The sequence below is a fragment of the Staurois parvus genome, unplaced genomic scaffold (genome assembly GCF_062004578.1).
Source record: "Staurois parvus isolate SC_StPar_1 unplaced genomic scaffold, SC_StPar_1.0 ptg001224l, whole genome shotgun sequence".
Classification (NCBI taxonomy): domain Eukaryota; kingdom Metazoa; phylum Chordata; class Amphibia; order Anura; family Ranidae; genus Staurois; species Staurois parvus.
Window position 1 is genome coordinate 444,274 of NW_028319020.1, and position 288,358 is coordinate 732,631.

The following is a 288,358-nucleotide window of genomic DNA, read 5'->3' on the forward strand; positions in this document are numbered from 1 at the left end:
TGGGTGTAAATAGAACATAACATCTTATCTCCTAGATTGTAAGCTCGAAAGAGCAGGGCCCTCGATCCCCTCATGTTTTGCATTGTATTGGTATTGTTCTGTCACATGTTCTGTCCCCTTTGTAATGTACAGCGCTGAGCGAACTATTGGCGCTTTATAAATACTGTATAATAATAATAATAATATTACCTCCTCTGCTGCTACTTTCAGCCACGTCTCATCTCTACCTCCTGTCTATGTCTGCCATCACTTCCTGTCTGTACCTGACATCACTTCCTGTCTGTCTTCCATAGAGACTTCCTGTGTGGGTAGAAGTGAGATCCCCACCTTGTGGAGCTCAGAGGAACTGCAGCCCCGAGAAGCGTCTGGTAGTGTGGCCCCGGCCTTGTGCTGGGTGTGTATGGACTGTAGATCCTTGTGTAGGGAGGAAATGACTCCTATCTGTGACTGCTGTAACCTGCTGACTGGCATCTCCTGTGAAATCTGACACTTTCACTGGATACACACAAGGCAGTCAGGGATTTCAGCCCCTCCCTTCTCCTCTCAGACTGTAATACAGAGAGAGCCAATCAGAAGAGGTATTAAAGGAGCCAATGACAGGGACTTTCTCAAGCAGGAGGTGCAGCTGCAAAGCATTGTGGGATATGCAGTCCTGAACAGAAATGGCCTGATAGGCTGATATGAGGGATGGAACTACAGAGACCAGCATGCTTAGTGAGAGCAGAGTGAAGGACTCCATCTTGTTTTTCCTGAGGGGAGGCAGTCTGCATGTGGCAGGAGACAGTCTGGACCTGGCAGAGAAGTGGTCAGGGTCAGTTCACAGCATGTTTAGGTATCTGCATCAGTCAGGGAACATCCAACCTGAGAGATGTGGCCTACAGTACAGTGCCTACACCGACAGTGTGAAGGGCTCATCGTGAGGTGACCACAGGAGCCGGTCATTTCCAGGACCATGGTTTGGGCCTTAGTCCCAGGATCTGGTGAGAGGGATTTTGCCCCCTGGCAGATGACAGGAACACGGCACACAGAGACATGACACTTCTCCCATACTCACCAGGCACTGGGTTGTGTAGATGGTCCTGCTATACAGACACAGTGTTTGCTTTGCTATACAAATCCTGCCACGGGATTACAATGATACTTTACCATAGGAGTGTAAGTGCACCAATGAAAGTGTCTCGCTGAAGACCCCAACATTCATCCTGTTACCAAGAGACTGAAGTTACTGGTGCCATACGGGCACGCGCATGCGTATTCAGGCCTCTATATTGCATGGTGTGGGAGGGAATACCTCTACCTTGGAAAGTAGCTATGAAGCATCAGTTGGGCGCAGTGTTTGCCTATTGGGCTTGTGGAGTCGGGGGTTAGAAGGGAGAAGTCTGACACCACAGAGAGTCATCCTTCTGCTCTTCTCCTGCTTGGACATCATAGAGCTGAGTTTATGTAAAGGGGTTTAGACCCACTTTGAGGGCGCCATGTAAGTGTTTCCTCTGCTCTTGGGGTTATTCACGGTTGGAATCCCCTGAAAGCAGCCTGAGTGTAAAAGTGAGTTCTATTGCTTCCGGTCTCAGGATTTGCTGTTCTCTGGATTCACCGAACGTATACCTGTTGTTCATGTTTATTACTTCCCATAGAGGTCTTCCAGTAAAGCTGATCTCTGTGTTTATTATACCGTGTGTGCTTTTCATTGGTCCTTGTACTTCACTATTGTCAGGGGTGTCAGTTGGGGCTGAGACAGTTCTTGGGGTTGAGAGGCAGAGTGGTGGAGTGAACAAACTTAAGCAGCCCCTTCGTTACACTTATAGAGGGGTCACCTCCACTCCCACCAAGCGGGACAGAAATATATGACTGCCTAGTCCAGCCTTTCTCAGTCAGGGTCCTCCAAAGGTTTCTCGGGGCTCCTTCAGCAATGAACAATTCCTGTGTGAATCTGTCAGATTACAAGTCCCCATTATCTGGGTAAGGGGGTGTCAATCATCGCACGTCGCTGACATTTACAGATCTAGAGAAGAGTTTTAAATTGCCAACAAATTACATTTCCCTCCCAGATTCCTTTTTACACTCAGCCGATGCGGGGCCGCTGCATTTTTTGAAGTCCTGCTTGTCACATTTTTAGTGCAGGCTTGGTGTGGTAAACACAAAAAATGCACCTCCCCATTGAAATCAATGGAAAACATGGCAAACCACATAAAAAATGCACCTGCCTTGTGTTTTTGGTGCAGTTTGTGAGTCACATGCATTGCCTGCACTTGTTGGGGGGTCAAAGAACAGCTCATTCACTTCAATGGGTCACATTCAGCAGGAGCTACACCCATCAAAAGTGACATCTTGGGGATAATTCCTGCTGTGACTGCGAAGACAACCATCACTACTGGGATATGTGTAGACACTGCCCACTGCCTCTGCAGATATAGGGGGCAGTAAAAGTTCAGCTCAACTGTGAGGTCTAACAATATAAAGGAAAACTCTGCTTCAAAACTAAATAAGTGTGGGGTTCCCCTTTAGTATCCATACCAGTTCCTCATCCAACATTAGGAGAAGTATGAAGATGAAGGGGAACTCCACTTTAAAAATGAACTAATGATAACACGGTGTTATCTTATTGACAAATGGTGGGTCCCCCATATACCCCAGTAATGGTTGGCTCCCCTGAACTCTATTGTAATGGGGGGTTCCCCCACACACCCCAGCAATGGTGCCCCCCCCGCACACACACCCTGGTAATGGTGAGCCCTCCCGCACACACCCAGGTTATGGTGGATTCCTCCATACACATAAGTAATAGTAGGTCCCCCTGCATAGCCCAGCAATGGGGGTTTTCCCCACACACCCTGGTAAAGGTAGGTCACACCACACACCCCTGCCATGGGCCCATTAGCACACCTAGGATTGACACAGGGGGTGATACCAGTTAGAGGGGTGGGAGATTAGTGAACATTCTCTCCTGGATCCCCCCTTCCTTCATTGAACATTTACTCCTGGATTTCCACTTCCCATGGTGAACATTCACTCCTGGATTTCTCCCTCCTGGAGTGAGCATTCGTTCATGGATCTCCCCTTCCTTCAGTGAATGTTCACTCCTGGATCCCCCTTCCTTCAGTGAACATTGACTGGTGGATATCAGAGGATGGGGAGGCGTCAGAGGTCCATCAGATGACAGGAGAGACATCAGAAGTCCATCAGCTTCATCTGAGAATGGGGAGACATCAAAATGTCCATCAGCTTCATTGTAGAACAAAGGAGACATCAGAGGTCCATCAGCTTTATCAGAGGACAGGGGAGTCATCAGAGGTCCATCAGCTTAATCAGAGGACAGGGGAGTCATCAGAGGTCCATCAGCTTTATCAGAGGACAGGGGAGTCACCAGAGGTCCATTAGCTTCATCAGAGGACAGGGGAGTCATCAGAGGTCCATCAGCTTTATCAGAGGACAGGGGAGACATCAGATGTCCATCAGCTTTATCAGAGAACAGGGGAGTCATCAGAGGTCCATCAGCTTCATCAGAGGATAGGCACACATCAGAGGTCCATCAGCCTCATTATAGATGGGAGACATCAGAGGTCCATTAGCTTCATCAGAGGACAGAGGAGAAATCAAAGGTCTTTCAGCTTCATCAGAGGACAGGGGAGACATCAGAGGTCCATCAGTCTCATTGGACACAGGGGAGACATCAGAGGTCCATTAGCTTTATCAGAGGACAGAGGAGAAATCAGAGGTCTATCAGCTTCATCAGAGGACAGGGGAGACATCAGAGGTCCATCAGCTTCATCGTAGGACAAGGGAGACATCAGAGTTCCATCAGCTTTATTGGAGGACAGGGGAGTCATCAGAGGTCCATCAACTTCATCAGAAGACAGGGGAGACATCAGAGGTCCATCAGCTTCATCGTAGGACAAGGAAGACATCTGAGGTCCATCAGCTTTATTGGATGACAGAGGAGTCATCAGAGGCTGTCACAGATCCCACCCACATGCACACGGCCACAGCGACTAGCTAACAGAGGCGTGCATGTCTGGCCGTGACTTGGTGTAAAGAGGGAATGAGGGGGACTTATTTTGTCACAGCCCGCACTACCTCTCCTCTCATATTAGGACCCATGCAGTTTATGTTGTCTATATGGAGGAGGTGTAGGGTTAGATTCATCCTAGGCTCTAAGTGTTCCCCCTTGACCAACATCATTTTTAATCCAAGTCTCCCAGATAGTCTGGCCATTGGTCGAGTCCATCCTTGGGCTGAGGCTAATCTATTCCAATTGCAACATTTGGTCCATCCCGTAATTCACAACCTTAAATCCTTCCCTGACATTCAAAAAGCTGCTCGCATTCCACCCCATCAGTATTTTATCTACAGATACAACACATTTTTGCCTCCAAAGCCTCTTCTCTGACTCTTGAACAACCTACCCCTTTAGATCATATCTGCATCCAAGGCCCACACCACCGGGACATCATTTCCGCTACGTATACATTGCTTGTAGATGTCGCCCTTTTTCTATTGGTTCTCCCCTTTATATGTGTAAATGGTCCCGTTTCCTTCAATGTGATATTGGGTTGGATCAATGGAGTAGGATTTGGGAGGCCTCTTCTAAATCTTCTGTGTGTGTAATGTATACAGAAAATCCTTCTAAGACCCCGATGTTTTGGTATCGGACCCCTGAGGTTCTCCATGATAGTAACCCGAATGTTTCTTCTGTTTGCTGGTGTTGTGGGACGGAAACTGACACTCTTTTCCACATTTTTTTGGGATTGCCGGTCCATTGCGCCCTTTTGGAGGAGGTCCTTACCCCATTGTGGTTACTTTTAGAGATGAGCGAATTATTCAAAAATTCGATTCGGCTGATTCGCCGAATTCGCGGAATAAATTTGATTTGAGGCGAATATATTCGCTGCGAATTTAACTTGTAAAAGGGTGTTTCTAGGCTTCAGAGAGCCTTTATATTAGTGCAGAACACTGTACCTTTAATTTAAATGCCCTTGGAGTCTGCTGGGGAAGAGAAATAATACTGTCAGTCAGTATGACATGCAGATGAGTGCCGTCGATCTTAGAATCACCGCACACTTCACTCATTTGGGCAGTCACGGGGCCAAAACCAGAGTGTGGAGCCACAGTGTGGCGGTGGAGGCAGCAGCAATGGGAGGCCATACAGCACCCAATGACAAAATGGAACCCACCAGCAGTGTGAGGAGACCTGAAAGTGGCACATGGCAGAGTGTGGCGATGGAGACAGCAGCAATGGGAGGCCGTACAGGGACCCATGACACACTCTGGACCTGGCAGCAGCATGAGGAGGCACGACCGCTTGATGACACCGGGAGCACTGGCCTCTGGCTGCGACTAGTGCTGCCTCGACCCCTTCCTCTGCTGCCACATCTGCTCGCTCCTGAAACATTGCCTCCTCTGCCACTCCTCTGCATGTTGTCTGACATACTCTTTATTTCAATAAGCACCCCAAAATTAAAACCGGATTTAACTCTTTGAACGTACAATAGTGGTTGTGAAGCACAAAGTCAGTTTATTGTACACAATCGGTCAATTGCAGCTTGCCGTTGGCTGGAAACTGTACGTTTATGTCACTGGAATGCACTAATCACCCAAAAAATATTACCGCCACCCGGCGTGTAAATGGATTTAACTCTTTGAACGTACAATAGTGGTTGTGAAGCAGAAAGTCAGTTTATTTTGCACAATCGGCAAACTGCAGCACCAACTGTGCACGACAGCCACCAAAAAAAAAAAGGGTGTATGTCACTTTAAATTTTCGATTCTTTGATAGCTGTGGCCCTAAGTAATGATTCTGTGTCCCTGAGTAACAATTCTGTGTCCCTGAGTAACGATTCTGTGTCCCTGAGTAACCATTCTGTGTCCCTGAGTAACGATTCTGTGTCCCTGAGTAACAATTCTATGTCCCTGAGTAACGATTCTGTGTCCCTGAGTAACGATTCTGTGGCCCTAAAGTCTCTGTGACCCTAACTCTGTCCCTTAATACACACAGGTCTGTCTCTCTTGAATGACCGGAGGCTAATGGAGAATTCTAAGATGGCCGCGATTTATAGCTCCACCATTACACAGTGCTGGCTGGCTGCTGATTGGCTAATGCGATCACATGTCATGAATGAATGCATTATGGGTCAGCGCGCCTTCCCAGAGATCCCCGCTCCGTCGCCACACATGTCGCTGCCATTTTTGGGAAAATTCAATTCGTGCATCCGAAGTTTGCTAATCTTCGGATTCGTCGCGAATCGAATTTTTCCAAATCTTCGGAACGAATTCCACTTCGTCATGTTCGATTCGCTCATCTATAGTTACTTTTCCTGGCTCCTGTCCCTTTTGAGCCCATTTACTTTCTGTTGGGTCTACCTTTTCGGGTCTCTCTAAATGTGCGAGGAAACTTTCCACCTACATTCTGAGGCAGGAGAACCATTCCCATGCATTGGCTGTCTTCTATGTCCCCCATGTTACCGGCACTGATGAAGGTCAGAGCAGAAATGAGAAAGTTGGAGTACCTACCTGCTTTACACCCTGCTACTGTCCCTGCGCTGGAGGCAGTTCAGGACCCATGGGACACCTATGACACCGATCTGTCTGCTCCGATCGTTTGTGATTGATGGCCATGTCACTGTTTTGTATTGACATTGTATGTTCTTATGTACCTCTCATCGATGAGCTGCTTTATCAGCCTTCTCTCCCTCTCTGCTTTTATTTTACATTTACCTTTGTGACTGCTTGTTGTAATATGTGACATAGAGATGGAAATGGGTGCTAATAGGCTGCAGGAGATCTGCTGAGACATAGAAAGGGAAATGGGTGTTAATAGGCTGCAAGAGATCTGCCGAGACATAGAAAGGGAAATGGGTGCTAATAGGCTGCAAGAGATCTGCCGAGACATAGAAAGGGAAATGGGAGCTAATAGGCTGCAGGAGATCCGCTGAGACATAGAAAGGTAAATGGGTGCTAATAGGCTGCAGGAGATCTGCCGAGACATAGAAAGGGAAATGGGAGCTAATAGGCTGCAGGAGATCTGCCGAGACATAGAAAGGGAAATGGGAGCTAATACCCTGCAGGAGATCTGCTGAGACATGAAATGTGTATGAAATGGATGGATGTGCAGACACTCCCAGAAGATGATGTCATTATGAGTGGATTGATATATATTTTGCATTGTCCCCCCCAGAAGGATCAGGTTTGGCGGGATCGCTCTCATTAGCTATACATTTGTATTTTGTGTTCTGTGTTTGTAAGACTTTTCTATATGTAATAAGAGATGTTTGTTGAACAGTTGGTTACATAAGAGTTACATTTATTTCTTCTTCCTTTATTCAGTAATGTTTCATCTCCCGTAGTATCCCTGTAAGGTACATATTATACAGGAAGGGGGATTATGGGATGGATCTCGGGGCTGCAGTTCCTCTGAACTCCACAAGGTGGGGATCTCACCTATACTCACACAGGAAGTCTCTATGGAATGCAGACAGGAAGTGATATCTGGGACAAACAGGAAGTGATGTCAGGTACAGACAGGAAGTGATGTCAGGCACAGACCGGAAGTGATTTCAGGCACAGACAGGAAGTGATGTCAGGTACAGACAGGAAGTGATGTCAGGCACAGACAGGAAGTGATGTCAGGTACAGACAGGAAGTTCCAGATGAGAGGTGAGGTGGGAAGAAGTATAGAGGAGACGTTGGTGGAAGTGGCAGCAGAGGAGGTAATAAGATGTTATTTCCTATTTACAACAAATGTATATAAATCTGAGGCTCTTTTAGGAATGTTGGGGGTTTAAGCAATGAAAGGGGCTTTATAGCAACTTAAATGTGTAATATGTGTAACATTGAGCTGTTTATCTCCTCCTCCCCTCCCCCGCCTGTCTCCAGCACTGCACCCGGGGACTAGGAGGGAGGGGAGAGACCTTGCAGTGTAATGAGAACCGATTGGCTGCTCCTCAGGAAAGGGGCGTGTCCAGCTTATCCTTTCTCCCTTTCACTCCCAGAGCTGTTTTTGCACATTTAAAAAATCATTTTATCCTGAAGATGACACAAAACCCCCAAAGTATAGATTTTCGGAAAGTAGAGACTTTAGAGAATAAAATAGCGGCAGTTCTAATTTTTTATGTCACAAAATGTTATCACAAAGTCTAGGAAATGCCAAATTTCATTAAAAAATACACTTAAGCTGATTTCAGGGCACAAAAAGCAATAAATGACCCATTTATGTGTAAAAATATAAAAGCCGAGGTTGCAGCGAGTAAATAGATATCCAACATGTCAAACCTTAAGTTGTGTGTGCTGAAATGGTGACAACCTTTAGTCCCGGTATTATCTATAGGGGACACATTTATAGCCCCTTCTAGGTCATCAGTATAGAGTACGGAGGAGGTCTGCTCCTAGAATTATCCTCTCATTCTGGTGTGACCGGCGATATGTAACGTGTATCACAATCAATGTTATCACGTGTAGGCCCTCCAGCGTGTGCTCTTACGTTTGGCTGTGCATATATATGTGGGGGAGGGGGAGCCTCAAAATGTTTTAAGGGGAGGAGTTATGTACTTGGGTGTAACTTTAATTGTTTACAATTAAAAAAAACATTTTTACTTAAGGGGACAAAGTCCTCTATGTGATGACTTTTGATGACAGGTTCTCTTTATTGAGACATCCAGGGTCTAAAAGACCCCCAATGTCTCCCCTGTACTCCATTGGATATAATGTAGTGCACATCGCACCGCATTACATTCTTTGCTGGCCTCGATGGTCGGGAAATCTGTCATAACGTCACTTCTGGGTCAGGACTAGAAGGGAGTGAATGTGTCCGGTCTACTCCATCCCCTCTACCCTCCGACACCCGCTGACCCGGGCCCACAGATGGGCAAGCAGAGTCGGGGTAGCATAGTAGGTACAGGAGAGGATCAGACACACAGGGTGGCAGAGGCTGACACCTGAAAGGAGAGCCCTGCGGCTTGCCCTCAGCAGGGATAAAGATTAAACACAATACTTGCCCGGCCCCCAGAACTACATGTCCCGGGCGTCGGGTGATGTAAAGTGACCATCCCTGCATGATGAGCCGACATTGACCTCACAGCACTGCCTCAGAGCAGACTAGTCATAGGAAGGATCAGATTTATCATTCCTTGTCTGCAGATCTAAAACTCATCAAAACCAGTTCAGAGACCAAACAAACCCAACAGAGAAAAGGGGCCCCGGACCTCAAAATTGTAGTAAACACTAAACAGTCCAAACAAAATGTGTTCCCATGGGGGGAGTAGTTCTTCAATGTCCAGCAACCCTCCTATTCCCCCCTCACATCCACATCCTATTATTGTGTGACCAATACCATCCAAATCATTCTTACTTTCATTTCCCAAAGTTATCCGTCTACAAGGAGACCTGTATAGATCACATGATGGCACCAATGAGGATGGAGGAGGACCGGAGTCACATGACTGAGAAGATACTAAACCTCACCCTGGAGATCATCTACCTGCTGACCGGAGAGGTGAGGAGGATTCTGGGAGGTCACATGACATAACTCTTATTTCTATTAATAAAACACAGACCTGACCGGAGAGGTGAGGAGGATTCTGGGAGGTCACATGACATCACTCTCATCTCTATTAATAAAACACAGGCCTGACCGGAGAGGTGAGGAGGATTCTGGGAGGTCACATGACATCACTCTCATCTCTATTAATAAAATACAGACCTGACCGGAGAGGTGAGGAGGATTCTGGGAGGTCACATGACATCACTCTCATCTCTATTAATAAAATACAGACCTGACCGGAGAGGTGAGGAGGATTCTGGGAGGTCACATGACATCACTCTCATCTCTACTAATAAAACACAAACCTGACCGGAGAGGTGAGGAGGATTCTGGGAGGTCACATGACATCACTCTCATCTCTATTATAAAAACACAGACCTGACCGGAGAGGTGAGGAGGATTCTGGGAGGTCACATGACATCACTCTCATCTCTATTAATAAAACACAGACCTGACCGGAGAGGTGAGGAGGATTCTGGGAATCTAACATGATATTCCTATTGGTTCCTCAATACAGAGATTTCCTCTTCTGAAGTCAGGTGATCATATGACCATCACAGTGCCTCCATGTGACTCCCTAAACCCTGAGAGACACAACATGGAGAAGATTCTAGAAGTCACCAAGAAGATGATGGAGCTGCTGACAGGAGAGGTGAGCGGTGCCGGGAATTCTGGGACATTCTCCAGTAACAGACAAGGGATGTGTCTGGATGGTGACTGTATCATTGTGTGTGTCAGGTTCCTATAAGGTGTCAGGGTGTCACTGTCTATTTCTCCATGGAGGAGTGGGAGTATTTAGAAGGACACAAGGATCTCTACAAGGACGTCATGATGGACAATCAGCCGCCCCTCACATCACCGGGTAAGAGGAGACTTTATTGTAAAGGAGAGAGCAGTACGGAGGATCCACCTAGATCCCCCATCATCTGATAAACACATAGAAACAATGGATTCAGTCAGTGTGTGTGTTTCCTACAGATGGATCCAGTCATGGGAACCCACCAGAGAGATGTCCCCGTCCTCTGTATTCCCGGGATTCCACACAGGAAGGTCACACCATCCCTCACCATCATCAGGTAGATGAGGAACAATCACTGATAGTATCATTAGGATCTGTACATTATCTGCATTGTTACCATTGATGTCATTTTTATTATATATTCAGAGTGGAAACCTGAGAGATCCTAAAGTTGAGGTTAAAGAAGAGATAAAAGAGGAGGAGGATGAGGATGGGGGGATGGAGGAGTCAGAGCTTCTAAAAGAACACAAAGATCTGTACCAGGACACCATGGTGGAGTCATCCAGCTACGGGAACCCACTAGAGAGATGTCCCCGTCCTCTGTATTCCCGGGATTCCACACAGGAAGGTCACACCATCCCTCACCATCATCAGGTAGATGATGACAATTATTGGTAGTTGTGATTTATACACAGCATGTTTGTTACAATGAATGTTTTATTATATCTTTCAGAGTGGAATCCTCGGGGATGATAATATTGATGTTAAAGAAGAGTATAAAGAGGAGGATGAGGAGTATGGAGTGATGGAGTAGTTTTCAGAAGGACACAAGGATATGATGGAGTCACCTAATACCAGGAACCCACCAGAGAGATGTCCCCGTCCTCTGTATTCCCGGGATTCCACACAGGAAGGTCACACCATCCCTCAGTATTACAAGGTCGGTGGGACGGAGTATCTAAAACATGGACTTATAAAGATGATGTGTGGATTGTTTATGTGACCTTACATTTTACAGATGATATTCTCTCTCATTTCCTTGATTTAGAGTGGAGATCCAATCGATATAGAATTTGAGGTGAAAGCAGAAGAAGAAGAGGCGTATGTGAGGGATGATCAGCAGTCTATGGAGGAGGATGGAATAACGGGGACATTTATAGAGGAGGACACTCCTACAGAGATCAGCACAGGTGGGTCATGAACACTAAATCCATTCCTCCACCCATACTGCTCACTGATTGGTCCAGAGTAGGGCGGGGACTGGGTGATATCAGCCTGTAATCCCCTGGTCACTTTCCTGAGCTGTGTTCCCCGTCCTGTATTCCTGGATTTCTCTCGGATAATCTTCCTTCTCTGTGCTGCAGACACAATTTATGTCTCTAGACTGGATTTATGGAGGTTCTGGGGTTCAGCTGGCAGCAAAATGTGGATTTTTACTATAAACATTACATAATGTAGGCACCCAGGACATGTGACTGGGGTCTCCTGCCTTGTGCCTGACTCCTCCAGGGGACCTTCTCTGTTATCTGCTGGCTGTGCCGGGTGGAGGGATATGTCTGTAGTGTCTCAGACCCAAGTCACTGAGTGCAGTCTCAGGAGATGGGAGGCAAGCAACCCTTTAAGGACCTTTAATTACTGAATAACAATATTATGAGTCCTTACACCTGCACTACTCTATGGTGTACAATACATACTCCTTACCCCTGCACTATATACTGTATGTTGTACATTACATCCTCCTGACCCCTGCACTATATACTTTATGTTGTACATTACATACTCCTGACCCCTGCACTATATACTCTATGTTGTACATTACATACTCCTGACCCCTGCACTATATACTGTATGTTGTACATTACATCCTCCTGACCCCTGCACTATATACTTTATGTTGTACATTACATACTCCTGACCCCTGCACTATATACTCTATGTTGTACATTACATACTCCTGACCCCTGCACTATATACTCTATGTTGTACATTACATACTCCTGACCCCTGCACTATATACTCTGTGTTGTATATTACATACTCCTGACCCCTGCACTATATACTCTTTGTTGTACATTACATACTCCTGACCCCTGCACTATATACTCTATGTTGTACATTACATACTCCTGACCCCTTCACTATATACTTTATGTTGTACATTACATACTCTTGACCCCTGCACTATATACTCTATGTTGTACATTACATACTCCTGACCTCTGCACTGTATACTCTATGTTGTACATTACATACTCCTGACCCCTGCACTATATACTCTATGTTGTACATTACATACTCCTGACCCCTGCACTATATACTCTATGTTGTACATTACATACTCCTGACCCCTGTACTGTATACTCTATGTTGTACATTACATACTCCTGACCCCTGCACTATATACTCTATGTTGTACATTACATACTCCTGACCCCTGCACTATATACTCTATGTTGTACATTACATACTCCTGACCCCTGTACTGTATACTATATGCTGTACATTACATACTCCTGACTTCTGCTTTCCCCCCTCCCCCCACTGCTATGTATACACATAATATGGATTCTCTTTTGTTCCCCCCATTTCCTCCCAGCTGGACATTTTATATCGGATGATGTGATTGGAGCACAGACTTTTACATGGTGATAATAATGTGATAACATCCTCCAACTTTGGACCCTTGAACAGAAAGTGATAATGAGGGAGGAGTCAATACCCCAATGATGGTGGTCTTCAGGACCAGTCCAGTCTTCATCTTGGTTGTTCTCCCCCCATCCTCACTCTCTGACCTCTGGTGGGGCTCAGCCCCGCTGTTCTTCATGACTAAATCATGGACTAAATAAGGAAGTGCAGTACTTCTTGTGTTTGGAAGATGGCGATGAGTGATAGAGGGGGTGGGGACCCTCGTCCTATAATCCCCTCATCACTGTCCCTCCTATAAAAGACAGTTCTGGTTGTTTCCTCACTCTCTGACTAAGGTCCATGAATAAAGAAATGACCTGGTAGGAGATCAGAGGAGCCATTTCCTAGTTCCCTTGAGGGTGGAATTATAAGCTCCTCAGAGACCAAGCTGCCGGATGTGGGTGGAGTCCTGGTTTGGGGGAACCAATCAGCTCCTGTCTAGTAATCCTCTTTGTCTTTGTATTTTAGTCCATGGCCGGGAGATGAGGAAAACCTCCGAGGATTGTCTCACTTTGTCTCCAGACTGGAAAGTAGAAGATGAGGACATCACACAGTATAGTCCAGGAGAAAACCCTACTCCTTCCAATGTCCATCCGGCTCCACCCAGTGTAGATGGACCATCGGATTCCTCGTATCCTGAGGAACCTCAGACTGTGCGGGACCGGGCCGGCCTTCCAACAGGGAAGAGATTCTCCTGTCCTGAGTGCGGGAAGGGTTTCTGTTCTAAATCCAAACTTAATGTGCATAAAAGATCTCACACAGGGGAGAAGCCGTATTCCTGTCCTGAGTGCGGGAAATGTTTTTCACAGAATTCCTATCTTCACACACATCAGAGATCTCACACAGGGGAAAAGCCATATTCCTGTCCTGAGTGCTGGAAATGTTTTTCACAACTGTCCTATCTTCACACACATCAGAGATCTCATACGGGGGAGAAGTCATATTCCTGTCCTGAGTGTGGGAAATGTTTTTCAGTGAAGTCCAAACTTCATCAACATCAGAGATCTCACACGGGGGAGAAGCCATATTCTTGTCCTGAGTGTGGGAAATGTTTTTCCCTGAAGTCCAATCTTCATAAACATCAGAGATCTCACACGGGGGAAAGCCGTATTCCTGTCCTGAGTGTGGGAAATGTTTTTCAGCGAAGTCCAAACTCCATCAACATCAGAGATCTCACACAGGAGAAACGCTATATTCCTGTCCTGAGTGTGGGAAATGTTTTTCACAGAAATCCTATCTTCACACACATCAAAGATCTCACACGGGGGAGAAGCCGTATTCTTGTCCTGAGTGTGGGAAATGTTTTTCACAGAAGTCCAATCTTCACACACATCAGAGATCTCACACAGGAGAAAAGCCATATTCCTGTCCTGAGTGTGGGAAATGTTTTTCACGGAAATCCTATCTTCACACATATCAAAGATCTCACATGGAGAAGCCGTATTCTTGTTCTGAGTGTGGAAAAGGTTTTTTAGAGATGTCCTTCCTTCATACACATCAGAGATCTCATGCAGGGGAGAAATCACTTTCCTGTCCTGAGTGAGGGAAATGTTCCTCACTGAAGTTCTGTGTTCCTGTACATCAGGGGTCCCACACAACCCTGGAGGTGTATTAGTGCCTTGAGTGCGGGAAATGTCTTCTAGATGAAAGTTGCTGGACATCCCAGCTCTCATGTGGGGAAGAAGCACACCCTGATATACACCTCAGATATACTCCATGGCTGATCTTCATCATGGAAGAAACAGTTCATAAGGAGATGAGAGGCCCCCAAAGACATGGATGAAGTGTGGGACCGGGTTTGGCCATTGATAGCAGGAGAAGAATAAAAATGTAGTCCTGACCTAGAGCACTGGACTGACTTTTCGTTGGGGTGCAGCCTACAGTGAAGGAAATGCGTATTTTATCCCCTGCTGATGGTGAATGTTTGCCCCTCACACAGAAATGATCGGTCTAACAATGGAATGTTCGGTGTAACACTGAGAGACAGAATACAACAACAAATTCAGCAGAAATGCGTCTAACAAATGATGACGGATCTGCATGTTCATGAGGGAAAGAAGGATTTGATCCCCTATCATTCAGCAGGATTTCTGGCTACCAGGTGTCTTTCATACAGGTAACAAGCTGAGATTAGAGCCAGTCTCTTAAAGGGAGTGCTGCTAATCTCATTGTGTTATCTGTATAAAAGACACCTGTCCACAGGAGCAATCAAACCATCAGATTCCAAACTCTCCACCATGGCAAAGACCAAAGAGCTGTCCAAGGATGTCAGGGACAAGATGGTAGACCTACACAAGGCTGGACTGGGCTACCAAACTATGGCCAAGCAGCTTGGTGAGAAGGTGACAACAGTTGGTGCAATCATTCACAAATGGAAGAAACACAAAACAAGTGTCAGTCTCCCTAGGTCTGGTGCACCATGCAAGATCTCCCCTCGTGGGGTGTCAATGATCATGAGAACAGTGAGGAATCATCCCAGAACTACACGTGAGGATCTTGTCAATGATCTCCAGGCAGCTGGGACCACAGTCACCAAGAAAACAATTGGTAACACACTACGCCGACAAGGACTGAAATCCTGCAGTGCCCGCAAGGTCCCTCTGCTCAAGAAAGCAAATGTCCAGGCCCGTCTGAAGTCTGCCACTGAACATCTGAATGATGCAGAGGAGGACTGGTGGGAAGTGTTGTGGTCAGAGGAGACCAAAATCCAGCTCTTTGGCATCAACTCAACTCGCCGTGTTTGAAGGAGGAGAAATGCTGCCTATGACCCCAAGAACACCATCCCAACTGTGAAACATGGTGGGGGAAACATTCTGCTTTGGGGATGTTTTTCTGCTAAGGGGACAGAACAACTGCACCGTATCAAAGGGACGATGGACGGGGCAATGTACCATCAAATCTTGGGTGAGAACCATCTTCCCTCAGCCAGGGAATTGAAAATGGGTGCTGGATGGGTGTTTCAGCATGACAATGACCCAAAACACACGGCCAAGGCAACAAAGGAGCAGCTCAAGAAGAAGCACATTAAGGTCCTGGAGTGGCCTAGCCAGTCTCCACACCTTTATCCGATTGAAAATCTGTAGAGGGAGCTGAAAGTTTGAGTTGCCAAACGTCAGCCACCAAACCTTAATGACTTGGAGAGGATCTGCCAAGAGGAGTAGGCCAAAATCCCTCCTGAGATGTGTGTGAAGCTGGGGGCCAACTCCAGGAAACGTCTTACCTCTGTGATTGCCAACAAGGGATTTGCCACTAAGTACTAAGTCATGTTTTGTGAAGGGGATCAAATCCTTATTTCCCTCATGAACATGCAGATCAGTCATCATTTGTTAGACGCATTTCTGCTGAATTTGTTGTTGCTGTTCTGTCTCAGTGTTACGATACAGCGAACATTCGATTTTTAGACCAATCATTTCTGTGTGAGGGGCAAACATTCACCATCAGCAGGGTAGCAAATACGCATTTCATTCACTGTATGTCTACATATGGGGTCTGGGTAGAGGGGATCCACCGGAAAATATTTCTACTCTTTGATTTTGTGCAAATTGTTTCTGTTTTCACTTTGAAGGGAGATATTATGTGTGGTTTGTAAAAGGGATTGGCCCAATAGATACCACCCCACTTAGAGAATAGATGAACTAATATGTCCAGCAATCATTCAGCCATGTCACATGTTGGTCTTTTCATACAGTGATTTCCTATGATCATTGGCTCCATCTAGTGGCCATAATGTATTGAACTGTTTTTGCTGATTGAGGCGTTTTGGAGCCTCACTATGGCCACTAGATGGAGCTGACGATTATAGGAAATCAGTGTTTATTAAAATATGGCCAGAATTTGTCATGGCTGGACACATGCTTGTCTCTCTCCCCCAACATATTTTTAGTTTACTATGTTAGGGGTGGTGTCATACAAATGCCGGAGATCACACTCATACATTTATGAGCACAGTAGATATTAATGAACATACATTGAATAAAACCTCAGGATTAAACCAACCATTGATTTTAAACCAAAAAAACCCTATTTGTCCTTTAGATGTCGCTAAGAATCAGTAATTCGCTCCACCTACTATATGAAAGGGTTAATAGTTCACTCACTTTTGCTCTGTGCCTACTAACTGGTTTGTTGTACATACAAGATGTTCCTGTGGGATGTGAATGCTGGTATCTATGCACACATTTCTTGTTTATAGAAATCACAGAAGTCACTATCCTGTTGTATTTTTGTTATGACGCGCCATGGAGTAGTTTACTGAAATCTCTATTCTGTATTCTGATTGGTGCTTTATGGAAACTGCCTGAAATATGCCGCATTCTCATTTATTAATTAAAGCTTGATGAATAATAAAGAAGTCACATTTTGCATCACACATCCAGATGTCTGACTTGCATTATTCCCAAAGTACTTTGAACTGGATGTTTGTATGGAGGAGGAGGTCGGCATAAATTGATGTTCCTGACAGAAGTGGTGTCAGAAGTGGGATAGGATCGGCCATCGGAGGTAAGTGAGCATTTGTTGTCTTCCTTTGCCCTGATCGCCCCCTATCTCCACCAAGCCTCTGTGCTGCGGTAGCACGAGCAATTGTCCGCTGGAGCTTTGGGAGCTCGCGGGGTTAAACAGAACCTAGGTTGATGTATAAGAAATGTGTGTATGTCCTCCATACAATCATACAGAGTAGTGTGTTCAGTGATTATGTACGCTTGTAACTAGAGAAACTGTTCAGTAGATGTATTCTAAGTCTCTGTAGGACTGTGAGACGTCCCATCTACTCAGCGAGGAGATTTCTCCATTGACCTGGGATAGGTGAAAGCACGGTGACAGTCTGAAGGAGTCACAATAGGGGTGTACCTGTCCAGGTGATTTTCAGCCTTGAAGCACTTGTGCAGTTGAGAAGTCGGAGCTCTATATGAGTTCAGTCCAGCTTCACCCGGCACAAAGAGTCATCACTGGGAGAGAAACACATAGGTCAGCTCACATAATATTGCTTCTTTGCTTTGCAGTGATGATGGGAAACTCCCAAGGTAAGGGGAAGTACCCAGACCCTCCGGAGCCACCGTGTAAAGTATTCAGAGGAAGAAAACTGTTAAAGAAATTTACTAAGGAAGACGGATCAGCTCTAGAAAAATCCCAACTACCAGCTAATGAGACATGTAAAGAGTATGTTGTCTGAGTGTCACCTTGGGATTGTGTTGTCCCATGAGTGGACAGCTTGGTGGGGTGGAGTTCAACCATGGGGAGTGCCAGTCCTTTTCCCAGAGATGGGGACAATGATGATTTTCACATGGATATGATAAAGGGGATATGTTTAGGGGATAAAACTGCCTTTCCCTATTTTGGTCCAGATCCTGAGTGGGATATGAAATATATGAGAGGGGGAGCATTGAATTGGTTGAAGTATGCCCCAGGATATAAGTACCCGACACCAATCCCTTCTGCCCCAGTAGCTAAACACAGTAATAGTCCTTTTTATGGCACTTTGATGCCTGCCACTGCGCTTCCTGATTATACTCAGCTGTATCCTCAGCTCCCTAAGGATGAGGATTATTTGTTGTCACATAATCGGAGGAGACATGCATTACACTCTGCCCCAGCCCAAGAGTCTCCCACTGATGAAGGAGTCCATTTGGCAGTGATCGGTGGTGATGGGGAAGATTCTTCGGAAGAAGAGTCAGGTTGAAGTTTATCAATGCGTGAAATTAATAAAGAGTGCAAAGAAACAAAAGTTACATTGGGAAGGACATTAGACCAGATGCAGTAAACTGTGACTTCTCCGTTGCCCAGGACCAAGATGGAGAAAAGTAAAAAAGGCAAGGTAGTAAGCAAGGCAATGAAATCAGACAGACAGACATCAATATTACAAGAGCAGACAGTACAGGAGAGGGACGCAGCAAGTGAGATGTCAGAAGATTCAACAGGAGAGGTGAGTTGGCCGGAGCAGGATAATTCAGAAGAATTTGGTATTATATGAGGTCCAGAAAAGACACAGAAGACGAGGGAGCCATCCAAGCTTACCCTTCCATCATTGTGGGAAATTATGTGGTGATAGAGCCAATGGAAATGAATGATGTTAATGACATTATAAAGGGTTGTCCTGATCCCCGGGAAAACCCCACTGCTGACATTAACTACTTGAAAAGAGCAATGCAGGGGCAACAATGTTCACAACAGGACATGAGGATAATCATCGATGGAATTTTGGGATATGATATGGAATCGGGTTGGGATTGGACCACCATGCTTCATGAGCCATTTGGACTGACTGTGGACTATGAGTGGAGAACTGCCATAGGACAGAAACAGATGTGGAAGGAGTTAATTGCAGAAATTAACAGTCACTAGCTACAGTAGTTGCTTGTAAGCAGAGCAGTACGGAATCAACTATGGAGTTCCTAAAAAGATTTAAGAAGGTCTGGAAAGAAGAGGCAGGATGAAATCTGACAACACCAGAGTTAGGAATTATATATATACAGTTATGCAGGGATAGAAAATGGGAGTGGAGGCATCTATGGCTATGACATTGGGACATAACACCGTGTTACATACCACACATCACGTATTACAAATTCTGAAGAATCTTCCCACACAACACATGACAGCCCAAAGAGCCAGTGTGTATGAGGTCATTCTCACTTCCACTGTTCATTTATCTATTAAATACTCCTCTCCAAGTTCAGGACCAATTGCTGTTTTAGACGGCATGCTTGGTTTGAAGTCAGAATCTGACATTCCTCCCAAGGAACATGATTGTGCTTCAATTATACATGAAGACACTACTCCCAGACATGACATGTTACAAGAGCCAGTAGAAGGGAATATTGATATCTTTGTAGATGGTTCATGTACAAGACCTAATGACAATGTCTACTTGGCAGGTTGTTCAACTCCCAGATAAGGTATGGGAAGCAAAGCCCTGCCCCTATCCCTCAGCACAGGCTGCAGAACTCATAGCCCTGACCTGTGTCTGTGAATTATTTGAAGGGAAGATGTTAACATTTACACAGATTCCAAGTACACATTTGGTGTAGTGCAGGATTTTGGCAGGGGATCTCATGCATCTTTAGTGAATGATCTTTTAGAAGCCATACACAAGCCCCGTACTATTGCTGGTATCACATGTAAAGCCCACACATCTTCACATGACCCCATAGCTCTGGGTAATGCATTGGCTGACCGTACGGCCAAGGAAGCTACTTTGCAGTCTTCACAGGAGTCTGCCAGCCTTGTTTTGACTATGTTAGAGCCGCCCATGCTCCCGGAACAACAGTTACTCAAAGTGCACAGCCACAAAAGAGGTTATTCAATACTGGAAAGACAAAGGTTTGACATTGGACCAGAACGGTCTGATGTCCAAAGAGGGGATCATAGGGATACCTCAGCACAGTGCACCGGTGCTTATAGCAGTTTCATGGCATAGGGCACAGAGGATGGTAGAGGACTTTGCAGGAAATGAAAAAGCATTTTGTATACAGAATTTGTCCCAACGGGTGCAAGATCAGTTAGGAAGGTGTGTTATTTGAGGAACAATAATACAGGACAACAGTATGGCCAACATGACTATCTTCCTCCACCACAGGGTCCTTTTGGGGAATTACAGATTGATTTCACACACATGCCTAACAAGAGAGGTAAGTATTTGCTAGTTATAGTGACACATTTTCAAAATGGCCGGAGGTTTTTATCACTAACAAAGAGGATGCGTCCACTGTGGCCAAAATGTTGTGCAAGGAAATTATCTCAAGATGGAGATGCCCTCTGGTGATTGATTCAGACAAGGGCCCATCATTCACATCCAAAGTGACTCAACAGGTAGCCAAATGAATGGTTATTCAATGGAAATTTCACATCCCTTATCACCCACAGAGTTCAGGAATGGTAGAGAGGATGAACAGGACAATCAAGGAGTTGAGGAAAGCTACTGGAGGTACATTTGTTAAGTGGGAGACTTATCTGCCGCAGTGTTGGCTGAAATCAGGATGACACCAAACAAAACAACTAAATTGTCACCTTCTGAAATTTTAATAGACAGACCATTTCCTACCCCATAGACCAAAGGTCTGCTGGTGATTATGCCTGGAGAATTAGAGGTGATCCAAGAAACATATGTGATGGATCGTATAAGGCTTTTGAATGGCATCTACGGTGATGTTTCTCTTTCTTTTCTGCTTCCCTCACAGGAACCAACACATCCTTTCATGCCTGGAGACCATGTGGTTGTTAAAGCCCTACATAAGCACAAGGTCCTGGACCCACCTTATGGGGAACCCACAGTGATAACAGCCGTGACCCGTACAGCAGTTCTGACTGTGGATTCTCAGGCCTGGATCCATGCGTCAAGGGTAAAGAAAGTCCTGGACTCTCTTCCACCTGAGGTGTTGAAAGAGGGTGAAGAAGGTGTCGAACACCCTGAAGCAGATGTGTTAGAGAGAGAAGTAGATGATATAGTTCCACTAGAAGACAGACGGACTGAGACTAATCAGGATGTCCATACTTTTGCATCCATAAACCTCTTGGAAAATCTTCCTTTTAATAGGTTGTCTTACAGTGATTGTGTTTCTCTGATTTGGGTGATTAGTAGGTTATTATCACCCACAGGACTTGATGTACATTTGCCCGCAGCCTCAAAAGACTGACCCTTGTCCCACGCAGACATCCACGTGAACTGTTAAATCAACCAGAACATTTCTGGGTTTATATGGCAAGGAGAGTGATGAATGTTCCCAATTTCCATCTGTCAGATATGCTGCCGATCATTTAGCTACATGTTTGATGGCCATTCCCACCCCAACCTCGGTTTTGTTGGACATTTTCAGAGTAATGACTAATGATACTGATGTAAGAATGGATGATGGACCATCTATGTCATTGTATGAGGACTGTCAGAACTGTCCAGGTCCATATAAAGGCTGGGAATATATGACTAGTATGAAAACGTTGAATGTTCCCCCAGGAGATGTGTTACAATATGACATGTGATTCTGAAGAGATTCCCCGGTGTTGGGATCTCAGATTTCCATATGGCCCACATCACACAACCCGATCTCCTCAGGACAGGATTTTCTGTACGTCTAATAGAACATGTAGTTCAGTACATAACCCAATGAGCTGTCATCATGTTCTATCACAGCCCAGCCACAGTCAGCAGGTCACACTACCTTTAGGATGGTTGTTTTCTTGTGGAAATCCCACATATTCATATATTCCAGGAATATTACTGGAGGGCCTTGTACTTGGAGCCGTCTGAGTATGATATTGCCTGAGCATCCTAAAGCTATGGAGAAGGATCTAAGATCAAGAAGGAGGACCGAGATTGTATCAGAAGATTGTATATCAGACATCACACTGCTTTCCAAAGCTGAATACACTAGTTTAGTTGGATCTATTGTATGTAGTCTGGATAAAAGTCTGAATCGTACTTCTATGGCTTTGCAGGAACTGTTGCTCCACCTCCAAGGAACCCGTAAAGCTGTTCTTCAGAATCCAGTGACTATAGATGATTTACTGCTTAACAACGATCATGGTTGGGAACATTGTGACGGAATGTAAGTGATCATGCCACCTCTCTACAATCACACATAAAGGCTTTACATGACTTGTCCTCAGGAATTAAACAGGATGTTCCTGGTAATGGGTGGGACGGGGTATTTGGATGGATACCCGGCCTAGGAAGATTGAGGCAAAAAATGGGTGGTCTGATAATAGCACGTTGTGGCCTAATTGGCGTGTGCTGTTAGTATGAATCCATGCCTGAAGAAGGAAATGAAGGAGTCTGCTGAAAGAAAATTCATTGGATGAATATGATAAAAATTAATATTTAAAAATGTAACACATTGATTTCCTATGACCGTCAGCTCCATCTAGTGACCATAATGAGGTATTATTCATGAAATACCTCAATCAGTAAAAGTATCTCAATACTGCATTATGGCCACTAGATGGAGCCAAGAAAATCAGAGTATGAAATAAAATACGGCCAATATTCAACCCAGCTGGGCGAATGCCGGTCACATTCGTTCAACTAAATCTTTTTTTTTAAATAGACCTCTAAATGTTTGTGAAATCTCCCACCACAAAATGTACTCAGACAATCACAAGTCATGACTCCATTTTTATTCTTCTCCTGCTATCAATGGCCAACCCCATCCCACACATCATCCATGTCTTTGGGGGCCTCTGATCTCCTTCTCAACTGTTTCTTCCATGATGAAGATCAGCCATGGAGTATATCTGAGGTGTATATCAGGGTGTGCTTCTTCCCCACATGAGAGCTGGGATGTCCAGCAACATTCATCTAGAAGACATTTCCCACACTCAAGGCACTAATACACCTCCAGGGTTGTGTGGGATCCCTGATGTACAGGAAGACATGACTTCAGTGAGGAACATTTCCCTCACTAAGGACAGGGAAGTGGCTTCTCCCTCGCATGAGATCTCTGATGGCTGGAAAGACTGGACTTCTGTGAAAAACATTTCCCGCACTCAGGACAGGAATACGGCTTCTCTCCTGTGTGAGATCTCTGATGTCTGTAAAGACTGGACTTATCTGAAAAACGTTTCCCACACTCAGGTCAAGAATATGCCTTCTCCCCCGTGTGAGATCTTTGTTGTGTGTAAAGATGGGACTTCTGTGAAAATTTTTTCCCACACTCAAGACAGGAATACGGCTTCTCTCCCGTGTGAGATCTCTGATGTGTGTAAAGAATGGACTTCTGTGAAAAACATTTCCCGCACTCAGGACAGGAATATGGCTTCTCCCCCGTGTGAGATCTTTTATGCACATTAACATGGTATGTAGAACAGAACCTCTTCCCACACTCAGTACAGGAGAACCTCTTCCCTGTTGGAAGGCCGGCCCGGTCCCGCACAGTCTGAGGTTCCTCAGGATACGAGGAATCCGATGGTCCATCTACACTGGGTGGTGCCGGATGGACATTGGAGGGAGCCGGGGTTTCTCCTGGACTATACTGTGTGATGTCCTCATCTTCTACTTTCCAGTCTGGAGACAAAGTGAGACAATCCTCGGAGGTTTTCCTCATCTCCCGGCCATGGACTAAAATACAAAGATAAAGAGGATTACTAGACAGGAGCTGATTGGTTCCCCCAAACCAGGACTCCGCCCACATCAGGCAGCTTGGTCTCTGAGGAGCTTACAATTCCACCCTCAAGGGAACTAGGAAATGGCTCCTCTGATCTCCTACCAGGTCATTTCTTTATTCATGGACCTTAGTCAGAGAGTGAGGAAACAACCAGAACTGTCTTTTATAGGAGGGACAGTGATGAGGGGATTATAGGACGAGGGTCCCCACCCCCTCTATCACTCATCGCCATCTTCCCAACACAAGAAGTACTGCACTTCCTTATTTAGTCCATGATTTAGTCATGAAGAACAGCGGGGCTGAGCCCCACCAGAGGTCAGAGAGTGAGGATGGGGGGAGAACAACCAAGATGAAGACTGGACTGATCCTGAAGACCACCATCATTGGGGTATTGACTCCTCCCTCATTATCACTTTCTGTTTAAGGGTCCAAAGTTGGAGGATGTGATCACATTATTATCACCATGTAAAAGTCTGTGCTCCAATCACATCATCCGATATAAAATGTCCAGCTGGGAGGAAATGGGGGAACAAAAGAGAATCCATATTATGTGTATATATAGCAGTGGGGGGAGGGGGGAGAGCAGAAGTCAGGAGTATGTAATGTACAACATACAGTATATAGTGCAGGGGTCAGGAGTATGGAATGTACAACAGAGTATATAGTGCAGGGGTCAGGAGTATGTAATGTACAACATAGAGTATATAGTGCAGAGGTCAGGAGTATGTAATGTACAACATAGAGTATATAGTGCAGGGGTCAGGAGTATGTAATGCACAACAGAGTATATAGTGCAGGGGTCAGGAGTATGTAATGTACAACATGGAGTATATAGTGCAGGGGTCAGGAGTATGGAATGTACAACACAGAGTATATAGTGCAGGGGTCAGGAGTACGTAATGTACAACATAGAGTATATAGTGCAGGGGTCAGGAGTATGTAATGTACAACATAGAGTATATAGTGCAGGGGTCAGGAGTATGTAATGTACAACATAGAGTATATAGTGCAGGGGTCAGGAGTATGTAATGTACAACAGAGTATATAGTGCAGGAGTCAGGAGTATGTAATGTACAACATAGAGTATATAGTGCAGGGGTCAGGAGTATGTAATGTACAACATAGAGTATATAGTGCAGGGGTCAGGAGTATGTAATATACAACATAGAGTATATAGTGCAGGGGTCAGGAGTATGTAATGTACAACAGAGTATATAGTGCAGGGGTCAGGAGTATGTAATGTACAACATAGAGTATATAGTGCAGGGGTCAGGAGTATGTAATGTACAACATAGAGTATATAGTGCAGGGGTCGGGAGTATGTAATGTACAACATAGAGTATATAGTGCAGGGGTCAGGAGTATGTAATGTACAATATAAATTATACAGTGTAAGGGTCAGGACTCATAATATTGTATTCAGTTATCTGTAGAAGCTTAAATGTTTACTGTAGACAAGTTGCAGAGATCCCACACCGCTGCCTCCCATCTCCTGAGACTGCACTCAGTGACTTGGGTCTGAGACACTACAGACATATCCCTCCACCCGGCACAGCCAGCAGACCACAGAGCAAGGAACCCTGGGAGAAATGTTCTGTCAGAGATCTTACTAGACCCGGGAATGGGGAAGAAGACCCAAATCACATGCCCCAGGTGTCTATGTCAAGTAACACCCATTAATCAGAATTATGCTGCCAGCTGAACCCCAGAACCTCCATAAATCCAGTCTAGATACATAAATTGTGTCTGCAGCACAGAGAAGGAAGATTATCCGAGAGAAATCCAGGAATACAGGACGGGGAACACAGCTCAGGAAAGTGACCAGGGGATTACAGGCTGATATCACCCAGTCCCCGCCCTACTCTGGACCAATCAGTGAGCAGTATGGGTGGAGGAATGGATTTAGTGTTCATGACCCACCTGTGCTGATCTCTGTAGGAGTGTCCTCCTCTATAAATGTCCCTGTTATTCCATCCTCCTCCATAGACTGCTGATCATCCCTCACATACGCCTCTTCTTCTTCTGCTTTACCCTCAACTTTGATGTCTAGCAGATCTTCACTCTAAACCAAGAAAATGATAGAAGAGGTCATCTGTAAAATATAAACTCACATAAAAAATCCATATATTGTCCCAAGTCCATGCTCTCCGCCCCACCAACCTTGTAATGGTGAGGGATGGTGTGACCTTCCTGTGTGGAATCCCGGGAATACAGAGGACGGGGACATCTCTCTGGTGGGTTCCTAGTATTAGGTGGCTCCATCATCTCCTTGTGTCCTTCTGAAAACTCCTCCATCACTCCATACTCCTCATCCTCCTCTTTATACTCTTCTTTAACATCAATATTATCATCCCCGAGGATTCCACTCTGAAAGATATAATAAAACATTCATTGTAACAAACATGCTGTGTATAAATCACAACTACCAATAATTGTCATCATCTACCTGATGATGGTGAGGGATGGTGTGACCTTCCTGTGTGGAATCCCGGGAATACAGAGGACGGGGACATCTCTCTGGTGGGTTCCCATGACTGGATCCATCTACCTGATGATGGTGAGGGATGGTGTGACCTTCCTGTGTGGAATCCCGGGAATACAGAGGACGGGGACATCTCTCTGGTGGGTTCCCATGACTGGATCCATCTGTAGGAAACACACACACTGACTGAATCCATTGTTTCTATGTGTTTATCAGATGATGGGGGATCTAGGTGGATCCTCCGTACTGCTCTCTCCTTTACAATAAAGTCTCCTCTTACCCGGTGATGTGAGGGGCGGCTGATTGTCCATCATGACGTCCTTGTAGAGATCCTTGTGTCCTTCTAAATACTCCCACTCCTCCATGGAGAAATAGACAGTGACACCCTGACACCTTATAGGAACCTGACACACACAATGATACAGTCACCATCCAGACACATCCCTTGTCTGTTACTGGAGAATGTCCCAGAATTCCCGGCACCGCTCACCTCTCCTGTCAGCAGCTCCATCATCTTCTTGGTGACTTCTAGAATCTTCTGCATGTTGTGTCTCTCAGGGTTTAGGGAGTCACATGGAGGCACTGTGATGGTCATATGATCACCTGACTTCAGAAGAGAAAATCTCTGTATTGAGGAACCAATAGGAATATCATGTTAGATTCCCAGAATCCTCCTCACCTCTCCGGTCAGGTCTGTGTTTTATTAATAGAGATGAGAGTGATGTCATGTGACCTCCCAGAATCCTCCTCACCTCTCCGGTCAGGTCTGTGTTTTATTAATAGAGATGAGAGTGATGTCATGTGACCTCCCAGAATCCTCCTCACCTCTCCGGTCAGGTCTGTGTTTTATTAATAGAGATAGGAGTGATGTCATGTGACCTCCCAGAATCCTCCTCACCTCTCCGGTCAGGTCTGTGGTTTATTAATAGAGATGAGAGTGATGTCATGTGATCTCCCAGAATCCTCCTCACCTCTCCGGTCAGGTCCGTGTTTTATTAATAGAGATAAGAGTGATGTCATGTGACCTCCCAGAATCCTCCTCACCTCTCCGGTCAGGTTTGTGTTTTATTAATAGAGATGAGAGTGATGTCATGTGACCTCCCAGAATCCTCCTCACCTCTCCGGTCAGGTCTGTGTTTTATTAATAGAGATAAGAGTGATGTCATGTGACCTCCCAGAATCCTCCTCACCTCTCCGGTCAGGTCCGTGTTTTATTAATAGAGATAAGAGTGATGTCATGTGACTTCCCAGAATCCTCCTCACCTCTCCGGTCAGCAGGTAGATGATCTCCAGGGTGAGGTTTAGTATCTTCTCAGTCTTATGACTCCGGTCCTCCTCCATCCTCATTGGTGGGGTCATGTGATCTATGTGGGTGTCTCTGTAGACGGTTAGCAGAGAATTATCTGGACTGTATTGGTTGTACAATATTAGGAGGGGAATAGAAGTGGTAAAAATTAAGACTGCCCCCGATGGGTATTAGAAGAAGATTGGGTTTCTTAGAAGATCTAACTATAAAAAACATTTTCATGATCATTCATCCAGCAAATCTGTATAAACAATTTTTCCTCCTCCTAATAAATGTTATTTTATTATAGGTGAAACACCTCATTGGGGTCAATAGTTGGAGCTGAGGAGCTCAAGAAATAACACATCTTTGTAATAATAGATATGATGTAACAATTCTAGAGAATACTAGAGGGAATAACAAATAACTATAACCAATGGGTGTGCAGCATATACATGTTGATGCAGCCTGCCATCGCCATACAGTAAACAGTGAGAAATAAAAACCCTAAACATCTCCATCACCATAGTATGAATAAAAGTCAGGCTGTCCACCTCCATCAAAATACTACAAAGACAGAGAGACTTCATGTGAGAGGTGGATTTACTGCACAGAGAGACAGTGGGGGGACGGCAGCTGCCGCACAGGGAGATAGTGGGGGGAGAGCAGTTGCTGCACAGGGAGATAGTAGGAAGAGTGAAGTTGCTGCACGGGGAGATAGTAGGAAGAGAGCAGTTGCTGCATGGGGAGATAATAGGAGGAGAGCAGTTACTGCACGGGGAGATAGCGGGAGGAGAGCAGTTGCTGTATGGGGAGATAGTGGGGGGAGAGCAGTTGCTGAATGGGGAGATAAGAGGAGGAGAGCAGTTGCTGCAAGGGGAGACAGTGGGGGGAGTTCAGTTACAACGTGCGGAGATAGTAGGGGGAGTTCAGTTACTGCACGGGGAGATAGTGGGGTGAGAGCAGTTGCTGCACAGTGAAATAGTATGAAGAGTGCAGTTGCTGCACGGGGAGATAGTGTGGAGATAGTAGGAAGAGAGCAGTTGCTGCACAGGGAGATAATAGGGGGAGAGCAATTGCTGCATGGGGAGATAGTAGGAGAACAGTTGCTGCACAGGGAGATAGTGGGGAAGAGCAGTTGCTGCATGGGGAGATAGCAGGAGGAGAGAAGTTACTGCATGGGGAGATAGTAGGGGGAGTTCCGTTATTATACGGGGAGATAGTAGGGGGAGATAATAGGGGGGAGTTCAGTTGCTGCATAGGGAGATGAGGAGGAGAGCAGTTGCTGCATGGGAAGACGGTGGGGGGAGAGCAGTTGCTGCACGGGGAGATAGTAGGGGGAGAGCAGTTGCTGCACGGGGAGATAGTAGGGGGAGAGCAGTTGCTGCACAGGGATATAGTAAGGGGAGAGCAGTAGTTGCACAAGCAGATAGTAAGGGGAGAGCAGTTGCTGCAGGACATAATGGTAGTAGGGCTGTACAAACTAGAAGCAGGGTACACCAACCATCTAATGCAGCCACAGGACACAGAGGAGGATAATGATTGGCTGAAAAAGTGACCAATCATCTCCAACTCCTTCACAATGGTCTTGGGTCAAACACCTCAAAAAATGATAATGAAAATGAAATCCCATCCTGTCTGGATAGACGACTCCGGACAGAAACCGTTCGGTGATCTCTCATGACATTATACATAATAAATGGTCACACAACAGCCATATCTGTCTCATTATTTATTAAGGCAAACAGTAAAACTCCATCATCACTCCCTAATAAAATACAAAATGTCCCCCAAACTGCGTACAGACCCCCCATCCCCCCCCATACATATCTTATCTAAGCCCCCATGACAATAGCCCCCTATGACTCAACACAACCAGAATATTGGACAATTTTACACACCAGATCCTCTCCTCCCGCAGGCTCCTCTGGGTTGTACAACCGGTCCATGCAGCCTCTCCTCCCCTATACTCTGTTGGTTGCAAGTTCTGTGATGTCATCAAGACCAATGCAGAGCCCATAGCCCTTCACTGGACAGGAAGAGGGACAGTCCACTGCCAGAGTGTAGGGGGGTAGAGGAGAGTGCTGACAGCCGGGGGGAGCAGAGGATCAGATATATCAAAGAGCTTTTCCTGATCCCCTACACCTAAACTGCCATTTACCTCTTGGAGTTGGGGGGCTTCTGTTATGCGAGGGTTACATGTTCATCCGGAGGTGGGTGACACCATGAATGGCGCAATGCGCTGTGCGTTCCTGTGCGATTCATACAATCCGGGTCATAAATGTTCAAGATGCGGGTGACACCATGAATGGTGCGCTGTGCGTTCCTGTGCGATTCACATATGATCCGGGTGCAGTGCGAGTTCACTGGATTCCTTTGAATGGGCTGAAAGTGAGGTGGAGCGCAGCAGGAGTAGTGCATGTACTACTCTACAAAACCCTTCTGTACCATGCCATCCAGTGCAGGCAAACGCACCACATTTGTCACCTGTGTCTGTGGTGTCATCAGCATTGTACTGACACCCTGCGTCTGTGGTGTCATCAGCATTGTACTGACACCCTGCGTCTGTGGTGTCATCAGCATTGTACTGACACCCTGCGTCTGTGGTGTCATCAGCATTGTACTGACACCCTGCATCTGTGGTGTATCAGCATTCTATGGACACCCTGCGTCTGTGGTGTCATCAGCGTTGTACCGACACCCTGCGTCTGTGGTGTCATCAGCGTTGTACCGACACCCTGCATCTGTGGTGTCATCAGCGTTGTACCGACACCCTGCGTCTGTGGTGTCATCAGCATTGTACCGACACCCTGCGTCTGTGGTGTCATCAGCATTTTACCGACACCCTGCGTCTGTGGTGTCATCAGCGTTGTACTGACACCCTGCATCTGTGGTGTCATCAGTGTTCTATGGACAGCATTGTACTGACATCCTGCGTCTGTGGTGTCATCAGCGTTGTAGCGACACCCTGCGTCTGTGGTGTCATCAGCGTTGTACCAACACCCTGCGTCTGTGGTGTCATCAGCGTTGTACCGACACCCTGTGTCTGTGGTGTCATCAGCGTTGTACCGACACCCTGCGTCTGTGGTGTCATCAGCGTTGTACCGACACCCTGCGTCTGTGGTGTCATCAGCGTTGTACCGACACCCTGCGTCTGTGGTGTCATCAGCGTTTTACCGACACCCTGCGTCTGTGGTGTCATCAGCGTTGTACCGACACCCTGCGTCTGTGGTGTCATCAGCGTTGTACCGACACCCTGCGTCTGTGGTGTCATCAGCGTTGTACCGACACCCTGCGTCTGTGGTGTCATCAGCGTTGTACCGACACCCTGCGTCTGTGGTGTCATCAGCGTTGTACCGACACCCTGCGTCTATGGTGTCATCAGCGTTGTACCGACACCCCGCGTCTGTGGTGTCATCAGCATCTTACCGACACCCCGCGTCTGTGGTGTCATCAGCATTGTACCGACACCCCGCGTCTGTGGTGTCATCAGCATTGTACCGACACCCACAACAGATTGCAAGTGCAGTGCGTTTAGAACGTGGTGCAGGAAATGTGCACAGAATGCAGATCCCCCATATTCTCGGGTGAATTAGCCCCCCCAGATCTCCATCATTTTCCTTTTCCTGGATACGGACTTTACATTTTTCAAACACGGTAAAATCAGCATATTTTTGCTGGTAATAAACCCACCCCCTCCCCCACACTAAATGATGTCAGCCCTGACACTTGTGTCCCCCCATGAAATGGCGACTATGTTCCCTACACAACATGCTGCAAAGACATGGCTGGAAACAATTTTACAGGTCATCAGATTAGAGTTAGTGGGGAATAACGACCCCAGAATGATTGCTCTCCCTCCGGGGTGTGACCACCCCATGTCAGGAACCCTCTATGTGACATCACAGGGGAAATGACAGGTCCTCTTTATGGAGACACCAGAAGTGGGGGAATGTTCTGCCCCTGAAGGGGTTCATCTGGGTTCCCACACTATATATGTGTGTATCATCATCTGCTGGAGATAAAAGACGTCACAGTGACTATGGAGGAAGAGGACGGACGTGACTATGGAGGAAGAGGACGGACGTGACTATGGAGGAAGAGGATGGACATGACGGGGGGTTACTGGGTGTAAATAGGAAATAACATCGTATTACCTCCTCTGCTGCCAATTCCACCAATGTCTCCTCTCTACTTCCTGTCTGTACCTGACATCACTTCCCATCTGTACCTGACATCACTTCCTGTCTGTGCCTGACATCACTTCCTGTCTGTCTTCCATAGAGACTTCCTGTCTGGGTAGAAGTGAGATCCCCACCTTGTGGAGCTCAGAGGAACTGCAGCCCCGAGAAGCGTCTGGTAGTGTGACCCCGGCCTTGTGCTGGGTGTGTATGGACTGTAGATCTGATTTTCTAGGACAGTCTCTCTCTTTAGCGATTTGTCCAGTGATGTCTGTATCCCAGACGGCGCCCCAAGAATCACAATGTAAAGTGTAAATGTGTCGGGTCCAGGCAATGGAAGACCAATCAGAGTCTAAGATGGGTCTGTAAGCAGCCAATGGGCATGCAGTGATCAGCGTTGGGCGGGTATCAGAGAACGGTCAGGCAGAGACTTTCCCACTTTCTGGATCCATCAGGATGCTGGGCACAATGTGTGGAATGGGCTCCTCTCTGGATTCTCCTCCTGCGGTGTTTCCGGTGATGAGTGCCTGGCTTCTCCAACCCTGCCGGGTATGTAGAAGTTATGGCTTCTCCGTGTATCCTGTCCTCTGAGAGGTGGGGAGTGGAGGGCCCCATGTGGGGGGTTGTATGAGAGTCATCAGGGGCCCTGTGTGTGGTGGAAGAAGGGGGATTGTAGGTGCTGTGTGGGGTCTTGGTGGAAGGGGGAGGGGTGGCCTTTTCTATGTCCCACCACCTTGATGAGGAACTGCTCTCACCTTCCTCTCTGTACCCCCATGTACCCCTGTGTTAGTCACGGACTGAAATCGTCCACTGCTTATCTGTTCCTGTCCTAATTTAAGACGCTAGCTTTGAAATGTGCGCACATTGGAAGGGACTCACGCTGACACACAAGTTCAGTCTATGAATACTTCTAGTTTATTATAATGAGAAAGTGAACTTATATATGCAGAATGATGCGAGAGTCATGTGACAACAGCATAAGCATTATATTAGTCTTTGATTGGTCATTTCCACACGAAAACAATCTCCGTCATGGTATAGGTGTGATCTTCTTCCGTCTTATCTTATAGAAAGAAAAACATTCCTTTGTTTCCCAAATCACACGGTGGGAGGGGGTCTGTGTGTGTGAGCAGACATTTCTTAAGCAAGGATTTCTTATAGTACCACAAAGCCCAGCAGGCAGAAAATATTCACACAACATATGTATTAAAGTATAAAAGTAAATATTTATAAAACTTATAGAAATAGCGTATATATATATATATTCAATAGGAAACGAAATAGGCATTTTACCAAATCCATCACAGTCCCCCCTTAAAATGACTATTTTCCTCTGTCCCTATAAGACCTCGCTCATCTGTCCCTATAAGACCTCGCTCATCTGTCCTTATGTACCTTGGAACTCTTTTATGCTGCACGTTAGACAGGTGATGACTATTTCATCACCCCCCTTGCCACAGACTTTGTACATAAGGAAGTCAGATGCTATCCCTACAAAATTGTGAGATTACTGTTGGCGGGGAGGGACCGTAATGGGGTAAAAGGTTTTTCTCCATCTATCATGTGGAGATCCTCTTGCTCTTGGTTCAGGAAGATAGGTGTTCTGTTGTCTACAGCTTTGCTCATCAATTTCCTCACACATGGTATAACACAGCATACAACCAGGGCCAGGAGAACCAGAATTATTAGTACAGTTACCCCTATTTGGACAAGTATCTTTTGCCACCCACTCATCCAACTGAAATATTGATCCCACGGGTCTGTGATCCCTGAATTCTTTTTCAACTCAACTGACAGATCTTCCAATTTCTTCATAGACAGAGTAACCTTACCATTCGGGCCAGTATTGTCAGGAATATATGTACAACATGTTCCAGTTCCTTCTATCATTTTACAGACACCACCTTTTTCTGCTAAAATCATGTCCAGAGCCATCCTATTCTGGAATGTCATGTAGGATGTAGGGGCTAACTGGTCAACGATTCCTTGGAGGGCATCCCTGGTGTAATTCACAAACCTCTGTTGGTTGTAGTATATGTAATTTATCTAATCTACATTTTTATTAACAGTTATCATAGGAATCAGGGATTCAAAGCCTGCTTTACTTGGTCTCTGGCTTTAAATTTATTAGGCACCCCCCTTGGGACTCCAATGGCATCTGTATACACATGTGGGTCAAAACTACCAGAAGGAGCTTTTCGTTTCCTCCTACGGCCAGGCGTTGGGTCAGGGGTATTCTCTGCTAGGATGTGGAGAGGCATAATGGCCTTTGCAAGGGCATACTCACCAGTCCAAATCCCTTCCAATCTTATTCTAATCTTTTGGTCCCCAGTAATCATCCATGACACATATGTATACCTGGTCACTACTATCGGAACATGCTCGTTGTGTCAAGATCATATAGATTATGGTCATAGCACCACATGGGATCTATACTACAGAAATCAAAGGTGAAAATAGCTACATGAGTGTTGGATGAGTTGTACCAAAATATAGTGGTGTCACCTATTTCGGTGATATCCACCTGTTGAGCCTCTATCAGACTCATTAGAAAAAGGATATACAACATAGTTGTCATGGTGTAGATGACGCCTTTCCCTCAGGGTTTGGGACTTTCTTGCAGTGGGAGGCGTGTATCCAAGTGTTCTTCCCGGCCACCTTGTCAGAAGGGGCTGTGGTCAGCAGAACTTGGAACGGATCATCATATCTTGGCTCAAGGGAATGTTTCCTCATAAATTTCTTTACTAATACCCAATCTCCAGGTAATAGGCTGTGAGTTCCTGTATCTGACTCAGAATCTGGAATAGAGAAAACACTTGGACATGGATACGGGTTAATTCACGTGATAATACAGTCACATAATCAGTTAACACATCAGACTGTAATTGCAACTGTTGTGGAAAATAACAACCAAATCTGGGGGCTGAGCTAAACAAAATCTCATAAGGGGATAGGGAGTGTTCTCCTCTTGGTGTGTATCTGACACTAAATAGGGCAATAGGCAGACTGTCTGGCCAACTCATGCCAGTCTCTTGGGCCATTTTTTAGCATTCTTTCTATTTTTCCACTACTTTGGGGGTGATAGGGGTTATAGAACGCCAGAGTGACTCCTAATGCCGCCCATATTTCATTGGTTACTGAAGCTGTGAAGGCGGGGCCCTGGTCACTCTCTATCACCTTTGGAAGCCCATATCTGCATACAACCTCAGTGAGGAGTTTCTTCGCAGTTGTTTTAGCAGTCGTGTTAGTTACAGCAAAGGCCTCTGGCCAACTGGAAAACATGTCCAACACCACTAGGGTGTACTCAACCACCCACTCTTTGGCATCTGGATATGGTCAATTTGTATCCTATGAAAAGGGTATAGGGGTTTGGCCAAGTGTTTCTGTGGTGTCTTCTCTGTGCGTCCCGTATTGCATTTTTGCACAGATGGCACATGTTCTGCAAAAATTGTTCGTCAATGTGGTGATTCCAGGCGCTATATCGTACTTGTTGATAAAAGAGTTCATGAGGCTCTTTGACAGATGGGCTGCTCCGTGTGCCCACTGGACTACAGCTGGAAACATATTCTTGGGTAAACAAAGCCTCTTGTTGCACTCAAACAGACCGTCTTTGAGAATAGCTCCTCTCCATCTCCAGCTTTCTTTTTCTTCTGAACTTGCTGCTTCTTGGAATTCCTTGAGGTAGCTTCTGTCCACAGGTAAGGTCTGTAAGGTGAATATTGGTTCCCACTCTCCGGTCACCTCTCCTTCCATTTCTGGTGATCCCATGGCCGCTCGTTTTGCCGCCAGATTATTGCCTTTGGCTTCTGAAGAGTTTAATTTCCCATGAGCTTTTACCTTCAGAATAGCCACTTGAATGGGTAGAAGGAGTGCTTCCAGCAGTTGTCCAATGGCTGCTCCATGTCTTTTGGACGTACCTGCCGCAGTCATAAATCCTCTTGCCTTCCATGTGGGTCCAAAGTCATGGGCCACCCCAAAGGCGTATCTGGAGTCTGTGTAGATATTGGCCCTTTTTCCTTCCACCATCTGGCATGCTGTTGTAAGTGCTTGAAATTCAGCTCCCTGTGCAGATATTGCTGGCGATAGGGCTCTTGCCTGTAGGACTGTGTCTGCAGTAGTGACCACAAATCCTGTATAATATTTGCCTCCATCGTCTGCATATCTGGAACCATCAACAAAAAAGGTGAAGTCTGGGTCCTGCAGTGGTGTTTCACTCACTGTGGGGAGATGGAAGATTTCCATTTTCATCACTTCAAGAAAATTATGAGGCTCAGTGGCACCATCATCCTCTCCACTTTCTGCATTAACTTCATTACCCCCCTCAGCAATTGGGAGGAGAGTGGCCGGATTCAGGGTTTGGAAACGTAGGAGAGTGACGTTATCAGGAAATTGGAGGGAACACTGTAGTCTAGGATGCCGCGCTGTGGACAAATGTTTAGGTTGGACTTGGTTTAAAATGGCAGCAATGGCATACAGTGCCAGAAGAACAAGTTCATGTCCCAGTACGATATCAGAGGTCTTATCCAGCAGAGCTGGAGCAGCGAAAACTGCACGCAGACACGAGGGTGCTCCTCTAGCCACTGGGTCCAAACGGCATGAGTAGTAGCCTACAGGTCGTAGGCAGTTTCCGTGGGTCTGGGCCAATACTCCTGTGCCATGGCCTTGGCGTTCAGACACGAACAGTTTGAAAGGTTTCTCGTAGTCTGGTAGACCTAGGGCTGGGGCTGAAGAAAGTAAGCGTTTTAGAGCCAAAAAGTTGGAGGCGGCCTCTTCGGACAGATGGAAGGGCTCAGACTTGAGAGCATCGTAGAGTGGTTGCATAAACCAAGAAACATCAGGAATCCATGACCTACAGTACAGTAGGATATGAGGTCAAGAAAGGCATGGAGTGGCTTCTGGCCTAAAGGGAGTGGCAAGTTCTGGATGGCCTTAACTCTTTCCTCCGTAAGATGCCTTGTTCCATGTGAGAGGCAGTGGCCCAGGAACACGACTGTTGTAGAGCACCATTGCAACTTCGGTTTAGAGGCCTTACAGCCTTGGTGTGCCAAGTAACATAGTAAACTCTCTGAGGCTTCTTCAGCCGTGGGCAGGTCATCAGCACAGAGGAAAAGTCATCCACATATTGAAGAAGGACCACTGCCGAATGTTCCTTTTGCCACGTGCCCAGTATGGTGGTCATGGCTTTGGCAAACTGGCTCAGGAAATTTTTCACCCCCTTGTGGCATAACTGTCCAGGTGTATTGCTGCCCCTCATGGATAAAAAAACGAAGAAATATCTGCAGGGAAGATACACGGTGAAATACTTTGCTGTTGGAGGTACCCCTATGAGTAAAGTCTGGGGATTTGGAACGATAGGTGTCTCTAAGACAGTGGCTTCATTCACTGCTCGGAGGTCCTGTACCATCCTGTACTTCTCTGGTTCTCCTTTGGGTGTCTTCTTTTCTTATCGGGAACAAAAGTGTATTACATGGAGAGGTACAAGGTATGAGTGCACAGTTTACCACAAGGGACTTGACCTGCTTCGAAATGGCCTTGGATTGCGCTGGTTTCAGTGGGTACTGTGGTTTCCTGGGTAGGGGAGCTCCAGGCTTCAGTTCCACCATAATTGGGGGTACCTTTTAAACGTCCAATATCTTCGGGTCCTGTGGACCATAAAAAACTTTGGATTCTGCTCAGCACATCCGGTGCTACGTAGAATGTACCATTGACTTGTAAGACCGGACACACTGGGTAGAGGCGGCTCACTCGAGGCGTTGGCCTTCCATTTGTCTAATTTGGTGTACCAATATGGCCACCTCCAGGAAGTGTACTGGGCTGGGCAGGAAGGGACAAAGCAGGAGCAGCAGGATGGCTGCCATCAGGAAGTGTACTGGGCTGGGCAGGAAGGGACAAAGCAGAAGTAGCAAGATGGCTGCCATCAGGAAGTGTACTGGGCAGGGCTGGGGTGGTGGGCATAAAGTGGGCGTTAGATGAAGGGCAGGGCTGTCCCTCCCCTCCTCCACCCCACATTCCAACATAGGGCGGTGGTTTTAGCACACTTCCAATTACAATTTTGTGATACACATACATTATACAATCGCCTTTTTCTTGAATTTCTTCTAACTATCCTTTATGCAACACTTTTACAGTTTTGTACCAAACTTCTGTCACGTTCAGCAAACCTTTATCACATAACATTCCTCTCTGTTCCTACAATGATTTATGCCAGTCCTGACCTTCAGCTTACAAACTTTCGCTACTTTAGATAACTTTTTAACTGCTTCACTTCCTTCACACCTCTTCACAATATGACATGCCAGTAATCCTTTTCAATATTTAACACATTAATGGTACACATAAACAGTTTTTTTTTTTTTTTTTCTCTGTAGCAATACCTGTTCTGTCCACTACTCTTTGTGGATAACTTTGGCTACATTATACCAAGCTTCTTGCTGTCTTCAGCAAAATTCTTTTTTGTCAACTAAGACATCTTTCTTCTCTTCTTTTTTTTTTTTTTTTTCTTCGCCATTCTTTTGGCTGTAAACGACCTCCCTTATCTGTGATTCCACATAATTTCACTAACTTAACTAATCCCTTAACATACTGCTCCCCCTCCCTCTGTGCAACCAGGTCATGTGCTAACATTCCTTTCTAGGGGTCTTATCAGCGTCTGACCCATCTCCTCCCCCCTTCTCTGTCCTTTCTAACAGGAATCTAAGACACTTCACAGGCTGCTGTCCAGACTTTCCTTAACCCTTAACAAACCCCAACCTTCTGTTATGAATGGCAAACATTAACTCACAGACACACATTTAGGACATAACATAGCAGTCTATCTTGGTGGGCTATGAGTACAGATCACTGAGTAACTCTTCGTAACCCACACAAACACAGTTACGGCACCCACTGCCACACTACCGTGACGCGTACCCGACACCTCCTCTCTTGTGGTCAACACACAAGGTTACCACACCCAAGAGAAATTATGTGTCAAAACCCTCAGTAGGTCCACTCCTCTTCCACCTCAAGACTGATACATAAAAACACACAACAGAGACCCAGGTAACAGATAAGCACATGCAGGTAGATTTAAATAAACTCCGGGCATACAAGGTTACCTGCCTTTAGTGACCTTTAGCAGCCGTACTAGGCACAGGTATGAATCAACAACAAAGACAGGATAAGCAATGGTAAGATAGCAAAATATATCTTACCATGCTCCAGAGGTGATCAGTCTCCATCCCGTCCAGTTTGACTGACACCTAACGCCCTTTCAGGTCGGCTGGCTGCAGGTTAATGACCCGGAGTCCCGGATTTCGGCATCAGCTGATTTAGTCAAGGACTAAATATGTCCGGTGCTTATCTGTTCCTGTCCTAATTTATGACGCTAGCTTTGGAATGTGCGCACATTGGAAGAGACTCACGCTGACACACAAGCTCAGTCTATGAATACTTCTAGTTTATTATAATGAGAAAGTGAACTTATATATGCAGAATGATGCGAGAGTCATGTGACAACAGCATAAGCAAAATATTAGTCTCTGATTGGTCATTTCCACACGAAAACAATCTCCGTCATGGTATAGGTGTGATCTTCTTCCATCTTATCTTATAGAGAGAAAAACATTCTTTTGTCTTCCAAATCACACGGTGGGAGGGGGTCTGTGTGTGTGAGCAGACATTTCCTAAGCAAGGATTTCTTATAGTACCACAAAGCCCAGCAGGCAGAAAATATTCACACAACATATGTATTAAAGTATAAAAGTAAATATTTATAAAACGTATAGAAATAGCGTATATATATATATATATATTCAATAGGAAACGAAATAGGCATTTTACCAAATCCATCACAAGGTCATGCTGCCTTATGCTGCAGAGGAAATGCCCTTGAAATGGGTGTTCCAACAAGACAACGACCCCAAACACACCAGTAAACGTGCAACATCTTGGTTCCAGACCAACAAGATGGACGTTATGGAGCGGCCAGCCCAATCCGCGGATCTTCATCCAATAGAAAACTTGTGGGGTGACAAAAATGCAGTTTCTGAGGCCAAACCAAGAAATAGAGAAGAACTGTGGAATGTGGTCCAATCATCCTGGGCTGGAATACCTGATCACAGGGGCCAGAAGTTGGGTGACTCCATGCAACACAGATGTACAGCAGTTCTCAGAAACAGTGCGACTACAACCAAATATTCATGAAGTCATTCAAAGGAAAGCAAAATCTTCAAACATTTCTCAGTTTATATAGTGAATGTTTGAGTTTGTAAAGAAGAATACAAACACGGCCATTTTTTTGAACCGTCTAATATTCACTTTTCTTCCATTTTTTTAGAGGAACAACACAAATTTGATGTATTTTTCTTCATGTTGTGATTTGGAATAGAATGTGTCGTGTTCCCAATGCATTTGTGTGGATGGAAATAAAAGGATTAGAAGGATTTGCAGCTTTAGTCACTTTTTTCATCACACTGCTATTATTTTGAACACAACTGTATATATTTTGTTTAGCCAAATTAGTTCCCAAACATGGATGGAAAATATCATCTGCTGGAATGTTGTTGTTTCAGATGAATAAATCTATTTACATTGTTATTATTAAGGTGATGATTATTTGTCTCCTTCCTAAATACAACAGAAAAGTTGTCCAAATATGAATGATTAACCTATTAAACTGGGGAGAAAAAACTAATATAAAAAGTTATTCTACAAATCTTCATCTACTTGTATATTACAGATATACCAGAAGAATCAGTCTATGGAGAAAACTAGGATTTACATCAAATGCACTGCTTCCAACTCACCGATTGTGCTGGGCACACTTCTGACATTGGGGAACAAACACTTCCATTCACTGACACCTCCTTCATTCACCGACACCTTGTCCATTCACCGACACCTTGTCCATTCACCGACACCTTATTCATTCACCGACACCTCCTTCATTCACTGACACCTTGTCCATTCACCGACGCCTTGTTCATTCACCGACACCTTGTTTGTTCACCGACGCCTTGTCCTTTCACTGACACCTTGTTCACTCACCGAAGCCTTGTTCATTCACCGATACCTCGTCCATTCACTGACACCTTGTTCACACAAATTTTGTGTATTTTTTATTTTCATACAAATGGTACCAATTCCACTGGTTGTAACATGGGAACCTTCTTACCATCTGCCATAGCCCTCCCCCCATCTTTCCCCATTCCACCCCTCAATAAGTACTGACCCCGGTCTGATCTGTCTACCCCGTTATAATTGAATTCTCCCTCCCCCCTCCATCCTAGTTTATATACTCCTCCAGCCTTCCCATAACCCCTCCCCCAGCACAGCAGACCCCCTTCCATGTAGGTGCAAACCATCTCTAGAATATAGGCTGCACCCCAATGAGAAGTCAGTCCAGTGCTCTAGGTCAGGACTCCATTTTTATTCTTCTCCTGCCATCAATGGCCGACCCGGACCTACACTTCATCCATGTCTTTGGGGACCTCTGATCTCCTTATGAACTGTTTCTTCCATGATGAAGATCAGCCATGGAGTATATCTGAGGTGTATATCAGGGTGTGCTTCTTCCCCACATGAGAGCTGGGATGTCCAGCAACATTCATCTAGAAGACATTTCCCGCACTCAAGGCACTAATACACCTCCAGGGTTGTGTGGGACCCCTGATGTACAGGAAGAAAGGACTTCAGTGAGGAACATTTCCCTCACTCAGGACAGGAACGTGGCTTCTCACCCGTGTGAGATCGCTGATGTCTGTAAAGATTGGACTTCTGTGAAAAACATTTCCCACACTCAGGACAGGAAAGTGGCTTCTCCCCCGTGTGAGATCGCTGATGTCTGTAAAGATCGGACTTCTGTGAAAAACATTTCCCACACTCAGGACAGGAAAGTGGCTTCTCCCCCGTGTGAGATCGCTGATGTCTGGAAAGATGAGAATTCTGTGAAAAACATTTCCCACACTCAGGACAGGAATACGGCTTCTCCCCCGTGTGAGATCTCTGATGTTTGGAAAGACTGGACTTCTGTGGAAAACATTTCCCACACTCAGGACAGGAAAGTGGCTTCTCCCCCGTGTGAGATTGCTGATGTCTGAAAAGATGGGACTTCTGTGAAAAACATTTTCCACACTCAGGACAGGAATACGGCTGTTCCCCCATGAGAGATCTCTGATGTGTGTGCAGACTGGACTTATCTGAAAAACATTTCCCGCACTCAGGACAGGAATACGGCTTTTCCCCCGTGTGAGATCTCTGATGTTTGGAAAGACTGGATTTCACTGAAAAACATTTCGCACACTCAGGACAGGAATATGGCTTCTCCCCCGTGTGAGATCTCTGATGTCTGTAAAGATCGGACTTCTGTGAAAAACATTTCCCGCACTCAGAGCAGGAATATGGCTTCTCCCCCGTGTGAGATCTCTGATGACTATGAAGATTGGACTTCTGTGAAAAACATTTCCCACACTCAGAACAGGAATACGGCTTTTCCCCCGTGTGAGATCTCTGATGTGTGTGCAGACTGGAATTATCTGGAAAACATTTCCCGCACTCAGGACAGGAACACGGCTTTTCCCCCGTGTGAGATCTCTGATGTGTGTGCAGACTGAACTTATCTGGAAAACATTTCCCACACTCAGGACAGGAATATGGCTTTTCCCCCGTGTGAGATCTTTTATGCCTACTAAGATTGGATTTAAAGTTGAAAAATTTCCCACAGTCAGTACAGGAGAAGCTCTTCCCTGTTGGAAGGCCGGCCCGGTCCCGCACAGTCTGAGGTTCCTCAGGATACGAGGAATCCGATGGTCCATCTACACTGGGTGGTGCCGGATGGACATTGGAGGGAGCCGGGTTTTCTCCTGGACTATACTGTGTGATGTCCTCATCTTCTACTTTCCAGTCTGGAGACAAAGTGAGACAATCCTCAGAGGTTTTCCTCATCTCCCGGCCATGGACTAAAATACAAAGACAAAGAGGATTACTAGACAGGAGCTGATTGGCTCCCCCAAACCAGGACTCCGCCCACATCAGGCAGCTTGGTCTCTGAGGAGCTTACAATTCCACCCTCAAGGGAACTAGGAAATGGCTCCTCTGATCTCCTACCAGGTCATTTCTTTATTCATGGACCTTAGTCAGAGAGTGAGGAAACAACCAGAACTGTCTTTTATAGGAGGGACAGTGATGAGGGGATTATAGGACGAGGGTCCCCACCCCCTCTATCACTCATCGCCATCTTCCCAACACAAGAAGTACTGCACTTCCTTATTTAGTCCATGATTTAGTCATGAAGAACAGCGGGGCTGAGCCCCACCAGAGGTCAGAGAGTGAGGATGGGGGGAGAACAACCAAGATGAAGACTGGACTGATCCTGAAGACCACCATCGTTGGGGTATTGACTCCTCCCTCATTATCACTTTCTGTTTAGGGGCCAAAGTTGGAGGATGTTATCACATTATTATCACCATGTAAAAGTCTGTGCTCCAATCACATCATCCGATATAAAATGTCCAGCTGGGAGGAAATGGGGGTAACAAAAGAGAATCCATATTATGTGTATATATAGCAGTGTGGGGAGGGGGAAGAGCAGAAGTCAGGACTGTGGAATGTACAACAGAATAAATAGTGCAGGGGTCAGGAGTATGTAATATACAACATAGAGTATATAGTGCAGGGGTCAGGAGTATGTAATGTACAACATAGAGTATATAGTGCAGGGGTCAGGAGTATGTAATGTACAACATAGAGTATATAGTGCAGGGGTCAGGGGTATGTAATGTACAACATAGAGTATATAGTGCAGGGGTCAGGAGTATGTAATGTACAATATAAATTATACAATGTAAGGGTCAGGACTCATAATATTGTATTCAGTAATCAGTGGAACATTAAATGTTTACTGTAGACAAGTTGCAGAGATCCCACACCGCTGCCTCCCATCTCCTGAGACTGCACTCAGTGACTTGGGTTTGAGACACTACAGACATATCCCTCCACCCGGCACAGCCAGCAGACCACAGAGCAAGGAACCCTGGGAGAAATGTTCTGTCAGAGATCTTACTAGACCCGGGCATGGGGAAGTAGATCCAAATCAAACACCCCAGGAGCCTAAGTCTAGTGACACTTATGGTGAAAGTGAACATTTTGCTGCCAGCTGAACCCCAGAACCTCCATAAATCCAGTCTAGATACATAAATTGTGTCTGCAGCACAGAGAAGGAAGATTATCCGAGAGAAATCCAGGAATACAGGACGGGGAACACAGCTCAGGAAAGTGACCAGGGGATTACAGGCTGATATCACCCAGTCCCCGCCCTACTCTGGACCAATCAGTGAGCAGTATGGGTGGAGGAATGGATTTAGTGTTCATGACCCACCTGTGCTGATCTCTGTAGGAGTGTCCTCCTCTATAAATGTCCCCGTTATTCCATCCTCCTCCATAGACTGCTGATCATCCCTCACATACGCCTCTTCTTCTTCTGCTTTCACCTCAAATTCTATATCGATTGGATCTCCACTCTAAATCAAGGAAATGAGAGAAAATATCATCTGTAATTTATAAGGTCACATAAACATCCACACATTGTCTCTATGAGTCCATGTTCTAGATTCTCCATCCCACCAACCTTGTAATAGTGAGGGATGGTGTGACCTTCCTGTGTGGAATCCCGGGAATACAGAGGACGGGGACATCTCTCTGGTGGGTTCCTGGTTTTAGGTGGCTCCATCATATCCTTGTGTCCTTCTGAAAACTCCTCCATCACTCCATACTCCTCATCCTCCTCTTTATACTCTTCTTTAACATCAATATTATCATCCCCGAGGATTCCACTCTGAAAGATATAATAAAACATTCATTGTAACAAACATGCTGTGTATAAATCACAACTACCAATAATTGTCATCATCTACCTGATGATGGTGAGGGATGGTGTGACCTTCCTGTGTGGAATCCCGGGAATACAGAGGACGGGGACATCTCTCTGGTGGGTTCCTGTAGCTGGATGACTCCACCATGGTGTCCTGGTACAGATCTTTGTGTTCTCTTAGAAGCTCTGACTCCTCCATCCCCCCATCCTCATCCTCCTCCTCTTTTATCTCTTCTTTAACGTCAACTTTAGGATCTCTCAGGTTTCCACTCTGAATATATAATAAAAATGACATCAATGGTAACAATGCAGATAATGTACAGATCCTAATGATACTATCAGTGATTGTTCCTCATCTACCTGATGATGGTGAGGGATGGTGTGACCTTCCTGTGTGGAATCCCGGGAATACAGAGGACGGGGACATCTCTCTGGTGGGTTCCCATGACTGGATCCATCTGTAGGAAACACACACACTGACTGAATCCATTGTTTCTATGTGTTTATCAGATGATGGGGGATCTAGGTGGATCCTCCGTACTGCTCTCTCCTTTACAATAAAGTCTCCTCTTACCCGGTGATGTGAGGGGCGGCTGATTGTCCATCATGACGTCCTTGTAGAGATCCTTGTGTCCTTCTAAATACTCCCACTCCTCCATGGAGAAATAGACAGTGACACCCTGACACCTTATAGGAACCTGACACACACAATGATACAGTCACCATCCAGACACATCCCTTGTCTGTTACTGGAGAATGTCCCAGAATTCCCGGCACCGCTCACCTCTCCTGTCAGCAGCTCAGTGATCTCTCTGGTGACTTCTAGAATCTTCTTCTTCTTTCTCTCTTCTATCAGGGAGGGAGGTGGAGGCAATGTGATGTCATATGATCTCCAGACTTCACAGGAGGAAAACTCTACATCTGAACACAAAGAGTCACATCAAATGATATTCCCAGAATCCTCCTCACCTCTCCATTCAGGTCTCCATTTTATTAAAGCCCCACTTCAGGCTGAGGTATAATTCCCCCCACAGGACCCCCACACTACGCAGGGTATAGGCTTGTTGCAGCATTCTGATGTCATTACATACAACGCAGGACCAACAGTCCCTCTTTACATGTGAGGATACCAAGGGGCCCCACATCCTAAGAACATCAGGGAAAAAGACAAGATGGAGGGACATTGGGGGAGGAGCTGCGAGGTCAATGTGATGTCATAGGATTCTCTGACTCTGGATGGAGGGACATTGGGAGGAGGAGCTGTGAGGTCAGTGTGATGTCATAGGATTTTCTGACTCTGGATGGAGGGACATTGGGGGGAGGAGCTGTGAGGTCAGTGTGATGTCATAGGATTCTCTGACTCTGGATAGGGGACATTGGGAGGAGGAGCTGTGAGGTCAGTGTGATGTCATTGGGTTCTCTGATTCCAGATGGAGGGACATTGGGAGGAGGAGCTGTGAGGTCAGTGTGATGTCATAGGATTCTCTGACTCTGGATGGAGGGACATTGGGAGGAGATGCTGTGAGGTCAGTGTGATGTCATTGGATTCTCTGATTCCGGATGGAGGGACATTGGGGGGAGGAGCTGTGAGGTCAGTGTGATGTTTCCACCCCCCAGGGTCACTGCAGGTGTGGAGAAAAGCTGTGTAAGAGGATATGGAGGAGAGATGAGGAGGAGATCCAGGAATCAGGAGAAAGGTCAGGGCAAGCAACAGACGAGCGCATCCAAGAGACCAAGCCGGGGTCACTACACAGAAAATCAATCCAAGGAAACAACAGGCAGGACGAGGAATAGCAAGAAGGAGCTGAGAGACAAATGAGAATATTGCTCAGCCAATGGGAGATGATCTCAGCATGACTTCCATCATGAAGGAGATGAGGGGGAGGGGAGGAAGTCACTGAAGGTGACCATAGATCCATGGAAATTCAGCTGGTTCAGCAGGGATCGCTCACATTTCCATCCATGTGTGGCCACTGCCGGATAAAAGCCACTCCCCCAGCGGCTGCAGCCAATAGCTTCAGTGCTGATCCGTGTATTCTGAGAGCGGAGGAGTCCCCCCATTGTCAGAATACAAGAGTGCAGCGGGGAGGATTCCCCATCCACCTCCAATGTGTGGATGGGGGAATCGCTTCAGTTTTTATGGTCATCCCGCTGGCTGAACGATAAAACTGAACCATGTAGGCCAGCTTTGGGGGCAAATATATTATCATCAACTCCTCCCCCTGAAGGGGTTCATCTACATATTACCTCCTCTGCTGCCAGATCCAGGAATGTCTCCTCTTTACTTCCTCATTCATGGAACTTCCTGTCTGTACCTGCCATCACTTCCTGTCTGTACCTGCCATCACTTCCTGCCTGTACCTGACATCACTTCCTGTCTGTACCTGACATCACTTCCTGTCCATCTTCCATAGAGACTTCCTGTCTGGGTGGAAGTGAGATCCCCACCTTGTGGAGCTCAGAGGAACTGCAGCCCCGAGAAGCGTCTGGTAGTGTGACCCCGGCCTTGTGCTGGGTGTGTATGGACTGTAGATCCTTATAGAGGGGTCACCTCCACTCCCACCAAGGGGGACAGAAATATATGACTGCTCGGGGGGAGGGGTTTTGGCCCCTTTGATTTTGCAGTAACATTGATGGCAGATTTAGTCCTGTAGAACATCTGGTATATGGATACAAAGCCCCCCAGCTGGGAGTAAAGGGTGGAAATGGCTGGTGACCCCCAGATTTGGGCAATGATGTCATCACTATAAATGGATAAAACCCGCGCTATGTGTAACAACTCCAAACCTACAAAAACCTTCTAGCGGACTGCTGCTGTAACAAAGGGAAGGATTCCCTGTCATCTAGAAGAGCATTATGTGTCACAGCGCTGTCCTATTGTGTGTGCACAGAAATCATCACAAATACACTACAAATATGTGGAGACATTCAGAGATAAAGAGCTCGGGGCTCCAAATCCTATTCTCTGCACATCCACTGCTTCCACTTTACACCCACTTCATTGGTCTCATGGGGTTTATCAATAAATGAAGGAAACTGAACCGTGTGCAAATCCATCCACAACATAAAGTGCTTTGTGCTCAAGATGCTGCTCCCTGCAGATCCACTGCTTCCACTTTACACCCACTTCATTCATCTCATCAGATTTGCTGCTATAGGAAATCATCTCAAATCCTCTGCAAATCCATGGAGACCGACAATATTGTGTGCTCAGTATAGTGTTCTCTGCAAGTCCACTGCTTCCACTTTACACCCACTTCATGAATGTAGCGCCCCCTCCTGGTCAGGTCTAGGATGTGTAGTCAGGTAAAGCATAGCTGTGTTTCTCTGCTCACCAGAGAGGCTGTCAGGTAAATTCAGTCGGGTATTCTGAGTTACAGAGAGCTGTGATTGATTAGTCAGGTCTGCTCATGCTGCTCTGGTTCTGTTGGAGTTTGTCTGAGTTCTGCCCGCCTTCAGGAAGCTATGAGAGTCTTCCAGAACATGGGAATTGGCTAGACAAATGACCAGCATGAATATGGATACAGTCCTGACCAATTGCAGGGGAGGGTGGCCCCATTGCATGCTGGAAGTGGTATTTATACTCTGAGAGCACATGGGTTCAGTGTCTTTCCTCGGAGAGGATTGCACCAGCCAGGCTGGAGGCAGGCTGCCTCGCCTGGCACTTGCTGTTATGTGGCCTCGGGTGGGTGACCTGAGGGCCTGAAGTTAGAGAGAGTGACCCTGATTCTACAGTAAGCTGACTGAGGGGAGCTGTCTGCCAAAGCTCTGTCTGGTGTCACTGGAGAGAGTGGCTTGGAAGATTGGAAGGAGGCAACCATTCTGTCCTTGGACCTGTGAGTGCAAACTCTGAGAGATCTGGGGGGCTCTGTGTGCTTGTTACCCCTCTGGTGCTTGATAGTCAGCCTGGGTCTGAGAAAGGGAGCCCTGCCTAGTGTTCTGCAGAGCTTGTCCAAGTATTGCTACTGCTAATGGGACTTCGCTCTCCTACAACTACTTGCTGCTATTTGTTACTGAGAAGTCTGCTATCTACTGTCAGCCGAGACTTCACAAGTGTTCTACTAAGAGATCAGCTAGATGTCCTCAGTGTGAAGAGTTCTGATTCTGGAGGATCCGACTACATTCCCCATCCCTATCCCCAGTTCTACAATAAACTCCAAACACAAAACATCCCCTAGACTGGTCATTGGAGACAACGAGCAGAAGTGTGTGTGTTTGCCTTGCTGTGGGGCAAAGCAAAGGGAAACCAGGGGCAACATTCAGCTCCTTCTGAGGTAGTGCTACATGAAGTCAGTGTAAAGTGGAAGCAGTAGATCTGCAGAGAACTGCATCTTGAGCACAAAACACTTTGCTGTATATGGATTTGCTGTATATGGATTCTTAATTTACTGGCAAACAACACAAGATCAATGAAGTAGGTGTAAAGTGGAAGCAGTAGATCCGCAGAGAATTATATTTTGAGTAGGGATGGGATGACGGTTTGAGTCAAACATAAGTTTGAATCGAACATTAGCCATTTGAGTGTTCACCATTATGCAGGAAGTTTGCCCGCGTGCCCAAACAATGTAAAACATGCTTTGTGATTGGCCAAAGCATTGCACCTGACCACAGGTCACATGCAATGCTTTGGCCAATAACAGCTGAGTTCTCAGGAAGAGCCATGATTGGCCAAAGTGCTGGCCGTATTGAACCACAACATGCAGAAGAGGTGGTGGAGTGGATAAGTCAGTCATCCTCATCCTCTGTCATCCAGGCTCATACTATTTTGCCTTCCACCACAGCTGCCAAAGTGTCCTGTTCCTCCGGCTCCTTGTCCACCACAGCTGCTCCTTCCGTAGCCCCACCATCATGCATGGAGGAGTCACCAGAATGATTGGATCATAGTGTCAGTCCCATGCTGCTGGAGGATGTGCAACAATCTGAATGCTGTGATGTTGGTTCCCAGGATGAGGAAAGGAGTGACGTGAGCCTAGAGAGAGGGGGCGCCAGTGAGGGAAAATAAATTGTCAGTCCTGTTCCCCCAGCCGCAGCACACTGCCAAGTTGGCTCCATTGATGAGGAGGATGGGGATGATGAGGTCACTGACCATACTTGGGTGCCTGAGAGAACAGAGGAGGAAAGTGAGGAGGAGGCAGAACTCCAACAAGGCAGGATGTCCTCCAGGGACAGGCATAAGGGCAGCCAACCGATGGCATCACACGACAGAGCTCCACAGGTGGGGGGCGCTGCTGACTCCAGGCAGACTTCCACAAGTTCTCTGGTGTGGGCTTTCTTCAACACATGTGCAGCATTGCTGTTTGCAGTCTTTGACTGAAGCAGACCAAGCGTGGCCAAAACACCAGCCACTTGGGCACCACATGCTTGACAAGACGTATGATGAGCTGCCATGCAGCCCGCTGGTAACAGCACCTGAAAGACCCAGAAAAAGTGCAGACTTCTCCTTGCTCCTCATCTGGGATCTCTACTGTAAAACGTCAGGTCTTCTCAACAGCCTCCACTGAGAGGAGTGATGGTACAGCAGTGGGTGGCCCATCTGACAGCAGGACACCACCTGTTGATTTCAGCAGGAACATTTCACTACCCCATTTGCTGAACCGTGAAAAAAAGACTGTCCCACCCATCCACATTCTATCCTGGCCAAATTGCTGCCTTACAACTGCTGCCTTTCCATCTGGTGGACTCTTCCCCCTTCCGGGAATTTGCAGAATGTTCTGTATCACAGTGACAGGTTCCGAAAAGACAATTTGTTTCATGCAAGGCCATTCCAGCTCTGTACCATCATGTGGAAGGTCATGTTTTGGCCTTGTTGGACAAGGCGGTCAGCAGCAAGGTCCACATTACTGACACGTGGTCCAGCAGGCACAGTCAGGGATGTTACATATCCGTCACGGCACACTGGGTGACTCTGCTAGCAGCTGGGAAGGATGCAGGACAGGGTTCAGTTCTGGAGCTTGTTCCACCACCATGCCTCCAAAAACCTGGTGGTGATTCTGCCACATCTGTCTGCTCCACCCCCTCCCCTTCCTCTTCCTCTATGGCCTCTTCTGCTGAATTGTCCTCTGAACCAGCAGTGCTCCATAAGCATCCAAGGGGCTCTGCAAGCAGTCAGGATAAAAGATGCCACGTGGTGCTTCAGCTGGTCTGTCTAAGGGACAGGAGCCACACCAGGACACAGATTCTGTCAGCTATGAAGGGGCTCTCCACCCTCCAACAGGGACACTTGACACATGTTCCATGCTTGGCACACGTCCTGAATTTGGTGGTGCTTCTTGAACAGGTACCAAGGCTTTCAAGATCTTCTGAGGCAGGCCAGAAAAGTCTGGCCATTTCTGGTGGTCATACACGGCCTGTGTTCAGTTGGCTGAAATTCAACCTGCCCACAAACTGACTCATTTGTGACATGCCCACTCGGTGGAACTACACTTTGGTAACACGGCAGTGGCTGCACACACAGCAGAGGGCCATCAATGAGTACCTGTGTGAAAATGGCACAAGGACAGGCTCAGGGGAACTTGGCTTCTTCTCACCTCGCCAGTGGCTGCTGACAATGGATGCATGCGCTGTCCTGTCACCATCTGAGGAGGCCACAAGGATGATGAGCTGTGACACTGCATGCATCAGTGACACTATCCCTGTAGTCTTTCTGCTGGAGCACACGCTGCATGGAATCATGGACAGGGCACTGGAGGCAGAACAGCGGGAGGAAGAGGAGGATTTCCTGTCCTCTCAAGGCCTCCTTTATGCAGAAACCATTCCTGCGGGGCCACAGAACACACAGAAGGAGGAGGAAGTGGAGGAGGAGGAGGATTGCAGCAACATGGAAGTAGGGGATCACATAGAGTAGTATTCAAGGGACACTTTTCAGTCCTCAGAAACCCAGCCAGGAGTAGTACATGGCTGGGAGGAGGTAGTTCCTGACAATGTCATCCTCAGTGACCCAGAGGACTCAGAATCTCCGGCCTCCTCAAACTTACACTGCATGGGCTCCCTGATTCTGCAAAGCCTGTGTAAGGACCTGAGGATGTGTGTTATCAAGAAGAGGGATCAATACTGGTTGGCAACCCTTCTTGATCCACGTTACAAGGGTAAAGGTGCAGAGCTCATCCAGTCTTCCCAGAGGGAGCAGAGGATGAAACATCCTGAGGATGCCTTGAAATTGTGTAACACCTTTCCAGACACAGGGAGGTCACCATTTCCTGGACAACGTGTTTCTGAGGCTTCATTCTGTCAAAGGAAGAGCGGTGGAGAAGGCGGCCAGCTGACCGATTAAACAGTTCTTTAGTCCTCAGCACCCAGGGCTGTTAGGTTTAAGCACCCATCGGCAGGGTCTGCATCATATGGTGCAGGATTATCTAGGGGCAACAACAGACTTGGAGACCTTTCCAGCTGAGCATCCACTGGGTTACTGGGTCTTGAGGATGGATCACTGGCCAGAACTTGCTCAATATGCCATCAAGGTACTGGCCTGTCCTGCATCCAGCGTGCTTTCTGAACGGACATTCAGTGCTGCTGGAGGTTTTATGCATTTACCTGAATGACATCGATTCATTCAGGGTTTTTTTGTGCTTAGCTGTGATTTGGCTACAGCTAATCACATGACACAGCTGGGCTGTGATTGGTGCAGCTTGTGCATGTGATCGCTGTGACCATTCACAGCTAGACACACTTGTATACAATGGATGGCATGAAAGGAAGCCATCCATTGTATACAACTGTCATGTGACCTGCAGTGATTGGTCACATGGCACTGGCAACGGGGCCGGTACACAAATCTGTCATCGGCCGTGTCTGAGGTACATGGCCGGTGACAGTTCGCACCACAGCCCTGCAGGGTGCACGCTCCAGAAAGGACGCCATATGGCACCACCTGGAGGGGCGAGCTGTTCGTCCAACCGCCATCTGGCTATAGACTGGGCAGCAACTGGTTACACTAGAGGGGGTGATCTCAGTGGAAAGAGTGTCTTCAGTGGGGGAGGGGTGACAACACTAAGGGAGAGGTGTGTCCTCAGAAGGAGAAGAGTGTCCCCAGCACAGGAAAGGAGGGGAAGGGGTGTCTTCAGAGGAGGAAAAGAGAGGAAGGAGTATCTTTAGTGGAGAGGGTGTCTGTAGTGGGGGAGGGTGTCCTCTGTGTGGGGGGGTGTCTTTAGTGGGGGAGGGTGTCCTCTGTGGGGGGAAGAGGGTGTTCTTAGTGGAGGACGGGAAGGGTTTTTTGGGTAAATGACACCAGATCAAAGTCCTCCTGAGAAGTTCCTAAAGACAGCTGTCTTGTCTATGTAAAAAGATAACTTTAGCTGAATATTAGAAGCACAGCTTATTCCAAGGGGGCTATGAGGTAAACTGACCCCAGCTTTGTTTGTGGACAGGGAGGAGTCCAGTGGTCTGTTTGTGGACAGGGAGGAGTCCAGTGGTCTGTTTGTGGACAGGGAGGAGTCCAGTGGTCTGTTTGTGGACAGGGGGGGTGTCCAGTGGTCTGTTTGTGGACAGGGAGGAGTCCAGTGGTCTGTTTGCGGACAGGGAGGAGTCCAGTGGTCTGTTTGCGGACAGGGAGGAGTCCAGTGGTCTGTTTGCGGACAGGGAGGAGTCCAGTGGTCTGTTTGCGGACAGGGAGGAGTCCAGTGGTCTGTTTACGGACAGGGAGGAGTCCAGTGGTCTGTTTGTGGACAGGGAGGAGTCCAGTGGTCTGTTTGTGGACAGGGAGGAGTCTAATGGTCTGTTTGTGGACAGGGAGGAGTCCAGTGGTCTGTTTACACAAGTCCTAAACAAAAGCTCCATTGTTCTCGGAGTTTCATTTCTCCAGAAGGAAGAAGCTGCTCTGTCTGTACAGATCACACAGGTGGAGTCTACACTGCAGTCTGCATTGTCAGCCGAGCAGCTGAAGGAGTCCAACATCTAACCATCTACTAATCAGGCGTACTCTTGGAGCACCACCTACACAACACTCACCTCGTCCATCTAGACTGCTCACTAGAGCTTCTTCTACAGCCTCTGACCCATCACTTCCCTCCTCTGCTGGAGGCACTTTATTAGGATCTATAGAGGGACAACACCGACCTCGTATTGTACATCAGAATCAAGGAAACAGCAGAGATCCGGCCACAGGGGAGCTAGGAAACATCAACGCTGCAACAAGGGATCTCCCACTCATCCAACCATCCCAACAGAAGCCAGCTGATATGGGGGATGGGTGGTCATTATGGACACAGCCTGTGATGACAATGAGACACTGGAGAGTGCAAAATCTGGTGCAGCTCTGCATAGGAACCAATCAGCTTTCAGGTTTTTTGGCAAAGCTTAATTGAACAAGCTGAAGTCAGAACCTGATTGGCTCCCATGCGCAGCTGCCCCAGATTTTGCACACTCCAGTTTTAGTAAATAATCCCCATTGTGTCCATCTGAGATGGTTTGTGCCAGATGCTGAGACATAGAGAGGGAAATGGGAGCTAATAGGCTGCAGGAGATCTGAGACATAGAGAGGGAAATGGGAGCTAATAGGCTGCAGGAGATCTGAGACATAGAGAGGGAAATGGGCGCTAATAGGCTGCAGGAGATCCGCTGAGACATAGAGAGGGAAATGGGCGCTAATAGGCTGCGGGAGATCCGCTGAGACATAGAGAGGGAAATAGGAGCTAATAGGCTGCGGGAGATCCGCTGAGACATAGAGAGGGAAATGGGTGCTAATAGGCTGCGGGAGATCCGCTGAGACCTGGAGAGGGAAATGGGTGCTAATAGGCTGCGGGAGATCCGCTGAGACATAGAGAGGGAAATGGACGCTAATAGGCTGCGGGAGATCCGCTGAGACATAGAGAGGGAAATGGGCGCTAATAGGCTGCGGGAGATCCGCTGAGACATAGAGAGGGAAATGGGCGCTAATAGGCTGCAGGAGATCCGCTGAGACATAGAGAGGGAAATGGGCGCTAATAGGCTGCGGGAGATCCGCCGAGACATGGAGAGGGAAATGGGCGCTAATAGGCTGCGGGAGATCCGCCGAGACATGGAGAGGGAAATGGGAGCTAATAGGCTACAGGAGATCCGCTGAGACATGGAAAGGGAAATGGGAGCTAATAAGCTGCGGGAGATCCGCCGAGACATAGAGAGGGAAATGCGTGCTAATAGGCTGCAGGAGATCCGCCGAGACATAGAAAGGGAAATGGGTGCTAATAGGCTGCAGGAGATCCGCCGAGACATAGAGAGGGAAATGGGTGCTAATAGGCTGGAGGAGATCCGCCGAGACATAGAGAGGGAAATGGGAGCTAATAGGCTGCAGGAGATCTGCCAAGACATAGAGAGGGAAATGGGTGCTAATAGGCTGCAGGAGATCTGCTGAGACATAGTGTTAGAAATCAAAATTATGATTCGGCACTTATACTGATGGCAAGCTTGCAAAATATTTGTTTTTTATGATTAATCATAATTAATATTAATATGTGTGAATTGTCGCCTTAAACCGATGATATTTAATTCTTCAGTAAAATAGCTGAGACCAAAAGATATAGAAGTTAAGCTGAGACAGTAAACAGGAATGAGTTGGCTGAGACAGTAAACAGGAATGAGTTGGCTGAGACAGTGAATAGGAATGAGTTGGCTGAGACAGTGAATAGGAATGAGTTGGCTGAGACAGTAAACAGGAATGAGTTGGCTGAGACAGTGAATAGGAATGAGTTGGCTGAGACAGTAAATAGGAATGAGTTCGCTGAGACAGTAAATAGGAATGAGTTGGCTGAGACAGTGAATAGGAATGAGTTGGCTGAGACAGTGAATAGGAATGAGTTGGCTGAGACAGTAAACAGGAATGAGTTGGCTGAGACAGTGAATAGGAATGAGTTGGCTGAGACAGTGAATAGGAATGAGTTGGCTGAGACAGTGAATAGGAATGAGTTGGCTGAGACAGTAAACAGGAATGAGTTGGCTGAGACAGTGAATATGAATGAGTTGGCTGAGACCACCTAGACCAGCTGAAGACCATATTTAGACATCGCTGGTTAGACGTCTCTGGTAGTAACATGTGAAAGGCATTAGGAGGACTCATTATAGACTTACTATTACATTATGTATCTGTATAATATCTGTGTATTTAGTTACGTTTCTAATATTGATACATATATAGATTAGTGATTATACATTGAAGTTATATTATCATTTATATATAACAAGCTGAGGTTACATCATCAGGTTACAGTATTATGTACATCAGCATACATATGTTCCTGTCCATCAAAGACATCATGTGAGTGTCCGTCCCCCCCCCCCCCCCCCCCTTCTATGCCATACAAGGTATGAAGAATCTCTCGGTATGACACACTCATTCTGCATAAAGGGGTCTGGAGGGACAGAGGTGGTACTCTCACACGCTACACAACACTCTGACACACATACATGTCTAGGACATTCTGAGAAGCTGCAACAGGTGCGTGCTGCAAGATCATCACTTCCGTCTATTTCTGGCTTCTTCACGAAGTCTAGAGAAGGACAAGTAGAGCATGAGAAGGACAGACGTCCATGAAGGACAGGACAGCACACGGCCGGACTTCTATAACAAAAATGGTGACTTTATCTTTACACTTCTGCTTGTTATTTCTACAGTAGTTGTATCTCCATGGAACTGTTCATGATACACTTTACATTGTTATTTCTACAGTAGTTGTATCTACATGGAACTGTTCATGATACGCTTTACATTGTTATCTTACACCATTGTGTGATAGAATAAAATCACACTTCATTTTTTATTTCAACGGCTCTTCATTCATAATCGCCTCAAGACACTAAAGAAGTATTGTAAATGTCTAAAATCCAACACATAGAAAGGGAAATGGGTGCTAATAGGCTGCAGGAGATCTGCTGAGACATAGAAAGGGAAATGGGAGCTAATAGGTTGCAGGAGATCTGCTGAGACAAAAGGAGGGAAATGGGCGCTAATAGGCTGCAGGAGATCCGCTGAGACATAGAAAGGGAAATGGGAGCTAATAGGCTGCGGGAGATCCGCTGAGACAAAAGGAGGGAAATGGGAGCTAATAGGCTGCAGGAGATCCGCTGAGACAAAAGGAGGGAAATGGGAGCTAATAGGCTGCAGGAGATCCGCTGAGACATAGAGAGGGAAATGGGTGCTAATAGTCTGCAGGAGATCCGCTGAGACATAGAGAGGGAAATGGGCACTAATAGGCTGCAGGGGATCCTCTGAGACAATGAAATGTGTATGAAATGGATGGATGTGCAGACACTCCCAGAAGATGATGTCATTATGATTGGATTGATATATATTTTTGCATTGTCCCCCCCAGAAGGATCAGGTTTGGCGGGATCGCTCTCATTAGCTATACATTTGTATTTTGTGTTCTGTGTTTGTAAGACTTTTCTATATGTAATAAGAGATGTTTGTTGAACAGTTGGTTACATAAGAGTTACATTTATTTCTTCTTCCTTTATTCAGTAATGTTTCATCTCCCGTAGTATCCCTGTAAGGTACATATTATACAGGAAGGGGGATTATGGGATGGATCTCGGGGCTGCAGTTCCTCTGAACTCCACAAGGTGCTGATCTCACCTATACTCACACAGGAAGTCTATATGGAATACAGACAGGAAGTGATGTCAGGGACAGACAGGAAGTGATGTCAGGCACAGACAGGAAGTGATGTCAGGCACAGACAGGAAGTGATGTCAGGCACAGACAGGAAGTGATGTCAGGCACAGACAGGAAGTGATGTCAGGGACGGAGAGGAAGCATATCAGAGACGTTGCTGGACGTGACAGCAGAGGAGGTAACAAGATGTTTTTTCCTATTTAACCCCCGTCATGTCGGTCCTCTTCCTCCACAGTCATGTCCATCCTCTCCCTCCACAGTCATGTCGGTCCTCTTCCTCCATAGTCACGTCTGTCCTCTTCCTCCATAGTCATGTCCGTCATCCTCCTCCATAGTCATGTCATCCGCTTCCTCCATAGTCATGTCCGTCATCCTCCATAGTCATGTCTGTCCTCTTCCTCCATAGTCATGTCCGTCCTCTTCCTCCATAGTCACTGTGACGTCTTTTATCTCCAGCAGATGATGATACACACATATATAGTGTGGGAACCCAGATGAACCCCTTCAGGGGCAGAACATTCCCCCACTTCCGGGGCCGGAACATTCTCCTCATTGTGGAGATAAATTCTAGTAATATGGTCCTCTAAACAAACAGCACTGACAATAAATAGACAAGACAAGGACCATCCTGACCATACATGGCCTACAAAGGGCAATGATGACACTACACAGGCAGCCAATGGGCAATCATGACACTATGCAGCCAACACAATGATGGAGTGCCGGGGTCAGGAGTATGGAGCATAGAGCCCCTTACATTGCTGCTCAGGAGGAAGGAAACATTCCTTTGTAACAGAAAATGTATATAAATCTGAGGCTCTTTTAGGAATGTCCGGGGGGGTTAAAGAATGAAAGGGGCTTTGGTGTCTCCAGACCAATCAGGTTTTATCCCGGACAGATTTATCAGTGACAACATTCTCCTTACATTACACATTAGTCAGGACCCCAATTTGCACTCCAGAGAAGTTTTGTTACTGAGTTTGGACACTAATGAGGCCTTCGATGGTGTCCTTTGGCCTTGTTTTCCTGGGTGCAGAGAATGGGTGTCAGTGATGAGTGTTTATCTGGTATACTCGCCCTCTATGACTCTCCCATAACAAGGATCAGACTTCCCGGCTGTAACTCTGACTTTGTTACATTGGGTAGAGGTACCCGTCATGGTTGTCCTCTGTCATCCCTATTGTTTGCACTGGTGTTGGGACCTTTGGTGATTGCAATCAGATCACATTCAGACATCTCTGGTTACCCTTTATTGGTTTCACCTTTCAGAATCTGTATGTATGCTGATGATGTAATGCTTTTCCTCACCATCCCGTTAGTATCATTGCCTAATCTATGCCGGTATTGAACGACTTTGCTGTAGTGTCAGGTCTGTTCATGTCACTAAATCAGTGGTTATGCCATCAATGTTCCTGATTCCCTGAGTGCCTCTCTCCGTAGCTCTTTTCCATTTCGTTGGGCCACGGATCGGATTTCCTATTTAGGTATCAACCTCACTCCCAGATACTCAGATAGGTTTGCTGCTAATTACCCCCCATGTGTGGCGCCTCTCTACTCTACTGAAGATTTGCCATGGGTACCCCATCTCCTTCCTGGGTAGAGTCACGGCAGTCACAATGAATATTCTGCCTAAACTACCGTACTTTTCGCCAAATAAGACGCTCTGGCATATAAGACGCACCCAATTTTAAAGGAGGAAAATCTAGAAAAAAAAGGTTCTGAACCCAATACTGTAGTAAAATATTTTATATCAACTGTGTAAAGTTAACAGCAGTTTATGAACAATTTTATGCCAACCATGTAACAAATCCAGAAATGAAAGAACTCACGGTTCGGATCGTTCCACGGATCAGGAGTCACGGATCGGATCTTTTTCGGATCAGTAAAAAAAACCAACAAGACAAACATACCGGTACGTTTTGTCTTTTTGTTTAATACATCATCCACCATTGCCCCCACTCATCACGTAATGTCCACCATTGCCCCCACTCATCACGTAATGTCCACCATTGCCCCCACTCATCACGTAATGTCCACCATTGCCCCCCACTCGTCATCAATATCACTGTTCCAGTGCAACATTGCCCCCACATTAGTAATAATAGCCAGTAACATTGCCCCCACATTAGTAATAATAGCCAGTAACATTGCCCCCACATTAGTAATAATAGCCAGTAACATTGCCCCCACATTAGTAATAATAGCCAGTAACATTGCCCCCACATTAGTAATAATAGCCAGTAACATTGCCCCCACATTAGTAATAATAGCCAGTAACATTGCATTGCCCCGCTCCTCACCTGTTGTTGTAGATCCGCGCTATGGTAGGATCCACGAGCAGAGGGGGTGATGACGTCAGCGCGCACCGCTGGGTGTACTAAGATGGCTGACCGCTCCAGAGATAGGCCAAAGCCGCGGCCTTTCCTACGGCCGTGGCCGCGTCTCACGGATTCTCTCTCTATTCGTCGTATGAGACGCACCAACTTTTCCCCCCCAGTTTTGGGGAAGAAAAAGTGCGTCTTATACGGCGAAAAATACGGTACTTTATCTATTTACATCACTTCCAGTCTCGGTCTCGAAAATGTTTCTGGATCGCTTTCAGCGGCTGATTAACAATTTATTTGGTGTAATAAACGTCCACGTTTTACCTCATCGGTTTTGTACCGGTCACAACGGACGGGGGGCCTCGGTCTTCCCAATTTTTGGCTCTATTACCTTTCAGCGTGTTTTGCACAATTATCACAATGGGCGACTGTTAACTCCCAGATCCCGTGGGTTAGATTTGAATCTCAATCTATACGCCCATTTTATTTACCGGGTATTTTATGGTCCAAAATCCTCCCTCGATCGTTAACTTTTTCTGACTCTGTTGTGACCATTCATTGACACTTTGGTCTCGATGGAAACTTCAATGAAATCTGGTCTCTTCTGTTTCCCCGGGTGTATCGTTTTTTGGTGACCCTAACTTTAGTACAGCATTTTCTTCTCCTCGGGCGTTTCATTGGTGGTACAATAGATCCTTTATTAGGTTGTCTGACTGTCAAAGTGGAGGATCTTATATTCCCTTTGATATGATGTGCGGACTTTGTGATGTTCCGCTTCGTGAATATCATCGTTATCGGCAGATTAGACATTTTTTAACTCGCATTTTGGCCTTACACCTTCATCTCCGATTTCTGAACGTATGAGCCGTGACTATCCCAGGGGCAAAGGTCTTATCTCTGATCTGTATCACCAATTCCTGGTCAGTCTCTCTCCCACACCTCCTTTATAGAGACAAAAATGGGAGGAGGATAGTGGTATCACCTTTTCGGATGAGGATTGGGATTCCATGGTGGATAACATATGTAAGAGCTCTCCATCTGTTTCTGTCCATGAGACGGCCCTCAAGGTATTAACCAGATGGTATTATACCCCGTCAAGGCTACACGTTTTGTACCCACAAACGTCCCCGTTATGTTTCCGGGGCTGCGGCCTCACCGGTACTTTGGGACATACGTTGTGGGCTTGCCCAACTTTATCCTTGGTGTGGGGCAGGATATCTGAGTTGGTGACTTCACTGGTGGGTGTTCCGGTACGTCTGACTATACAGTCTTCCTATTGGGAGCTCGTATCCCGGGGGTTCCTGATAATGTTATGACATTGATACATACTATTTGTATTTCTACTTTGTGGGCTATCGCCCTACATTGGGAATCTATCACTGTACCATTGGCCTCTGTGTTACATAGAGTAGATGCTGTGATGCTCATGGAGAGAATTCATTATAACTTACTGGACAAGATGCACTTGTCTGATAGAAAATGGGAATCATGGAAGGTTCAGAGACATTTACTACATGAATAGTGGCATTCCATGTGAAGGTTGATTGACGTCTCCTGTTCACACACATATAATTCAGTCTACTTTTCCTTTATATTTCTCATGTACTTAGGATCTATTCTCCTTTCCTTTCTCTTCTTTTTTACCCTTTCTATATGATGTGCCTTTCTGAATTGTACGATTCAAGTGTGCCTTGTTAATACTGTACACATTGTTTTTCTGAAAGTAGAGACTTTAGAGAAAATAGTGGCAGGTCTAATTTTTTATGTCACAAAATATCACAAAGTCTAGGAAATGCCAAAGGGATCAAAAAAGCAATAAATGACCCATTTATTTGCAAAAATATAAAAGCCGAGGTTGCAGCGAGTAAATAGATATCCAACATGTCAAACCTTAAGTTGTGTGTGCTGAAATGGTGACAACCTTTAGTCCCCGGTATTATCTATAGGGGACACATTTATAGCCCCTTCTAGGTCATCAGTATAGAGTACGGAGGAGGTCTGCTCCTAGAATTATCCTCTCATTCTGGTGTGACCGGCGATATGTAACGTGTATCACAATCAATGTTATCACGTGTAGGCCCTCCAGCGTGTGCTCTTATGTTTGGGTGCGCATATATGTGGGGGTGGGGAGCCTCAACATTTTTTAAGGGGAGGAGTTATATACTTGGGTGTAACTTTAATTGTTTACAATTAAAAAAACATTTTTACTTGAGGGGACAAAGTCCTCTATGAGATGACTTTTGATGACAGGTTCTCTTTATTGAGACATCCAAGGTCTAAAAGACCCCCAATGTCTCCTCTGTACTCCATTGGATGTAATGTAGAGCACATCGCACCGCATTACATTCTTTGCCGGCCTCGATGGTTGGGAAATCAGTCATAATGTCACTTCTGGGTCAGGACAAGAAGGGAGTGAACGTGTCCGCTCTCCTCTGCCCCTCTACCCTCCGACACCCGCTGACCCGGGCCCACAGATGGGCAAGCAGAGCCGGGGAAGCATAGTAGGTACAGGAGAGGATCACACACACAGGCTGGCAGAGGCTGGCACCTGAAAGGAGAGCCCTGCGGCTTGCCCTCAGCAGGGATAAAGATTAAAAACACTACTTGCCCGGCCCCCAGAACTACATGTCCCGGGCGTCGGGTGATGTAAAGTGACCATCCCTGCATGATGAGCCGACATTGACCTCACAGCACTGCCTCAGAGCAAACTAGTCATAGGAAGGATCAGATTTATCATTCTGGGTAATGCATCTCTCCTACCTCCACTCCTAACTCAAAATCACATTCACTCCTGTTATATTCAGAACAAATGGTGTATTTATATTTGTGTATGTTGACCAGTCCTCACCTCCAGTTGCACCCAGTTTATGACTGTAGCCTGGTTCCTAAGAAACATCCCCCACTATTCATGTGAGCCTTATCAGCTTCTAATTGGGGTGGAGTTGAATGCTCATTTGAGCATCTCCCTATAAATTTAGATCAGCTCATGGGGGGAGATCTCTGATGGGGGGCACAGTCTCTGATGGGGGTGCTGCTTCAGATTGAGTGCGGCTTCGAAAGAGTGCGAAGCAGTTAAACACAGAGTGCGGCTTCGAAAGAGTGCGAAGCAGTTAAACACAGAGTGCGGCTTCGAAAGAGTGCGAAGCAGTTAAACACAGCAGTTGAACTAAAGCAGGAGAACTTAAGCAGCAGGAAGACACAACAACAGCAAGAAACTCTACTGCACGCTGGACAGACTGCAAGCAAACACACCGGGAAACCTCTCTTACATACCTGAGTCCCACTCGGTTTACGTGTGCCTTTATATAATACACCCTTCTTCTCCTCTTCATATTACTATCCTCTGTTCCCAAATCTCATTTCTTTACCCCTCTGCTCCACCCCAAAACTTGTACATCTCCCCCTCATTGCTATCATCTCCCTACTACTGCTCTCATCACCCCCCCAAAATGCCTCTTCCACTCCTCTTTCTCATTTTCCTCTCCTCCATTCCCAAAATCCATTCACTATATCCCTCTGCTCCTCCTAAACATTTGTATATTGTGTCCTCACTGCTTCCTTCGCCCCTCTATGGCACCCACCACCTCCTCCTATTACTCCGCTCTCCCACTGACCCGAACACCTCCACTAGGAGTTTCTCACGCTCCTGCACATCCCGCTCCCATGCCACCTTTCTCACCCTTCTCCTCCTCCTAGCCGCGGGGGACATCTCCCCAAATCCTGGCCCTCCACCACCTCCCTCACCCACACAACACCCTCCCGCCTCCACGTCCTACCGCAACCCCCGCAACCTAGTATCTGTCCCCCTGCTCCCTAAAATCTCCCCCCCATTTTCATGCGCACTCCTGAACGCCCGATCGGTGTGCAACAAGCTTACCGCCATCCACGACCTCTTTGTTTCCCGCTCCCTCAACCTCCCAGCGATCACGGAAACCTGGATCCAGTCCACTGACTCTACCTCCCCTGCTGCACTCTCCTATGGAGGTCTCACCTGGACCCACTCACCCAGGCCCAACGGTCGTAAAGGTGGTGGGGTTGGTCTGCTCCTGTCACCGCAGAGCACCTTCTGAGTCCTCCCAAACCCCCCCTCCCTATCCTTCTCCTCCTTCAAGGCCCACTGCGTCCGACTATTCTCCCCAACCCCCCTGAAGATTGCTGTGATATACCGGCCTCCTGGATCCATACCCCGCTTCCTGGATGACTTTTCCTCCTGTCTACCCTTCTTCCTCTCCTCTGAGCTACCCACCATCATTCTTGGGGATTTCAACATCCCTGTCAACCTTGACAACCCGGACACAGCCCGTCTCCTCCACTTAACTTCCTCCTTTACACTTGCACAGTGCATACAATCCACCACCCACTCCGACGGAAATATCCTGGACCTTGTCTTCTCCAACCGCTGCGCTCCCCACAACCTCACTAACACCCCCTTCCCTCTCTCTGACCACAGCCTGATTACCTTCTCTATCTCCTCGTCCTCCAACGCCTACCCCTCCAAATGTCACACTACTACCAGCCGTAACCTCCGCAACCTTAACCCTGCCCCCCTCCACTCCGCAGCTGATCAACTCCATGACAGCATCCTCCCCCTGTCCTGCCCCGACTTGGCTATGACTGCCTACAACAACGCGCTGTCAGCAGCCCTTGACTCACTAGCGCCTTTAACCACACGCAACATCAGACCCCGACCGCTCCAGCCCTGGCAGACTGATCACACCAAAACCCTCAAACGACACAGTCGTGCCCTGGAGCGACTATGGCGCAAAACAAAATCCCAACAAGCCTTTACCCGCTACAAATCTGCCTTCCACACCTACACCTCCTCCCTCCACGCAGCCAAACAAGCCTACTTCCTGACTCTCATCAAGGCCCTCTCCTCCAATCCTCGCCGACTCTTCTCCACCTTCAACTCTCTACTCTCTCCACCCCCACCTCCACCCAGCACCTCACTCACCGCCCTTGAGATTGCCAATCACTTCAAAAACAAGATTGACACAATTCGCAAGGACATCGCCGCAACTCACACGCCCTCTCAACCCGTCCCCTCTCACACAGCTACCCCCTCATCCCCCCTCCCCCTCGACATTACCCGCAGGGACTTCGTCACTCCTCAAACTCCCTCTAACCCCGTTCCCCCTCACTCAGCTACCCCCTCATCACCCCTCTCCCACGGCCCCACCACTGCTCTGACCTCCACTTCCACCCCACCCTACATTCCTCATACTGAAGCCCCCCAACACTCCACACCTTTGACCTTACTACCATCGAGGAAGTCTCCAAGATCCTCTCTGATGCCCGCCTCACCACCTGCTCCCTCGACCCTATCCCCTCACAATTCCTACGACCTCCCTCCTCCTCCATCCTACGCTCCCTCACCCACATCTTTAATCTCTCCCTCTCCTCCGGCACTTTCCTCTCCCCACTGAAGCATGCACACATCACCCCTATACTTAAAAAGCCCTCCCTGGACCCCAATGACCCGAACAACCTCAGACCCATCTCCCTGCTCCCATTTACATCTAAACTCCTCGAGCGCCTAGTCTACGCCCGCCTATGCTCTCACCTCAACGACAACAACCTCCTCGATCCCCTACAGTCCGGCTTCCGTCCCCTACACTCCACCGAAACCGCCTTACTCACACTCTCCAACGACCTGCTAACCACCAAAGCTAATGGCCACTATTCAGTGCTCCTACTCCATGACCTCTCTGCGGCCTTCGACACAGTTGACCACCCCCTCCTCCTCAAAATACTACACTCCCTCGGCCTCAGAGATTCTGCTCTCTCCTGGCTCTCATCCTACCTGTCACAACGCTCTTTCAGCGTTACCTATAATGCTACTACCTCCCCCTCACTCCCCCTCTCTGTTGGGGTCCCTCAAGGCTCTGTCCTTGGGCCCCTTCTCTTCTCCATCTACACCTCCTCCCTTGGCCAACTCATACACTCTCACGGCTTCAACTACCACCTCTATGCCGACGACACACAAATCTATCTCTCAACCCCCCACCTCACCCCCTCGGTCTCTGCCCGAATCACACACCTACTGAGCGACATATCAGATTGGATGTCGCTCCACTTCCTTAAACTGAATCTCTCCAAAACCGAGCTTCTGGTCTTCCCCCCAGCCCGAACCCCACCCCCCATTGACTTCTCCATCACATCCAACAACGCCAATATCAAACCCGCCCTGCAGGCCAGAGTACTTGGTGTCATTCTGGACTCCAACCTATCCTTCCAGCCCCAAGTCCAATCTTTAACAAACTCGTGCAGACTCCACCTCCGCAACATGCAGACTCCACCTCCGCAACATGCAGACTCCACCTCCGCAACATCGCCAAAATCTGCACGTTCCTAACCCCAGAAACCACTAAACAGTTCATCCACTCCCTCATCATATCACGACTAGACTACTGCAACTCCCTCCTCACTGGCCTGCCTCACCACAGGCTATCCCCGCTTCAGTCCATCCTGAATACGGCTGCCAGACTCATTTACCTTTCCAACTGCTCCGTTTCCGCCACCCCCCTCTGCCAATCCCTCCACTGGCCTCCACTCAGTGACCTCCACCCCCCTCTGCCAATCCCTCCACTGGCCTCCATTCAGTGTCCTCCACCCCCCTCTGCCAATCCCTCCACTGGCTTCCGATTGCGCAACGGATCAAATTCAAAATCCTAACACTGACGTACAAAGCTGTCCACCATACTGCCCCGAACTACATCACCGACCTAATATCCAAGTACTGCCCAACACGCACACTCCGCTCCTCACAAGACCTCCTTCTCTCTAGTTCCCTGGTCTCCTCCTCCCATGCCCGCCTCCAGGACTTTTCCAGGGTGTCACCCATCCTCTGGAACTCCCTTCCCCAACCCATCAGATTATCACCTACTCTCCTCTCCTTTAGGCGCACCCTGAAAACACATCTCTTCAGGGAAGCCTTCCCCACCCCCTCCTAACCTGCTGACCTCCTCCACTCTTCCTACCACTCCATCCCCCACAGCTATCTCCTCCTGTGCCACCATCCCCTCCCTCCTAGATTGTAAGCTCGAAAGAGCAGGGCCCTCAATCCCCTCATGTTTTGCATTGTATTGGTATTGTTCTGTCACATGTTCTGTCCCCCATTGTAATGTACAGCGCTGAGCGAACTATTGGCGCTTTATAAATACTGTATAATAATAATAATAATCATTCCTTGTCTGCAGATCTAAAACTCATCAAAACCAGTTCAGGGACCAAACAAACCCAACAGAGTAAAGGGGACCCCGGACCTCAAAATTGTAGTAAACACTAAACAGTCCAAACAAAATGTCTTCCCATGGGGAGAGTAGTTCTTCAATGTCCAGCAACCCTCCTATTCCCCCCTCACATCCACATCCTATTATTGTGTGACCAATACCATCCAAATCATTCTTACTTTCATTTCCCAAAGTTATCCGTCTACAAGGAGACCTGTATAGATCACATGATGGCACCAATGAGGATGGAGGAGGACCGGAGTCACATGACTGAGAAGATACTAAACCTCACCCTGGAGATCATCTACCTGCTGACCGGAGAGGTGAGGAGGATTCTGGGAGGTCACATGACATCACTCTTATCTCTATTAATAATACACAGACCTGACCGGAGAGGTGAGGAGGATTCTGGGAGGTCACATGACATCACTCATCTCTATTAATAAAACACAGACCTGACCGGAGAGGTGAGGAGGATTCTGGGAGGTCACATGACATCACTCTCATCTCTATTAATAAAACAGACCTGACTGGAGAGGTGAGGAGGATTCTGGGAGGTCACATGACATCACTCTCATCTCTATTAATAAAACACAGACCTGACCGGAGAGGTGAGGAGGATTCTGGGAGGTCACATGACATCACTCTTATCTCTATTAATAAAACACAGACCTGACCGGAGAGGTGAGGAGGATTCTGGGATTCCAACATGATATTCCTATTGGTTCCTCAATACAGAGATTTCCTCTTCTGAAGTCAGGTGATCATATGACCATCACAGTGTCTCCATGTGACTCCCTAAACCCTGAGAGACACAACATGCAGAAGATTCTAGAAGTCACCAAGAAGATGATGGAGCTGCTGACAGGAGAGGTGAGCGGTGCCGGGAATTCTGGGACATTCTCCAGTAACAGACAAGGGATGTGTCTGGATGGTGACTGTATCATTGTGTGTGTCAGGTTCCTATAAGGTGTCAGGGTGTCACTGTCTATTTCTCCATGGAGGAGTGGGAGTATTTAGAAGGACACAAGGATCTCTACAAGGACGTCATGATGGACAATCAGCCGCCCCTCACATCACCGGGTAAGAGGAGACTTTATTGTAAAGGAGAGAGCAGTACGGAGGATCCACCTAGATCCCCCATCATCTGATAAACACATAGAAACAATGGATTCAGTCAGTGTGTGTGTTTCCTACAGATGGATCCAGTCATGGGAACCCACCAGAGAGATGTCCCCGTCCTCTGTATTCCCGGGATTCCACACAGGAAGGTCACACCATCCCTCACCATCATCAGGTAGATGATGACAATTATTGGTAGTTGTGATTTATACACAGCATGTTTGTTACAATGAATGTTTTATTATATCTTTCAGAGTGGAATCCTCGGGGATGATAATATTGATGTTAAAGAAGAGTATAAAGAGGAGGATGAGGAGTATGGAGTGATGGAGGAGTTTTCAGAAGGACACAAGGATATGATGGAGCCACCTAATACCAGGAACCCACCAGAGAGATGTCCCCGTCCTCTGTATTCCTGGGATTCCACACAGGAAGGTCACACCATCCCTCACTATTACAAGGTCGGTGGGAGGGAGAATCTAGAACATGGACATGTGATGATGATGTGTGGATTTTTTATGTGGCCTTACATTTTACAGATGATATTCTCTCTCATTTCCTTGATTTAGAGTGGAGATCCAATCGATATAGAATTTGAGGTGAAAGCAGAAGAAGAAGAGGCGTATGTGAGGGATGATCAGCAGTCTATGGAGGAGGATGGAATAACGGGGACATTTATAGAGGAGGACACTCCTACAGAGATCAGCACAGGTGGGTCATGAACACTAAATCCATTCCTCCACCCATACTGCTCACTGATTGGTCCAGAGTAGGGCGGGGACTGGGTGATATCAGCCTGTAATCCCCTGGTCACTTTCCTGAGCTGTGTTCCCCGTCCTGTATTCCTGGATTTCTCTCGGATAATCTTCCTTCTCTGTGCTGCAGACACAATTTATGTCTCTAGACTGGATTTATGGAGGTTCTGGGGTTCAGCTGGCAGCAAAATGTTCATTTTCACTAGAGATGAGCGAAGTATTCAAAAATTTGATTCGGCGAATTTCAGGAAGAAATTCGATTCGATGCGAATTTATTCGCTACGAAGATAACTTATAAAAAGGGTTTCTAGGCTTCAGAGAGCCTTTAAATTAGTGCAGAACACTGTACCTTTAATTTAAATGCCCTTGGAGATGAGGAAGGAGAAGGAGAAGGATGAGAAGAAGGAGAAGGATGAGAAGAAGGAGAAGGAGAAGGATGAGAAGAAGGAGAAGGATGAGAAGAAGGAGAAGGATGAGAAGAAGGAGAAGGATGAGAAGAAGGAGAAGAAGGAGAAGGATGAGAAGAAGGAGAAGGATGAGAAGAAGGATGAGAAGAAGGAGAAGGATGAGAAGAAGGAGAAGGATGAGAAGAAGGATGAGAAGAAGGAGAAGGATGAGAAGAAGGAGAAGGATGAGAAGAAGGATGAGAAGAAGGAGAAGGAGAAGCAGAAGAAGGATGAGAAGAAGGAGAAGGATGAGAAGAAGGAGAAGGATGAGAAGAAGGAGAAGGATGAGAAGAAGGAGAAGAAGGAGAAGGATGAGAAGAAGGATGAGAAGAAGGAGAAGGATGAGAAGAAGGAGAAGGAGAAGGATGAGAAGAAGGAGAAGGATGAGAAGAAGGAGAAGGATGAGAAGAAGGAGAAGGATGAGAAGAAGGACAGTTCTGTGACAGTTTCTGTCTATTTCTGACAGTTCTGTGACATTCACTCCATACAGCGGTTGAAACATTGTATCTATTTGTTTCCATAAATGACATTCTGCAGATACACTTAGAGGAGCTCTGCAGATACACTTTTTGCCGGCTTGGAATTATTCTTATTTTCATCCTACTTCTTCTTCTTTTTCTTCTTCTTCATCCTCTTCTTCTTCTGAGGATGAGGATGAGGATGAAGAAGAAGAAGTAGGATGAAAATAAGAATTCCAAACCGGCAAAAAGTGTATGTGCAGAGTTCCTCTATTTCTAACAGTTCTCTGACAGCTCCTTCACATGTACAGCGGTTGAAACATCTGTATCCTAAATGGAAACTAATAGATACAATGTTTCAACCGCTGTACATGTGAAGGAACTGTCAGAGAAATGTCAGAAATAGCGGAGCTCTCTGCAGGGACACTTTTGCCGGCTGATCGGGAAAAATTCGATTCGCGCACCCGAAGTAGGCAAAATTTCGGATTCGACGCAAATCGAATTTTTCCTGAAATTTGTATCGAATTCCGGTTCGCCTGGTTCGATTCGCTCATCACCATAAGTGTTACTAGACCTGGGCACCTGGGATGTGTGCTTTGAGTCTCCTTCCCCATGCCCGGGTCTAGTAAGATCTCTGACAGAATATTTCTCCCAGGGTTCCTTGCTCTGTGGTCTGCTGGCTGTGCCGGGTGGAGGGATATGTCTGTAGTGTCTCAGACCCAAGTCACTGAGTGCAGTCTCAGGAGATGGGAGGCAGCGGTGTGGGATCTCTGCAACTTGTCTACAGTAAACATTTAATGTTCTACTGATTACTGAATACCAATATTATGAGTCCTGACTCTTACACTGTATAATTTATATTGTACATTACATACTCCTGACCCCTGCACTATATACTCTATGTTGTACATTACATACTCCTGACCCCTGCACTATATACTGTATGTTGTACATTACATACTCCTGACCCCTGCACTATATACTCTATGTTGTACATTACATACTCCTGACCCCTGCACTATATACTCTATGTTGTACATTACATCCTCCTGACTCCTGCACTATATACTCTGTGTTGTACATTACATACTCCTGACCCCTGCACTATATACTCTGTGTTGTACATTACATACTCCTGACCCCTGCACTATATACTCTGTTGTACATTACATACTCCTGACCCCTGCACTATATACTCTGTTGTACATTACATACTCCTGACCCCTGCACTATACACTCTATGTTGTACATTACATACTCCTGGCCCCTGCACTATACACTCTATGTTGTACATTACATACTCCTGGCCCCTGCACTATATACTCTGTGTTGTACATTACATCCTCCTGACCCCTGCACTATATACTCTGTGTTGTACATTACATCCTCCTGACCCCTGCACTATATACTCTGTGTTGTACATTACATACTCCTGACCCCTGCACTATACACTCTATGTTGTACATTACATACTCCTGGCCCCTGCACTATATACTCTATGTTGTACATCACATACTCCTGACCCCTGCACTATATACTCTGTTGTACATTACATACTCCTGACCCCTGCACTATATACTCTGTTGTACATTACATACTCCTGACCCCTGCACTATATACTCTGTTGTACATTACATACTCTTGACCCCTGCACTATACACTCTATGTTGTACGTTACATACTCCTGGCCCCTGCACTATATACTCTATGTTGTACATTACATACTCCTGGCCCCTGCACTATATACTCTGTGTTGTACATTACATACTCCTGACCCCTGCACTATATACTCTATGTTGTACATTACATACTCCTGACCCCTGCACTATATACTCTATGTTGTATATTACATCCTCCTGACCCCTGCACTATATACTCCATGTTGTACATTACATACTCCTGACCCCTGCACTATATACTCTATGTTGTACATTACATACTCCTGACCCCTGCACTAAATACTCTGTGTTGTACATTACATAGTCCTGACTTCTGCTCTCCCCCTCCCCCCACTGCTATATATACACATAATATGGATTCTCTTTTGTTCCCCCCATTTCCTCCCAGCTGGACATTTTATATCGGATGATGTGATTGGAGCACAGACTTTTACATGGTGATAATAATGTGATAACATCCTCCAACTTTGGACCCTTAAACAGAAAGTGATAATGAGGGCGGAGTCAATACCCCAATGATGGTGGTCTTCAGGGTCAGTCCAGTCTTCATCTTGGTTGTTCTCCCCCCATCCTCACTCTCTGACCTCTGGTGGGGCTCAGCCCCGCTGTTCTTCATGACTAAATCATGGACTAAATAAGGAAGTGCAGTACTTCTTGTGTTGGGAAGATGGCGATGAGTGATAGAGGGGGTGGGGACCCTCGTCCTATAATCCCCTCATCACTGTCCCTCCTATAAAAGACAGTTCTGGTTGTTTCCTCACTCTCTGACTAAGGTCCATGAATAAAGAAATGACCTGGTAGGAGATCAGAGGAGCCATTTCCTAGTTCCCTTGAGGGTGGAATTGTAAGCTCCTCAGAGACCAAGCTGCCTGATGTGGGCGGAGTCCTGGTTTGGAGGAACCAATCAGCTCCTGTCTAGTAATCCTCTTTGTCTTTGTATTTTAGTCCATGGCCGGGAGATGAGGAAAACCTCCGAGGATTGTCTCACTTTGTCTCCAGACTGGAAAGTAGAAGATGAGAACATCACACAGTATAGTCCAGGAGAAAACCCGGCTCCCTCCAATGTCCATCCGGCACCACCCAGTGTAGATGGACCATCGGATTCCTCGTATCCTGAGGAACCTCAGACTGTGCGGGACCGGGCCTGTTTTCCAACAAGGAAGAGGTTCTCCTGTACTGAGTGCGGGAAGGGTTTCCATTCTACATACCAACTTAATGTTCATAAAAGATCTCACACGGGGGAGAAGCCATATTCCTGTCCTGAGTGTGGGAAATCTTTTTCAGTGAAGTCCAATCTTTACAAACATCAGAGATCTCACACGGGGGAGAAGCCGTATTCCTGTCCTGAGTGCGGGAAATGTTTTGGTTCTAAATCCTATTTTAATGTGCATAAAAGATCTCACATGGAGGAGAAGCCGTATTCCTGTCCTGAGTGCGGGAAATGTTTTTCAGAGAAGTCCAATCTTTACACACATCAGAGATCTCATACGGGGGAGAAGCCATATTCCTGTCCTGAGTGCGGGAAATGTTTCAGTTCTAAATCCCATTTTAATGTGCATAAAAGATCTCACATGGAGGAGAAGCCGTATTCCTGTCCTGACTGTGGGAAATGTTTTACAAGGAAGTTTATTCTTCACAAACATCAGAGATCTCACACAGGGGAGAAGCCGTATTCCTGTCTAGAGTGCGGGAAATGTTTTTCAGAGAAGTCCAATCTTTACACACATCAGAGATCTCACACGGGGGAGAAGCCATATTCCTGTCCTGAGTGCGGGAAATGTTTCAGTTCTAAATCCCATTTTAATGTGCATAAAAGATCTCACATGGAGGAGAAACCGTATTCCTGTCCTGAGTGTGGGAAATGTTTTACAAGGAAGTTTACTCTTCACAAACATCAGAGATCTCACACAGGGGAGAAGCCGTATTCCTGTCCTGAGTGTGGGAAATGTTTTACAAGGAAGTTTAATCTTCACAAACATCAGAGATCTCACACGGGGCAGAAGTCACTTTCCTGTCCTGAGTGAGGGAATTGTTCCTCTCTGAAGTCCTGTCTTCCTGTACATCAGGGGTCCCACACAACCCTGGAGGTGTATTAGTGCCTTGAGTGCGGGAAATGTCTTCTAGATGAATGTTGCTGGACATCCCAGCTCTCATGTGGGGAAGAAGCACACCCTGATATACACCTCAGATATACTCCATGGCTGATCTTCATCATGGAAGAAACAGTTGATAAGGAGATGAGAGGCCCCCAAAGACATGGATGAAGTGCAGTAAATGTCGGGGTGCAGAGTGGTCAGTAGATCCTGGAAATGAAGGACACAACTTCAGCCCTTCTTGGGTGTCGGAGTTGCGTTTCCTGATAATGATATAGCGGGTTACAGAGCTAGAAGCCGGGAGAGCCCAGATCTCGTTATCGGGGAACTTTACACAGACAACAAGAACTTCTGAAGTTGATGTCCTTCATTTCAAGGCTCTACAGAACAGTGGTGACCCCGAAGCGTCTCTCTGTCTTCAGTCCATCCTTCTCCCATCCCCCAACAGGAGGGAAGGAGAACTCCGCCCCAAACTAGGGGGGAACTTTCCTCTCATTATTTCCCTTGGCTTCTGTGTGGGTTTGGGTGGTTGGAGGAGTGCGGCACGAGAGGGAACACAGCTTGTTGTTCTATGTCTACATATGGGGTCTGGGTAGAGGGGATCCACCGGAAAATATTTCTACTCTTTGATTTTGTGCAAAGCGTTTCTCTTTTCACTTTGAAGGGCGATAATATGTGTGGTTTGTAAAAGGGATTGGCCCAATAGTTACCACCCCACTTAGAGAATAGATGGACTAATATGACCAGCATTCATTCAGCCATGTCACATGTTGGGATCTTTTCTACAATACTTTGTTATAATAATGGAACACGTTGTGTATTGTATTGTACACCAATAATAATGACTCCGCCCCCACATTCCAGACAAGGGATCTTCCTGACCAATCAGATTCCTTCCTTTGTTATTTCCTGATTCTATGATTACTATCTTGTTAGAAGTAAAACTATAATAAAGAATTGATTGAGTGAAAAGAATTGTGTGTGTCGGGGCCATGATGGGGATCTTTGGGGGCCAAACATTTCTCACAGGAGACACTTTACAAGCCTTTACAGGTCATCCAGTTTCTGGTTCACCATGAATAATGGCCCAGAGTGCAGGGGTCAGGAGACTACTTCATACAGCCCTGCAAACAATGTGCAGTGGTCAGGAGTATGTGATTTACATTCCAGAGTACAGAGTGCAGTGGTCAGGAGTATGTGATTTACATCCCAGAGTACAGAGTGCAGTGGTCAGGAGTATGTGATTTACATCCCAGAGTACAGAATGTAGTGGTCAGGAGTATGTCATATACAGCCCAGTGTATAGAGTGCAGTGGTCAGGAGTATGTCATATACAGCCCTGTGTATAGAGTGCAGTGGTCAGGAGTATGTCATATACAGCCCAGTGCATAGAGTGCAGTGGTCAGGAGTATGTCATATACAGCCCAGTGCATAGAGTGCAGTGGTCAGGAGTATGTCATATACAGCCCTGTGTATAGAGTGCAGTGGTCAGGAGTATGTCATATACAGCCCAGTGCATAGAGTGCAGTGGTCAGGAGTATGTCATATACAGCCCTGTATATAGAGTGCAGTGGTCAGGAGTATGTCATATACAGCCCTGTGTATAGAGTTCAGTGGTCAGGGACATGTCATATACAGCCCTGTGTACAGAGTGCAGTGGTCAGGGACATGTCATATACAGCCCTGTGTATAGAGTTCAGTGGTCAGGGACATGTCATATACAGCCCTGTGTATAGAGTGCAGTGGTCAGGAGTATGTCATATACAGCCCTGTGTATAGAGTTCAGTGGTCAGGAACATGTCATATACAGCCCAGTGTATAGAGTGCAGTGGTCAGGAGTATGTCATATACAGCCCTGTGTATAGAGTTCAGTGGTCAGGAGTATGTCATATACAGCCCAGTGTATAGAGTGCAGTGGTCAGGAGTATATCATATACAGCCCTGTGTATAGAGTGCAGTGGTCAGGGACATGTCATATACAGCCCTGTGTACAGAGTGCAGTGGTCAGGGACATGTCATATACAGCCCTGTGTATAGAGTGCAGTGGTCAGGAACATGTCATATACAGCCCTGTGTATAGAGAGGTACTGCAGGCTGTGAATACTATATCACAGCAGGGTTATCCTACCAAAAACAAGTTCTGCCTTTATTTCCTACTACACCAAACAAGGTCCGTGCCTTGGGTAGCTAGGCTTGTGTCCTTGACACCTGGTGGTAGCCATGGGCTATTAGAGTGTGCATGCTATTGTACTGCTGTTACCTGTGTTTTGACCGGGGAACATGGGGGGGTTCTAGCAACAATCTACTGATTGCCAAGGACACATAATGGAGGACAACACCTTGGGTGTCAGCTGGCCTCCCTCTTACCCAAATCTTTGGCACCCCCATTCATGACACTCTCATAATAAGGATTCTTCCATTTCTCTTGGATAATCTCACCAAACCTCAGGGAACTATACCAGGTCACAAAGGGAACCCCTACATTCCTTCTAACACTCTGTCCTTTATTTCTGATTTGTGTCTGTAGCCCTGTTTTGGGGGGGTTATGTGAAATGGCCCACACCAAACAAGCTATGGCGCTAACCTGTATATGAGTAGGTAATCCTGAGCCTTCGCTATATGGAAGAGGGGGTTGTGATAATACAAATGGCAGTGCCTCCACCTAGAATAGGGATCCTGCAATTGAGGAGACTCACCCCTTTCTAGGAATGTAACAGGTAGACAACTTACAGTAACTATACATAGCAGTATTAATGCACCCAGCTTATATTTCTAACATGAATACATGTCACCACACCTGTATGAGATTAATGCAAAGTTTATATAAAGCAGCCACATAAAACAGGATGCATAAGAAGAACATTCAGGAATTACAATTTACCATAAATTGGGAGGTTGCAATTATACCCGGGTATATGTGCATGTAGTATACAGAATACCTCCAACCATGGGTTATAGCGCTGTCCGGTTGCAGGGGCCCCTGGAGAGGTGAGAGTCAATAAGATGCACGCTTCCACTTTAGATGCTGTGATGGCGTCCAAGTAACATGCGGATGATTGCACTGCTTGTCTGAAGATCAGCGATGCATCACCTAAAAGGATAAAATGCCCTATCTATCCTCACTCTTAGTCCCTATCCCTAAACTGGGCTGTCACTGCAACCGGGCCTCTATCTGTGTAAGTGGCCGTCGGATGCCTAACCTACCTCTAGCCTAATCTATCCAACGCTCCCTATGCTAATCCTAGCTAAAGGGAGATCCAGACCAATAAGGGTGCTATGGCTTTAAGCAAAGAGGCTGCAAAGATACACTGCAATTAACAGAAAGTTCCCCTGACAGTCTTATGCAGGTGAAGACACGGATCTATATATATATATAGACAACTATAAGGATTCTGCAGTGTAAATAGAATAATGATAATGAACCACAACTCTCTCTCTTACAGAGATATTAGGGTTCCTATACAGAAGTTGAAATATAACAGAGGCAGACCTAATCTGATTCAGTAACAACTACATAGATAACAGCCTTGTTAATCTGGATCATTACTCACAGAATCCTCATACAGTTCTCCCCAGATACATAGCACATGGCAGGCTGGAACCCTCTGCCTGATACTTCCTGGAAAAACAAACTATATAACATCCCGGGGTTTCTTGACCTCCTTGTAGGGGCAGGAAGCACACCTAGGGACTTGTCTGTAATGGGACCTCTATGGTAGTGGCTGTATATGAACATAAACAAACCACAACTAGTGTATAAAATAACAGTTCCCTACACTCTTCCCCTGGTGAAACCTTTACGTCCCGTCAAAGGAAGCTCAAATTATATACAATAATGAAATTTCAAATACACAACGTTGTCCTCTCTCCATTACAATGGTTTGCTAAAGAAAACAACAGATTAGTATAAATACATGCCAGGTGATGCAAATACAGGTAGCATATTGACCAGATTAGATACTGCCCCTACCCAGGCATGGTATAGATGGGGCTGAGGAATGATGCTGGGATCACCCAAAGTATCATAAGTCAAAACAGGTGGTGGATGTCTAACCCTTCCTCCTCTATGCACTTCCCTATGAGGTAATCCCTGATTTTCAGGTACTGAATGAGGGCTTTGTGTCATGGGAAGAGATGGCACTGATTGTGGAGTAGAACTAGATCCTTGGTTAGGCGTACTCACTGATTCAAGCACAAACTCTGGAGATCTAGGGTTCAGTGACTCTCTTGGAAGAGGAGAAGCTGTTGGGCTCTGAATCTCAGGAACTACAGTCCAGTCACTCTCATTAGAGTCAGGAGGGTCAGTTGTAATGTTAGCCTGAGGTTGTGGGGAGTCCCTTCCCACAGTATCTTCTGAGTCATCATCATCAGTGACTTGAGGAATAGGGAGCAAATGGTTTCGATGCCAAGCTTTTACTCTACCTTCTGGTCCCTTTATTTTGTACACAGGAATTCCAGGTAATTTGCTCACCACTGTTAAAATCTCATTCCTCCATCGGTCAGCTAATTTATGCTTCCCAGAAGGGCCCAAGTTTCTAAGCAATACCTGGTCACCAGGTTTCAATTCTCTGTACCTCACACGACGATCAAACCTCCTTTTGTTCCCTTCATTTATCTTGGCAGCATTTTCTTCAGCCAAACGATAAGCTGACTTAAGGGTATCTTTCAGACGAGCTACATACTGATAGTGACTTTGATGATCGACACCATCAGTGGAGACCCATAACAAGAGGTCTATTGGCAGTCTAGGCGCCCTTCCAAACATTAAGAAATAAGGGGAGAATCCCGTAGTCTCATGTCTTGTGCTATTGTAAGCATGAACCATGGCTTCAACTTTACGACTCCGAGTACGTTTATCATCAACCTGTAGAGTACCTAACATATCAAGCAAAGTTCTGTTAAATCTCTCAGGGAGAGCATCACCTTCAGGGTGATAAGGGGTAGTCCGGCTTTTATGGATGTTGAGCAGTTGAAGTAATTCCTTAACTAGTCTGCTCTCAAAGTCTCTTCCCTGATCTGAATGCAATCTGTGGGCTAAGCCATAGTGGATGAAATACTTCTCCCAAAGCACTCTGGTGAATGTCACTGCCTTTTGATCCTTGGTAGGAAAAGCTTGTGCATACCGGGTGTAGTGATCAGTCACTACCAACACGTTCCCAATTCCTCTTGAATCATTGTCAATGCATAGAAAATCGATACAGACCAAATCCATGGGGCCTGAACTCTGTAAATGTCCCATTGGGGCAGCTCGAACTGGGAGGGTTTTTCGTCTCAGACAACGGAGGCACCTTCTACAAAGGCTAGTCACAGTTTCTCTCATTCTGAGCCAATAAAAGCGGTCCTGAATCAAGCCATAGGTCTTCTCAGGCCCCAAATGACCATGATGATCATGTAGACTTCTGAAAACCATCTTTCGAAAACAATAAGGGAGAACCAGTTGACGTCTCCCTGGGTCGTCATGATACAGAGTCACACGGTAGAGTAGGCCCTTTTCAATCCTGAATTTATCCCAGTCTCTCAAAAATGAGCTACATTCAGCAGGCAAGGTTTTCTTCAATATCTCTGGATCATTAACACTAACTGCTCTATATAAAGGTCCAATCAAAGGGTCAGCCTTTTGACTCTTAATCATCCGCTGAGGAGATATAGAACAGTTCTCAAATGAGCCTAGGGCTGCGGGGTAAGCAAACATGTCTGGTACAGCATCAGGTCCACTTCCTATGGAGTCTATGAGCCGCATCTCTGAGAAAGCCACATTATCGTCCACTACTGCAGCCATAGAACATAGTGCTCCAACACCAGGACCAGGGACTTCCTCCCATTCATGGTCTTCAGAGACAGGCGGTAACCCAGGGCGTCTGGATAACACATCTGCACCAATGTTCTTTGGACCAGGTTTGTATTTCAAGGTGAATTGATAATTTGATAGAGCAGCCAACCAGCGATGTCCAGTGGCATCTAGTTTTGCTGTGGTTAAGACATATGTCAAAGGATTGTTATCCGTTCTTACTTCGAAAGCTGCTCCATAAAGATAATCATGTAACTTATCGACAATAGCCCATTTGAGAGCTAAAAATTCCAACTTGGGAACTGGGTAATTGCGCTCGCTAACTGTGAGGCTTCGGCTGATGAAGGCGACGGGTCGCAACCCAGCTGGATACTCCTGGTGTAACACTCCACCCAGTCCTTCAAAGCTAGCATCTACATGGAGAACATACGGCTTTCGAGCATTAGCATAGGCCAGAACGGGTGCCTCTGTTAACTTCTTCTTTAACTGAATGAAGGCATCCTCACAGGCTGAAGTCCACTTATCGCCAAAAGGATTTTTGGTGGATTTCTTCTGTTTTTCTTGACCGCTCGAATCAGTCTTCAACAAGTCATGTAGGGACTTGGCCACTTTCAAATATCCTTCTACAAATCTGCGGTAATAACCACAGAATCCAAGGAATGAACTTAACTCTGTGATATTCTGAGGTCATGGCCAATTCACAACTGCTTCAACTTTGGCAGGATCTGTGGCCACTCCTTCAGCAGAAACAATGTGGCCTACATAGGTAACAGATGAACAGCAGAACTTACACTTGTCTGAAGACAACTTCAGCCCTTCCTCCTTTAGACGATGCAACACTCGCATGAGACGTTCTTCATGTTCCTCCAATGAAGCTCCAAATACAATAATGTCATCGAGGTACACAAGACACTCTCGTGGCACTAAATCACCCAAAACGCGTTCCATTAATCTTTGAAATGTTGCTGGTGCACCCCTTATGCCTTGTGGCATGCGGGTAAACTGATAGAAGCCCAAAGGACATATGAAGGCTGTTTTCTCTTGGTCTTCAGGAGCCATTGGAACCTGATAGTACCCTGACCGCAAATCAAGAACTGTGAACCACTGATTTCCATTCAGAGCTTCCAAAGCCTCTTCTATCCTGGGTAGTGTATACTGATCAGGTATTGTCCTTCGATTCAGGGTTCGATAGTCCACACATAGGCGAATAGATCCACACTTCTTTCTTACCACAACAATAGGTGAAGCATAGGGACTTTTACTATCCGCAATGATCCCCTGATCTTTCATCTGACGTAAGGTCTGTCTGAGCTCATCAACATCCTTTGGAGCTATCCTTCTGGGCCTTTCCCGGAAGGGAGTGGTATCTGTTAGCCTGAAAGTGTGTTGAGCACTTTTGGCACAGCCTACATCCATTTCATCCATAGAAAATACTTCTGGTAATTCTGATAACTGCTGTGTCAATCTGTGAACCCAAAGCTCTGATAAGTTTGGATCAGTCAGATCAAATTCAACAGTAGGAGCGGTACCTTCAACTTGCACTTTGCACACTTCAGCATAGGGGTTAACACCAAACACAGGATAGCAATGGGCTACCTTTTGGTAAGGATCAATTACAATGGGGTAAGGTGAACAGTTTCTCACAGTCACAACCGTAGATAGGTCCACTCTGGCTCTCCAGTCTTTCCTTTCAGGAATCACCTTCCACCCCTCTTTGTTGATCATCTCTTCAGGTGTTTCCATAAGGACGTAACTGCCATCTCCAAGTAGCTCAGGAGCAATGCTGGAAGCAACCCTTAGTATTCTCTCTCCCCCTGGAGGAATTTCCACTGCATGCCTACCGATGTGATACACCACTCCGTGTTGATAGCCAACAGAGAGGACATTACAAAGCTCTTTAAGATCAGAAGACAGTTCAATTTGATCAAAAGAAGCAGTTCGACCTCCTTCAAGAAACGTCTGAAAAGCACAGTGTACTGCTTTACAATTAGTACCTAATATCACAGGAGCGGCATTGGAGTCCCCAGTGTCGGGACACACAAGTGCAGTGATCTCCATGGGAGGAACACCTTTGTCCTCTAAACCAGGTACAGTAACAATTATGCGCAGGCTTCCATCAACAGGGTATGACTTAGAGTTCAACCCCCACAACTTCATCTGTCCAGTAGATTGAAGTGGTGTGTTGCTCAAATGCTTCTGATAGAAGGAACGATAGATAAGGGTAACTTGAGACCCAGTGTCAAACAAAGCTGAAGTTTTAAGTCCGTTGACAGTAACATTAACAATGGACTTGGAGCCTATGATAGGCTGTTTTGATCCTGACTTTGAATATTTCAGTCGTCCTTTGTGCTTTTGTACAGGGAATGACACACTTTGCACCGTTCCCTCATAATCGTCATGACATTGTCTAGCTGAATGGCCCGTCTGACCACACCTGAAGCACTTTCTAGAGTCTCTCCCTCTGTGTAATGCAACGGGCTTGTTAATGGAAGACTTGGACCGAGTGAATTCAGGTTGATCATTTTGAACAGGACGAGAAGGGAGGTCCTCTTTAAAAGGTTGTTTCACTTTCTTAGGGGTGCTAAACTGAATGTCAGCTTCCAATTTCTTCACTAACTTCATTAGTCCATGAAGAGGAAGATCATCATCAGATAACTTCACTTTGAGGAGCTGTGCGAGAGGATGATGAGGTAACAACCCCTGTACTAATTGACTAGTTCTCATTGAATTCACTGCATCAGGATGTATAGCAGTGTGATACACCAGACGTGACAACAGTAACTGCAATCGATTAATAAAAGTGGAAACACTCTCTCCTTCTTTCTGACGGGTCATAGGATAGTCAGCAACCATCTGTTCAAGGTCATAGTATGGTTCAAAATGGTCAGACAGTACTTGTATATAGTCTGTTGCACTTACCCCCTCATGGGTATCTCGATACAAGCGGATTAGTTCTGCCGCTGGAGATCGCAGACTTTCCATAACACGCTGACGCTTGCCTTCCTCTGAGCAGGACCATTCTTTCAAGCATTGAAGGGTGTGCTCTTTCCAAACTTCGAAAGCTTCTTCTCCTTGTGGTACAGGAACATTACCAGAGAACACTTTTAGCTTTCTATAATGTGCCGCCTGTAACCCTTGTGCTAGCATCTCAGTCAGTTGATTTAAAGTGCCAACAGCATTCTCACTAGATTGTGAAATATTGACATCTTCCTGATAAGAATAGTTAACTGGCATTTGTTCTTCTTTTACACTGCCGATTTGTGGGACAGAGGGAAGGTACCTCCTTCTAGGAGTAGGTTGAGGGCGCCACTTTTCTTCGTGTTGCTCCTCCATGACTGACTATTAAACCCACTTCGATCTCAGCAGTGCCTCCAAATGTAGCCCTGTTTTGGGGGGGTTATGTGAAATGGCCCACACCAAACAAGCTATGGCGCTAACCTGTATATGAGTAGGCAATCCTGAGCCTTTGCTATATGGAAGAGGGGGTTGTGATAATACAAATGGCAGTGCCTCCACCTAGAATAGGGATCCTGCAATTGAGGAGACTCACCCCTTTCTAGGAATGTAACAGGTAGACAACTTACAGTAACTATACATAGCAGTATTAATGCACCCAGCTTATATTTCTAACATGAAAACATGTCACCCACCTGTATGAGATTAATGCAAAGTTTATATAAAGCAGCCACATAAAACAGGATGCATAAGAATAACATTCAGGAATTACAATTTACCATAAATTGGGAGGTTGCAATTATACCCGGGTATATGTGCATGTAGTATACAGAATACCTCCAACCATGGGTTATAGCGCAGTCCGGTTGCAGGGGCCCCTGGAGAGGTGAGAGTCAATAAGATGCACGCTTCCACTTTAGATGCTGCGATGGCGTCCAAGTAACACGTTCTATGCGGATGATTGCACTGCTTGTCTGAAGATCAGCGATGCATCACCTAAAAGGATAAAATGTCCTATCTATCCTCACTCTTAGTCCCTATCCCTAAACTGGGCTGTCACTGCAACCGGGCCTCTATCTGTGTAAGTGGCCGTCGGATGCCTAACCTACCTCTAGCCTAATCTATCCAACGCTCCCTATGCTAATCCTAGCTAAAGGGAGATCCAGACCAATAAGGGTGCTATGGCTTTAAGCAAAGAGGCTGCAAAGATACACTGCAATTAATAGAAAGTTCACCTGACAGTCTTATGCAGGTGAAAACACGGATCTATATATATATATATATATATATATACACAACTATAAGGATTCTGCAGTGTAAATAGAATAATGATAATGAACCACAACTCTCTCTCTTACAGAGATATTAGGGTTCCTATACAGAAGTTGAAATATAACAGAGGAAGACCTAATCTGCTTCAGTAACAACTACATAGATAACAGCCTTGTTAATCTGGATCAATACTCACAGAATCCCCATACAATTCCCCCCAGATACACAGCACATGGCAGGCTGGTACCCTCTGCCTGATACTTCCTGGAAAACCAACTATATCACATCCTGGGGTTTCTTGACCTCTTAGCAGGGGCAGGAAGCACACCTAGGGACTTGTCTGTAATGGGACCTCTATGTTAGTGGCTGTATATAGATGTAAACAAACCACAACTAGTGTATAAAATAACAGTTCCCTACACTTACATCAGGAGTCCTCAGAGTTCCCCCTTTACGTCACGGTTCTTTTGAGAGTCCTCCCTTACATCAGGTGTCCTTACCAGTGTGTCCCTTATATAAAATGTCCTCATCAGAGTGCCCCTTTACATCAATTGTCCCCATCAAGTGTCATGGATCAGTTGTATCCTCTCTCAGAGATCTGGGGGTACAAGTAAAATCTGGGGGTACAAAGCCCACCCCAGCACCTCCCTAGATCCGGGCCTGGGCTATGGAAAAATGTACATCAAGTCCTGCGGGTGATAATAACATACTAATCACCCAAATCGGGAGAAATACAATCACTGTAAGACAACCTATTAAAAGGAAGATATTCCAAGAGGTTTATGGATGCAAAAGTATGGACATCTTGATTGTTATCGGTCTGTCTGTCTTCTAGTGGAACTATATCACCTTCTTCTCTCTCTAACGCGTCTGCTTCAGGGTGTTCGACACCTTCTTCACCCTCTTTGTAGTCAACACCTCTGGTGGAGGAGAGTCCAGGACTTTCTTTACCCTTGACACATGGATCCAGGCCTGAGAATCTGCTGTCAGAACTGCTGTACGGGTCACGGCTGTTATCACTGTGGGCTCCCCATAAGGTGGGTCCAGGACCTTGTGCTTATGTAGGGCTTTAACAACCACATGGTCTCCAGGCTTGAAAGGATGTGTTGGTTCCTGTGAGGGAAGCGGAAAAGAAAGAGATACATCACCGTAGATGCCATTCAAAAGCCTTATACGATTCATCACATATGTTTCTTGGATCAGCTCTAATTCTCCAGGCATAATCACCAGCAGATTTCAAAAGGTGACAATTTAGTTGTTTTGTTTGGTGTCATCCTGATTTCAGCCAACACTGCGGGCAGATAAGTCTCCCACTTAACAAATGTACCTCCAGTAGCTTTCCTCAACTTCTCCTTAATCATCCTGTTCATCCTCTCTACCATTCCTGAACTCTGCGGGTGATAAGGGATGTAAAATTTCCATTGAATAACCATTCATTTGGCTACCTGTTGAGTCACTTTGGATGTGAATGCTGGGCCCTTGTCTGAATCACCAGAGGGCATCCCCATCTTGAGATAATTTCCTTGCACAACATTTTGGCCACAGTGGAGGCATCCTCTTTGTTAGTGATAAAAACCTCCGGCCATTTTGAAAATGTATCCACTATAACCAGCAGATACTTACCTCTCTTGTTAGGCATGTGTGTAAAATCAATCTGTAATTCCTCAAAAGGACCCTGTGGTGGAGGAAGATGGTCATGTTGGCCATACTGTTGTCCTGTATTATTGTTCCTCAAATAACACACCTTCCTAACTGATCTTGCACCCGTTGTGACAAATTATGTATACAAAATGTTTTTTCATTTCCTGCAAAGTCCTCTGCCATCCTCTGTGCCCTATGCCATGAAACTGCTATAAGCACCGGTGCACTGTGCTGAGGTATCCCTATGATCCCCTCTTTGAACATCAGACCATTCTAGTCCAATGTCAAACCTTTGTCTTTCCAATATTGAATATCCTCTTTAGTGGCTGTGTACTGTAATTCTTTGAGTAACTGTTGTTCCGGGAGCATGGGCGGCTCTAACATAGTCAAAACAAGGCTGGCAGACTCCTGTGAAGACTGCAAAGCAGCTTCCTTGGCCATACAGTCAGCCAATGCATTACCCAGAGCTATGGGGTCATGTGAAGACGTGTGGGCTTTACATGTGATACCAGCAATAGTACGGGGCTTGTGTATGGCTTCCAAAAGATCATTCACTAAAGATGCATGAGATCCCCTGCCAAATCTTGCCAAAATCCTGCACTACATCAAATGTGTACTTGGAATCTGTGTAAATGTTAACATCTTTCCTTCAAATAATTCACAGACACAGGTCAGGGCTATGAGTTCTGCAGCCTGTGCTGAGGGGTAAGGCAGGGCTTTGCTTCCCATACCTTATCTGGGAGTTGAACGACCGCATAACCTGCCAAGTAGACATTGTCATTAGGTCTTGTGCATGAACCATCTACAAAGATATCAATATTCCCTTCTACTGGCTCTTCCAACATGTCGGCTCTGGGAGTAGTGTCTTCATGTATAACTGGAACACAATCATGTTCCTCGGGAGGAATGTCAGATTCTGACTTCAAACCAAGCATGCCATTTAAAACAGCAATTGGCCCTGAACTTGGAGAGGAGTATTTAATAGATACATGAACAGTGGAAGTGAGAATGACCTCATACACACTGGCTCTTTGGGCTGTCATGTGTTGTGTGGGAAGATTCTTCAGAATTTGTAATACGTGATGTGTGGTATGTAACACGGTGTTATGTCCCAATGTCATAGCCATAGATGCCTCCACTCCCATTTTCTATGCCTGCATAACTGTCAGGGCTCCCAGGTATGACCAGAGGTGTGTGACTGAAGCAGGGAAACGCAGACCTCAGATATGTTATAAACAATATAATTTATTAACACTAACAGTACAAACATAAACGCAGTGCAATACTAAAACATAATACAGTGCAAACAAACCAAACCACCCACAGATAACAGTACATACAAGCAAGCGTCGTCAGGCAGGCCGGGTCAATATCAATTGGGCAGGTAGGTACAGGGGGAGCAAGCGGAGAATGGTCGGGGTCACAGGCCAGGTTCAGCAGGTAGCAAGCAGCATAGTACAGAGGGTCAGGCAGAGGGATGGTCCGGGTCACAAGCCAGGGATCAGAACAGGTAGCAAGCAGCGTAGTACAGAGGGTCAGACAGAGGGATGGTCAGGGTCACAAGCCAGGATCAGAGCAGGAGAAGTCAGCAAAGGAACAGAAACAGGATGCAGGACAGATACAGGGCCCAGGACAAACACAACACCAAGGCAAAGTCTGCAAGTCTGGCCATCCCTTAAATACACCAGTATCATCAGTTCCAGGTGTTAGCTGGCTGAAAGGTTGAGTCTCTGATTGCTGGGAGCACCCGCTGGCCAGCCCTGGTACTGCAGATCAAAAGGCAGGTGAGTCCCACCATTGCTGGCCAGTCCATTCCTAACAGTACCCCCCCCTCAAGGAGCGGCCTCAGGACGCTCCAAACAGTCCTAGCTGGGCAAAATGTTCCACCGCCCGGGTCTGGCAACTGGCGGGATATCAAAGACTGGCACACCGGGCAGGACTCCGGGCAGCGGCACACCGGGCTGGACTCCGGGCAGAGGCACATCGAGCAGAGGCACACCGGGCAGAGGCACATCGGGCAGGACTCCGGGCAGAGGCCCATCGGGCAGAGGCACATCGGGCAGGACTCCGGGCAGCGGCACACCGGGCTGGACTCCGGGCAGAGGCACATCGAGCAGAGGCACACCGGGCAGAGGCACATCGGGCAGGACTCCGGGCAGAGGCCCATCGGGCAGAGGCACATCGGGCAGGACTCCGGGCAGAGGCACATCGGGCAGGACTCCGGGCAGAGGCCCATCGGGCAGAGGCACATCGGGCAGGACTCCGGGCAGAGGCACACCGGGCAGAGGCACATCGGGCAGGACTCCGGGCAGAGGCACATCGGGCAGGACTCCGGGCAGAGGCACATCGGGCAGGATTCCGGGCAGAGGCACATCGGATTACCAGGCGAAGCAGCAGGCACCGAGCCCCCGGGCGGGGCGGCAGGCACCGGGCCCCCGGGCGGGGCGGAAGGCACCGGGCCCCCGGGCAGAGCGGCAGGCACCGGGCCCCCGGGCGGGGCGACAGGCACCGGGCCCCCGGGCGGGGCGACAGGCACCGGGCCCCCGGGCGGAGCAGCAGGCACCGGGCCCCCGGGCGGAGTAGCAGGCACCGGGCCCCCGGGCGGAGCAGCAGGCACCGGGCCCCCGGGCGGGGCGACAGGCACCGGGCCCCCGGGCGGGGCGACAGGCACCGGGCCCCCGGGCGGAGCGGCGGGCACCGGGCCCCCGGGCGGAGCAGCAGGCACCGGGCCCCCGGGCGGAGCAGCAGGCACCGGGCCCCCGGGCGGGGCGACAGGCACCGGGCCCCCAGGCGGGGCGACAGGCACCGTGCCCCCAGGCGGGGCGACAGGCATCGTGCCCCCAGGCGGAGCGGCGGGCGCCGGACCCCCAGGCGGAGCGACAGGTCTCGGGCCCTCAGGCGGAGCGGCGGGCGCCGGACCTCCAGATGGAGCGACAGGTCTCGGGCCCTCAGGCGGAGCGGCGGGCGCCGGACCCCCAGGTGGAGCGACAGGTCTCGGGCCCTCAGGCGGAGCGGCAGGCGCCGGACCCCCAGGAGGAGCGACAGGTCTCGGGCCCTCAGGCGGAGCGGCGGGCGCCGGACCCCCAGGAGGAGCGACAGGTCTCGGGCCCTCAGGCGGAGCGGCGGGCGCCGGACCCCCAGGTGGAGCGACAGGTCTCGGGCCCTCAGGCGGAGCGGCGGGCGCCGGATCAGGTACCGGATCATCTGGATCAACAGCGGGCATCGAGTCAACTGGCCTAATAGGATCGTCAGGCTGGATCAGTTCATCATGCTGGGTAGAGGCATTAGGCCGAGTAGAGGCTTCAGGCCGAGTAGAGGCATCAGGCCGAGTAGAGGCTTCAGGCCGAGTAGAGGCTTTAGGCTGAAGAGAGGCATCAGGCCGAGTACAGGCATCAGGCCGAGTACAGGCATCAGGCCGCGTAGAGGCTTCAGGCTGAGGAGAGGCTTCAGGCCGCGTAGAGGCTTCAGGCCGAGTACAGGCATCAGGCCGAGTACAGGCATCAGGCCGAGTAGAGGCTTCAGGCTGAGGAGAGGCTTCAGGCCGAGTAGAGGCTTCAGGCTGCGTACAGGCATCAGTCTGAACCACGGAAGGCAGGTTCACCGGTTTGGATACTGGCAGGATGGTATTGGTTGGAAAGAATTTTCGCTTTTTTCTGGTTTTAACTACTGGAGCACTGCAAGTAAACGCAGGTCTGCAAACGAATGGAGCAGCTGGAGACAGAGAAGAACTGGAGGATGGAACAGGAGAGGGAGCAGTTGCTACAGAGGGCTTTTTTACAGGGTTAAAGGCAGGATAGGTGCAGCGAGTGGGAACAGGGGACTGACATGCGGTAGATAGCCAAGTATACTGGGCTGTAACTGGAGGAGCTGGTGGGAATACAGGAGTAGAGTTAGAAGCAGGACTGGGTCTTTGTAAGCTGACTGAGGCTGGGTGCAACAAATCTGTCCATGTCTGCAGTATGGGTTGAACAAAGCTGAGCTTACACAAAGCCTGTCTGGTCAATGACTGCACTGCGTTTATACAATCTCTTAGTGTCTGTGGTGAACATGTGGAATAACGCTCCAGAAAGTAACCCACATCATCCTCTAATAACCACACCAGGGACTCTACCTGGTCTGCACTAAATGGTGGCAAAAATTCATCCCTGCATTCGGGGGAACCAGATGAAACCAACTCTGCACAAACCTCAATCAATGGCTGCACCTCAGAGAACACTGTGCCCTGATCTACTAGAACATGAGCGATCCGTATACATTCTAGCAATTCATCCCGGGTATACTCCTTCAGAGTTTGATAAGCATACTCCCTGTCATCAAACACTAGCAGATATAAATACACAACCTCATCCAGATCCATCCTTCCCCTCAACAAGCCAAGATTGCTTCCCTGTGCAGCCACTTCTGGTCAGGATTCTCCTTGGTGTAATGTCAGGGCTCCCAGGTATGACCAGAGATGTGTGACTGACGCAGGGAAACGCAGACCTCAGATATGTTATAAACAATATAATTTATTAACACTAACAGTACAAACATAAACGCAGTGCAATACTAAAACATAATACAGTGCAAACAAACCCAACCAACCACCCACAGATAACAGTACATACAATGCAAGCGTCGTCAGGCAGGCCGGGTCAATATCAATTGGGCAGGTAGGTACAGGGGGAGCAAGCGGAGAATGGTCGGGGTCACAGGCCAGGTTCAGCAGGTAGCAAGCAGCATAGTACAGAGGGTCAGGCAGAGGGATGGTCCGGGTCACAAGCCAGGGATCAGAACAGGTAGCAAACAGCGTAGTACAGAGGGTCAGACAGAGGGATGGTCAGGGTCACAAGCCAGGATCAGAGCAGGAGAAGTCAGCAAAGGAACAGAAACAGGATGCAGGACAGATACAGGGCCCAGGACAAACACAACACCAAGGCAGAGTCTGCAAGTCTGGCCATCCCTTAAATACACCAGTATCATCAGTTCCAGGTGTTAGCTGGCTGAAAGGTTGAGTCTCTGATTGCTGGGAGCACCGGCTGGCCAGCCCTGGTACTGCAGATCACAAGGCAGCTGAGTCCCACCATTACTGGTGAATTCATTCCTGAGAGAGGGTGTGTTGCATTTGTCTGCTGAGCCCCAGAAAGGCCCGAGAAGCCTGGGGCTAAAGTGCCCTGCCCAGCCCAGGCAGGATGGCGGATCCTGGGCCTGGGTCCAGCGAGGAGAAGGCCCTGGAGGGGCCTAGTACCGGCCTCTCTTTTCCACCAGTAGAGGACCTGGGAATGGCCCCTAGGAAGGGGGAAGTTTATTCTGCCTACTGGGACCGTGTGGCCGCTCGGGCCAGGTTAATAGACAAGGAGGAAGCCAAGCTCCAGAAGCTGACTCTGGAGCTAAAGAAGTTCCGGTCATCCTACGACCGTGTATGGTCTACTAAGCGGCAGGCCATGAAACCGGACCTGGAGGCGCTGGAACTTCGTGTGTCACAGCAGGGGAGGTATGTGGCGGCGCTGCAGCGCCAGAGCGGCGTCCTAAGCGAGAAGTATCTGAATGAAGCGAGATTTAAGGCTGCAAGAAGCCGCAGTGTTGCGGTGATGCGGGGTCCGGTGGAGGAGGCCTCTTCGGTGGAGGAATTGTCGGGGGAGTTGCTGGTGGAAGGCGAGCAGGGGCAGGTTGAGCCCACAGCACCCTCAGAGGAAATGGCGTCTAAAATGGAAGACAGCGTGGTGGCAGGATCATCAGAGTCCCTCCCCCCTGGGCAGCTGCCTGTGGATTGGGGGACCCAGGTGGAGGAGGAGGAGATAGTGGGCGGATTGCAGTTCCTGGCAGAGGCGGTTGCAGAGCTGCGTGGAGCCGACTTCAGGTTTACGTCCGAGGACTCAGAGGAAGAAGCTGAAAGTGATGTCATCCCCCGCAAGCCGGCTAAGCCAGTGGTGAAGGAGCATGCTGCCTTTGTCATGCTGCAACGCATCCCCAAGGACGTGTTGGCAAAGGCAGGGGAGCCACTGGAAGGGGAGAAGGACTCTGCTGATTGTGTTGGTGAGATGGTTCTGGACACTGGGGTAGCGGGTATAATGCCTGCAAAATTGTCTGAGGTGCAGGTTAGCCCTACAGTTCTGGCTAAGGGTGTTTCCCCTCCGGTGGTGGTCCCACTGGGCCCCGCCCCTTTGGGGGGCATGGTGGCCTCTGGTGTGCAACCAGCAGGTCCCCCGGTTTCTCCTCAGGGGGCTCCAGGTTCTCAGGTCCAGGCTCCTGCGGGTCCGGCTCAGGTGGGTTCTCCTGCTGGTATGGGTGGTCCCCAGCCCCGGGCTCCACCAGGTCATGGCTCATCAGCATCTGCCCCTTCAGTTGCTGCTGCTGGTGTGGCGGCTTCCCCTGGTCATGCCCCCTTGATGTTGAGTGCCCCTGGGGCTAGATCGGGGCTCAGTTACTCTGCTGCAGTTAGGGGAGGTCAGGGGTCAGTGGGATCGGCCCGGGCAAGGGCAGGTAACCTACCCACTTCCGCCGCAAGGCGAAATGTTGTTCAGCTGAAATGGTCAGGGGAGGGCCCCCCCCTTAGCAGGAGAGAGGTCATAGACCGCATATTAGAAATGGGCTTCCGTGCTGCGGATATTTTTGCGTTTATTGCTCCAGTTGGTACTGGAGAATATGACGTGTCCTTCATGCGGCCAGAATTGTTGGACCTCTTTTGGCAGAGGTATGAGGCCACCTTTGTCACCAGCCCTAGGTGGGTGGGCCTAACCCCGAGGCTCGTCTCTCGCCAGTCCCTGATTAAAAAAATAACGGTGCTGGTGAGAAATGAATCCATCCCAGCATCAGATATTGTGGTCTGGCTAAGTAGATATGGGGATGTGATGGGGCCCCTTGGGAAGATCAAGGATGAGAGGGGAATATGGACAGGTGGGTGGACGACCACCGTCCGCTTAAAGGTGGTTGGAAATGTGCTCCAGCACATTCCCTCTTCTGCTTTTCTAGGGAGGGACCGCCTGATAATTTTTTATGCGGGTCAGCCGAGGGTCTGCCACCGCTGTGGGGGCAAGGGGCATTTTGCGGCCACCTGCCCCGTCATTAGATGTTCCCTGTGTCAGGAAATAGGACACCTGGCCAGGGACTGCAATGTTGTCCGATGCAATCTCTGCGGGGTGCTCGGGCATTCATACAACCAGTGCCCGGAGGCCCTCCACAACCTTCCGGTGGGGGAGCTTGAAGCAGAGTTGGATCGGATAGATGCTGAAGAGGCTGAGGCGGCATTGGAGAGAGCGGCTTCGGTTGCTGTGGCGGCCCTTGTAAGGGAAGGGGAGGTTTCTGTGGCCCCTCCTGTCTCTGTCCCCCCTGTTTTGTCTACCCCTTTGGAGTCCCCTGTTGTTCCCCCTTGTGTGCCGGTTCCTCCTCCCAGGACTAAGAAACAGCTGAGGGAGGCTGCTAAAGGGGCCGGGATGGTTGAGGCTAGGTCTAGTCCCTCAGTGTCTGCTCCCCCCTTGCTCTTGCCGCTGCGGCGGAGTAGGAGGCCCGGTAGGGAGTCCCGGGAGTCCCAAGGTTCTGCTCCAGTAGGGGCTCAGGTGGAGGAGGGGTGGTCCCTGGTGGGTAGGCGGAGTAAGCCAGTTTTGTCCTCAGCAGGGTCGGTGTCCTCTTTAGAGGCGGGGGAGGTGGCCCTGGGGAATAGGTTTGGGGCTTTGTCGGGGGAGGAGGAGGGGTCAGGTGATCCCGCTTCCCCGATGGAGGACGAGGATGCTGGGGGGTCTCTTAAGAGAGTGAGGGACCCTGCCAAGAAAGTCAAGAGGAGGATTAAGAAACGTCCCTCTCAATTATCTTAATGGCAGTTCCCGCTCCGATAAAGGTAGCAACCATTAATGTTGCCAGCCTGAAGTCTGTAAGTGCTAGAGAAACAGCCTTATTTTTGATCAGTGGGATGGAAGCTGATATTTTCTTTTTGCAGGAGACCAGGTTGCCCACCTTGGCTGATGTCCATCTGGCCAAGCGTGAGTGGAGGCGTGGGCCCTCCTACTGGTCTCTTGCGGCTGAGCTTTACAGCGGAGTTGCGGTGCTTTTTACCGGCATGGTAACGTGTCGGCGGATAATTGAGGTAGAGATCGGAAGATGTCTGATTCTGGATGTTCTCGTAAGGGGGCATGAGCTCCATCTCATTAATATCTATGGCCCACAGTCCAAGTGGGACAGGAAGAACCTCTTTGCGAGGATTAAACCTTACCTCTTTACATCCCGGCTGGTAGTCTTTGGAGGTGATTTTAACACCATTACTAGGCCCAAGGACAGGAGAGGCTTCACTGACGGGCTGGGATATGATAGCAATTTTCTAAATGCTATAGTCAGGGAGGCAGGTCTGGTTGACGCTTGGATTCAAAGTGTCCCAGACGGCACGGGTTTCACCTTTAGGAGAGGTAATAGCCAGAGTAGGATAGACAGGTTTTTTTTGAAGGAGAACTCTGCCTTCTCGGCACCTGAGTGTCAGGCGGTGGAGTTTTCTGATCACCTTATGCTATCTGTCACCTTGAATATTTCAGACACGCCGCTGAGAGGAAAGGGCATCTGGAGGATGAATTCGTCTCTGCTGGAGGACGAGGAGGTGAGACGATCTTTCGAGGAGTTCTTTCAGGCGCAGGAGACGGTGCTGGATTTCTGCGGCAGTAAGTCTGAGTGGTGGGAGCTCACCAAAGTGCGGATCAGCAGGTTTTTCAAGGCCGTTGGTAAGAGATGGCAGTTTAAACAGTATAACGCCTACCAGCGGTTGCGGAGGAAGCTCGACCGCCTTGTTTCTAGCGGTGGAGATTCGGGGGCAATCTCGGAGGTGAAGCTTCTCCTTAGGAAACTCCAGTATGATCGGCGTGCCTCTTTGGTTCTGGAGAGGGATTATGGGAAATACCACTCGCCTGACCCTTTCCAGAATTGCAAACAGAGTGCAGCAGTTAAGACGATCTCTGCTCTGAGGGATAGTACAGGGTCCCTGGCTAAATCCAGGTCAGGGATTCTGGAGGTCTCCAGGTCCTTTTATGCGGATTTACTGAGTGAGAAACACCTTGACCGGACAGGGATGTCGAGCTTTTTGGAATCCACGCCTGGTCTGGACAATGATGTCCCTCTGGCGAGTTTGACTGGGGAGATTACTGCAGAAGAGGTGTCCAGAGTGATTGATAGTCTGGCCATTAAAAAGACTCCTGGGCCAGACGGTCTGACTGCCGAATTTTTTAAGGCTTTTAAATCCCGCCTGGCACCTCGTCTCGCGGAAGTGTATAACAGCTGTCTGGATGAGGGATCTCTCCCTCCTTCCATGAGACAGTCTGCAGTTATTCTCCTGTCAAAGGGTAAAGATCCTTCGGCTATTGAGAACTGGCGCCCCATCAGCCTCCTCAATGTCGATAGAAAGGTTCTGGCGAAGATCTTGTTCTGGCGCTTGTCGTCAGTGGCAGACAGTTTGCTTTCTCGTCAGCAGCATTGCTCGGTCTAGGGCAGGAGTACCTTCACAGCGGTGTTAGCTGTCCGGGAGGCTCTGGAGCGATGTAAGGCTGAAGGATGGGGAAAGTACTTGCTGGCGGTGGATCAGGCAAAGGCCTTTGATCGAGTTGATCACAAGTACCTCTGGCATCTCCTGGACCGGTATGGTTTGGAGGGGAGGTTCATCGGCTGGTTGAAGACATTGTACTAAGGGGCGGAGAGCTTCATGTTGGTGAATGGTTGGGTTGGGCAGCCCTTTGAGGTTGGATCTGGGGTGCGCCAGGGGTGCCCGCTGAGTCCCTTGCTCTATGCCTTTGCCATCGACCCCTTCGTCAGGAGGCTAGATGGCGGGGCGGTGAGTGGGGTGCTGGTGGGTGCCACTGGAGATCCGCCTTTGAGAGTTGTGGCTTATGCTGATGACGTTTCTGTTTTCATTTCTGGACCGGAGGAGGCGCAGGAGGTGGTTTCAGTAATGGATCAGTATGCCGAGGCATCAGGTTCCAAGGTCAATCAGGACAAATGTGAAGTTCTCTGGATGGGTAGGGAGGGTGAGAGCTTCTCACTCCCGGACACCTTCCCGGTGCCTCAGCCGAACATCAAAGTGTTGGGCATCAATTTTGGCTCTGCTGATTACAGCAAGCAAAATTGGGAATCCAAGCTGTCGGATGCCGAGGTCAAAGTGAGATGCTGGAAGGGGTGGCGGCTCTCCTTGAGGGAAAGGGTTGATTTGATCAAGACTTTCCTGCTCCCAGTCTTTTTGTACGTCAGCTTCGTTTGCCTCTTGCCAGAATCACTCTATACGAGGATCTATAGCTATTTCTTCCAGATGTTATGGGGGAATCGGCTGAACCTCGTCAAGAGGGACGTGACTTACTCATCCAGGCAGGAGGGTGGCCTAGGTATGGTCAACCCGGTGGTCTTTTTCTCTCTGATGTTCTTGAAACATAACTTTGGTAACATGCTGGCAGAGAGACCGCCTGCATGGGTAGGACTGTTCCGGATCTGGTTTGGATCCTTTCTGCACAGTTGGGAGAGTGGCGGGCCAGTGAGAAGCCTGCGGGTCAAGCATGGTAAGCTCCCGGCTTATGTGGCCCCGTGCCTGAAGTTACTCCGGCGGTGGCATGTGACTGCGGAGGAGGTCCGGTCCCTCCCCAGGAGGCTCCTGGGTGAGAGGATTGTGGCATCTGCTGGCCGCTGGCCTTGAGAGATTGCCCGGGCCATGTTATGAGGGAGGGTTTGCGGTTGATAAATCTGGAGCGGATCCCCCTGAAGTTGCGGGACCAGGCCTGGCTCGCCTTCCATGGCAGGCTCTACGTGAGGGGTAACCTGAAGTACCGTCCTGCGGATGACCGTGGTTGTCCGAGGTCGGAGTGTGGGGGTGAAGTGGAGACTATGGACCACTTCTTGCTTCAGTGCCCCTTTAACGTAGAGGTGTATAAACAGGTGGGAGGGGCTCTGGGTGTTCCTTTCCTCCATCGCATGTCGTATGCGGAGTGGGTGTATGGAGCATTCGAGAGTCGCATGGGTTTTAATTTGGACACCCTGTTTTTAGTCAGCTTAGTTGTCCGTTATTACACTTGGATGGCACGGTGTCAGGTCTCCATTCGGAAGAAGGTCCTCCCTGTTCAGGTGGTGGCGAGTGACATCCTTGGTGAGGTGGGGAAAATTCGGGGTCTTGAGAAAGACAGGCTGCGACGCAGAGCTTGGATGGAGGCGTGGAGGAACATCAAGCCTGTTGCTGCGGTCTGTTGATCTCGGGTGGTGGGATCTGTCCCTAGTTTCTGCCTTCAGCACTCCCTAGATTTTTGCGTTCGGATCTTTTTGGTAGCCTTTTGCATGGTAGGTTGTAGGGGTCAGACGTGGAAGATCTGCGGGTTCCTTAGCCCTCCCCTGTGGTGTATATAATAGTATGGTTAGGTCCTTTGTATATAGTTTAGGCCATATAGGCCGTAAGCAGCGGGTTTGAATATGGAAATTGCATATGGTTTATGTTTTTGTCTGAGCCATAAAGGCTCTTAGTCATGTGGTCTCGGCCATAAAGGCCTTGTACTGTAAATATTGTATATAGTTTCCGTTTTTTACTTTCAGGTTATGGACTTTTATTTATGAGCCGTTCAGGCTATGTTTGAGTTTTTTTTTTTTTTTTTCCCCCAGGGACTGTTGGGACATTTTAGTTTCCTTTCTGTTGAGTTTTGTATTTATTTATTTATATTTATACTTTTATACATAAGTCTGATGGATATGTATGACATCAATACATAATAAAAAATCTCCATTCCTAACAATAACTGCCTGTATATACAGGTGAAACTCGAAAAATTAGAATATGGTGCAAAAGTTCATTTATTTCAGTGCAGCAACTTAAAAGGTGAAACTAATATATGAGTCTCATTACATGCAAAGCAAGATAGTTCAAGCCGTGATTTGTCATCATTGTGATGATTATGGCTTACAGCTCATGAAAACCCCAAATCCACAATCTCAGAAAATGAGAATCTTGTGAAAAGGTGGAATAATCTCGGCTCAAAGTGTCCCACTCTAATCAGCTCATTCAGCCATAACACCTGCAAAGGGTTCTTGAGCCTTTAAATGGTCTCTCAGTCTGGTTCAGTAGGAATCACAATCATGGGAAAGACTGCTGACCTGACACCATCACTGACACCCTCCATTAGGAGGGAAAGCCTCAAAAGGTCATTGCAAAAGAAGTTGGATGTTCCCAAAGTGCTGTATCAAAGCACATTAATAGAAAGTTATGTGGAAGGGAAAAGTGTGGAAGAAAAAGGTGCACAAGCAGCAGGGATGACCGCAGCCTGGAGAGGATTGTCAGGAAAAGGCCATTCAAAAGTGTTGGGGACTTTCACAAGGAGTGGACTGAGGCTGGAGTCAGTGCATCAAGAGCCACCACACACAGACGGATCCTGGACATGGGCTTCAAATGTCGTATTCCTCTTGTCAAGCTGCTCCTGAACAGCAAACAATGTCAGAAGCTTCTTACCTGGGCTAAGGAAAAACAGACTTGGTCTGTTGCTCAGTGGCCCAAAGTCCTATTTTCTGATGAGAGGAACTTTTGCATCTCATTTGGAAACCAAGGACCCCGAGTATGGAGGAAGAATGGAAAGGCACAAGGACCCCAATTGTATGGAGGAAGAATGGAAAGGCACAAGGACCCCGAGTATGGAGGAAGAATGGAGAGGCACAAGGACCCCGAGTATGGAGGAAGAATGGAGAGGCACAAGGACCCCGAGTATGGAGGAAGAATGGAGAGGCCCAAGGACCCCGAGTATGGAGGAAGAATGGAGAGGCACAAGGACCCCGAGTATGGAGGAAGAATGGAGAGGCACAAGGAACCCGAGTATGGAGGAAGAATGGAGGGGCCCAAGGACCCCGAGTATGGAGGAAGAATGGAGAGGCACAAGGACCCAGAGTATGGAGGAAGAATGGAGAGGCCCAAGGACCCCGAGTATGGAGGAAGAATGGAGAGGCACAAGGACCCAGAGTATGGAGGAAGAATGGAGAGGCACAAGGACCCCGAGTATGGAGGAAGAGTGGAGAGGCCCAAGGACCCCGAGTATGGAGGAAGAATGGAGAGGCACACACTGCAAGATGCTTGAAGTCCAGAGTGAAGTTTCCACAGTCTGTGTTGATTTGGGGAGCCATGTCATCTGCTGGTGTTGGTCCACTGTGCTTCATTAAGTCCAGGATCAACGCAGCCATCTACCAGGAGATTTTGGAGCACTTCATGCTTCCTTCCGCAGACGAGCTTTATGGGGATGCTGACTTCATTTTCCAGCAGGACTTGGCACCGCCCACACTGCCAAAAGCACCAAAACCTGGTTCAATGACCGTGGGATTACTGTGCTTGATTGGCCAGCAAACTCACCTGACCTGAACCCCATAGAGAATCTATGGGGCATTGCCAAGAGAAAGATGAGAGGCATGAGACTAACAATGCAGAAGAGCTGAAGGCCGCTATTGAAGCATCCTGGTCTTCCATAACACCTCAGCAGTGCCACAGGCTGATAGCTTCCATGCCACGCCGCATTGAGGCAGTAATTGCTGCAAAAGGGGCCCAAACCAAGTACTGAGTACATATGCAGCTTCTACTTTTCAGAGGTCGGATATTGTTCTATGTACAATCCGTGTTTTATTGATTGCATGGAATATTCTCATTTTCTGAGATTGTGGATTTGGGGTTTTCATGAGCTGTAAGCCATAATCATCACAATGATGACAAATCACGGCTTGAACTATCTTGCTTTGCATGTAATGAGTCTATCTCATGTATTAGTTTCACCTTTTAAGTTGTATTATTGAAATAAATGAACTTTTGCACAATATTCTAATTTTTCGAGTTTCACCTGTATATATAATTCCTAACTCTGGTGTTGTCAGATTTCATCCTGCCTCTTCTTTTCAGACCTTCTTAAATCTTTTTAGGAACTCCATAATTGATTCCCTACTGCTCTGCTTACAAGCAACTACTGTAGCTAGTGACTGTTAATTTCTGCAATTAACTCTTTCCACATCTGTTTCTGTCCTACGGCAGTTCTCCACTCATAGTCCACAGTCAGTCCAAATGGCTCATGAAGCATGGTGGTCCAATCCCAACCTGATTCCATATCATATCCCAAAATTCCATCGATGATTATCCTCATGTCCTGTTGTGAACATTGTCGTCCCTGAGTTGCTCTTTTCAAGTAGTTAATGGCAGCAGTGGGGTTTTCCCGTGGATCAGGACAATGCTTTATAATGCCATTAACGTCATTCATTACCATTGGCTTTATCACCACATCATTTCCCACAATGATGTAAGGGTAAGCTTGGGGGGCTCCCTCGTCTTCAGCGTCTTTTCTGGACCTCAAATAATACTTACTGAGTTCTTCTGAATTATCCTGTTCCGGCCAACTCACCTCTCCTGTTGAATCTTCTGACTCCTCACTTGCTGCGTCCCTCTCCTGTATTGTCTGCTCTTTTACCATTGATGTCTGTCCTCCTGATTTCATTGCCTTGCTTACTACCTTGCCTTTTTTATTTTCCTCCTTCTTGGTCCTGGGTGTCAGAGCAGCCAGTTTGCTGCATCTGGTCTAATGTCCTTCCCAATGTAACTTTTGTTTCTTTCCACTCTTTATTAATTTCATGCATTGATACACTTGAACCTGACTCTTCTTCTGAAGAACCTTCCCCATCACCACCGATCACTGCCAAACAGCCTCCTTCATCAGTGGGAGACTCTTGGGGCAGAATGTAATGCATGTCTCCTCCTATTACGTGACAACAAATAATCCTCATCCTTAGGGAGCTGAGGATACAGCTGAGTATAATCAGGAAGTGCAGTGGCAGGCATCAAAGGGCCATAAATAGCGTTGGCACTATATAAATCCTGTATAATAATTAGTCTGTTTAGCTACTGGGGCAGAAGGGATTGGTTTCAGGCATTTATATCCTGGGGCATACTTCAACCAATTCAATGCTCCCCCTCACATATATAGGGAAAGGCAGTTTTGTCCCCTAAATATATCCCCTTTATCATATCCATGTGAAAATCATCATCATTGTCCCCATCTCTGGGAAAAGGACTGGCACTCCCCATGGTTGAACTCCACCCCACCAGGCTGTCCACCCATTGGACAACATAAAAATCCAAACTGACACTCAGGCAACATACTCTTTACATGTTTCATTAGCTGGTAGTTGGGATTTTTCTAGAGCTGATCCGTCTTCCTTAGTAAATTTCTTTAACAGGTTTTCTTCCTCTGAATACTTTACACGGTGGCTCCGGAGGGTCTGGGTACTTCCCCTTACCTTGGGAGTTTCCCATCATCACTGCAAAGCAAAGATGCGATATTACAGTGAAGGAAATAAGTATTTGATCCCCTGCTGATTTTTAATGTTTGCCCACTCACAAAGAAATGATCAGTCTAAAAATCGAATGTTCGGTGTATTGTAACACTGAGGGACAGAATTTCAACAACAAATTCAGCAGAAATGCGTCTAACAAATGATGACTGATTTGAATGTTCATGAGGGAAATAAGTATTTGATCCCCTTCACAAAATATGACTTACTACTTGGTGGCAAATCCCTTGTTGGCAATCACAGAGGTCAGACGTTTCCTGTAGTTGGCCACCAGGTTCGCACACATGTCAGGAGGGATTTTGGCCCACTCCTCTTGGCAGATCCTCTCCAAGTCATTAAGGTTTGGTGGCTGACATTTGGCAACTCAAAATTCCAGCTCCCTCCACAGATTTTCAATCGGATGAAGGTGTGGAGACTGGCTAGGCCACTCCAGGACCTTAATGTGCTTCTTCTTGAGCCGCTCCTTTGTTGCCTTGGCCGTGTGTTTTGGGTCATTGTCATGCTGGAACACCCATCCATGACCCATTTTCAATGCCTTGGCTGAGGGAAGAAGGTTCTCACCCAAGATTTGACGGTACATTGCCCCGTCCATCGTCCCTTTGATGCGCTGCAGTTGTCCTGTCCCCTTAGCAGAAAAACACCCCCAAAGCAGAATGTTTCCGCCACCATGTTTCACAGTTGGGATGGTGTTCTTGGGGTCATAGGCAGCATTCCTTCTCCTCCAAACACGGCGAGTTGAGTTGATGCCAAAGAGCTGGAATTTGGCCTCATCTGACCACAACACTTTCCACCAGTCCTCCTCTGCATCATTCAGATGTTCAGTGGCAGACTTCAGACGGGCCTGGACATGTGCTTTCTTCAGCAGAGGGACCTTGCGGGCACTGCAGGATTTCAGTCCTTGTTGGCGTAGTGTGTTACCAATTGTTTTCTTGGTGACTGTGGTCCCAGCTGCCTGGAGATCATTGACAAGATCCTCACGTGTAGTTCTGGGATGATTCCTCACTGTTCTCATGATCATTGACACTCCACGAGGCGAGATCTTGCATGGTGCACCAGACCTAGGGAGACTGACACTTGTTTTGTGTTTCTCCCATTTGTGAATGATTGCACCAACTGTTGTCACCTTCTCACCAAGCTGCTTGGCCATAGTTTGGTAGCCCAGTCCAGCCTTGTGTAGGTCTACAATCTTGTCCCTGACATCCTTGGACAGCTCTTTGGTCTTTGCCATGGTGGAGAGTTTGGAATCTGATGGTTTGATTGCTCCTGTGGACAGGTGTCTTTTATACAGGTAACACACTGAGATTAGCAGCACTCCCTTTAAGAGACTGCTTCTAATCTCAGCTTGTTACCTGTATGAGAGACACCTGGGAGCCAGAAATCCTGCTGAATGATAGGGGATCAAATCCTTCTTTCCCTCATGAACATGCAGATCCGTCATCATTTGTTAGACATGCATTTCTTTTGAATTTTGTGTTGCTATTCTGTCTCTCAGTGTTACAATACACCGAACATTCGATTTTTAGACCGATCATTTCTGTGTGAGGGGTGAACATTCAACATCAGCAGGGGAGCAAATACGCATTTCCTTCACTGTATGTGAGCTGGCCTATGTGTTTCTCTCCCAGTGATGACTCTTTGTGCCGGGTGAAGCTGGACTGAACTCACATAGAGCTCCGACAAATTTTTTCTCAACTGCACAAGTGCTTCAAGGCTGAAAATCCCCTGGACAGATACACTCCTATTGTGACTCCTTCAGACTGTCACCATGCTTTCACCTATCCCAGGTCAATGGAGAAATCTCCTCGCTGAGTAGATGGGGCGTCTCACAGTCCTACAGAGACTTGGAATACATCTACTGAACAGTTTCTCTAGTTACAAGCGTACATAATCACTGAACACACTACTCTGTATGATTGTATGGAGGACATACACACATTTCTTATACATCAACCTAGGTTCTGTTTAACCCCGCGAGCTCCCAAAGCTCCAGAGAACAATTGCTCGTGCTACCGCAGCACAGAGGCTTGGTGGAGATAGGGGGCGATCAGGGCAAAGGAAGACAAAAAATGCTCACTTACCTCCGATGGCCGATCCTATCCCACTTCTGACACCACTTCTGTCAGGAACATCAATTTATGCCGGCCTCCTCCTCCATACAAACATCCAGTTCAAAGTACTTTGGGAATAATGCAAGTCAGACATCTAGATGTGTGATGCAAAATGTGACTTCTTTATTATTCATCAAGCTTTAATAATAAATGAGAATGCGGCATATTTCAGGTGGTTTCCATAAAGCACCAATCAGAATACAGAATAGAGATTTCAATAAACTACTCTATGGCACGTCATAACAAAAATACAACAGGATAGTGACTTCTGTGATTTCTATAAACAAGAAATGTGTGCATAGATACCAGCATTCACATCCCACGGGAACATCTTGTATGTACAACAAACCAGTTAGTAGGCACAGAGCAAAAGTGAGTGAACTATTAACCCTTTCATATAGTAGGTGGAGCGAATTACTATGATACTTAGCGCCACCTAAAGGATGAATAGGGATTTTTTTTTGTTTTAAATAAATAGTTGGTTTAGTCCTGAGGTTTTATGTCTTTAATGTCTACTATACTCATAAATGTATGAATGTGATCTCCGATACTTGTATGACACCACCCCTCACATAGTACACTAAAAATATGTCGGGGGAGAGAGACAAGCATGTGTCCAGCCGTGACAAATTCTGCTGTATTTTAATAAACACTGATTTCCTATAATCATCAGCTCCCTCTAGTGGCCATAATGAAGTATTATTCAAAAACACATCAATCAGGAAAAACAGTTCAATACATTATGGCCACTGAGCCAATGATCATAGGAAATCACTGTGTGAAATAAAATTACACCATGTGACATGGCTGAATGAATGCTGGTCATATTAGTTCATCTATTCTCTAAGTGGGGTGGTATCTATTGGGCCAATCCCTTTTACAAACCACACATAATATCGCCCTTCAAAGTGAAAACAGAAACGATTTGCACAAAATCAAAGAGTAGAAATATTTTCCGGTGGATCCCCTCTACCCAGACCCCATATGTAGACATAGAACAACAAGCGGTGTTCCCTCTCGTGCCGCACTCCTCCAACCACCCAAACCCACACAGAAGCAAAGGGAAATAATGAGAGGAAAGTTCCCCCCTAGTTTGGGGCGGAGTTCTCCTTCCCTCCTGTTGGGGGATGGGAGAAGGATGGACTGAAGACAGAGAGATGCTTCGGGGTCACCACTGTTCTGTAGAGCCTTGAAATGAAGGACATCAACTTCAGAAGTTCTTGTTGTCTGTGTAAAGTTCCCCGATAACGAGATCTGGGCTCTCCCGGCTTCTAGCTCTGTAACCCGCTATATCATTATCAGGAAACGCAACTCCGACACCCAAGAAGGGCTGAAGTTGTGTCCTTCATTTCCAGGATCTACTGACCACTCTGCACCCCGACATTTACTGCACTTCATCCATGTCTTTGGGGACCTCTCATCTCCTTATCAACTGTTTCTTCCATGATGAAGATCAGCCATGGAGTATATCTGAGGTATATATCAGGGTGTGCTTCTTCCCCACATGAGAGCTGGGATGTCCAGCAACATTCATCTAGAAGACATTTCCCACACTCAAGGCACTAATACACCTCCAGGGTTGTGTGGTACCCCTGATGTATAGGAAGACAGGACTTCAGTGAGGAACATTTCCCTCACTCAGGACAGGAATGTGGCTTCTCCCATGTGAGATCTCTGATGTTTGGAAAGACTTGACTTCTCTGAAAAACATTTCCCGCACTCAGGACAGGAATACGGCTTCTCCCCCATGTGGCATCCCTGATGTGCGATAAGATGGGATTTCTGTGAAAAACATTTCCTGCACTCAGGACAGGAATACGACTTCTCCCTCGTGTGAGATCTCTGATGTGTGTAAAGATTGGACTTATCTGAAAAACATTTCCCGCACTCAAAACAGGAATATGGCTTCTCCCCTGTGTGAGATCTCTGATGTGTGTAAAGATGGGACTTATCTGAAAAACATTTCCCGCACTCAAAACAGGAATATGGCTTCTCCCCCGTGTGAGATCTCTGATGTCTGGAAAGATTGGACTTCTGTGAAAAACATTTCCCACACTCAGGACAGAAATATGGCTTCTCTCCTGTGTGAACTCTTTGATGTTTGTAAAGACTGGACTTCACTGAAAAACATTTCCGGCACTCAGGACAGGAATATGCCTTCTCCCCGGTGTGAGATTTCTGATGTATGTAAAGATTGGACTTCTGTGAATAACATTTCCCACACTCAGGACAAGAATACGGCTTCTCCCCTGTGTGAGATCTCTGATGTGTGTAAAGATTGAACTTATCTGAAAAACATTTCCCACACTCAAGACAGGAATACAGCGGCTTCTTCCCCGTGTGAGATCTCTGATGTTTGGAAAGATTGGACTTCACTGAAAAACATTTCCCACACTCAGGACAGGAATATGCCTTCTCCCCAGTGTGAGATCTCTGATGTGTGTAAAGATTGGACTTAGCTGAAAAACATTTCCCGCACTCAGGACAGGAATACGGCTTCTCCCCTGTGTGAGATCTCTGATGTGTGTAAAGACTGGACTTATGTGAAAAACATTTCCCACACTCAGGACAGGAATATGGCTTTTCCCCTGTGTGAGATCTCTGATGTGTGTAAAGACTGAACTTCAATGAAAAACATTTCCCACACTCAGGACAGGCATATGGCTTCTCCCCCGTGTGAGTTCTCTGATGTTTGTAAAGAATCGACTTCTTTGAAAAACATTTTCCACACTCAGGACAGGAATACGGCTTCTTCCCTGCGTGAGATCTTTCATGTGAATTAAGGTTGGATTTATAATGGAAACATTTCCCGCACTCAGTACAGGAAAACCTCTTCCCTGTTGGAAGGCCGGCCCGGTCCCGCACAGTCTGAGGTTCCTCAGGATACGAGGAATCCGATGGTCCATCTACACTGGGTGGTGCCGGATGGACATTGGAGGGAGCCGGGTTTTCTCCTGGACTATACTGTGTGATGTCCTCATCTTCTACTTTCCAGTCTGGAGACAAAGTGAGACAATCCTCGGAGGTTTTCCTCATCTCCCGGCCATGGACTAAAATACAAAGACAAAAAGGATTACTAGACAGGAGCTGATTGGTTCCCCCATACCAGAAAGACAGTGAGAGATCCAATGAGAACTTTATCATCTGGACCAATCAGTGAGCAGTATGGGTGGAGGAATGGATTTAATGTTCATGACCCACCTGTGCTGATCTCTGTAGGAGTGTCCTCCTCTATAAATGTCCCCGTTATTCCATCCTCCTCCATAGACTGCTGATCATCCCTCACATACGCCTCTTCTTCTTCTGCTTTCACCTCAAATTCTATATCGATTGGATCTCCACTCTAAATCAAGGAAATGAGAGAAAATATCATCTGTAAAATATAAACTCACATAAAATATCCACAAATTGTCTGTACAAGTCCATGTTCTAGATTCTCCATCCCACCAACCTTGTAATAGTGAGGGATGGTGTGACCTTCCTGTGTGGAATCCCGGGAATACAGAGGACGGGGACATCTCTCTGGTGGGTTCCTGGTATTAGGTGGCTCCATCATATCCTTGTGTCCTTCTGAAAACTCCTCCATCACTCCATACTCCTCATCCTCCTCTTTATACTCTTCTTTACCATCAATATTATCATCCCCGAGGATTCCACTCTGAAAGATATAATAAAACATTCATTGTAACAAACATGCTGTGTATAAATCACAACTACCAATAATTGTCATCATCTACCTGATGATGGTGAGGGATGGTGTGACCTTCCTGTGTGGAATCCCGGGAATACAGAGGACGGGGACATCTCTCTGGTGGGTTCCCATGACTGGATCCATCTGTAGGAAACACACACACTGACTGAATCCATTGTTTCTATGTGTTTATCAGATGATGGGGGATCTAGGTGGATCCTCCGTACTGCTCTCTCCTTTACAATAAAGTCTCCTCTTACCCGGTGATGTGAGGGGCGGCTGATTGTCCATCATGACGTCCTTGTAGAGATCCTTGTGTCCTTCTAAATACTCCCACTCCTCCATGGAGAAATAGACAGTGACACCCTGACACCTTATAGGAACCTGACACACACAATGATACAGTCACCATCCAGACACATCCCTTGTCTGTTACTGGAGAATGTCCCAGAATTCCCGGCACCGCTCACCTCTCCTGTCAGCAGCTCCATCATCTTCTTGGTGACTTCTAGAATCTTCTGCATGTTGTGTCTCTCAGGGTTTAGGGAGTCACATGGAGGCACTGTGATGGTCATATGATCACCTGACTTCAGAAGAGGAAATCTCTGTATTGAGGAACCAATAGGAATATCATGTTAGAATCCCAGAATCCTCTTCACCTCTCCGGTCAGGTATGTTTTATTAATAAATATAAGAGTAATGTCATGTGACCTCCCAGAATCCTCCTCACCTCTCCGGTCAGGTCTGTGTTTTATTAATAGAGATGAGAGTGATGTTATGTGACCTCCCAGAATCCTCCTCACCTCTCCGGTCAGGTCTGTGTTTTATTAATAGAGATGAGAGTGATGTCATGTGACCTCCCAGAATCCTCCTCACCTCTCCGGTCAGGTCTGTGTTTTATTAATAGAGAAAAGAGCGATGTCATGTGACCTCCCAGAATCCTCCTCACCTCTCCGGTCAGCAGGTAGATGATCTCCAGGGTGAGGTTTAGTATCTTCTCAGTCATGTGACTCCGGTCCTCCTCCATCCTCATTGGTGCCATCATGTGATCTATACAGGTCTCCTTGTAGACGGATAACTTTGGGAAATGAAAGTAAGAATGATTTGGATGGTATTGGTCACACAATAATAGGATGTGGATGTGAGGGGGGAATAGGAGGGTTGCTGGACATTGAAGAACTACTCCCCCCATGGGAAGACATTTAATCTGAACTGTTTAGTGTTTGCTACATCTTGGAGGTCCTGGGACAATCTTGACCTGTCATATCAGAAATCCCCTTTTCTCTGTTGGGTTTGTTTGGTCTCTGAACTGGTTTTGATGAGTATTAGATCTGCAGACAAGGAATGATAAATCTGATCCTTCCTATGACCTGTTTGCTCTGAGGCAGTGCTGTGAGGTCAATGTCGGCTCATCATGATGTCCAGGAAGGGGAACTTGCTGACTTTTGGCCGGATTTGCTGACTTTAATAGCCAGAACTCTGACTGCAAGGCTCCAATCTCTAGCAGCCTGCTGACTGACAGGAGTGATGTCACTGTCACTCTCTGCAGTAAGAGAAGGGATTGGATGGGATAGCAGGAGGATCCTACTGGTGTAATAGAGAGCTCTGGGGGAGGAGTCTGTTCTCTTCCCTCCAATGACAGCCCATCGTGGGTAGGAAGAGAACAACATAAGGGAAGGGTTAGTTCATTCATTGCCAAGTATACTGTGATATCCAGGACATTGTACAGAGTGGTGGTGGGTTCCTGGGGCTTTGAATTCCAGCACCGGGCACTGCCAGAGCCTGTGTCATGGGAAGGTATTGAAGTGTCTCCTGAAGATGTTCAGCACTGACCCCTGACTACCTTTTAGTCGATAATGCACCAACAGACCTCCTCTAAGAACAAGTGACCACCAAGGGGTGAAGGACCGCCCTCCTTCATTCCACTTGGTATACTGGAAAACAATGAGATGGTAAGAAGGTGAAGGTTGTCTTCCTTTCCTGATAGGAGTTCTGTAAGGAGGTCTGGAAAGTAAATACAGCAATGTAAGGGGCCCTATGCTCCATACTCCTGACCCCGGCACTCCATCATTGTGTTGGCTGCATAGTGTAATGATTGCCCATTGGCTGCCTGTGTAGTGTCATCATTGCCCTTTGTAGGCCATGTATGGTCAGGATGGTCCTTGTCTTGTCTATTTATTGTCAGTGCTGTTTGTTTAGAGGACCATATTACTAGAATTTATCTCCACAATGAGGAGAATTATCCGGCCCCGGAAGTGGGGGAATGTTCTGCCCCTGAAGGGGTTCATCTGGGTTCCCACACTATATATGTGTGTATCATCATCTGCTGGAGATAAAAGACGTCACAGTGACTATGGAGGAAGAGGACGGACATGACTATGGAGGAAGAGGACGGACATGACTATGGAGGAAGAGGACGGACGTGACTGTAGAGGAAGAGGACGGACGTGACTGTGAAGGAAGAGGACGGACGTGACTGTGGACGAAGAGGATGGACGTGGCTGTGGAGGAAGAGGACGGACGTGACTGTGGAGGAAGAGGACGGACGTGACTGTGGAGGAAGAGGACGGACGTGACTGTGGAGGAAGAGGACGGACGTGACTGTGGAGGAAGAGGACGGACGTGACTGTGGAAGAAGAGGACGGACGTGACTGTAGAGGAAGAGGATGGACGTGACCGTGGAGGAAGAGGACGGACGTGACCGTGGAGGAAGAGGACGGGCGTAACCATGGAGGAAGAGGACAGGCGTGACTATGGAGGAAGAGGACGGGCGTGACTATGGGGGAAGAGGACGGGCGTGACTATGGAGGAAGAGGATGGACATGACTATGGAGGAAGAGGATGGATGTGACTATGGAGGGAGAGGACAGACATGACTATGGAGGAAGAGGACAGACATGACGGGGGTTACTGGGTGTAAATAGGAAATAACATCTTATTACCTCCTCTGCTGCCACTTCCACAAATGTTTCCGATCTGCTTCCTCCCAACTCACCTCTCGGAATGTCCTGCCTGTACCTGACATCACTTCCTGTCTGTACCTGACATCACTTCCTATCTGTATCCCATAGAGAAGTCCTGTCTGGGGAGAAATGAGATCACCATCTTGTGGATTTCATAGGAACTGCAGCCCCGAGAAACGTCCCCTAATAACATTCCAGCATTGTATCTACCTTACAGGGATACCAGGAAAGATCAAAAAGAACTAAAAAAGTAAGAAACAATAAACCTAACTCTTATGCAACCAACTGTTTATATAATATATTTTACTACAGATAGAAAAGTCTTAAAGACACAGAACACAAGATAAAAACAAAATACATAATAAAACAGAGACCTCCAAAACAGATATTTTTGGGTAAAATATGCAAAAATACATCCTAAAGTATAAAAATATCTATCAATCCACTCATAATGAAGATGTGAGACATAAATGACAAGGATGTAATGGTCACAGAGGAATGGTGGTGGAGATCTCTCAAAGTAAGAACACTTCCTTGAATGGTTCTATAAATAAAGAATGAATCCTGGAGGGAATAAAGCTGTAAAGCAATAAATAATATATAAACTGGGCCATCCACTTCATCCATAAAGACATTGTGATTGAAGATCTTCTAGATCACATACAAGGAGGACTCATCCATGATTTCATACATTTGTTTGGAAGGATAGAACAATCCTCAGAAGGGAACATGTAGGATGACAGGAAAGGCTCCTGACTGGTGAGATCCTCCAAACATAATGATGACATCCATGAACTGGAGCGAGCTCGTTGGGGTGATAAAGCCAATCTGGAAACACTGTGTAGACGTTCTCCAAGAACTCAGCACACTCCAGGTGTGGAGAAAGTCTCCAGGTGGGTTTAGCCTGCCATTTATCATAGGTAGAAATGTCCACACATGGACTTCCACAGGGACCCCCGAGACTACATATAGAACCTGTACAGTGTCCCCTGTAATGAACTGCTTCCCACCAGGCCTATAGCAGAATGACAGCTGAGCGGGATCTTTCCCATCCTGGGTGGACATCATATGAAGTCCTCCAAGTCTAGTGGCTCTGCTGTATCTTGATATGTCACCTGCTGTGTCCACCAGATGACAGATCATTGTACCAGGCCAGCCCAGTACCATGTGATTGCTGTGACCAATCACAGTGATCACATGACAGTTGTACACAATGAATGGCTTGCATTCATAGCCATTCATTGTGTACTATTGTGATGATCTCTGTGATTTGTCACTGGCTCACTACCTCTGCTGGAAGTTTACTCCAAGCATCAACTACTCTTTCAGTAAAATAATACTTTCTGAGATTAGCTGTGAACTTTCCTCCAGTTAGTTGGAGGTCATGTCCCGTGTTCTTCATTTTGGTTTCATATTGAAAATCCTGCCCTCCTGAACCTTATTCACTCCCTTGTTGTATGTAAAGGTTTCAGTCATGTCTCCCCTTTCCCTTCTCTCCTCCAGACTGGACATGTTACGTTCCTGAAGTCTCTCCTGATATCACTATTTGTATTCCCCGTCTCTGGACTCGTTCTATCTTATCAATACCTTTATGTAAGTGAGGTCTCCAGAACTGGACACAGTATTCTAAATGAGGTTGCTGGTGACCCCTCTAGTGATAGAAAGATCTATATAGAGGAATCAGGACCTCCTTCCTCCTGCCAGTGACCCCTCTAGCGATATAAAGATCTATATAGACGAATCAGGACCTCCTTCCTCCTGCCGGTGACCCCTCTAGTGATATAAAGATCTATATAGAGGAATCGGGACCTCCTTCCTCCTGCCGGTGACCGCTCTAGTGATATAAAGATCTATATAGAGGAATCAGGACCTCCTTCCTCCTGACGGTGACCCCTCTAGTGATATAAAGATCTATATAGAGGAATCAGGACCTCCTTCCTCCTGCTGGTGACCCCTCTAGTGATATAAAGATCTATATAGAGGAATCAGGACCCTCTTCCTCTCGCCAGTGACCCCTCTAGTGATATATAGATCTATATGGAGGAATTAAAAAGAGAACAATCCCCTGCGCTTGAATGGAAAAATCCCTACCCCTAAGCTGCTAACACCTCCCTTCAACCATAAAGTCTAAATAATCGATATATAATGGTGTAGCGCTAAATAAATACTAACATAAGTGACCAAAATCAGACTAAATATGATGAATAAACAATCAGAAGTGAAAAAGTGTACCAATAATAAATTAGTGCACACACACAATCAATATAAAAGGATAACCCCAACTACAGGGACCAAACTAAGTGAATAACATAATTAGTGCATGTGTACAAAAACACTCTGAAAATATTATATATATATCCACTAATAAAAAGTCCACACACTGTTCCAATAATGTTGATTAGTGCTCCACAGCAATAACTTGCATTTAAATAAATGTGAATCCAGTGCCAACAACTCGTGAATCCAAAAACATCCAAAGTGCCCCCTCAACTCCTAAAAGTGACCACAAGGGCCAGCTCGCTTTAGGGTAAGACACGCTTTCCCAGGAATAGCCTCGTCACCACCGGATGGACCCTCCTGGATATCCCACAGGCTTTTATCCTCCTGAGTCCTCCAATCCCCTAGTACTTGTAATAGTAGTTCACCCACACAGGATCATAACTCATTTGTGATCTCATACCTGAGAGCTTGGTGAGCACAGGGTCCACAGCATGTCACTCCACCTCCGATCACCGACCTGCACTCCCGATCCACTGCTGGCTGCACTCAGAGTCCCCGTACAAGCTACCCTGAGAGCCAGGATCCTATTCCTGGGAAAGCGTGTCTTACCCTAAAGCGAGCTGGCCCTTGTGGTCACTGTTGTGGACTTTTTATTAGTGGATATATATATATATATATAATATTTTCACAGATGTTTTTGTACACATGCACTAATTATGTTATTCACTTAGTTTGGTCCCTGTAGTTGGGGTTATCCTTTTATATTGATTGTGTGTGTGCACTAATTTATTATTGGTACACTTTTTCACTTATGATTGTTTATTCATCATATTTAGCCTGATTTTGGTCACTTATGTTAAAAAGGTTGTGAGAACCACAATCGGGCTCAGGGTAGGATTTCTGCTGCTGTTCCTAATTTTGAGATATGGATTGCGTGCACGCCGGAAAATAATTACACGGACAACTGTCCAGTACAACCACTTTCACATCATCTCATCTCTGTTTATTGCAGGGCGGTGCTTAACCTTTTATACATAGAAAACAATAGAGTATACGTCACTATTACGTAAATACAGTCACATTCTGAAAGGCACATTTTGCTTGGCTGAAATATAGGAGAAATGTAGAAACTTGATGCTTGCTTCTCATCCCGTTATCTATTCACTCCCCTTCACATACTCAAAGCCTAAGTGAAATCCTCTCAGTGCGAAGGGAGGGGTTGAGAGCATCACTCTGAGCAAACAAGTTAAGGAGGACTGCAAAGCCCAGCAGACAAAAATATATACGCAGAACACATATATTTAGAAATATGAAAAAGTATAAAAGTAAATATGTATAAAATGTATATTTTAAACAGGAAACAGAATAGGCATTTTACCAAATCCATCAGAATGTTAGTATTTATTTAGCGCTACACCATTATATATTGATTATATGGAGGAATTGGGACCTCCTTCCTCCTGCTGGTGACCCCTTTAGTGATATATAGATCTATATGGAGGAATTGGGACCTCCTTCCTCCTGCTGGTGACACCTCTAGTGATATAAAGATCTATATAGAGGAATCGGGACCTCCTTCCTCCTGCTGGTGACCCCTCTAGTGATATAAAGATCTATATAGAGGAATCGGGACCTCCTTCCTCCTGCCGGTGACCCCTCTAGTGATATAAAGATCTATATAGAGGAATCAGGACCTCCTTCCTCCTGCCGGTGACCCCTTTAGTGATATAAAGATCTATATGGAGGAATCAGGACCTCCTTCCTCCCGCCGGTGACCCCTCTAGTGACATAAAGATCTATATAGAGGAATCAGGACCTCCTTCCTCCTGCCAGTGACCCCTCTAGTGATATAAAGATCTATATAGAGGAATCAGGACCTCCTTCCTCCCGTCGGTGACCCCTCTATTGATATAAAGATCTATATAGAGGAATCGGGACCTCCTTCCTCCTGCCGGTGACCCCTCTAGTAATATAAAGATCTATATAGAGGAATCAGGACCTGATTCCTCCTGCCGGTGACACCTCTAGTAATATAAAGATCGATATAGAGGAAACGGGATGTCCTTCCTCCCACCGGTGACCCCTCTAGTGATATTGAGATCTATATAGAGGAATTGGGACCTCCTTCCTCCCACCAGTGACCCCTCTATTGATATAAAGTTCTATATAGAAGAATCTGGACCCCCTTCTTCCTGCCGGTGACCCCTCTAGTGATATAAAGATCTATATAGAGGAATCGGGACCTCATTCCTCCTGATGGTGACCCCTCTAGTGATATAAAGTTCTATATAGAAGAATCTGGACCTCCTTCCTCCTGACGGTGACCCCTCTAGTGATATAAAGATCTATATAGAGGAATCAGGACCTCCTTCCTCCTGCCGGTGACCCCTCTAGTGTTATAAATATTTATATAGAGTAATCAAGACCTCTTTCCTCCCACCTTTGACCCCTCTAGTGATATAAAGATCTATATAGAGGAATCAGGACCTCCTTCCTCCTGCCTGTGACCCCTCTAGTGATATGTAAATCAATATAGAGGAATCAGGACCTCCTTCCTCCTTCTGTGGACCCCTCTAGTGTTATAAAGATCTATATAGAGGAATCAGGATTTCTTTCCTCCTGCCGGTGACCCCTCTAGTGATATTAAGATCTATATAGAGGAATCGGGACCTCCTTCCTCCTGCTGGTAACCCCTCTAGTGATATATAGATCTTTGTGGAGGAATCAGGACCTCCTTCCTCTCGCCAGTGACCCCTCTAGTGATATGTAGATCTATATAGAGGAATCAGGACCTCCTTCCTCCCGCCGGTGACCCCTCTAGTGATATAACAATCTATATAGAGGAATCAGGACCTCATTCCTCCTGACGGGGACCCCTCTATTGATATAAAGATCTATATAGAGGAATCAGGACCTCCTTCCTCCTTCTGTGGACCCATCTAGTGAAAAATAGATTTATATAGAGAAATCAGGACCTCCTTCTGTGATGATTGTGTGCAATAGAGACACGGACGTTGTACATGACAGCCATCTTGTTCGTTCTCAGCCATATTCTCTCCTGTCCTCCCTTTGTACATGGAATGCATAGCTGTATGTCGAACGGAGGTCAACAGGATCTCTTATCGTAAATAAAACACAGATAGATCATCTCCAGGGCTGTAAACCATTAATTAGTCTGGTTCCAGGGGGACTGCTGGAAAACCACTTTCCTCTGCCTGATCACAAAACAATAACTCAGTCATGACCTGTTAGGATATAAGAGATAGAGCGTGCCATAAAACGTACATTCCACAAGTCATTTTTCATACAATTCATAAACTTCAGCAGGAACTGGGCACATTAATATGAAGTATATATTCGTATAGATCATTTTAATATGTGTCACACAAGACCTTACATCACTATGTTAGTGCCTACAAGACAGAAGAAGCAGTCTCTTTCCTCCTGGGTGACAAGGGTTTGCCATGTTTGGTATCTTTGCATTTGGAATATAATTCTGAATATTAATCTGTCAGTTGCTAGGATGCTACCTGTACCTATTGGAGGTTATTGACTTTAGTATGAAATTGGAAATGGGTACTAATAGGATGCAGGAGATCCACTGAGACATAGAAAGGGAAATGGGAGCTAATAAGCTGCAGGAGATCTGCTGAGAAAATGAAAAATTAAATGTGTATGAAATGGATGGATTTGCAGACACTTCCAGAAGATGATGTTCATTATGAGTGGATTGATATATATTTTTATACTTTAGGATGTATTTTTGCATTTTCTTCCCTGGAAGGATCAGGTTTGGTGGGATCTGTCTCATTAGCTATACATTTGTATTTTGTATTTTGTGTTTGTAAAACTTTTCTATATGAGCTACCCCCTCATCACCCCTCTCCCTCGACACAACCCACAGGGACTTCATCACTGCTCAAACTCCCTCCAACCCCATCCCCTCTCACACAGCTACCCCCTCATCACCCCTCTCCCTCGACACAACCCACAGGGACTTCATCACTGCTCAAACTCCCTCCAACCCCGTCCCCTCTCACACAGCTACCCCCTCATCACCCCTCTTCCACAGCCCCACCACTGCTCTGACCTCCACTTCCACCCCACCCAACATTCCTCATATTGAAGCCCTCTCAACACTCCACACCTTCGACCTTACTACCATCGAGCAAGTCTCCAAGGTCCTCTCTGATGCCCACCTCACCACCTGCCCCCTCAACCCTATCCCCTCACAACTCCTACGACCTCCCTCCCCCTCTATCCTACGCTCCTTCACCCACATCTTTAATCTCTCCCTCTCCTCTGGCACTTTCCCCTCCCCTCTGAAGCATGCACACATCACCCCCATACTTAAAAAGCCCTCCCTGGACCCCAATGACCCGAACAACCTCAGACCCATCTCCCTGCTCCCATTCACATCCAAACTCCTTCAGCGCCTAGTCTACACCCGCCTAAGCTCTCACCCCAATGACAACAACCTCCTCGATCCCCTACAGTCCGGCTTCCATCCCCTACACTCCACCGAAACCGCCTTACTCAAACTCTCCAACGACCTGCTAACCGCCAAAGCTAATGGCCACTATTAAGTGCTCCTACTCCTTGACCTCTCTGCGGCCTTCGACACAGTCGACCACCCCCCTTCCTCCTCAAAAAACTACACTCCCTTGGCCTCAGAGATTCTGCTCTCTCCTGGCTCTCATCCTACCTGTCACAACGCTCTTTCAGTGTTACCTATAATGCTACCACCTCCCCCTCTCTGTTGGGGTCCCTCAAGGCTCTGTCCTCGGGCCCCTTCTCTTCTCCATCTACACCTCCTCCCTTGGCCAACTCATACACTCTCACGGCTTCAACTACCACCTCTATGCTGACGACACACAAATCTATCTCTCAACCCCCCACCTCACCCCCTCGGTCTCTGCCCAAATCACACACCTACTGAGCGACATATCAGAATGGATGTCACTCCACTTCCTTAAACTGAACCTCTCCAAAACCGAGTTTCTTGTCTTCCCCCCAGCCTGGACACCACCCCCCATTGACTTCTCCATCACATCCAACAACGCCACCATCAAACCCGCCCCGCAGGCCAGAGTAGTTGGTGTCATTCTGGACTCCAACCTATTCTTCCAGCCCCAAGTCCAATCATTAAGTAACTCATGCAGACTCCACCTCGCCAAAATTTGCACGTTCCTAACCCCAGAAACCACTAAACAGCTCATCCACTCCCTCATCATATCACGACTCGACTACTGCAACTCCCTCCTCACTGGTCTGCCTCACTGCTGGCTATCCCCGCTTCAGTCGATCCTGAACACGTTTGCCAGACTCATTAACCTTTCCAACCGCTCTGTTTCCGCCACCCTCCTCTGCCAATCCCTCCACTGGCTTCCGATTGCGCAACGTATCAAATTCAAAATCCTAACACTGACGTACAAAGCTGTCCACCATACTGCCCCGAACTACATCACCGACCTAATATCCAAGTACCACCCAACACGCACACTCCAATCCTCACAAGACCTCCTTCTCTCTAGTTCCCTGGTCTCCTCCTCCCATGCCCGCCTCCAGGACTTCTCCAGGGTGTCACCCATCCTCTGGAACTCCCTACCCCAACCCATCAGACTATCACCTACTCTCCTCTCCTTTAGGCGCACCCTGAAAACCCACCTCTTCAGGGAAGCCTACCCCACCCCCTGCTAACTTGCCGATCTCCTCCGCTCTTCCTACCACTCCATCCCCCACAGCGATCTCCTCCTGTACCTCCATCCCCTCCCTCCTAGATTGTAAGCGCGAAAGAGCAGGGCCCTCAAACCCCTCATGTTTTGCATTGTATTGGTATTGTACTGTCACATGTTCTGTCCCCCTTCATAATGTACAGCGCTGAGCGATCTATTGGTGCTTTATAAATACTGTAAAAATAATATATGTAATAAGAGATGTTTGTTGAACAGTTGGTTATATAAGAGTTACATTTATTTCTTCTTCCTTTATTCAGTAATGTTTAATCTCCCGTAGTATCCCTGTAAGGTACATATTATACAGGAAGGGGGATTATGGGTTGGATCTCGGGGCTGCAGTTCCTCTGAGCTCCACAAGGTGGGGATCTCACTTCTACCCAGACAGGAAGTCTCTCTGGAATGCAGACAGGAAGTGATGTCAGGGACAGACAGGAAGTTCCAGATGAGAGGTGAGGTGGGAAGAAGTATAGAGGAGACGTTGGTGGAAGTGGCAGCAGAGGAGGTAATAAGATGTTATTTCCTATTTACAACAAATGTATATAAATCTGAGGCTCTTTTAGGAATGTTTTCGGCTTTAAAAAATGAAAGGCGCTTTATAGCAACTCAAATGTGTAATATGTGTAACATTGCGCTGTTTATCTCCTCCTCCCCTCCCCCGCCTGTCTCCAGCACTGCACCCGGGGACTAGCAGGGAGGGGAGAGACCTTGCAGTGTAATGAGAACCGATTGGCTGCTCCTCAGGAAAGGGGAGTGTCCAGCTTATCCTTTCTCCCTTTCACTCCCAGAGCCATTTTTTGCACACATTAAAAAAATCATTTTATCCTGAAGATGACACAAAACCCCCAAACTATCGATTTTCTGAAAGTAGAGACTTTAGAGAATAAAATAGTGGCAGTTCTAATTTTTTATGTCACAAAATATTATCACAAAGTCTAGGAAATGCCAAATTTCAGTAAAAAATACACTTAAGCTGATTTCAGGGCACAAAAAGCAATAAATGACCCATTTATGTGTAAAAATATAAAAGCCGAGGTTGCAGCGAGTAAATAGATATCCAACATGTCAAACCTTAAGTTGTGTGTGCTGAAATGGTGACAACCTTTAGTCCCGGTATTATCTATAGGGGACACATTTATAGCCCCTTCTAGGTCATCAGTATAGAGTACGGAGGAGGTCTGCTCCTAGAATTATCCTCTCATTCTGGTGTGACCGGCGATATGTAACGTGTATCACAATCAATGTTATCACGTGTAGGCGCTCCAGCGTGTGCAATTACATTTGGGTGTGCATATATGTGGGGTGGGGAGCCTCAACATGTTTTAAGGGGAGGAGTTATGTACTTGGGTGTAACTTTAATTCTTTACAATTAAAAAAAACATTTTTACTTAAGGGGACAAAGTCCTCTATGTGATGACTTTTGATGAGAGGTTCTCTTTATTGAGACATCCAGGGTCTAAAAGACCCCCAATGTTCCCCTGTACTCCATTGGATGTAATGTAGAGCACATCGCACCGCATTACATTCTTTGCTGGCCTCGATGGTTGGGAAATCTGTCATAACATCACTTCTGGGTCAGGACAAGAAGGGAGTGAACATGTCCGCTCTCCTCCATCCCCTCTACCCTCCGACCCGGACCCACAGATGGGCAAGCAGAGCCGGGGAAGCATAGTAGGTACAGGAGAGGTTCACACAGACGGGGTGGCAGAGGCTGGCTCCTGAAAGGAGAGCCCTGTGGCTTGCCCTCAGCAGGGATAAAGATTAAACACAATACTTGCCCGGCCCCCAGAACTACATGTCCCGGGCGTCGGGTGATGTAAAGTGACCATCCCTGCATGATGAACCGACATTGACCTCACAGCACTGCCTCAGAGCAAACTAGTCATAGGAAGGATCAGATTTATCATTCCTTGTCTGCAGATCTAAAACTCATCAAAACCAGTTCAGAGACCAAACAAACCCAACAGAGAAAAGGGGCCCCGGACCTCAAAATTGTAGTAAACACTAAACAGTCCAAACAAAATGTCTTCCCATGGGGGGAGTAGTTCTTCAATGTCCAGCAACCCTCCTATTCCCCCCTCACATCCACATCCTATTATTGTGTGACCAATACCATCCAAATCATTCTTACTTTCATTTCCCAAAGTTATCCGTCTACAAGGAGACCTGTATAGATCACATGATGGCACCAATGAGGATGGAGGAGGACCGGAGTCACATGACTGAGAAGATACTAAACCTCACCCTGGAGATCATCTACCTGCTGACCGGAGAGGTGAGGAGGATTCTGGGAGGTCACATGACATCACTCTCATCTCTATTAATAAAACACAGACCTGACCGGAGAGGTGAGGAGGATTCTGGGAGGTCACATGACATCACTCTTATCTCTATTAATAAAACACAGACCTGACCAGAGAGGTGAGGAGGATTCTGGGAGGTCACATGACATCACTCTCATCTCTATTAATAAGACACAGACCTGACTGGAGAGATGAGGAGGATTCTGGGAGGTCACATGACATCATTCTTATCTCTATTAATAAAACACAGACCTGACCGGAGAGGTGAGGAGGATTCTGGGAGGTCACATGACATCACTCTTATCTCTATTAATAAAACACAGACCTGATTGGAGAGGTGAGGATTCTGGGAGGTCACATGACGTCACTCTCATCTCTATTAATTAAACACAGACCTGACCGGAGAGGTGAGGAGGATTCTGGGAGGTCACATGACATCACTCTTGTCTATTCTGGTCAATAGACCATTTTATTTTTGCACACATTTAGATGATGTCAGGTGATTGATGTTTTATTTGTCTCCTGATCTGTAGGATTATGTTGTAAAGAAGAAGTCTAGTGGGGAGCCAATCTCAGGAGGATGGAGCAGAACCCAGAGCCTCACCATGGTGCCTCCATCTCATTCTCTGATACCTGAGAGGGAGAAAGAGCAGAAGATTCTGGAACTGACCACCATGATGGTCCATCTGCTGACAGGAGAGGTGAGCGGTGCCGGGAATTCTGGGACATTCTCCAGTAACAGACAAGGGATGTGTCTGGATGGTGACTGTATCATTGTGTGTGTCAGGTTCCTATAAGGTGTCAGGGTGTCACTGTCTATTTCTCCATGGAGGAGTGGGAGTATTTAGAAGGACACAAGGATCTCTACAAGGACGTCATGATGGACAATCAGCAGACTTTGGGTTTTGTGAAGATTGTAAGGAAGGAATTTCCCCGGAATGAGACGATATTGAAGCTCACCCTGGAGATCCTCAGCCTGCTGACTGGAGAGGTGAGTGTAATGAAGGGGTTAAATCTGACTGGGCTGTACACTGGGAGGGATTCAGAGTCACTTGAAGTCTTCTGATGTTCTGTAATCAATAACGACATCCACACAAGTACTATGAATACATAAAGTGTCCGGACTCTATGAGATTTGGTTATAGCACAAGATGGCGGCATTGGTTATAGAAGAGAACAATCTCAGCTTTAGTCCAATCAGGGAGACCCATGATTACCAGCATGCCACGCCCACTGACCACTAAATCCATGGGTGACATTTCCTGGTGGGTCAGTGAGCCTTACTAGTAAACCATTAGTGACTCTATTATATGACTTCTAGAAGGAGCTATAAATCTGACCCCATTGTCATCATATCATTGGATGGAGATGTCTGTCCTTTGCTGAGTCGGCACATTGTGGCCAATCCCTGGAGAATAAATCTAGAGCTGACCATAGAAGTGAGGGATTATGGGAGAGTGAGATTTATCTTTGTATCACACAGAACTGTACAGGAGTCATGAAGAAATCTACCGACAATGACACCAGAAGGAGATCTCATCGTATGACCACAAGATCCTCGAGAATCCAGAATCCCATCACCATCCCCCCACCTCCATCCCTGATCCCTACAAGACAGAAGACACAGAAGATTCTAGAAGTCACCAAGAAGATGATGGAGCTGCTGACAGGAGAGGTGAGCGGTGCCGGGAATTCTGGGACATTCTCCAGTAACAGACAAGGGATGTGTCTGGATGGTGACTGTATCATTGTGTGTGTCAGGTTCCTATAAGGTGTCAGGGTGTCACTGTCTATTTCTCCATGGAGGAGTGGGAGTATTTAGAAGGACACAAGGATCTCTACAAGGACGTCATGATGGACAATCAGCCGCCCCTCACATCACCGGGTAAGAGGAGACTTTATTGTAAAGGAGAGAGCAGTACGGAGGATCCACCTAGATCCACCATCATCTGATAAACACATAGAAACAATGGATTCAGTCAGTGTGTGTGTTTCCTACAGATGGATCCAGTCATGGGAACCCACCAGAGAGATGTCCCCGTCCTCTGTATTCCCGGGATTCCACACAGGAAGGTCACACCATCCCTCATTGTTGCAAGGTTGGTGGGATGGAGCATCTAGAACATGGACTTGTGGAGATGATATGTGGAAGCGTATGTGACCTTATATTTTACAGATGATATTTTCTCTCATTTCCTTGATTTAGAGTGGAGATCCAATCGATATAGAATTTGAGGTGAAAGCAGAAGAAGAAGAGGCGTATGTGAGGGATGATCAGCAGTCTATGGAGGAGGATGGAATAACGGGGACATTTATAGAGGAGGACACTCCTACAGAGATCAGCACAGGTGGGTCATGAACACTAAATCCATTCCTCCACCCATACTGCTCACTGATTGGTCCAGAGTAGGGTTGGGACTGGGTGATATCAGCCTGTAATCCCCTGGTCACTTTCCTGAGCTGTGTTCCCCGTCCTGTATTCCTGGATTTCTCTCGGATAATCTTCCTTCTCTGTGCTGCAGACAAAAGAATCCAGGACTTTCCTACAGCAATCCCCCCTTATCCCCCCCATCATGTATTATACATGGTGATCATATCCCCCTTATGTATTATACATGGAGATCATATCCCCCCTTATGTATTATACATGGAGATCATATCCCCCCTTATGTATTATACATGGTGATCATATCCCCCCTTATGTATTATACATGGAGATCATATCCCCCCTTATGTATTATACATGGAGATCATATCCCCCCTTATGTATTATACATGGAGATCATATCCCCCCTTATGTATTATACATGGAGATCATATCCCCCCTTATGTATTATACATGGTGATCATATCCCCCTTATGTATTATACATGGAGATCATATCCCCCCTTATGAATTATACATGGTGATCATATCCCCCCTTATGTATTATACATGGAGATCATATCCCCCCCTTATGTATTATACATGGAGATCATATCCCCCCTTATGCATTATACATGGAGATCATATCCCCCTTATGCATTATACATGGAGATCATATCCCCCCTTATGTATTATACATGGTGATCATATCCCCCTTATGTATTATACATGGAGATCATATCCCCCCCTTATGTATTATACATGGTGATCATATCCCCCTTATGTATTATACATGGAGATCATATCCCCCCCTTATGTATTATACATGGAGATCATATCCCCCCTTATGTATTATACATGGAGATCATATCCCCCCTTATGTATTATACATGGAGATCATATCCCCCCCTTGTATATTATACATGGTGATCATATCCCCCTTATGTATTATACATGGTGATCATATCCCCCTTATGTATTATACATGGAGATCATATCCCCCCTTATGTATTATACATGGAGATCATATCCCCCCTTATGTATTATACATGGAGATCATATCCCCCCTTATATATTATACATGGAGATCATATCCCCCCTTATGTATTATACATGGAGATCATATCCCCCCTTATGTATTATACATGGAGATCATATCCCCCCTTATGTATTATACATGGAGATCATATCCCCCCCTTATGTATTATACATGGAGATCATATCCCCCCTTATGTATTATACATGGAGATCATATCCCCCCTTATGTATTATACATGGAGATCATATCCCCCCTTATGTATTATACATGGAGATCATATCCCCCCTTATGTATTATACATGGAGATCATATCCCCCTTATGTATTATACATGGAGATCATATCCCCCTTATGTATTATACATGGAGATCATATCCCCCCTTATGTATTATACATGGAGATCATATCCCCCCTTATGTATTATACATGGAGATCATATCCCCCTTATGTATTATACATGGTGATCATATCCCCCTTATGTATTATACATGGAGATCATATCCCCCCCTTATGTATTATACATGGAGATCATATCCCCCTTATGTATTATACATGGAGATCATATCCCCCCTTATGTATTATACATGGAGATCATATCCCCCCCTTATGTATTATACATGGAGATCATATCCCCCCCTTATGTATTATACATGGAGATCATATCCCCCCTTATGTATTATACATGGAGATCATATCCCCCCCCTTATGTATTATACATGGAGATCATATCCCCCCTTATGTATTATACATGGAGATCATATCCCCCCCTTATGTATTATACATGGAGATCATATCCCCCCTTATGTATTATACATGGAGATCATATCCCCCCTTATGTATTATACATGGAGATCATATCCCCCCTTATGTATTATACATGGAGATCATATCCCCCCCATCATGTATTATACATGGAGATCATATCCCCCCTTATGTATTATACATGGAGATCATATCCCCCCTTATGTATTATACATGGAGATCATATCCCCCCCATCATGTATTATACATGGAGATCATATCCCCCCTTATGTATTATACATAGAGATCATATCCCCCCCTTATGTATTATACATGGAGATCATATCCCCCTTATGTATTATACATGGTGATCATATCCCCCTTATGTATTATACATGGTGATCATATCCCCCTTATGTATTATACATGGAGATCATATCCCCCCTTATGTATTATACATGGAGATCATATCCCCCCCCTTATGTATTATACATGGGGATCATATCCCCCCTTATGTATTATACATGGTGATCATATCCCCCTTATGTATTATACATGGAGATCATATCCCCCTTATGTATTATACATGGAGATCATATCCCCCCCTTATGTATTATACATGGAGATCATATCCCCCCTTATGTATTATACATGGAGATCATATCCCCCCCTTATGTATTATACATGGAGATCATATCCCCCCTTATGTATTATACATGGAGATCATATCCCCCCTTATGTATTATACATGGAGATCATATGCCCCCTTATGTATTATACATGGAGATCATATCCCCCCCATCATGTATTATACATGGAGATCATATCCCCCCTTATGTATTATACATGGAGATCATATCCCCCCTTATGTATTATACATGGAGATCATATCCCCCCTTATGTATTATACATGGTGATCATATCCCCCCTTATGTATTATACATGGAGATCATATCCCCCCTTATGTATTATACATGGAGATCATATCCCCCCTTATGTATTATACATGGAGATCATATCCCCCCTTATGTATTATACATGGAGATCATATCCCCCCTTATGTATTATACATGGTGATCATATCCCCCTTATGTATTATACATGGAGATCATATCCCCCTTATGCATTATACATGGAGATCATATCCCCCCTTATGAATTATACATGGTGATCATATCCCCCCTTATGTATTATACATGGAGATCATATCCCCCCCTTATGTATTATACATGGAGATCATATCCCCCCTTATGCATTATACATGGAGATCATATCCCCCTTATGCATTATACATGGAGATCATATCCCCCCTTATGTATTATACATGGTGATCATATCCCCCTTATGTATTATACATGGAGATCATATCCCCCCCTTATGTATTATACATGGTGATCATATCCCCCTTATGTATTATACATGGAGATCATATCCCCCCCTTATGTATTATACATGGAGATCATATCCCCCCTTATGTATTATACATGGAGATCATATCCCCCCCTTATGTATTATACATGGAGATCATATCCCCCCCTTGTATATTATACATGGTGATCATATCCCCCTTATGTATTATACATGGTGATCATATCCCCCTTATGTATTATACATGGAGATCATATCCCCCCTTATGTATTATACATGGAGATCATATCCCCCCTTATGTATTATACATGGAGATCATATCCCCCCTTATATATTATACATGGAGATCATATCCCCCCTTATGTATTATACATGGAGATCATATCCCCCCTTATGTATTATACATGGAGATCATATCCCCCCTTATGTATTATACATGGAGATCATATCCCCCCCTTATGTATTATACATGGAGATCATATCCCCCCTTATGTATTATACATGGAGATCATATCCCCCCTTATGTATTATACATGGAGATCATATCCCCCCTTATATATTATACATGGAGATCATATCCCCCCTTATGTATTATACATGGAGATCATATCCCCCTTATGTATTATACATGGAGATCATATCCCCCTTATGTATTATACATGGAGATCATATCCCCCCTTATGTATTATACATGGAGATCATATCCCCCCTTATGTATTATACATGGAGATCATATCCCCCTTATGTATTATACATGGTGATCATATCCCCCTTATGTATTATACATGGAGATCATATCCCCCCCTTATGTATTATACATGGAGATCATATCCCCCTTATGTATTATACATGGAGATCATATCCCCCCTTATGTATTATACATGGAGATCATATCCCCCCCTTATGTATTATACATGGAGATCATATCCCCCTTATGTATTATACATGGAGATCATATCCCCCCTTATGTATTATACATGGAGATCATATCCCCCCCTTATGTATTATACATGGAGATCATATCCCCCCTTATGTATTATACATGGAGATCATATCCCCCCCTTATGTATTATACATGGAGATCATATCCCCCCTTATGTATTATACATGGAGATCATATCCCCCCTTATGTATTATACATGGAGATCATATCCCCCCTTATGTATTATACATGGAGATCATATCCCCCCCATCATGTATTATACATGGAGATCATATCCCCCCTTATGTATTATACATGGAGATCATATCCCCCCTTATGTATTATACATGGAGATCATATCCCCCCCATCATGTATTATACATGGAGATCATATCCCCCCTTATGTATTATACATAGAGATCATATCCCCCCCTTATGTATTATACATGGAGATCATATCCCCCTTATGTATTATACATGGTGATCATATCCCCCTTATGTATTATACATGGTGATCATATCCCCCCTTATGTATTATACATGGAGATCATATCCCCCCTTATGTATTATACATGGTGATCATACCCCCCCTTATGTATTATACATGGAGATCATATCCCCCTTATGTATTATACATGGAGATCATATCCCCCCTTATGTATTATACATGGAGATCATATCCCCCCCCTTATGTATTATACATGGGGATCATATCCCCCCTTATGTATTATACATGGTGATCATATCCCCCTTATGTATTATACATGGAGATCATATCCCCCCTTATGTATTATACATGGTGATCATATCCCCCCTTATGTATTATACATGGAGATCATATCCCCCCTTATGTATTATACATGGAGATCATATCCCCCTTATGTATTATACATGGAGATCATATCCCCCCTTATGTATTATACATGGAGATCATATCCCCCCCATCATGTATTATACATGGAGATCATATCCCCCCTTATGTATTATACATAGAGATCATATCCCCCCCTTATGTATTATACATGGAGATCATATCCCCCCTTATGTATTATACATGGAGATCATATCCCCCTTATGTATTATACATGGAGATCATATCCCCCCTTATGTATTATACATGGAGATCATATCCCCCTTATGTATTATACATGGAGATCATATCCCCCTTATGTATTATACATGGAGATCATATCCCCCTTGGGATTTTTAATATCAGACCCGATATTGTTTATAAATATATTAATAAGTCGGGGTCCCAACACTGAACCTTGGGGTACCCCACTAACCCCTTCCATTGAAGACACTGAACCTTGGGGTATCCCACTAATCACACTGGACCTTGGGGTACCCCACTAATCACACTGAACCTTGGGGTACCCCACTAATCACACTGGACCTTGGGGTACCCCACTAATCACACTGAACCTTGGGGTATCCCACTAATTACACTGAACCTTGGGGTATCCCACTAATTACACTGAACCTTGGGGTATCCCACTAATTACACTGAACCTTGGGGTATCCCACTAATTACACTGAACCTTGGGGTACTCTACTAACACTGAGCCTTGGGGTACTCCCACTAAGAACACTGAACTTTGCGGTACCCAACTGGCACCCCCAGACCATTCAGAGTATGAATCATTAACCACTACTCTCTGAATACCATCTTTTAGCCAGTTTTCTATCCATTTACATTCAGATTTTTCCAGCCCATAGACTTTACCTTACACATTAGCCATGTGTGGGGAACTGTGTCCAAGTATACCACGTCCACCGCCACCCCTCTGTCCAAGTATACCACATCCACCACCACCCCTCTGTCCAAGTATATCACGTCCACCTCCACCCCTCTGTCCGAGTATGCCACGTCCACCGTCACCCCTCTGTCCAAGTATACCACGTCCACCATCACCCCTCTGTCCAAGTATACCACGTCCACCGCCACCCCTCTGTCCAAGTATACCACGTCCACCATCACCCCTCTGTCCAAGTATACCACGTCCACCGCCACCCCTCTGTCCAAGTATACCACGTCCACCGCCACCCCTCTGTCCAAGTATACCACGTCCACAGCCACCTCTCTGTCCAAGTATACCACGTCCACCGCCACCCCTCTGTCCAAGTATACCACGTCCACCGCCACCCCTCTGTCCAAGTATACCACGTCCACCGCCACCCCTCTGTCCAAGTATACCACGTCCACCGCCACCCCTCTGTCCAAGTATACCACGTCCACCGCCACCCCTCTGTCCAAGTATACCACGTCCACCGCCACCCCTCTGTCCAAGTATACCACGTCCACCGCCACCCCTCTGTCCAAGTATACCACGTCCACCGCCACCCCTCTGTCCAAGTATACCACGTCCACCGCCACCCCTCTGTCCAAGTATACCACGTCCACCGCCACCCCTCTGTCCAAGTATACCACGTCCACCGCCACCCCTCTGTCCAAGTATACCACGTCCACCGCCACCCCTCTGTCCAAGTATACCACGTCCACCGCCACCCCTCTGTCCAAGTATACCACGTCCACCGCCACCCCTCTGTCCAAGTATACCACGTCCACCGCCACCCCTCTGTCCAAGTATACCACGTCCACCGCCACCCCTCTGTCCAAGTATACCACGTCCACCGCCACCCCTCTGTCCAAGTATACCACGTCCACCGCCACCCCTCTGTCCAAGTATACCACGTCCACCGCCACCCCTCTGTCCAAGTATACCACGTCCACCGCCACCCCTCTGTCCAAGTATACCACGTCCACCGCCACCCCTCTGTCCAAGTATACCACGTCCACCGCCACCCCTCTGTCCAAGTATACCACGTCCACCGCCACCCCTCTGTCCAAGTATACCACGTCCACCGCCACCCCTCTGTCCAAGTATACCACGTCCACCGCCACCCCTCTGTCCAAGTATACCACGTCCACCGCCACCCCTCTGTCCAAGTATACCACGTCCACCGCCACCCCTCTGTCCAAGTATACCACGTCCACCGCCACCCCTCTGTCCAAGTATACCACGTCCACCGCCACCCCTCTGTCCAAGTATATCACGTCCACCGCCACCATTCTGTCCAAGGATTTGCTCACCTCCAATCTAACCTGTTTCATGATGGTTTAATCCCAGCTCACCTCTACATGTTGTCTACAGTAAACATTTAAGCTTCCACTGATTACAGAATACTAATACTGAGAGTCCTGACCCTTATACTATATACCTTGTACATTACATCCTCCTGACCCCTGCACTATATACTCTATGTTGTACATTACATACTCCTGACCCCTGCACTATATACTCTGTGTTGTACATTACACACTCCTGGCCCCTGCACTATATATTCTATGTTGTACATTACACACTCCTGGCCCCTGCACTATATACTCTATGTTGTACATTACATACTCCTGACCCCTGCACTATATACTCTATGTTGTACATTACATACTCCTGACCCCTGCACTATATACTCTATGTTGTACATTACATACTCCTGACCCCTGCACTATATACTTTCTGTTGTACATTACATACTCCTGACCCCTGCACTATATCATCCCCCATAGTAATTCATCCCCCATATAGTAATTCATCCCCCATAGTAATTCATCCCCCATAGTAATTCATCCCCCATATAGTAATTCATCCCCCATATAGTAATTCATTCTCCATATTGTGTCAATTCACTTACCTTTGCTCCGCGCGTTCCTCTCGCCGTGTTCCCGCGCCGTTCCGGTCTTCAGGGCGGACTGTGAGAGGAGAGAAGTTCGTCACGCTGCGGCCCGGCTACATCCTGACAGCCAGTGTTTGCCACGCTCCGCAGACCGGATTAAAAGGTCCGCCGGGCCGTATACGGCCCGCGGGCCGAAGTTTGGGGAGAATGTCAGAACAGTACAGATATCCCCCAAATGTCAGGACGGTACAGATATCCCCCAAATGTCAGGACGGTACAGATATCCCCCAAATGTCAGGACGGTACAGATATCCCCCAAATGTCAGAACGGTACAGATATCCCCCAAATGTCAGAACGGTACAGATATCCCCCAAATGTCAGGACAGTACAGGTATCCCCCAAATGTCAGGACAGTACAGATATCCCCCAAATGTCAGTACAGGACAGATATCCCCCAAATGTCAGGACGGTACAGATATCCCCCAAATGTCAGGACAGTACAGATATCCCCCAAATGTCAGGACGGTACAGATATCCCCCAAATGTCAGAACGGTACAGATATCCCCCAAATGTCAGGACGGTACAGATATCCCCCAAATGTCAGGACGGTACAGATATCCCCCAAATGTCAGGACGGTACAGATATCCCCCAAATGTCAGGACGGTACAGATATCCCCCAAATGTCAGGACGGTACAGATATCCCCCAAATGACCCCTTTTTGCAGAGTAGACAGTCTGACGTATTTCATAAGAGGCATGGCGAGTTTTTTGAAGTTGTATTTTTTTTGTCATTTTTCAGAAAATTAAAAAAATTAGTTTCACTATTTTTTTTTACATACTGTCACCAGTGCAGTACAGCCTCATCATATAACTGGCATGGCGGTGATCAGGGACACTGACTGGTGACAGTATGAAAAAAAATATATATATTTTTTTTTTTTAAATTTTCATATTTCACTATGTGAAGTGATCAGTATTTTTTTATTTTTTTTTTTACACAATTTGCTTATAGCAAAGAATTACTTTGCTATAAGCAAGCATTTACCTGAATGACATCGATTTCAGTCAGGTTTTTTTTTTTGTGCTTAGCTGTGATTTGGCCACAGCTAATCACATGACATGTGCATGTGATTAGCTGTGACCATTCACAGCTAGACACTAGTATACAATGGATGGCATGAATGAAGCCATCCATTGTATAAAACTGTCATGTGACCTGCTGTGATTGGTCACAGCAGGTCACATGGTATCGGCAATGGGGTCCGATACTCAGATCTGTCATCAGCTGTGTCTGAGGTACATGGCCGGTGACAGATTGTGCCGCTGCGTGGCTCTGCAGGAGTGCAATCTGCGCCTGTGCGGGATGACGCCATATGGCGTCCACCCGGAACGCTGATGACATTTGCCGTCTGCCATTCGGCCATAGGGCGGGGGGCAAATGGTTAAAGTTCTTTTCTTGGGAATAACAAGAAATAGAGGTGAAATAGAATGACGTGGACCAGTCAGCAGCCAAGATGTCTTTATCGAGATCTCGCGCCCACGCCTTGGTGTAGGGAGGGAGATCGGAGTAAAGAGCATTGTGTAGACCTTTATATAAGGAGGTTAGGGCATGTCTAGGCAGATTAGAGAGGGAGCATAGCCGCTCAAACTCAGTAAGCGGACGATGAATGTCGGAAGAAGAGTGTAGGAGTTTGCAAAATGTGGATAAGTGTAAAGTGGTCAACCAATCCCGAGATCCGCCCCGCAGGAGCGGAAGACCTGATTGAGGGCAGATAAAGTCTCGGGCTACGGGCCATAAGGTGCGTGTAAAGGGACCAATGACAGAAGAGCCCAAGCCCTGAGGGAGAGCAGGGTTGTCAAACGGGTGATAAAGGAGAGGGATCAGACGATAAAAGAGCAACAATGTCCTGTTGGTACCACAATCACATTACAGCCACAGTCAATGGGGACAGGCTGAGAAAACGCCGGTGGTCTCGACTATAACCCCACGGCAAAGCCCGAAGATCGACCGGAGACAAATCTTGTTCAATCATACAAGAGGCTTTAAGGAAGGGCCTGGGAAACCAGTCAAGGATCCGGGCCAGCAGTATGGCTCTGTAGTGTAGTTCAAAGTCCGGTAAACCTACTCCGCCTCTTGACTTCGGGTATGGAAGCACCCTATATTTTAATCATGAGAAACCTTGGCGCCAAATCTAATTGAAAGGGAATGTAGGGAGAGGAAGAAACTCTTAGGGACAGTAATTGGTACAGTCTGGAAAACGTATAGTAATTTCAGTAAGGTGTCCATTTTGAGGGTGTTGATGCAGCCGAACCAGGGCAACGCCAAAGCACCCCAGGACGCCAGATCCTTTCGGATATGAGAAAGCAAGGGTAAGTGTGATGGAAGCATAAGGAGGACAGAACACACAAGGCAGATGGCAAACACTTAAAGCTTTATTAAAACAGACAACAGTCACTCAATGGGGAGTAGTGCAGGGAGAGAGAGTCCAAAATACTTGTAATCCAGCCCCGGTGGGCAAAGTTAAAGTCTCCACAGCAATTTGTAATCCAAGAGGCAGTTCATAAGCAGTCAGATAGCACAAGGGAAGCATACACTCATGCAGGGCTGATGCGGTGGTCTCAGGAAAAGCTGACAGCATTTCAGGCAGGGCTGATGTAGCTTCAGGGGTCCCCCTTCCTTCAATGGGGCTCAGGCAGAGCCAGGGGGCCACTATAGTCCAGCCGCAGCTGGACCCCTCAGTAGTTGCACAGCAGAAATAGCACACAGGAGAGGCCAGCACTGACCTCTTAAACCCCCTGAGCAGGACGAGAGGTGGAGGGGGGTCATTAGCAGGATGACAATAATTGAGTTTAGGGACATTTTGGATGACACTGGAGAGAATGGACAGGAATGGAACTACAGTAATTTAATTTGTAGCTGTAAACAGAAAAGACCGATTGGGCAGGATGGACACTGAAACACAATAATTGAATATGCAGCTGTAAACAGAAAGGACTGGTTGGACAGGATGGACACAATAATTGAGTTTGCAGCTGTAAACAGTGTAACAGTGGGGAAAATACATTAATACAAAAGTAAGGCACTAATTAGTGGGCAAGATATTATAATTAGGCAAACGACTGGTTGGACAGGATGGACACAATGTAGGACATCTGGGCACAACACAATATTTAGATTTGTAGCTGTAAATAAGATAACAATGGGGGAGGATACACTAATTTAATTTGGGACCTTTGTGGAGGGGCGCGAGCCCAAACCTATCTGTTCTAAAGTAAGACGTAAGAAACGCCAATCAACGTGATTGAACGCTTTCTCAGCATCAAATGAGAGGAGGCAAGCCTTTTAAGCCATGTCGCTTGATATAAGAGATGAGATGGATAGTTTTAGAGGTGTTATCCCTAGCCTCACGACCTGGGACAAAACCAACCTGATCACAATGAACCAAAGTTGGTAAAAAAGGTGAGAGGCGGTTCGCTAAAAGCTTTGCAAAAAGCTTAACATCTAGGTTAAGTAGAGAGATTGGGTGGTAGCTACCGCAGAGAGATGGGTCTTTATCCGGCTTTGGGATAACCGAAATGTTGGCCAACAAAAAGGCCGAAGAAGGCACATTCAGATCGTCGATGGTATTAAAAGCTTGGGCTAAAAGCGGGGCCAGTGAGGCGGCAAAAAATTTGTAAAAGCAAGGGGTAAACCTGTCCAAGCCCTGGCACTTACCTGCCTTCAGGGCCTTGATCGCCCCAAGGACTTCCACAGTCGAGAAGGGCTCTTCCAGAGCCAATGCATCCTGAGTATCTAACACAGGCAGTGCCATCTCCGTAATGTATTGAGACATAGCCGTAAGAGAAGAAGCAGGAAGAGTATCGGGATGCACTGCGGATAGGTTATAACGTTGAGAATAGTAACGCTCAAACGTGGATGAAATTCCTCGATTATGGTAGTTTAGTATTGGCGGGCGCCTTGATGTGCTGGATCGGACGATGGTATGGCCGGGGGTGGAGTACTCGTGCTAAGTGTTGACCACATTTATTTGTTAGGAAGTAGTAAGCGTTGCGTGCTTTGTCTCGTGCAATAAGAAAAGAAGAATCTAACAGTTGGAGTAAATCTCTGCGAGCATTAGTTATGTCCACCGCAACCCTCGGGTCTATCGTGCTCTTATGAGAAGATTCCAGGAGCACAATAAGTAAGAACAAGCGATGCATTTCTGCCGTTCAAGACTATTTTAAACAAGAGCCATGCTTAATAAGAACCCCTCTAATAACACATTTAAGAGTCTCCTATTGATTAAGAGAGATGGTTGTGTCTGAGGAGTGATCAAGAACAAAATGTTGTATAGTCTGCAAAACCTCTGCGGTACACAAAGAATCCTTGAGCAGAGTATCATTCAAGCGCCAAGAAAAGTGGCGCAAAGATGATGATCGGTCCTGAATCGTAAGATGTATTGGGGCATGGTCAGACCACAAGAAGTGACCGATGGAGGAAGAAGTCGGACAATCAAGGAGAGATTGCGTCACAAAGAAATAGCCAATACAACTGTATGACGTGTGAGCCACAGAATAATAACTATATTCGTGCTCCGAAGGGTGTTGGGTTCACTAAACATCCACAAGGTGTAGGTCATGCAGGAGCGACTTAATAAGGGATAAGATCGATGAAAGGAGAGAAGATTTACCCATGGAAGAGTCCAGGTCTGGAGAAAGAGCTACGTTAAAGTCCCCTCCAACAATGTAACAGGGACCCCCAAAATCGGACAGCTTAGAGAGGACCTTTGCAAGAAATGGAGCTTGATCTTGGTTGGGAGCGTATACATTCGCCACTGTGAAAACAAAATCTTGGAACTTTAATTTGAGGAAGAGGTACCGACCCACTGGGTCTATTAGTGAGTCCAAGACCTCCGGGCCAAAGGTATGATGAAAAGCAATCGACACCCCTAGAGATCTAGCCAGCGGGTTAGTATTATTGAGTATAATAATGATTGCGGAGGACTGAGATACCATCGGAGTGGAAATAAGTTTCCTGAAGGAGCATTATCTGCGAGCCATCTTTGTGAAAATGATAGAGCATCTGGCCCCGCATCGCCGGAGTGTTGAAGCCCCTACAATTAATAGAGGAACATTTAATTTGGAGTCATAGTCATTGGCAGTGGAGCAAATAGGAAAAAGACGCATCACAAACAAGGCTGCGCAAAACCTCTCCCGAGCTCTGAGGAAAACCCACCTCTTCAGGGAAGCCTACCCCACCCTCACCTAACAGCCGCTGCCCTTCCCTCCTCCTACCACTCAATCCCCCACAGCCATTTCCTCCTGTACCTCTACCCCCTCCCTCCTAGATTGTAAGCTCGAAAGAGTAGGGCCCTCTTACCCCTTGTGTGCTGTTTGATGTTACTGTACTGTTTCATGTATTGTCCCCCCCCTCTATTGTACAGCGCTGAGCAAACCCTTTGGCGCTATATAAACTCGATAAATAAATAAAATAAATAAATAAAAGAAAGAAGAAGAGAAAGGATAACAAGAGGAGAAGGGAAAAGAAGAAAAAAAGGGGGGGAGGAGCAGAAAAAGAATGAAAAGCAGAAGAAAAAAACTAACAGACAGACAAGCTGTCTGAAAAAACATAAAGTGTGGTACAACACAGTACACTGAAGACCTAGGTGGGGAACGTCAAAGGCGCATGAATCCGATCCCGACCCAGGCCTCCCACAGGCAATTAATAACTTCAGGGAGGGTCCCCCTCAGACAAGAATGACCCCCCTTATAAAACATATTCAATGAACCCTCAAACAGGCATGAAAAAATAGACACCTTCCTCAATAGATAAACATATACACATAACCAGGTGCAGATGAGGTGAATAGAGGGAGGGCCCAAGGCCCCTGAGACCATGGCTGGAGGCACCCCAGTCCACCACAGCAAATGGCGACGGTGTCACCCGAAAACAATCCTTGAGCCATGGCCCCAGGGCCCGGAAGGCAACAAGCACAAATATAAAAGTCACTGAACCAACAGGAGCAACCAAAAGAGGCAATCAACCCATAAAAAATAGGAAAAAGGGTGCAAACGTCTCAAATTACTTGGACAGTAGATCATCTTTCTGGGAAGAGGACCTGGAATGCTTCTTTTGGACGGACCACTGCCAGGGAGAGGGAAATGGGAGACCTGGTGTCGGGAGCTGAAAGGACCAGTCCAGGAGGGACACCTGAGGTAGCTCGACCACACCTAGGAATGTGGGACAGTCTCCAAGAGTGCAGAATTGAGTGGATTTACCATGCTGTGAAGCTCAAAGTTGAAACGGAAATCGCCAATGATAGTGGATATGCCTTTCCTGCAACATCTGAGTGAGAGGACGCAGAGCCCTGCGCATGGCCAGAGTCTGGCGGGAGAGGTCAGGAAGTAGCATCACCGACACTTCATTGAATACAATGGTATCCTGCAAGCTGGCTGCACGCATGATGGTGTCTTTGATCTTGAAGTAGTGAACCCTGCACAAGGTGTCATGAACAAAAGATGGATCAGGATTCCTGGTGCCCAGCGTGTGATGTACTTGATCCGGCTCTATATAGGTGTCTTTAGGTCGCTGTAAGAGTTGATTGAAGATAGTGGTAACCACCGCGGCTAAATCTTTAGATTCAATGGATTCTGGGTGCCCCTAATCCGCATCTTGTTATGGCGGTTTCTGTCCTCAATGTCATCTTGTTGGTACATGAGATGTTGTATAGGGACCGTGTGGGAGTTAAGGGTCTCTTTGTGGGTTTGTAAGGCGTTAGTTGCGCCATCAGCAGTACTTTCAATCCTTTCCAGACACGTACAAACGTCTTGTTTAAGAGCACAAATTTCCTGTTTGTACGCTCAATATGTTTCACACATTGCTCAAAATCCGTCTTCATAGGGAGAGATTTGATGTAAGTGTGTAAGGATCGCATGTGGGACTGCAGATCCCAGCTATCCTCAGAACAGAGAGAAGCCGGAGAAGGGCTGCAGGACCCCTGTGTGTCCTGTGGTCTTAGTGTAGAAGAGGGGCTGTGGGACCCCTGTGTGTCCTCTGGTCTTAGTGTAGAAGAGGGGCTGTGGGACCCCTGTGTGTCCTGTGGTCTTAGTGTAGAAGAGGGGCTGTGGGACCCCTGTGTGTCCTGTGGTCTTAGTGTAGAAGAGGGGCTGTGGGACCCCTGTGTGTCCTGTGGTCTTAGTGTAGAAGAGGGGTTGTGGGACCCCTGTGTGTCCTGTGGTCTCAATGGTGAAGAGGGGCTGTGGGACCCCTGTGTGTCCTGTGGTCTCAATGGTGAAGAGGGGCTGTGGGACCCCTGTGTGTCCTGTGGTCTTAGTGTAGAAGAGGGGCTGTGGGACCCCTGTGTGTCCTGTGGTCTTAGTGTAGAAGAGGGGCTGTGGGACCCCTGTGTGTCCTGTGGTCTTAGTGTAGAAGAGGGGCTGTGGGACCCCTGTGTGTCCTGTGGTCTTAGTGTAGAAGAGGGGCTGTGGGACTCCAGTGTGTCCTGTGGTCTCAATGGTGAAGAGGGGCTGCGGGACCCCTGTGTGTCCTGTGGTCTCAATGGTGAAGAGGGGCTGTGGGACCCCTGTGTGTCCTGTGGTCTTAGTGCAGAAGAGGGGCTGTGGGACCCCTGTGTGTCCTGTGGTCTTAGTGTAGAAGAGGGGCTGCGGGACCCCTGTGTGTCCTGTGGTCTCAATGGTGAAGAAGAGGGGCTGTGGGACTCCAGTGTGTCCTGTGGTCTTAGTGTAGAAGAGGGGCTGTGGGACCCCTGTGTGTCCTGTGGTCTTAGTGTAGAAGAGGGGCTGCGGGACCCCTGTGTGTCCTGTGGTCTCAATGGTGAAGAGGGGCTGTGGGACCCCTGTGTGTCCTGTGGTCTCAATGGTGAAGAAGAGGGGCTGTGGGACCCCTGTGTGTCCTGTGGTCTTAGTGTAGAAGAGGGGCTGTGGGACCCCTGTGTGTCCTGTGGTCTTAGTGTAGAAGAGGGGCTGCGGGACCCCTGTGTGTCCTGCGGTCTCAATGGTGAAGAGGGGCTGTGGGACCCCTGTGTGTCCTGTGGTCTCAATGGTGAAGAAGAGGGGCTATGGGACCCCTGTGTGTCCTGTGGTCTCAGTGGTGAAGAGGGGCTGTGGGACTCCCGGGCGACCTGTGTTTGCAATGCAGAAGAGGGGCTGTGGGACTCCTGTGTGTCCTGTGGTCTTAGTGTAGAAGAGGGTCTGTGGGACTCCTGTGTGTCCTATGGTCTCAATGGTGAAGAAGAGGGGCTGTGGGACCCCTGTGTGTCCTGTGGTCTTAGTGTAGAAGAGGGGCTGTGGGACCCCTGTGTGTCCTGTGGTCTTAGTGTAGAAGAGGGGCTGTGGGACTCCAGTGTGTCCTGTGGTCTCAATGGTGAAAAAGAGGGGCTGCGGGACCCCTGTGTGTCCTGTGGTCTTAGTGTAGAAGAGGGGCTGCGGGACCCCTGTGTGTCCTGTGGTCTTAGTGTAGAAGAGGGGCTGTGGGACCCCTGTGTGTCCTGTAATCTCATAGCAGAAGAGGGGCTGTGGGAACCCTGTGTGTCCTGTAATCTCAGCAGAAGAGGGGCTGTGGGACCCCTGTGTGTCCTGTAATCTCATAGCAGAAGAGGGGCTGCGGGAACCCTGTGTGTCCTGTAATCTCATAGCAGAAGAGGGGCTGCGAGAACCCTGTGTGTCTCGTAATCTCCGCATAGGAGAGGGGCTGCAGGACTCCTGCAAGTCCTGTGGTATCAGTACAGGAGAAGGTGGTTTTGCAGGATCCCCAGGGAAAGAGAGATAGAGCCCCGTGGGCTTACCTGCCCATCTTCCGGCAGCCCTGTGTATAAGAGGGATGAGGAGGGGAGAGCCATCAGTGCCATCTTTGAGGCCGGGGTGCCCAAGGCCTCGGCCGTGGATTGGGCCAGGAACCGGATTATTGTGCCACCAGACCGGTCCCCCGTTGCTCCCTGGGGGGTCCAGTGTTGTTTCTTGCACATGAGGATGAATGTGGAGAGCCTGGGAGGAAAATAGGAGCCTGTGAAGGAGGTCCAGGCCAGGAGCTGTGCAGAAATGCTGCATAGCTTGTTATGCGCCAAGCCACGCACCCCGCTCTATATACTTTATGTTGTACATTACATACTCCTGACCCCTGCACTATATACTCTGTTGTACGCTACATACTCCTGACCCCTGCACTATATACTCTTTGATGTACATTACATTCTCCTGACCCCTGCACTATATAATCTGTTGTACATTACATCCTCCTGACCCCTGCACTATGTACTCTATGTTGTACATTACATACTCCTGACCCCTGCACTATATACTCTATGTTGTACATTACATACTCCTGACCCTTGCACTATATACTCTGTTGTGCATTACATACTCCTGACCCCTGCACTATATACTGGTTGTTGTACATTACATACTCCTGACCCCTGCACTATATACTCTATGCTGTACATTACATACTCCTGACCCCTGTGCTATATATTTTATGTTGTACATTACATACTCCTGACCCCTGCACTATATACTCTATGTTGTACATTACATACTCCTGACCCCTGCACTATATAATCTTTGTTGTACATTACATACTCCTGACCCCTGCACTATATACTCTATGGTGTACATTACATACTCCTGACCCCTGCACTATATACTCTGTTGTACATTACATACTCCTGACCCCTGCACTATATACTCTATGTTGTACATTACATACTCCTGACCCCTGCACTATATATTCTATGTTGTACATTACATACTCCTGACTTCTGCTCTCCCCCTTCCCCCACTGCTATATATACACATAATATGGATTCTCTTTTGTTACACCCATTTCCTCCCAGCTGGACATTTTATATCGGATGATGTGATTGGAGCACAGACTTTTACATGGTGATAATAATGTGATAACATCCTCCAACTTTGGACCCTTAAACAGAAAGTGATAATGAGGGAGGAGTCAATACCCCAATGATGGTGGTCTTCAGGATCAGTCCAGTCTTCATCTTGGTTGTTCTCCCCCCATCCTCACTCTCTGACCTCTGGTGGGGCTCAGCCCCGCTGTTCTTCATGACTAAATCATGGACTAAATAAGGAAGTGCAGTACTTCTTGTGTTGGGAAGATGGCGATGAGTGATAGAGGGGGTGGGGACCCTCGTCCTATAATCCCCTCATCACTGTCCCTCCTATAAAAGACAGTTCTGGTTGTTTCCTCACTCTCTGACTAAGGTCCATGAATAAAGAAATGACCTGGTAGGAGATCAGAGGAGCCATTTCCTAGTTCCCTTGAGGGTGGAATTGTAAGCTCCTCAGAGACCAAGCTGCCTGATGTGGGCGGAGTCCTGGTTTGGGGGAACCAATCAGCTCCTGTCTAGTAATCCTCTCTGTCTTTGTATTTTAGTCCATGGCCGGGAGATGAGGAAAACCTCCGAGGATTGTCTCACTTTGTCTCCAGACGGGAAAGTAGAAGATGAGGACATCACACAGTATAGTCCAGGAGAAAACCCGGCTCCCTCCAATGTCCATCCGGCACCACCCAGTGTAGATGGACCATCGGATTCCTCGTATCCTGAGGAACCTCAGACTGTGCGGGACCGGGCCGGCCTTCCAACAGGGAAGAGATTCTCCTGTACTGAGTGCGGGAAGGGTTTCCAATATAAATCCGGTCTTAATGTGCATAAAAAGTCTTGCACAGGAAAGAAGCCGTATTCCTGTCCTGAGTGCGGAAAATGTTACCATTCTAAATCCAAACTTAATGTGCATAAAGGATCTCACACAGGGAAGAAGTCCTATTCTTGTACTGTGTGCGGGAAATGCTTTTCAGACAAGTCCAATCTTTCTGCCCATCAGAGATTGCATACTGGGGAAAAGACATTTTCCTGTCCCGAGTGCGGGAAATGTTTTTCAGTCAAGTCCAGTCTTTGCATACATCAAAGATCTCACACGGGGGAGAAGCCATATTCATGTCCTGAGTGTTTGAAGGATTTCCAGCGTAAATCAGATCTTAATGTGCATAAAAGATCTCATACGGGGGAGAAGCCATATTCCTGTCCTGAGTGCGGGAAATGTTTTTCACAGATATCCAGTCTGCATAAACATCAGAGATCTCATACAGGGGAGAAGCCGTATTCCTGTCCTGAGTGCGGGAAATGTTTTTCACAGACATCCCATCTTTACAGTCATCAGAGATTTCATACGGGGGAGAAGCCGTATTCCTGTCCTGAGTGCAGGAAATGTTTTTCAAATAAGTCCAATCTTCATAAACATCAGAGATCTCACACGGGGGAGAAGCCTTATTTCTGTCCTGAGTGCGGGAAATGTTTTGTAGAAAAATCAAAACTTGACACACATCAGAGATCTCACACGGGGGAGAAGCCGTATTCCTGTCCTGAGTGCGGGAAATGTTTTTCAGATTCGTCCAGTCTTCATAAACATCAGAGATCTCACACGGGGGAAAAGCCTTATTCCTGTCCTGAGTGTGGGAAATGTTTTGTAGAAAAATCAAAACTTGACACACATCAGAGATCTTACACGGGGGAGAAGCCTTATTCCTGTCCTGAGTGCGGGAAACATTTTTCACAGAAGTCCCATCTTTCCAGACATCAGAGATCTCACACGGGGGAGAAGCCTTATTCCTGTCCTGAGTGTGGGAAATGTTTTGTAGAAAAATCTAACCGTGACACACATCAGAGATCTCACGCGGGGGAAAAGCCATATTCCTGCCTTGAATGCATGAAATGTTTTTCAGATAAGTCCAGCTTTCAAAGTCACCAGAGATCTCACACGGGGGAGAAGCCGTATTTTTGTCCTGAATGCGGGAAATGTTTTTCACATAAGTCCAATCTCTACATACATCAGAGATCTCACACGGGGGAGAAGCCATATTCCTGTTCTGAGTGCGGGAAATGTTTTTCATGCAAGTCCATTCTTTACATACATCAGAGATCTCACACAGGAGAGAGGCCGTATTCCTGTCCTGAGTGCGGGAAATGTTTTTTAACGAAGTCCCATCTTTATATACATCAGAGATCTCACATGGAGGAGAAGCCGTATTCCTGTCCTGAGTGCGGGAAATGTTTTTCACAGAAGTTCTCTTTTAACACACATCAGAGATCTCACACGGGGGAGAAGCCATATTCCTGTCCTGAGTGCGGAAAATGTTTTTCATACAAGTCCATTCTTTACACACATCAGAGATCTCACACAGGAGAGAGGCCGTATTCCTGTCCTGAGTGCAGGAAATGTTTTTTAAGGAAGTCCCATCTTTATACACATCAGAGATCTCACATGGAGGAGAAGCCGTATTCCTGTCCTGAGTGTGGGAAATGTTTTTCACAGAAGTCCTCTTTTAACACACATCAGAGATCTCACACGGGGGAGAAGCCATATTCCTGTCCTGAGTGCGGGAAATGTTTTTCACGTAAGTCCTCTCTTAACACACATCAGAGATCTCACACGGGGGAGGAGCCATATTCCTGTCCTGAGTGCGGGAAATGTTTTTCAGACAAGTCCAATTTTTCCAGACATCAGAGATCTCACACGGGGAAAAGCCACTTTCCTGTCCTGAGTGAGGGAAATTTTCCTCACTGAAGTCCTGTCTTCCTGTACATCAGGGGTCCCACACAACCCTGGAGGTGTATTAGTGCCTTGAGTGCGGGAAATGTCTTCTAGATGAATGTTGCTGGACATCCCAGCTCTCATGTGGGGAAGAAGCACACCCTGATATACACCTCAGATATACTCCATGGCTGATCTTCATCATGGAAGAAACAGTTTATAAGGAGATCAGAGGCCCCCAAAGACATGGATGAAGTGTGGGACCGAGTTGGCCATTGATGGCAGGAGAAGAATAAAAATGGAGTCCAGCCCTGTGATTGGCTGAGTACATTTTGTGGTGGGAGATTTCATAAACACTTATAGATCTATTAAGTAAAAGTTTAATAAATGTGACCGGCATTCACCCGGCTGTGACATCTTTTGGCCACATTTTATTTCATGTGATCATTGGCTCCAAATAGGGACCATCATTTCATATTCCGCGACTTTTACTGATGTAGGTATTTCAGGAAAATACTGCATTATGACCACTAGATGGAGCTGACAAAGGAAATCACTGTGTTAAATCACATAGGTCCAGAATTTGTCATGTCTGGATGGACACTTGTCTCTTCCGTCCAATGAATGTTCTATAAGTGGAGCCCTTAGTTCCCTTCATCAGGCATGGATTCATCTCCATCACTGAGGTCATCCTCATCACTTGTGAGTACAGAACACAATGAAGGATAGAAGGTCATCCAAGCAGCAATAACAAACCAACCATTCATTTACAGCTGAAAATGTGCATTCCGCCATTAAATGGCACAACGTTTTATAGGAATTAGTGTCATCTAGTGAACAAATGTAATATTTTACCCAAAAACAGGAAACAAAGGAGGTTGTGCTGAGTAACTAGATACCCAACACGCCCAGCCCTACAATGGTGTGATGATGAAACCAGGACAAACTTTGTCCTCAGAAATGGCCCCTAGGGGGCGCTATAAAAGCCTTTCCAGGTCCTCAGTGTAGAGGTGACCCTGAATCATGGATGGAGAATGATTGCTCTCACTCCGGCATGCATGGCGTGATGTAATGTGTGGTGCCATCCATGATCTTGTATGTAGGCACAGGTGGAATATTGGTTAGTATGTATGTGGGAACTCAATGATTAGGGGGCGGGGTTTTAGGTGTTTGGTGCACCTTTCATTTTTTCACTGTAATGCCAACATATAAGGAACCAATATCCCCCATATGATCGCATTTTGTGGTGACGGGTTCTCTTTAACCTCCCTAGCGGTCTGATTATGTCAGTATTTCTGTGCTCAAAGCGGTACATTTTTTTGCATGGAAATATGTATTTTTTTATTGTAGGCCTGTAATTTTTAGGAATAACTCACTGAAATCTGTCCGAACAAGAGTCTAGTAAACATCCCGGGGATGATAAAACTTGAAACAAGAAATCATAAATTATAATTTAATAAATAATCATAAAAACTAATAATAAATAATTTAATTCAATAATATAATCAAACCAAAAACACTGAAATGTGAAATAGAGCGCCAAGTTCTCACATCGCTGAGCTCAGTCGCAGAATCGTTTTCAGTGTCTGATGAGGAATTTCCCCCACCAATCATTATCACTCAATTCTGCAAGTGGTTCTGATTTACTATCGCTGTTCTCTAGCCGTCTAAAACCGCGTCTGACCTAAAGGGACGCTTTTTGGACGCCATGGACGTTTCTCAGTTTCCAGGCAGAAAGAACAGTAAAAATGCAGGCAGGGCACAGGACAAAGCACTCGGGACCAAATGTATGTGAAATGGTTTGATACAGGAATGTTATACTATGTGATTTTAGTGAATGTCACTTTTAGTCATTTTCAAATTTCCCGCCAGTTCCGTCCCCCCGTACATCCCGACACTCGCAGGGGACGGGACCCAGATGACAGATGCCGGCATCCGCCGGATTACATTGTCGGGGACAGTGCAGGGGGGACATCGTGGGAGCGCAGGACAAGGTAAGTGAAGAACAGATGCCGGAGCAACGCTGCATGGTAAGCCCGAGTGTAGCTCGGGGTTACGGCTTGTGGTACTGAAACTTTACCCCGAGCTACACTCGGGAATACCGTCAGGGAGGTTAATGAGACATCAGGTGTCTATCAGACCCCTCATGTGTCTCCTGCCCTCCATGGTGTCTATCAGACCCCTCATGTGTCTCCCGCCCTCCATGGTGTCTATCAGACCCCCCGTGTGTCTCCTGCCCTCCATGGTGTCTATCAGACCCCTCGTGTGTCTCTTGCCCTCCATGGTGTCTATCAGACCCCTCGTGTGTCTCTTGCCCTCCATGGTGTCTATCAGACCGCTTGTGAGTCTCCCACCCTCCATGGTGTCTATCAGACCCCTCGTGTGTCTCCCGCCCTCCATGGTGTCTATCAGACCCCTCATGTGTCTCCCGCCCTCAATTGTGTCTATCAGACCCCTCGTGTGTCTCCTGCCCTCCATGGTGTCTCTCAGACCCCTCGTGTGTCTCCCGCCCTCCATTGTGTCTATCAGACCCCTCGTGTGTCTCCTGCCCTCCATGGTGTCTCTCAGACCCCTTGTGTGTCTCCCGTCCTCCATGATGTCTATCAGACCCCTCATGTGTCTCCCGTCCTCCATGGTGTCTATCAGACCCCTCGTGTGTCTCCCGCCCTCCATTGTGTCTATCAGACCCCTCGTGTTTCTCCCGCCCTCCATGGTGTCTATCAGACCCCTCGTGTGTCTCCTGCCCTCCATGATGTCTATCAGACCCCTCGTGTGTCTCCCGTCCTCCATGTTGTCTATCAGACCCCTCGTGTTTCTCCCGCCCTCCATGATGTCTATCAGACCCCTCGTGTGTCTCCCGCCCTCCATGGTGTCTATCAGACCCCTCTTGTGTCTCCCACCCTCCATGGTGTCTATCAGACCCCTCGTGTGTCTCCCGACCTCCATGGTGTCTATCAGACCCCTCATGTGTCTCCCGTCCTCCATGGTGTCTATCAGACCCCTCGTGTGTCTCCCGCCCTCCATGATGTCTATCAGACCCCTCGTGTCTCCCGCCCTCCATGGTGTCTATCAGACCCCTTGTGTGTCTCCTGCCCTCCATGGTGTCTATCAGACCCCTCATGTGTCTCCCACTCTCCATGATGTCTATCAGACCCCTCATGTGTCTCCCACTCTCCATGATGTCTATCAGACCCCTCGTGTCTCCCGCCCTCCATGGTGTCTATCAGACCCCTTGTGTGTCTCCCGCCCTCCATGGTGTCTATCAGACCCCTCATGTGTCTCCTGCCCTCCACTGAAGATAATGGAGAGCAGATTGAGCTCCATTCACAGCTTCTCCGGTCACAGTGGTCAGGAATGATGGCACTGACCCCGGAAGTGGCCGAATACACATCACTTCTAGGGGTGATCAGCGATTGGTTGTTCTATGATCTTCCCCCTCTACCCAGTGGCACCCACTATGTGAGTGCTGGGCACAAAGGTGTGATAGCAGAGCCTGACAAAGATGGTGGGGGGTCTGTGGGGGCCATCCAGTGGTAATTTGGAAAGCTCCTCCTGTGACGGTGTCTGACAGCACATTTATTCTTCACCAGAATGTTCCAGAAGGTCCTGCTGGTCTCTGGGGAAAATGATTCCACCATTGGGGAAGGTTGGGGAAGGTTTCCCTGAACAGCATAATTTGGTGTTTGGAAATTCCCACCATTGGCCATGTCTGTAAAATATCTAATCCTCGTGTTTGCCGATCCTCTGGTACCGGTGAGATCAGAGATTTCCAGAACCAGGAAGGATCCATATCCTGTCCAATCAGGAAGCAGATTTCTGGCCTCACTCACATCTCTACTGTCCAATCAGATCCTCCAATGGTCTCCAGGAAGTACAGTACAGGGCCAAAGTTATGTCTGTTCCTGGGGGAATTTAACCCTTTGGTACCCAGGAGAATAAATAGGAGGGGCACAGCAGTGAATTGTGGGTGTGGCAAAATCACAGTGGGAGGAGCTTAAACATTTGCCTACTCATTGTGTAAGCAGTAACATAATTCACTTCCTTGTATCCACAAAATATAATTCAATGACTTCCACAGGGGAGAGTCTCACTGTCACGTTCCTCGGTTGGAGGCCGTAGCTTGTTAGCAGGTGACTGCCACGGTCGGTACCAGGAAGGCAGGCCGGGTTTAGTACCAGGGAAGCAGGCTGGGTTCAGTACCAGGAAGGCAGGCCCGGTTCAGTACCAGGAAGGCAGGCCGGGTTCAGTACCAGGAAGGCAGGCCCGGTTCAGTACCAGGGAAGCAGGCCGGGTTCAGTACCAGGTAAGCAGGCCGGGTTCAGTACCAGGAAAGCAGGCCGGGTTCAGTACCAGGAAAGCAGGCCGGGTTCAGTACCAGGAAGGCAGGCCGGGTTCAGTACCAGGAAAGCAGGCCGGGTTCAGTACCAGGGAAGCAGGCCGGGTTCAGTACCAGGAAGGCAGGCCGGGTTCAGTACCAGGGAAGCAGGCCGGGTTCAGTACCAGGAAGGCAGGCCGGGTTCAGTACCAGGGAAGCAGGCAGAACAAGGTCTAGTAGCAAGCCGAGGTCAGCACCAGGAGATCAGGCAGAGAATAGTCAGAGTAGAGTGCAGTGGTCAGGAGTATGTCATATACAGCCCTGTGTATAGAGTGCAGTGGTCAGGAGTATATCATATACAGCCCTTTGTATAGAGTGCAGTGGTCAGGAACATGTCATATACAGCCCTGTGTATAGAGTGCAGTGGTCAGGAGTATGTCATATACAGCCCTGTGTATAGAGTGCAGTGGTCAGGAATATGTCATATACAGCCCTGTGTATAGAGTGCAGTGGTCAGGAGTATGTCATATACAGCCCTGTGTATAGAGTGCAGTGGTCAGGAGTATATCATATACAGCCCTGTGTATAGAGTGCAGTGGTCAGGAATATGTCATATACAGCCCTGTGTATAGAGTGCAGTGGTCAGGAACATGTCATGTACAACCCTGTGTATAGAGTGCAGTGGTCAGGAACATGTCATATACAGCCCTGTGTATAGAGTGCAGTGGTCAGGAGTATATCATATACAGCCCTTTGTATAGAGTGCAGTGGTCAGGAACATGTCATATACAGCCCTGTGTATAGAGTGCAGTGGTCAGGAGTATGTCATATACAGCCCTGTGTATAGAGTGCAGTGGTCAGGAATATGTCATATACAGCCCTGTGTATAGAGTGCAGTGGTCAGGAGTATGTCATATACAGCCCTGTGTATAGAGTGCAGTGGTCAGGAATATGTCATATACAGCCCTGTGTATAGAGTGCAGTGGTCAGGAGTATGTCATATACAGCCCTGTGTATAGAGTGCAGTGGTCAGGAACATGTTATGTACAACCCTGTGTATAGAGTGCAGTGGTCAGGAACATGTCATATACAGCCCTGTGTATAGAGTGCAGTGGTCAGGAGTATGTCATGTACAGCCCTGTGTATAGAGTGCAGTGGTCAGGAACGTGTCATATACAACCCTGTGTATAGAGTGCAGTGGTCAGGAGTATGTCATATACAGCCCTTTGTATAGAGTGCAGTGGTCAGGAACATGTCATATACAACCCTGTGTACAGAGTGCAGTGGTCAGGAACATGTCATATACAGCCCTGTGTATAGAGTGCAGTGGTCAGGAGTATATCATATACAGCCCTGTGTATAGAGTGCAGTGGTCAGGAGTATGTCCTATACAGCCCTGTGTATAGAGTGCAGTGGTCAGGAGTATGTTATGTACAGCCCTGTGTATAGAGTGCAGTGGTCAGGAGTATGTCATATACAGCCCTGTGTATAGAGTGCAGTGGTCAGGAACATGTCATATCCAGCCCTGTGTATAGAGTGCAGTGGTCAGGAGTATGTCATATACAGCCCTGTGTATAGAGTGCAGTGGTCAGGAGTATGTCATATCCAGCCCTGTGTATAGAGTGCAGTGGTCAGGAGTATGTCATATACAGCCCTGTGTATAGAGTGCAGTGGTCAGGAGTATGTCATATACAGCCCTGTGTATAGAGTGCAGTGGTCAGGAGTATGTCATATACAGCCCTGTGTATAGAGTGCAGTGGTCAGGAGTATGTCATATACAGCCCTGTGTATAGAGTGCAGTGGTCAGGAGTATGTCATATACAGCCCTGTGTATGGAGTGTAATAGTCAAGTAAAACAGGCTAGAGAAGGAATCTGAAGAAAATGTCCATGATGGAGATGAGGGTTCCATATAGTATGAGCAGCATCACCCTTCACTCTGTAACCAAGACCTAGCCTGGCAATGCCCAGAATGACACCAATGAGTCTCTGACCAATCTCACGGTTGGATGGACTTTCTCTCTTTGATGATTTCCAGGTGACCATGAATTAGAGTTCCAATATCTCCCCGATGTTCTGCAGACAGATAGACATTTCCTGATGACTTATGGTGTACAGATTCCTCGTGTTCCCCGATATGAGCTCATACATTGGACTTGTTCAACTTTCCACCCAGGAGTGAATGGACTTGGACAGATACTCTCCCTATGTGGAGGACACGTGTCCTGGTATGGTTCAGGAGGGGACATGCTCACTCCCCTCCCCCTTCCCTGGGTAGCCAGGCTGCATGCTCAGATAAGAGTCTGGTACTGATTTTGGGGCACCTCCCAATTTTTATTTTTTCCCTACAATCAATACCCCACCTGAGAGGTCTAGGATGATTTTTGCTGGGGGGGGGGGGGGTAAGAAAAGTTCCTTTAACATTGTATTTATATTCACCTGTCAGCCAGGAAATCCCCAGCTGACTGCTGAATGGGCTGAGCGGGGATACGTCATCCAGGGACCCCGCAGGTTGCTGACCCCCTAACATCCAGCCTGAGCGGGAAGCTGCTCTATTTCACAGTATTAGAACTACTGCAGTCAGAGGTTCAACTCAGCTGAACACACATTCTGTTCTGACATTCACCCATTCCACAAACATGCTCCATTCTGTGTGACCCTGGGTTCAGTCCAAACCTGGAGCTCAGCTCTGTTAGTGTAGTGGTCCCTTACATTGGGGACCAGTGGGAGGACCCCCTTATATCAGTGGTCAGTGTAGTGGTCCCTTACATTGGGGACCAGTGGGAAGACCCCCTTATATCAGTGGTCAGTGTAGTGGTCCCTTACATTGGTGACCAGTGGGAGGACCCCCTTACATCAGTGGTCAGTGTAGTGGTCCCTTACATTGGGGACCAGTGGGAGGACCCCCTTATATCAGTGGTCAGTGTAGTGGTCCCTTACATTGGTCCCCAATGGGAGTAGGACCCCCTTATATCAGTGGTCAGTGTAGTGGTCCCTTACATTGGTCACCAATGGAAGAAGGATCCTCTTATATCAGTGGTCAGTGTAGTGGTCCCTTACATTGGTGACCAATGGGAGAAGGACCCCCTTATATCAGTGGTCAGTGTAGCGGTCCCTTACATTGGTGACCAATTGGAGAAGGACCCCCTTATATCAGTGTAGTGATCCCTTACATTGGTGACCAATGGGAGAAGGACCCCCTTATATCAGTGGTCAGTGTAGTGGTCCCTTACATTGGTGCCCAATGGGAGAAGAACCCCCTTTGTGTGTAGGTCAGGTGCAATGTTTTAGCCAATCACAGCGCATGATGATGTCACAGGGGGCGGGGCACCCAGTTGATATCACTGGGTAGCCCCACTCCTTAGATATTGTCAGGCCGGCGCACCATCAAGAGCAGAGTGTCTTTTTCCCCCTTTTATTTAGGGTAGCGGTGGCGGGAATTGTGCTTATTGTTGGAACTACTTTGGGGGACTTTTTTTATTTTTAATAAAGGACTTGTCAGAGACTGGCTCCTGTCATTTTTTACACTACATTTTTTTTTGTGAATGGGTAGCAGAACCATGTACCACATACTCATTCACATAGGGGGGCTGGGATCTGGGGGCCCCCTTGTTAAAGGGGCTTCCAGATTCTGATATGCCCTCCGCCCGCAGACCCCCACAACCACAGGCCACGGCTGTGGAGAAGAGGAATCTTTCCCCATCAACATGGGGACAGGGTTCTTTGGGGAGGGGAGCCCCCCGTCCCAAAGTGCCCCTCCCTGTTGAGGGCATGTGGCCTGGTATGGTTCAGGAAGGGAGGTGTTAAATCGTCCTCCCCTTTCCTTAACTGCTGGGTTGCATGCTCAGATAATGGTCTGGTACAGATTTTGGGGGACCCCCGCACCATTTTTTGGGGGGTTCTGCTCAAAATTCATACCAGACCCAAAGGGCTTGGTATGGATGGGGGGACACCATGCCAATTGTTTTGCCTATTTGTATTGCCAGCAATACTTTTGACATTCAGCTGTCAGCGGGGAAGCCCACTGACACCGGAAACATGAATGAATGTCTCACCAGTAAAATACGGCGTGACTTCATCATAGAACTCATACCGGATTGTAGTAGCTGAGCGGGATCTCACCATATACTCAGATCAGGAAGATACCGCTTAGTGAACTGTCCCCTGGGTTCAAAGTTCACAGTCAAACTTTCATTAGGTTCAAATATTCGACCACAAACCGAACAGAAGGGTGTTTGACCCATCACTAGTGGCCAGTGTAGTGGTCCTTTACATTGGTGACCAATGGGAGAAGGACCCCCCTTATATAGTTGTCATTCTTACATCATTGGTGGGAAGACCGGCCCCCTTACAGATCATTGATGCCATTTGTTACTGAGAGACAGGAATTGTTCATTGCTGAAGGAGCCTCTAGAAACCTTTGGAGGACCCCTGGCTGAGAAAGGCTGGACTAGGCAGTCATATATTTCTGTCCCCCTTGGTGGGAGTGGAGGTGACCCCTCTATAAGGATCTACAGTCCATACACACCCAGCACAAGGCCGGGCTCACACTACCAGACGCTTCTCGGGGCTGCAGTTCCTCTGAGCTCCACAAGGTGGGGATCTCACTTCTACCCAGACAGGAAGTCTCTATGGAAGACAGGAAGTGATGTCAGGTACAGACAGGAAGTGATGTCAGGGACAGACTGGAAGTGATGTCCGGTACAGACAGGAAGTGATGTCAGGCAGAAAGTAGAGAGGAGACGTTGGCAGAAGTGACAATAAGAGGTAATAAGATGTTATGTTCTATTTACACCCAGTAACCGCCCGTCATGTCCGTCCTCTTCCTCCATAGTCATATCCGTCCTCTTCCTCCATAGTCATATTCTTCCTCCATAGTCCTGTTTGTCATCTTCCTCCATAGTCATATCCGTCCTCTTCCTCCATAGTCCTGTCTGTCCTCTTCCTCCATAGTCATATCCGTCCTCTTCCTCCATAGTCACATCCGTCCTCTTCCTCCATAGTCACGTCCGTCCTCTTCCTCCATAGTCACGTCCGTCCTCTTCCTCCGTAGTCATGTCCATCCTCTTCCTCCATAGTCACTGTGACATCTTTTATCTCCAGCAGATGATGATACACACATATATAGTGTGGGAACCCAGATTAACCCCTTCAGGGGCAGAACATTCCCCCACTTCCGGGGCCGGAACATTCTCCTCATTGTGGAGAGGTGTCACCTTCTCTCCTTAGCCGTCTCCTGTAACGAGGGATGAGATTCAGATTTGGGTTGGACTGACATTTACACTTCCACACCCTTCCCTTGAAGATCCCACCCTCCCCCCACACCTGGCTACCTCCTCCATGTACCCCGGCTCCTCTGCCCCCCCTGCAGGCCTGGCGGATGGAGTGGAGGGGGATGAGTTCCTGGACCTCACCCCTTCTATCTCCCCGTGCAGCAACTCCCATATGAGGTCTCTCAGTCTTTGTGGTAGTTTGATGGAGGTGAATGGGCAGCCTGGCTTCTATGTATACTGTAGAGATGTGGGGGGGCATTTAGTACACACTGTTTACACACAGCAAGGTGATGGCGGGGGTGTGCATAGGGGTCTTCAACAACTATTCTACAACATGTGTATGCTGCACACCCATTGGTTACATTGAATTGCTAATTCCCTCTATCAGTCTCCAAAATGGTTACATTGTATTTCTTGTAACAAAGACTTATGTATTTCCTGAGCTCCTCATCTCCATCTAGTGGCCACAGTGTGGTATTTTACTACTGACCATGATAAAAGAAAATGTATCAGCTGGGAAAAAGTCTGAAACAATTTGCACAAAAGGACTTTCATGCAGATTTATTGAATGATTGTGCATGGGGTTTTTTATAAATAGACCCCCCAATCAACCCAATCTACCTGCTCCAATTCCCACTAGGAGCTGCCTGCCTATTAACCCCTTACATCCCCATCCTAACATTGTACAACCAATACAGTTCACATCATTTTTGGCCATCTGTCTACAGAGAAACCCACATAGATCACATGACCACACCAATAAAGATGGAGGAGGACCAGAGTCACATGACTGAGAGGATACTAAACCTCACCCTGGAGATCATCTACCTGCTGACCGGAGAGGTGAGGAGGATTCTGGGAGGTCACATGACATCACTCTTATCTCTAATAATAAAACACAGACCTGACCGGAGAGGTGAGGAGGATTCTGGGAGGTCACATGACATCACTCATCTCTATTAATAAAACACAGACCTGACCGGAGAGGTGAGGAGGATTCTGGGAGGTCACATGACATCACTCTTCTCTCTATTAATAAAACACAGACCTGACCGGAGAGGTGAGGAGGATTCTGGGAGATCACATGACATCACTTATCTCTATTAATAAAACACAGACCTGACCGGAGAGGTGAGGAGGATTCTGGGAGGTCACATGACACCACTCTTATCTCTATTAATAAAACACAGACCTGACCGGAGAGGTGAGGAGGATTCTGGGAGTCTAACATGATATTCCTATTGGTTCCTCAATACAGAGATTTCCTCTTCTGAAGTCAGGTGATCATATGACCATCACAGTGCCTCCATGTGACTCCCTAAACCCTGAGAGACACAACATGCAGAAGATTCTAGAAGTCACCAAGAAGATGATGGAGCTGCTGACTGGAGAGGTGAGCGGTGCCGGGAATTCTGGGACATTCTCCAGTAACAGACAAGGGATGTGTCTGGATGGTGACTGTATCATTGTGTGTGTCAGGTTCCTATAAGGTGTCAGGGTGTCACTGTCTATTTCTCCATGGAGGAGTGGGAGTATTTAGAAGGACACAAGGATCTCTACAAGGACGTCATGATGGACAATCAGCCGCCCCTCACATCACCGGGTAAGAGGAGACTTTATTGTAAAGGAGAGAGCAGTACGGAGGATCCACCTAGATCCCCCATCATCTGATAAACACATAGAAACAATGGATTCAGTCAGTGTGTGTGTTTCCTACAGATGGATCCAGTCATGGGAACCCACCAGAGAGATGTCCCCGTCCTCTGTATTCCCGGGATTCCACACAGGAAGGTCACACCATCCCTCGCCATTACAAGGTTGGTGGGATGGAGAATCTAGAACATGGACTTGTAAAGATGATGCGTGGATTGTTTATGTGAGTTTATATTTTACAGATGATATTTTCTCTCATTTCCTTGGTTTAGGGTGAAGATCTGATAGATATAAAAGTTGAGGTGAAATCAGAAGAAGAAGAGGCGTATGTGAGGGATGATCAGCAGTCTATGGAGGAGGATGGAATAACGGGGACATTTATAGAGGAGGACACTCCTACAGAGATCAGCACAGGTGGGTCATGAACACTAAATCCATTCCTCCACCCATACTGCTCACTGATTGGTCCAGAGTAGGGCGGGGACTGGGTGATATCAGCCTGTAATCCCCTGGTCACTTTCCTGAGCTGTGTTCCCCGTCCTGTATTCCTGGATTTCTGATACAGGAATATTAATATTATGAGTCTTAACCCTGCACTGTATACTTTATGTTGTACAATACATCATTTTGGTACTATACAGTATATTCCTAAGATTTGTATCCTATAATAAGTTGTACATTACATAGGCTTTTTACACCCATTTCCTCCCAGCTGGACATTTTATATCGGATGATGTGATTGGAGCACAGACTTTTACATGGTGATAATAATGTGATAACATCCTCCAACTTTGGACCCTTAAACAGAAAGTGATAATGAGGGAGGAGTCAATACTCCAATGATGGTGGTCTTCAGGATCAGTCCAGTCTTCATCTTGGTTGTTCTCCCCCCATCCTCACTCTCTGACCTCTGGTGGGGCTCAGCCCCGCTGTTCTTCATGACTAAATCATGGACTAAATAAGGAAGTGCAGTACTTCTTGTGTTGGGAAGATGGCGATGAGTGATAGAGGGGGTGGGGACCCTCGTCCTATAATCCCCTCATCACTGTCCCTCCTATAAAAGACAGTTCTGGTTGTTTCCTCACTCTCTGACTAAGGTCCATGAATAAAGAAATGACCTGGTAGGAGATCAGAGGAGCCATTTCCTAGTTCCCTTGAGGGTGGAATTGTAAGCTCCTCAGAGACCAAGCTGCCTGATGTGGGCGGAGTCCTGGTTTGGGGGAACCAATCAGCTCCTGTCTAGTAATCCTCTTTGTCTTTGTATTTTAGTCCATGGCCGGGAGATGAGGAAAACCTCTGAGGATTGTCTCACTTTGTCTCCAGACTGGAAAGTAGAAGATGAGGACATCACACAGTATTGTCCAGGAGAAAACCCAGCTCCCTCCAATGTCCATCCGGCACCACCCAGTGTAGATGGACCATCAGATTCCTCGTATCCTGAGGAACCTCAGACTGTTCGGGACCCGGCCGGCCTTCCAACAGGGAAGAGCTTCTCCTGCGCTCAGTGCGGGAAGGGTTTCCATTCTAAATTCCTTGTTAATAGGCATAAAAGGTCTCACACAGGGGAAAAACCATATTCCTGTCCTGAGTGCGGGAAAAGTTTTTCACAAAAGTCGAATCTTGTCAGACATCAGAGATCTCACACGGGGGAGAAGCCACTTTCCTGTTCTGAGTGCGGGAAATGTTTTTCACAGAAGTCCTATCTTTACACACACCAGATATCTCATGTGGGGGAGAAGCTGCATTGCTGTCCTGAGTGCGGGAAATGTTTTTCACATATTTCCTACCTTTACAGACATCAGAGATCTCACACGGGGGAGAAGCCATATTCTTGCCTTGAATGTGGGAAATGTTTTGTGGAAAAATCAAAACTTGTAACACATCAGAGATCTCACACGGGGGAGAAGCCGTATTCTTGTCCTGAGTGCGGGAAATGTTTTTCACAGAAGTCCTGTCTTTCCATACATCAAAGATCTCACACGGCAGAGAAGCCACTTTGCTGTTCTGAATGCGGGAAATGTTTTTCAGATAAATACAATCTTTACACACATCAGAGATCTCACACGGGTGAAAAGCCATTTTCCTGTCCTGTGTGCGGGAAATGTTTTTCACAAAAGTCCAATCTTTACACACATCAGAGATCTCACACGGGGGAGAAGCCGTATTCCTGTCCTGAGTGTGGGAAATGTTTTTCAGATAAATCCAATCTTAACACACATCAGGGAACCCACACAGGAGTAAAGCCGTATTCCTGTCCTGAGTGTGGGAAATGTTTTTCAGACAAGTCCCATCTTTACACACATCAGAGATCTCACATGGGGAAGAAGCCACTTTCCTGTCCTGAGTGAGGGAAATGTTCCTCACTGAAGTCCTGTCTTCCTGTACATCGGGTCCCACACAACCCTGGAGGTGTATTAGTGCCTTGAGTGCGGGAAATGTCTTCTAGATGAATGTTGCTGGACATCCCAGCTCTCATGTGGGGAAGAAGCACACCCTGATATACACCTCAGATATACTCCATGGCTGATCTTCATCATGGAAGAAACAGTTCATAAGGAGATCAGAGGTCCCCAAAGACATGGATGAAGTGTGGGACCGGGTTGGCCATTGATAGCAGGAGAAGAATAAAAATGGAGTCCTGACCTGTCATTGGCTGAGTACATTTTGTGGTGGGAGATTTCACAAACACTTAGAGGTTTATTTTTTCTTCTGATTGTTGAATGAAGGTGATTGTCATTCGCTCAGCTGTAACGAGTGGTGGTCTTATTTTATTTCATCACATCGTTGGCTCCATCTAGTGACCATAATATCATAGTGTGCTATATTTACTGATGGAGGTATTTCAGGAAACGTCCTTCATTATGGTCACTAGGTGGCGCTGCTTATCATAGGAAATCACTGTTATAGGAATACAATGGCCAGAATTTGTAATGTCTGAATAAGTGATTGTCACATTTTTCCTATGAATTATAATTAGACCCCTTCGTTTCCTGTCAGGCCGGGTTTCATACAGATTCCTGAGATCTTACTCCTGTACTTGTAGCGCCCTCTAATGTGCTACTAGAATAGTGTAGTGTATCATAGGTAAAATCATTGTGTAGGACTCATGGTAGTTGTTTGAGTCTGTGATTGAGGTCGGGTTATTGCACGTCAGCTGGATTACTCGACTGGTTGTAGCTCTATCACCTCCTCCTGACCCTGGAGGACCACAGAACCTTCCAGAAGTCAGTAAACAGGAAGGGGTGGAGGCCTAATCTGCATATTCATGGGGGTCTGGCCATTTTCAGATTTGGTGGACTGGACTATAAATATGGAAGAGTCAGGCTGACAGAGGGGTTGGGAGTGCTGAGGAGCCTGTCGGTGCCTGGGTAGGGTCCCTTAGGTCCGAGGGGGGCTGGGCTGGCTCAGAAGGTTACATTCAATAGTAAGGAGTGAATGGGATCGAGACCTGATCTGCAGGGACTGATGGCTTTCAGGAAAAGAAAAGTCCAGGATCTGCTTTGTACATTATTTATTAATTTATTTCAGGTACTTATATAGCGCCATCAATTTACACAGCGCTTTACATATATATTGTACATTCACATCAGTCCCTAACCCTCAAGGGGCGTACAATCTAAGGTTCCTAACTTACATTCATACATACACATACTAGGGCCAATTTAGACAGGAGCCAATTAACCTACCAGCATGTCTTTGGCATGTGGGAGGAAACCGGAGTACCCGGAGGAAACCCACGCAGGCACAGGGAGAACATGCAAACTCCAGGCAGGTGGTGCTATGGTTGGGATTTGAACCGGTGACCCGAGTACTGCCAGGCAGAAGTGCTAACCACTTAGTCACTGTGCTGCCCGATAGGAGGGTAGTGTCCCCCTTCCATTGATTCAAGCCAATTGGGCATCCCATAATCCCTATTTCTGTATCCAAGTTGAATTCCCCTCATAAAATAACAAAGCTAAGCCCATGGACTGGTCACTGTCTTTGGATGGAAGTCTGTGTGAAAGAAATACCTGAGCTGATGAGACGGGTACTCAGCGACCTGCCACTAGTCATCTACACAGTGGATCTGAGCTCAGGACTATGGTAGTGGTGGTGGGTATTGTGACTGATGTTAGATCTACTTCGGGGGATGGGTTTTTTGGTGTTTCAATAAAGGACTTGTCAAAGAATGTCTTCAGACTCATAGTAGTTGTCAAGTTATTGCAGGTCAGCTGGATGACTCCACAAGTTGTGGCTCTATCACCTTCTCCTGACCCTGGAGGACCATAGACCCTTCCAGAAATCGGTGGGCAGGATGGGGTAGAGGCCTAACCTACATATTCATGGAGAGTACGGCCAATCACAGCTTTGGAGGCCCTGGTAGAGTGGTGGACTGGCCTATCAATATGGGAGAGTCAGGCTGACAGAGGGGTCGGGTGGAAGATGGAGTTCTGAGGAGACTGTCGGTACCTGGGAGGTGACCCCTAGGTCTGGCGGGGGCATCCTCCAGGTCGGGCTCAGGCCGGCTCAGGAGGACACATCCAACAGTAAGGAGTAAATGGGACTGAGACCTGAAGCAGCAGAGAGCAAAGAGGGCAGTGTGAATACAGCAGCATTCTGTGGGATCTACAAGGAGAAAGACTGCCACACGTAGCAAGCGTCCTGATTACAGTGCTGGGCTCAATCCTTTATCCTTGTCCCGGGAGATCTTCCAAGAAGCCAGGAGCTGGTAGTACTTGTACGCTGTGGAACTGGATTAAAGGGGATTAACCCAACAATATTAAACCAAACCATCAGGGAGGGCGTGCCTGTAGATGAGCTGGTTCCTCTGGATGAACGTCTGTGCACAGGCAGTGCCCAGAATGTGCAGAAATTGGTCACCTGCTAATACTAATGCGCATGCTCATTCTGGTGCGCATTCTTGTGTATGGAATTGTGCAATCACACGTTCTGGTGCACGCCAGTTGTTATGGACTGAACACCTCCCGGTACGGTTCACGGTAAAACATTCAAACAGACCAAGTTTGTGAACATCGAACCTACTTTAAGTCTATGGGACTCGAACATGCTAATTCAAAAGTGCCCAATCTGAAGGTTTATATGTACGGTATTGGCCATAAAAGTGGTATGGGGACTCGGGGACTGCCCTGAGGGACATAAATCAGGGAAAAACATATTTTCAAAGAGTAAAGGGGCAGTCATTTCTCATTGCTTAATGTAAAAAAAAAAATATTCCTTTCAATATCATGCCTGGGGGTCCCCTTAAACTACCTGCAAAAGTTGCAGATCTGTACATTGTATAGAACCTGCTGCAGCAGGACTGACACCATAACCCTTCAGTTATTCTTGCATAAGTCGCTGATCGCCACCATATGTCGCTGATCGCCACCATAAGTCGCTGATCGCCACCATATGTCACTGATCGTCGCCATAAGTCACTGATCGCCGCCATAAGTCACTGATCGCCACCATAAGTCACTGATCGCCACCATATGTCACTGATCGTCGCCATAAGTCACTGATCGCCTCTATAAGTCACTGATCGCCACCATTTTTTAGTAGAAAAAAAAATTCCAGTATATATACCACCATTTGTAAATGCTATAACTTTCACATAAACCAATTAATTTACACGTATTGGGATTTTTCCTTAGCAAAGACATGGAGCAGAATACATTTTGGCCGAAATTTATGACGAAATTTGATTTAAAAATTTTTTACTGGACAAAATATTTTTTTCTCAAAATTGTCTGTGGACCCAACTCCAAACTCAACTAGCTAAACAATTCCCATTTTCATGGGAAACAAACAGCATTCCTTACCTAGGAATCAGACTCACACCAGCGACAGACCATCTATACACAGCAAACCACAAAATATTGCTTGAAACTATACCCCGAGAACTAAACACTTTACGTACCTCCAAACTCTCCAAACTAGGCCGCGTGGCGACACTAAAAAGGTATATTTTACCCAAAATCTTTTATATATTCCGCACACTCCCCTTACCAGTCCCTAATTCATTCTTCTCTAAACTACAAACAATTCTCACAAAATTCATATGGAACTCGAAAAAACCAGGATGTACCACCAATCTTCTAATCAGACCTACAACTAAAGGAGGAGCAGGACTCCCACACCTCAAATCTTATTACACAGCTACCCTCTTAGACCAATTATATTTCTGGTGGAATCCTTCGAAGGAAAAAATCTAGTCCATAATGGAAGCCCTCCCTTTTCAACCACTTAAACCCCAAAATATACTCTTGACCCTACCGTCCAAACGTATACCACCCCAACTAAATCATCCCTGCATCGTAGCCTCCCTACAAGCTTGGCGGGACCTTCTATCCACTAAATTCAAAGACATTAAACATGTACCTACTCCAACCAACATACTATACCTCTTCATCCCCTCACTGGACCTATCTCAATGGACAAAACAAGGAATAACCAACATAAGGGACCTCTACACCAATCATTCCTTTTACCCCTTCCAAACTCTCCAATCCAAATATAATATTCCTACCAGGGGCAGACTGACCATTCGAGCACTAGGGCACTGCCCGAGGGCCCGGGGTCAGTAGGGGGCCCCATAAAATGCCCCTGGTACCTTTTATAGGCTTTTTTGGGTGTGTTTTGAGTGTGGGCAAGGACACAGGGGCCCCATGATCCCCAGTTGCCCGGGGGCCCCATGAGTTTTCAGTCCACCCCTGATTCCTACTGCTGAAAATGTTACATACCTCAGAATCGCTCATTGTCTACTAACAACTAATTTACCCCACAATACTATAATACCAAACACAGCCTACATCTTCTTCACCAAACCCCAATACCCGGGTAAAGGTATATCCACTTTCTATACACACCTCATAAACTCACAATTTATTCTACAAACAACCTCCATAACCAGTTGGGAAAAAATCCTATCAACCCAAATAACTTTAAAATGCTGGGAAAATACCTTCAGCATCACTTCTAAAGCTACCCGATGTACAGTTGTGGCCAAAATTATTCAACCCCCAATGCTGTAAAGGGGTTTAGGGACTATAGTGTACATTTGGAATTGTATTCAGAATCAAATCCTACAAGGACGTTGTAACTACCCAAATGCAACTAAAATGACATCAATTGTTTATGTAATACAGTAGTAAATGGTTCTTATGTGGTTTCTTCATTGCCACAATTATTCAACCCCTTAAAGACTACCACTCTGAAGAACAGAGGTTCATACAGGTGCTTTCCATCAGGTATTGAAAACACCTGTGGATGTCACCGAGCAGCAATCAAGCATAATAAGCACCAATTAGGCAGCTTTAAAATGACTGTGATACTCAGCTCCTTCTAGACATTTACTGGTGTGGTTACAAACATGGTGAAGGCAAGAGAATGGTCCAGGAAGACAAGAGAAGAGGTGATTTCTCTTCACAGGAAGGGCAATGGCTATAAGAAGATTGCAAAGATGTTAAACATACCAAGAGACACCTTAGGAAGCATCATTCGCAAATTCAAGGCAAAGGGCACTGTTGAAACGCTACCTGGTCGTGGCAGAAAGAAGATGCTGACTTCGACTGCTGTGCGCTACCTGAAGCGTAGAGTGGAGAGAAGTCCCCGTGTGACTGCTGAGGAACTGAGAAAAGATTTGTCAGATGTGGGTACAGAAGTTTCAGCCCAGACAATAAGACGCACACTGCGTAATGAAGGCCTCCGTGCCAGAACTCCCAGGCGTACCCCCTTGCTGTCTCCAAAGAATAAGAAGAGTCGACTGCAGTATGCCAAAAGCCATGTGGACAAACCACAAAAGTTGTGGGATAGTGTTCTGTGGACTGATGAAACAAAATTAGAACTGTTTGGGCCCATGGATCAACGCTATGTTTGGAGGAGGAAGAACAAGGCCTATGATGAAAAGAACACCTTGCCTACTGTGAAGCATGGTGGAGGGTCAATCATGCTTTGGGGCTGTTTTGCTTCTGCAGGTACAGGGAAGCTTCAGCGTGTGCAAGGTACCATGAATTCTCTTCAGTACCAGGAGATATTGGATGGAAACGTGATGCAGTCCGTCACACACCTGAGGCTTGGGAGACGTTGGACCTTTCAACAGGACAATGATCCCAAGCATACCTCCAAGTCCACTAGAGCATGGTTGCAGAGGAAAGGCTGGAACATTTTGGAGTGGCCATCGCAGTCACCAGACTTAAATCCGATTGAGAACCTCTGGTGGGACTTAAAGAAAGCAGTTGCAGTGCGCAAGCCTAAGAATGTGACTGAACTGGAGGCCTTTGCCCATGAAGAATGGGCGAAGATACCCGTAGATCGCTGCAAGACACTTGTGTCAAGCTATGCTTCACGTTTAAAAGCTGTTATAACTGTAAAAGGATGCTGTACTAAGTACTAAGATTGAATGTCACTTGGGGGTTGAATAAAACTGATAATGCTGTGAGCACAGAAAAGACATTTGTGGTTATTTCATTATAACTGTTATGTTATATTTGTCTGACCTACAAGTGCCTCTTTAATGTAAATGTAAGCAAGATGACTGAATGATCAAAAGCAATGTCAAACTGGCCAAAACACTCAATTTCAGTGGGGGTTGAATAATTTTGGCCACAACTGTAGCTCCCACTGGGAGTCATACTTAAAAATACTCCACCAATGGTACCTGACCCCGGTTAAACTTTCCATCTACAAGCACAAAACATTCTCCTACATGTTGGAGACTCTGTGGTGAGCCAGGCTCAACAATCCACATTTTGTGGTCATGCAGATGGCTTCACTCCTTCTGGAATACTACATTCCTATTAATCTCTGAAATAAACAAAACTCCGTTAGTCCCGAACCCCTCATTAGCACTCCTACACATCGGAATAGAGAAACTCCCTACCCATCCCCGAACAATAATTACCCACATACTCTTTGCCGCCAAAATTAATATTACTAGATTATGGAACACAAATAATACCCCCTCAATCACTTCATTAATTACAGACCTTAACACTCAATGTCAAATGGAAAAATTATCCGCAATTAACACTTCCTCCTACCATAAATTCAATACCCAGTGGACCCGATGGCTAAATCACCCAAAATGTTATGTACAACCCTGATGACATCTCAAGAGATGAATTCACACCGCACACCAAGACTGGTATCTCCTCAATTCCCAGTTATATTCCTCCCTCCCCAATCCTATCCTCCCCCACCTCTCCACTAACACCCCCCCAACTCCTCACCAAGGTTCTTCAAATGCACATGAATACCTCTGATGATATTGTTAAACAAGACCAACACCTCATCTGTCCAGAGGGCGGATCTACAACAAAATGATCAACCATATTTGTCTACTGTAATGTTGTATGATTGAACCTGATCTCTTTTCCCTGTTTATCTTTGAAAAACTCAATAAAAAATATTGAAACATAAAAAATTGTCTGTGGACAGACGCACTCTTTTATCCATCACAAAACCTCCATCAGCACTGAATGTCCGTTCAGAAAGCACGCTGGATGCAGGACAGGCCAGTACCTTGATGGCATATTGAGCAAGTTCTGGCCAGTGATCCATCCTCAAGACCCAGTAACCCAGTGGATGATCAGTTGGAAAGGTCTCCAAGTCTACTCTTACCCCTAGATAATCCTGCCCCATATGATGCAGACCCTGCAGATGGGTGCTCAAACCTAACAGTCCTGGGTGCTGAGGACTAAAGAACTGTTTAAAGGCATCGGTCAGCTGGCCGCCTTCTCCACCACTCTTCATTTAACAGAATGAAGCCTCAGAAACACGTTGTCCAGGAAATGGTAACCTCCCAGTGTCTGGAAAGGTGTTACACAATTTCAAGGCGTCCTCAGGATGTTTCATCCTCTGCTCCCTCTGGGAAGACTGGATGAGCTCTGCACCTTTACCCTTGTAACGTGGATCAAGAAGGGTTGCCAACCAGTATTGATCCCTCTTCTTGATAACACATCCTCAGGTCCTTACACAGGCTTTGCAGAATCAGGGAGCCCATGCAGTGTAAGTTTGAGGAGGCAGGAGATTCTGAGTCCTCTGGGTCACTGAGGATGATATTTCCAGGAACTACCTCCTCCCAGCCATGTACTACTCCTGGTAGGGTTTCTGAGGACTGAAAAGTGTCCCTTGAATACTGCTCTATGTGATCCTCTACTTCCATGCTGCTGCAATCCTCCTCCTCCTCCACTTCCTCCTCCTCCTGTGTGTTCTGCGGCCCCGCAGGAATGGTTTCTGCATAAAGAGGGCCTTGAGAGGACAGGAAATCCTCCTCTTCCTCCCGATGTTCTGCCTCCAGTGCCCTGTCCATGATTCCATGCAGCGTGTGCTCCAGCAGGATGACTACAGGGATAGTATCACTGATGCATGCAGTGTCACAGCTCACCATCCTTGTGGCCTCCTCAGATGGTGACAGGACAGCGCATGCATCCATTGTCAGCAGCCACTGGTGAGGTGAGAAGAAGCCAAGCTCCCCTGAGCCTGTCCTTGTGCCATTTTCACACAGGTACTCATTGATGGTCCTCTGCTGTGTGTGCAGCCACTGCAGCATCACCAAAGTGGAGTTCCACCGAGTGGACATGTCACAAATGAGTCGTTGGTGGGCAGGTTGAATTTCAGCCAACTGAACACAGGCCGTGTATGACCACCAGAAATGGCCAGACTTTTCTGGCCTGCCTCAGAAGATCTTGAAAGCCTGGGTACCTGTTCAAGAAGCACTGCACCACCAAATTCAAGATGTGTGCCAAGCATGGAACATGTGTCAAGTGTACCTGTTGGAGGGCGGAGAGCCCCTTCAGAGCTGACAGAATCTCTGACCTGATGTGGCTCCTGTCCCTTAGACAGACCAGCTGAAGCACCACATGGCATCTTTTAGCCTGTCTGCTCGCATAGCCCCTTGAATGCTTACGGAGCAGGGACAGACTGACCATTTGGAAACTTGGGCACTGCCCGAGGGCCCAGGGTCAGTAGGGGGCCCCATGAGATGCCCCTGGTACCTTTTTAATAGGCTTTTTTGAGTTTGGGCAAGGACACAGGAGCCCCATGATCCCCTATTGCCTGGGGGCCCCATGAGTTGTCGTCCGCCCCTGTTATGGAGCACTGCTGCTTCAGAGGACAATTCAGCAGAAGAGGCCATAGAGGAAGAGGAAGGGGAGGGGGTGGAGCAGACAGATGTGGCAGAATCACCACCAGGTTTTTGGAGGCATGGTGGTGGAACAAGCTCCAGAACTGAACCCTGTCCTGCATCCTTCCCAGCTGCTAGCAGAGTCACCCAGTGTGCCGTGACGGATATGTAACATCCCTGACTGTGCCTGCTGGACCACGTGTCAGTAATGTGGACCTTGCTGCTGACCGCCTTGTCCAACAAGCCCAAAACATGACCTTCCACATGATGGTACAGAGCTGGAATGGCCTTGCATGAAACAAATTGTCTTTTCGGAACCTGTCACTGTGATACAGCACATTCTGCAAATTCCCGGAAGGGGGAAGAGTCCACCAGATGGAAAGGCAGCAGTTGTAAGGCAGCAATTTGGCCAGGATAGAATGTGGATGGCTGGGACAGTCTTTTTTTCACGGTTCAGCAAATGGGGTAGTGAAATGTTCCTGCTGAAATGAACAGGTGGTGTCCTGCTGTCAGATGGGCCACCCACTGCTGTACCATCACTCCTCTCAGTGGAGGCTGTTGAGAAGACCTGACGTTTTACAGTAGAGATCCCAGATGAGGAGCAAGGAGAAGTCTGCACTTTTTCTGGGTCTTTCAGGTGCTGTTACCAGCGGGCTGCATGGCAGCTCATCATACGTCTTGTCAATCATGTGGTGCCCAAGTGGCTGGTGTTTTGGCCACGACTGGTCTGCTTCAGTCAAAGACTGCAAACAGCAATGCTGCACATGTGTTGAAGAAAGCCCACACCAGAGAACTTGTGGAAGTCTGCCTGGAGTCAGCAGCGCCCCCCACCTGTGGAGCTCTGTCGTGTGATGCCATTGGTTGGCTGCCCTTATGCCTGTCCCTGGAGGACATCCTGCCTTGTTGGAGTTCTGCCTCCTCCTCACTGTCCTCCTCTGTTCTCTCAGGCACCCAAGTATGGTCAGTGACCTCATCATCTCCTTCCTCCTCATCAATGGAGCCAACTTGGCAGTGTGCTGCGGCTGGGGGAACAGGACTGACAATTTCTTTTCCCTCACTGGCGCCCCCTCTCTCTAGGCTCACGTCACTCCTTTCCTCATCCTGGGAACCAACATCACAGCATTCAGATTGCTGCACATCCTCCAGCAGCATGGGACTGACACTATGATCCAATCATTCTGGTGACTCCTCCATGCATGATGGTGGGGCTACGGAAGGAGCAGCTGTGGTGGACAAGGAGCCGGAGGAACAGGACACTTTGGCAGCTGTGGTGGAAGGCAAAATAGTATGAGCCTGGATGACAGAGGATGAGGATGACTGACTTATCCACTCCACCACCTCTTCTGCATGTTGTGGTTCAATAATACAGCCAGCACTTTGGCCAATCATGGCTCTTCCTGAGAACTCAGCTGTTATTGGCCAAAGCGTTGCACCTGACCTGTGGTCAGGTGCAATGTTTTGGCCAATCACAAGGCATGTTTTACATTGTTTGGGCACGCGGGCAAACTTCCTGCATAATGGTGAACACTCAAACGGCTAATGTTCGAGTCGAACTTATGTTTGTCTCCAACCGTTAGCCCATCCCTACTCAAAATATTATTTTCTGCGGATCTACTGCTTCCACTTTACACCTACTTCATTGATCTTGTGTTGTTTGCCAGTAAATTGAGAATACTGAACCATGTGCAAATCCATATACAACAAAGTGCTCTGTGCTCAAGATGCAGTTCCCTGCAGATCTACTGCCTCCACTTTACACCGACTTCATGTAGCACTACCTCAGAAGGAGCTGAATGTTGCCCCCGGTTCCCCTTTGCTTTGCCCCACAGCAAGGCAAACACACACACTTCTGCTCGTTGTCTCCAATGAGCAGTCTAGTAGGTGTTTTGTGTTTGGAGTTTATTGTAGAACTGGGGATAGGGATGGGGAATGTAGTCGGATCCTCCAGAATCAGAACTCTTCACACTGAGGACATCTAGCTGATCTCTTAGTAGAACACTTGTGAAGTCTCGGCTGACAGTAGATAGCAGACTTCTCAGTAACAAATAGCAGCAAGTAGTTGTAGGAGAGCCAAGTCCCATTAGCAGTAGCAATACTTGGACAAGCTCTGCAGAACACTAGGCAGGGCTCCCTTTCTCAGACCCAGGCTGACTATCAAGCACCAGAGGGGTAACAAGCACACAGAGCCCCCCAGATCTCTCAGAGTTTGCACTCACAGGTCCAAGGACAGAATGGTTGCCTCCTTCCAATCTTCCAAGCCACTCTCTCCAGTGATACCAGACAGAGCTTTGGCAGACAGCTCCCCTCAGTCAGCTTACTGTAGAATCAGGGTCACTCTCTCTAACTTCAGGCCCTCAGGTCACCCACCCGAGGCCACATAACAGCAAGTGCCAGGCGAGGCAGCCTGCCTCCAGCCTGGCGGGTGCAATCCTCTCCGAGGAAAGACACTGAACCCATGTGCTCTCAGAGTATAAATACCACTCCCAGCATGCAATGGGGCCACCCTCCCCTGCAATTGGCCAGGACTGTATCCATATTCATGCTGGTCATTTGTCTAGCCAATTCCCATGTTCTGGAAGACTCTCATAGCTTCCTGAAGGCGGGCAGAACTCAGACAAACTCCAACAGAACCAGAGCAGCATGAGCAGACCTGACTAATCAATCACAGCTCTCTGTAACTCAGAATACCCGACTGAATTTACCTGACAGCCTCTCTGGTGAGCAGAGAAACACAGCTATGCTTTACCTGACTACACATCCTAGACCTGACCAGGAGGGGGCGCTACATTCATTCATCTCATCAGATTTGCTGCTATAGGAAATCATCTCAAATCCTGTGCAAATCCATAGAGACCGTCAATATTGTGTGCCAGTATAGTGTTCTCTGCAAGTCCACCGCTTCCACTTTGCATCTACTTCAATCCACTTATTTTACTCCAAAAATCCACCAATCAGTGAAAAGTTGATAAGGTGCGAAAGTGCTCCGCCCTCCAAACTGTGTCAGCTGTAGTGTAGCCCCACCTTCTTCCACCTCTTGTACACGGGATGGTGAGGGCGCCCCCTAGTAGTGCTTCCCCCTCACCACACCAATAGGACTCCCAGCTTTTCAGCTCCCAGAGTCACAAACATCCTTCACACTCTCCTCATCTCCGATGGTAAAGGACCCGGATCCTCCTCGCTCCCTCCTGCAAGTCTGCTGCGGGTTCTGTCAGTCTCCCTCCTAGACTCCGCCTCCGACCGCCATTCCAGCAGGAGCTCCGCCTCTAAATACACACTTAGGGAGGAGAGAAAGGGGAACCCGACATCATGTGACACCTTTTATTACATGGAAATACGAAAATCAACGGGACTAATGCAATCACATTTACTGCAAAATCAAAGGGGCCAAGATGTGTCCCAGAGCAGAGATATATTTCTGTCCCCCTTGGTGGGAGTGGAGGTGACCCCTCTATAAGGATCTACAGTCCATACACACCCAGCACAAGGCCGGGGTCACACTACCAGACGCTTCTCTGGGCTGCAGTTCCTCTGAGCTCCACAAGGTGGGGATCTCACTTCTACCCAGACAGGAAGTCTGTATGAACTACAGACAGGAAGTGATGTCAGGGACAGACAGGAAGTGATATCAGGTACAGACAGGAAGTTCCATGAATGAGGAAGCAGAGAGGAGATGTTCCTGGAGCTGGTAGCAGAGGAGGTAATACGTAGATGAACCCCTTCAGGGGGAGGAGTTGATGATAATATATTTGCCCCCAAAGCTGGCCTACATGGTTCAGTTTTATCGTTCAGCCAGCGGGATGACCATAAAAACTGAAGTGATTCCCCCATCCACACATTGGAGGTGGATGGGGGAATCCTCCCCGCTGCACTCTTGTATTCTGACAATGGGGGGACTCCTCCGCTCTCAGAATACACGGATCAGCACTGAAGCTATTGGCTGCAGCCGCTGGGGGAGTGGCTTTTATCCGGCAGTGGCCACACATGGATGGAAATGTGAGCGATCCCTGCTGAACCAGCTGAATTTCCATGGATCTATGGTCACCTTCAGTGACTTCCTCCCCTCCCCCTCATCTCCTTCATGATGGAAGTCATGCTGAGATCATCTCCCATTGGCTGAGCAATATTCTCGTCTGTTGCTTGCCCTGACCTTTCTCCTGATTCCTGGATCTCCTCCTCATCTCTCCTCCATATCCTCTTACACAGCTTTTCTCCACACCTGCAGTGACCCTGGGGGGAGAAAACTTGGCACCAGCACACCGCCAAATCCATCCCCACCATTAGGGGCTCTGGAGACAATTGTCTGCTATTTACACTCCGTTCCTCCGCATGTCACCTGATCACATGACAGCTTACTTCCACAGATTCCGGACAGATTTCTGGATGGTAAAGGTCAAAGGTCACTCTTCAGTTTAGGAGAGGTAGGACGCACCCAGGAACAATGATCTGGTTTATACAGGAGCCTCCTATAAAGGACCCCTCAAATATCCTCATCCAAATGTCCCTCCATCCAGAGTCTATACGTCCTATGACATCACACTGACCTCACATCTCCTCCTCCCAATGTCCCTCCATCCAGAGTCAGAGAATTCTATGACATCACACTGACCTCACAGCTCCTCCTCCCAATGTCCCTCCATTCAGAGACAGACAATCCTATGACATCACGCTGACCTCACAGCTCCTCCTCCTAATGTCCCTCCATCCAGAGTCAGAGAATCCTATGACATCACACTGACCTCACAGCTCCTCCTCCCAATGTCCCTCCATCTGCCTTTTCTGATGCTCTTAGGATGTGGGGCCCCTTGGTATCCTCACATGTAAAGTGGGACTGTTGGTCCTGCGTTGTATGTAATGACATCAGAATGCTGCAACAAGCCTATACCCTGCGTAGTGTGGGGGTCCTGTGGGGGGGAATTATACCTCAGCCTGAAGTGGGGCTTTAATAAAATGGAGACCTGAATGGAGAGGTGAGGAGGATTCTGGGAATATCATTTGATGTGACTATTTGTGTTCAGATGTAGAGTTTTCCTCCTGTGAAGTCTGGAGATCATATGACATCACATTGCCTCCACCTCCCTCCCTGATAGAAGAGAGAAAGAAGAAGAAGATTCTAGAAGTCACCAGAGAGATCACTGAGCTGCTGACAGGAGAGGTGAGCGGTGCCGGGAATTCTGGGACATTCTCCAGTAACAGACAAGGGATGTGTCTGGATGGTGACTGTATCATTGTGTGTGTCAGGTTCCTATAAGGTGTCAGGGTGTCACTGTCTATTTCTCCATGGAGGAGTGGGAGTATTTAGAAGGACACAAGGATCTCTACAAGGACGTCATGATGGACAATCAGCCGCCCCTCACATCACCGGGTAAGAGGAGACTTTATTGTAAAGGAGAGAGCAGTACGGAGGATCCACCTAGATCCCCCATCATCTGATAAACACATAGAAACAATGGATTCAGTCAGTGTGTGTGTTTCCTACAGATGGATCCAGTCATGGGAACCCACCAGAGAGATGTCCCCGTCCTCTGTATTCCCGGGATTCCACACAGGAAGGTCACACCATCCCTCACCATCATCAGGTAGATGATGACAATTATTGGTAGTTGTGATTTATACACAGCATGTTTGTTACAATGAATGTTTTATTATATCTTTCAGAGTGGAATCCTCGGGGATGATAATATTGATGTTAAAGAAGAGTATAAAGAGGAGGATGAGGAGTATGGAGTGATGGAGGAGTTTTCAGAAGGACACAAGGAGATGATGGAGCCACCTAATACCAGGAACCCACCAGAGAGATGTCCCCGTCCTCTGTATACCTGGGATTCCACACAGGAAGGTCACACCATCCCTCACTGTTACAAGGTTGGTGGGATGGAGCATCTAGAACATGGACTCCTAGAGACAATGTGTGGAGTTTTTATGTGATGTAACAATATTAACGCTTATGTCTTACAGATGATATTTTCTTTCCTTGTCTTGGTTTAGGGTGAAGATCTGATGTATATAAAAGTTGAGGTGAAATCAGAAGAAGAAGAGGCGTATGTGAGGGATGATCAGCAGGACGATCAGCAGGATGGAATAACGGGGACATTTATAGAGGAGGACACTCCTACAGAGATCAGCACAGGTGGGTCATGAACACTAAATCCATTCCTCCACCCATACTGCTCACTGATTGGTCCAGAGTAGGGCGGGGACTGGGTGATATCAGCCTGTAATCCCCTGGTCACTTTCCTGAGCTGTGTTCCCCGTCCTGTATTCCTGGATTTCTCTCGGATAATCTTCCTTCTCTGTGCTGCAGACACAATTTATGTATCTAGACTGGATTTATGGAGGTTCTGGGGTTCAGCTGGCAGCAAAATGTTGATTTTTAGCACAGGTGTTGCTAGGATTCAACCTATGTCTGTAGCCCTTAAATGTCTTCGGTAATTTCTAGCCTCTGAGCTCAGGAGAAATAAAGCTCCGGACACCAAAGTGTGCAAACTAAATCTCTGTATGTTTAATAGATGATAGCAGTTTTTACAAATTCAGAATGACCAATGATATATTGCACTCTTATACAGAGAGATAACAACCACAAATGACTGAAGACCTCCATATAAGTCAGTTCCGTTTCTACAGAATAGAAACTGAATTCATGAAACAAAGTTGTTACAAGTGGTTGTTAACACAAAACTACAGGTGAAACTCGAACAATGAGAATCTGGTGCAAAAGTTGATTTATTTCAGTGCAGCAACTTAAAAGGTGAAACTAATATATGAGACTCATTCCATGCAAAGCAAGATAGTTCAAGCCGTGATTTGTCATCATTGTGATGATTATGGCTTACAGCTCATGAAAACCCCAAATCCACAATCTCAGAAAATTAGAATATTCCATACAATCAATAAAACACGGATTGTACATAGAACAATATCGGACCTCTGAAAAGTAGAAGCTGCATATGTACTCAGTACTTGGTTTGGGCCCCTTTTGCAGCAATTACTGCCTCAATGCGGCGTGGCATGGAAGCTATCAGCCTGTGGCACTGCTGAGGTGTTATGGAAGACCAGGATGCTTCAATAGCGGCCTTCAGCTCTTCTGCATTGTTCGGTCTCATGTCTCTCATCTTTCTCTTGGCAATGCCCCATAGATTCTCTATGGGGTTCAGGTCAGGCGAGTTTGCTGGCCAATCAAGCACAGTAATCCCACGGTCATTGGACCAGGTTTTGGTGCTTTTGGCAGTGTGGGCGGTGCCAAGTCCTGCTGGAAAATGAAGTCAGCATCCCCATAAAGCTCGTCTGTGGAAGGAAGCATGAAGTGCTCCAAAATCTCCTGGTAGACGGCTGCGTTGACCCTGGACTTAATGAAGCACAGTGGGCCAACACCAGCAGATGACATGGATCCCCAAATCAACACAGACTGTGGAAACTTCACACTGGACTTCAGTGTGTGCCTCTCCATTCTTCCTCCATACTTGGGGTGCTTGGGCCACTCCATTCTTCCTCCATACTCGGGGTCCTTGGGCCTCTCCATTCTTCCTCCATACTCGGGGTCCTTGGGCCTCTCCATTCTTCCTCCATACTCGGGGTCCTTGTGCCTCTCCATTCTTCCTCCATACTCGGGGTCCTTGGGCCTCTCCATTCTTCCTCCATACTCGGGGTCCTTGGGCCTCTCCATTCTTCCTCCATACTCGGGGTCCTTGGGCCTCTCCATTCTTCCTCCATACTCGGGGTCCTTGGGCCTCTCCATTCTTCCTCCATACTCGGGGTCCTTGGGCCTCTCCATTCTTCCTCCATACTCGGGGTCCTTGGTTTCCAAATGACATGCAAAAGTTGCTCTCATCAGAAAAGAGGACTTTGGACCACTGAGCAATGGACCAGATCTGTTTTTCTTTAGCCCAGGTAAGACACTTCTGATGTTTGTTGTTCAGGAGCGGCTTGACAAGAGGAATACGACATTTGAAGCCCATGTCCAGGATCCGTCTGTGTGTGGTGGCTCTTGATGCACTGACTCCAGCCTCAGTCCACTCCTTGTGAAAGTCCCCAACACTTTTGAATGGCCTTTTCCTGACAATCCTCTCCAGGCTGCGGTCATCCCTGCTGCTTGTGCACCTTTTTCTTCCACACTTTTCCCTTCCACATAACTTTCTATTAATGTGCTTTGATACAGCACTTTGGGAACATCCAACTCCTTTTGCAATTCCCTTTTGAGGCTTTCCCTCCTTATGGAGGGTGTCAGTGATGGTGTCAGGTCAGCAGTCTTTCCCATGATTGTGATTCCTACTGAACCAGACTGAGAGACCATTTAAAGGCTCAGGAACCCTTTGCAGGTGTTATGGCTGAATGAGCTGATTAGAGTGGGACACTTTGAGCCGAGATTATTCCACCTTTTCACAATATTCTCATTTTCTGAGATTGTGGATTTGGGGTTTTCATGAGCTGTAAGCCATAATCATCACAATGATGACAAATCACGGCTTGAACTATCTTGCTTTGCATGGAATGAGTCTCATATATTAGTTTCACCTTTTAAGTTGCTGCACTGAAATAAATCAACTTTTGTACCCTATTCTAATTTTTTGAGTTTCACCTGTAACCTGCTCACACATCTACAATGGAGGCATTAAACACAATGGATGCCAATTAATAAGACATTTTTCCTTATAGTTCCTCCCTTTTGTCACGTGGTGACAACACATCAAATTTCACAGTTATTGTTTCTAATATGCATCCTGATTGGCAAAAAACGTATTAAAAATGCACATGCAAAATTTAGCAGCAACATAAAACATAACTATTAGAAAAAAACATAATGAAATCAGCATGCCTACTTTCTTAAACCATAAAAAAACTCCAAAACTTCCCAACCCTTTAAAAGGGTTCCAGCCATCTTCAGCTATGGATGGAGCTGGAGCTTGTAAAGCATTTACCTGGTCTCTGTGACTCTCAATGACTTCATAGTAGTCTGGGATCTCAGCAGACGTGTTATGTATCCATGTACAACACTCATAGTCAGTAGTAGACTCACACAGCCCGGTCATCTTCAGCTATGGATGGAGCTGGGGCTTGTAAAGCATTTACCTGGTCTCTATGATTCTCAATGACTTCATAGTAGTCTGGGATCCCAGCAGACGTGTTATGTATCCATGTACAACACTCATAGTCAGTAGTAGACTCACACAGCCCGGTCATCTTCAGCTATGGATGGAGCTGGGGCTTGTAAAGCATTTACCTGGTCTCTATGATTCTCAATGACTTCATAGTAGTCTGGGATCCCAGCAGACGTATTATGTATCCATGTACAACACTCATAGTCAGTAGTAGACTCACACAGCCCTGTCATCTTCAGCTATGGATGGAGCTGGGGCTTGTAAAGCATTTACCTGGTCTCTATGATTCTCAATGACTTCATAGTAGTCTGGGATCCCAGCAGACGTATTATGTATCCATGTACAACACTCATAGTCAGTAGTAGACTCACACAGCCCGGTCAATGCTGCTCCCATTTGTTCTATTCCCATTTCATTCATGAGTACCTGTTTTCTTCATGTCCGTAGTTCAACATTCACAAGACTTACTTCTAGTTGTGTTTCATTTATAATCTGATCCATAATAAGTGAATAATTATTTAACCTTCTCCCCAATTCTATCCCCACCCAGTCCATGCAGGAACCATGGCCAGGCTTGGTCTTCTGTTTTATACAAGTCCCTCTCATGTCTACATTTCATAGGATATCAGGGATGACTACTAGCCAGTAAAGCATCACTGTGTGCCCCCCCCCATGACATCCATTACTGGTACCCAGGTGGCTAAGTAACACCATCCTTCCTGTCCTTGGGGGGTCCATGGATTACAAGTTTTCCCACAACATACCTGGACTCCTTCAGTAAAAGCTACTGATTGATCTTTCCATACTTGACTTACATTTGGGTTAGGGTAACCAACTAAATCTGGGTTACTGAAAACTCTCCCTACTCCATAGTATTTCCTGTGGGATGCATTGTTAGTAATGTTTTCTATGTATTTTCCATCCATTCTTAGTAGTGTTTACTTGTACAAAGTCCCCGTCCTCAGGTGCTTCCCAGTGACATTAAGTTTACACTGACTACAAAATTCTCTCCTTCATTTGATTTGCTGCCTAAATGAAAACACCATTCAGGTTCCATCATAACTCCCAACACTTCAGATTTCAGCCTTGTAGTAACATTTGTGAGGATAATACTCAGATTACCAATAAACATTCATGTCACATTTTTTGGTGCCGCATACAAAGGAATGTTCATAGTTTCAGGGTGGAGTATACTGCAAACCCAACAACTCTGGAATCCCGAGAGCTTGGCATACCTATACTTACATTTCAATAGTGACATATTCTCAGTCAATGATCTTTTCTGCTGCTTTTTTATTAGTCCGCTGTCATTTACGGTCTTATTGTTGTGGCCACAGATTGGTGGCCATTCTTCTGGATGATAGTAGCAGTGACTAGCCCAGTAAGCCACTGAAACACTTATCACTAAGAGACAACCAAAAGATAGTTCTTCCAGGCTGTCTCTGGATGAAGCAGCATTCTGGAGATTGAAGAACACTGGTAGGTCCGTCTCCTTTACCTGTTCCGTCTGTTGCTCCTGGTTCCTTGGAGGTTCCTTGGAGGTTCCGGGATCCTCTTTACTCTAGAAGCATGTATCCAGACGTTGGAATCAGCAGTCAGAACTGCGGTTCTCATCACATGGTATGGTAGTTTCTTCGTATGGCGGATCTGTGGTCTTGTGTTTGTGAAGATCCTTAACCAATACCCATCTCCTGGCTTGTACGGGTGGGTTGGATCATCTGTGGGAAGAGGGAACGAGAGAGAGACATCACCATATACATTTGAAACTCTAAAAATTAGAATATCGTGCAAAAGTTCATTTATTTCAGTGCAGCAACTTAAAAGGTGAAACTAATATATGAGACTCATTCCATGCAAAGCAAGATAGTTCAAGCCGTGATTTGTCATCATTGTGATGATTATGGCTTACAGCTCATGAAAACCCCAAATCCACAATCTCAGAAAATGAGAATATTGTGAAAAGGTGGAATATTCTCAGATCAAAGTGTCCCACTCTAATCAGATAATTAAGCCATAACACCTGCAAAGGGTTCCCGAGCCTTTAAATGGTCTCTCAGTCTGGTTTAGTAGGAATCACAATCATGGGAAAGACTACTGACCTGACACCATCACTGACACCCTCCATAAGGAGGGAAAGCCTCAAAAGGTAATTGCAGAAGAAGTTGGATGTTCCCAAAGTGCTGTATCAAAGCACATTAATAGAAAGTTATGTGGAAGGGAAAAGTGTGGAAGAAAAAGGTGCACAAGCAGCAGGGATGACCACAGCCTGGAGAGGATTGTCAGAAAAAGGCCATTCAAAAGTGTTGGGGACTTTCACAAGGAGTGGACTGAGGCTGGAGTCAGTGCATCAAGAGCCACCACACAGACAGATCCTGGACATGGGCTTCAAATGTCGTATTCCTCTTGTCAAGCCGCTCCTGAACAACAAACAACGTCAGAAGCGTCTTACCTGGGCTAAAGAAAAACAGACCTGGCTGTTGCTCAGTGGTCCAAAGTCCTCTTTTCTGATGAGAACAACATCTCATTTGGAAACCAAGGACCCAGAGTATTGAAGAAGAATGGAGAGGCCCAAGGACCCCGAGTATGGAGGAAGAATGGAGAGGCCCAAGGACCCCGAGTATGGAGGAAGAATGGAGAGGCCCAAGGACCCCGAGTATAGAGGAAGAATGGAGAGGCACAAGGACCCCGAGTATGGAGGAAGAATGGAGAGGCCCAAGGACCCCAAGAATGGAGGAAGAATGGAGAGGCACAAGGACCCCGAGTATGGAGGAAGAATGGAGAGGCCCAAGGACCCCAAGAATGGAGGAAGAATGGAGAGGCACAAGGACCCCGAGTATGGAGGAAGAATGGAGAGGCCCAAGGACCCCGAGTATGGAGGAAGAATGGAGAGGCCCAAGGACCCCGAGTATGGAGGAAGAATGGAGAGGCCCAAGGACCCCGAGTATGGAGGAAGAATGGAGAGGCCCAAGGACCCCAAGAATGAAGGAAGAATGGAGAGGCACAAGGACCCCGAGTATGGAGGAAGAATGGAGAGGCCCAAGGACCCCAAGAATGGAGGAAGAATGGAGAGGCACAAGGACCCCGAGTATGGAGGAAGAATGGAGAGGCCCAAGGACCCCGAGTATGGAGGAAGAATGGAGAGGCCCAAGGACCCCGAGTATGGAGGAAGAATGGAGAGGCCCAAGGACCCCGAGTATGGAGGAAGAATGGAGAGGCCCAAGGACCCCAAGAATGGAGGAAGAATGGAGAGGCACAAGGACCCCGAGTATGGAGGAAGAATGGAGAGGCACACACTGCAAGATGTTTGAAGTCCAGTGTGAAGTTTCCACAGTCTGTGTTGATTTGGGGAGCCATGTCATCTGCTGGTGTTGGCCCATTGTGCTTCATTAAGTCCAGGGTCACCACAGCTGTCTACCAGGAGATTTTGGAGCACTTCATGCTTCCTTCCGCAGGCCAGCTTTATGGGGAGGCTGACTTCATTTTCCAGCAGAACTTGGCACCGCCCACACTGCCAAAAGCACCAAAACCTGGTTCAATGACCGTGGGATTACTGTGCTTGATTGGCCTGCAAACTCGCCTGACCTGAACCCCATAGAGAATCTATGGGGCATTGCCAAGAGAAAGATGAGAGACATGAGACCGAACAATGCAGAAGAGCTGAAGGCCGCTATTGAAGCATCCTGGTCTTCCATAACACCTCAGCAGTGCCACAGGCTGATAGCTTCCATGCCACGCCGCATTGAGGCAGTAATTGCTGCAAAAGGGGCCCAAACCAAGTACTGAGTACATATGCAGCTTCTACTTTTCAGAGGTGCAATATTGTTCTATGTACAATCCTTGTTTTATTGATTGCATGGAATATTCTCATTTTCCGAGATTGTGGATTTGGGGTTTTCATGAGCTGTAAGCCATAATCATCACAATGATGACAAATCACGGCTTGAACTATCTTGCTTTGCATGGAATGAGTCACATATATTAGTTTCACCTTTTAAGTTGCTGCACTGAAATAAATGAATGAATGAATGAATGCACCATATTCTCATTTTTCAAGTTTTACCTGTACACCATTCAGCACCCTAATCAATTCCTGGACATATCTTTCTGGGATTAATTCTAAATCACCTGACATAACTACCAAAGGACCTCTTGTCCTGGGGGTGGGGAATGGCCTGTCCATAAGAATTTCAAAGGGGGAAAGCTTGGTGCCTTTATGTGGTGTCATCCTCATCTCAGCCAGAACAGCTGGCAAGTACGCTTCCCATCCCTTCAATGTCCCCCCCTGTTGCCTTCCTTAGTTTTTCCTTCAGGGTCCTATTTGCCCGTCCTACCTGACCAGAACTCTGTGTGGTAGAATATATGGAACTTTCAGTCAATGCTCATCAGTTTTGCTACCTGTTGTGTAATCTTTGATGTAAATGCTGGTCCTTTGTCTGAGTCTATACTTACCAGACATCCCCATCGAGGGATGATTTCTTTGTAAAGGATTATAGCAACGCTCCTTGCATCCTCTTTGTTACAAATGCTTCAGGCCAGCGACTAAAGCGATCCACTATCACCAGCAGAAACTCGCCTCGTCCACTATTAGGCATGTGTGTGAAATCAATTTGAAGTTCCTCAAATAGTCCACTAGGTGGCAATAGCTGATCATGTCTAACCTGATTGGGGTTTCCACCATTGTTTCTGATGCATGTACCACAACGCCCTATTTGTTCTTGTGTCTGCTTAGTAAGATTTGGAACACAAAATCTTTTCTTTATTTCATCTTTCACTACCTGCCAACCCCGATGTCCTATGCCATGGAACTGCGCTATAATGAGAGGAGCTCTGTGACGTGGGAGTCCTAGGATACCTCCTTTTGACATTAGACAATTACATCTCATGTCAACTCCTTCTGTTGCCAGTATGCTACATCCTCTTTATTTCTGTATATTGCAGCTCCTTGAGAAGAGAATGTTCCGGTAACATAGGTGGATCTAAAATGGCCAATAGACATTTGTGAGTTTACAAGAGGTGTTGCTGTAGGCGGCATTTTTAGCAGTGCAATCAGCAAATGCCTTGCCTTTGGCTACAAAATCAGAGGAAGATGTGTGTGCCTTACATGTAATTCCTGCAATGGACCTAGGTTTATGAATGGCTTCCAGAAGATTGTTTATTAGGTCCCCATGTGATACTCCTTTTCCATCTGCAGTGGAGAATCCCCTTCTCTGCCATATTTTACCAAAATCATGGACAACTCCAAAAGCATACCTAGAATCTGTGTAAACATTCACATCTTGATTCTCACAAAGTTCACAAGTCCTTGTTAGTGCAATCAATTCTGCAGCTTGGGCTGATTTGTGAGTGAGGGGTAATGCCTCCTGAACAATGTCAGGTAACTGGACCACTGCATACCCTGGTATAAAGGTATCATCAGAAGGTCTGGGACAAGAACCATCTACAAATATGTCCAGAGCTTCCGGAATGGGTGTTGTATGTCTATTCTGGGAGAGGTATCTTTCATGTATGACCTGAACACAATCATGTTCCTCGGGTGGGTTGTCAGTTTCACCGTTTATCCATAGCAAACAATTTAGCATAGCTAGGGGACCTGAGTTTGAACCTGCATATTTCACTTCCAAATTTGTAGTTGATGTCAAAATCACTTGATAACCGCTTGCCCTTTGTGCTGTCATGTGCTGCGTAGTGAGGTTCTTAAGGACATGTAGTATATGATGTGTGGTGTATAGCAGCGTTTTTCAACCACTGTGCCGCGGCACACTAGTGTGCCGTGAGATATTGTCTGGTGTGCCGTGGGAAAAATTCCAATTTCATCTGTAACATGTGGCTTCGGCTCACAAAATAGACCAATCATTAGAATCTAATGATTCAGTGGTCGGCAAGCCGCGGCTCGCGAGCCACATGCGGCTCTTTACCCAGTCTAATGCGGCTCTTCTGTGTGCCGGGCGCCTGCTCCCCTCCCTCCTCTCGGTCGGCCGCTCCCCTGCCTCCTCTCGGTTGGCAGCCCCAAAAGTCCGCGCGGACCTTTTAATCCGGCTTGCGGATGTGGCTGTCAGGATGTGTGTAGGCGGGGCAGCGTGCCGAACGTGAGGGGAGGGGAGCTAGGCTCCTCTCACAGTCCGCCCTGAAGACCCGAACGGCGCGGGAAGACAGCGAGAGGAACGCAAAAGGTAAGTGAATTGACACGGGGGACTTGGCTTACTAGAAGGGGGGGGGGGGAATAGTACTGTGGGGGATGAAATACTATATGAGGGATGAATTACTTTATGAGGGATGAAATACTATATGGGGGGATGAAATACTATATGGGGGATGAATTACTATATCAGGGATGAATTACTATATGAGGGATGAAATACTATATGGGGGGATGAAATACTATATGGGGGGATGAAATACTATATGGGGGGATGAATTACTATATGAGGGATGAAATACTATATGGGGGGATGAAATACTATATGAGGGATGAAATACTATATGGGGGATGAATTACTATATGAGGGATGAATTACTGTATGAGGGATGAAATACTATATGGGGGGATGAAATACTATATGAGGGATGAAATACTATATGAGGGGATGAAATACTATATGGGGGGATGAAATACTATATGGGGGATGAAATACTATATGAGGGATGAAATACTATATGAGGGATGAAATACTATATGAGGGATGAATTACTATATGAGGGATGAAATACTATATGGGGGATGAAATACTATATGGGGGGATGAAATACTATATGGGGGGATGAAATACTATATGAGGGATGAATTACTATGGGGGATGAATTACTATATGGAGGATGAATTACTATATGGGGGATTAATTACTATGCTTACTATGGGGGAATATTACTATACTTACTATGGATGACACATACACATCATTCATCTACTCTTGGTCCGGCCCCCGGGTCCAATTATAAAATACTTTATTATTTCATAATAAAGTAATTATAAAATAATTTCTTTGTGTTTGATTCCTATTCAAGAGAATTACTTTATATATAGTCAATATAGGCACAGAGGTAAATTTTTTTAACATTTTCTAATGGTGGTGTGCCTCGTGATTTTTTTCATGAAAAAAGTGTGCCTTTGCACAAAAAAGGTTGAAAAACACTGGTGTATAGGATGGTTTTATGTCCCAGAGTGTAAGGGATTTCCAGCTAAAAGAATTGCGTTTGGGAATGTGCGAAAGAGAAGATTGCCGCAGCACATGAATCTGCGCATGTGCAGGATCCCGACAAGGCATACAGGCAGGCAGGCACTAGGACCCAGGCGCACCTGTCACAATGATTGCCATCTGATCTGTCTCCTTCCTCTCTTCCTCGGGTCTTCCATCTGATCTGTCTCCTTCCTCTCTTCCTCGGGACTGCCATCTGATCTGTCTCCTTCCTCGGGACTGCCATCTGATCTGTCTCCTTCCTCGGGACTGCCATCTGATCTGTTTCCTTCCTCTCTTCCTCAGGACTGCCATCTGATCTGTCTCCTTCCTCGGGACTGCCATCTGATCTGTTTCCTTCCTCGGGACTGCCATCTGATCTGTTTCCTTCCTCGGGACTGCTATCTGATCTGTCTCCTTTCTCTCTTCCTCGGGACTGCCATCTGATCTGTCTCCTTCCTCTCTTCCTCGGGACTGCCATCTGATCTGTCTCCTTCCTCTCTTCCTCGGGACTGCCATCTGATCTGTCTCCTTCCTCTCTTCCTCGGGACTGCCATCTGATCTGTCTCCTTCCTCTCTTCCTCCTACAGCCTCCTCCTCCCAGACTGTACTATCCGGACTCTGTATCTCCACTGCTTGTTCTATGGGAGGCTGTAGTGGTCTATCTGAAATCATCATCCTCTGTCTTTGGTAATGCTGGATATACTTGTGTAGAAGTTGGCGGGGCAGATGCTGGGGGTTAAAGAGTGGAGATTAAAATTCCTGGGCTCCGGAGCGTAACCAGTCATTCTGAGCCAGTGAACACCCGCAGATTTCATGTATTTATAGTCCCAGCTCGGGCAAGTTGAAAACCAAGAAAAAGATGTCTTCTCTCCTAAACACAGTCCCCTTATCATGTCCATATGAATCTTATCATTAGACCCATCTCTAGGAAAGGGACCACTGCTTTTCATATCCAGGGACCATTCTGCAATACTGTCTGTGAAAGGAACCACATAGTAATCGCCCCACGGTGATACTCTGATCACATATTCTTTACAAGTTAGCCTAGACCATTCCGGATTCTCTTGTCTTTCTTTTTCTCAGCAATATCACTTAACACTTTATGCGGAGGCCTTGGAATTATTGGCAGAGATCCCTTACTTTGGATCTTTCCCATACTGGAAGAGGAAACAGCTGTTATACAAAGCAATAAATGATTACAATATCAGTACTTATTCCCTGAAGCGGAGAGGTTGTCATGTCAGCAAAGCCTTCTCCACAGTTCAGGAGTTTAACACCTAAAAGTACAAATCCTTGTAATAAACCTGTTCTGAAGAAACACAAATACTACATAGCAGTTCCATAACACACAGCAAATAGGCACTTCTACTTCTAAAATGGCAGAAATAACCGAGGACTCCTGTGAATTCACAATACATCTGCAGAGGCAATTTTTCCCCAGAGGCTTCCAAAACCTCTGAATTTCCTTTGAGGATCCACCTCAAGGACTCTCCGTGAGATCCAACAATCTCACATGGAAACTTTGGCTGCTGTCCCGGGGTCTTTAAAGGGGATTTGATCCGGCAAAACTAAGACAAAATAGCTCAGCTTACCTGACCAGCCTCGCCTTTAATCCCGACTTCTGACACCAGATTGCAAGGATTCAACCTCTGTCTGTAGCCCTTTAAATGTCTTCGGTAATTGCTGCCCTCTGAGCTCAGGAGGAATAAAACTCTGGACACCGAAGTGTGCAAACTAAATCTCTGAACGTTTAATGCGTGCGAGCAGGTTTTACAAATGCAGAATGACCAACGAAATATTGTAATGACCAACGATATATTGTAATGACCAACGATATATTGTAATGACCTACGATATATTGTAATGACCAACGATATATTGTAATGACCAACGAAATATTGTAATGACCAACGATATATTGTAATGACCAACGATATATTGTAATGACCTACGATATATTGTAATGACCAGCGATGTATTGTAATGACCTACGATATATTGTAATGACCGACGATGTATTGTAATGACCAACGATATATTGTAATGACCAACGATGTATTGTAATGACCAATGATATATTGTAATGACCAACGATGTATTGTAATGACCAACGATATATTGTAATGACCAACGATGTATTGTAATGACCAACGAAATATTGTAATGACCAACGATATATTGTAATGACCAACGATATATTGTAATGACCTACGATATATTGTAATGACCAGCGATGTATTGTAATGACCTACGATATATTGTAATGAACGATGATATATTGTAATGACCAACGATGTATTGTAATGACCAACGAAATATTGTAATGACCAATGATATATTGCAATCTTATCAAGAAATATAACGACCACAAATGACTGAAGACCACCATATAAGGCAGTTCCATCTACAGAATGGGAACTGAATTCATGAAACAAACAGTTGTTACAAGTGACATATAAACACCAAACTAACTTGTTCACACATCTACAATGGAGGCATTAAACACAATGGATGCCAGTTAATAAGACATTTTTCCTTACAGGGGGAATTGTACCATCCTGACATTTGGAGGGATCTGTCCTGTTCTGACATTTGGGGGTATTTGTACTGTCCTGACATTTGGGGGTATTTGTACCGTCCTGACATTTGGAGGGATCTGTCCCGTCCTGACATTTGGAGGGATCTGTCCCGTCCTGACATTTGGAGGGATCTGTCCCGTCCTGACATTTGGGGGGATTTGAACCAATCAGCTCCTGTCTAGTAATCCTCTTTATCTTTGTATTTTAGTCCATGGCCGGGAGATGAGGAAAACCTCCGAGGATTGTCTCACTTTGTCTCCAGACTGGAAAGTAGAAGATGAGGACATCACACAGTATAGTCCAGGAGAAAACCCGGCTCCCTCCAATGTCCATCCGGCACCACCCAGTGTAGATGGACCATCGGATTCCTCGTATCCTGAGGAACCTCAGACTGCGCGGGTCCAGGTCAGCGTTACAACAGGGAAAAAGTTCTCCTGTCTGGAGTGCGGGAAATGTTTCCATCATGAATACCGTCTTAATATGCATATAAGATCTCACACAGGAGAGAAGCCATATTCCTGTCCTGAGTGTGGGAAATGTTTTTCAGTGAAGTCCAGTCTTTACAGACATCAGAGATCTCACACAGGGGAGAAGCCATATTCCTATCCTGAGTGCGGAAAATGTTTTCCAGAGAAGTCCAGTCTGCACAAACATCAGAAATCTCTCAAGGGGGAGAAGCCATTTTCCTGTCCTGAGTGCGGGAAATGTTTTTCAGTGAAGTCTCATCTTTCCAGGCATCAGACATGTCACACAGGGGAGAAGCCGTATTCTTGTCCTGAGTGTGGGAAATGTTTTTCACAAAAGTCCAGTCTGCACAAACATCAGAGATCTCACACAGGGGAGAAGCCGTATTCTTGTCCTGAGTGTGGGAAATGTTTTTCACAGAAGTCCAGTCTGCACAAACATCAGATGTCTCACACGGGGGAGAAGCCATTTTCCTGTCCTGAGTGCGGGAAATGTTTTTCACTGAAGTCCCATCTTTCGAGGCATCAGACATCTCACATGGGGGAAAAGCCGTATTCTTGTTCTGAGTGCGGGAAATGTTTTTCATTGAAGTCCTATCTTTACAGACACCAGAAATTTCACACAGGAGAGAAGCCGTATTCCTGTTCTGAGTGCGGGAAATGTTTTTCAGAGAAGTCCAGTCTGCACAAGCATCAGAGATCTCACACGGGGGAAAAACCATATTCTTGTCCTGATTGCGGGAAATGTTTTTCACAGAAGTCCAGTGTGCACAAACATCAGAGATCTCATACGGGGGAGAAGCCGTATTCTTGTCCTGAGTGTGGGAAATGTTTTTCACAGATGTCTCATCTTCACAAACATCAGAGATCTCACACAGGGAAGAAGCCGTATTCTTGTCCTGAGTGCAGGAAACGTTTTTCAGAGAAGTCAAGTCTTTACAGCCATCAGAGATCTCACACAGGGGAGAAGCCGTATTCCTGTCTTGAATGCGGGAATTGTTTTTCACAAAAGTCCAGTCTTCACACACATCAGAGACTGCACACGGGGGAGAAGCCGTATTCCTGTCCTGAGTGCGGGAAATGTTTTTCACAGAAGTCCTATCTTTACACACATCAGAGATTGCACACAGGGAAAACGTCACTTTTCTGTTCTGAGTGCTGGAAATGTTTTGTAAATCAGGCAGATCTTGTCATGCATCAAAGATCTCACAAAAGGGAAAAGCTGTATTCCCGTCCAGAGTGTGGGAAAAGTTTTTCAGAAAAGTCCAATCTTTACAAACATCAGAGATCTCACATGGGGGAGAAGCCACTTTCCTGTCCTGAGTGAGGGAAATGTTCCTCACTGAAGTCCTGTCTTCCTGTATATCAGGGGTCCCACACAACCCTAGAGGTGTATTAGTGCCTTGAGTGTGGGAAATGTCTTCTAGATGAATGTTGCTGGACATCCCAGCTCTCATGTGAGGAAGAAGCACACCCTGATATACACCTCAGATATACTCCATGGCTGATCTTCATCATGGAAGAAACAGTTCATAAGGAGATCAGAGGTCCCCAAAGACATGGATGAAGTGTGGGACCAGGTTGGCTATTGATATCAGCAGAAGAATAAAAATGGAGTCCTGCCCTGTGATTGGCTGAGTACATTTTGTGGTGGGAGATTTCACAAACATTTGGAGGTCTATGGAGAACAATGTTGGATGGATGTGACCGGCATTCTCCAGCTGGGAGGAGTTTTGGCCGTATTTTATTTCTTATGATCATTGGCTCCATCTAGTGGTCATAAAATCATATTGGGCTAGTTTTACTGATGGAGATATTTCAGAAAAATCACCTCATTGTGGCCACTAGATGGAGCCAGCGATCATAGGAAATCACTGTGTTACTTAACATATGGCCAGATGTTGTCACAGCTGGAGGAATGATTGTCTCATTGGTCCAATGAATGTTCTATAAATAGAGCCCTTGGTTTCCTTCATCAGACACGCCCCCATACTAATTGCTGAGGTCACGCTCCCGCACCCTGAGGTCACGCTCCCGCACCCTGAGGTCACACTCCCGCACTCTGAGGTCACATTTCCGCACTCTGAGGTCACACTCCCGCACCCTGAGGTCACACTCCCGCACCCCGAGGTCACACTCCCGCACTCTGAGGTCACACTCCCGCACTCTGAGGTCACACTCCCGCACTCTGATGTCATACTCCCACACCCTGAGGTCACACTCTGAGGTCACACTCCCACACTCTGAGGTCATACTCCCGCACTCTGAGGTCATACTCCCGCACCCTGAGGTCACACTCTGAGGTCACACTCCCACACTCTGAGGTCACACTCCCGCACCCTGAGGTCATACTCCCGCACCCTGAGGTCATACTCCCACACTCTGAGGTCATACTCCCGCACCCTGAGGTCATACTCCCGCACTCTGAGGTCATACTCCCGCACCCTGAGGTCACACTCTGAGGTCACACTCCCACACTCTGAGGTCACACTCCCGCACCCTGAGGTCACACTCTGAGGTCACACTCCCGCACTCTGAGGTCACACTCCCGCACTCTGAGGTCACACTCCCACACTCTGAGGTCATACTCCCGCACTCTGAGGTCATACTCCCGCACCCTGAGGTCACACTCTGAGGTCCCACTCCCGCACTCTGAGACAGATAAAACTTTATTTTGGTGGTATTTATTCAACGCTGAAATTTTTATTTTTTGCTATATAAATTAAAATGTCCAAAAATTTGGAAAATAAAATGTTTTTCTTATAAAATTTTGCAAATAAATAATCTTTCTTCATAAATCGGCCAAAATGTATTCAGATATCTTTTTAGTAAAAAAAAAAACAAATTAGTTTATAACCAAAAATTATAATTTTTCAAAAAAAATTTTTACATTTTTATTTTTTTTTATATTATTATTTATGTTTTTTTTTACACCCATAAAGGCTGTAACAGCAATAATTTCACCTTCTCTCTGGCTGCATTCTTGCAGCCATTGAGAAATACTGTGAGAGCTGTGATTGGTCACAGCTTGTCACATGGTACAAGTCTGTTGGGAATAGCCCTGTACCATGTGACCTCTGTGATCATTCACAGATTTCACTAGTTGTAAACAATGATATCAGGAAGTGACATCTTGCTTACTATTGTTCATGTGATCACTTGTCTTCAGTTCACTGATCTTTCTAGTGAATGGCTGTGCAGGGAGGGGGATGTCAGGACAAGTCTGATGATTGGAGGAGAGCAGACTGAGCTCCCAGCAGTTAGAGAACTGACCACGCTGAGCTCTCATGCCTAGTGTGGTCAGTTTTAATAGGAAATCAGAGGGACTGTCAGGATCACCGGGGATCAAATATAAATAGGAGCTAATAGACGTCCCTGACTGTAAGCCCAGCACCCTATGATGATGTGCATTACACGAAACGTGTCAGGGGGATATAGTTTCTGGACGTCTGACCACCAAGGGCTCTATTTATAGAACGTCTGATCGTCACTCAGCTGGTCCAGTCTGGGGAAAGATCACGCAGGCACAGGGAGAACATACAAACTTCAGGCAGGTATGGCAGTGGTTGGGATTCAAACCAACAACCCCAGTTCTTCTAGGAGGAAGTGCTAACCATTTATATGTTTCTATAAAGGTGGGAAGTATGTAGCAGTGAATAGACCTCCCAGCAATGTTATTTCCAGGCTGCAGCTAGGGGGCGCTCTAATGTGTACAGTGTGACCCCAGCAGAGGGATCCCATCTAGCCCACATTAACCCTCTCACTGCCAGAGCTGTTTCTGCATGATTTTGCACACATGGGAAAATGCAGATTTTAGGCCTGAAGATGAGATAAACCCCCAAACATCTATTATTAGAGGCCCTGGAGAATAAAGTTTTGGTAATTTTCGGGGAATTCCGGATCATCATATACTAAGCAGGATTTGGATCCCGGTGGAGAACTTTCACCCCAAGAAAAAATTAGGGTGAGGTCAGCAGAGGAGCCCATAGTAAAGGAGGAAACTCTGAAATGTTTTCTTCAGAAGGTCGGTGTTTTCTGGACAAGTGAATGTAAAATACACCATCAACGCGTTTCATGGCTTCAAAGTGTCACTTCATCAGGACAGGTGTAAGAAGACGATATAAAAATAGGGAATGAAGTAACAGTCCAGTATATGGTATTATAAAGACCCGAGTCACATACAATTCATGGACAGGACTGAGATTTATAGCATTCAGGATTTGTATGATGTTAGACAAGGTGAAGAGATATATGGAGAGGATGATCAATACATGGAGAAATCAATCTATTCTATCATAGAAGGGAATCAATAGATCAATCAATGACATCAACCAATCAATAAGATCCATTTCATGGGATAGATTTATCATTCTGTGCACTGGTTATGTTGGAGGATCAAACCGTGATCACTGGATATTGGAAACATTCCTATTGATCTGATGATTGCTGCCATGGATTCCTGATTGATTATTGCTGGGAATAAAGTCCAATAAACACGCAGATTTGATGGGATTATTGATAGAAAAATCTCTTCATATTCCATGGAATAAATATGTGTAGAATAGTTTGGATTTGATGGAATAAATCTCTATAAAAAGACTTTGTGGGGTTTGTTGGATCTTTTCTATTCCTCTCTAGGTCTGGATTTCAGGAAGAAGAAACAATTCCTCCAATTTCTAGTGGATGGTGAGGAGGGGAGAGATTTGGGTGAGTTTTGTACATACAGGAGGTAATAGAGAGAATCCGGCTAGTAATTGATGAGAGGAGATTTCACTGGAGAGTTCCATTGGAGAGAATTCAGAGCTGGGGGCACTGCTGGGGCCTGGAGGGTTCTGATTGGACCACCAGTACATGTGTCGTATTAATTGGGGGGTGTGCACTGCTGGGACCTGGAGGGTTCTGATTGGACCACCAGTACATGTGTCATATTAATCGAGGGGGTGTTTGTTTATCATTGGAATGATTCTGGAAAGATGCCCTCCAGATGTACACATGGGGGGTGTCCCGGGGGGGTTACAATGTAGAGGGCGGAGAGAGAATACTGTACAGTGTGTAATAATATATTTGGAAAGCTGCCCCTATATATGATGGTGTAAAATCTAGTTGCAGAGCGCCCCCTACATACAATGGTGTCATAGGGAGTCCTCTTCCTGGTCCTGTTCTGGTGACACCCCAAATCTCAGGATTTTATATCACTTTCGGTAATAATTGTAAACAGGACAAATAGAGAGGCTGAATCTCCCTAAAGGAGGCCGAGGCAGCAATAGAAACCAACAGGAGGTCTCATCCCTCTCCACTCTCCAGAAAATCAATGCCTTTAGTTCTTCTGTAAAACAACCCAGTGAAGGGATGGGGGGGGGATATGTTTGTCTTTTCCAGAAGGTTGGATGCAGAATACTTTCATGTCCAGTATACTAAATGGGTCCAATACTGGGATCATCTGAGAAAATGTGTTCTGTATTCCTGGGAGGGAGGCACCTATGGGTTGGTGTTTGTAGAAAATGAACACAGTGAGGACAATGGCAAGTGCTGAATGGCAGAGATGACTGCATGGAGTCTGTAGTGCCAGAAACCTACGCAAATGTATTCCCCTCCCATCCTCTCCATGGTCCTTCCCCACCCCATCCTTTCTAGGCTCCTTACCCCCCCAAACTCTCTAAGCTCAATTGCCTACAATTTCTATAAGTTCCCTTCACTCCCCATCCTCTCTAAGGCTCCTTCCCATCCTCTCTAGGCTTCTTCCCTTCTCATCCTCTCTGGGCTCCTTCCACTCATTGTCCTCTCTGGGCTCCTGCCACTCATTGTCCTCTCTGGGCTCCTCCCACTCATTGTCCTCTCTGGGCTCCTTCCACTCACTGTCCTCTCTAGGCTCCTTCCCTTCCACATCCTTTCTATGCTCCTTTCCCATTCTCTATACTTTTTTTCCCTTCCCTATCCACCCTAGTCTCCTTCTCTCCCATTCTCCTTAGGTTTCTGCCCCTCACCCATCCTCTCTAGGCTCCATCCCCTCCCCATCCTCTCTAGGCTCCATCCCCTCCCCCTCCTCTCTAGGCTCTGTTCCCTCTCTAGGCTCCTTCTCCTCCTCGTCATCTCTAGGCTCCATCCCCTCCTCATCATCTCTAGGCTCCTTTTCATCCTTTCTAGGCTTCTTCACCTCCCCATCCTCTCTAGGCTTCTTCACCTTCCCATTTTTTCCAGGTTCCTTCTGCTTCCCATCCTCTCTAGGCTCCTTCTCCTTCCCATCCAAGTGCTGTTTGCTAATACATTGTCTTCCCGCTGCATAGTGGAAGTGTAGAGGTATGCCATGTAATCATCTGTGGATAATTAGGTCTGCAAAGAGGTCTAGTGTGTCCGGTGTGCTGTGGGCTGAAGAAGCTCACGTGACTCAGTGGACGAAACACGTTTACATCACAGCATCATGATGCCCGTGTCTCTGGCATGCAGGCCTCTCCATGCAGCCTCACCACCTGGACACACTAGACCTCTTTGCAGACCTCCTCATCCACAGATGATTACACGGCGTGCCTCTACACTTCCACTATGCAGCGGGAGGACAATGCATTAGCAAACGGCACTTGGATGGGTGAGCGGACTCTGCTTTTTGGACTAAGGCACTAATACACTGCGGGAGTCCCCATTCATGGAAATTGCTTGGCTGAGCTCCACCTGTCTGATGTCCTTGTTCCTATCGCTGGCACACAGGGCTCTATCAGTCTCATATTTCTGCTCACCCACTGCCTACTGCACTATCTATCCTGTCATTATAACCCGCCATCCATATACTGCCAACACTGCTATTACCACAATTATCCGTGGATGACGACGTGGATTACCCCCTATGGGATCTATATGGGTCTGCCATGTATGTATATGACCTCACTGAGGATTGAGGGACTCTCCTGTGCTGAAAGTGAATGGTGACCGCTGCCTCCTTTGACTCTACAAGTGCCCCGTTCCGTCATCTCTTTACATCCATCTACTGGCTGTCTTTGTGCCAAGTGTGAGATAGCAGCGTGTGGCTTTATCTGATATCTCAGTGACTATCATCTACATATGAGGATACCTGAGGATTGTCCTCCATGACACCACAAGGGTCTATTATACATGTATGTGACCCCCATGAGGACTGATCGGGCCTGCCTCTACTATCAAGGAGCTTGATTCTGCCCGTCCCTTCATCACCTTCCATTGACTACAATGTCCACATTATCTCTCCATTCTATTCTATTTCATGTTGTGTCAGTAATAAAAGTCACGGAGGGTTGGGAACCCTGCAAGGGGGGCAGAGATATGTGACTGCCTAGTCCAGCCTTTCTCAGCCAGGGTTCCTCCAAAGGGTTCTAGGGCTTCCTTGTCACTTCATTGGGCTGTATATGGAAGTGTCACCGACCAGCCGTTTCTGGATACACAGCTTTGTCATCATTGCACACGCAGGATTTTGTTTTTCATTCAATACATTTTTATTATAATTTTACTTTCAACAAGATTACAAAAATAATCAGGAAATAGTAAAGGAAGGAATCCGATTGGTCAGGAAGATCCCTTGTCTGGAATGTGGGGGCGGAGTCATTATTATTGGTGTACAATACAATACACAACGTGTTCCATTATTATAACAAAGTATTGTAGAAAAGATCCCAACATAGAAAATGGGGGAAAGGAGGAAATAAAGGCGGATATGAAGGGGAATCTGTGTACGGGGAACACCTTAACAATCACGTTAGAAAATATATTTTTTGGGGAGGGGTTTAGCTAACCTTCAGGCCCCAGATCTGTATTTTCCCATTTGTGCAAAAATGGCCCTGGCAGTGAAAGGGTTAATGGGAGCCAGTATGAGTATCTGTGGACATGGAGTGAATTGCGGGCCCCCTTTGTGAGAATAGCTACCACATGTGTGGGACTGTGTTTGTAGGAGCGTGGTGCAGGTTTCTGATGTGTGGGTTTTTGTGGTGTGGTGCAGGTCTCTGTGGTGTGGTGCTGGTCTCTGTGGTGTGGTGCTGGTCTCTGTGGTGTGGTGCTGGTCTCTGTGGTGTGGGTCTCTGTGGTGTGGTGCTGGTCTCTGTGGTGTGGGTCTCTGTGGTGTGGTGCGGGTCTCTGTGGTGCGGGTCTCTGTGGTGCAGTGCGGGTCTCTGTGGTGCGGGTTTCTGTGGTGCGGGTCTCTGTGGTGCGGGTCTCTGTAGTGTAGTATGGGTTTTTGTGGTGTGGTGCGGGTCTCTATTGTGTGGTGCAGGTCTCTGTGATGTATTGTGGGTTTCTGTGGTGTAGTGCGGGTTCCTGTGGTGCGGTGCGGGTTTCTGTGGTGCGGTGCGGGTCTCTGTGGTGCGGGTCTCTGTGGTGCGGTGCGGGTCTCTGTGGTGTAGTATGGGTTTTTGTGGTGTGGTGCGGGTCTCTATTGTGTGGTGCAGGTCTCTGTGATGTAGTGTGGGTTTCTGTGGTGTAGTGCGGGTTCCTGTGGTGCGGTGCGGGTCTCTGTGGTGCGGTGCGGGTCTCTGTGGTGCGGTGCGGATCCCTGTGGTGCGGTGCAGGTCTCTGTGGTGTGGTGCAGGTCTCTCTGGTGTAGTGTGGGTTTCTGTGGTGTAGTGCGGGTTTCTGTGGTGTGGGTCTCTGTGGTGTAGTGCGGGTTCCTGTGGTGCGGGTCTCTGTGGTGTAGTGTGGGTTTCTATGGTGCGGTGCAGGTTTCTGTGGTGTAGTTTGGGTCTCTGTGGTGTGGTGTGGTGCAGTGGGTTCCAACCTTTCCAACTCTATGCTTGCAGGCAGGCCCCATCCCACTAGGCCTCCTTCCTCCAGCCTCACATCTTCCACCTGACTGCTCACACTCCACTCCCCACTCCTACTACTCAGCAGGCTCTTACACTATTAAGGGAGTCCCAGCCCCTTGTCAAGCCTTCTGTTGGGGATTGGCTGAAATGCTTGAATAGTGCAGCCTGACTGGCTCCTCAGATCCACCCACTTCCTCCAAGGCCCTCTTCTAAAAGGTTCAAAACGGGGATATTCCACAGGGGCTGCCTGCAGAGTCCCTCAGCCCTGACCACAATCTGACCCCTCTGGCTATCACACCATTAGGGTGTAGCTCCCCCTGGCTGTACTAGGAGGGCGCTACAATGTATAATGTTGTGTCTCAGAAGTCTCACTTCACTATAATTGTTGTATGTCTATATGAGCTAGAAGGAATCACTCTCCTGTGGTCGACTCTAAACATTAGAGCTCCCCCTAGCTGCAGCCTGGTAATGACATTGCTAGGAGGTCTGTTCAGTTATCTGCTCCATACTTCCCGTCTTTATAATATAATACAATATGATACAATACAATATGATACAATAGAATACAATATAATATAATACAATATAATACAATACAATATGATACAATAGAATACAATATAATATAATACAATACGATATAATACTGTATAATACAATATATCTCCTGACATTTCGGGGTCTATTGATAAAACCTTTGTCTAGCAGAGCGCTCAGTGACAAAGCATGTACATTCCTTCTGTGTGAATGGGGAACAATTTAAAATGATTTTTGACCTAAAATGGAAAATGTTGCCTTTTGTTAGAATTTCTATGAGGAAGATCATATTCTCATCGTTTCCCCGGGTTGAACCATGGGAGTTATTATACCAAATAATAGACAAGGGTCATTTTCAGGTCTCAAGTCCCACAAGGGACAAACTTCTCCCCAACTGAAGTATTTAGTTCTGTGTATAGAGAAGGAATGGAAGCCGGGACCCCTCAGTGCAGGAACAAGGGGGGAGGTAATTACAAACACCAAATAATCCCGTGGTGGTCCCCACATCCTCCAGTCTAGCTGAGATGTCATTGTTCTGCCAACGAGAAGGATGAAAAAGATGAAGAGACGCGGTATATGGAAGTATTCTCTACGTTTCTGCAGACACAGCGGCCATTATTCCAAGCTGAGGGATTCTGGGAGAGCTCGGGAATAAACGTCACAATGGAAGAGTTTCTGTCCTCCAATGTAATGAGGACAAGAGAAGTCCCACATCATGGACTATAGTAGGAATGACAACTCTACAAAGCTGCACACCCTCCTCCATGTCTATGGATCCATCTAGGGATCTTCTCATGATTCTCATATCTATAGATGACTGGCTGACATGGCTGAATGAATGCTGGTCATATTAGTTCATCTATTCTCTAAGTGGGGCGGTATCTATTGGGCCAATCCCTTTTACAAACCACACATAATATTGCCCTTCAAAGTGAAAACAGAAACGATTTGCACAAAATCAAAGAGTAGAAATATTTTCCGGTGGATCCCCTCTACCCAGACCCCATATGTAGACATAGAACAACAAGCTGTGTTCCCTCTCGTGCCGCACTCCTCCAACCACCCAAACCCACACAGAAGCCAAGGGAAATAATGAGAGGAAAGTTCCCCCCTAGTTTGGGGCGGAGTTCTCCTTCCGTCCTGTTGGGGGATGGGAGAAGGATGGACTGAAGACAGAGAGACGCTTCGGGGTCACCACTGTTCTGTAGAGCCTTGAAATGAAGGACATCAACTTCAGAAGTTCCTGTTGTCTGTGTAAAGTTCCCCGATAACGAGATCTGGGCTCTCCCGGCTTCTAGCTCTGTAACCCGCTATATCATTATCAGGAAACGCAACTCCGACACCCAAGAAGGGCTGAAGTTGTGTCCTTCATTTCCAGGATCTACTGACCACTCTGCACCCCGACATTTACTGCACTTCATCCATGTCTTTGGGGGCCTCTCATCTCCTTATCAACTGTTTCTTCCATGATGAAGATCCGCCATGGAGTATATCTGAGGTGTATATCAGGGTGTGCTTCTTCCCCACATGAGAGCTGGGATGTCCAGCAACATTCATCTAGAAGACATTTCCCGCACCCAAGGCACTAATACACCTCCAGGGTTTTGTGGGACCCCTGATGTACAGGAAGACAGGACTTCAGTGAGGAACATTTCCCTCACTCAGGACAGGAAAGTGGTTGCTTCCCCGTGTGAGATCTCTGATGTTTGGAAAGATGCGACTTCCATGAAAAACATTTCCCGCACTTAGGACATGAATACAGCTTCTCCCCCGTGTGAGATCTCTAATGCCTATAAAGGTGGGAATTCTGTGAAAAACATTTCCTGCACTCCAGACAGAAATATCGCTTTTCCCCTGTGTGAGATCTCTGTGTGTGAAGATGTGACTTCCATGAAAAACATTTTCCGCACTTAGGACAGGAATACAGCTTCTCCCCTGTGTGAGATCTCTGATGTGTGTGAAGGCTAGACTTCACTGAAAAACATTTTCCGCACTCAGAACAGGAATTTCTGTGTGAGATCTCTGAGTGTGTGACATTTCTGATGTGTGTAAAGATTGAACTTCCATGAAAAACATTTCCCAAACTGAGGACAAGAATACATCATCTACCCCGTGTGAGATCTCTGATGGTTGGAAAGACTGGACTTCAGTGAAAAACATTTCCCACAGTCAGGACAGGAAAGTGGCTTCTCCTCCGTGTGAGATCTCTGATGAATGGAAAGACTGGTCTTAGCTAAAAAACATTTCCCACACTCAGGGCAGGAATATGGCTTCTCCCCCATGTGAGATCTTTGATGTCTGGAAAAATTGTACTTCTGTGAAAAACATTTCCCGCACTCAGAACAGGAATACGGCTTCTCCCCTGTGTGAGATCTCTGATGTTTGGAAAAATTGGATTTTGTTAAAAAACATTTCCCGCACTCAGGACAGGAATATGGCTTCTCCCCTGTATGAGATCTCTGATGTGTGTGAAGACTGACCTTGTCTGAAAAACATTTCCCACAATCTAGACAGGAATAAGGCTTCTCCCCTGTGTGAGATCTCTGATGTGTGTGAAGATGGGACTTGACTGAAAAACATTTCCCACACTCTAGACAGGAATAAGGCTTCTCCCCTGTGTGAGATCTCTGATGTGTGTGAAGACTGAACTTGTCTGAAAAACATTTCCCACACTCAGGACAGGAATATGGCTTTTTCCCTGTGTGAGATCTCTGATGTGTGTGAAGATGGGACTTGCCTGAAAAACATTTCCCACACTCTAGACAGGAATATGGCTTCTCCCCTGTGTGAGATCTCTGATGTGTGTGAAGATGGGACTTGCCTGAAAAACATTTCCCACAGTCTAGACAGGAATACGGCTTCTCCCCTGTGTGAGATCTCTGATGTGTGTGAAGACTGGACTTGACTGAAAAACATTTCCCACACTCTAGACAGGAATACGGCTTCTCCCCTGTGTGAGATCTCTGATGTATGTAAAGATGTGACTTCTGTGTAAAACATTTCCCGCACTCAGGACAGGAATACGGCTTCTCCCCCGTGTGAGATCTCTGATGTATGTAAAGATGTGACTTCCGTGTAAAACATTTCCCGCACTCAGGACAGGGATATGGAATCTCCCCTGTGTGAGATCTCTGATGTCTGGAAAGATGATACTTATCTGAAAAACATTTCCCACACTCAAAACAGGAATACAGCTTCTCCCCCGTGTGAGATCTTTGATGTCTGGAAAGATAATACTTATCTGAAAAACATTTCCCACACTCAAAACAGGAATACGGCTTCTCCCCCGTGTGAGATCTTTGATGTTTGAAAAGACTGGACTTCACTGAAAAACATTTCCCACACTTAGTACAGGAATACGGCTTCTCCCCCGTGTGAGATGTCTGATGTGTGTGAAGACAATACTTGTCTGAAAAACATTTCCCACACTCAGGACAGGAATACAGCTTCTCCCCTGTGTGAGATCTCTGATGTGTGTAAAGATGGGACGTCTGGGAAAAACATTTCCCGCACTCAGGACAGGAATACGGCTTCTCCCCCGTGTGAGATCTCTGATGTGTGGAAAGATTGGACTTCTGTGAAAAACATTTCCCGCACTCAGGACAGGAATACGGCTTCTCCCCTGTGTGATATCTTTTATGCACATTAAGATGGTATGTAGAACTTAACCTCTTCCCGCACTCAGTACAGGAATATGACTTCTCCCCTGTGTGAGATCTTTTATGCCTATCAAGATTGGATTTATAACGAAAACCCTTCCCACACTCAGTACAGGAATATGACTTCTCCCCAGTGTGAAATCTCTGATGTGTGTGAAGATAGGACAGTCGTGAAAAACATTTCCCGCACTCAGGACAGGAATACGGCTTCTCCCCTGTGTGACATCTTTTATGCACATTAAGTCTGGATTGATAACAAAAACCCTTCCCGCACTCAGTACAGGAGAAGCTCTTCCCTGTTGGAAGGCCGGCCCGGTCCCGCACAGTCTGAGGTTCCTCAGGATACGAGGAATCTGATGGTCCATCTACACTGGGTGGTGCCGGATGGACATTGGAGGGAGCCGGGTTTTCTCCTGGACTATACTGTGTGATGTCCTCATCTTCTACTTTCCAGTCTGGAGACAAAGTGAGACAATCCTCGGAGGTTTTCCTCATCTCCCGGCCATGGACTAAAATACAAAGAGGATTACTAGACAGGAGCTGATTGGTTCCCCCAAACCAGGACTCCGCCCACATCAGGCAGCTTGGTCTCTGAGGAGCTTACAATTCCACCCTCAAGGGAACTAGGAAATGGCTCCTCTGATCTCCTACCAGGTCATTTCTTTATTCATGGACCTTAGTCAGAGAGTGAGGAAACAACCAGAACTGTCTTTTATAGGAGGGACAGTGATGAGGGGATTATAGGACGAGGGTCCCCACCCCCTCTATCACTCATCGCCATCTTCCCAACACAAGAAGTACTGCACTTCCTTATTTACTCCATGATTTAGTCATGAAGAACAGCGGGGCTGAGCCCCACCAGAGGTCAGAGAGTGAGGATGGGGGGAGAACAACCAAGATGAAGACTGGACTGATCCTGAAGACCACCATCATTGGGGTATTGGCTCCTCCCTCATTATCACTTTCTGTTTAAGGGTCCAAAGTTGGAGGATGTTATCACATTATTATCACCATGTAAAAGTCTGTGCTCCAATCACATCATCCGATATAAAATGTCCAGCTGGGAGGAAAGAGGTGTAACAAAAGAGAATACATATTATGTGTATATATAGCAGTGGGGGGAGGGGGAGAGCAGAAATCAGGAGTATGTAATGTACAACAGAGTATATAGTGCAGGGGTCAGGAGTATGTAATGTACAACAGAGTATACAGTGCAGGGGTCAGGAGTATGTAATGTACAACATAGAGTATATAGTGCAGGGGTCAGGAGTATGTAATGTACAACATAGAGTATATAGTGCAGGGGTCAGGAGTATGTAATGTACAACATAGAGTATATAGTGCAGGGGTCAGGAGTATGTAATGTACAACATGGAGTATATAGTGCAGGGGTCAGGGGTATGTAATGTAAAACATAGAGTATATAGTGCAGGGGTCAGGGGTATGTAATGTACAACATAGAGTATATAGTGCAGGGGTCATGGGTATGTAATGTACAGCATAGAGTATATAGTGCAGGGGTCAGGAGTATGTAATGTACAACATAGAGTATATAGTGCAGGGGTCAGGAGTATGTAATGTACTACATAGAGTATATAGTGCAGGGGTCAGGAGTATGTAATGTACAACATAGAGTATATAGTGCAGGGGTCAGGAGTATGTAATGTACAACATAGAGTATATAGTGCAGGGGTCAGGAGGATGTAATGTACAACATAGAGTATATAGTGCAGGGGTCAGGAGTATGTAATGTATAACATAGAGTATATAGTGCAGGGGTCAGGAGTATGTAATGTACAACATAGAGTATATAGTGCAGGGGTCAGGAGTATGTAATGTACAACATAGAGTATATAGTGCAGGGGTCAGGAGGATGTAATGTACAACACAGAGTATATAGTGCAGGGGTCAGGAGTATGTAATGTACAACATAGAGTATATAGTGCAGGGGTCAGGAGTATATAATGTACAACATAGAGTATATAGTGCAGGGGTCAGGAGTATGTAATGTACAACATAGAGTATATAGTGCAGGGGTCAGGAGTATGTAATGTACAACAGAGTATATACTGCAGGGGTCAGGAGTATATAATGTACAACATAGAGTATATAGTGCAGGGGTCAGGAGTATGTAATGTATAACATAGAGTATATAGTGCAGGGGTCAGGAGGATGTAATGTACAACATAGAGTATATAGTGCAGGGGTCAGGAGTATGTACAACATAAATTATATAGTGCAGGGGTCAGGAGGATGTAATGTACAACATAGAGTATATAGTGCAGGGGTCAGGAGTATGTAATGTACAACATAGAGTATATAGTGCAGGGGTCAGGAGTATGTAATGTACAACATAGAGTATATAGTGCAGGGGTCAGGAGTATGTAATGTACAACATAGAGTATATAGTGCAGGGGTCAGGAGGATGTAATGTACAATATAAATTATACAGTGTAAGGGTCAGGACTCATAATATTGGTATTCAGCAATCAGTGGTGGCCTGGATGTCCTCATGAGACAAGCTGCAGAGGTCCCACACCAATATTCTTAAAAAGAGATTTGTGGAGAAAGGGTATGACCCCGTGATTTTAGATGATAAAATCAAGGAAGTGGGTAATCTGGATGGAAGTAATCTCCTGACAACCAAGGACAAAAACCTAATTAAGAAAGACAGGGTTTGTCCGTTTGTTACTGGTTTTTCTGTCCAATTTAAACAAATTGCGAAAATTCTAAAAAAACAATTGGGCTATAGTTAAAAATGACCCCATCTTAGGAGAGGCCGTACCGGATGCTCCCGAAATCATTTATCGTAAAGCACTCCCGCTGAGGAACTCATGAGCTCCGAATGTAGTGGACCCGCCCAAGCAGTGATCCTTTTTCTTCAGTCGTAAAGGTTTTTTTCCGTGCAATAGATGCATGATTGCGTCAGTAATGGCATTCACAAAAAACGGTGACATCTTTTTGCTCTAACCAGACAGGAAGATTTTACGACATACAGTCGGTCATTACTTGTAATAGTACGCATGTAGTGTATCTTCTGGAATGCTCATGCGGCAAACAATATATAGGAAGAACAACTAGGAGATTAAGGGAACATCTGTGTAATATCAAGAAAGGGTTTAAAGAACATTCGGTATCCATGCATTTTCCGAAAAAACATAATAGAAACCCACACTGCCTAAAATTTGTCGGTATAGACATGATTAAGAGACAATGGAGAGGGGTGTTCAAACGTCGGGCAGTCTCCATGTTAGAGACAAAATGGATTCTTTTATTGAGAACACTTAAACCAGAGGGCCTCAACATTGATCTAGACATCTATTGCTTTATTGATCCCAGCTAATTGTTCTTTACACTGACTGTAAGTCTATTACTAATTCCTGTTGGCCTATTCATACATCACTCGTTTACTACCGTTACTGCTGATCCGCTGTATTACATGATTTTAGACCTTTAACATTTACCCAAGGCCACATGATTAATCTGATTTCCAATTCAGGGATGACTATATCCATATCTAACTCAGAGTCATATCCCATTATTTTTGGTCGATTTAATTCGTTTTTTACCTTATCCAATTTTTATGGTACCAGACTTCACATCTGGTGTTACGTCTACATGTGACGTTTGTTTTTCCAATTCATGTTAATGCATTATTTATATTATATATTCTTCTCTATTACCACATCCCACATCCCTGGGTTATGTATCTTTTCACCCATACAGTTGGTTGTTGGATGTGAGGTATTTTTATATATTTTTTATATATATTTTTTATATGGTCTATATGTTTTTCTATATTTTTTATATGGTCTATATGTTTTTATATATTTTTTTCCAAACTCAGATAATTTTACTCGTATTTCATGTTTGCACTCACAGGATCATATGTATTATTTATAATACGATGCATGTATTTATTTATATGTCATTTATTTATTTATATGTTTATGTTGCATGATTTTATGATGATATTTGCAATCACATGCAAGTTGACCCACAATCTGGCTCTTGTAGTTCCACAAAGTTTTCTCTGCAAAAACATTAGAAGGTGGGACATTATCTGCCCCCAGATAAATACGTTTTTTTTGCACAATGGCTTCTAATTAATTTTCAACATTCGACTTTTATCTATTTAGTTTAGAATGATATCGTCATCTGCCATTAATAGGGCTTAACTTTACCTGCTTGCTTGCATGTCCTTGAATTGTGGTATATCACACTGTTCTCCAGTAAAATGGCCACTGTCCATGCGCACTGCGCATGCGCGAACCGTCCGCAATGACGTGATGCGGCGCTACTGCGCATGCGTGCAGTACGGTATTTAAGAGATGTCAGAACAGGCGGCACACTCCCTTTGACAACGTGCATGGGCATGAAACATGTTAGGGAGGTGCCCTATACCCTGTGACGTCACTCCGCATGGCCCATGCTGTCGGCCGCTGGCCATCTTGGATTTCCCCTGCCAGCTTCCAGGCTGCAACATGTGAGTGCTAATTTGTATCTTGCACCCCCGCTGTGTTAAATAAAGTAGTACACTATATAGTATCTTTGTGTTCTGGCTCGTTACTTCTGAGCCCCCCCCCCCCTTTAAGGCATACTGTGAGGTCCTGGTGACAGCCTGACTAGTGGTGAGACTGGCTCCCCCTGCTGGTGAGATTGCTCCTTCTCCTGGAACCTGGAGATCCTGAGGTTACAGCACCTGCCTAGCTGGCCAGATGACCCCCATTGTGATCCAATTCCTGGATGTGGATGACCAGGAGTTTGGCTATTGACCATTCATATGCGCTTTAAATTGCACTTTCCGGTTAGTGCAATCTTTACTCATCACGTTATCAGGAACACAGTTACAGAAGTCACCATATATTCATCATTTCACCTTGAGAATTAATATAGTGCACTTCATTACCCTTAGTCTGGACGCTTGCGCTGATTACCTCACTATTGAGCGTGATTTTGGGTCCCGCCATCTTACTGTCATACTACCGTTCATCCCTTCCTGCAGGGGACCTCATCTTCACATGCTTGTTGTTGGGCGTTGAATGTTTTTGATTTCTTGTACCAATAGTTTTTATTAGCGCTGCATGTTTTCATCTATATACATATTATGGAGGTTTTTGAGGTTTCACCTTTCATGCTAGCTGCTCCCAGGTTCCTATCCAGCGCCCGTACATCCCCCCCTTGTCCCACACCACTGCCTCCCATCTCCTGAGACTGAATCCATTGTTTCTGTGTGTTTATCAGATGATGGGGGATCTAGGTGGATCCTCCGTACTGCTCTCTCCTTTACAATAAAGTCTCCTCTTACCCGGTGATGTGAGGGGCGGCTGATTGTCCATCATGACGTCCTTGTAGAGATCCTTGTGTCCTTCTAAATACTCCCACTCCTCCATGGAGAAATAGACAGTGACACCCTGACACCTTATAGGAACCTGACACACACAATGATACAGTCACCATCCAGACACATCCCTTGTCTGTTACTGGAGAATGTCCCAGAATTCCCGGCACCGCTCACCTCTCCTGTCAGCAGCTCCATCATCTTCTTGGTGACTTCTAGAATCTTCTGTGTCTTCTGTCTTGTATGGATCAGGGATGGAGGTGGGGGGATAGTGATGGGATTCTGGATTCTCGAGGATCTTGTGGTCATACGATGAGATCTCCTTCTGGTGTCATTGTTGGTAGATTTCTTCATGACTCCTGTACAGTTCTGTGTGATACAAAGATAAATCTCACTCTCCCACAGGAATGTAACATCATGGGCCCCTGGAGGACGTCATTCACTGGGGCCCCTACTAACCTGTCCAAACTTACACATTCTCAAAAATTAAAGTATAAATAATTGATAGAATGAAACATACTGTATATTTATTAGGACTTTCAATATAATCAATATTAAATAAGAAAAAAACATGGCATAAACCAAAGACTAAATAAACACGGGGCACAGTACAGGGGGGAGGGCACAGTACAGGGGGGGCAGGAGAGCACATTACGGGGGGGGGCAGGAGGGCACAGTACAGGGGGGGCAGGAGGGCACATTACGGGGGGAGCAGGAGGGCAGAGTACAGGGGAAGGGGGAGCAGGAGGGCCCAGTACAGGGAGGCAGGAGGGCACATTACGGGGGGGGGCAGGAGGGCACAGTACAGGGGGGGCAGGAGGGCACATTACGGGGGGGGGCAGGAGGGCAGAGTACAGGGGAAGGGGAAGCAGGAGGGCACAGTATGGGGGGGCAGAAGGGCACAGTACAGGGGGGCAGGAGGGCACAGTACAGGGGGGAGGAGGGCACAGTACGGGGGGGCAGGAGGGCACAGTACAGGGGAAGGGGGAGCAGGAGGGCACAGTACAGGGGGGGGGCAGGAGGGCACAATACAGGGGAAGGGGGGGCAGGAGGGCACAGCACAGGGGGGCAGGAGGGCACAGTACAGGGGAAGGGGGGGCAGGAGGGCACAGTACAGGGGAAGGGGGCAAGAGGACACAGTACAGGGGGGTGGAGGGCACAATACAGGTGGAGTCAAGTGGGCACAGTACAGGGGGGCAGGAGGGCACAGTACAGAGGGGATTGAGGGCACAGTACAGAGGAGATGGCCAGGAGGGAAAAGTATATGTGGGGCAGGAGTGCAGGGATCAGAATCAGGTGGATGGAGGGCACAGTACAAGGTGAGGAAGGAGGGCACAGGAGGGGGTTGGAGTAGAAGGGGGTGAAGTAGTGCAAAGTACATGGGGGCAGGAGGACACAGTACAGGGAGCAGGAGTGCACAGTACAAGGGGTGGAGGGCACAGTAGAGGGAGCAGGAGTGCACCGTATGGGGGGGTGGAGGGCACAGTACAGTACAAGGGCACCCCCTTACTTAACCACTTGAGCTCCAGAGGATTTACCCCCCTTCCTGACCACGCCTCTTTTTGCTACTCGGCGCTGCACTAATTTCACTGATAATTGCGCGGTCATGCAATGCTGCACCCAAACGAAATTTACGTCCTTTTTTTCACACAAATAGAGCTTTCTTTCGGTGTAATTTGATCATCTGTGCGCTTTTTATTTTTCACGCTATAAACAAAAAAAGGCCAAAAATTTTGAAGAAAAACAATATTTTTTACTTTCAGCTATAAAAAATATATAGTAAACTCAAAGTTGGTTATAAATTTAGGCCAAAATGTATTCTGCTCCATGTTTTTGGTAAAAAAAAATCACAATAAGTGTATATTGATTGCTTTTTGTGACAGTTATAGCGTCTACAAACTATGGGAGAGATAATGCAATTTACACCATTTTTCTGCTATACAGCGCTGCGCTAGTTTAACGGACAATTGCGCGGTCATGCAATACGGTATATAAATTAAATTTACATCCTTTTTTTCCCACAAATTGAGCTTTCTTTCGGTGGTATTTGATCGCCTGTGCGGTTTTTTTTTTTTCGCTATAAAAAAAAAAGGCTGTCAATTTTGAGGAAAAAAAAACAATATTTTAGACTTTTTGCTATAAAACATGTCCAGTAAAAAAAATGCAAAAATCTAATTTAGTCATAAATTTCTGCCAAAATGCATTCTGTGACATGTCTTTGCTAAAAAAAAAAACAATACGTGTAAATTAATTGGTTTACGTGAAAGTTATAGCGTTTACAAATGGCGGGAAAGATACTGGGATTTTTAGTTTTTTTTTAATACTAATTATGGCGGCGATCAGGGACTTATGGCGGCAATCAGGGACTTATGGCGGGACTGCGGCGGACATTCTGACATTGGGGGGTACTGACTTGAGGTCACTGACATCCCCAAAAACACTAATACAGTGATCAGTGCAAAAAAAAAAACACTGACACTGTACTAATGGCAATGGGGAGGAAGGGGTTAACTTTATTTTGCAGGGAAGGGTTATAGGAGTGAGGGGAGTGTTTTACTAGGGGGCGGGGGTGTGTACTGGGCAGGACAAGGCTGATCGAGAAAGAGAAACTTCTTTCTCGATCAGCTCATCCTCGAGCTGACAGGGAAGTGACAGACAGCACAGCTACTGCAGCTGTGCTCTCTGTCACTGTTTGCCGCCGATCGCCGGGACATAGCCGCTAAGGAGCGGCTGTGACCCGGCGACTGACATCAGTGGCAGTGATCCGTGGGACAGATAGGGCAGCGGCGCGCCTCGCGCGCGCCCCCTATTTGTTTACAAAACACACATTTTAAAACGTGGTTTTGCCTGCGAGTGCCGCCCTGCCGCCGTATATGTACAGTGGCTGGGCGGCATGTAGTTAAGTAGCACACAGTACAGGGAGCTGTAGTATATCCCTACAGGGGGCAGGAGGGCACAGTACAGTACAAGGGGGGCAGTAGTGCACAGTACATGGGGGCCAGGAGTGCACAGTATAAAGGACCAGGAGGTCACAATACAGGGAGCAGGAGGGCACAGTACAATACAAGGGGGGCAGGAGGGTACAGTACAGGGGGGCAGGAGATCACAGTACAGGGAGCAGGAGGTCACAGTACAGGGAGCAGGAGGTCACAGTACAGGGAGCAGGAGGTCACAGTACAGGGAGCAGGAGGTCACAGTACAGGGAGCAGGAGGTCGCAGTACAGGGGGGGCAGGAGGGTACAGTACAGGGGGGCAGGAAACCATAGATGGAGGGCTGAGTACAGTACAGAGGGGTTACAAGGTACATTACAAGGTGCAGTAATGTATAATATAGAAGAGATGGTCTCAAGCACAGCAACACAGGGAAGCTGCTGTCACAGATCTTGCCTGTTCTGACAGCCTGTCACTGGGTTAAAGAACTCTGGGATAGGCAATAAACCCCCCAATAGTACACCCCCCTACACAAAACACTAAACAGTCCATAAAATGTTGAAAATCCCTCCCATTGTGGAGAAAAGTCTAATTGAATTTTTATGACCTCATCTCTGTAACCCAAGAGATAACATCATCTGCTGTGCCAAGGAGGAGGTGTAACAGCCGGGATGACATCATATGCGCTCCTCTCTCTCTGCAGTAAAAGGAAACTACAGTTCCCATCAATTACAGGTGAATGTGGGTGGCTACACTAGGCCTGTATGTGTTGAATGTGTCTGAGAGTCTCGGTCCGCCCACCACTGCAAGTGGGGCTTAATGACATCCCTGCTTCCTGCAGAAAGAACTACAGAAGGGATGTGCCAAGACCAGTGACTGAGAGTAAAGGAGGCGGAGCAGCCATCGGTCTTAAAAACAGGAAACCAAAGAGATTGAACGGTTTGATTTGAGTTCTGCTTTAAATTTACAATCAGAATAACGTCTCCCCAAATGTACATTCCTCCCACAGTTCCAGCACTTTGTAGGGGTTAAGGAAGAGGTGGAGCATCTTACTACTGCTGCTGCATGTGTGGGCGGGATATGTACTGCTCCGATCACATGGGATGAATAGGAGGGGAGGGCAATGGGGACTGGAGCTGTACATATCCCACCCACACAAGTAGCAGCAGCAGCAGCAAGATGCTCCGTTTCAGGGCTCCTTAACTCCTGCAAAGTGGAAGAGAGAGGAGATGTCATTCTGAGTGTAGATGGAGCCTAGTGACAGGCTGCTGAAGTACCCGCAGCCCAGATTCTGGGACACTGCCCAGGACACGGCCATCCTGGGACAGCTTGGTAAAAAGCTTGACTGACTATCCCAGAAAATTGGTATCATGTAATGCAAGATTATCAAGGGGCCCCTGGGCAGTGCCCTGCTCTTCCATAATCCCTCACTTCTATGGTCAGCTCTAGATTTATTCTCCAGGGATTGGCCACAATGTGCTGACTTAGCAAAGGACAGACATCTCCATCCAATGATATGATGACAATGGGGTCAGATTTATAGCTCCTTCTAGAAGTCATATAATAGAGTCACTAATGGTTTACTAGTAAGGCTCACTGACCCACCAGGAAATGTCACCAATGGATTTAGTGGTCAGTGGGCGTGGCATGTTGGTGATCATGGGTCTCTGTGATTGGACTAAAGCTGAGATTGTTCTCTTCTATAACCAATGCCGCCATCTTGTGCTATAACCAAATCTCATAGAGTCCGGACACTTTATGTATTCATAGTACTTGTGTGGATGTCGATATTGATTACAGAACATCAGAAGACTTCAAGTGACTCTGAATACCCCCCAGTGTACAGCCGAGTCAGATTTAACCCCTTCATTACACTCACCTCTCCAGTCAGCAGGCTGAGGATCTCCAGGGGGAGCTTCAATATCGTCTCATTCCGGGGAAATTCCTTCCTTACAATCTTCACAAAACCCAAAGTCTGCTGATTGTCCATCATGACGTCCTTGTAGAGGTCCTTGTGTCCTTCTAAATACTCCCACTCCTCCATGGAGAAATAGACAGTGACACCCTGACACCTTATAGGAACCTGACACACACAATGATACAGCCACCATCCAGACACATCCCTTGTCTGTTACTGGAGAATGTCCCAGAATTCCCGGCACCCTTACCTCTCCTGTCAGCAGCTCCATCATCTTCTTGGTGACTTCTAGAATCTTCTGCATGTTGTGTCTCTCAGGGTTTAGGGAGTCACATGGAGGCACTGTGATGGTCATATGATCACCTAACTTCAGAGGAGGAAATCTCTGTATTGAGGAACCAATAGGAATAGCATGTTAGAATCCCAGAATCCTCCTCACCTCTCCGGTCAGGTCTTTGTGATGTCATGTGACCTCCCAGAATCCTCCTCACCTCTCCGGTCAGGTCTGTGTTTTATTAATAGAGATAAGAGTGATGTAACGGAACCGGACCCAGACTGCACTAGGTTATTTCCGTTAGACTCCCACTTCCCTGTCTGAACACAGATCCACGGACACCACCACTGGCCATACAAGACGAAACAGCACCAGACTCGCCTTAAAACAGGAAGTGGACTGCTTTATTTTAACATAGATACAACATATATACACAGGGCGGGGAAATACACCCAGTAACAGGAAACACATCAGCAGGCCATCCTATCAGGGGGAAGGGCTGCCAGAAAAACCCCTCACCAAGCCAGTACAATCACATATATCCCATAATCCTTTGCTCCCAAGCAAGAAACAAAATAGAACAATGGGATGCACCACTTGGCAGTAGACAATACACGAACCCATACATCCCATAATAGTTTGTTCCCAAGCAGGACACACAATAAAACAATGGGACCACATGGCAGTCAACAATGAACAACCCCCACACCCCACCTATAGATGTCTACACAATATCAGGACAGATCACCCTGTACCCCTAACAGGCACAGGGTGACTTACACATAATAGGAATATGGGGAGCTGAGACAGAGGTCTCCCCACTTCTCCAAAGGGGGCTATGTTTCATAGGCCCCCCACCCAAAGTCACTCCCATCATAAGTGATGTCATGTGATACCCCAGAATCCTCCTCACCTCTCCAGTCAGGTCTGTGTTTTATTCATAGAGATAAGAGTGATGTCATGTGACCTCCCAGAATCCTCCTCACCTCTCCGGTCAGGTCTGTGGTTTATTAATAGAGATGAGAGTGATGTCATGTGATCTCCCAGAATCCTCCTCACCTCTCCGGTCAGGTCTGTGCTTTATTAATAGAGATGAGAGTGATGTCATGTGACCTCCCAGAATCCTCCTCACCTCTCCGGTGAGGTCTGTGTTTTATTAATAGAGATAAGGGTGATGTCATGTGACCTCCCAGAATCCTCCTCACCTCTCCGGTCAGCAGGTAGATGATCTCCAGGGTGAGGTTTAGTATCTTCTCAGTCATGTGACTCCGGTCCTCCTCCATCCTCATTGGTGCCATCATGTGATCTATACAGGTCTCCTTGTAGACGGATAACTTTGGGAAATGAAAGTAAGAATGATTTGGATGGTATTGGTCACACAATAATAGGATGTGGATGTGAGGGGGGAATAGGAGGGTTGCTGGACATTGAAGAAATACTGCTCCCATGGGAACACATTTAGTCTGAACTGTTTAATATTTCTTACATTTAGGAGGACCCGAGACCCTCTTGACCCACCATATCAGAAATCTCCTTGCTGACTGACAGGAGTGATGTCACTGTCACTCTATGCAGTAAGAGAAGATATTGGATTAGATAGCAGGAGAATGCTGGTGGAGTGGAGAGCAGTGGGGAGGAGTCTGTTCTCTTCCCTCCAATGACAGCCTAGTGTGGGTAGAAGGAGGAGAGCAGGGGGAGGAGTTTGGTTACCAAGTATACTGTAGTATCCAGGACATTGTACAGAGTGGTGGGGGGTTCCTGAGGCTCTGAATTCCAGCACCGGGCACTGCCAGAGCCTGTGTCATGGGAGGTATTGGAGTGTCTCCTGAAGATGTTCAGCACTGACCCCTGACTACCTTTTAGTCGATAATGCACCAACAGACCTCCTCTAAGAATAAGTGTCCACCAAGGGGTGAAGGATTGTCCTTCTGCATTCCACTTGGTATCTTTGAATATATTATTTGACCAGTGAGATGGTAAGAAGGTGAAGGTTGTCTTCCTTTCCTGGTAGGAGTTCTGTAAGGAGGTCTGGAAAGTAAGTGCAGGTAAGAGGACAATCACAGACCAAGAGCCCCCCTCCCTACCTTATTGTCCCCCTGAGCCTGACAAACTTTTCTTTCTTCAGAGCTCTGCTCCCCACTTCCTCTACCCCCTAAAAGCTGATTTCCACTACCCCCTCAGGAGCCCCAAAGTCTCTCATCCTAAGTAACCTATGAGAGACCCCTCAGCTCCTCTACTTCCCTCAGACCCCTCAGTATTTCCCTCCCTCTGACACCAATGATGGAACATATTCTTCATGGCAGGCTGGGGAATGTTTTCTTCCTCCTGAGCAGCAATGTAAGGAGCTCTATGCTCCATACTCCTGACCCCGGCACTCCATCATTGTGTTGGCTGCATAGTGTAATGATTGCCCATTGGCTGCCTGTGTAGTGTCATCATTGCCCTTTGTAGGCCATGTATGGTCAGGATGGTCCTTGTCTTGTCTATTTATTGTCAGTGCTGTTTGTTTAGAGGACCATATTACTAGAATTTATCTCCACAATGAGGAGAATGTTCCGGCCCCGGAAGTGGGGGAATGTTCTGCCCCTGAAGGGGTTCATCTGGGTTCCCACACTATATATGTGTGTATCATCATCTGCTGGAGATAAAAGATGTCACAATGACTATGGGGGAAGAGGACGGACATGAACATGGAGGAAGAGGACGGACGTGACTATGGAGGAAGAGGATGGACATGATGGGGGGTTACTGGGTGTAAATAGGAAATAACATCTTATTACCTCCTCTGCTGCCACTTCCACCAATGTCTCTTCACAGCTTACTATGGTATGTAGCTGTCTGTAGCTGACATCACTTCCTGTCTGTAGCTGACATCACTTCCTGTCTGTGTTCCATAATAACTTCTTGTCTGAGTAGAATTGAGATCACCACCTTGTGGAGTTCAGTGGAACTGCATCCCTGAGAAACATTAAAATAACCATTCCTGTGGCTTCCATGAAAGATCAAAAATAACTAAAAAATAACTGAGAAAAAATAAATCTAGCTCTTATGCAACCAACTATTTAACAAAGATATTTTATTACATATAGAAAAGTCTTAAAGACACAGAATACAAGTTACAAACAAAGGTATTTAGTTCATAATAGAATAGATAACCCCTCAAATTGACCTTTTTGGTGACGAAAACACAAAAATAAATCCTAAAGCATAAAAATATCTATCTATCCGGAGGCGCATGCACAAGGCCCTCTGGACTAGTCATGTCTACATGAGGCTCCGCACCACTCAGTGATCACACTCACCGGCGGCCTCCTGACACCCCAGAGCTGGTGTCAGACAATCCAGGATGGTGTATGCCACCTTCACACAGAAACCCAAGCTGAAATCCATCTGGGAGGTTCTCACAAAGATCTATTCCAAGAGTCTGATACTGATCTGGGAACCTCTCCCCTGGCTTTTCAATCAGATCCCACTCACCCTGACTTGCTTAAGCAACTTGAGCAGATGGTTATAAAGACTCTGAAGGCAACCTCAGACCAAATTACAGACTGGCTATCCTGGGAAATCAGAGAGCTAGGACAGGGCACAGCTGAACTCCAGATACGGGTTGATGATCTGGACACCCTTGTTCACAACCATACAGATGAGCTTGAGGCCCTCAGGGAGGAAAATCTCATCCTACAGTCTTGCCGGGAGGACTTCAAGATTAGGGCCCAGTACTCTAACCTCCTCCTCATACTAATGACCATCACAGATGTACAGACCAAAGTAGCTGCTCCTTTTCAAGATCTGGCACCCTCCATCGCAACCGATCATCTGGAAATGGACAGGGTCCACAGGGCCCTCACACCTCATCAATTCAATGGTCCCCTTTGGGACGTAATTGCCAAACTGCAATATAACCATTTTAAAGAACAGCTCTTTTCTGCCACACGTGGCAAGGAATCCCTTGTGGCTCCATCCAACCGCTTGAAGTCAAGTGATGTACACATATGCCACTTGTCAGCAAATGGTTAAAGGAGCTTCATTCCAGTCACATCATTTATTTTTTGCACATAAGGACCAAGTTGGTGTTTTAGGATCACTAGCAAAAAATGGGAGTATTGAGGTGGGGAGGGGGGTAAAGGAAGGGATCTTAGTCAAGGAGGGGGAATAGGAAGGGAAGGGAGGGGGAGGGAGGTTTTCCACAATTGGGGGTAACCACACAGCACAGAGTGGACAGGGAGACCCCAAGAGACAGGGGATAGAAGAAGATACACACAGGATGGACAAACAATAGATGAAAGTGACTTTTACATCATTAACCTTTCCAAAGTGACCCTCTCTGCTGCTCAGATTCTTCTTCTTTCTGAGGGTTTGAGGATTCTTCTGTTATGAAAGGTTCGTGCTTTGCAGCAGTTAAAGATGTCTATGTATTTGCCCGTACACGGGTCCTGAAAGCATTACATTCTACAAACAATAGATAAGATGATCCTTTTCATGGACTGATTAACCCCTCCCCCTCCAGAGGATTTACCCCCCTTAATGACCACGCCTCTTTTTATTACTCAGCGCTGCACTAATTCAACTGACAATTGCGCGGTCGTGCAATTCTGCACCTAAACAAAATTTACGTCCTTTATTTCACACAAATAGAGCTTTCTTTCGGTGGTATTTGATCATCTGTGCGCTTTTTATTTTTCACGCTATAAACAAAAAAAGACAAAAAATTTTGAAGAAAAACAATATTTTTTACTTTCAGCTATAAAAAATATATAGTAAACTCAAAGTTAGTTATAAATTTAGGCCAAAATGTATTCTGCTCCATGTTTTTGGTAAAAAAATCCCAATAAGTGTATATTGATTGCTTTGTGTGGAAGTTATAGCGTCTACAAACTATGGTATAGATACTGCAATTTACACCATTTTTTTTGCTATACAGCTCTGCGCTAGTTTAACGGACAATTGCGCTGTCATGTAATATGGTACATAAATGAAGTTTATGTCATTTTTTAACACAAATAGAGCTTTAATTTAGTGGTATTTGATCACCTGTGTGCTTTTAATTTTTGTCGCTATAAACAAAAAAGTTTTGAGAAAAAAAACATTTTTGCCAAAAAACAATTTTTTCTCATTTCTGTCATAAAAAATATATAGTAAACTAAAATTTTGTCATAAATTTAGGCCAAAATGTATTCTGCTACATGTTTTTGGTTAAAAAAAATCCCAATAAGTGTATATTGATTGCTTTGTGTGAAAGTTATAGCGTCTACAAACTATAGGTATAGATACTGCAATTTACACAGCTTTTACTCTCTGACTGCCCATCACATTTCTTGAGGTGCTAAAATACCAGGATAGTACAAACACCCTCAAATGACCCCTTTTTAGGAAAGTAGACACCCTAAGCTATCTGCTGAGAGGCATATTGAGTCCATGGAAGATTTATTTTTTTCCACAAGTTTCTGGAAAATGACAAAAACATTTTTTTTTTTACACAAAGTTGTCATTTAAATGATTTATTTCTCAAACAAGCCATGGGTATATGTGGAATTACACCCCAAAATACATTCTGCTACTTCTACTGAGTATGGGGATACCACATGTGTGAGACTTTTTGTGAGCATACACAAATACACAATTACAGGAGCCTGAAATCCAATGACCACTTTGAAAGCCTGAAGGTGCGTAACTTCCTCATTTCACTTCCTCACTACCTATCACAGTTTTGAAGGCCCTGACATGTCAGGGTAGCACCAAACCCCCCAAAATGACCACTTTCTGGAAAGTAGACACCCCAAGGAATTTACAAAGAGGCATGGTGAGTATTTTGCAGATCTCATTTTTTCTCACAAGGTTTTGAAATATAAAAAAGAATAGAAAAAATATGTTTTGTTTTCTTTCTTCATTTTCCAAAAACATGTGGCAAAAAATTATATCTGCAAAATACTTAACATGCTTTTTACCAAATTCCTTGGGGTGTCTACTTTCCAAAAAGGGGTCATTTGGGGGGTTGGTGCTATCCTGGCATTTCAGAGCCTCCGAAACTGTGATAGGGAGTCAGGAAGTGTAATGAGGAAATAAAGCACTTTAAAAGCCTGAAGGTGCTTATTGGATTTTGGGGTCCTGTACTTGGCTAGATTGCCAAAACGTCTCTCACATGTGGTACCCCCATACTCAGGAGAAATAGCAAAATGTAGTTTGGGGAGTAATTCCACATATACCCATGGCATGTGTGAGCAGTAAATCATTTAAGTGACAATTTTGTGTAAGAAAAAAAAAAAAAAAATTTTGGAATTTTCCAAAAACTTGTGGTAAAAAAATAATTTCATCTATTGATTCAACATGCCTCTCAGCAAATAGTTTGGGGTGTCTACTTTCCAAAAAGAGGTCATTTTGGGAGGTGGGGGCATTTTATGCCCAGCATTAGAAGTTTATGCCACACATCATTCACTCTTCTAACCACCTGAAGATTAAGCCTTTTCTGACACTTTTTGTTCACATGAAAAAAAATCAATATTTTTTTCTAGGAAATTAATTTAAACCCCCAAACATTATATATTTGTTTAAAGCAAACACCCTAGTGAATAAAATGGTGGGTGCTGCAATTTTTTATGTCACATAATATTTGCACAATGATTTTTCAAATGTAAATAAAAAAAATACACTTTTTTTACTTTTAATGCACAAAAACACAATATGTTGGCCAATTATTTGGTAAAATATAAAAGATGATGGTATGCCGAGTAAATAGATACCAAACATGACATGATTTAAAACTGCACATGCCCCGTGCAATGGCAACAAACTGCATACGTTTTTAATATCCATAGGCAACATTTTAATGGACTTTACAAGCTACCATTTTAGATTTACAGAGGAGGTCTAGTGTTAGAATTACTGCCCTTCATCTGACGTTCATGGTGATACCTCACATGCATGGTGCAACCGCTGTTTACATACTAGCACAGGGTCAACACTCGTACACACAGGTGTGCACGTGCGAGGGAGGGGCAAGGTTTTTATTTATTATTTTGTTATTTTGATTTTTTCAATTATTTTTACACTGTCCCTTTAATTTTTTTTATCACTTTTAATGCTATAACAGGGAATACAAATATCCCCAATAACTTCAATGGGCATTGTCATAGATTCTTTTTTGAGAAATCTGGGGTCTATCAGACTCTGGATATCTCCTCTGCCCTTACATTATCTAATCAAACCAAGATCGGTGATCAGATGCTTTCCCAATTTACAAAACTTATAAGTATAGCCTGCTGTCACAGGTCTTCTTCATCTTGACCCCATATCTGGCACGCTTGCTGGGGAGAATTGTTTGAATGCAAGGCGGCCAGAAAAATGAATGAGGGACTCATCAACGCAAATTTTTTGCTGGGGAGTATAGACATCTGCAAATTTTTGGTTAAGGTGATTTGCGAGGGGCTGAATTTTGTGGAGCCGGTCAAATTCAGGGTCACCCCGAGGATGACAGAGTGTATTGTCATTGAAAAGCTTAAAATACATTATACTCTCATATCTATGCCTGGCCATGGCAGCAGAGAACACGGCATATGATGAATCAGGTCTGCGGACCAATACAACCGCAATTCATTTCTTTTAGTAATGCTCATGTTGAGGGTTAGGCCCCAAAAAAATGTAAATGGGTTTCCACCTGAATTCCAGGTTGGGCAGTGAATGGGGGAAGTACGGGTGCTGCAGAATTTGTGGACTGCCAATCAGGATTTGCAAGCACATCCAGGATACTAGGTGCTCTACAGGCCTGTGTGCGAATTCTTGGTGTCAGCGGGACAATACTTGTGCGCGCCACCGGCTTGTACTGGACTTATGGGACTCGCCATGTCACCAAGTCATACTGCAGTGCTGGTATTATTATTATTATTATACAGGATTTAGATAGCGCTGACAGTTTGCTCAGAGATTTACAATATAACGGGAGACAATACAGCAAAAATACAGTTCAATACAAGAGGGTTAGGAGGGCCCTGATCCTGGTAGCTTACAATCTAAGAGGTATGTGAAATACCAGGATGTACTAGGCCACTAGTGCTCGCCAGTTCACCAAAAGTTAGCGTGGCACTAGTACTGGCACTCTGCTGCATATGAGAGTCATCAAAATTTACCAGCAAGTGCTAACAGAGATCAGGCCTGATTCTGCGAACACTGTGGTTTTGTGTGCAATGTATCAAGTGATAGTGACCTACTGACACTGCACTTACTGGAGGAGAAGGGGGGGTAAGTGTAGGGGCTAAATGCAGGTGCTCAGGTCTCCTGTCTAACAAAGGTTTTAGGTCTCAGGTCTCCTGTATCTAATAAAGGTTTTAGGCCTCAGGTCTCATGTCTCTAACAAAGGTTATAGGTTATAGGTCTCCCATCTCTCACAAAGGTTTTAGGTCTCAGGTCTCCTGTCTCTTAAAAAGGTTTTAGGTCTCAGGTCTCCTGTCTCTAACAAAGGTTTTAGGTCTCAGGTCACCTGTCTCCAACACAGGTTATAGGTCTTAGGTCTCCTGTCTCACAAAGGTTTTAGGTCTCAGGTCTCCTGTCTCTAACAAATGTTTTAGGTCTCCCATCTCAAACTAGCCATGTTCGTTTTCTTCCCAGGTATCTTCACTGTCCCAATAGAAGGCAGGTACTTCTTTAGTGCCATCTTGACTGGCTACAAAGATGAAAAGATTGAAGCTGTGCTCTCCAAATCCAACTTGGGCATTGCCAGGGTGGACTCTGAGGGCTACCAACCAGAAGGCCTGGAGAAGGAGCCCCTCATAGAAAACAAGAACACCACCAGCTCACTTGGGGTCTTCAATATTTTTCTACAGCTGAGTGCGGGTGACACCGTCTGCATTGTCCTTGTGACCGGAAAGTTGTCCCATTCTGATGAGCCTGTACGAGGGGGAAGTGGACTTCTAGGGGGACTCAAACTACTCAACCTGTTGATTTTTTTTGTACAATAAGAAAGGCGAAAGCTCTCTATGGTGAATTTTGGGTCATTTTTCTGTTGTTAATATTATCTGGGGCCAGAAGAGTAATGAGTGAGTGTCTGAGGACAATCCTGGAAGATAAGAAAATATTTACCCACCACAGGGACATCTTCCTGGATGAGGGGCCCGGCAGCCATCTTGTATAAACATCTGCTCAGCAAGCCTATGAATGCACCTCACAGATCCAGCTATCCCCATTATAAAACCACTTAGCTTTTCAACAGTACCAAGGCTATCCCAGCACAAAGTCACCAGCAAAAATAAACAATCTTTATTATATAAGACAAGATATATCAATGATATTGACTGAACAGACGAGTTACATGGAGTCAGTTGTGTTGTGTTTATTAAATGGGGTCAGATCAGACCTCCGTCCACAGTCAAAGGTGTCTGTTCCTTCTAGCACACAATACATGACAATGATTTGTATCCTGGTGAATGGGTGTGTGTGTGGGGGGGTGGGGTGGGGTGTCCAGGGATGTGGCCAGGTTACTACTCAGGGTGTAACCATAGAGGTAGGCTGGGCCAAGCAGATTTAATTTACAAGTTGAGCCCAAAACATTAATTTTGGATGGAGTGGTGAAGGATTAGAACTCCTGTCAGGTTTTTACTATCTGAGGCTCCTTTGAGAAATTTTCCTACACTTCCTGTCCTCCTGACAACAATTTACCAATCAGGAAGTCAGGGGAACCCTACAAGAAGGAGCAGACAGGGATAAAAGTCTGACAGGGGCTCTAGATTTCTTCTAAGCTACTAAGGTATTTTCCTTTCTTGTCCATTGTGGGACACAGGAGGCAGGTTATACTGCCACCTATGGGCAGGATCATCTTTGCCCTGCTCGCTTTCGGGTGGAGCATGCTCATCGATGTCCGGAGACCAGGTGGAGATTGCAGTCATGTGAAAAGTCAAACACTAAGGCAGTTCCCCGACTTGGAGATGAACCTTCACTGAGTGAGGTAATTAAAGCACAGAGTTCCTCTGAAAAGTGACTTGTCTCATGACACTACATGCTGTATCTTGTATGTTGCAATAGGAGGGACGTGCTGAGCCTGTGCCCACTCCACCAGTCCAGTGTACCTCTGTTACCTCACTCCCAGTAACAGAATGGAGTCCCACCATGCACCTAGTATGGACCTCATGCATGCTCCTTCCTTCTCGTACCTCATGACCAGGTCATAGATCTCTGTAATGTGGGTTTGGATCTTGTTTTAGTTGGATGCCGACCGCTAGAGAGGGAGCCAGACAATGACCCCCTCACTACCAGAGGACATGTCACCTCACCAGGTACAACACCTAACAATTGGTTGCTTGTACCTTGTTCCTTCACTTGGTTGCCCATAGCAACTACACTCTTCTCCTGGTCTTGCCGAGTTAACCCTTTTATAACAATGTTACTTTATAACCCACAGTGCGATACACACCCGTGTTCTTTAGATGCACCAGAACCAACATTATTCACCCCTTGGAATACCTTCAGACCAGGATCTTTCACTGAATGGGTTGCAGTGTACAGTTCAATATGAACAACATCTTTCCCCTAGCTATAACTATAGTAGTGTGGCTGCCCAGGCATACCTCTATGAGGCAAGAGTCCATGATGTTGTTCATGGCTTGATGTCTCCAAAAGTCCCAGTGTCTTCAATGGGCTGCAGGGCTTGCACCAAAATGCCTGGGAACTGAGTTACAATAGTATTGGACACGAGCAAACAGAACACCTATAAGCCAGTCCTTGTGTAACCCCTTCTGCTCCCAGCAAGCTTCTGTTTTTTGCTATTATCTTAAGTGGTTGCATGCTTCAGCTCTGAAGAAAAAAGTCTACTTATTTTTTTGCTAGCTTTCTAACTTTGAGTAATTTTCTTCTTGGTTACATCAGTGATGCTACACTAATGGAGTTTTCTTTCTTGGTGACAGCAATCGAGGTTCCTTGGTGAGCTCAATCAAGGTTTCTTGGTGACATCAATCAAGGTTCCTTGGTGACCTCAATCAAGTTTCCTTGGTGACATCAATCAATCAATCAAGGTTTCTTGGTTACATCAATCAAGGTACCTTGATGACATCAGTCACTCAAGGTTCCTTGGTGACTTCAACCAATCAAGGATCCTTGGTGCCATCAATCAATCAAGATTCTTTGGTGACATCAATCAAGGTTCCTTGGTGACCTCAATCAATTAAGTTTTATTGATGACACCAATCAAGGTTCTATGGTGACCTCAATCAAGTTTCCTTGGTGACATCAATCAATCAAGGTTTCTTGGTGACATCAATCAATCAAGGTTCCTTGGTGGCCTCAATTAAGATTTCTTGCTAACCTTAATCAAAGTTCCTTGGTGACATCAATCAATCAGGTTTTCTTGGTAACACCAATCAAGGTTCCTTGGTGACATCAATCACGTTTTCTTGGTGACACCAATCAAGGTTCCTTGGTGACCTCACTCTAGGCTCCTTGGTAACATCAATCAAGGTTTTCTTGGTGACCTCAATAAAGGTTCCTTGGTGACATCGATCAATCAAGGTTTCTTGGTGACCTCAATTAAGTTTTCTTGCTGACCTTAATCAAGGTTCCTTGGTGACTTCAATCAATCAAGGTTTCTTGGTGACATCAATCTATCAAGGTTTCTTGGTGATATCAATCTATCAAGGTTCTTTGGTGAACTCAGATGATCTCAATCAGCTATCCTGATCAGTGTTTCTCAGCTTTTGAAGCTGGACCCTCCTGGACTGTACATGCAAGACTAGCCTGGAATGTAACCTTTGGGCACTGGGCTTTTCATTGTGGTGCTCTCCAGGCCAGGGTGTACTGTGTTAGCTGAGGAGTACATTTGGGTCCAGAGCTGTCCTGTGGTCACAGGTGTGACCCTGTCTTTGAAGACTCACTTAGTGAGCAGAGCCAGTTGAGGTGAAGCATTGGGAGCTAACTCATTGATGGCCACCATTTTACATTTCCCACCACTTTTTAACAGGGTAAGAGTTAAGGCCGAGGAATTGAGTGCTGATGGCATTCACTGGGTGGAGCTCTGACTTCTCTTTCTCTCTATTCAACTTGGAGAAAGTATCATTCTGCCGTTGCTCTCGAAGCATCACATGGATCTCCATGCCTACACTTACTTGGTCACCCCCGGCCACCTGAAACCCTCAGCCCAAGCTGCCTGGGTTTATGAGACTTAAAACATTGCCTCACATTGGGCCTAGTTGAATTACCACTGTACAAACACAACACGTCTTCACTAAGACAGCCAGAACTGTCACACTGCCAAGGATGAACACGGCTTATAGTCATAGAGTGCTTCCTTCCCAGAAGGAATTGACACCTGTAATTCAGAACCTTGGACCCCTATTGTCACTGGATCATCTTTATTGCAGTCTACCAAAGCTCTCTCGTGTGTGGCCAAGGTATCCCCATGTCCGCAGGGACCTCAGTCTCCACTTTGAGCTTTCTGGCTGTTTGTGCTCAGATATTGGTGCACTCTGCCCTCAAAGGCTCTAAATGGTCCCCTGCAGATTATGTCTGTGATTGGCCTAAAACCTCTATTCATGCTGGTCATGTTGACCTTGTCACTGTCTCTGAGAATTCCAACAGTCTATCTCTGGTTGGGGTCAGTGCAGGTCTCCTGAAGTGGACACAGATATACCGGGTTGTTTCAAACCTTATAGATGTACTACCCGACAACTGGAGAATCAGCCTCTTGTTCCAGGCCTTGGGCATTTTAAAGGTCACTGTTGGGCAAGGTTGCTCATTTCCAGGGGTGTCAAACTGGTGGCCCTCCAGCTGTTACAAAACTACAAGTCCCATCATGCCTCTGCCTTTGAGAGTCATGCTTGTAACTGTCAATCTTGCAATGTCTCATGGGAATTGATGTTTGGTAACAGTTGGAGGGTCACCAGTTTGACACCTGTGCTTTAGGGTTTTAATTCCTCCTCTTGTACGTCAGGATCAATCTCCCTCCCTCATCTTTCAGTGTGTAGGGTGCCAATGGATTACACTCATAATTTAGTATCCCTTTTTCAATTGTAACTCAGTCCTTGTCATCAACCCCTCATGCCTGGGAGCCTGAACTTGGGGCAAAACGTCCAAATGGTCTCTCTAGAGCAAGTACTTCCAGATAATACCTGTCTGCCTTTTTGTCTGAAAGGGGCAGTTTATTCCCTTCACCATGAAAGTCTTCACTTGCAGGGGTGTCCCCTTGTCTGGGGCTCCAATCTGTTTCCTGAAAACAGTTCCTGTCTCATCAAGCATCCCCTCCATGACTTGGTACTCTGACCTGAGCTCCACTGGAAATCCCTCACGTGTTGGAGAGTCTTCCCCTATGGAATGGTCTGGGAGTTTTCCCTGTGGCAGGTCTAGTGGCCTAGTCCCTATGCTGTACTGCACTGAGAGTGTTACGTTTCACTATGCTGTCCTCCTTGGAGATAAGAATTTGCCGTCTGCTTCTCTTCTGATTCAGTACCTGAAAGCTGTTGATTTCCCACCTGGCAGGAAGATTTAATTGCTGGATGTTCCTGTGCTCTCCACATTGTCAGCAAGAAGATCATGTTGGGGTCCTGCTGAGAGTTCCCCCAGCAGGTAGGGAGTCTGCCTGGAGACCTTTGTGGGACCCGGTCACTGGAGGATAAGTTCTCATTTGATGACCGATGTGCAGTTCCTCCAGACTCCTTCCCTTGCTCTTGTTCCTAATCAGGTAGACAATCTAGGATCCCTTCCCCCTTCCCCCCTCCTCAGCTGAGGATGCTTTGTTGGACCATGCTCCATGATTAGATATCGGCAGTTTTGCTTGGAGGCAGCGGTGGGTGTTTAGGCACATGGGTCCCTGTGCATCCTTATGACCTGCTGGTGTTTTGTGCACCATATGGGTTGCGCCATATTTCTTCTCACTGCTTACCCCGAGGAGGTGTCTTGGCACTTTTTCCACTTCTAGTCAAACCCTTAGGTACCCTGAGGGTTCTTTCCTACCAGCTTTCAAGAGCTGGCTGGCTGTCTGATATGGAGGATGGGACATTCTGGGTAGTCTGTCCCTCTCTGATAGAAACAATGGGATATTCTGGGTAGTCTGTCTCATTCTCTGATATGACGGATGGGAGATTCTGGGTAGTCTGTCTCTCTCTGATATGAAGGACGGGACATTCTGGGTAGTCTGTCTCTCTCTGATATGAAGGACGGGACATTCTGGGTAGTCTGTCTCTCTCTGATATGAAGGATGGGACATTCAGGGTAGTCTGTCTCTCTCTGATATGAAGGACGGGACATTCTGGGTAGTCTGTCTCTCTCTCTGATATGAAGGATGGGACATTATGGGTAGTTTGTCTCTCTCTCTGATATGGAGGATTGGACATTCTGGGTAGTCTGTCTCTCTCTGATATGAAGGATGGGACATTCAGGGTAGTCTGTCTCTCTCTCTGATATGAAGGACGGGACATTATGGGTAGTTTGTCTCTCTCTCTGATATGGAGGATTGGACATTCTGGGTAGTGTGTCTGATTTTGGAGGTCTCTGTTTTATTATGTATTCCTTTGTTTTTATTATCTTGTGTTCTGTGTCTTTAAGACTTTTCTATCTGTAGTAAAATAAATTTTTTAAACAGTTGGTTGCATAAGAGTTAGGTTTATTGTTTCTTACTTTTTTTTAGTTATTTTGGCACTTCCCTGGTATCCCTGTAAGGTAGATACAATGCAGGAATGGTTATTAGGGGACATTTCTCGGGGCTGCAGTTCCTCTGAACTCCACAAGATGGTGATCTCATTTCTACAACCCAGACAGGACTTCTCTATAGAATACGGACAGGAAGTGATTTCAGGAACAGACAGGAAGTCATATGGAAACAGGCTGTGCCTTGTGTGTGGAAGTAGCAGCAGAGGAGGTAATAGGATGTTATGTTCTATTTACACCCAGTAACCACCATCATGTCCGTCCTCTTCCTCCATAGTCAGTGTGACGTCTTATCTTCAGCAGATGATGATACACACATGTTGATGATACACATCAATATTTAGAAGGACACAAGGATCTCTACAAGGACGTCATGATGGACAATCAGCCGCCCCTCACATCACCGGGTAAGAGGAGACTTTATTGTAAAGGAGAGAGCAGTACGGAGGATCCACCTAGATCCCCCATCATCTGATAAACACATAGAAACAATGGATTCAGTCAGTGTGTGTGTTTCCTACAGATGGATCCAGTCATGGGAACCCACCAGAGAGATGTCCCCGTCCTCTGTATTCCCGGGATTCCACACAGGAAGGTCACACCATCCCTCACCATCATCAGGTAGATGATGACAATTATTGGTAGTTGTGATTTATACACAGCATGTTTGTTACAATGAATGTTTTATTATATCTTTCAGAGTGGAATCCTCGGGGATGATAATATTGATGTTAAAGAAGAGTATAAAGAGGAGGATGAGGAGTATGGAGTGATGGAGGAGTTTTCAGAAGGACACAAGGATATGATGGAGCCACCTAATACCAGGAACCCCCCAGAGAGATGTCCCCGTCCTCTGTATTCCCGGGATTCCACACAGGAAGGTCACACCATCCCTCACCATCATCAGGTAGATGAGGAACAATCACTGATAGTATCATTAGGATCTGTACATTATCTGCATTGTTACCATTGATGTCATTTTTATTATATATTCAGAGTGGAATCCTGAGAGATCCTAAAGTTGAGGTTAAAGAAGAGATAAAAGAGGAGGAGGATGAGGATGGGGTGATGGAGGAGTCAGAGCTTCTAAAAGAACACAAAGATCTGTACCAGGACACCATGGTGGAGTCATCCAGCTACAGGAACCCACCAGAGAGATGTCCCCGTCCTCTGTATTCCCGGGATTCCACACAGGAAGGTCACACCATCCCTCACTATTACAAGGTTGGTGGGATGGAGCATCTAGAACATGGACTTGTAAAGATGATGTGTGGATATTTTTATGTGACCTTATATTTTACAGATGATATTGTCTCTCATTTCCTTGATTTAGAGTGGAGATCCAATCGATATAGAATTTGAGGTGAAAGCAGAAGAAGAAGAGGCGTATGTGAGGGATGATCAGCAGTCTATGGAGGAGGATGGAATAACGGGGACATTTATAGAGGAGGACACTCCTACAGAGATCAGCACAGGTGGGTCATGAACACTAAATCCATTCCTCCACCCATACTGCTCACTGATTGGTCCAGAGTAGGGCGGGGACTGGGTGATATCAGCCTGTAATCCCCTGGTCACTTTCCTGAGCTGTGTTCCCCGTCCTGTATTCCTGGATTTCTCTCGGATAATCTTCCTTCTCTGTGCTGCAGACACAATTTATGTATCTAGACTGGATTTATGGAGGTTCTGGGGTTCAACTCGCAGCAAAATGTTGATGTTCACCATAAGTTTTACTAGACCTAGGCACCTGGGGTGTGTGTGTCTTGGGTATTCTGTGCCATGTCCGGGTCTAGTAAGATCTCTGACAGAACAATTCTCCCAGGGTTCCTTGCTCTGTGGTCTGCTGGCTGTGCCGGGTGGAGGGATATGTCTATAGTGTCTCAGACCCAAGTCACTGAGTGCAGTCTCAGGAGATGGGAGGCAGCGGTGTGGGATCTCTGCAACTTGTCTACAGGAAACATTTAATGTTCCACTGATTACTGAATACCAATATTATGAGTCCTGACCCCTACACTGTATAATTTATATTGTACATTACATACTCCTGACCCCTGCACTATATACTCTGTTGTACATTACATACTCCTGACCCCTGCACTATATACTCTATGTTGTACATTACATCCTCCTGACCCCTGCACTATATACTCTATGTTGTACATTACATCCTCCTGACCCCTGCACTATATACTCTATGTTGTACATTACATACTCCTGACCCCTGCACTATATACTTTATGTTGTACATTACATCCTCCTGACCCCTGCACTATATACTCTATGTTGTACATTCCATACTCCTGACCCCTGCACTATATACTCTATGTTGTACATTACATACTCCTGACCCCTGCACTATATACTCTATGTTGTACATTACATAGTCCTGACCCCTGCACTATATACTCTATGTTGTACATTCCATACTCCTGACCCCTGCACTATATACTTTATGTTGCACATTACATAGTCCTGACTTCTGCTCTCCCCCTCCCCCCACTGCTATATATACACATAATATGGATTCTCCTTTGTTCCCCCCATTTCCTCCCAGCTGGACATTTTATATCGGATGATGTGATTGGAGCACAGACTTTTACATGGTGATAATAATGTGATAACATTCTCCAACTTTGGACCCTTAAACAGAAAGTGATAATGAGGGAGGAGTCAATACCCCAATGATGGTGGTCTTCAGGATCAGTCCAGTCTTCATCTTGGTTGTTCTCCCCCCATCCTCACTCTCTGACCTCTGGTGGGGCTCAGCCCCGCTGTTCTTCATGACTAAATCATGGACTAAATAAGGAAGTGCAGTACTTCTTGTGTTGGGAAGATGGCGATGAGTGATAGAGGGGGTGGGGACCCTCGTCCTATAATCCCCTCATCACTGTCCCTCCTATAAAAGACAGTTCTGGTTGTTTCCTCACTCTCTGACTAAGGTCCATGAATAAAGAAATGACCTGGTAGGAGATCAGAGGAGCCATTTCCTAGTTCCCTTGAGGGTGGAATTGTAAGCTCCTCAGAGCCCAAGCTGCCTGATGTGGGCGGAGCCCTGGTTTGGGGGAACCAATCAGCTCCTGTCTAGCAATCCTCTTTGTCTTTGTATTTTAGTCCATGGCCGGGAGATGAGGGAAACCTCCGAGGATTGTCTCACTTTGTCTCCAGACTGGAAAGTAGAAGATGAGGACATCACACAGTATAGTCCAGGAGAAAACCCGGCTCCCTCCAATGTCCATCCGGCACCACCCAGTGTAGATGGACCATCGGATTCCTCGTATCCTGAGGAACCTCAGACTGTGCGGGACCGGGCCGGCCTTCCAACAGGGAAGAGGTTCTCCTGTACTGAGTGCGGGAAGGGTTTCTGGCGTAAATCAGAGCTTAATGTGCATAAAAGATCTCACATGGGGGAGAAGCCGTATTCCTGTCCTGAGTGCGGGAAATGTTTTTCAAGGATGTGCAATCTTTACAGACATCAGAGATCTCACAGGGGGGAGAAGCCATATTCCTGTCCTGAGTGCGGGAAATGTTTTTCAAGGAAGTCCACTCTTCATAAACATCAGAGATCTCACACAGGGGAGAAGCCATATTCCTGTCCTGAGTGCGGGAAATGTTTTTCAGAGAAGTCCATTCTTCATAAACATCAGAGATCTCACACGGGGGAGAAGCCGTATTCTTGTCCTGAGTGCGGGAAGTGTTTTTCAGAGAAGTCCACTCTTCATAAACATCAGAGATCTCACACGGGGGAGAAGCCGTATTCTTGTCCTGAGTGTGGGAAATGTTTTTCAGAGAAGTCCAATCTTCACACACATCAGAGATCTCACACGGGGGAAAAGCCATATTTCTGTTCCGAGTGCGGGAAATGTTTTTCAGAGAAGTCCCATCTTTACACACATCAGAGAACTCACACGGGGGAGAAGCCTAATTCCTGTTCCGAGTGCGGGAAATGTTTTTCAGAGAAGTCCAGTCTACACAAACATCAGAGATCTCACACGAAGGAGAAGCCATTTTCCTGTCCTGAGTGCGGGAAATTTTTTTCAGATAAGTCCAATCTTCACAGACATCAGAGATTTCACACAGGGGAGAAGTTGTATTCCTGTACTGAGTGTGGGAAAAGTTTTACACAAAAGTCCAGTCTTTACAGACATCAGAGATTGCACAGAGGGGAAGAAGTCACTTCTCTGTTCTGAGTGCTGGAAATGTCTTGTAAAACAAGCAGATCTATTTCATGCATCAATGGTCTCACATAAGGAAAAGCCACATCCTGTCCTCCTGTACATCAGGGGTCCCACACAGCCCTGGAGGTGTATTAATGCCTTGAGTGCGGGAAATGTCTTCTAGATGAATGTTGCTGGACATCCCAGCTCTCATGTGGGGAAGAAGCACACCCTGATATACACCTCAGATATACTCCATGGCTGACCTTCATCATGGAAGAAACAGTTCATAAGGAGATCAGAGGTCACCAAAGACATGGATGAAGTGTGGGACCGGGTTGGCCATTGATGGCAGGAGAAAAATAAAAATGCCCTGTGATTGGCTGAGTACATTTTGTGGTGGGAAATTTCACAATCACTTGGAGGTCTATGGAGAACAATGTTGAACGGATGTGACCCCCATTCTCCAGCTGGGAGGAGTTTTGGCCGTATTTCATTTCTTATGATCATTGGCTCCATCTAGTGGCCATAATAACATATTGGGCTAGTTTTACTGATGGAGATATTTCAGAAAAATCACCTCATTGTGGCCTCTAGATGGAGCCGGCGATCATAGGAAATCACTGTGTTACTTAACATAGGGCCGGATGTTGTCACAGCTGGAGGAATGATTGTCTCATTGGTCCAATGAATGTTCTATAAATAGAGTCCTTGGTTTCCTTCATCAGACACGCCCCATACTAATCCCTGAGGTCACACTCCCGCACTCTGAGGTCACACTCCCGCACCCTGAGGTCACACTCCCGCACTCTGAGGTCACACTCCCGCATTTAGGTCACACTCCCACACTCTGAGGTCATACTCCCGCACTCTGAGGTCACACTCCCGCACCCTAAGGTCACACTCCCGCACCCTAAGGTCACACTCCCGCACCCTGAGGTCACACTCCCGCACTCTGAGGTCACACTCCCGCACTCTGAGGTCACACTCCCGCACTCTGAGGTCATACTCCCGCACTCTGAGATCACACTCCCGCACTCTGAGGTCACACCCCCGCACTCTGAGGTCACACCCCCGCACTCTGAGGTCATACTCCCTCCCGCACTCTGAGGTCATACTCCCTCCCGCACTCTGAGGTCACACCCCCGCACTCTGAGGTCACACTCCCGCACCCTGAGGTCACACTCCGGCACTCTGAGGTCATATTCCCGCACCCTGAGGTCACACCCCCGCACTCTGAGGTCACACCCCCGCACTCTGAGGTCATACTCCCTCCCGCACTCTGAGGTCATACTCCCTCCCGCACTCTGAGGTCACACCCCCGCACTCTGAGGTCACACTCCCGCACCCTGAGGTCACACTCCGGCACTCTGAGGTCATATTCCCGCACCCTGAGGTCACACTCCCGCACTCTGAGACAGATAAAACTTTATTTTGGTGGTATTTATTCACCGCTGGAATTTTTATTTTTTTTTGCTATATAAATGAAAATGTCCAAAAATATTGAAAATAAAGTGTTTTTCTTATAAAATTTTGCAAATAAATAATCTTTCTTCATAAATCGGCCAAAATGTATTCAGATATCTTTTTAGTTAAAAAAAAAACAAATTAGTTTATAACCAAAAATTAAAATTTTTCAAAATATTTTTTATATTATTATTTACATTTTTTTATACCAATAAAGGCTTTAAAAGCAATAATGTCTTCTCTCTGGCTGGATTCCTGCAGCCATTGAGAAATACTGTGAGAGCTGGGATTTGTCACATGGTACAAGTCTGTTGGGAATAGCCCTGTAACATGTGACCTCGGTGATCATTCACAGATTTCACTAGTAGTAAGCAACGATATCAGGAAGTGACATTCTCCTTACTACTGTTCATGTGATCACTTGTCTTCTGTTCATTGCTCTTCCCAGTGAATGGCTGCACAGGGAGGGGGGATGGCAGGACAAGTCTGATGATTGGAGGAGAGCAGGCTGAGCTCCCAGAACAGCTAGAGCACTGACCACACTGAGCTCTCATGCCTAGTGTGGTCAATTTTAATAGGAAATCAGAGGGACTGGCAGGATCACCGGGGATCTCACACAAAGGAAGCAATACAGAGAGAAGAGGAGATGTCTTCATACCAGGACATGGGACAGCCGGCACAGATCAGGAATAGGACATGTTGGAGGAACATATTCTTTGAAGGAGAAGTTCAGGCAAAGCTCTTTTGTCTGTACTTCTGTGGATCAGAGGAGTGCAGTTCATTCTGAACTCCTGTGACCCGTTTTCAGGTGAAGCCCGCTGTCAGCTGATGTCACTCAGCCGGTCCAGTCTGGGGAAAGATCACGCAGGCACAGGGAGAACATGCAAACTCCAGCCAGGTATGGCAGTGTTTGGGATTCAAACCAACAACCCCAGTTCTAGGAGGAAGTGCTAACCATTTATATGTTTCTATAAAGGTGGGAAGTATGTAGCAGTGAATAGACCTCCCAGCAATGTTATTACCAGGCTGCAGCTAGGGGGTGCTCTAATGTGTACAGTGTGACCCCAGCAGAGTGATCCCATCTAGCCCACATTAACCCTCTCACTGCCAGAGCTGTTTCTGCATTATTTTGCACACATGGGAAATGCAGATTTTAGGCCTGAAGATGAGATAAACCCCCAAACATCTATTATTAGAGGCCCTGGAGAATAAAGTTTTGGTAATTTTGGGGGAATTCCGGATCATCATATACTAAGCAGGATTTCGATCCCGGTGGAGAACTTTCACCCCAAGAAAAAATGAGGGTGAGGTCAGCAGAGGAGCCCATAGTAAAGGAGGAAACTCTGAAATGTTTTCTTCAGAAGGTCGGTGTTTTCTGGACAAGTGAATGTAAAATACACCATCAACGCGTTTCATGGCTTCAAAGTGTCACTTCATCAGGACAGGTGTAAGAAGACGATATAAAAATAGGGAATGAAGTAACAGTCCAGTATATGGTATTATAAAGACCCGAGTCACATACAATTCATGGACAGGACTGAGATTTATAGCATTCAGGATTTGTATGATGTTAGACAAGGTGAAGAGATATATGGAGAGGATGATCAATACATGGAGAAATCAATCTATTCTATCATAGAAGGGGATCAATACATCAATAAATGACATCAACCAATCAATAAGATCCATTTCATGGGATAGATTTATCATTCTGTGCACTGGTTATGTTGGAGGATCAAACCGTGATCACTGGATATTGGAAACATTCCTATTGATCTGATGATTGCTGGCATGGATTCCTGATTGATTATTGCTGGGAATAAAGTCCAATAAACACGCAGATTTGATGGGATTATTGATAGAAAAATCTCTTCATATTCCATGGAATAAATATGTGTAGAATAGTTTGGATTTGATGGAATAAATCTCTATAAAAAGACTTTGTGGGGTTTGTTGGATCTTTTCTATTCCTCTCTAGGTCTGGATTTCAGGAAGAAGAAACAATTCCTCCAATTTCTAGTGGATGGTGAGGAGGGGAGAGATTTGGGGGAGTTTTGTACATACAGGAGGTAATAGAGGGAATCCGGCTAGTAATTGATGAGAGGAGATTTCACTGGAGAGTTCCATTGGAGAGAATTCAGGGCTGGGGGCACTGCTGGGGTCTGGAGGATTCTGATTGGACCACCAGTACATGTGTCATATAAATCTGGGGGTGTGCACTGCTGGGGCCTGGAGGGTTCTGATTGGACCACCAGTACATGTGTCATATTAAGCTGGGGGTGTGCACTGCTGGGGCCTGGAGGGTTCTGATTGGACCACCAGTAGACGTGTCATATTAATCTGGGGTGTGCACTGCTGGGGCCTGGAGGGTTCTGATTGGACCACCAGTACATGTGTTGTATTAATCTGGGGGTGTGCACTGCTGGGGCCTGGAGGGTTCTGATTGGACCACCAGTACACGTGTTGTATTAATCTGGTGGTGTTTTATCATTGGAATGATTCTGGAAAGATGACCTCCAGATGTACACATGGGGGGTGTCCCGGGGGGGTTACAATGTAGAGGGCGGAGAGAGAATACTGTACAGTGTGTAATAATATATTTGGAAAGCTGCCCCTATATACGATGGTGTAAAATCTAGTTGCAGAGCGCCCCCTACATACAATGGTGTCATAGGGAGTCCTCTTCCTGATCCTGTTCTGGTGACACCCCAAATCTCAGGATTTTATATCACTTTCGGTAATAATTGTAAACAGGACAAATAGAGAGGCTGAATCTCCCTAAAGGGGGCCGAGGCAGCAATAGAAACCAACAGGAGGTCTCATCCCTCTCCACTCTCCAGAAAATCAATGCCTTTAGTTCTTCTGTAAAACAACCCAGTGAAGGGATGGGGGGAGGAAATATGTTTGTCTTTTCCAGGTTGGATGCAGAATACTTTCATGTCCAGCATACTAAATGGGTCCAATACTGGGATCATCTGAGAAAATGTGTTCTGTATTCCTGGGAGGGAGGCACCTATGGGTTGGTGTTTGTAGAAAATGAACACAGTGAGGATAATGGCAAGTGCTGAATGGCAGAGGTGACTGCATGGAGTCTGTAGTACCAGAAACCTACTCAAATGTATTCCCCTCCCATCCTCTCCATGGTCCTTCCCCACCCCATCCTTTCTATGCTCCTTACCCCCCAAACTCTCTAGGCTCCTTCCCCTCCCCGTCTTCTCTAGGCTCCTTCCCCTCCCCATCCTCTCTAGGCTCCTTCCCTCTTTGTCCTATCTAGGCTCCTTCCCCTCCCCATCCTCTCTAGGCTCCTTCCCCTCCCCATCCTCTCTAGGTTCCCTTCCCCTCCCCATCCTCTCTAGGCTCCTTCCCTTCCCCAACCTCTCTAGGCCCCTTCCCCTTCCCATCCTCTCTATTCTCCTTCTCCTCCCCATCCTCTCTAGGCACCTTCCCCTACCATCCTCTCTAGGCCCCTTCCCCTCCCCGTCCTCTCTAGGCTCCTTCACCTCTCCATCCTATCTAGGCTCCTTTCCCTACCCGTCCTCTCTATTCTCCTTCCCCTCCCATCCTCTCTAGGCTCCTTCCCCTCCCATCCTCTCTAGGCTCTTTCCCCTCTCCATCCTCTCTAGGCTCCTTCACCTCTCCATCCTCTCTAGGCTCCTTCTCCTCCTCATCCTCTCTAGGCTCCTTCCTCTCCCCATCCTCTCTAGGCTCCTTCCCCTCCCCATCCTCTCTAGGCTCCTTCCCCTCCCATCCTCTCTAGGCTCCTTCCCCTCCCCATCCTCTCTATTCTCCTTCCCCTCCCCATCCTCTCTATGCTCCTTCTCCTCCTCATCCTCTCTATTCTCCTTCCCCTCCCCATCCTCTCTATTCTCCTTCCCCTCCCCATCCTCTCTAGGCTCCATTCCCTCCCCTCTCTAGGCTCCTTCCCCTCCCCATCCTCTCTATGCTCCTTCCCCTCCTCATCCTCTCTAGGCTCCTTCCCCTCCCCGTCCTCTCTAGGCTCCTTCTCCTCCCCGTCCTCTCTAGGCTCCTTCCCCTCCCCATCCTCTCTAGGCTCCTTCCCCTCCCCGTCCTCTCTAGGCTCCTTCCCCTCCCCGTCCTCTCTAGGCTCCTTCCCCTCCCCGTCCTCTCTAGGCTCCTTCCCCTCCTCATACTCTCTAGGCTCCTTCTCCTCCCCATCCTCTCAAGGCTCCTTCCCCCCCCCCGTACTCTCTAGGCTCCTTCTCCTCCCTGTCCTCTCTAGGCTCCTTCTCCTCCCCATCCTCTCTATTCTCCTTCCTCTCCCTATCCTCTCTAGGCTCCTTCCCCTCCCCATCCTCTCTATTCTCCTTCCCCTCCCATCCTCTCTAGGCTCCTTCCCCTCCCAATCCTCTCTAGGCTCCTTCCCCTCCCCATCCTCTCTATGGTCCTTCCCCTCCCCATCCTCTCTAGGCTCTTTCCCCTCCCCATCCTCTCTAGGCTCCTTCCTCTCCACCCTCTCTATCCTCTCTAGGTTCCTCCCCTCCCATCCTCTCTAGGCTCCTTCCCCTCCCCGTCCTCTCTAGGCTCCTTCCCCTCCCCGTCCTCTCTAGGCTCCTTCTCCTCCCCGTCCTCTCTAGGCTCCTTCCCCTCCCCATCCTCTCTAGGCTCCTTCCCCTCCCCGTCCTCTCTAGGCTCCTTCCCCTCCCCGTCCTCTCTAGGCTCCTTCCCCTCCCCGTCCTCTCTAGGCTCCTTCCCCTCCCCGTCCTCTCTAGGCTCCTTCCCCTCCTCATACTCTCTAGGCTCCTTCTCCTCCCCATCCTCTCAAGGCTCCTTCCCCCCCCCGTACTCTCTAGGCTCCTTCTCCTCCCTGTCCTCTCTAGGCTCCTTCTCCTCCCCATCCTCTCTATTCTCCTTCCTCTCCCTATCCTCTCTAGGCTCCTTCCCCTCCCCATCCTCTCTATTCTCCTTCCCCTCCCATCCTCTCTAGGCTCCTTCCCCTCCCAATCCTCTCTAGGCTCCTTCCCCTCCCCATCCTCTCTATGGTCCTTCCCCTCCCCATCCTCTCTAGGCTCTTTCCCCTCCCCATCCTCTCTAGGCTCCTTCCTCTCCACCCTCTCTATCCTCTCTAGGTTCCTCCCCTCCCATCCTCTCTAGGCTCCTTCCCCTCCCCGTCCTCTCTAGGCTCCTTCCCCTCCCCGTCCTCTCTAGGCTCCTTCCCCTCCCCGTCCTCTCTAGGCTCCTTCTCCTCCCCATCCTCTCTAGGCTCCTTCCCCTCCCCGTCCTCTCTAGGCTCCTTCCCCTCCCCGTCCTCTCTAGGCTCCTTCCCCTCCCCATCCTCTCTAGGCTCCTTCCCCTCCCCGTCCTCCCTAGGCTCCTTCCCCTCCCCATCCTCTCTAGGCTCCTTCCCCTCCCCATCCTCTCTAGGCTCCTTCTCCTCCCCATTCTCTCTAGGCTCCTTCCCCTCCCCATCCTCTCTAGGCTCCATCCCCTCCCCATCTTCTCTAGGCTCCTTCCCCTCCCCATCCTCTCTAGGCTCCATCCCCTCCCCATCTTCTCTAGGCTCCTTCCCCTCCCCATCCTCTCTAGGCTCCATCCCCTCCCCATCCTCTCTAGGCTCCTTCCCCTCCCCATCCTCTCTAGGCTCCTTCTCCTCCCCATTCTCTCTAGGCTCCTTCCCCTCCTCATCCTCTCTAGGCTTCTTTCCTTTCCCAATCCTCTCTAGGCTCCTTCCCCTCCCCGTCCTCTCTAGGCTCCTTCTCCTCCCCGTCCTCTCTAGGCTCCTTAACATAAAACCTAGCAGTATGACGAGTACAATACTGCTCACACAGAGTGGTTATTAGAAAATCCAAGCGGTGTAATATGATTAGTAATTACAAAACAGTTTTATTCGATCACATGGATCATACGGAGGTTAGACAGAGACATGGTAAACAAGTCATTATAAAATCACTAGATTAAAAACATTTGGCGTCTCCAGATCTAATAGTTATTCTGGCAACCCTGAGTCACAGCCTACTTCCACCGGTGGCAAGTTTGTAGCCGTTTGGCTAAATTAGGCTTTAGTGCTATCTATATATACGGGTTACATTCCCTCATATTTTGGAAATCTTGTGCCTATTTACCTCATTTTTTGGTGAATTTTTTGAACTCCTATTGGAGGAATACGTATACACTACGCATTATATGTGTTGGGGCACGCAAAAACAGTCTCATATATATTTTTAAGGAATCGCACTACTTTCTCATTATTGAGCAATTTTTGGAAACCCAGATTTGGGTCTATATATCTAAATATACATAGACTGTATCAACCAGTCCGGACTCTATACATTAACCACCTGGCTTCTCACCCCCATATTCACTCTTTCATCCAGACCTGATCTTACTTCAAGTGAGGAGGAGTCCCCTTGATCCTTTGTATGGTAATATTCTAAGATTTGTACCCTTATTTTAGTCTCATTCAGGTTTGCTGGTAGCTTGATATTTATGTCTCATATATATACACTTTTAGAATCATTTACTACTGTGGATACATTTCCATTTGGGGTGGTTACCCAGGAAGGCCATATATCCATCCTTTCATGATGGTCAAGTCTATGAGAAGGTAATGGAATAACATATATACCTGTCATGGGGTTGTTCTGTTATTACATATGGTAGTGCATATATCCCATTCTTGTTCCCTCTACTATCATCCCTTCTTTTCTGGTTTTCCATTTCAGGAGGTCATTCTATTCACTGTGGTGGTTACCAAAACAATTTTTTGAAGCATGTTCTCCCTATGCAGATATCGTATGGAAAATATGAAAATTCTTTGATCAAGTAGTTAGGAACTTCATTGCCTCATGTGGATTCCTGATTGCCGAATAACTATGAGATCTGGAGACGCCGAATGTTTTTAATCTAGTGATTTTATAATGACTTGTTTACCATGTCTCTGTCTAACCTCCGTATGATCCATGTGATCGAATAAAACGCTTTTGTAATTACTAATCATATTACTCCGCTTGGATTTTCTAATAACCACTCTGTGTGAGCAGTATTGTACTCGTCATACTGCTAGGTTTTATGTTAAGTATATCGGGTTTATAAATCCACACTAATTATTAGTGAGACGAAGATATTTATAGGACACATATTTACGTGTCATGTTAGGTGGCTATTCCCTTTTTTGTCTCTAGGCTCCTTCCCCTCCCCGTCCTCTCTAGGCCTCTTCCCCTCCCCGTCCTCTCTAGGCCCCTTCCCCTCCTCTCTAGGCTCCTTCCCCTCCCCGTCCTCTCTAGGCCCCTTCCCCTCCCCGTCCTCTCTAGGCCCCTTCCCCTCCCCGTCCTCTCTAGGCTCCTTCCCCTCCCCATCCTCTCTAGGCCCCTTCCCCTCCCCGTCCTCTCTAGGCTCCTTCCCCTCCCCGTCCTCTCTAAGCCCCTTCCCCTCCCCATCCTCTCTAGGCTCCTTTCTCTTCCCGTCCTCTCTAGGCCCCTTCCCCTCCCCGTCCTCTCTAGGCTCCTTCCCCTCTCTGTCCTATCTAGGCCTCTTCCCCTCCCCGTCCTCTCTAGGTTCCTTCCCCTCCCATCCTCTCTAGGCCTCTTCCCCTCCCCGTCCTCTCTAGGCCCCTTCCCCTCCCCACCCTCTCTAGGCCCCTTCCCCTCCCCGTCCTCTCTAGGCCCCTTCCCCTCCCCATCCTCTCTAGGCCCCTTCCCCTCCTCTCTAGGCTCCTTCCCCTCCCCGTCCTCTCTATGCTCCTTCCCCTCCCCCTCCTCTCTAGGCTCCTTATCCCTCCCTATCCTCTCTAGGCCCCTTCCCCTCCCCATCCTCTCTAGGCTCCTTTCCCTCCCCGTCCTCTCTAGGCTCATGCCGCTCCCCGTCCTCTCTAGGCTCCTCCCCCTCCCCATCCTCTCTAGGCTCCTTCCCCTCCCCATCCTCTCTAGGCTCCTTTCCTTTATTCCCACTTAGCTTGATATATCTTGCAGAACAATTCCCATCTGAAATAAATGTCCCAAATGTAATTAAAGTACATTCTTTACCTTCAATGGCTTGCTGGATGCACAGCAGAAATTTTTCTGAAATGTTTGTAGCTATGTTCATGTAGTATGTCTGTAGTGGCTGACCATCTCCTGTAGTATGTCTGCAGTCTCTGACCATCTCCTGTACTATGTCTGCAGTCTCTGACAGTCTCCTGTAGTATGTCTGCAGTCTCTGACCGTCTCCTGTACTATGTCTGCAGTCTCTGACAGTCTCCTGTAGTATGTCTGCAGTCTCTGACCGTCTCCTGTAGTATGTCTGCAGTCTCTGACCGTCTCCTGTACTATGTCTGCAGTCTCTGACCGTCTCCTATAGTATGTCTGCAGTCTCTGACCGTCTCCTGTACTATGTCTGCAGTCTCTGACCGTCTCCTGTACTATGTCTGCAGTCTCTGACAGTCTCCTGTAGTATGTGTGCAGTCTCTGACCGTCTCCTGTACTATGTCTGCAGTCTCTGACCGTCTCCTGTACTATGTCTGCAATCTCTGACCGTCTCCTGTAGTATGTCTGCAGTCTCTGACCATCTCCTGTACTATGTCTGCAGTCTCTGACCGTCTCCTGTAGTATGTGTGCAGTCTATGACCCTCTCCTGTAGTATGTCTGCAGTCTCTGACCATCTCCTGTAGTATGTCTGCAGTCTCTGACCGTCTCCTGTAGTATGTCTGCAGTCTCTGACCGTCTCCTGTAGTATGTCTGTAGTCTCTGACCGTCTCCTGTAGTATGTCTGCTGTCTCTGACAGTCTCCTGTAGTATGTCTGCAGTCTCTGACCGTCTCCTGTAGTATGTCTGCAGTCTCTGACCGTCTCCTGTACTATGTCTGCAGTCTCTGACCGTCTCCTGTAGTATGTCTGCAGTCTCTGACCGTCTCCTGTACTATGTCTGCAGTCTCTGACCGTCTCCTGTAGTATGTCTGCAGTCTCTGACCGTCTCCTGTAGTATGTCTACAGTCTCTGACCGTCTCCTGTAGTATGTCTGCAGTCTCTGACCGTCTCCTGTAGTATGTCTGTAGTCTCTGACCGTCTCCTGTAGTATGTCTGCTGTCTCTGACCGTCTCCTGTAGTATGTCTGCAGTCTCTGACCGTCTCCTGTACTATGTCTGCAGTCTCTGACCATCTCCTGTAGTATGTCTGCAGTCTCTGACCATCTCCTGTAGTATGTCTGCAGTCTCTGACTGTCTCCTGTAGTATGTCTAGCAGTAAATATAAAGCACAACCCTTAGGTGTGTTGGGGGGCAGTTGAGGCCCCCAGTGTCTCATCAGTTGGCCATCACTGGAGTACATGGGAGTCAGAACAAGTCCTTTGTGGATAAAGTGGATCCATCACTATGAAGGCCTCCTTCACCAGTCCTGCAGTCTCTTCCTCCATCTATAAAGGGATCCATGGTGGCTCTGGGGTGTCTGGAGTTTTCCAGCTGAATGGAGATTTTACATGGAAGTTCTGCGTCACAATGACAAGTCAGGTGATTGGTTGTGGCTCAGTCCCATTGACTTCAATAGACAGGTATGACAGGCGGTGCCACCTGTGAGACTCGGCATGTGAAGGTCAAATTTCCGCACTGTGAAGCTAAGCATGGAGGTCACAGCAATGTGTACTCACCCAATCAGCTGCTTTCTTCATTTAGAGGTAGGCGATCAGGGGGTGGGTCTGTGACATCATCCTCTTCTAAGCCCCTCCCATCTGACCGTGCCCATTACTCTCCATGGCATGCCGAGCAGAACTTGGTTTTCATGTGTCTGCGTTGGGCTGATTTGTGGTCACCATGGATTGAATTATTAGGTGTAAACCAGGCAGATGGCTTGTTCTGGGGATTGTCAGTGATCACATGTCCTGTTATATGGATTCAATATCCATCGTCTGACATCCTAACAGGAGTTCTGTCATTTTTCAGGATGTCAGGAAAACATGTCCTCCGTCAGTAAATGTTCATGTTGTGTCAGTAATAAAAGTCACGGAGGGTTGGGAACCCTGCAAGGGGTGCAGAGATATGTGACTGCCTAGTCCAGCCTTTCTCAGCCAGGGTTCCTCCAAAGGGTTCTAGGGCTTCCTTGTCACTTCATTGGGCTGTATATGGAAGTGTCACCGACCAGCCGTTTCTGGATACACAGCTTTGTCATCATTGCACACACACAGGATTTTGTTTTTCATTCAATACATTTTTTATTACAATTTCACTTTTAACAAGATTGCATTCATAGAATCAGGAAATAGTAAAGGAAGAAATCCGATTGGTCAGGAAGATCCCTTGTCTGGAATGTGGGGGCGGAGTCATTATTATTGGTGTACAATACAATACACAACGTGTTCCATTATTATAACAAAGTATTGTAGAAAAGATCCCAACGTAGAAAATGGGGGAAAGGAGGAAATAAAGGCGGATATGAAGGGGAATCTGTGTACGGGGAACACCTTAACAATCACCACCATTTTATTCTCCAGGGCCTCTGATGTCACAGAATAGATGTTTGGGGGTTTATCTCATCTTCAGGACCAAAATCTGCATTTTCCCATGTGTGCAAAATCATGCAGAAACAGCTCTGGCAGTGAGAGGGTTAATGTGGGCTAGATGGGATCCCTCTGCTGGGGTGACATTAGAGCTCCCCCTAGCTGCAGCCTGGTAATAACATTGCTGGGAGGTCTATTCATTTCTCTGCTCCATACTTCCCGTCTTTATAGAAACGTCTCCTGACATTTGGGGGTCTATTCATAAAGAATGTGATCTCTGGTATTTGTATGACACCGCCCCTCACATAGTACACTAATAATATGTTTGGGGGTGTGATCTCCGGTATTTGTATGACACCGCCCCTCACATAGTACACTAATGATATGTTGGGGGGGTGATCTCCGGTATTTGTATGACACCGCCCCTCACATAGCACACTAATAATATGTTGGGGGGGTGTGATCTCCGGTATTTGTATGACACCGCCCCTCACATAGCACACTAATAATATGTTGGGGGGGTGATCTCCGGTATTTGTATGACACCGCCCCTCACATAGCACACTAATAATATGTTGGGGGGGTGATCTCCGGTATTTGTATGACACCGCCCCTCACATAGTACACTAATAATATGTTGGGGGGTGTGATCTCCATTATTTGTATGACACCGCCCCTCACATAGTACACTAATATTATGTCGGGGGGTGTGATCTCCGGTATTTGTATGACACCGCCCCTCACATAGTACACTAATAATATGTTGGGGGGGTGTGATCTCCGGTATTTGTATGACACCGCCCCTCACATAGCACACTAATAATATGTTGGGGGGGTGTGATCTCCGGTATTTGTATGACACCGCCCCTCACATAGCACACTAATAATATGTTGGGGGGTGTGATCTCCGGTATTTGTATGACACCGCCCCTCACATAGCACACTAATAATATGTTGGGGGGTGTGATCTACGGTATTTGTATGACACCGCCCCTCACATAGCACACTAATAATATGTTGGGGGGTGTGATCTCCGGTATTTGTATGACACCGCCCCTCACATAGTACACTAATAATATGTTGGGGGGGGTGATCTCCGGTATTTGTATGACACCGCCCCTCACATAGCACACTAATAATATGTTGGGGGGTGTGATCTCCGGTATTTGTATGACACCGCCCCTCACATAGCACACTAATAATATGTTGGGGGGTGTGATCTCCGGTATTTGTATGACACCTCCCCTCACATAGCACACTAATAATATGTTGGGGGGGTGATCTCCATTATTTGTATGACACCGCCCCTCACATAGTACACTAATATTATGTCGGGGGGTGTGATCTCCGGTATTTGTATGACACCGCCCCTCACATAGTACACTAATAATATGTTGGGGGGGTGTGATCTCCGGTATTTGTATGACACCGCCCCTCACATAGCACACTAATAATATGTTGGGGGGGTGTGATCTCCGGTATTTGTATGACACCGCCCCTCACATAGCACACTAATAATATGTTGGGGGGTGTGATCTCCGGTATTTGTATGACACCTCCCCTCACATAGCACACTAATAATATGTTGGGGGGGTGATCTCCGGTATTTGTATGACACCGCCCCTCACATAGCACACTAATAATATGTTGGAGGTGTGATCTCTGGTATTTGTATGACACCGCCCCTCACATAGTACACTAATAATATGTTGGGGGGTGTGATCTCCGGTATTTGTATGACACCGCCCCTCACATAGTACACTAATAATATGTTGGGGTGTGATCTCCGGTATTTGTATGACACCGCCCCTCACATAGTACACTAATAATATGTTGGGGTGTGATCTCCGGTATTTGTATGACACCGCCCCTCACATAGCACACTAATAATATGTTGGGGGGGTGTGATCTCCGGTATTTGTATGACACCGCCTCTCACATAGCACACTAATAATATGTTGGGGGGGTGTGATCTCCGGTATTTGTATGACACCGCCCCTCACATAGCACACTAATAATATGTTGGGGGGGTGTGATCTCCGGTATTTGTATGACACCGCCCCTCACATAGCACACTAATAATATGTTGGTGGGGTGTGATCTCCGGTATTTGTATGACACCGCCCCTCACATAGTACACTAATAATATGTTGGGGGGTGTGATCTCCGGTATTTGTATGACACCGCCCCTCACATAGCACACTAATAATATGTTGGGGGGTGTGATCTCCGGTATTTGTATGACACCGCCCCTCACATAGTACACTAATAATATGTTGGGGGGGTGATCTCCGGTATTTCTATGACACCGCCCCTCACATAGTACACTAATAATATGTTGGGGGGTGTGATCTCCGGTATTTCTATGACACCGCCCCTCACATAGTACACTAATAATATGTGGGTGGGTGTGATCTCCGGTATTTGTATGACACCGCCCCTCACATAGCACACTAATAATATGTTGGGGGGGTGTGATCTCCGGTATTTGTATGACACCCCCCTCACATAGCACACTAATGATATGTTGGGGGGTGTGATCTCCGGTATTTGTATGACACCGCCCCTCACATAGCACACTAATGATATGTTGGGGGGTGTGATCTCCGGTATTTGTATGACACCGCCCCTCACATAGCACACTAATGATATGTTGGGGGGGTGTGATCTCCGGTATTTGTATGACACCCCCCTCACATAGCACACTAATAATATGTTGGGGGGTGTGATCTCCGGTATTTGTATGACACCGCCCCTCACATAGCACACTAATAATATGTTGGGGGGGTGTGATCTCCGGTATTTGTATGACACCGCCCCTCACATAGCACACTAATAATATGTTGGGGGGTGTGATCTCCGGTATTTGTATGACACCGCCCCTCACATAGCACACTAATAATATGTTGGGGGTGTGATCTCCGGTATTTGTATGACACCGCCCCTCACATAGTACACTAATAATATGTTGGGGGCGTGATCTCCGGTATTTGTATGACACCGCCCCTCACATAGCACACTAATAATATGTTGGGGGTGTGATCTCCGGTATTTGTATGACACCGCCCCTCACATAGTACACTAATAATATGTTGGGGGGTGTGATCTCCGGTATTTGTATGACACCGCCCCTCACATAGTACACTAATAATATGTTGGGGGGGTGTGATCTCCGGTATTTGTATGACACCGCCCCTCACATAGTACACTAATGATATGTTGGGGTGTGATCTCCGGTATTTGTATGACACCGCCCCTCACATAGTACACTAATAATATGTTGGGGGGGGGTGATCTCCGGTATTTGTATGACACCGCCCCTCACATAGTACACTAATAATATGTTGGGAGGGTGTGATCTCCGGTATTTGTATGACACCGCCCCTCACATAGCACACTAATAATATGTTGGGGGGTGTGATCTCCGGTATTTGTATGACACCGCCCCTCACATAGCACACTAATAATATGTTGGGGGGTGTGATCTCCGGTATTTGTATGACACCGCCCCTCACATAGTACACTAATAATATGTTGGGAGGGTGTGATCTCCGGTATTTGTATGACACCGCCCCTCACATAGCACACTAATAATATGTTGGGGGGTGTGATCTCCGGTATTTGTATGACACCGCCCCTCACATAGTACACTAATAATATGTTGGGGGGTGTGATCTCCGGTATTTGTATGACACCGCCCCTCACATAGCACACTAATAATATGTTGGGGGGTGTGATCTCCGGTATTTGTATGACACCGCCCCTCACATAGCACACTAATAATATGTTGGGGGGTGTGATCTCCGGTATTTGTATGACACCGCCCCTCACATAGCACACTAATAATATGTTGGGGGGTGATCTCCGGTATTTGTATGACACCGCCCCTCACATAGCACACTAATAATATGTTGGGGGGTGTGATCTCCGGTATTTGTATGACACCGCCCCTCACATAGTACACTAATAATATGTTGGGGGGGTGTGACCTCCAGTATTTGTATGACTCCACCCCTCACATAGTACACTAATAACATGTTGGGGGAGGTGATCTCCAGTAATTGTATGACACCACCCCTCACTCTAGTGGCCACAATGAGGTATTACTTCCAAAATGCCTCAAATCAGGAAAAACAGTTCCATACCACATTATGGCCACTAGATGGAGACAATGATCATAGGAAATCACTGTATGAAAAGACCAACATGTAACATGGCTGAATGAATGCTGGTCATATTAGTCCATCTATTCTCTAAGTGGGGTGGTATCTATTGGGCCAATCTCTTTTACAAACCACACATAATATCGCCCTTCAAAGTGAAAACAGAAACGATTTGCAGAAAATCACAGAGTAGAAATATTTTCCGGTGGATCCCCTCTACCCAGACCCCATATGTAGACATAGAACAACAAGCTGTGTTCCCTCTCGTGCCGCACTCCTCCAACCACCCAAACCCACACAGAAGCAAAGGGAAATAATGAGAGGAAAGTTCCCCCCTAGTTTGGGGTGGAGTTCTCCTTCCCTCCTGTTGGGGGATGGGAGAAGGATGGACTGAAGACAGAGAGACGCTTCGGGGTCACCACTGTTCTGTAGAGCCTTGAAATGAAGGACATCAACTTCAGAAGTTCTTGTTGTCTGTGTAAAGTTCCCCGATAACGAGATCTGGGCTCTCCCGGCTTCTAGCTCTGTAACCCGCTATATCATTATCAGGAAACACAACTCCGACACCCAAGAAGGGCTGAAGTTGTGTCCTTCATTTCCAGGATCTACTGACCACTCTGCACCCCGACATTGACTGCACTTCATCCATGTCTTTGGGGGCCTCTCATCTCCTTATCAACTGTTCCTTCCATGATGAAGATCAGCCATGGAGTATATCTGAGGTGTATATCAGGGGGGCTTCTTCCCCACATGAGAGCTGGGATGTCCAGCAACATTCATCTAGAAGACATTTCCCGCACTCAAGGCACTAATACACCTCCAGGGTTGTGTGGGACCCCTGATGTACAGGAAGACAGGACTTCAGTGAGGAACATGTCCTTGGCTCTGTCCTTGGACCCCTTCTCTTCTCCATCTACACCTCCTCCCTGGGCAAACTCATACAATCTCACGGCTTCAACTATCACCTCTATGCTGACGACACCCAAATCTACCTCTCCACCCCTCACCTCACCCCCACTATCTCCGCCCGCATCACTCACCTAAATGACATCTCAGACTGGATGTCGCTACATTTCCTCAAGCTCAACCTCTCCAAAACCGAGCTTCTCGTCTTTCCCCCTTCCCACACCCCCCCCCCCCCATCCTATCCATCATCACCAACAACTCCACTATCACTTCCACCCCGCAAGCCAAAGTCCTTGGCGTCATTCTTGACGTGAACCTCTCCCTCCAACCGCATGTCAAATCACTCACAAACACATGCAGGCTCCATCTTCGCAACATTGCCAAGATACGCTCCTTCCTCACCCCAGACACCACCAAACTTCTAGTACACTCCCTCATCATCTCACGCCTTGACTACTGCAACTCCCTCCTCACTGGCCTACCCAAGTGCAGGCTCTCCCCGCTCCAGACCATCCTGAACTCAGCTGCCAGACTCATCCACCTTGCCACCCGCTCCACCTCTGCCACCCCCCTCTGCCTATCCCTCCACTGGCTCCCGATTGCCCAACGCATCAAATTTAAACTCCTAACCCTGACCTACAAAGCCGTTCACAACACTGCCCCTGACTACCTCACCAACCTGATCACCAAGTACCACCCTACCCGTAGCCTTCGCTCCTCACAGGACCTCCTTCTATCCTGCTCCCTGGTCTCCTCCTCCCATGCACGACTGCAGGACTTCTCCAGGTCCTCCCCCATCCTCTGGAACTCACTGCCCCAATCCATCAGACTGTCGCCTTCCCTATTCACATTCAGGCGCTCCCTCAAAACCCATCTCTTCAGGGAAGCCTACCCCACCCTCACCTAACGGCCATCCTCCCTCATTCCTCCCACCACTTCATCCCCCTCAGCCACTTCCTACTGTACCTTTACCCCCTCCCTCCTAGATTGTAAGCTCGTAAGAGTAGGGCCCTCTTACCCCTCGTACGCTGTCTGTTTTTGTTGTACTGTGCCATGTATTGTCCCCCCTATTGTACAGCGCTGAGCAAACCATTTGGCGCTATATAAACTCGTAGTAATAATAATAATAATAACATTTCCCTCACTCAGGACAGGAAAGTGGCTTCTGCCCTGTGTGAGATCTCTGATGTTTGGAAAGATTGAAGTTACTTGAAAAACATTTCCCACACACAGGACAGGAATACGGCTTTTCCCCCGTGTGACATCTCTGATGTTTGTAAAGACGGGACTTCTCTGGAAAACCTTTCCCACACTCAGGACAGGAATATGGCTTCTCCCCTGTGTGAGATCTCTGATGTTTGTAAAGATGGGACTGCTGTGAAAAACATTTCCCACACTCAGGACAGGAATATGGCTTCTCCCCCGTGTGAGATCTCTGATGTGTGTTAAGATGGAACTTCACTGAAAAACATTTCCCACACTCAGTACAGGAATATGGCTTCTCCCCCGTGTGAGATCTCTGATGTCTGTAAAGACTGGACGTCTCTGAAAAACATTTCCCACACTCAGGACAGGAATACGGCTTCTCCCCTGTGTGAGATCTCTGATGTATGGAAAGAACGGACTTGTCTGAAAAACATTTCCCACACTCAGGACAGGAATATGGCTTCTTCCCCGTGTGAGATCTCTGATGTCTGTAAAGACTGGACTTCTCTGAAAAACATTTCCCGCACTCAGGACAGGAATACGGCTTCTCCCCTGTGTGAGATCTTTTATGCACATTAAGTTTAGAATTATAGCGGAAACCCTTCCCACACTCAGGACAGAAGAATCTCTTCCCTGTTGGAAGGCCGGCCCGATACCGCACAGTCCGAGGTTCCTCAGGATACGAGGAATCCGATGGTCCATCTACACTGGGTGGTGCCGGATGGACATTGGAGGGAGCCGGGTTTTCTCCTGGACTATACTGTGTGATGTCCTCATCTTCTACTTTCCACTCTGGAGACAAAGTGAGACAATCCTCAGAGGTTTTCCTCATCTCCCGGCCATGGACTAAAATACAAAGAGGATTCTCCCCCGTGTGAGATCTCTGATGTCTGTAAAGACTAGACTTACTTGTAAAACATTTCCCGCACTCAGAACAGGAATATGGCTTCTCCCCCGTATGAGATCGCTGATGTGTGTAAAGATTGGACTTCAGTGAAAAACATTTCCCACACTCAGGACAGGAATACGGCTTCTCCCCTGTGTGAGTTCTCTGGTGTGTGTAAAGTTTGGACTTACTTGTAAAACATTTCCCGCACTCAGGACAAGAATATGCCTTATCCCCCATGTGAGATCTCTGATGTGTGTAAAGACTGGACTTCTCTGAAAAACATTTCCCACACTCAGGACAGGAATACGACTTATCCCCCGTGTGAGATTTCTGATGTGTGCACAGATGGGTCTTCATTGAAAAACATTTCCCGCACTCGGGACAGGAATATGGCTTCTCCCCCGTGTGAGATCTCTGATGTCTGTAAAGATTGTTCTTCAGTGAAAAACATTTCCCACACTGAGAACAGGAATATGGCTTCTCCCCCGTGTGAGATCTCTGATGTGCGTATAGATGGAACTTCTGTGAAAAACATTTCTCGCACTCAGGACAGGAATACGGCTTCTCCCCCGTGTGAGATCTTTTGTGCACATTAAGAATGGATTTATAACTGAAATATTTCCCGCACTCTGTACAGGAGAACCTCTTCCCTGTTGGAAGGCCGGCCCGGTCCCGCACAGTCTGAGGTTCCTCAGGATACGAGGAATCCGATGGCCCATCTACACTGGGTGGTGCCGGATGGACATTGGAGGGAGCCGGGTTTTCTCCTGGACTATACTGGGTGATGTCCTCATCTTCTACTTTCCAGTCTGGAGACAAAGTGAGACAATCCTCTGAGGTTTTCCTCATCTCCCGGCCATGGACTAAAATACAAAGACAAAGAGGATTACTAGACAGGAGCTGATTGGTTCCCCAAACCAGGACTCCGCCCACATCAGGCAGCTTGGTCTCTGAGGAGTTTACAATTCCACCCTCAAGGGAACTAGGAAATGGCTCCTCTAATCTCCTACCAGGTCATTTCTTTATTCATGGACCTTAGTCAGAGAGTGAGGAAACAACCAGAACTGTCTTTTATAGGAGGGACAGTGATGAGGGGATTATAGGACGAGGGTCCCCACCCCCTCTATCACTCATCGCCATCTTCCCAACACAAGAAGTACTGCACTTCCTTATTTAGTCCATGATTTAGTCATGAAGAACAGCGGGGCTGAGCCCCACCAGAGGTCAGAGAGTGAGGATGGGGGGAGAACAACCAAGATGAAGACTGGACTGATCCTGAAGACCACCATCATTGGGGTATTGACTCCTCCCTCATTATCACTTTCTGTTTAAGGGACCAAAGTTGGAGGATGTTATCACATTATTATCACCATGTAAAAGTCTGTGCTCCAATCACATCATCCGATATAAAATGTCCAGCTGGGAGGAAATGGGTGTAACAAAAGAGAATCCATATTATGTGTATATATAGCAGTGGGGGGAGGGGGGAGAGCAGAAGTCAGGACTATGTAATGTACAACATAGAGTATAAAGTGCAGGGGTCAGGGGTATGTAATGTACAACAGAGTATACAGTGCAGGGGTCAGGAGTATGTAATGTACAACATAGAGTATATAGTGCAGGGGTCAGGAGTATGAAATGTACAACATGGAGTATATAGTGCAGGGGTCAGGACTATGTAATGTACAACATGGAGTATATAGTGCAGGGGTCAGGAGTATGTAATGTACAACATGGAGTATATAGTGCAGGGGTCAGGACTATGCAATGTACAACATGGAGTATATAATGCAGGGGTTAGGACTATGTAATGTACAACATGGAGTATATAGTGCAGGGGTCGGGAGTATGTAATGTACAACATAGAGTATATAGTGCAGGGGTCGGGAGTATGTAATGTACAACATAGAGTATATAGTGCAGGGGTCAGGAGTATGTAATGTACAACATAGAGTATATAGTGCAGGGGTCAGGAGTATGTATTGTACAACATAGAGTATATAGTGCAGGGGTCAGGAGTATGTAATGTACAACATAGAGTATATAGTGCAGGGGTCAGGAGTATGTAATGTACAACAGAGTATATAGTGCAGGGGTCAGGAGTATGTAATGTACAAGTTATATAGTATAAGGGTCAGGACTCTCAGTATTAGTATTCTGTAATCAGTGGAAGCTTAAATGTTTACTGTAGACAACATGTAGAGGTGAGCTGGGATTAAACCATCATGAAACCTGGTTAGATTGGAGGTGAGCAAATCCTTGGAAAGAGGGGTGGAGGTGGAGGTGGACGTGGTGTATTTGGACAGAGGGGTGGACGTGGTATACTTGAACAGAGGGGTTGGCGGTGGACGTGGTATACTTGGACAGAGGGGTGGCTGTGGACGTGGTATACTTGGACAGAGGGGTGGCGGTGGACGTGGTATACATGGACAGAGGGGTGGCGGTGGATGTGGTATACTTGAACAGAGGGGTGGCGGTGGACGTGGTATACTTAAACAGAGGGGTGGCAGTGGACGTGGTATACTGGGACAGAGGGGTGGCTGTGGTATACTTGGACAGAGGGGTGGCTGTGGACGTGGTATGCTTAGACAGGGGGGTGGCAGTGAACGTGGTATACTTGGACAGAGGGGTGGCTGTGGATGTGGTATACTTGCACAGAGGGGTGGCGGTGGATGTGGTATACTTGGACAGAGGGGTGGCGGTGGACGTGGTATACTTGGACAGAGGGGTGGCGGTGGACGTGGTATACTTGGACAGAGGGGTGGCGGGGGACGTGGTATACTTGGACAGAGGGGTGGCGGTGGACGTGGTATACTTGGACAGAGGGGTGGCGGTGGACGTGGTATACTCGGACAGAGGGGTGGCGGTGGACGTGGTATACTCGGACAGAGGGGTGGCGGTGGACGTGGTATACTCGGACAGAGGGGTGGCGGTGGACGTGGTATACTCGGACAGAGGGGTGGCGGTGGACGTGGTATACTCGGACAGAGGGGTGGCGGTGGACGTGGTATACTCGGACAGAGGGGTGGCGGTGGACGTGGTATACTCGGACAGAGGGGTGGAGGTGGACGTGGTATACTCGGACAGAGGGGTGGCGGTGGACGTGGTATACTCGGACAGAGGGATGGCTGTGGACGTGGTATACTTGGACAGAGGGGTGGCGGTGGACGTGGTATACATGGACAGAGGGGTGGCGGTGGACGTGGTATACTTGGACAGAGGGATGGCGGTGGACGTGGTATACTTGGACAGAGGGGTGGCGGTGGACGTGGTATACTTGGACAGAGGGATGGCGGTGGACGTGGTACACTTGGACAGAGGGGTGGCGGTGGACGTGGTATACTTGGACACAGTTCCCCACACACGGCTAATGTGTAAGGTAAATCTACAGGCTGGAAAAATCTAAATGCAATTGGATAGAATACTTGCTAAAATATAGTATTCAGAGAGTAGTGGTTAATGATTCATACTCTGAATGGTCTGGGGGTGTCAGTGGTGTACCCCAAGGTTCAGTATTAGTGGTGTACCCCAAGATTCAGTGTGATTAGTGGGGAACCCCAAGGTTCAGTGTCTTCCGTGGTGTACCCCAAGGTTCAGTGTTATTAGTGGGGTACCTTAAGGTTCAGTGTGATTAGTGGAGTACCCCAAGGTTGTGTGATTATTGGGGTACCCCAAGGTTCAGTATCATCAGTGGTGTACCCCAAGGTTCAGTGACATCAGTGGTGTACCCCAAAGGTTCAGTATTAGTAGGGTACCCCAAGGTTCAGTGTTACTAGTGGCTGAAAAGAGAGGAAAGGGGGGAGGATGAGGGAAAATATATTTCAGGATGGTTAGTCCCTTCGCCAAGATGGAGGTTGAAACCAAAATGGTTGAAGCGCATCCATCTCTGATGCGCACTTTTGCAACAATCCCCACTTCAGTCCATCCTGATTACGGCAGCCAGACTCATTCACCTTACCAACCGCTCCATCTCCACCACCCCCCTCTGCCAATCCCTCCACTGGCTTCCGATTGCCCAACGGATCAAATTCAAACTGCTAACACTGACGTACAAAGCTGTCCACCATACTGCCCCGAACTACATCACCGACCTAATATCCAAGTACCACCCAACACACACACTCCGCTCCTCACAAGACCTCCTCTCTAGTTCCCAGATCTCCTCCTCCCATGCCCGCCTCCAGGACGTCACCCATCCTCTGTAACTCCCTACCCCAATCCATCAGACTATCACCCACTCTCCTCTCCTTTAGGCGCACCCTAAAAACCCACCTCTTCAGGGAGCCTATCCCACCCTCTGCTAACTGCCGATCTCCTCCACTCTTAATACCACTCCAACCCCCACAGCTTTTCCTCCCGTACCACTATCCCCTCCCTCCTAGATTGTAAGCTCCAAGGAGCAGGGCCCTCGAACCCCTCGTGTTTCGCATTGTATTGGTATTGATCTGTCACATGTTCTGTCCCCCTTTGTAATGTACAGCGCTGAGCGAACTATTGGCGCTTTATAAATACTGTATAATAATAAATGGGGGATATGATCTCCATGTATAATACATAAGGGGGGATATGATCACCATGTATAATACATAAGGGGGATATGATCTCCATGTATAATACATAAGGGGGGATATGATCTCCATGTATAATACTTAAGGGGGGATATGATCACCATGTATAATACATAAGGGGGGATATGATCTCCATGTATAATACATAAGGGGGGATATGATCTCCATGTATAATACATAAGGGGGGATATGATCGCCATGTATAATACATAAGGGGGGATATGATCTCCATGTATAATACATAAGGGGGGATATGATCTCCATGTATAATACATAAGGGGGGGGATATGATCACCATGTATAATACATAAGGGGGGATATGATCTCCATGTATAATACATAAGGGGGGATATGATCTCCATGTATAATACATAAGGGGGATATGATCTCCATGTATAATACATAAGGGGGGATATGATCTCCATGTATAATACATAAGGGGGGATATGATCTCCCTGTATAATACATAAGGGGGGATATGATCTCCATGTATAATACATAAGGGGGGATATGATCTCCATGTATAATACATAAGGAGGATATGATCACCATGTATAATACATAAGGGGGGATATGATCGCCATGTATAATACATAAGGGGGGATATGATCTCCATGTATAATACATAAGGGGGGATATGATCTCCCTGTATAATACATAAGAGGGGATATGATCTCCATGTATAATACATAAGGAGGATATGATCACCATGTATAATACATAAGGGGGGATATGATCTCCATGTATAATACATAAGGGGGGATATGATCGCCATGTATAATACATAAGGGGGGATATGATCTCCATGTATAATACATAAGGGGGGATATGATCTCCATGTATAATACATAAGGGGGGGGATATGATCACCATGTATAATACATAAGGGGGGATATGATCTCCATGTATAATACATAAGGGGGGATATGATCTCCATGTATAATACATAAGGGGGATATGATCTCCATGTATAATACATAAGGGGGGATATGATCTCCATGTATAATACATAAGGGGGGATATGATCTCCCTGTATAATACATAAGGGGGGATATGATCTCCATGTATAATACATAAGGGGGGATATGATCTCCATGTATAATACATAAGGGGGAATATGATCTCCATGTATAATACATAAGGGGGGATATGATCTCCATTATTATACATAAGGGGGATATGATCTCCATGTATAATACATAAGGGGGATATGATCTCCATGTATAATACATAAGGGGGGATATGATCTCCATGTATAATACTTAAGGGGGGATATGATCACCATGTATAATACATAAGGGGGGATATGATCTCCATGTATAATACATAAGGGGGGATATGATCTCCATGTATAATACATAAGGAGGATATGATCACCATGTATAATACATAAGGGGGGATATGATCTCCATGCATAATACATAAGGGGGGATATGATCGCCATGTATAATACATAAGGGGGGATATGATCTCCATGTATAATACATAAGGGGGGATATGATCTCCATGTATAATACATAAGGGGGGGGATATGATCACCATGTATAATACATAAGGGGGGATATGATCTCCATGTATAATACATAAGGGGGGATATGATCTCCATGTATAATACATAAGGGGGGATATGATATCCATGTATAATACATAAGGGGGATATGATCTCCATGTATAATACATAAGGGGGGATATGATCTCCATGTATAATACATAAGGGGGGATATGATCGCCATGTATAATACATAAGGAGGGATATGATCGTCATGTATAATACATAAGGGGGATATGATCTCCATGTATAATACATAAGGGGGGATATGATCTCCATGTATAATACATAAGGGGGGATATGATCTCCATGTATAATGCATAAGGGGGGGATATGATCTCCATGTATAATACATAAGGGGGGATATGATCTCCATGTATAATGCATAAGGGGGGGGATATGATCTCCATGTATAATACATAAGGGGGGATATGATCTCCATGTATAATACATAAGGGGGGATATGATCTCCATGTATAATACATAAGGGGGGGATATGATCTCCATGTATAATACATAAGGGGGATATGATCTCCATGTATAATACATAAGGGGGGATATGATCTCCATGTATAATACATAAGGGGGGATATGATCACCATGTATAATACATAAGGGGGATATGATCTCCATGTATAATACATAAGGGGGGATATGATCTCCATGTATAATACATAAGGGGGGATATGATATCCATGTATAATACATAAGGGGGATATGATCTCCATGTATAATACATAAGGGGGGATATGATCTCCATGTATAATACATAAGGGGGGATATGATCTCCATGTATAATACATAAGGAGGGATATGATCGCCATGTATAATACATAAGGGGGATATGATCTCCATGTATAATACATAAGGGGGGATATGATCTCCATGTATAATACATAAGGGGGGATATGATCTCCATGTATAATGCATAAGGGGGGGGATATGATCTCCATGTATAATACATAAGGGGGGATATGATCTCCATGTATAATGCATAAGGGGGGGGATATGATCTCCATGTATAATACATAAGGGGGGATATGATCTCCATGTATAATGCATAAGGGGGGGGATATGATCTCCATGTATAATACATAAGGGGGGATATGATCTCCATGTATAATACATAAGGGGGGATATGATCTCCATGTATAATACATAAGGGGGGGATATGATCTCCATGTATAATACATAAGGGGGATATGATCTCCATGTATAATACATAAGGGGGGATATGATCTCCATGTATAATACATAAGGGGGGATATGATCTCCATGTATAATACATAAGGGGGGGATATGATCTCCATGTATAATATATAAGGGGGGATATGATCTCCATGTATAATACCTAAGGGGGGATATGATCTCCATGTATAATACATAAGGGGGGATATGATCTCCATGTATAATACATAAGGGGGGATATGATCTCCATGTATAATACATAAGGGGGGATATGATCTCCATGTATAATACATAAGGGGGGATATGATCTCCATGTATAATACATAAGGGGGGATATGATCTCCATGTATAATACATAAGGGGGGATATGATCTCCATGTATAATACATAAGGGGGATATGATCTCCATGTATAATACATAAGGGGGGATATGATCTCCACGTATAATACATAAGGGGGGATATGATCTCCATGTATAATACATAAGGGGGGATATGATCTCCATGTATAATACATAAGGGGGGGGTATGATCTCCATGTATAATACATAAGGGGGATATGATCACCATGTATAATACATAAGGGGGGATATGATCTCCATGTATAATACATAAGGGGGGATATGATCTCCATGTATAATACATAAGGGGGATATGATCTCCATGTATAATACATAAGGGGGGATATGATCTCCATGTATAATACATAAGGGGGGGATATGATCTCCATGTATAATACATAAGGGGGGATATGATCACCATGTATAATACATAAGGGGGGATATGATCTCCATGTATAATACATAAGGGGGGATATGATCTCCATGTATAATACATAAGGGGGATATGATCTCCATGTATAATACATAAGGGGGGATATGATCTCCATGTATAATACATAAGGGGGGGATATGATCTCCATGTATAATACATAAGGGGGGATATGATCACCATGTATAATACATAAGGGGGGATATGATCTCCATGTATAATACATAAGGGGGGATATGATCACCATGTATAATACATAAGGGGGGATATGATCTCCATGTATAATACATAAGGGGGGATATGATCTCCATGTATAATACATAAGGGGGATATGATCTCCATGTATAATACATAAGGGGGGATATGATCTCCATGTATAATACATAAGGGGGGGATATGAACTCCATGTATAATACATAAGGGGGGATATGATCTCCATGTATAATACATAAGGGGGGATATGATCTCCATGTATAATACATAAGGGGGGATATGATCACCATGTATAATACATAAGGGGGGATATGATCTCCATATATAATACATAAGGGGGGATATGATCTCCATGTATAATACATAAGGGGGGATATGATCTCCATGTATAATACATAAGGGGGAATATGATCTCCATGTATAATACATAAGGGGGGATATGATCTCCATGTATAATACATAAGGGGGGATATGATCTCCATGTATAATACATAAGGGGGGATATGATCTCCATTATTATACATAAGGGGGATATGATCTCCATGTATAATACATAAGGGGGATATGATCTCCATGTATAATACATAAGGGGGATATGATCTCCATGTATAATACATAAGGGGGATATGATCTCCATGTATAATACATAAGGGGGGATATGATCACCATGTATAATACATAAGGGGGGATATGATCTCCATGTATAATACATAAGGGGGATATGATCTCCATGTATAATACATAAGGGGGGATATGATCTCCATGTATAATACATAAGGGGGGATATAATCTCCATGTATAATACATAAGGGGGGGTTGCTGTAGGAAAGTCCTGGATTCTTTCTTGGATACACAGAATATAACTGGATATAACATTTATAGGGAAAGTGGATCCAGGGAATATCCGATTGCCTCTCGGGGGGATCAGGAAGGAATTTTTTCCCCTGCAGGAGGAGATCGGATCGTGCTTTCATGGGTTTTTGCCTTCTGGTGGATCAACTGTGGGTGTCGGATTATAACTTTTATTTTTAATGGTTCACCTAGATGGAATGTCTTTTTTCAGCCAGACTAACTATGTAACTATGTAGTCAGGAGTATGTAATGTACAACATAGAGTATATAGTGCAGGGGTCAGGAGGATGTAATGTACAACATAGAGTATATAGTGCAGGGGTCAGGAGGATGTAATGTACAACATAGAGTATATAGTGCAGGGGTCAGGAGTATGTAATGTACAACATAGAGTATATAATGCAGGGGTCAGGAGTATGTAATGTACAACATAGAGTATATAGTGCAGGGGTCAGGAGTATGTAATGTACAACATAGAGTATATAGTGCAGGGGTCAGGAGGATGTAATGTACAACATAGAGTATATAGTGCAGGGGTCAGGAGTATGTAATGTACAATATAAATTATACAGTGTAGGGGTCAGGACTCATAATATTGGTATTCAGTAATCAGTGGAACATTAAATGTTTCCTGTAGACAAGTTGCAGAGATCCCACACCGCTGCCTCCCATCTCCTGAGACTGCACTCAGTGACTTGGGTCTGAGACACTACAGACATATCCCTCCACCCGGCACAGCCAGCAGATAACAGAGAAGGTCCCCTGGAGGAGTCAGGCACAAGGCAGGAGACCCCAGTCACATGTCCTGGGTGCTACATTATGCAATGCTTATAGGAAAAATGAACATTTTGCTGCCAGCTGAACCCCAGAACCTCCATAAATCCAGTCTAGATACATAAATTGTGTCTGCAGCACAGAGAAGGAAGATTATCCGAGAGAAATCCAGGAATACAGGACGGGGAACACAGCTCAGGAAAGTGACCAGGGGATTACAGGCTGATATCACCCAGTCCCCGCCCTACTCTGGACCAATCAGTGAGCAGTATGGGTGGAGGAATGGATTTAGTGTTCATGACCCACCTGTGCTGATCTCTGTAGGAGTGTCCTCCTCTATAAATGTCCCCGTTATTCCATCCTCCTCCATAGACTGCTGATCATCCCTCACATACGCCTCTTCTTCTTCTGCTTTCACCTCAAATTCTATATCGATTGGATCTCCACTCTAAATCAAGAGAAGGAGAGAAGAGGTCCTCTGTAAAATATAAGGTCACATAAACAATCCACACATTGTCACCATGAGTCCATGTTCTAGATGCTCCATCCCACCAACCTTGCAATGTGGAGGGATGGTGTGACCTTCCTGTGTGGAATCCCGGGAATACAGAGGACGGGGACATCTCTCTGGTGGGTTCCTGGTATTAGGTGGCTCCATCATATCCTTGTGTCCTTCTGAAAACTCCTCCATCACTCCATACTCCTCATCCTCCTCTTTATACTCTTCTTTACCATCAATATTCTCATCCCCGAGGATTCCATTCTGAAAGATATAATAAAACATTCATTGTAACAAACATGCTGTGTATAAATCACAACTACCAATAATTGTCATCATCTACCTGATGATGGTGAGGGATGGTGTGACCTTCCTGTGTGGAATCCCGGGAATACAGAGGACGGGGACATCTCTCTGGTGGGTTCCTGTAGCTGGATGACTCCACCATGGTGTCCTGGTACAGATCTTTGCGTTGCTTTAGAAAGTTTGACTCTTCCATAACCTCACCATCCTCCTGTTTTATCTCTTCTTTGACCTTAACTTTAGGATCTCTCAGGTTTCCACTCTGAATATATAATAAAAATGACATCAATGGTAACAATGCAGATAATGTACAGATCCTAATGATACTATCAGTGATTGTTCCTCATCTACCTGATGATGGTGAGGGATGGTGTGACCTTCCTGTGTGGAATCCCGGGAATACAGAGGACGGGGACATCTCTCTGGTGGGTTCCCATGACTGGATCCATCTGTAGGAAACACACACACTGACTGAATCCATTGTTTCTATGTGTTTATCAGATGATGGGGGATCTAGGTGGATCCTCCGTACTGCTCTCTCCTTTACAATAAAGTCTCCTCTTACCCGGTGATGTGAGGGGCGGCTGATTGTCCATCATGACGTCCTTGTAGAGATCCTTGTGTCCTTCTAAATACTCCCACTCCTCCATGGAGAAATAGACAGTGACACCCTGACACCTTATAGGAACCTGACACACACAATGATACAGTCACCATCCAGACACATCCCTTGTCTGTTACTGGAGAATGTCCCAGAATTCCCGGCACCGCTCACCTCTCCTGTCAGCAGCTCCATCATCTTCTTGGTGACTTCTAGAATCTTCTGCATGTTGTGTCTCTCAGGGATTAGGGAGTCACATGGAGGCACTGTGATGGTCATATGATCACCTGACTTCAGAGGAGGAAATCTCTGTATTGAGGAACCAATAGGAATATCATGTTAGACTCCCAGAATCCTCCTCACCTCTCCGGTCAGGTCTGTGTTTTATTAATAAAGATAAGAGTGATGTCATGTGACCTCCCAGAATCCTCCTCACCTCTCCGGTCAGCAGGTAGATGATCTCCAGGGTGAGGTTTAATATCTTCTCAGTCATGTGACTCCGGTCCTCCTCCATCCTCATTGGTGCCATCATGTGATCTATACATGTATAAAATAAAGAAAAGTGAGCGCACTTCAGTGAGCGGCAAATGCACAAAAGGAACTACAAGCCCTTCCAACCAGAATAGAAACAATAAAGTGCAGCGCTACAAAAATAATATCCAAGTGACAATTATATATGCGGTCATCAAATATAGGAATATTGAAGATGATAAACAGTTCAGTGATGGGGGACTCTCAGGGAGTATAGGTGCAATCCAATCCCAGGAATAGATAAATTGCCTGCTTACCAGAAGCGCAATATCAATACGCATGTACAGGTTATATGTAGCCGGGGTCCCATGTAGGCGCTGCTTTATAGTACCCAGATGGTCCGTCGGTGGTAAGACGATGCTGGCCTGGTCGGATCACACTGCTCCTTGGATCCACGCAGAGAACCTGAAAATGCTGGGGCTGAGGTATGGGAACTCAGTGCCAGATGTAAGGAGTAAAAATACTCATAGTGTAGTATGTTTAAAAATTATTTATTAAATCCAATAACGTAAGCCATAAAAGTTACAAAACGCATGCCTGCAGCCTGTAGCCAGTATAAGCAGCTTGAAAAAAAGATTCTATACACTGACCAGTGAATACCAAAGGTGGGCCGCCGGACCTCCTGACCCGGCGGCGTAACGTCAAGGCGTGCGAAGGCTCCTCCTAGACGCGTTTCGTGTCAATACACGTCTACCGTAGGGGTGATGCCATGCATGCCTGACTTCTGTTTGCCTCTTTAAATGATTCAAAAATTGCGCCAAACCGCAGTAGCGCCGCCTCGCTGATGATCGGCGCTACTGCGCATGCGCAGGCGCCATTTTCCTGTGGTTTGGAAACCATAAAGATGGCCGCCGCGTGTCACACTGCGCATGCGCGAATAGTCCGGTCGCCATTTTCTCGGTTGGATATAGACATCCAGCCGATCCACAGTGCGCATGCGCGAACCGGGACAGCGGCCATTTTCTAGTGGATTTGAAATGTGAAAGAGGGGACTGGAGCCAGAATGACTGATCCACCGTATACAGGGAAAACAGTCAGGCGACAGTCCTCTGGATATTACCAAGCTATGTACCCCACAGGAGGGACTATATGAATATATTATCGGTTCTAGGGCATAAGAGGGATCAGATCTTCTAATACCTATATCCCATATCACACATGTACATGAGACACGGGCGCCCATCTGTTCAGAGATCCACTATACGTATATATATATGTCCCTATGTCAAATGGGAATAACATAAATCATATGAAATGTAAAACCATAATACAGAAATGAGGGGATACTCCCTAATCCTTAAAATAAAACTATACACATATGACATTCATATACAAAAAAGTGCATATATCATAAAAAAAATGATAGTAATAATGATGCGTCTAATAGGATGACGCACCAGAATTACCACCCATAGGACCAACTGAAATACGGATCCATAAGAATATAAAAATATCACAGACCTCAATTACAAGGAAAGAAAACATAAAAAAGGAACATCTGTTATGATTAATACATCAAACCACATAAACGCATGTGAAAAGAGCGAATATTTAGAAAACTTCTTTAAGAAGTGACTTAAAAACTGAACATGTGCTACAACTGCCCAGGTACTTAAAATTGGCCAAAGTGCACCAAAGACCCTCATAAACCCTTAAGAGCCGTAGTGCAACTATCAGGGACCATGGGAAAATAGAAACGACCAACCCATAAAACTATCATGTGTGAGGTCAGCCCATGTGTAAGCTTCAACTGTTGTCAATGAAGCAATTTAGGTCCAGTTCTACATTATGACCTAACGGTGTCATAGACTTCATCTCAAAAATCCATTTGGTCTCAAGACGCGAGACTTCCCTATTTCTATTTGAACCCCTCCAGTGATGTTGTGCAACGTCAATACCTGTAAACCTGAGGGTAGAGGGATCTCTATGGTGGTGGTCTCTGTAATGCTTAGATAGGGAATGTTCGCGAAAACCCCTCTTGATATTATAGACGTGATCGCGAAGGCGATCACGAAGTCTCCTCGTAGTCCTTCCAATGTATTGCTTCTGGCACGGGCACTCCAGAAGATACACTACATAACGTGAGTTACAAGAGATGAACGTAGTAATTTCATAATCTTTCCCAGTTATGGTGGAAGCAAAGGATTCGACTTTCCTCCTAGGTCTATTGCCGTACTTGCATATTTGACATTTCTTACAGGGAAAAAAACCCCTCAGATTACCAAAGAGCTTAGGATGTGTGGGTGGATCCAGTATATTCGGGGCGATGGTGTTACGAAGCGATGGGGCCCTCTTGAAGATAATTTCCGGGTTTATAGGTAAGCACTTAGAGAGAATGGGATCTGCTCTAAGTACTTCCCAATTTCTTTTCACAATGTGGCGTATTGTCTTATGCTGAATAGAGTAAGGGGTGATAAATGGACAAAACAGATCTTTTTTTGGGTTAGGTGGTCCCGAGAGCATATCATGCCTGTCCAGTTTGGCTACCCTATCAATTTCCTGATCTAGGGTTTCCGCCGTGTAGCCTTTATCCAAAAACCTTTGTCTTAAAACTTTTACTTTTTCATGATAGGTCCCAATTTCCGTACAGTTACGCCTTATCCTCATGAATTGACTCTTGGGGATGCTATTTAGCCACTGCGGATGGTGACAACTGTCAGTCGGGATGTAACTGTTCCTATCTGATGTTTTGAAGTAAGCTTCGGTGCTACAATATCCTCCTTTATTAAAGATGGTGATGTCCAGAAAATTCACACAATTGATACTATACTCATACGAGAACCTGATGTTAAGATTATTGTTGTTAAGTGTGCCGAAGAAACTAATGAGAGAAGCTTCTTCTCCCTGCCATAGGAGGAGGACATCATCTATATATCTTTTATAGAATAGCAATTCTGGCCAATCTCTGGAATAGATGATGTCCTCCTCCCACCTTGCCATAAACAAGTTAGCCAGGCTCGGGGCGAATTTAGCGCCCATTGCTACACCCCTGGTCTGTAAATAGAAATTACTGCCAAACCAGAAATAATTGCTTCTCATTGCAAAATTCAGAAGGTTCAAAATGAAGGTTTTATGTGTGGCGGAAACATTATTAGCCAGATTGAGGTAATAATCTGCAGCTGACATGCCATCGTCATGGTTGATGTTACTATACAGCGATGCGACATCAGCTGTTACCAGAAAAGTTGTCAATTCAGGATCCCATTTTAAAGTACTAACTTCATTTAATACTTGTTTAGTGTCTTTAATATAAGCTGGGGTAGCAAGGACCAGAGGTTGCAAAAAGTGATCAATGTACTGTCCAACTTTAGAACAGAGGGACCCGATGCCACTGATAATAGGTCTACCGGGGGGGTGTGTGGCATTTTTATGTACTTTAGGCAAATAATAAAAAACAGGAAGTTTAGATGACTTGGGACATAGGAAATCTTTCTCCTTATTATTAATTACATGGAGTTCATGTCCCTGTTTAATAAGATCCTTTAGGGTACGCTTGAAAGCGATAACAGGGTCCTTAGGAAGTATGGTGTAAGTATCCCTGTCACCAAGGATATTAAGGGCCTCAGCTACATAGTCTTTTTTATTTAGGACAACTATCCCGCCTCCCTTATCCGCAGGCCTGATAACAAGATCTTTGTTATTCAGGAGTGATTTAAGACCTATATCGAGATCCTTAGGTTTATAGGGGTGCTTGACCCTGATGTTCTCTAGATCCTTAATCATTAATTCCTTAAAAACATTAATATAAGACTGTTTATGTGGCGGAGGGTTGAAAAGGGAAGCGTTACGGAGATTAGAGTAGTGAGAGTTGATAGTTAAGTTATTAGAGGCCGTAACCTTACTCAGAAAATGCCTTTTAATTGACAATTTTCTTACAAATTTGTGTATGTCTACATATGCCTGAAATTTATTAAGTTTAGTCTTAGGAACATATTTCAAACCTTTGTCTAAGACTACCAGTTCCTCTTTAGTAAGGGATATATTACTCAGATTATATATACCCTGACCACTTACGTTTTCCTTTTCTTTGGGTCTGTTGACCCTCTTTCCTCCCCTGCGTCCTCTGCTCTTACACTTCTTTTTCGTGTGTGGCCACCCCCTAAAAAATGCATCTCCGACTGGGGGTCATGATAATGGTTAGGGTGGTGGTTCGAGTTCTTAGTATCGTTACGATAATTACCGCGTCCCTTATTATGATTGTTATTATTACTTTTAGTAGTATTCATATTGGGTCCTCTCCTCTGTTGAGTACGATGTGCTTGCCCTTTAGGGTGAGAATTATATTGTTGGGGGGATCTTTGCGTACCTCCCGGTCCATCTTGGTAATAGCCACTGTTAGGGTAGTGCATTGGTTTAAAATTTTGGTGTTGATAATACTGGACCCCCTGCCTGGGAGATGCTGAAACTCTTTGCATACTCCCAAGTCCATCCTGATAGTAGTCATTATCACCACCAGGATAATGCATGGGTGTAGAGTTCTGATGTCCATAGTAATGGGACCCCTGCTCAGGGTAAGTTCTCCTGGGTTGGGATGGATGCCACCTTATATCCCTTGACCCAATATCAGCATCCTCCATGTCATATAGGGGTTCAAACCTATTATAGACAGGAATAGATGGATACTGATTATGGTGATGTATTTTCGGTGGCCTAGAGTTAGGGTGGCTAACATGTCTACTCTGAGAGGAATTGTGCGACGCTTTAGGGCGCCTTGGAGTGCCCGGAAGAGGGTCCTGGGCAGAATCCCCTTTAGGGAACTGCCATTTGAAAACCAGATTCTCCTGGTAATCTTTGGTATCCCTAGAATATTTCTTCCGTTTCTTATTTTTTTGTGTGCGTTCCACACTTTCAAGATATATTTGTAATTTGTTGGATTCAGCAATGTACTCAGGTGTGCCTTTATATGGGGTGAGTTGTTCCCTCACTTTATTAATTTCGATATCCAAGTGGGCTAATTTTCTCTTTTTCCTGGTTATGAGAAATTTTAATAAATCCAGGCCCATATTATTGAAAAAGTGATACCACTCCTGTTCGTTATTAATGTCACCTGTTTCTGGTGGAACCTCCCATCTCAGTGACCTTGGGACCATATTCTCCTTAATGTATCTCTCTAATAGGGATATGTCCCATAGTGTCCTAATCTCGGATGAGGCAATATTCTGCAAGTGCAAAAATATACCACTAATGTCATCAGTATTACTGTCTGCAGTGAAGGTATCATCTGGTATATTAGGTCTCTTAAGCCTAAGCTCAAAAATATCCATGATGTATGAAGAATTGAATGCTGCTCAACCAAATGGTAGTAAATCAGACTGTATAAAATAAAGAAAAGTGAGCGCACTTCAGTGAGCGGCAAATGCACAAAAGGAACTACAAGCCCTTCCAACCAGAATAGAAACAATAAAGTGCAGCGCTACAAAAATAATATCCAAGTGACAATTATATATGCGGTCATCAAATATAGGAATATTGAAGATGATAAACAGTTCAGTGATGGGGGACTCTCAGGGAGTATAGGTGCAATCCAATCCCAGGAATAGATAAATTGCCTGCTTACCAGAAGCGCAATATCAATACGCATGTACAGGTTATATGTAGCCGGGGTCCCATGTAGGCGCTGCTTTATAGTACCCAGATGGTCCGTCGGTGGTAAGACGATGCTGGCCTGGTCGGATCACACTGCTCCTTGGATCCACGCAGAGAACCTGAAAATGCTGGGGCTGAGGTATGGGAACTCAGTGCCAGATGTAAGGAGTAAAAATACTCATAGTGTAGTATGTTTAAAAATTATTTATTAAATCCAATAACGTAAGCCATAAAAGTTACAAAACGCATGCCTGCAGCCTGTAGCCAGTATAAGCAGCTTGAAAAAAAGATTCTATACACTGACCAGTGAATACCAAAGGTGGGCCGCCGGACCTCCTGACCCGGCGGCGTAACGTCAAGGCGTGCGAAGGAGGAGCCTTCGCACGCCTTGACGTTACGCCGCCGGGTCAGGAGGTCCGGCGGCCCACCTTTGGTATTCACTGGTCAGTGTATAGAATCTTTTTTTCAAGCTGCTTATACTGGCTACAGGCTGCAGGCATGCGTTTTGTAACTTTTATGGCTTACGTTATTGGATTTAATAAATAATTTTTAAACATACTACACTATGAGTATTTTTACTCCTTACATCTGGCACTGAGTTCCCATACCTCAGCCCCAGCATTTTCAGGTTCTCTGCGTGGATCCAAGGAGCAGTGTGATCCGACCAGGCCAGCATCGTCTTACCACCGACGGACCATCTGGGTACTATAAAGCAGCGCCTACATGGGACCCCGGCTACATATAACCTGTACATGCGTATTGATATTGCGCTTCTGGTAAGCAGGCAATTTATCTATTCCTGGGATTGGATTGCACCTATACTCCCTGAGAGTCCCCCATCACTGAACTGTTTATCATCTTCAATATTCCTATATTTGATGACCGCATATATAATTGTCACTTGGATATTATTTTTGTAGCGCTGCACTTTATTGTTTCTATTCTGGTTGGAAGGGCTTGTAGTTCCTTTTGTGCATTTGCCGCTCACTGAAGTGCGCTCACTTTTCTTTATTTTATACAGTCTGATTTACTACCATTTGGTTGAGCAGCATTCAATTCTTCATACATCATGGATATTTTTGAGCTTAGGCTTAAGAGACCTAATATACCAGATGATACCTTCACTGCAGACAGTAATACTGATGACATTAGTGGTATATTTTTGCACTTGCAGAATATTGCCTCATCCGAGATTAGGACACTATGGGACATATCCCTATTAGAGAGATACATTAAGGAGAATATGGTCCCAAGGTCACTGAGATGGGAGGTTCCACCAGAAACAGGTGACATTAATAACGAACAGGAGTGGTATCACTTTTTCAATAATATGGGCCTGGATTTATTAAAATTTCTCATAACCAGGAAAAAGAGAAAATTAGCCCACTTGGATATCGAAATTAATAAAGTGAGGGAACAACTCACCCCATATAAAGGCACACCTGAGTACATTGCTGAATCCAACAAATTACAAATATATCTTGAAAGTGTGGAACGCACACAAAAAAATAAGAAACGGAAGAAATATTCTAGGGATACCAAAGATTACCAGGAGAATCTGGTTTTCAAATGGCAGTTCCCTAAAGGGGATTCTGCCCAGGACCCTCTTCCGGGCACTCCAAGGCGCCCTAAAGCGTCGCACAATTCCTCTCAGAGTAGACATGTTAGCCACCCTAACTCTAGGCCACCGAAAATACATCACCATAATCAGTATCCATCTATTCCTGTCTATAATAGGTTTGAACCCCTATATGACATGGAGGATGCTGATATTGGGTCAAGGGATATAAGGTGGCATCCATCCCAACCCAGGAGAACTTACCCTGAGCAGGGGTCCCATTACTATGGACATCAGAACTCTACACCCATGCATTATCCTGGTGGTGATAATGACTACTATCAGGATGGACTTGGGAGTATGCAAAGAGTTTCAGCATCTCCCAGGCAGGGGGTCCAGTATTATCAACACCAAAATTTTAAACCAATGCACTACCCTAACAGTGGCTATTACCAAGATGGACCGGGAGGTACGCAAAGATCCCCCCAACAATATAATTCTCACCCTAAAGGGCAAGCACATCGTACTCAACAGAGGAGAGGACCCAATATGAATACTACTAAAAGTAATAATAACAATCATAATAAGGGACGCGGTAATTATCGTAACGATACTAAGAACTCGAACCACCACCCTAACCATTATCATGACCCCCAGTCGGAGATGCATTTTTTAGGGGGTGGCCACACACGAAAAAGAAGTGTAAGAGCAGAGGACGCAGGGGAGGAAAGAGGGTCAACAGACCCAAAGAAAAGGAAAACGTAAGTGGTCAGGGTATATATAATCTGAGTAATATATCCCTTACTAAAGAGGAACTGGTAGTCTTAGACAAAGGTTTGAAATATGTTCCTAAGACTAAACTTAATAAATTTCAGGCATATGTAGACATACACAAATTTGTAAGAAAATTGTCAATTAAAAGGCATTTTCTGAGTAAGGTTACGGCCTCTAATAACTTAACTATCAACTCTCACTACTCTAATCTCCGTAACGCTTCCCTTTTCAACCCTCCGCCACATAAACAGTCTTATATTAATGTTTTTAAGGAATTAATGATTAAGGATCTAGAGAACATCAGGGTCAAGCACCCCTATAAACCTAAGGATCTCGATATAGGTCTTAAATCACTCCTGAATAACAAAGATCTTGTTATCAGGCCTGCGGATAAGGGAGGCGGGATAGTTGTCCTAAATAAAAAAGACTATGTAGCTGAGGCCCTTAATATCCTTGGTGACAGGGATACTTACACCATACTTCCTAAGGACCCTGTTATCGCTTTCAAGCGTACCCTAAAGGATCTTATTAAACAGGGACATGAACTCCATGTAATTAATAATAAGGAGAAAGATTTCCTATGTCCCAAGTCATCTAAACTTCCTGTTTTTTATTATTTGCCTAAAGTACATAAAAATGCCACACACCCCCCCGGTAGACCTATTATCAGTGGCATCGGGTCCCTCTGTTCTAAAGTTGGACAGTACATTGATCACTTTTTGCAACCTCTGGTCCTTGCTACCCCAGCTTATATTAAAGACACTAAACAAGTATTAAATGAAGTTAGTACTTTAAAATGGGATCCTGAATTGACAACTTTTCTGGTAACAGCTGATGTCGCATCGCTGTATAGTAACATCAACCATGACGATGGCATGTCAGCTGCAGATTATTACCTCAATCTGGCTAATAATGTTTCCGCCACACATAAAACCTTCATTTTGAACCTTCTGAATTTTGCAATGAGAAGCAATTATTTCTGGTTTGGCAGTAATTTCTATTTACAGACCAGGGGTGTAGCAATGGGCGCTAAATTCGCCCCGAGCCTGGCTAACTTGTTTATGGCAAGGTGGGAGGAGGACATCATCTATTCCAGAGATTGGCCAGAATTGCTATTCTATAAAAGATATATAGATGATGTCCTCCTCCTATGGCAGGGAGAAGAAGCTTCTCTCATTAGTTTCTTCGGCACACTTAACAACAATAATCTTAACATCAGGTTCTCGTATGAGTATAGTATCAATTGTGTGAATTTTCTGGACATCACCATCTTTAATAAAGGAGGATATTGTAGCACCGAAGCTTACTTCAAAACATCAGATAGGAACAGTTACATCCCGACTGACAGTTGTCACCATCCGCAGTGGCTAAATAGCATCCCCAAGAGTCAATTCATGAGGATAAGGCGTAACTGTACGGAAATTGGGACCTATCATGAAAAAGTAAAAGTTTTAAGACAAAGGTTTTTGGATAAAGGCTACACGGCGGAAACCCTAGATCAGGAAATTGATAGGGTAGCCAAACTGGACAGGCATGATATGCTCTCGGGACCACCTAACCCAAAAAAAGATCTGTTTTGTCCATTTATCACCCCTTACTCTATTCAGCATAAGACAATACGCCACATTGTGAAAAGAAATTGGGAAGTACTTAGAGCAGATCCCATTCTCTCTAAGTGCTTACCTATAAACCCGGAAATTATCTTCAAGAGGGCCCCATTGCTTCGTAACACCATCGCCCCGAATATACTGGATCCACCCACACATCCTAAGCTCTTTGGTAATCTGAGGGGTTTTTTTCCCTGTAAGAAATGTCAAATATGCAAGTACGGCAATAGACCTAGGAGGAAAGTCGAATCCTTTGCTTCCACCATAACTGGGAAAGATTATGAAATTACTACGTTCATCTCTTGTAACTCACGTTATGTAGTGTATCTTCTGGAGTGCCCGTGCCAGAAGCAATACATTGGAAGGACTACGAGGAGACTTCGTGATCGCCTTCGCGATCACGTCTATAATATCAAGAGGGGTTTTCGCGAACATTCCCTATCTAAGCATTACAGAGACCACCACCATAGAGATCCCTCTACCCTCAGGTTTACAGGTATTGACGTTGCACAACATCACTGGAGGGGTTCAAATAGAAATAGGGAAGTCTCGCGTCTTGAGACCAAATGGATTTTTGAGATGAAGTCTATGACACCGTTAGGTCATAATGTAGAACTGGACCTAAATTGCTTCATTGACAACAGTTGAAGCTTACACATGGGCTGACCTCACACATGATAGTTTTATGGGTTGGTCGTTTCTATTTTCCCATGGTCCCTGATAGTTGCACTACGGCTCTTAAGGGTTTATGAGGGTCTTTGGTGCACTTTGGCCAATTTTAAGTACCTGGGCAGTTGTAGCACATGTTCAGTTTTTAAGTCACTTCTTAAAGAAGTTTTCTAAATATTCGCTCTTTTCACATGCGTTTATGTGGTTTGATGTATTAATCATAACAGATGTTCCTTTTTTATGTTTTCTTTCCTTGTAATTGAGGTCTGTGATATTTTTATATTCTTATGGATCCGTATTTCAGTTGGTCCTATGGGTGGTAATTCTGGTGCGTCATCCTATTAGACGCATCATTATTACTATCATTTTTTTTATGATATATGCACTTTTTTGTATATGAATGTCATATGTGTATAGTTTTATTTTAAGGATTAGGGAGTATCCCCTCATTTCTGTATTATGGTTTTACATTTCATATGATTTATGTTATTCCCATTTGACATAGGGACATATATATATACGTATAGTGGATCTCTGAACAGATGGGCGCCCGTGTCTCATGTACATGTGTGATATGGGATATAGGTATTAGAAGATCTGATCCCTCTTATGCCCTAGAACCGATAATATATTCATATAGTCCCTCCTGTGGGGTACATAGCTTGGTAATATCCAGAGGACTGTCGCCTGACTGTTTTCCCTGTATACGGTGGATCAGTCATTCTGGCTCCAGTCCCCTCTTTCACATTTCAAATCCACTAGAAAATGGCCGCTGTCCCGGTTCGCGCATGCGCACTGTGGATCGGCTGGATGTCTATATCCAACCGAGAAAATGGCGACCGGACTATTCGCGCATGCGCAGTGTGACACGCGGCGGCCATCTTTATGGTTTCCAAACCACAGGAAAATGGCGCCTGCGCATGCGCAGTAGCGCCGATCATCAGCGAGGCGGCGCTACTGCGGTTTGGCGCAATTTTTGAATCATTTAAAGAGGCAAACAGAAGTCAGGCATGCATGGCATCACCCCTACGGTAGACGTGTATTGACACGAAACGCGTCTAGGAGGAGCCTTCGCACGCCTTGACGTTACGCCGCCGGGTCAGGAGGTCCGGCGGCCCACCTTTGGTATTCACTGGTCAGTGTATAGAATCTTTTTTTCAAGCTGCTTATACTGGCTACAGGCTGCAGGCATGCGTTTTGTAACTTTTATGGCTTACGTTATTGGATTTAATAAATAATTTTTAAACATACTACACTATGAGTATTTTTACTCCTTACATCTGGCACTGAGTTCCCATACCTCAGCCCCAGCATTTTCAGGTTCTCTGCGTGGATCCAAGGAGCAGTGTGATCCGACCAGGCCAGCATCGTCTTACCACCGACGGACCATCTGGGTACTATAAAGCAGCGCCTACATGGGACCCCGGCTACATATAACCTGTACATGCGTATTGATATTGCGCTTCTGGTAAGCAGGCAATTTATCTATTCCTGGGATTGGATTGCACCTATACTCCCTGAGAGTCCCCCATCACTGAACTGTTTATCATCTTCAATATTCCTATATTTGATGACCGCATGTGATCTATACAGGTCTCCTTGTAGACGGATAACTTTGGGAAATGAAAGTAAGAATTACACTCACCGGCCACTTTATTAGGTCCACCTTGCTAGTGCCAATAATATCTCCCCCCCACCATGACACCACCAGCCTGAACCGTTGATACAAGGCAGGATGGATCCATGCTTTCATGTTGTTTATGCCAAATTCTGACCTTACCATCTGAATGTCACAGCAACCAGTCTGCCCGTCTCCTCTGACATCAACAAGGCATTTTCCTCCACACAACTGCCGCTCACTGGGATATTATCCCTTTTTCGGACCATTCACTGGAAAAAACTAGAGAATGTTGTGCGGGAAAATCCCAGGAGATCAGCAGTTTTTGAAATACGCAGACCAGCCTGCCTGGCAGTAACAACCACACCACATTCAAAGTCACTTAAATCCCCTTTCTTCTCCATTCTGATGCTCAGTTTGAACTTCAGCAAGTTGTCTTTGCCATATCTAGATGCCTAAATGCATTGAGTTGCTGCCATGTGATTGGCTGATTAGCAGTTTGTGTTACCCAGCAATTGAACAGGTGGACCTGATAGGGTGGCCAGTGAGTGTATTTGGATGTATTGGTCACACAATAATAGGATGTGGATGTGAGGGGGGAATAGGAGGGTTGCTGGACATCTAACCACCTCAATACCGGACACTTCCACCCCCTTCCTGACCAGAACACTTTTCAGATGTCAGTGCTGTCGCAGTTTGGATGACAATTGTGCGGTCATATACAGTACTATTCTAGGCGCTGCCTATTCTGGGCAAAAATTGTGTCCCATCCCAATGTGTCCAACTGCATGAAAATCCATCCAAATACAATATAAATCCCTCATAAATACTGAATAGAAAAATAAAATCATCAATATTAATAGTTCTTTTATATCAGTTGATGTGCTTGTGCCTCTCCAATCACACTGCGCCAACCAACCGTGCGGAATAATGTGCCTTATGCTTCTCCTTTCACCAAAGTGCAGATCTTGTGCTCCCCTCCAGTGCTCCCCCTCCAGTGCTACCCTTCCAGTTCTCCCCCTCCCCCACCACAGGATGTGGACTCTTACACTGGAATAAGAGTCCTATGTGCTGTGTCATGGTCCTGGTTAGTCTGGAGCTTGTAGTCCTCCTGGATGATTGTGTACAATCCCCCCCCCCCAATATATCATACAACTGATGGTTCATCTCATGATGTATGCAGGGAGGAGATAACAACAATCACCCACATGGTGTCATTCCATTTATTACAAATAGAGATGAGCGAAGTATTCAAAAATTCGATTCGACTGATTCGGCGAATTCGTGGAAAAAATTTGATTCGAGTCGAATATATTCGCTGCAAATTTAACTTATAAAAGGGTGTTTCTAGGCTTCAGAGAGACTTAATATTAGTGCAGAACACTGTACCTTTAATTTAAATGCCCTTGGAGTCTGCTGGGGAAGAGAAATAATACTGTCAGTCAGTATGACATGCAGATGAGTGCCGTCGATCTTAGAATCACCGCACACTTCACTCATTTGGACAGTCACGGGGCCAAAACCAGAGTGTGGAGCCACAGTGTGGCGGTGAAGGCAGCAGCAATGGGAGGCCATACAGCACCCTATGACAAAATGGAACCCACCAGCAGTGTGAGGAGACCTGAAAGTGGCACATGGCAGAGTGTGGCGATGGAGACAGCAGCAATGGGAGGCCGTACAGGGACCCATGACACACTCTGGACCTGGCAGCAGCGTGAGGAGGCGGTACAGGGGCCCATGACAGATTACGGGCCTGGCAGCAGCAATGGGAGGCCCGTAATCTGCCAGCACCCTATGACAAAATGGAACCCAGCAGCAGTGTGAGGAGCAATGGGAGGCCGTACAGGGACCCATGACACACTGTGGACCTGGCAGCAGCATGAGGAGGCGGTACAGGGGCCCATGGCAGATTAGGGGCCTGGCAGCAGCAATGGGAGGCCCGTAATCTGCCAGCACCCTATGACAAAATGGAACCCAGCAGCAGTGTGAGGAGACCTGAAAGTGGCACATGGCAGAGTGTGGCGATAGAGACAGCAGCAATGGGAGGCCGTACAGGGACCCATGACACACTGTGGACCTGGCAGCAGCATGAGGAGGCGGTACAGGGGCCCATGGCAGATTAGGGGCCTGGCAGCAGCAATGGGAGGCCCGTAATCTGCCAGCACCCTATGACAAAATGGAACCCACCAGCAGTGTGAGGAGACCTGAAAGTGGCACATGGCAGAGTGTGGCGATGGAGACAGCAGCAATGGGAGGCCGTACAGGGACCCATGACACACTGTGGACCTGGCAGCAGCATGAGGAGGCGGTACAGGGGCCCATGGCAGATTAGGGGCCTGGCAGCAGCAATGGGAGGCCCGTAATCTGCCAGCACCCTATGACAAAATGGAACCCAGCAGCAGTGTGAGGAGACCTGAAAGTGGCACATGGCAGAGTGTGGCGATGGAGACAGCAGCAATGGGAGGCCTTACAGGGACCCATGACACACTGTGGACCTGGCAGCAGCATGAGGAGGCAGTACAGGGGCCCATGGCAGATTAGGGACCTGGCAGCAGCAATGGGAGGCCCGTAATCGGCCAGCACCCTATGACAAAATGGAACCCAGCAGCAGTGTGAGGAGACCTGAAAGTGGCACATGTTTGGGGCATGATTCATGGCGGATTTAGTCAGTTGTGTCAGGAACTGGTGGTTTGAAATCCAGACTAATCCACGCCCGATTCATTTTCACAAACGTGAGTCTCTCCACACTTTGGGTGGACAGTCGTGTCCTCCGCGGAGTTACAATACCTCCTGCCGCACTAAACACGCGCTCCGATGCCACGCTACTGGCTGGGCATGACAGCCTTTCAAGGGCAAATTCAGCTAGTTGGGGCCACAGGTCAAGTTTTGTTGCCCAGTAGTCAAGGGGATTGTCTACCTCGGTTGGCAGGGTGCTGTCCAAGTAGGCCCAAGCCTGTTGTTTGAGGTCCTGCTCCAGGTCCACCTGATGCTGCTGCTGCTGCGGCTGGTTAGTAGTTTCCTCACTGCGCTGGTGAAGAAAGCTACTCATCATCGACTGCAGACTGAGGCAGCCGCTGCTGGTGGAGCTGCCACTGCTCCTACCACCCCACCCCTCCCCTGCTGCCATGGCAGCAGAACGCGAGCACACAGGGCCCACAGTGTCTGAGGATGGACGTTGGCGCAGAAAGGCAGAGACCAACTGACTACATAGGTGGTTTTTATAGTACTTTATTTTGGCCTCCCTCTCAGCAGGTGTGAAAAAGGCCACCATTTTTGAACGGTAGCGAGGGTCCAACAAGGTGGACAGCCAAAAGTCATCCCTCTGTCTGATGGTTATTATTCGGCTGTCGCTACGCAAGCAAGCGAGCATGCTATGGGCCATTTGTGCCAAGGAATGCGAGGGACTCCCTGCCTCCATCTCCACAGCATACTGCCACGGTGCGTCTGGGTCCTCTGTCTCCTCCTCCTCCTCTACCAGATGTTCCTGCTCCTCCACTCCTGTCCGCTGAGTGGAAAAACCACCCATTTCACTCAATAATTCCTGAGCACCAATGTCCTCCTCTACCTCCTCCTCTTCTTCCTGTCCTGCCCCCACAGGGGTCATGTGGCGTTGAGATCTGTGCGCCACGTCCACCGCACCCTGACCAGCCATTGTTAACAGCATTTGTTCCAGGACGTGCAACAGAGGAATGACGTCGTTCATCCCATAGTCCTGCCGACTCACGAATAGCGTGGCCTCCTCAAAGGGCCTGAGCAAGCGGCAGGTGTCACGCATGAGCTGCCAATGGCTGACATCTAAGTTACACAGGGGAGTACCTTTATCCGCTTGTAACATCAGGAAATCTGTGATGGCCTTTCGCTGTTCGTAAAGGCGGTCTAACATATGTAGGGTTGAATTCCACCTTGTTGCACGTCAGAGCATGAGGAGTCGGTACGGGGGCCCATGGCAGCTTAGGGGCCTGGCAGCAGCAATGGGAGGCCCATAATCTGCCAGCACCCTATGACAAAATGGAACCCACCAGCAGTGTGAGGAGACCTGAAAGTGGCACATGGCAGAGTGTGGCGATGGAGACAGCAGCAATGGGAGGCCGTACAGGGACCCATGACACACTGTGGACCTGGCAGCAGCATGAGGAGGCGGTACAGGGGCCCATGGCAGATTAGGGGCCTGGCAGCAGCAATGGGAGGCCCGTAATCTGCCAGCACCCTATGACAAAATGGAACCCAGCAGCAGTGTGAGGAGACCTGAAAGTGGCACATGGCAGAGTGTGGCGATGGAGACAGCAGCAATGGGAGGCCCGTAATCTGCCAGCACCCTATGACAAAATGGAACCCAGCAGCAGTGTGAGGAGACCTGAAAGTGGCACATGGCAGAGTGTGGCGATGGAGACAGCAGCAATGGGAGGCCGTACAGGGACCCATGAGACACTCTGGACCTGGCAGCAGCATGAGGAGGCGGTACGGGGGCCCATGGCAGATTACGGGCCTGGCAGCAGCAATGGGAGGCCCGTAATATGCCAGCACCCTATGACAAAATGGAACCCACCAGCAGTGTGAGGAGACCTGAAAGTGGCACATGGCAGAGTGTGGCGATGGAGACAGCAGCAATGGGAGGCGGTACAGGGACCCATGACACACTGTGGACCTGGCAGCAGCATGAGGAGGCAGTACAGGGGCCCATGGCAGATTAGGGGCCTGGCAGCAGCAATGGGAGGCCCGTAATCTGCCAGCACCCTATGACAAAATGGAACCCAGCAGCAGTGTGAGGAGACCTGAAAGTGGCACATGGCAGAGTGTGGCGATGGAGACAGCAGCAATGGGAGGCCGTACAGGGACCCATGACACACTGTGGACCTGGCAGCAGCATGAGGAGGCGGTACGGGGGCCCATGGCAGATTAGGGGCCTGGCAGCAGCAATGGGAGGCCCGTAATCTGCCAGCACCCTATGACAAAATGGAACCCAGCAGCAGTGTGAGGAGACCTGAAAGTGGCACATGGCAGAGTGTGGCGATGGAGACAGCAGCAATGGGAGGCCCGTAATCTGCCAGCACCCTATGACAAAATGGAACCCAGCAGCAGTGTGAGGAGACCTGAAAGTGGCACATGGCAGAGTGTGGCGATGGAGACAGCAGCAATGGGAGGCCGTACAGGGACCCATGAGACACTGTGGACCTGGCAGCAGCATGAGGAGGCGGTACGGGGGCCCATGGCAGATTACGGGCCTGGCAGCAGCAATGGGAGGCCCGTAATCTGCCAGCACCCTATGACAAAATGGAACCCACCAGCAGTGTGAGGAGACCTGAAAGTGGCACATGGCAGAGTGTGGCGATGGAGACAGCAGCAATGGGAGGCCGTACAGGGACCCATGACACACTGTGGACCTGGCAGCAGCATGAGGAGGCGGTACAGGGGCCCATGGCAGATTAGGGGCCTGGCAGCAGCAATGGGAGGCCCGTAATCTGCCAGCACCCTATGACAAAATGGAACCCAGCAGCAGTGTGAGGAGACCTGAAAGTGGCACATGGCAGAGTGTGGCGATGGAGACAGCAGCAATGGGAGGCCGTACAGGGACCCATGAGACACTCTGGACCTGGCAGCAGCATGAGGAGGCGGTACAGGGGCCCATGGCAGATTACGGGCCTGGCAGCAGCAATGGGAGGCCCGTAATCTGCCAGCACCCTATGACAAAATGGAACCCAGCAGCAGTGTGAGGAGACCTGAAAGTGGCACATGGCAGAGTGTGGCGATGGAGACAGCAGCAATGGGAGGCGGTACAGGGACCCATGACACACTGTGGACCTGGCAGCAGCATGAGGAGGCGGTACAGGGGCCCATGGCAGATTAGGGGCCTGGCAGCAGCAATGGGAGGCCCGTAATCTGCCAGCACCCTATGACAAAATGGAACCCAGCAGCAGTGTGAGGAGACCTGAAAGTGGCACATGGCAGAGTGTGGCGATGGAGACAGCAGCAATGGGAGGCCGTACAGGGACCCATGAGACACTCTGGACCTGGCAGCAGCATGAGGAGGCGGTACAGGGGCCCATGGCAGATTACGGGCCTGGCAGCAGCAATGGGAGGCCCGTAATCTGCCAGCACCCTATGACAAAATGGAACCCACCAGCAGTGGAGCTGGTGCTCTACTCCGTGGCCGTTTGCCTCCACTGACACTGCTGCGACCCTGCTGCTTCCTGGGCAACCCACCGACTGTTTTGCTCGCTGCCAAGCTGGCACCCTCTTCTCCTGATGATGCGGAAGCAATAGCCTGATGACGACGAGGCTGCCAAGTGCGATCAGCCTCCTCATCATCAATTAGGGTCTCCGCCTCACTACTAGCCCCCTCGGCTGCGTGTGGGTCAGGAGACAGACCTGTCTCTAGACCGGCTACCGAGCCACTCTCCTCGCCAGTACTTCTTCGCCTGGCTGCTGAAAAGGCGGATGTCTCCCCCCATTCCTGACCGCCCTCTGTTAGCTCTTCCTCACTGTACAGTGGGGCTGAGCCCACAGCATGCGATACTTCGCTTGGTGAGGGAACACCAAAGGACAGGGGCAGGTAGAGGACACGTGATTTCAGTGGGCTTGCTCCCGGGCCATGCCAACTAACGGTTGTGTCTGACGTACCCACCGACCGTTGGCTGTAGGTGTCAGAGGTGACCTGGGAAGAGGAAGACGACCGAGCCAACCAATCGATGACGGCAGGGTTGTTGGTGGAGACACGACCGCTGGATGACACCGGGAGCACTGGCCTCTGGCTGCGAATAGTGCTGCCTCGACCCCTTCCTCTGCTGCCACGTCTGCTCGCTCCTGAAACATTGCCTCCTCTGCCACTCCTCTGCGTGTTGTCTGACATACTCTTTAATTCAACGATTCTGTGTCCCTGAGTAACAGTTCTGTGTCCCTGAGTAACAATTCTGTGTCCCTGAGTAACAATTCTGTGTCCCTGAGTAACAATTCTGTGTCCCTCAGTAACAATTCTGTGTCCCTCAGTAACAATTCTGTGTCCCTCAGTAACAATTCTGTGTCCCTCAGTAACAATTCTGTGTCTGTCCCTCAGTAACAATTCTGTGTCCCTCAGTAACAATTCTGTGTCCCTCAGTAACAATTCTGTGTCTGTCCCTGAGTAACAGTTCTGTGTCCCTGAGTAACAATTCTGTGTCCCTCAGTAACAATTCTGTGTCCCTCAGTAACAATTCTGTGTCCCTCAGTAACAATTCTGTGTCCCTCAGTAACAATTCTGTGTCCCTCAGTAACAATTCTGTGTCTGTCCCTCAGTAACAATTCTGTGTCCCTCAGTAACAATTCTGTGTCCCTCAGTAACAATTCTGTGTCTGTCCCTGAGTAACAGTTCTGTGTCCCTGAGTAACAATTCTGTGTCCCTCAGTAACAATTCTGTGTCCCTCAGTAACAATTCTGTGTCCCTCAGTAACAATTCTGTGTCCCTCAGTAACAATTCTGTGTCCCTCAGTAACAATTCTGTGTCTGTCCCTGAGTAACAGTTCTGTGTCTGTCCCTGAGTAACAGTTCTGTGTCTGTCCCTGAGTAACAGTTCTGTGTCCCTGAGTAACAGTTCTGTGTCCCTGAGTAACAGTTCTGTGTCCCTGAGTAACAATTCTGTGTCCCTCAGTAACAATTCTGTGTCCCTCAGTAACAATTCTGTGTCTGTCCCTGAGTAACAGTTCTGTGTCCCCGAGTAACAGTTCTGTGTCCCCGAGTAACAGTTCTGTGTCCCCGAGTAACAGTTCTGTGTCCCCGAGTAACAGTTCTGTGTCCCTCAGTAACAGTTCTGTGTCCCTCAGTAACAGTTCTGTGTCCCTCAGTAACAATTCTGTGTCTGTCCCTCAGTAACAATTCTGTGTCCCTCAGTAACAATTCTGTGTCCCTCAGTAACAATTCTGTGTCCCTCAGTAACAATTCTGTGTCCCTCAGTAACAATTCTGTGTCCCTCAGTAACAATTCTGTGTCTGTCCCTCAGTAACAGTTCTGTGTCCCTGAGTAACAGTTCTGTGTCCCTGAGTAACAGTTCTGTGTCCCTGAGTAACAATTCTGTGTCCCTCAGTAACAATTCTGTGTCCCTCAGTAACAATTCTGTGTCTGTCCCTGAGTAACAGTTCTGTGTCCCTGAGTAACAGTTCTGTGTCCCTGAGTAACAGTTCTGTGTCCCTGAGTAACAGTTCTGTGTCCCTGAGTAACAGTTCTGTGTCCCTGAGTAACAGTTCTGTGTCCCTCAGTAACAATTCTGTGTCCCTCAGTAACAATTCTGTGTCCCTTAGTAACAATTCTGTGTCCCTCAGTAACAATTCTGTGTCTGTCCCTGAGTAACAGTTCTGTGTCCCTGAGTAACAGTTCTGTGTCCCTGAGTAACAGTTTTGTGTCCCTGAGTAACAATTCTGTGTCCCTGAGTAACAATTCTGTGTCTGTCCCTGAGTAACAGTTCTGTGTCCCTCAGTAACAGTTCTGTGTCCCTCAGTAACAGTTCTGTGTCCCTCAGTAACAATTCTGTGTCCCTCAGTAACAATTCTGTGTCCCTCAGTAACAATTCTGTGTCTGTCCCAGAGTAACAATTCTGTGTCCCTGAGTAACAGTTCTGTGTCCCTGAGTAACGATTCTGTGTCCCTGAGTAACGATTCTGTGTCCCTCAGTAACGATTCTGTGTCCCTCAGTAACGATTCTGTGTCCCTCAGTAACAATTCTGTGTCCCTGAGTAACGATTCTGTGTCTGTCCCTGAGTAACGATTCTGTGTCTGTCCCTGAGTAACGATTCTGTGTCTGTCCCTGAGTAACGATTCTGTGTCCCTGAGTAACGATTCTGTGTCCCTGAGTAACAATTCTGTGTCCCTCAGTAACAATTCTGTGTCCCTCAGTAACAATTCTGTGTCCCTCAGTAACAATTCTGTGTCCCTCAGTAACAATTCTGTGTCCCTCAGTAACAATTCTGTGTCTGTCCCTGAGTAACAGTTCTGTGTCCCTGAGTAACAGTTCTGTGTCCCTGAGTAACAGTTCTGTGTCCCTGAGTAACAGTTCTGTGTCCCTGAGTAACAGTTCTGTGTCCCTCAGTAACAATTCTGTGTCTGTCCCTGAGTAACAATTCTGTGTCCCTCAGTAACAATTCTGTGTCCCTCAGTAACAATTCTGTGTCCCTCAGTAACAATTCTGTGTCCCTCAGTAACAATTCTGTGTCCCTCAGTAACAATTCTGTGTCTGTCCCTCAGTAACAGTTCTGTGTCCCTGAGTAACAGTTCTGTGTCCCTGAGTAACAATTCTGTGTCCCTCAGTAACAATTCTGTGTCCCTCAGTAACAATTCTGTGTCTGTCCCTGAGTAACAGTTCTGTGTCCCTGAGTAACAGTTCTGTGTCCCTGAGTAACAATTATGTGTCCCTGAGTAACAATTATGTGTCCCTGAGTAACAATTATGTGTCCCTGAGTAACAATTATGTGTCTGTCCCTGAGTAACAATTCTGTGTCCCTCAGTAACAATTCTGTGTCTGTCCCTGAGTAACAGTTCTGTGTCGCTGAGTAACAGTTCTGTGTCCCTGAGTAACAGTTCTGTGTCCCTGAGTAACAATTCTGTTTCCCTAAGTAACGATTCTGTGTCCCTAAAGTATCTGTGGCCCTAACTCTGTCCCTAATACAGAGTGGTCTGTCTCTCTTGAATGACTGGAGGCAAATGGAGAATTGTAAGATGGCCGCAATTTATAGCTCGACCATTACACAGTGCTGGCTGGCTGGCTGCTGATTGGCTAATGCGATCACATGTCATGAATGAATGCATTATGGGTCAGCGCGCCTTGTCTGCGCGCCTTCCCAGAGATCCCCGCTCCAATTTTCGGATTCGGCGCGAATCGAATTTTTCCTAATATTCGAAACGAATTCCACTTCGCCTACTTCGATTCGCTCATCTCTAATTACAAACTTCCTTTACAGCAAACCATATACACTCACATTTGTATATAATATACAAGCAAAATGTCCGACCGAAAGTGTCCCATCCACATGAGTCTCACCATTCGGGAATTACATCACCGCAGCTGTCACTGACGCATTTCCCCTCCTCTAGGGGGCTGTAAGAGGATTGGCTGCTGGTGGTAGATGGTCTTATTTATACTGTGTGTCTCCATATCTCCGAGCCCACTTCCCCTTCCTGTCCTAACCCGGTGTCACCTCCGTTTCCTCCCGTGGCCTTGCGTGGTCATGCAACACTGAACCCAAATGACATTTGTAACATTTTTTTTAGACAGAGATTTTTTTTGGTGGTACAGTATTAATTCACCACTGGGGGGAGGGAAGGGGAGATTTAATTTATTGATAAACAAACAAAAAAAGAACAATAATTTTGAAGTAAAAAACTTTTTTCTTCATTTGTTATAACATTTTGCAAAAAAAATATTTTTCTCTTTCACTGATGGGCATTGATGAAGCTGCATTGATGAACAGGCACTGATAGGTGGCACTGATTTGCAGCACTAATGTGCACTGATATGCTGCACTGATGGGCACTGATGGGGCTGCACTGATGGGGCTGCACTAATGGGCACTGATATGCTGCACTGATGGGGCTGCACTGATGGGCACTGATATGCTGCACTGATGGGGCTGCACTGGTGGGCACTAATAATCACAGTAAATGTCCCCTGTCACAGGAAAGCCGGTTATCGGTTTCCTTTCCTCAGACAGTGACAGCGCTGAGGACAGGAAATCCCAATAACCGGCTTTTGTTTACATGTGATCAGCTGTGATTGGATACAGCTGATCACATGGTAAAGAGACAACATCATTGGATCTTTTCCCTGATCAGTGATGCGTTGAGCTCCCCACCAATCACCATGCTGCGTCCCCCTCCACCTGCACAGCAAGAGTGGGAGGACATCATACAACATCCTTCCAGGAGAGAGGTCCTGTCCGCCATCATTGTACAACAGGCCGGGTGGGAACCAGTTCAGGACTTCTGTCCTCCTGGAAACACATTTAGTTTGGACTGCTTAGTGTTTGATGCATATTTGAGGTCTCGGGACCCTCTTGTCCATCCAGATCAGAAATCCCCTTTTCTCTGTTGGGTTTGTTTGGTCTCTGAACTGGTTTTGATGAGTTTTAGATCTGCAGACAAGGAATGATAAATATGATCCTTCCTATGACTTGTTTGCTCTGAGGCAGTGCTGTGAGGTCAATGTCGGCTCATCATGAGGTCCAGGAAGGGGAACTTGATGACTTTTGATTGGAGTTGCTGGATAATCAGGATAATTGCCCGATATCCGGCTGCAAGGCTCCAATCTCCGGCAGCCTGCTGACTGACAGGAGTGATGTCACTGTCACTCTCTTCAGTAAGAGAAGGGATTGGATTGGATAGCATGAGGATGGTGCTGGTGGAGTAGAGAGCTGTGGGGGAGGAGTCTGTTCTCTTCCCTCCAATGGCAGCCCAGTGTGGGTAGGAGGACAATGGGGGGTTCTCTTGGTTGCCAAGAATTCTCTGGAATCCAGGACATTGTACAGAGTGGTGGTGGGTTCCTGGGGCTCTGAATTCCAGCACCGGGCACTGCCAGAGCCTGTGTCATGGGAAGGTATTGGAGTGTCTCCTGAAGATGTATAGCACTGACCCCTGACTACCTTTTAGGCAATGCTGCAGAAACAGACGTCCTCTAAGAAAAGTGCCCACCAAGGGCCCAGAGTCCTTCAACTACTCTTCCTCCTTAAGGCCCCGAGCTCCACTACCCTTCAGGGGCCCCAAAGTTCCTTATCTGTAGTACCCCCTGAGAGACCCCTCAGCTCCTCTACTTCCCTCAGACCCCTCAGTATTTCCCTCCCTCTGACACCAATGATGGAACATATTCTTCATGGCCGGCTGGGGAATGTTTTCTTCCTCCTGAGCAGCAATGTAGGGGGCTCTATGCTCCATACTCCTGACCCCGGCACTCCATCATTGTGTTGGCTGCATAGTGTAATGATTGCCCATTGGCTGCCTGTGTAGTGTCATCATTGCCCTTTGTAGGCCATGTATGGTCAGGATGGTCCTTGTCTTGTCTATTTATTGTCAGTGCTGTTTGTTTAGAGGACCATATTACTAGAATTTATCTCCACAATGAGGAGAATGTTCCGGCCCCGGAAGTGGGGGAATGTTCTGCCCCTGAAGGGGTTCATCTGGGTTCCCACACTATATATGTGTGTATCATTATCTGCTGAAGATAAAAGACGTCACAGTGACTATGGAGGAAGAGGACGGACATGACTACGGAGGAAGAGGATGGACATGACTATGGACAAAGAGGATGGACATGACTATGAAGGAAGAGGACGGACATGACGGGGGGTTACTGGGTGTAAATAGAACATAACATCTTATTACCGATATATGACTATGGCCTGTGTCTGGTCTGTGTTTGAGAATCATCCCCCCCATTCATGTGATCCTTATCAGTTCCTAATTAGGGTGGAGATGAGTGCTCATTGGGCCATCTCCCTATAAATTTAGATCAGCTGATGGGGGGAGATCACTGATGGTGGGGCACAGTCACTGAAAGGGGGCTGCTTTTGAGTGAGTTCTGCGTTGATGGAGTGCTAAGAAGCAGTTGAACTCAAGCAGCAGGAAGATACAACAAGAAACTCTCCTGCATGCTGGACAAACTGCAAGCAAACACCCTGGGAAACATCTCCTACAAGTCTGAGTGCCACTCCGTGTACCTTTCATATGTCCCCTCTACTCCTCCTTTTCATATTACTTTCCTGTGTTCCAAAAATCTCACTTCTTTACCCCTCTGCTCCACCCCAAAACTTGTACATCTCCCCCTCACTGCTACCATCTCCCTACTACTGCTCTCATCACCTCCTGCTGATACTTCACTCACCTGCTGACCCAAACACCAGGACTGGAAGGCATGTGCACTCATGTACATCCCGCTCCCATCTTACTTTCCTCACCCTTCTTCTCCTAACCTCTGGGGATATCTCCCCAAACCCTGGTCCTCCACTATCTCACCCCTGCACCAGGTACCCTCCTTCTCCAAACCTCTGGGGATATCTCTCCAAACCCTGGTCTCCAACTATCTCACCCCCACACCAGGCACCCTCCTTCTCCTAACCTCTGGGGATATCTCCCCAAACCCTGGTCCTCCACTATCTCACCACCACACCAAGCATCCTCCTTCTCCTATCCTCTGGGGGTATCTCCCCAAACTCTGGTCCTCCAGTATTTCACCCCCACATCAGGCATCCTCCTTCTCCTAACCTCTGGGGATATCTCCCCAAACTCTGGTCCTCCAGTATTTCACCCCCACACCAGGCATCCTCCTTCTCCTAACCTCTGGGGATACCTCCCCAAACCCTGGTCCTCCACTATCTCACCCCCACACCAGGCACCCTCCTCCTAACCTCTGGGGATATCTCCCCAAACTCTGGTCCTCCAGTATTTCACCCCCACATCAGGCATCCTCCTTCTCCTAACCTCTGGGGATATCTCCCCAAACTCTGGTCCTCCAGTATTTCACCCCCACACCAGGCATCCTCCTTCTCCTAACCTCTGGGGATACCTCCCCAAACCCTGGTCCTCCACTATCTCACCCCCACACCAGGCACCCTCCTCCTAACCTCTGGGGATATCTCCCCAAACCCTGGTCCTCCAGTATTTCACCCCCACACCAGGCATCCTCTTTCATCCAGGAATAGCTGCAATCCCCTCAATTTAATATCAGTCCCCGTGCTCACAAAAACCACCCTCCCTTTTTCATGTGTGCTCTGGAATGCCCGCTCTGTCTGTAATAATCTCACCTCTGTCCATGACCTTTTTCTCTCCGGCTCCCTTAACCTACTAGCAATTACAGAAACCTGACTCCAAGCAGCAGATTCTGCTTCCCCCGCAGCACTTCCCTATGGCGGCCTCCTCTGGACCCACTCACCCAGACCCAGTGGTCAGAAAGGTGGTGGGGTTGGTTTGCTTCTGTCCCCACTGAGCACCTTTCAAGTCCCCCCTAACCCTCCCTCTATATCCTTCTCTTCTTCCCAGACTCACTGCATCCGGCTGTTTTCTCCCATTTCTCTGAGGATTGCAGTGATCTATCGGCCTCCTGGACCCGTGTCCCGCTTTCTTTATGATTTCTCCGCCTGGACACCCTACTTTCTCTCCTCTGAACTATCCGCTATCATTCTTGGAGATTTTACCATCCCTATTAATGTCAACAACCCGGCTACATCCCAACTCTTCAACATAACCTCATCTTTTACATTAGCACAATGTATACCGTCCTCCACTCACTCTGATGGGAATACATTACACCTTGTTTCCTCCCATCTTTGCACTCCCTACAACCTCACAAACACCCCCTTTCCTCTCTCTGATCACAATCTCATCACCTTCACAGTCTCCTCATCTTCAAACACCTATCCCTCCAAGCAGCAAACAATTACCAGCAGAAACCTTCACAACTTGAACCCGGCTCCTTTCCACTCTGCAACTGACCAACTCTATGACAGAATCTCTCCCCTGTCCTGCCCTGACCTGGCCACTGCTGTCTACAACAGTTTGCTCTCATCCACATTAGACTGACTTGCTCCTCTAACAACATGAAGCATCAGGCCCATCAGACCATTACATCCGTGGCAGACTGACCACACCAGAAATGATTGCTGGAGTGATTGTGGCGTAAAACCAAATCCCAGCAAGCATTCACCCGATATAAATCTGCTTTCTTCACATACAATTCCTCCCTCCATGCTGCCAAAAAAGACGACTTTGTCACTCTCATCAATACCTTGTCATCCAGTCCTCGTTTTCTCTTCTCTACTTTTAACTCTCTACTTTCTCCACCTCCACCCAGTACCTCACTCACTGCTCATGAGATTGCAAATCATTTCAAAAACAAGATTGATGCAATTTGTAGGGACATCACCACTGCACAGACATCCATCCCACTTAGCATACCTTATACTAAACCTCCCTCAACACTTTCCTCTTCTGACCTCGCTACTACCGAAGAGGTCACTAAGGTTTTCTCAGAAGCCCGTCTCACCACCTGCCCCCTGGATCCTGTCCCCTCACAACTACTACGGTCACCCTCTTTTCCATCCTATGCTCCCTCACTCACATCTTCAATCTTTCCCTCTCTACTGGTGCCTTCCCCTCCCCTATAAAGCATGCACACATCACTCCCATACTTAACAAGCCCTCCCTGGACCCCACCAACCTGAACAACTTAAGACCCATCTCCCTGCTGCCATTTACCTCTAAACTCCTAGAACGCTTAGTCTACAATCACCTGAGCTCCCACCTCACCGACAACAACCTTCTTCACCCTTTACAGTCTGGCTTTCACTCACTATACTCCACTGAAACTGCCCTACTAAAACTCACTAATGATCTACACTCTGCTAAAACCAATGGCCACTACTCTGTACTGATCCCAACTGATGGCCACTACTCCGTACTCATCCCAACCGATGGCCACTACTCCGCACTCATCCCAACTGAAGGCCACTACTCCGCACTCATCCCAGCCGATGGCCACTACTCCGTACTCATCCCAACCGATGGCCACTACTCCGTACTCATCCCAACCGATGGCCACTACTCCGTACTCATCCCAACCGATGGCCACTACTCCGTACTCATCCCAACCGATGGCCACTACTCCGTACTCATCCCAACCGATGGCCACTACTCCGTACTCATCCCAACCGATGGCCACTACTCCGCACTCATCCCAACCGATGGCCACTACTCTGCACTCATCCCAACTGATGGCCACTACTCTGCACTCATCCCAGCCGATGGCCACTACTCCGCACACATCCCAGCCGATGGCCACTACTCCGCACTCATCCCAACCGATGGCCACTACTCCGCACTCATCCCAACCGATGGCCACTACTCCGCACTCATCCCAACCGATGGCCACTACTCCGTACTCATCCCAACCGATGGCCACTACTCCGTACTCATCCCAACCGATGGCAACTACTCCGTACTCATCCCAACCGATGGCCACTACTCCGTACTCATCCCAACCGATGGCCACTACTCCGTACTCATCCCAACCAATGGCCACTACTCCGTACTCATCCCAACCAATGGCCACTACTCCGTACTCATCCCAACCGATGGCCACAACTCTGTACTCATCCCAGCTAATGGCCACTACTCCGTACTCTTACTACTTGACCCCCTCCTCCTCAAAAAACTACATTCTCTTGGCTTCCGAGACTCTGCTCTCTCCTGGTTCTCCTCCTACCTATCGCAGAGCTCCTTCAGTGTTACCGATAACTCTGCCTCCTCCTCTTCACTCCCTCTCTCTGTAGGGGTCCCTCAAGGCTCTGTCCTTGGACCCCTTCTCTTCTTCATCTACACCTCCTCCCTTGGTCACTTGATAAACTCCCACAGCTTTAAGTACCATCTCTATGCTGATGACACACAAATCTATCTTTCTACCCCTTACCTCGCCCCTTCAGTCTCCTCCTCACCTCGCCCCTTCAGTCTCCTCACCTCACCCCTCCCCTTCAGTCTCCTCTCGCATTACTAACCTACTAAGTGACATATCGGCATGGATGTCACTCCACTTCCTCAAACTCAATCTTTCCAAAACTGAGCTCTTAGTATTCCCTCCAGCCCATGCCCCCTCCCCTGACTTCTCCATCAAGATCAATAATACAATCATCAGTCCCTCCCCTCATGCCAGGGTACTAGGTGTAATCCTAGACTCCCATCTGTCCTTTCACCCCCAAATCCAATCACTGTCCAAATCTTGCAGACTTTACCTCCGCAACATCTCCAAGATACGCCCGTTCCTAACCTCAGAAACCACTAAGCAACTTATTCACTCCCTTGTTATATCTCGCCTTGACTATTTTAACTCCCTCCTCATTGTCAACCTCATCACAGGCTATCCCTTCTTCAGTCTTTCATGAATGCTGCTGCCAGACTCATCCACCATACTAACCATTCTGTATCTGCCACCCCTCTCTGCCAATCCCTCCACTGGCCTCTACTCAGTGTCCTCTACCCCTCTGTGCCAATCCCTCCACTGGCCTCAATTCAGTGTCCTCCACCCCTCTCTGCCAATCCCTCCACTGGCTTCCCTTTGCCCAACGGATAAAATTCAAAACACTAACAATAACATATAAAGCTATTTATAACTCTGCCCCAAATGACATCACTGATCTTGTCTCTAAATATCACCCAAACTGTCCTCTCCGCTCCTCGCAAGACCTCCTACTCTCTAGCTCCCTTGTCTCCTCCTCCATGCTCGTCTCCAGGACTTCTCCAGAGCTTCCCCCATCCTCTGGAACTCTCTACTCCAATTTATCAGACTATCGCCTACTCTGTTCACTTTTAGGTGATCTCTGAAAACCGATCTCTTCAGGGAAGCCTATCCTGCCCTCAGATAATAATGGAATCTTCTACTCTTCCAACCAGTCCATCCCCCACAGTTACTACCTTTTGTACCACTAGCCCCTCCCTCTTATATTCTAAGCTCCCAGGATCAGGGCCCTCCTATCCCTCTTGTATTGATCTGTATTGTTGCTGTATTGTCTCCCGTTATATTGTAAAGTGCTGAGCAAACTGTTGGCGCCATAAATCCTGTATAATAATATTTACCTCCTCTACTGCCACGTCCAGCAACCTCTCCGATCTCCTTCAGACCAAAGGGAACGTCTTATCTTTATTTCAGATCACTTCCTGTCTGTTCCTGACATCACTTCCTGTCTGTATTCCATAGAGAAGTCCTGTCTGGGTAGTAGAAATGAGATCACCATCTTGTGGAGTTCAGAGGAACTGCAGCCTGAAGAAATGTACCCTAATAACCATCCCTGCATTGTATCTACCTTACAGAGATACCAGGGAAGTTCAAAAACAACAAAAAAATGTAAGAAACAAAAAACCTAACTCTTATGCAACAAACTGTTTAAAAAAGATATTTTACTACAGATAGAAAAGTCTTAAAGACACAGAACATAAGATAAAAACAAAATGCATAATAAAACAGAGACCTCTAAAATCTGACACACTACCCATAATGTCCCTCCTTCATATCAGAGAGAGACAGACTACCCAGAATGTCCTGTCCTTCATATCAGAGAGAGATAGACTACCCAGAATGTCCCATCCTTCATATCAGAGAGAGAGAGACTACCCAGAATGTCCCGTCCTTCTTATCAGAGAGAGAGAGACTACCCAGAATGTTCCATCCTTCATATCAGAGAGAGAGAGACTACCCAGAATGTCCTGTCCTTCATATCAAAGACCGAGACAGACTACCCAGAATGTCCAATCCTTTATATCAGAGAGAGACAGACTACCTAGAATGTCCCGTCCTTCATATCAGAGAACGAGACAGACTACCCAGAAAGTCCCATCCTTCATATCAGAGAACGAGACAGACTACCCAAAAAGTCCCATCCTTCATATCAGAGAACGAGACAGCCTACCTAGAATGTCCCGTCCTTCATATCAGAGAACGATACAGACTATCCAGAATGTCCCATCCTTCATATCAGAGACCAAGACAGACTACCCAGAACGTCCCATCCTTCATATCAGAGAATGAGACAGACTACCCAGAGTGTCCCCTCCGTCATATCAGAGACAGAGACAAACTGCCCAGAATCTCCCATCCTTCCTATCAGAGAGACAGACTACCCAGAATGTCCCGTCCTTCATATCAGAGAGAGAAAAACTATCCTGAATGTCCTGTCCTTCATATCAGAGACAGAGACAGACTACCCAGAATGTCCTGTTCTTCATATCAAAGACCGAGACAGACTACCCAGAATGTCCCATCCTTCATATCAGAGAGAGACAGACTACCCAGAATGTCCCGTTCTTCATATCAGAGACAGAGAGACAGACTACCCAGAATTTCCCGTCCTTCATATCAGAGACAGAGAGACAGACTACCCAGAATGTCCCATCCTTCATATCAGAGAATGAGACAGACTACCCAGAATGTTCCGTCCTTCATATCAGAGACTGAGACAGACTACCCAGAATGTCCTGTCCTTCATATGCATTTTGGTGCTGGGCAGTGAGCACAGGGCCCACAAGGGAATGTTTGGCCTTCAGGCCACCCTCATGAAGTCTGTTTCTAATTGTTTGGTCAGACATTCACACCAGTGGCCTGCTGGAGGTCATTCTGTAGGGCTCTGGCAGGGCTCATCCTGTTCCTCCTTGCACAAAGGAGCAGATATCAGTGCTGCTGATGGGTTAAGGACCTTCTACGTCCCTGTCCAGCTCTCCTAGAGTAACTGCCTGTCTCCTGGAATCTCCTCCATGCTCTTGAGACTGTGCTGGGAGACACAGCAAACCTTCTGGCAATGCCATGTATTGATGTGCCATCCTGGAAGAGTTGGAATGCCAGTACAACCTCTGTAGGATCCAGGTATGGCCTCATGCTACCAGTAGTGACACTGACCCGAGCCAAATGCCAAACTAGTGAAAAACAGAAAAGAGGAGTAGGGAAAAAATGTCAGTGACCTCCACCTGTAAAACCATTCCTGTTTTGTGGGTCATCTCCTTGTTGCCCATCTAGTGCACCTGTTGTTAATGTCATTACCACCAAAGCAGCTGAAAGTGATGAACAACCCCCTCTGCTACTTACCTGATCAGATCCATATCCCATGAGTTTCATTGACTTCATGCCAGACTCGGATTACAGTCTTCCTTTCATATTTTTGAGCCAAGTATTTACCTT

General features: G+C 46.6%; 5 protein-coding genes and 1 long non-coding RNA gene across 6 annotated transcripts; 5 read left to right on the forward strand and 1 right to left on the reverse strand.

Moving 5' to 3' along the window:
• The first annotated feature begins 10,746 nt into the window (after positions 1–10,746).
• On the forward strand, positions 10,747–11,529 carry LOC149438030 (uncharacterized). The gene is made up of 3 exons (XR_016307969.1): positions 10,747–10,925; positions 11,005–11,211; positions 11,320–11,529. It is a non-coding gene; the product is annotated as an uncharacterized LOC149438030 (long non-coding RNA).
• A 1,899-nt stretch (positions 11,530–13,428) lies between these two features.
• On the forward strand, positions 13,429–14,809 carry LOC149438031 (uncharacterized). Its single transcript, XM_089660313.1, has one exon. It carries the CDS (start codon positions 13,439–13,441, stop codon positions 14,429–14,431), a length of 993 nt encoding a protein of 330 aa, XP_089516439.1. The 5' UTR covers positions 13,429–13,438; the 3' UTR covers positions 14,432–14,809.
• A 52,915-nt stretch (positions 14,810–67,724) lies between these two features.
• Positions 67,725–74,508, forward strand: LOC149438032 (uncharacterized). The gene is made up of 3 exons (XM_089660311.1): positions 67,725–67,853; positions 67,940–68,063; positions 72,386–74,508. Exons 1-3 carry the CDS (start codon positions 67,749–67,751, stop codon positions 73,462–73,464), a joined length of 1,308 nt encoding a protein of 435 aa, XP_089516437.1. The 5' UTR covers positions 67,725–67,748; the 3' UTR covers positions 73,465–74,508.
• Positions 74,509–91,755: 17,247 nt separating this feature from the next.
• Positions 91,756–99,067, forward strand: LOC149438033 (zinc finger CCHC domain-containing protein 3-like). Its single transcript, XM_089660321.1, has 2 exons — positions 91,756–92,451; positions 99,053–99,067. Exons 1-2 carry the CDS (start codon positions 91,756–91,758, stop codon positions 99,065–99,067), a joined length of 711 nt encoding a protein of 236 aa, XP_089516447.1.
• Positions 99,068–114,439: 15,372 nt separating this feature from the next.
• LOC149438034 (uncharacterized) lies at positions 114,440–227,523 on the forward strand. Its single transcript, XM_089660322.1, is given in 11 exon segments — positions 114,440–114,487; positions 120,279–120,482; positions 120,975–121,166; positions 121,698–121,839; positions 139,990–142,125; positions 142,128–142,207; positions 183,512–185,119; positions 210,710–211,196; positions 215,816–216,096; positions 216,984–217,148; positions 224,950–227,523. Coding segments are annotated over 11 exon segments (6,414 nt in total). The 3' UTR covers positions 226,021–227,523.
• Positions 206,563–208,547, reverse strand: LOC149438035 (uncharacterized). The gene is made up of 2 exons (XM_089660315.1): positions 207,194–208,547; positions 206,563–207,108 (listed from the first exon to the last, which is right to left on the reverse strand). Exons 1-2 carry the CDS (start codon positions 207,296–207,298, stop codon positions 206,830–206,832), a joined length of 384 nt encoding a protein of 127 aa, XP_089516441.1. The 5' UTR covers positions 207,299–208,547; the 3' UTR covers positions 206,563–206,829.
• Positions 227,524–288,358: the final 60,835 nt, after the last annotated feature.

Coding starts and splice junctions, on each gene's coding strand:
- LOC149438032 (XM_089660311.1), top strand. CDS start 67,749: ATGACCATCACAGTGTCTCCATGTGACTCCCTAAACCCTGAGAGACAC. Junction 67,854..67,939: donor TGGAGCTGCTGACAGGAGAG/GTGAGCGGTGCC, acceptor TGTGTGTGTCAG/GTTCCTATAAGGTGTCAGGG. Junction 68,064..72,385: donor GCCGCCCCTCACATCACCGG/GTAAGAGGAGAC, acceptor TTTGTATTTTAG/TCCATGGCCGGGAGATGAGG.
- LOC149438033 (XM_089660321.1), top strand. CDS start 91,756: ATGGGCTTCCGTGCTGCGGATATTTTTGCGTTTATTGCTCCAGTTGGT.
- LOC149438035 (XM_089660315.1), bottom strand. CDS start 207,298: ATGACCATCACAGTGCCTCCATGTGACTCCCTAAACCCTGAGAGACAC. Junction 207,109..207,193: donor TGGAGCTGCTGACAGGAGAG/GTAAGGGTGCCG, acceptor TGTGTGTGTCAG/GTTCCTATAAGGTGTCAGGG.
- LOC149438031 (XM_089660313.1), top strand. CDS start 13,439: ATGAGGAAAACCTCCGAGGATTGTCTCACTTTGTCTCCAGACTGGAAA.